Raw genomic sequence first — 288,358 nt, 5'->3', positions numbered from 1 at the left:
TCTGTGTAGCTGATGGGGGATGGGTTCAGTTTCCAGAAAGATCCTGTTTACTCTATTTTTACACAATAACCTAATATAGGCATTCAATAAAACAGGGTGAAAACAGGAAATGGACATAGCGCATTGGCCAGGCTTTTCCAGGATTATCCTGACTCTCCCCCCCCCCCCCAGCTCTGCTTTGCCTGTCGGCTTCCCTCCCTTCCAGGCCACAGAGGCGATTACATGAGCTGTTTGCTCAGCTAACAATATTAACACACAGCCGTGCTGCAGCGCTTACGTCTAGCACGTTGTGCATTTGTGCAGATGGCTGCCCACTTAAGGCTGCTGGGTGCATGTCCGCCGCTCGCTCTCCCACACAGACTGCGGACCTTTCACTCCAACACTCCCTGCATCACTGTTTCAGGCCAGGAGAATGGCTGCTCGCCTACTTCCTGCCGTCTGCTCATTCCCATTCGGCCGACCGGCAGAGCGCGGTCCGTGGCAGGATGGGGAAGGTAGGCGGTTTACCCAGAGGGCAGCTGTTAACGAGGACAGGGAGCCTGCTGGTTTCATTACAGCTCAGCTTTTGGATGCTTTCGGCATCGCACTGCCGCCCCAGCGCCCTCTATAATGCAACCGAAGCCGTTTCTGTCATTCCTCCAAGAAAAATGACCTATATTATCTAGCGTGTTTATTCAATATGACGCCAAAGGTGGCTAATGTGTTTACATGGAACCCCTGATCAGTAATCCAGCAAGAGCTGACGGTAGCCCCATGTAGAGCAAGGAAATCCGACATCTTGGCTAGTTTGCTGCTGGTTGTTCTTGTGGAAACACCATAATGTGTGGGTGAACATCACAGGAAGGCGTGATGGATGCCGGTTCGTGTTCAGAAGGAGAAGGTTGCCTTCCTCCCCTCCACTGTGCCCTCTAATGGAATGAGAAGACAGAGGACATGCTGGGAACGTGGCAGACGGTATCATTACAAACCAGCCGAGGCCTTTGCTGCTGGAAGCAGGCAGTGGCAGGTGCAGAGCTAGTTGGGCTGTCACCAAGCGCATACTAATCCATCTGTCAGCGGTGCGGATAGAAGCACCACGTCGCACCATATCATCCTGCCACATCCGTGGGCAATCCATCACCACCGCGCCTTGTACCCAACCTAGTTAGCAAATAGCAACCCATGCTAAAGCCCCATGAAGCTCCCCCTTGCCAGGCCGATGGTGCTCAATGTTTGCACGACCTGTACTGAGCTCGTCACTCCGCCCAGGAAGTTGTGCTTCTGTCGCTCATCCGTCACATCCCATGTCTCACTTCTCCACCGTCTCTCTTAAGAATGGGACGTCCCCCAGCTCTCTGTCAGTGCTCCTCATGTTACTCATGTCGCACCCCCAGGACACCCCCATGGCAGGAAGAGCAGCCTGGTGCTGACCTACTGCCCTTGCCCCTGCCTAACACCAACAGCGGAGATGAAGAACCCAACACTTTGTCTTGCTGGCAGTCTTAGTCACTGAAAAACAATTCTGTTGTTCTGCCACTGCCAGCTCATTAAGTCTGGAAGCCCAGTTTTCTTTGGAGCTGAGTTGTTATTTTCAGGCTGTCAGAAAGACTTTGCACCAATGCTCTGCTGCAACAGAGAATTGGACAAGAAAAACAAACAAGCTACAGAAGCAGAACTTAAGGAAAGGAGGCAAGTAAAAAACCAAGCCTGAATTCATCCATAGCCGACAAATTAAAGGGATTATGACTCATCATCATCATTATGATCAGTCCTATAACTGAATCATTACCATTTCAGCTATTAGCCTTTTGATTATGAATACTTATTAAGATAGCAAACTGACCAAAGAAATGCAAATCCAGTGGACACTGCTGCCAAGAATTTTGCCAACGGCTTTATTGAAAGACGAACGCGCTTCCTGTTTGTGTCACTGACGTCCTGCCTGTGCTCACCCTGGCCTGCTCACAATTAGCCGCTCCTATCTTCAATCTAAACATTAAATTCTCTGCAGGTCGTCACTTAGCATTGCGTTCAAAGGCTTCTGCTGTGAGTGGATGGGAATAGCTTTCATTTAGCAGGGTGCAGTCAGGGGGGGTCCAGCACTGGACGGTCTGCCGTCCAGCTTCAGCTCACCCAGTTATTAGCCCTCCTGGAATCTTGGGTAATACCGATTTTACAGTTTTCCCATGTACATAAAAATGGTAGGGTGGGGGAGTGTGAAGCAGGTTGGGTTGGCTTCGGGGGGGGGGGGGGGGGGTTGTTGCAGGGGGACAGATGAATCAAAAACCTATCAGAACAGACTGAATGACCTTTTCACAGCTCAAGGTCCAGTGATTAGAGAGGCAATCTAAGGAAGTGCAAGGGTGGCTGCTGCAGCAGGACCCCCCCCCCCGCCCTACGCCCCACGCCGGCTACTCCTGACAATGAGAAAAGCGCTGATGAGGATGAAAAGGCTGCAGAGCTGTTTGTTTTACTGCTGGGGACAAGGTCTTTAATAAGACTCTCTACTGTAGGCATGGCTTGGTGACCTGCAACTCTCAACAGACCTGCTGAGATAGAACAAGACGTTTATCTTGCTTGCTAGGCTGGGGTAGGGTGGGGGGCAGGAGGGGACATTTGTTATGTACTTCATAAAACAGCCGGAGTGCTGAGAAAAGGCTATAGACACACACATATCACAGCGACTTGCACCCAGCACCAGCGCATGAGAGGAGGAATGAAAGATTTAATGAAAGCTTTCACCTGGCTCTGATGTTGCCGGGCAAAATCAATTCAAGATGCACTCCCCAGACCCTGTTTCCTGGACTATTACAAGCAGGAGTCTGATAGCTTGTCTAGTGTGTGTGCACGCTCTTTTCATTTGTGCTCAGCCCATCTAGTTTATAGAGACTATCTATAGTGGCTATATCAAATTCTCATTTTCTCCCTAAGATGATGAACAAAAATGGCCTTACTGAAGGGAAGGAGTACTACTCAGTCCGGTATTTTGTTTCCTAATGGTACCTGAGCAGTTTAGGCACAATAGAGCTTTGCTTTCAAGATTGTCCCCCAGAACTGCTGTGCCCTGGACTGGATACCATGAAAAGCAGGCCTTGAGTTCACCCCCCCCCCCCCCTCCCAGGAGCCGAAAGCTCTGGACCCCTGAAGGTGTCAGGTGCACAATGTAAATGTTTCATGTCGGCCCGGAATTCCCCCTTTTCCTCACAAAAGCTCCAGTCATATATTTAAGCAGCGTTTGAAGGCAGCGTGAGCTGGAATGGGTTCACAGCTTCAGAGGAGATTCAGACGAGCTGCATCCTCCTGTGTTTCAAAACCCTGCTCGGTGACTTTTAACCACACAAAAGCCTGCATATGCAAGTCGTTCTCTTTGTTGCATGTGAATAATTTATCCCTAGGCCCATTCAGATCAATAGCCAAAAGTAAAAACAAGGTTTTCATTCTTGATGGCAGTAAAAATTTGTCCTTTCAGAGTGTTAAAAGTGGATTAAGGTGGAACTGTATTTGTTGGTTTAAGCAGTCTAGCGTTTCTGAAGCTGAAAGGAGCACCAAAAGTGCCCCAGGTGTTAAGGACTAAGGATTGAAAAGAGAGGGAGAGATCCACCCTACAGGAAGAGATCCACTCAGCAGGGAGAGATCCACTGGGACCTGGCACACTTAAATCATGCTCACAAAAACAACAGAAAACAGGAAACATAAAAAACAGCAACATACATCCAGCGAGTGAGAGCCCTGTGCTGGACCCACATGGCAGCTGAGGGACACATAAGGAACATAGAGATGAAAAAAGCTGCATTTCCCACAGCGTTAGGAGTCAGGAAATGATTAGGGTCATTAGGATTTGTGCAAATTTTACAGGACATTCCTTCTGCGGTGTTTGAAATTTAAGCTGGTTAGTGTGCAGCTTTCAGTCGGATGCAGAGGACAGCTAGTCAAGGCGAGAAGATGGGGTTCATACAGGTAGGAGGTACCCACTATGCCCCACACCCCAACCTCGACCTGCCCCCAGCCCCACCCCCACCTTGCCCCCCACCAGCCTTGCCCCACCATGCCCCACGCCCCATCCTCACCCTGCCCCTAGCTCCAACCCCAGTCCCTCCTTGCCCCCCAACCCTGCCCCACCATACCCCGCCCCTGGCCTGGCCCCACCCGCTGCCCATAGACTTTGCAGCAGCAGTGGCACCCCGCACCTCTCCTAGATTAACCTTCACACGTTTCACAGCCCACAGCCCAATTAAGCATGAAAGGTGCTGACTTGTTCTAGCTGTCAGCCACAAAGACCTGCCAGGCTTCCCAGCCTCAGCAGCACAAAGGCTGGCTAATCTGTGCCGGAGCCTGGGTCAAACATCCTTGGGGGGGGGACTCGCTGACTGAACTCCCCCCCTCCAACCCCTTGGCAATCCACTGCTTTTTATAGCACTGTGCAATGCAAGCCCATGTCGCTCTGCACTTACCTCTGAGATGGGAGCAGGCTGAGCGGCTAACGAGGGACATCAGCCAGCTGTAGCCTAATTAGCATTTAGCACAAATGCTAGTGTGGCCCACTTGCGAGCACGTGGAGGAGAAGGATTCTGTCTGGTGTACAGCAGTGCCAGACCCTAACCTGGGGCTAACATAAGTAACCATGGCTGGCAAGGGTGCATTAGGGCGAGATGCTAATAAAGCCAGATGGCTGATTCTAGCCCTATCTGTGCCCGTTAACATTAGCTACTTACAGTAGACTAAATGGTGAAAATCAAAGCACAATTTACAGAAACTCTGAGTTTACACTGAGTTAGAAAATCCCATTGGTAGGAAGAAGATATAATTCATTCAAAGCAGAAAATGCTTTCACCTGTTTGACCCATCTTTGTCATGGTACCTATACAGTAAGTCTTTTTTCTGATAACTTTTCAGTGGCTGTCAGCAGGTGAAGCATTTTTTAGATCGGGTCTAAATGTTCCCCCCACAGAGTTACTGATCTATGCATTCCCTCGTCTGACAGATGGGATGCTAGGCTGCCCTTTCCTTCTTAATGTTTAGAAGTCAGGACCATAATGAAGGAAGCCGAAACGAGGATGGCAGCCTTAAGATGACCTTGGGCCGTTTAAACAAACAGGGGAGCAGCGAGGCTTTCCAGCGGGAGCAGACAGGGGACAGGCATGGCTTTCCAGCGGGAACATATAGGGGAGCGGCGCGGCTTTCCAGCGGGAGCATATAGGGGAGCGGCGCGGCTTTCCAGCGGGAGCATATAGGGGAGCGGCGCGGCTTTCCAGCGGGAGCATACAGGGGAGCGGCGAGGCTTTCCAGCGGGAGCATATAGGGCAGCGGCGAGGCTTTCCAGCGGGAGCATGTAGGGGAGCGGCGCGGCTTTCCAGCGGGAGCATATAGGGGAACGGCGTGGCTTTCCAGCGGGAGCATACAGGGGAGCGGCGAGGCTTTCCAGCGGGAGCATACAGGTGAGCGGCGAGACTTTCCAGCGGGAGCTTACAGGGGAGCGGCGCGGCTTTCCAGCGGGAGCATACAGGGGAGCGGCGCGGCTTTCCAGTGGGAGCATACAGGGGAGCGGCGCGGCTTTCCAGCGGGAGCATATAGGGGAGCGGCGAGGCTTTCCAGTGGGAGCATATAGGGGAGCGGCGAGGCTTTCCAGTGGGAGCAGACAGGGGAGCGGCGCGGCTTTCCAGCGGGAGCATATAGGGGAGCGGCGAGGTTTTCCAGCGGGAGCATATAGGGGAGCGGCGAGGTTTTCCAGCGGGAGCATATAGGGGAGCGGCGAGGCTTTCTAGCGGGAGCATATAGGGGAGCGGCGAGGCTTTCTAGCGGGAGCAGACAGGGGAGGGGCGAGGCTTTCCAGCGGGAGCAGACAGGGGAGGGGCGAGGCTTTCCAGCGGGAGCAGGTGTCTCAGAGTTTCACATTCCTTTCCGCTAATGGCTCGCATGAGCTGCTGAGCTGGACACTCCCTGATTGGCTGGCGAGGTAGTTTCTGAGAGCCAGGACATCGATCTGGAAAGATCATTAGCCACTGATAGCTGTTCTGTTTTGGACAGTTTATTATGCACCCGGCAGCGGGGAGGCAGCCAAATGGCACGCGTAAGATGTTCTGAAAAGGCACACCAGGTCCTGGGTCTCACGGGGAGCACAAACACCACGGGACTGCAGTGTGCAACCTGGGAGCCCCCAACACCAGCCGGGCAGGGACCTGGCTGATGTCCATGTACCAGTTATTTAATATAGCTGACAGCTCTTTGTCCAAATTCTCCTGTTAAAATAAAACCAGTCCCCGGAACTGCAAACATCCCAACAACTTCTGATTATGCAGCAGGCAAGCATATAAATGTGTACAGGAACATTCATAATGCATTATGAGCACTAACCGATATGATCTTGATGCATCAAGAGCACTGACAATAATGGAGGCTATTTTCCATGAAAGTGAATCGGTTAATAATGTCATGCAGGGCCGTCTCTCAGAGCCATTGATCGGTACCAAAGAGGGTATTTACGCACCTCTTAGCATCGGTGGGTGGGTTTTTGTGCCCGTGATGGCCTGGCATTGGCCAACGGCTGGGCCTCGCCTAGCAACCCCGTCACTCTGATGCGCGTCACGTTTCCCAAGGTCGGCGGTGTAATGCGGGAGGTTGAGCAGCACTTGGTGACTGGCCCCCCAAGAATTGGCTGCCACCGGTGGGCTGGGACCCCCGCGGACGAGCCGGTCATCAGACATGAGGTCGGTGGGGCGGCGATAGGGATTAGCACAGATGCAGAGAGGGGGGAGCAGCTTGCAGCTAATAGAGGAAGACATGTAAATCCACGAAATTGCTACGTTATTCCAGAGATGTCCGTGGGCGGGGGTGGAGAATGCAGATGATGTTTGCATTTATAGATGTTTTTTTATGTGAGGGACTCTGGGGCTTTGGCGGTACTTGTGTTACCCGAGTGTCACGGTTGTGATTTTAATAGATGAATTAACAGGGCCTTCCAGACCAATTATGCGCAAGTTTTAGATTTAATTGAATAGAGGGAAAAGCGGGGAGTCAAGGAGGGCAGGGTGGGGGGGAATCTGAAGTACAAGTGTTACCAAACACTTACAAACGGGGAACTGCTAATGAACACAGCTGTGAGCTGCGGGCTGGTGCAGAGCGATTTCAGTACCGAAGCCCACGGTGAGGACGGCTTCTCAACATGGCAAGGCTTTCGGCTGCTTTCCAGTCTTAGGCCATGTCGAAATTTGCCCCGCATAAATCCATGGGTGTGAAAAATCTGTCTCTATTCTTGCCCCCAGAAGCTCTTAATTTACATTCCCTTTGTCAGCTCAGGGAGTGATGCAAAGGCACTAGCTGAGCGGCCGCAGAACCTCGCTGAAGACATCGCCCTGGTTCCTCTGGCTTTGCCCAGAAGCCACCATGACTCAGCATCTCCCTGCGTGTCCATCTGTTTGTGCCGGGCTCAGCGGCCATCGTGCGGGGGGGGGCATGCTGCGGACTGCGGCGGGGGTCACGCCTAGCCTCTGCATCACCATCCCCTGATAGGCTGTGACATTAATCCCACCTGCCACATGGCGTTTGGGTTCCTCTGATCCGGAGGGGGCCGATTCTTCAAGGACAGGGGGCCCTGCTTTCATCCGGCCGCCACCCGCCACCGAGCCGTGCTGGATGGACTGTTTCCCAGCCGCCGGGGTCGTAATCTGCTCACTTGAAGCACCCCTTGAATCCTTCCCATTTTTTGCTAATAAATTTCCTCCTGGGTTCCTTTTGTGAGCCAATTAATCACCCAGCTCTTCTCTGTAATAAAAGTGCTCAGAGCTACATTATGCAGGGGAAATGAGTCCTCGCCAGTAGTGGCAGGGAAGCCCAGGTGCTGGGGCCCGGGGCCCCCGGCGCAGCACCAAGGCTGTGCTGTGTTACCAGTCATTAGCTGACCTCAGCCGTCAGTCACGCCTCCTTCTGATGTGGTCAGCTGCTATTGTTTGAATATAAGAAACAAGTCCTATTTAAAGATGGAGAAATACACTGCGCACAGCATGATGAAGACATTTACACATATGCAATCAAGTGTGGCTAAACGCTTAGTCGGAGACCTTGTGGGCTGCGTCCATTTGACACGAAGCCCGTTTGAAGCTACACGTTTGACGTTTGGGCATGAAGACAAACCTATCGCCCTTCCAGCTGGATTACAGGGAGATGAAGATGATCAGGTGATCAGGTGATATAGGTGCCCCTGCGGCCATCCTCAGAATGCTCTGGAAATCTGGTCTGGGGATTTTATATCCTCTCCTCACGTCTGACAGGGAGTTATGAAGAAAAAAATCTTTATGAGAGGCAGAACTCCGAGCAGTGGAGGTCCGGGGGGAATAGAGTAGAGCTGATCTACTGCAGTGCATTTGGCAGGGCAGCGTTTGCATATGTGTGCAGTGGCGTGGGGGGGGTTGTCAGGACTGTCAGCTGGCCACATTTTGGGGGCTAAGCTGACACTGCTGCAGGGGCGGGGAGCCCATAGGGGGCTGGCAGGGGGGGGCTTTTATGCTGTCCCACACCAACCCCTCCAAGGTGACGGAGGCGCTTGTTTAAGTACAGCACTGCACTCTGGGGAAGAGTGGGGAGGGGGTCTGGAGGGTGGGGGGACATCTGCTCCCAGGCCGAATGCCACCAGCCTCTGCACTCGCATGCATGCGGTTACATGATCATTTCCTTGTGCATCGGGGGAGGGTTACGCTCACATGCACGTGTGCACGGCTGCTGTCTGGGCAGAGGTTCACCAGCAGATGCTCTATGCTTTGATACTATTTCAGGCAAGATACGAGGCAGCAGAACACTGCCTGCATGGAAGCCCAAGCTATCCCCCAGCCAGGGCATTATGGAGCCCCCCCCCAAGCTACTTCCCACACTGTGAGCGGAAGCAGACAGAAATAACTGGCTAATGTTTGCCCGCCACCTCTCAGGTCCTGCTATATCCATCAGCTGGCCTTTCCGCGGGCCAGTGACAGCCGCGGTAGGATGAGCGATTCTTTCTCGTCACACAGAGCCGTCCTGCAGTACCCACAACCCCCTGTCGCCTGCAAAAGATCCTGAGCGATAATCTGCTCCAGGCAAATGCCCCCCCCCCCCCCACCCCAGTCAAAACCCAGCATAATTCTTTTGTATTTATTTTTTAAAGCATCTCAGCTGAGAATTCCGTCAATCACATAAGTACACATTTGAAAAATTTATCAGGCACAGGCTTAGCCCTGATAAGCTTAATGCTCCTCTATTAAAAGGACAATATTTCTTTTCGGGAAGGAGCTGCTATTGTGGGACTCTTCGGGTTTCACACGATTTAATTAGACAGTGTAACATTATCGTTTCACATGCATTTGTGTCACAATATGCATTCCATCAATCCATCCATCTATCCATCCACTCTCGCTTATCCGATGGACAAAACTATTGGACAAAATTTTCACCTGCAACCTGCAATTCTTTCAGTTTCACCATTAAAGACTGTAAAGGAACTTTAGTGGTACTTCTGGGGGAAGCAGGTGCAGGAAAACTGCCAGAGTCTTAAATAGCTTCATTGGTGGGACATTCTCTATTGTGCAAGAAGGAAATTTCTGAGCAGGTTGTAGCGAATCTGGTCAGGTGCCGAGGCAGGATTGCAGTAGGTGGTTCCTTGGCCTGACAGAAAAAGCCATTACGATGAAGGAATCAGCTGGAGGAATGAGGCCCTGGTGAACGGGAAGCGATCTCACGTCACACTCAGCGCCAGGGTGACACCCACCTGGCTCCCTGGCGTGCTGCCCGCAGAGGAGCAGCGGCCCGGTACCACCGCCTCCACCCGTCTCCCCGACACAGGCCACCGGACTGTGAATAAAAATGGAGATAGAACCACACTCCTTCCCCCACCCTCCATGCAACCAGGGTCAGGGCTGGTGGTGCCGGATGATCACCACGGCGACAAGACGGTGTGGCTGCAGCCACAGACACACACATGGGTTTGCATTCATATTTTTGTGGGGACTGTCCATTCATTTCTATGGGCAATGACGATCCTAACCCCCACCCAGCCATAACCTAACCATAAGTAACCAAACAAAATAGGAGACTTTTCGCATTTTTTCCATTTTGCTAGCAATCACATTTGGTCCCCTCAGCATAATATATGCATAACTCACACACACACACACACACACACACGTGTGGTTCACACTGTGATGGGGGTGGGGCTCCTGATAAATGTCATTGATTCAATCCCCCCCCCGAAGAATGTTACCATGAGAGCGGCTGGAGGACGCCCCCCCGATAGGGAGATTTCCTTGTCTGATATATTACCTGGGAGGGCTTACACCGACCCCCAGGGAATTACACTCTGTCACTGTGCCTCCGTACAAATGGCCGTGTGGAACCCAGGTATCGAGGCGAACAGCGTGAAACACACAAACGGGCATGTTTGAGGTGTGAAGAAGACGCCTTTGTATGCTAAGCAGCGGCGTGATGCTAATTCTCTCCGTCTCCGTTAGCTGCCGTGTCTCTCTGCCTTGCTCATGAACTGCCATGTAGTCCAATTACCACCTCAGGAGCAGGGATGCTGGAGGTAAGCAGTTTGACTTCCTGAATCCATCATTTCTGAAAGCTGGTTCAATACTTAATCAATTACCCTTTCTTGGCATCCATCTCATATCCTTAGCAACAAAGGAGACTACCAATGAGGAATCAGGTCAGATTGATTCCACCCCTCCCCAATGCTCAAAATGTTCTGTGCAGCTACACGCTTTTATAGAGAGCTGTGACATTATGACAAAGTTCAGCCTTGGATGCAGCCCTCAGCATAGCTAATGAAGCACTCAGCCGCTGCTCACGCCAACCATTCAGCCACTGCTCCTGCCCACCACTCAGCCACTGCTCCTGCCCACCACTCAGCTGCTGCTCACGCCAACCACTCAGCCACTGTGCCCGCCACACCCGCCCACCACTCCCACTCACTGCTCCCGCCCATCACTCAGCTGCTGCTCCCACCCGCCACTCCCGTCCACCGCTCAGCCGCTGCTCCCATCCGCCACTCCCACCCACTGCTCAGCTGCTGCTCCCGCCCATCACTCAGCCGCTGCTCCCATCCGCCACTCCCATCCACTGCTCAGCCGCTGCTCCCATCCGCCACTCCCACCCACTGCTCAGCTGCTGCTCCCATCCACCACACAACCACTGCTCCTACAAGAATATCCTTTTTTCAAAAAACAAAATGATGTTTCCATAAATAAGTCAAATATAATCAAACCTTGATGATGAGTAGTAAAATCAAGGGTACTGGCTGTACATAAAAACCAGGGATTACTAATGCAAACTAGTTGTGCTAACTAATACCCATTTGTGTCCAGAAATATATGTGCAGCTGTCAATCTAATGGCTTACATTGGAACCAAAATGGCAACGTATATTTTGAAATGTGAGGTGTGTTTGTATGTGTTTCTTTTTATGTAATTGTCTTTTTTCTAAATGCACTGTGCCTTTGGTCCTTGGGTCCCTGTGTGTGGAGTGCTTTAATGTACAGATTTACCCAGGCGGCCTCTGCTAACCTTGCTTAGTAAAATCTTACATCTGGAGTTGCCACAGGATTCTCCAGTCCAGCATGCTGTCCTGTTTTGCAGCAGGATGCAATTTGTCCCGTATTTTCGTGTCCAGTCCGAAATACAATTTAATCTGCACGACCGACCTAGCCCCCCCCCCCCCCCCCGGGGTGACACCATTGCGGGGAACAGCCCGTCGACTCCTGGCCTTGCCAATGTGCCACTGCCTGTTTGGCTCATTCATTTCAGCAGTGCCTGTCCTGATTACAGTCGAAAAAATAGACACGGCACTTCAGAGCTGTAATGAGTCTTGAAACAGAGTGAACAGCTCAGCACTGTTACATAGTGTCTGCCACCGCAGCTAAAGACAGCTGGCAGTGTAATTTATATACTTACTGTAGTTCAATGCAAAGCACATTCTCCCAAGAACCTCTCCTCTGAAAATTTTCACCTTAGGGTAACGCACATCCAATTACTACAGATCATTAGGCAAATGAGAAAACTCACAAAGATTCTGAGATCATTCAGATTCCAGGGAGATGACACACATATCCTGTGAAAACATACCAATCACAAGTGTATCAAACCGGCTTTTAAGGGATTTAGGGCATGACTACATTCGCAGTACAATACTGAGAAATACTGCATGTAAGTATTTTACACCTGGAGCAAAGCACTGGCACGCCGAGCGGCCGTCAGGAAGAGCAGGCCCCCCACGTCTCTTTAGGCGCTTTCACACCACCAGAACTTTTTCTGGAACCAAATCCTTTTTCCAGAGCTAGGCACTTTTGTTGTGTTCACACCACAGATTGCAGTTCCTTGGAGGCTTTTTCAGAACCCTTTTTAGTACCTACTCCAGATATTCGGTACTTTTAGTTTGGACATGAACTACTGGGGAGGCGCTTACAGCCATTGCTCGCTGACTGGTTGGCGCTTACAGCCATAGCTCGCTGACTGGTTGGCGCTTACAGCCATAACTCGCTGATTGGTTGGCGCTTACAGCCATTGCTCGCTGACTGGTTGGCACTTACAGCCATAGCTCGCTGACTGGTTGGCGCTTACAGCCATAGCTCGCTGATTGGTTGGCGCTTACAGCCATTGCTCGCTGACTGGTTGGCGCTTACAGCCATAACTCGCTGATTGGTTGGCCCTTACAGCCATAGCTTGCTGACTGGTTGGCGCTTACAGCCATAACTCGCTGATTGGTTGGCGCTTACAGCCATTGCTCGCTGACTGGTTGGCGCTTACAGCCATAGCTCGCTGACTGGTTGGCGCTTACAGCCATAACTCGCTGATTGGTTGGCGCTTACAGCCATTGCTCGCTGACTGGTTGGCGCTTACAGCCATAGCTCGCTGACTGGTTGGCGCTTACAGCCATAGCTCGCTGATTGGTTGGCGCTTACAGCCATTGCTCGCTGACTGGTTGGCGCTAACAGCCATAGCTCGCTGACTGGTTGGCGCTTACAGCCATAGCTCGCTGACTGGTTGGCGCTTACAGCCATAACTCGCTGATTGGTTGGCCACAAGCCCTGGCGCTAACTTGGGTGTAGTGGTCGACTTCGTTTGGGAACGTTATTCTTTTTGGCACAATCTAAAAATTTGGGAGTTATGCAGAAGTGCAGAAAAAGAGATGTAGCAGAGCGAAAATTGAGCAGATGGAATTATATTTTGTACCTCAATTACATTTAATGCATCAATTAATATATTTTTTGCTTACGTCGCCATATTTCTGCATTGGAAAATTCGATCGCTATCCAATACACTTTTGCCTAATATCACCGGTGCCAGTGGTGAAACTTACCAGTGCACTAGTGGGATAACCTTACATCTTTTCTTATTCTGTGGAAAATGAAAGATGACTCTCTGGCCAGATTTAATAAGACTCATGAACATGTTGCGGGTCATATAAGTAGAATAAAAGGCTGCGTCCCAAATAACTAGAAAATCAACTTAATTATCCTCCAGTGTTTTGGTGCGGCAGTGTAGTTTCATATGAAATTACATGTGAAGTTTATCCCACATTTTGTGTCTCCCATGCTTATTTACCGTAAAGGTCCCAGTTCCAGTTCTGCAGTGCGAAAGTGACACGAAAGCGGCCAGGAGCTACAAACTTTCCCAGTTGAGAGCCCAGGGACTCGTAAACCGGGACCACGTTCTGGAACTCTGGTGAGCAATCGTCCATTGAGTGAGGACGGTGCCCCCCAGGGTGGATGACCTTCATGGCTCCTGTAGGAGCCCCATGGGACAGCAGAGTGGGGGGTGGGGCCCTGTTGGACAGCCAGTCCCAGGACAGGAGCCCCTCCCACACTCTGGTGGTCATAGATGAAGGAACCAATCAGGAGCAGCACTCTGGCTACAGCACAAACCAGGTCAGCCCAGCCCATCAGGAGCTCATTGAGCAGAGAATTACAGGGGGCTCAATAATTATAGAGGTGTGAGGGCTGGTGGGGCAGGAAGGGAAAACCTTGCAAAAACCTGGAAATAATGGACATTTTTGAGTTCATTGTTTTTAAATGACTGATATAAAATGCATTGGAAAGGACAAGGTGGATGTAGAGAGTCGAGAGTGCTGTGAGGCACGCTTGTGGTGATGGTTCCATTTAGTGCTGTGACAGTGTGACCCCCCGGGATCTGCAATAGTGCCCGGCTCTCGTAAATAACAGCATGGCAGCACGTGACCGCACCGCGTCTCGCTGTTAACCTCAGCGGCCGATCGATACGCCTCCACGGCTGCTACGAAGACCAGTGTCCTGAGCGGGATACCAGAGGGCCAGCAGTGGTATTCATCCCCAGCCTCAAGGTCGCGCAGGCAAAATGCAGAAATGGGTTTGTGTCCTGACTCACTGCGAGGAGGATGAACAGTGAATTAGGTGCCATAGGCTGATTCTGTGCATTAAAGCCTGAGGAGAATAATGCAGGCATTGCAAAGCTTGGAAAGTCCTAAGTTTTATAAGCAATAAACAATGCCTCAGTAATTTTGCATATTCACATTAGTATGAGTGGGAGGCTTTCAGCCATGGAAGTCATTTCCTGACTTGTAGATTAAGACGGCCTCTGAAAAAGCAGCAATATAGGCCCTAGATTAAAAACTCCTTTGGCTTCTTCATTGTCCACGTCAAAGTGCATCTGTCCAGCTGAAGACCTTAATTACAACTGGCTGACTGAAAGGGATGTGGCAAATTGCGCAGTTTGGCTGTTTTTTTTGGCGCTTGGAGGAGCCATGCGAGGGGTAGTGAGCAAATAAAAGGTGAAAGTCTAGAAGAAAAGGAGGATTTTTATGCAGCTAGAGAGAGGGGGGTGCTGAGGGAAAGAGAAGAGAAAAGAAGGGACATAATGAAATACATTTTTAAATTGTCCTTTTTATAACCCATTTCATGTGTTCTTTGTCTTTTTGGTGTAATTAATTCAGGGGGAGGAGACAGCAGAAGGAGCTGACTTGGGCGTTACACATCCCGGGGGGATAAATTAAGAATAATAAAACACAGGGATTAATCTAATCCCCAAGCTGTTTTTCAAAGTGACATTCCTCATACCACTGAGAAATGTTGCTAAATAACCATGTTTCTTTGGCCAGGGCCAAACGTCGATTCTTGTGGTAGTTTTGCATGGAAAAAACAGAATGTCCTGTTTCACTTTACACTGAACCATTGAGTTGACACAAAGAGATCTAAAGGGGGACACCACTGGAGCTGGCCTTTGTGTGTCACGATGGGCCTCACTGATTAAAAACCGGTCATTTCCCAGCAACAAAGTAAAATAGCGGTGAACTTGAGAAGTGACCATAAATGTAATTAAGAAAAAAGACTTTGGGAAAACGGGGCGAAAGCTGCCCGTTTTAACAAAAAACAGTGGCACCGTATTTTGCATTTAAGCAGCCTACCTAAGCACTATGAAAATCAGCATTACAGACGGTCACGTCTCCATTCATGCGTGAGTGTCCCGCAGCGTCCCATACAGGCCTGTGTGACTGTGTGCCTGCAGTGTACCCCACCCTACATGGGACGCCAGTCAATCACATCTGATTCAACAATTTCAAAATCCCCAGAACGGTCTGAAGAATTTATCATGATTCCATCCATCTTCCATTGCTCTTTCTGGGCCAGTGACCTCTGACCCTTGGATTGCCAATCAACCCAGTCTGGCATACAGGTTTCCACTCGCCTTGAGGTGTCTGTTTCATGGCAACTGGGGTAATGTGATACTCATTCATGGCTCATTTCTTAAAATGTCTCCCAGCCACTGGGTGAGTCACACCTCGATCATAGTCACAGTGCCAATGCCTGCTGGACATTGTTTTTTTTTCTTTTTTTTAATTTGACTGAGATACACACAACATTCTCCCAAGGCATCCATTGTGGAGGAATCTGACCCTACGTGTCTGCTCTCATGACATGCCGACATCCTGGTCGGGGCCAGATAAAACAGATCTAACATTGCTTCCGTAAGGGGCTCCTTTAAGTAGTGTTGCTTTGACTTCTCAGTGGAGCATAGCTGAGCATATGTATGACCTGCTATTTTTATGAATGAAATTCACTGGAATGTTTGAGAAACTACTTATAACACATTTAGTCACTGAGCATAACAACCCCGTTTGTAGGAACACTGAGCTCCCATGAAGCCGGTGCCCTGATCTGCGCTATTCCCTGCCTCGCGCCCCTTGTTTCCGGAATAGACTCCAGACTCCGTGACCATGTATAGGACAAGCAGGAATTGAAAATGCATGGATGGATGGATGGATGAATTCTCCTGAATTTGTAATCATCTTCTTATCTGGATCCTGTAGGCTGGAAAGCCTCTTCCTATATGAAAGAAGTCACATTTTTACCCTAATCTGATAAAACCCAAGACAGCAAAATTCCCAAGTATATACTCCATATACAGAGGAGTATGTGCATTATTTTTTCAATCTTTGGTGGTTTTCCATAGAACAAGATCTACCAAAGAGTGTCACAATTCACAAAGTCAAATGCTTTCTTAAAATCAATGTTGTTATGACAAGGATATGTTTCACTCCAGACAATGTAAAATTATCTTTCTCAAAATAACAATATAATCGATTCTTCTGCTTCCTTTTAGACTGGATTACTTGTAGGTCTGAGTTAATCATAGTTTCAATTCTGTTTTTTAGGTACTGTATCAAATATTTTCATTGAGAATGGTAGAGCAACCCCTCACCAGTTCCTGTTTTGGATGCCTCCTTGTTTGGAGATTTTCGTATTTGTATATGTCCAAACTAGCAATTTGAAATGTAACCAAGTTGTGGTACCTGCTGAAACAAATGATAACGTTATATACAATATTACACGTCCAAAGCCACTGCTCAAAAAGCTGCCTGCGATTGCTTTATCTTAATTAGAAAATGTGAATGCCTTGCATACCAGTGTGTTTGCAGCTTGCTGAAAGGGAAATTCCAGGCATATTTGACAGCAAAGACACACAGCACATCCTCAGGTTTTTCCTGAAGAGGTCTTGGCCGCCGTCCAGGCTTGCTGAACGAGCAGCGGAGCACAGCGGAGGAGGACCTTGAGTGAGTCCGGTTTATCATCTTATTAACTCCACTCACTGCTGCCTCTCAGCAGTTAATCCTCACAATTCAGCTAAATTAGGTCACACCAAGATTTCCTCGAGCTCCTGCATGAGCCACGGAATGCTTAGCTTCTTGCTTTTCATTCCTCATGTTTTTGTTTTAATTCATTCTGCATCACCGCTATCGATCCATTTTTTCCCCTTTGCTTTGTTTCATCGATATATATATATATAAAAAAAAATTCACTACGCAAGGGGCTATTTCATGTTTTTCTTTTTTTTCTCATCTGTTACTGTTGGAAATTTTCATGGTCAAAATGAATGACAACACATGCAACAAGACAATAATCAAACACTACATTTAAAACACATCAAGACAGACAGCATGATGAGACAGATAATCTATAGTCCTGTTTTCATCTGGTTTCCACATTTATATTACTGTAACCTTTTCTTTTCTTTCTGTTTTTGCATCCTACGAATGTAAGGCTAAGACTCTTGACATGCTTACCTGCCCCGTCTATGTCCAAGTCATAATGTCCAATGTTATAATGTCCAATGTCATAATGTCCATGTCATAATGTCCATGTCATAATGTCCAAGTCATAATGTCCAATGTCATAATGTCCAAGTCATAATGTCCATGTCATAATGTCCAATGTCATAATGTCCAAGTCATAATGTCCAATGTCATAATGTCCAAGTCATAATGTCCAAGTCATAATGTCCAAGTCATAATGTCCAATGTCATAATGTCCATGTCATAATGTCCAAGTCATAATGTCCATTTCATAATGTCCAATGTCATAATGTCCAAGTCATAATGTCCAATGTCATAATGTCCATGTCATAATGTCCAAGTCATAATGTCCATGTCATAATGTCCAAGTCATAATGTCCAAGTCATAATGTCCAATGTCATAATGTCCAAGTCATAATGTCCAAGTCATAATGTCCATGTCATAATGTCCAAGTCATAATGTCCAAGTCATAATGTCCAATGTCATAATGTCCATGTCATAATGTCCAAGTCATAATGTCCATGTCATAATGTCCAATGTCATGTCAAGCCAAGACAGACTTCACCCCCATTAAAAAATTGATTCATTATAAAGAGGAGTTTGACACAGAACTCCTGCCACCTGTGTCCTTATTCTATTTTCAATTCCCTCCACCCCCCAAGAAGAGCCAGTCAAGGAAGTGAGCGTGTGCGTGTGTCTGTGTGTGGCTTACACGTATATATTGCATTGTGGGGAGCAAATGTCCCCGCAACATCAAAATAACACAAATATCCACACAATGTGATAAAAACCTGTTGATGTTTTGAGGACATTTTTTCAGACAAGGGCAAACTTAGCTTTATATAAATCTGGGACCGCAATCAAAAAACTAAAAATGCCAAAAGTCTTGTATTTTGTTTGGTTACTTATGGTTAAGGTTGGGGCTGGGTGGGGTTAGGGTTGTTATTGTTGGGATTAGGGTTTTTCCCATAGAAACGCATGGAGAGTCCCTACAGAGATATGAACACAAACACGTGTTTCCTGCACGTGGCCAGTAGGCAGACCGCCGTTCTGCGGCCTCAGCAAGCAGCTGCCTCCAGCGACTCGTTAGCCACCTGAGCGGCGGCAGCAGCCAGCCAATGGCATACTGGCGACAGGTTATGTAATGAGTAGGTGAAATTAAATAACCAGCAAGTTAAGAGGGCAGAGGCTGATTCTTTGGGAACCCCCAGGGGGGGTGCCCCGTTAAAGAGACAGGCGGGGCAAATGCTCAGCGTTCAGAAAATAAGGGGGCTGCCACTAAGAGGATAATTCTGGCCATAATGGGCTCCTTGAAAAATTGAGTAATAGATGTCAGGGTGGGTGGGGGGGGGGGGGGGCTCATGTGTTTTACATGGATGTGGTGAACTCCGCCCACAAAGGCCAAGGGGGCACCCTCCCAGTGCCATTACACTATTCCACAGGTTGCTGACATTTAATCTAAACATCGGCGTGTGTTACAAGGTTGGCGAAAAGGAAGAGCCGTAAACACGCCATTATCTCAACGGCGGCATGTGGTTGTGTTTGGCGTGATACGATATGCGGCGCCCTTCTTTCAGGTGCTGAATTTATGTCTCGCACAGACCATAATGTGTGTAGTTTCCTTAACGAGAGGAAGAAAGAAACCGCCAATGGCAAAGCCGTCACGTAAACACAGCGCTGGCAATGAGCTGCTGAGTTTTGCTTAGCTGTGCTATTGGTGACATTAAGCGCTCGCCCTACAGCGGAACCTGAGCGACACATTGCTGATAAAACGACATAAGAACTCTGCACCAGAAAGATGAACTCTGCTTTTACCATCACAAACGTTCAGTAATTGCGTCGCCTCAAGGGTTTTCAAGACACAAGGTAGTGACTGCCGAACCCCTCCCCCTCCACTGTGCTTTGTAAACCCTCCATGACTACAGATGTGCCAAGAGGCATCCATTTGCACGTGTGAAACCTGCAGGAAACACACCCAGAAATCAGTCTCACACAGCTTCTATTTGCAGCTCATAAGAGGACTGATACACATGCCCTTTAAAGCCTTTGTTAAGGTTAAGCCATTTTCACACTGAGCATCAGTAAGAACTGTACAGTTCACACTTGCCTAATGAACCCAAACATACATGCATCTATGTGACTCCCAAACACCTTAAATGCTTCTCTAGTTCACTCACTGACCACTATGTAGTAATAGGGAGGGTCCCTGTTTATATCCGGAGTTACTTCAGGGGTTGAAGACTTGTATGTTTAGAGATGCCTCTCTGCACAGCACTGTTGTTCACTTTAATGAGACTGGCCATTCTCCTATGACGTTTCTCATTAGCAATGATTTGCGACTCGATATGTCTTGTTTTTCAGACCATTCTCAGTAAATTCTAGAAATTGCAGTGCTTGAAAATCCCAGGAAGGTGGCTGCTCCCGGCGCACTGGACCATCACATCAGGTTTACGATGGCTTAGATGAGTGCGTCAGCAGTGTTAATGCTTAGCTACACAGTGACTGAGCGCCGACCCTGTCTGTGCAGCGTGCATGCAGATACAATAGCCGTGTGATTCGCAGTGTGGAGGAGCAGCAGTGCGTAGTAAAGTGGCCACAAAGTGTGAGTGTTTTTCATTTAAAACCGCAACAACAAAAAAGCCATCACATAAAAAAACTCTTGGCAAGTGGAAGGTGGATCTGGATGGCTGGTGGACTTTGCGGTGTGTGTGCGGCCAGGTCCAAGCCTGCCTTCCCCCTGCCCCCCCCGACCGAGCTCTCCCCCCAAGCTGCAGAGCGCCTGTCGCGTGCTAATGTAATATTCATGACGAACGCAGGGAAGACTCTCACACTATGATGCAGAAGCAGCTGGCCCATGCTTCCTCTCCAAAGGCCCCTCAGCGCCCTGCCCCCCCGTCCCAAAAAGGCATTGTCTCCACACAGACAGATCTATCCCGCTACCTCGCTGCTCCAGCATTAAAATTTAATCCCGGCCTAAATGCCGGTCTTGGCAGAGGCCAGAGGGTTTGCTCACCTCCAGCTTTTCAACACACCTGCTCCGGGGAAGCAGCCAGAGTCTCCATGTGACAGTCAAGTACACATCTATTCTTTTTATGCCAAAGGAAACATCTAAATACACTAGGGGGGAGTAACTGAAGTTACCCTCTTTTTCATGGCTCTGTTAGCTTTTCATTTCACTGCTGGCTCTTTCATGACGAAACCTCCGTTTGAAATGTCTCCGAAAATTAGCATCAAATTAAGACGGGATGAAAACACGCTGCCTGTCACTCCGCAGGCAGCTTGGATTTAAGCAGATTTGCTGGGCTGTGATTCGCTTGCCAAACAAACGTTTCCCAGCTATCAGTGCAGCAGATCCTCATGTAGGCAGCTTAGCCAAACCGTCAGCATCAAAGCCGTCGCAGAAACAGATTTTTCTGCCGCACCATGTCCAGCTGGTGTTGTGCTGTTCTGACCCACAGCCCAAAGCGGGATCTGAGTCACAGTCGCTTTCTGCGGGAAAAATGTCAGCCAGGATGCCACATTCCATTCGCTACACTCTTGGGATCGGCTGTAAAACCGGCCCTCATTCACCAAGAGTTCTATCAGACCGCCGCTGCAGTTATGGCAGGAAGGGTTAACATCAATCCCAAATACATGTGCATGTCATCTTTTCATCAGAGGGTGATACCAAAGTGCATTAAGGACATTACACTGTATCCAGCTTACTGGGTCCCAAAATCCTCTGCGAGCTTCCAGCTCACGCTGAGCACCTAGAGGTGAAATTAACTTCACTCTGCTCTACACTTGTTCCATGCTTAAGTATTAGTTTATATACTGATAACACAGATAACCTAATATAATGGCCTGAGCCGGCACAAGGCTTTCAAAAGATACCACTGGTTATGTATGAATGTACAGTTTTCAATGGCTGCTGAGAAACTGAAGATAATTGGTGCAAAACAGCTGACAACTACTGAAAATATAGATACAAATACATAAAAGTGACTTTATTGAAAATAATATCTAAAAGCTCCCCTACAGGATTATTACATAATGTAAAATAATCTATGTTAGAATGGAAGGAGAGGTTAATATTCCTGGGGCCGCAGCCAAGCGACCACTGAACCCCCTGAAAATAGAAAAATAATAATAAACGAAATAAAAATGTGCTCCCTGTACAACTGTATTACGGCTCCTTAGAGCTGATCCCCGTCCCCTGTGTGCACAGGCTGACTCACAGGCCAGAAACACAGGCGGGTGGGAAGCAGATCTGCCCCCCCCCCCCAGCCCCAGCCCCCTCTCCTCTGCCCATTAGCTGAGTGACAGATCTGTAATAAACAAGGCCTGTCACTTCTGAGGCCTGTTTCTCATTCACAGAGGGGGGGAGGCGCAGCAGAGGTTAGAAAAAAAAATAAAAATAAAAACCCTCTTCAGCAGCTGGGCTCAATGGACCTGAAACCGGATTTCTTTACGGGAGCCTTCGGAGCAGAAAATTCCCCTCTGCAGCCAGACAGTACAGGGAAATGGATGAATATTAAATGGAATCCATGAATAAATAACCCCCCTTCTTCCCTCCCAACAGATGAGGTAGAAAAAAAACATAAAGGCAGGAATAGCGAGGCCGCAGCAGAGAGAAGCCGTGGGCTTGTTAATTAGGTTTCTCTGTTCTGGGCTCAGCTCTCCGCTTCCTCCAAACACAGGGGTTACTGCAAGGTGACAGTGTGAGGGGCTGTTACTAGGGGTCCTTTCTGCTCAGCTGCAGCTGGAACACCGAGCTGCCAGCTGAGTGCCAGCAGGCGGCCTGAGAGTCGGCTCCCAGCTCGCATTCGGAAGGTGTCTCTGGGGCAGGAAGGGCCGTGCGCTCAGCCCTTGGAGCCAGGAAAACACGCACGCACGCAGACACACACACACACACACACACACGCACGCACACACACACGCACACACACATGCAGAGACACACACACACACGCACACACACACACACACACACACACGCAGACACACACACACACACACGCACGCACATGTAGGGTAAATATATCCTTATGGGGACCACTCATTCACTTCTATGGGAAAAATGCTAACGCTAACTATGACAACCTTAACCCCTACCCTGCCCTAACCATAACCATAAGTAACCAAACTAAATACAAGAGTTTTTACATTTTTAGTTTTTTCATAGCAGTCACCGATTTTTATAAAATAGAGTTTTCCCTTATGGGGACCAGGAAACCGATCCCCATAAGGGGAAAAAAACGGATATTTATCACGTTATGGGGACATTATGTCCCCATAAGGATAGGTAAACCCGCTCGCACACACACACGCAGACACACACACACACGCAGACACACACACAGGCACACGCACGCACACATACACGCAGACACACACACACGCATGCACATGCACACACACACACAGGCACACACACACGCAGACACACACGCAGACACACACGCACGCACACGCAGACACACACACAGACACACACGCACGCACACACACACACACACGCATGCAGACACACACGCAGACACACACACACACACAGACACACACACGCACATGTAGGGTAAACATATCCTTATGGGGACCGCTCATTAATTTCAATGGGAAAAATGCTAATGCTAACTAGTAACCAAACAAAATACAAGAGTTTTTGCATTTTTAGTTTTTTGATTGCAGTCACGGATTTTTATTAAATTGAATTTTCCCTTTTGGGGACCAGGAAACCGATCTGAATCTGGAATCTGGATCAAGCGTAACCATAATTGTACTTTTGGGTCGGATGTCAAATGTTTCACTTGCCATGTGCCGGCAGCACAAACGGCAGGAATTCTGTGGATGTGACACAGCAGAATGCGATCTGACAGTGGAGCAAACAGCACGGCCTGTCTATGCAAACGGCCACCCCGCCGGGAAGGGGGAGTGGGGGGGGGGGGGTCATAATTAAATTAAATAAATGGCATAAAAAGGTGCTTGAGACAGGTCCAAGTCACACAAAGCGCAGCTCGTTATGTGCAGCGCAGCAAAGCAGGTGGGTGGTAGGTGTGAACACCCCAGCAATATCCCGCACACCCCCCCACGGAGTGATGTAGCGCCTCCTTCTGCTGCGGAGGAAACATTACTCCAGACGAGCGTCAAAAAAAGCAAAAAACTGAAAACACACAAAGGTCAGTCAGGCTGACGTGTAGCACAGTTTACAGCCTTGACGTGTAAAATGATGTGTAATATGACATGTAATATGATGTGTAATATGCAAATATGGATGCGGCCACTTGCTAGCGAGCTTTCAGCGTACCGGGCTGGATCTGAGTGGTCCTGCCGGCAGCCCTTTGCCCGCTCTCGTTATTTGCCCTGATCGGGTTACTCTTCGGCACAGTACGTCATTGCTGCCACACTACTGGGGTCTTCGCTGGTTCATCAAAAGGAGAGAGAATGAATTGGACCGGGAGCACGTCAGTTCCACGCTCTGTCAGCTCCTATAATGCTGCTATTCGCAGTATTTCCTGCGCCGAGCGGCGCTGACAGCTGCCAGCTGCAGTCCCATTGTACCAGGCTGCCTTTCTTCCCCACTCAGGTTCAGAAAGGTGCTCTCCGTGTAGCCCAGCACGCAAGGGCAAGGCCCCCACAGCAATGTGTAGAGCCTCACTCCGGTCAGGACCACACAAACCCACGAGGAGTGATCTGAGAAAAAAAGTGGGGTACTGCAAGGGGGGGGGGGGGGGGATCTCGCTTCCAGCTCTTCCAAAGCCTATAGTCTCCTGCGGGCCAGATGTGGAGAGGCAGGGTGGCTGCAGATGCTGGGAATGTGTACAGCCTGGAGAATGAAGGTGGTGAAACAAGCACTAGGCGGCTGGTGAAAGTGTGGCCCATTTCCAAAATGATTTCAAATGCCAACAAGGCGAGGATGGAAGCCAGAGGCTCAATGCCGAGTGTCTGTCTGGAGATGGTTCCAAGTCAGTCGCCAAGCTGTCATTCACCCAGACTCAGTACTTTCCTAAAAACATTTAGTAATAGCGAGAGTTGCACATTTGGGTCAAGCATGTGTGAGGTAGCTGTAATCAGGCTTTAAAATCAAACCGGCTTATTTACGCTTTCTTACACACCTACTGTAGAAAGGATCGTGCACCAGGTCTAAAGTGATGCCTTAGGGGCCATGAGGATCAAAACAAACTGAGGCCACAGAGAGTGATTTTCAGTCCTTGCAGTTACAAGTCGTTTGTTTGCTTCCAGGCTTTTTAGTTATTTAAAATAATCTGTGAATAACCCTGCATGTGTTACTTCTGGGGTCGTGTAAAAATAAGAGCCAGTCAGCAAGTCTTCTGCTCACCAAAACCAGTAAAAAAGCACATCAATCTGCAGTTGGAACTGCAAGGATCTGAAAACAGGCAACACGTGATTCATCAATCTGACCTGACAGCCTCTGCTAACGGCTCCCTGAAATTGCTTCGTGCTGCAGGTGAGTGTGTGCGGGGCTCCCCCGTGACAGCCGGGCCGGATCGTTCCGCGAGCGCTCTTACGAATCCTCGCTTCCCATTCCACATTTCCAGCAGACGAAGACCAAACCGGGGAGCCGACTGCTGGTGGGGGTGCAGATTCTGGGGGGACAGGAGCAGCAGAGCCCAGCCGCGTCAACTTCCTCCCCCACTGTGTGAATGGAAATCCAAATCTGGGCCAGCACTTAATTAATTTTCCCTTCAAATGGAGCCTTTCTCCCACTCGCCTCGTCCTTCTTCTCTGACTGGGAGGTGACTGATTGATGATTTCCTGACAATAGAGTAATCTTTCTAATCTGTCTGGAGGATGACTTCACTCATCCCATTTTCTCCCCCGGTCAGATAATGACAGGATTACCTCTCTCCTGGGTTATTCTTTTCAATCACGTGCAGGGAGAAAAAAAAAAAACAGAATGTGACACAAGGAGGCACGGAGGGCTGATCCATCGGGGCGTTTACAGAAGCCGCAGCATGGTGCCAGAGCGTGATCGTCCCGGTAATGGAACACCTCTGCTCTGATTTTCATTGGCTGGTTCGGGTCCGGAGTGACAGGAGCCGGGAGGAATCTCCACATTGGCGGGTAGCTCTGAACTGAAACCTGTCAGCATGTGACGCCGCTGAACCTGCAGCGGCCGACACACACGGAGGTATCACGAAATAAAAAGAGACAAAAAAAAGTGAGTGTGCACCTTCTTTGAAATGCAGTCTATGCCGTGAAATAAAACCGCAGTGAAAGCAGGGAGAGAAAGAACAGCTTCATTTAATTTCAGAAGCATGACCCGCATTTTATGCGTACTGACCTTGCTGCTCTGAAGAACATGGAGACAAACTCTAATGAACACAGCAGGGGGAGATTTACAATGGGCATCGTACACTTCCTTAAGGTCTAGAGTTTTTAAAGGTTGTTCTCCGAATACAAACTGTAAATCAGTGTGACACTTTTACAGCTTTGCTGTATATGAATATATAAAAAATAATAAAACCCAACTTGAGTTTTTTTCCCCTGGTTTTGGTTCGAAAACATCTACTTCAGCTCAGAAGAATGCCGTCCATTGCTGGCTCTGGTTATGAAGACGGCACTGTTTTCAGCTGCTCCCCGCCTCGTCATACACGCCAGGGCTGCGCCATTTTTCTTCTGATTTCACTCAGATGTTAAGAAAAAAAAAACAAACTGAAAAAACATGCAGGTGCAACAGATATGAAAAAGGCGAAAGACTTTTGAGGAAGGTAGTACAGGGGGAAGACAGGGGGAAGACGGGGGGAAGACGGGGGGAAGACAGGGGGAAGACGGGGGGAAGACAGGCCATGCACTGGTAAGTCAGCAGTGCGACTGTGTGACGACTATGCAGTGACGTCCTCCGGCATCAAACACCTCGTGTCAAAGCAGTCATGGGGACGGACTGTCTGACCGAACCTAAATGCTGAAGGGCTGCCATGTTAATGCTGTTTTTTTAACAGTGTAAAGGTAGAAAACCAGAGATGAGCCTTAGAAAATGAGCAAATCAGCCATCGAATGAAAGGAGTGTGAGCAAATCAGCCATCGAATGAAAGGAGCGTGAGCTCATCCTGAGCGCTTTCATCCTCTGTCAGCTCATTCACTTTTCAAGCTGCTGAGTTTGGCAGCACCCCTGCCCCCCCCCCCCCCCGCGGCCCCCCCCGCCCCGGCCCGGTTTTAAAATCGTTTCCATACCGTGTTAATCAGCAGCACCCGGGACCTCATCCACATTGCCCTTGAAGTTTCAAATATAATAGCAATAAACTCTTGGACCTTGCAGACTGTCAAGCTGCCTTGGACAAAGGAAAAAAGCGCCCCCCCCCCACCCGAGAACATGCCGTTCATAGGTAAACTGGGAAGTGCTAAATAATCCTTGTTAAGGTCATACCTTACCAGACTCCAATTGCTGAAAACCTAGGAAGGGCAAATAGATAATTAATAGAAGCCAAGAATTTTTGTGTTTTATAGCAGCACAGCTAAGAAACAACAGGCCAGCAAATAGAACTCAGAGAGACTTCCATCTAAAAACGGAGTATTAATGACAGTTTACCTCCACATGGATTAACAAAACCACCAGCCACACAAATTCAGAGCTCTAAACAGAGAGACAGCTTTACCCTCCCCTTAAAGTACCTGAGACCCTAACCCGGGCAAAGATGAGGGGACAGCAAAAAAAAAACAAGCGCGGAATGCAGGTCCGTGGACACAGGTGCTGGCATGCATGCACTGCGAGAAGCTGAAAGCTGCTCCGAGTCACAATCAGCTTCGGACTTCGGCAGAGAGAATAAATGGATCATTCTTTTCAATTTGCTGGTATATTGCTGGCGTGACAAGGCAATCACTCCTGCAGGAGGAAACTCCAACCTCCCTCTGCGGGAGAGCTGACAGAGAGGGGAGCGGGTGCCAGGAAATATTACAAGATAAGAGGGCAGGGAGTGCAGAGAAACCAACGTCCTGGCAAACACGTCCCCTGTCCCATGAACAAAGGCAACCCAGAGCTTTTAACAGCCATCGGAGCCATGAATCTCAGGCCGGGACGCCCATTCAGCACTCGCCACGGCCCGGCCTTTCAGCCACGGCGGGCAATTAGGAGGCAGAGACAGGCAATCTCCCGCACAGCGACGCGGCGGTAATGGGGCTACGCGGCCGGCCGGCCTGCTTGGCTGCACTCAATCTCAGCCAAATAAAAGGGATTCATTGGCTAAGGCCTCCTGATTCACAGGAGTGACTGGAGGAGGCTCTTGTCGAGGGAGAGAGCGGGGGAGAGAGAGGAATGGGAGGAGGGAGGGGCACAAAATAAAAAGAGCCTGTGTCAGCTTAGAGACCAGGAATGAATGGAAAACACGCACAAGTGAAAATGCCCTCTTGCTGTGGGGGGGGGGGGGGGGGGCAGAAGGCAGAGGGATTTCTTCCCTGCTTCCTCTGCCGCTGAGAGCTGGTCCTCTGGGGGTGACAGGGAGCCAGGGGGGTTAATGACATCAATTTCACTGCCGTTCTCTGGGAGATGGATGAGGATGTTGGAAAATAGAATTACCATAGGAAGAATAGGGCTCTCGCTCCCCCTCACTTTCCCTCGCTCTCCCCCGCTCTCCCCCTCACTCTCCCTCGCTCTCCCCCACTCTCCCTCGCTCTCCCTCTCCCTGCACCCTGTCACACACAAACATATTTCACAATCCACAAATGCCCACCACTCCCACCACCTTGATTTTCCTTTTTTGGATTTTGCAAAGGAACCGTATCTTTGTAGGAGAAAATTCCCGAGGGAGAAATAAAGATGACACCTTTCAGTGGGCTGTATGGCACATTTTATGTGTATATGAAAGAGAAGGTATTTGTTATCATTTGAGAAATACATACCTAGGGTTTCATTAAGCAAATGCTTTTGCCCACTGATAATGGCGTCTAATCTGGGACCCAAGCTGCTTTCTCCTGTAGGCAGCTAGGCGTGTACTGCTACGTGTGTACTGCTAGGTCTGTGTAGATAGGCGTGTACTGCTAGGCGTGTGTAGCTAGGCGTGTGTAGCTAGGCGTGTATTGCTAGGTGTGTACTGCTAGGCGTGTACTGCTACATGTGTACTGCTAGGCGTGTGTAGCTAGGCGTGTACTGCTACATATGTTTAGCTAGGCGTGTACTGCTACACGTGTATTGCTAGGTGTGTACTGCTAGGTGTGTGCAGCTAGGCATGTACTGCTACACATGTGCAGCTAGGCATGTACTGCTATGCGTGTACTGCTAGGTGTGTACTGCTAGATGTGTGCAGCTAGGTGTGTACTGCTACGCGTGTACCACTAGTCGTGTGCAGCTAGACGTGTACTGCTAGGTGTGTACTGCTACACATGTGCAGCTAGGCGTGTACTGCTACGCGTGTACTGCTAGGTGTGTACTGCTAGATGTGTGCAGCTAGGCATGTACTGCTACACATGTGCAGCTAGGCATGTACTGCTATGCGTGTACTGCTAGGTGTGTACTGCTAGATGTGTGCAGCTAGGTGTGTACTGCTACGCGTGTACCACTAGTCGTGTGCAGCTAGACGTGTACAGCTAGGTGTGTACTGCTACACATGTGCAGCTAGGCTTGTACTGCTACGCGTGTACTGCTAGGTGTGTACTGCTAGGTGTGTACTGCTACACATGTGCAGTTAGGCTTGTACTGCTACGCGTGTACTGCTAGGCATGTGCAGCTAGGCGTGTACTGCTAGGCATGTGTAGCTAGGCGTGTACTGCTACACATGTTTAGCTAGGTGTGTACTGCTACATGTGTATTGCTAGGTGTGTACTGCTAGGCGTGTACTGCTACATGTGTCCCGATAGGCATGTGTAGCTAGGCGTGTACTGCTACGTGTGTATTGCTAGGTGTGTACTGCTAGGCGTGTACTGCTACGTGTGTACTGCTAGGCGTGTGCAGCTAGGCGTGTACTGCTACACATGTGCAGCTAGGCATGTACTGCTACGCGTGTACTGCTAGGTGTGTACTGCTAGATGTGTGCAGCTAGGCATGTACTGCTACGCGTGTACTGCTAGGTGTGTACTGCTAGATGTGTGCAGCTAGGCATGTACTGCTACGCGTGTACCACTAGGCGTGTGCAGCTAGGCGTGTACTGCTAGGTGTGTACTGCTAGATGTATGCAGCTAGGCATGTACTGCTACGGGTGTACTGCTAGGCGTGTGCAGCTACACATGTGCAGCTAGGCGTGTGCAGCTAGGCGTGTACCACTAGGCGTGTGCAGCTAGGCGTGTACTGCTAGATGTATGCAGCTAGGCATGTACTGCTACGGGTGTACTGCTAGGCGTGTGCAGCTACACATGTGCAGCTAGGCGTGTGCAGCTAGGCTCTGTACTGATAGGTGTGTACTGCTAGGTATGTACTGCTAGATGTGTGCAGCTAGGCGTGTACTGCTACGCGTGTACTGCTAGGCGTCTGCAGCTAGGCGTGCATGGCTAGGCGTGTACTGCTAGGCTTGTACTGCTAGGCTTGTGCTCTTACATGGGAATTAATACTCAGACAGACGGGTAAACATAAAAAGAGAGAGAGATTTGAAGAGTTAATATTAATTATATGTAGAACAGTATGCAATTTGCACAAATATGGGTTTATACAATTAAAAAAAATAAAAAAAAATTCATGACTAACGATTAATATTCCGAAACAGACCAGTGGGTCTCTAGCTTGAAATGCTTCCAACAGATCACCCCCCATCCGCCGACTCCAACATACTGTACATAAGCAAACACAGCTGATTAAGCCAAAACGCAGATCAATTCACAGTTTTGGACAATTTGTATGTAAGGGGGGAGATGTTCTCTCCTCACGTGGTCAAAATGCTTAATGATCAGCCGCTTAAGTTCATTTTTTGAATTTCCTGATGTTCTTATCCTGGTGGCGCGGGAGGTAGTGCTATCGTTTGGCAACCAAAGGGTTGCAGGTTCAAGCCCTGGTTCCTCCTGATCCCATCAAAGTGTCCTTGAGCAAGACACTGAACCCCAAATTGCTCCCGGTGTGCAGGTTGGCGCCTTGAATGGCAGCCTTCGCCACTGGTGTGTGAATGTGAGTATGGATGGGGAATGTGAGGCATGTATTGTAAAGCGCTTTGAGTACTCGTAGGAGTAGAAAAGCGCTATATAAATGCAGTCCATTTACCATTTTACCATTTATCAAGGCAAATTATAAAAAAGTGACCGTGTTTTCATAAAAAAACAATCACTCATCTTATGAACACTCAGTTCAATTCATATTCAGATCTGAGACCAGAAGGCAGAGTTGATATAAGCAATAATGATCATTTATCCTATGGTACCAGCTAAACGTCAGACACACCGAAGCTGTTAGTCACCTTACAGTAAAAGGCCAATAACGTAAAATACATATCAAATATTCCAACGACCAACAGAAGTGTTCGACACCTCAAAATTTTCTCCAATATTAAACTCTTCAAAATGCCCCCCTTTAGCTTCTATGACAGGATTGCAGACTCTTGCCATTATATCTTACCAGCTTCCAGGTATAGCCACCTGGGATGCTTCTCCAACAGTCCTGAGGGCATTTCTACAAGTTCTGGGCACATGCTGCCCACATTGCTCTTACTCTTTGATCCAACTCATCCCAAATTCCAAAACGGTTGGGGGGATTGTGGGGGCCGGGTCATCTGTCATAGCACTCCATTTCTTTGCTTTTTCACACGATAATACAGTACTTACATAAGCTTAAGGTGTGCTTAGGGTCATTGTCTTGTTGAAAAACAAATGATTTTTCAGTGGGTGTGTCCAGACCTTTGACTGGTACTGTATATTTACATTAAGGATGGAGAGCCCCCGACCATTTCCAAACCTCAATTCCCACAAATCCTTGATATAACCAGTGATAAAATGCCCAGTGTGTCAGGTTACTTGGCCTCCGGAATGATCCACATATGGGGAAATGAAAAAGAAAGAGCTCAATTTACAATGTATGACTGCAAAATAAGGCTGGCGTGATTAGTAATCACATTTTGGTGGAAATACCCTTTAAGAACTAAAGGTAAATTATTTTTCTGATCCTGGATTTGAAGAACCAAGTAAGGATCAAAGAGGAACTGTTTCTGTTTTTCATCTATGAAGTGGAACAGTATGTCTCTGTCTTCATAAATTACAACATAGCTTGAAAAAGTGATTCTTGGATGTTAAGGTCTTTACTTAGCAATTACAAATTTATATTATTTATTTTTGCAGTATCATTTCCACAGTTGCTTTGCTGGTGAGAAATTCCTATTCCAAAGTCATATGTATGACCTCACCTGTTGCAAACAAGAGAGTTTCAGAGCAGCCAAACACGCGATCCACTCTGGTCACTTTCCAACCTCGCATCCAGCTGGAACCTAAACACAGAGGGACATTAAGTCAACAAACGCAGTTAGTTTTACCGCGAACATCAATTATTACTTTAGAAACACAAATAAGATGGACTTAAGGAAATGTTTATACTTTTGCATTTCAAACCTGAATTTGAATTTTAACTTAAATTTGTTTCTCGAACGCTGGAGACCTGCTGAACATCTGCTCTGTACTTAACTAGGTAAATAAATGAAAATAATAATTTTCTTTCATAGAATAATCACTTGGGTTCCCTGTAGCATATGGTTCCACCATGTCTTCCTATAAACAACCATTTTCGCCCCACCCGATCTGAGTGAGTTTGTTAACAATTAATGAGTCCAGCCAAATGTGTGTTTCCCTGTTACGGGAGTCGTCTTCCCTTTTCACCGGGCGTTTTGGGGAGAATTAGTGAGCAATGGCATGTCACTGGGCCACGGCGTGACAAGCTCGCCCCCCCCAAATGAGCTCCAAAAGCCGCTGCTGCCTCATTAGTCATACCGACAGAGGCGGAGTGACAGTGAGGAGAGGGACTCCGCCCCTGCCCAGTGTCTCCACCTCACTACGGGGGACCGACCGGCACTAACTGCCTCCCACCATCGACCCTGAGGACGGAGGTGCTGCTTCACTTTGGGAGCTCTTAGCCAGAGGCGATTCTTTCGAGCGGGACGGCTCGTCAAAGGCGGGGAGGCAGCTATAAATAACGGCGGCCCTAACGGCGGACCGCCGGGAGAAGATTAATGAGGACAGTGATGCTAGGAACGTCCTCCAAGCAGCAGCCGGCAGAAGGAGGGCACCACACGGGCACCAAGTGACCCCCAACCCACCATAGCCAGAGCACCTCCTGCCTTGCCACCCCCCCCCCCCCAGCTGAGGTGAGGCCCAAATCCCCAGGGCCGAACCTGGACTCCATGTCGACCCGAATCAAAGAAGTCGTCAGCAGAGCATTAATCCATGGGAAGCTCTCGCCCGGGACATTAATAATGCAGCCTCCGAGCGGCAGGGCGGAGGCTCTCGCCTGACCCCTTCCTCAGCCCCCCCGATGGACCCCTGTCAAGCCGCTCGCTGTGGGTTTCCAGGAACAGGAAGGAAGGTATCGCAGCATGGGTAAGCCTGCGGCTGACGACCACTTAGACGCAGACAAATGGACAGCCAAAAGAAAAAAGTCATTACAAACAAATGTAAACAATAACATTTAACGATAATTATTAAACTCTCATTTTAATCATTTTCATGAAGCTTTACACACATTTATTTTACCTTTCACATTGAGTTCAGTGCATATAAAACCATCACAAACCTTGACATATTGATTTAAATTTAGGAATCGCGCACTGCCTAATTGACTGGAGGCTGTAATGTGTTCCGCGCCTGGGATGCGAGCGGGAATTCGAGCTCACGGCAGAAATGTGCCAGTGTGAAATGGCACGTTTAGCTAATTTCACACAGCTGGCCCTTACGTAGCAAAGGTACATGCGCAGGGAGCAAGAATGGCATACAGAAAGCTGCAATTAATCGGTAAATGACATGGAAAGTTATGGAGCAAAATGTGACCATTTCAAAAAAGTAATACAATGCTGTGGCCTGAGGGGCGGCGATGGAGAGCCCTCTTTATGTTTCATACAACGGAGACGGAGGAAGCCTGAGCCCTGTCTTGTTGTCACTTAGTACCTAGAGACCCTGCTGACAATTTCCTACCCTGTGTTGTAGAATCAGTGCTGCCTGACCTCTCCTTGACGGAAAAATGACCGGCGCAGGGAGGGCGGGTGTGGGGGGGGGGGGTGGGGGGGGCAGTCATCGGCTGATGAAAGGATAGGTGGGCTCAGTGCACATCACTGCTCCACGCGTGACAGATAATGAAGCTCACTGCAGGGGGGGGGGGGGAGAAATGGATTTTTCACAATGCTATCCACACCCACACCTTGACAGAGGGGAAAAAAACAACGTACAGTGTATTTAGGAGATGAACTGACAGCTGGAGGAGGAAGAAGAGGGGAGAATCAGAGCTGGGGGGGGGGTTCCTTCCCTTGGCTGGAATCCAATTTAGCCTCACTGTGTGGCTCCCCCCCCCAGATGGAAGGCTTCCCTGCATAAAAATATCACATTACCACACAAGGAAACAAAGATATCAGCTGGCCAAGCAGCCTAGCTTACAAAGGGTGGCCCGAACCTGGTAATCTAGCCTTGAAGAGCTTTCGCCGCTGGTGGGGGCTCCCGGCCGTGATAGTGCTTCGCGGGAATACGGCCCCGAGAGAAGAGAAGAGGGGAGAGAGAGCCAAGAAAATACAGAAAACAGCAGCCAGTGCACATAGATGAATGACAAGTTAAATGCCCGGCCTAAACCAATCAACTGCAATACAAATATGAGACAAAGGGTCTAGGGTGGGTGAAGCCAATGACGAGCATCAGACTTTCTGTCTCCAATTAAACAGACAATGCTGGGGCTCCACATGCAGTAACCCAGGGTAACTCAGCTAATTACAGGCAAGCATTACAGTACTGAGCAGTGAAAACAGAGCCGGAGCCTCAGAAAGATTCCATTCTTTTCTGCTCATTAACCTACCATTAATGTTAATTAAGAAAAAAAAATCAATTAAGAAAAGAGCTTGCAGATTCACACACAAACGATAAATCCAGACAGTGACAGATGATAAACAGGCACTGCTGGGAACGATCGGCGCTGGACGGGCGCCTTTCACAGACTGATGGCCGCAGGGCTCACACGCACAGGCGGACTCCTGGGGGTTTAAAGGTGATCGGTTTTCAATATTCTGGGGATGGGTGACCTAACATGACCGCACGCATTGAACAGGTCAAAGGGGCAGGGTGAGGAGATAGATTAAAGATTATTGCCAGGCTGTGATTAGACCGCGCTGGTCGATATGGAGGCGAGCTGAGCGGGAGCTGAAGTGGACATGAAAGGTATCCAGCCGCGTCTCGCTGTAAGTCTCCATCTCAGCCGGAAAACAGAGGCCGTCAGACAGCACTGTAACGGAAATCTCCGGCAGTTCCCCGGGATTCGCGTGCAGGCCGGATAGATGGGTCGCGTTCAGTTCGATTCCAGGAATCGCGGGCGTCTCAGTCGCCACCAGAGCAATGGCAGTACCAGGTAGGCATTCAGGCTTGTGCACTAGAGGCCCTTTTAACCACCAGTGCTGTGATCACTCTGTCAGACAGGAGACCACATGCTTTCTTCCCCAACATGAAAGAGCGATAAAAGAGGAAAAATCTAATGAGGAGAAAGCAAGACACCCACTCCGACGAAAGTGGAACAAAAACAGGGGCAAAATAAAGGCCAGCAAACCCGTATAGGTGGTGAAAGTAAAAATAAGGCAGCTGGGAGGAATAGTGCTGGGCTTGTTTTTTTTTTTGTTTATGAGGGAAATGCTGCACGGACTGCGAGTCCCATGGAGCGGAAACAGCACAGATACATAAAAAAACCTCCTTCGTTTATGTGGGAAAAGGATGAGTGAATCAATAAACCGGGAGCCCTTGTAAGAGAGGATTGTTAAGCCAGTGAAGACAGATGGGAAATAGGCTGCATGCAGGCCCCCGCAAACCCAACGTCCCTCCCACCCCCACCACATCCTCCTCATTCCTGGGCGTTCATTAGATCAGGGCATGTTACCTTTGAGCGGGTGAAAGCTACCAGGTTCACACTTTAGCTCGGGGGTGGTGTGGGGGAGCCAGGACACAACCGGGTATCCCCCCCGCCCCCCCGCCCCCCCGCGTGACTGCCAAAGCCACAAACCGCTGGTCTGCACAGGCTGTGTGAGGGCTGACTAACGAGCCCCTCCTCTTTCCCCACACCGAGGCCAGGCAGGCGTCACTAATTCTCATTCAGAGGCGGTAATAGGAAGGAGGGCTTGGCACTCCTCAGAAAACTGTGTCTCAGGCTCCATTTAAGCCAGACCCCTCCTCAGCTCTCCATGCTACACAGGGAGCTCACACTAGCTGCCCGCCCCCCCCCCCTCCCTCAAACACCAGCAACAATGGATTTTATGGCCCAGAACGGGATCTGAGAAGAATAGCGATCCGGGCTTTCTGAGCAGCGCTCAACAGATCAGCTCAAATCATAAATTCTGCTAACAGCGATGACGAGTCGATTTTCTGAAGCTCTGTAATCTCATCTCACAGTCGTGGACCACTGCTAAGCGAAACCCTTTCATATGCATAGCTAAAGGCACGTTTGCAGATCTAGAATAGAGAGAGATGTCGGGGCTGTCAAGAAAAGCAATTACATTTAATTAATACTATTTATACCCTGGCAGAAAATCAGCGCACAGCATTTAAATCGCTGTGTCTGTGTCAATATGTCATTAAGCCTAATGTGACATTTAGGCTGCAGATCAGGCTGCGGCATTAACAGATGTTTGAAATGTCAGCGTTGCAGTTCAGGATGAGGCCAGGCAGTAAGCGAAATGACCGCGATTCCTCCGGCGCTGCGATGGATTGACCTTCATCCAGCCCCGCAAAATCCTTCACGGATCCAGCAGAGAGTGTAAGTGATTCACTGAAGCAAAACGCACTGATCTGCTGGGGAAGAAACGGAGGCGGGCGGCAGCAAACTGCCTCAAAGAGCAAGAGGGCGGAGACGCAAGGCGTCTGAAGACGGAGCAGCCTTAGTCCCCCATGTGGTTCCGAAGGCAGGTGCCTCGGTCCACTTGAAACCAGCCTCCTCATGGAGGATGCAAAAGTGCAAATTAAAACGGCAGCCTTTTATCCTCACTGTACTGTCACTTTTCAAAGGGCGTCCATGAGAGGCTCATAGAGGCTGCAGTGAGGTGGGGGGGGGGGAGGGGAGCCACAGCACCAAGACATTTAAATGGGATGAAAGGGAGAAGATTAAAGGGGCCCCCGTGCAGGGCTGGTCTTCAGTGATTTATAATTAATCAAGGACTCAACTGGGGAACACTTCACTGCCACTATCCCGGTTTACCAAATTAATGTTAAATATTTTAAATATGCTGACACAGGGCACAATACTGAGACTTAAACGCAATGGGGAACACCATATTTTCTTCCGAATCAATATATACTAAATACTAATTGGCTAGGTGGATTTTACGGTAGACAAATGCAGGCATTCGTCTTGGTGGACGTGACGACAAAAATGGCTGCTCGCCGCGATTAATGCGGCGGTGCGCTGCACCCTCTGCTGGCCAAACGCAGAAACGCGGGACAGGCACATTCACCAGGCCTTTGTTCGGCAGCTTTACAAATCCCCCAAATTCTACAACCAGTTTATTTTAACGGCACCCTTTTGCATAATGCTCACCGGGAAAGGTTGAATAAATGCAACCATATGAATGAAACATAAGTAATACTGCGGAAAAAGAAGAAAAGAAAACCTTTAGAGCAAAACTAATGGTTTCACCCCAGAGCTGATGAAAACATTAATATTTCACACAAATGTAATAACCAATGCAATATATCCAGACTGAAATGAAAAACTGGAACGAGTTCAGTCACGCCAATGCTAAATGTTAATTACGGTGCGCTTCGGCGGTACACTGGCCGGCTCGCTTTTAAGCAGGGAGGGGGCAGGGAACAGAAATGGCTCCTGGGGCACCTCCCTGCCAAGAGGCCGTCAGTCCCACCGCAGGAGCCCCCGGGGCGCAGAGGCGGCCGATGCGGGCGAGCAGCACGGCCACATCCACCGTGGACAGGGTGGAGGTCGGCGGGGCTGGAGGGGCACGGGGGTGGAGGGGCACCGGGCTGGAGGGGCACCGGGGTGGAGGGGCACCGGGCTGGAGGGGCACCGGGGTGGAGGGGCACGGGGATGGAGGGGCACGGGGGTGGAGGGGCACCGGGGTGGAGGGGCACCGGAGTGGAGGGGCACCGGGGTGGAGGCTGACAGGGGTGGAGGGGCACAGGGTTGGAGGGGCACCGGGGTGGAGGGGCACGGGGATGGAGGGGCACCGGGGTGGAGGGGCACGGGGGTGGAGGGGCACCGGGGTGGAGGGGCACGGGGGTGGAGGGGCACGGGGATGAAGGGGCACCGGAGTGGAGGGGCACTGGGGTGGAGGCTGACAGGGGTGGAGGGGCACAGGGTTGGAGGGGCACCGGGTTGGAGGGGCACCGGGGTGGAGGGGCACGGGGGTGGAGGGGCACGGGGATGGAGGGGCACCGGAGTGGAGGGGCACCGGGGTGGAGGCTGACAGGGGTGGAGGGGCACAGGGTTGGAGGGGCACCGGGGTGGAGGGGCACGGGGGTGGAGGGGCACGGGGATGGAGGGGCACCGGAGTGGAGGGGCACCGGAGTGGAGGGGCACCGGGGTGGAGGCTGACAGGGGTGGAGGGGCACAGGGTTGGAGGGGCACGGCGGTGGGCGCCTTTTACTGGCCGCAGCAAAAGCCGCCATGCGCGTGGGCAGCTGCAGCGTTGCGGTTACATCCGGCTAATTTTAGAGCGTATCCCAATTTCTGTAAATATTTCGCGTTTCTATTGTTGTGCCTTGATTAATAACATCTCCCAAAAGGGAAACAGATGATGTAATAAATGTTAAAATAAGGTTTTTGTTTTATTCTTTGAAACATATAGCAAATCCGAATCTGTTAGGTCTTTTTTTGACAATGTCTGATTTTAACTTTCCCATGAGTACCTTACTCATCGAAGACTAAACATTGCAACTTGCAGCTAAATATATCGCATTATGCATTAGTTTCTAAAACGTGTGTACAAAGGCGCGAATCAAACCGTCTTCCAGAGCAGCTGATGAACCCGGGCAGCCGCTTAAATGAGGGCGTTAGACTCAGCACACTTGCTTAATATATGTGCACTGACCTAGAACCGTGTTCATGTGTTTATATGCGACGGCGCATTGCGAATATACAGCTGCTTAGTGACAGTAATGCATGTATCTAGTTAGCTACCTAGCGGGCATAAAAGTTATTGGAAAGCTAGCAAATATATTTCTTAGAAGACCAATAGCATCATTGACCTTCAAACCATTTTGTGCTTCATAAACCTCATCGCGTCTTGGATATGATGTAGTGATTTTTAAGCATGCAATTCAGGAACATTCTTCCCAGAGACAAAGGAACTTATGTGTTTGCCTGCGACCTTGAAAGGGTATTTTGGTTTTGTTTATAAGGTAGGCCTATTTATTTGTTCCTGTAGAATAGCTCTAAACGCAGTATGCTTACGGCAACAGAACAGCTAAGATTAAATATGGTAACTAAAAGTTGGCATATGGTAATAAAAAAAATACTATAAAGTACTGGTGAGTTCAGTTACTGAAGATGTTCTAGCAAATGGTCTCAAAGGCAATATTCTGTATTAGACACCAACAGAACGTGCTCTGGTGGCAAATCCAACCAAACCCATTCAACATAGTCTCTGTTTAGCAGATTACCCAAAAGCCTATAAATCCCACTGATGAGAGGTCATACCAAGACTCTCAGAAGCCCTGGCAGCTGAGATCGTGCATAATTGCTGGTTTGTTACTGGTCTTACACCTTTTAGGAACAATAGTGGTGAGCCTGTTAAGTAGGATGACCTGTCCCATAGCACAACATGACTCACACGCACCACCAGCAGAGTCCTTACTGCCTCTATTCACACGCACCACCAGCAGAGTCCTTACTGCCTCTATTCAAACGCACCACCAGCAGAGTCCTTACTGCCTCTATTCACACGCACCACCAGCAGAGTCCTTACTGCCTCTATTCACACGCACCACCAGCAGAGTCCTTACTGCCTCTATTCACACGCACCACCAGCAGAGTCCTTACTGCCTCTATTCACACGCACCTGTCAGCAGGTGGGCTGACTTCTGATGCCTCTTAAATCTGGTTCCAGTAGCGTAGCTGCACCAGGAGTTACTAGGTTGGGCTATTCCTGGTTTGGTACTAAGCTACTGAAGGTCGCCAGTGTGGAGGCAGGGGTTACATCTCATCATACACACCAGCCCCATGATGCTCTGGAGAACCATGCAGGTTCCCTTCCAGTCACTGTCCATTTTACGAATGTCCCTCCTGTCTGTAATGGTTATACGCCCAGAAATACCCAGCTGTAAGTCACAGCTGTTTCAGTGGATGCTAAAGGGTGTGCCCACACTAGCTGATCTATACTGTGCCCAAGCACTATTGACCTCCAAAGTCCAGTTCGTTTGGCTGGTGTGATTGCTGTGTACTGTGCCAGGGTATGCTTAACCGTGCCCAGGCACGCTTGAAGAGGTGGGCCAGAGCACAGTTACTCGGACTCCTGCACAGAATATGTAGAGTGTTTGACCGTGCTTGTGTTCTCAGGTACCTGTTTTATGTCATCTTCCATTGCCGAGGACCAGGTCCAATACTAAGGACAGACATACAAAGGATGGTAAAAATCCCTGGATGTCATTCTTGTCCCAAGTATCAAGGATCATTGGTTGTGTTCTTGCCAAATGAGACCAATCCCATGACTCATCGTGCCCCGATTTAATTCTTCGAAGATAAGTTAGCAAGACCAGGCCCAGTGTGAGCGCAGCCATAGTTCACCCGCTGCTGGATTCCAGCGCCCTGGTGATGGAAAGTTGGAACTCCTTCTGGGGGCCAGCCACTCGACTCCCACACTGCTCTTCCATGGGCTAACAGGACCAGAGACCATCATGCCTCACTGGTGAAGGCTGGCGAGGTCAGTCTCAACACATCTCCCCAAATAACTGGAAATTACACCTGCGTCACTGCGTAGCTTTTCTGGAGACCCACCAAACATTCATTCGGTTAATTCCAGAATAGGAGGGGTGGGAGTTAAAAACCAAATAAGCCTCAGGTCACTTTGCAAAATAGCTTGTGACCACCAGAGTGTAGTGGTGCCCTTGTCAGTGATTAGGAATGAACCTGAGATGTCGTTAGTAGCTGCTCTGTCACTGGTGCCGCTCTTACGATGGGGCTGTACACTGGCCCTGAGGAGTCTTATCCTCTGTGCGGGGGCTACAATGCTAGCAGTATGCTTCTGCATCCTAGTGACAAGGACCCCCTACCTTATGTAATGTCTGCCTGACACCAAAGTGACCTGCTCCTGTTGTCCTGTGATAACGCTGTAGTACTGCATTGTGCAGGGTGTTGGGGTCACAAATTGGAAGCACTTCCTGCTGCCCTGCATTACCAATAGAGGGAGCTGTTCCTTCCCATTTCTGGCACCACTGTAAGTACTGAGGACAGAGGTAGAGCAGAAGCAAACTGCTCTCAGTAGCAATTTATCAACCAGCACAAGCTTGTAGCAGGAGCCAGCAGAGCTCTAGAATAGCCTCCCCCCTCCTCATCACCATCCGCTCCCCTTAACAGGTCACCCAAAAGCTTATGTATCCCACTAATGGGAGGTCATATGCAGACTCCCAGAAGCCTTAGGGGCTAACATTATGCATAATTGGTGGCTCACCAGTGGTTCTGGACCTAAGGGAAATATAGAGGGTCCCACTACACAACATGACACCTAAAATAGCATGACAGCAAAATAACAAATTGCAATATTAGTCTACTGTTTATACAGTCTGCTGCAGTATTACTAACTTCGATGCTGTCCAGCCCCACCTCCATTGTAGTCTAAGTAAAATGCATGTTAAATATGTTTTATATGCCATAACAATTACTCAGAACTGGCTGTTAGCTGTGTTTGCTTATACAGCCATGCAGCCCTGACATACTGAAACGATTTATCTTTAGGCCGCATTGGTTTATATACCCAGCAATGCTCAAAATAGCCTTAATATTGCTCATCATTCATCCTGGAGAATGTAGATGCTGTTTCCCCCAAGTGCCTCATGACCGGGGTCAAACCCTGTGAAAGTGGCATGATTTTCCCCCACTAGGTGGCAACACCGAGACGATTTACAACAATTATCCCTGTTACGCGCCTAGCAAAGAGCTGTGTAAGTCATAGAGAGATAAATCACACCGATGTTTAAAAGAAAAGGTTGCAAAATCTTAGAGCAGTGCAGCATTTCATGGAGTTTTGTCATATATTTGTGACACAAACATGCTTGGTTTAGTTAGTATATGTGTTTTGTCTATGTATTCACTGTGTGGAAAATATATGGAGTATTTTTGCCAATTTTTTACACTTGTGCAAATTGTGTGTGTGTGTGTGTGTGTGTGTGTGGGGTGGGGGGGGGGGTTACTGCTTATGAAACAAAGGAAATGTATATGTGGGTATATTATATTATATATACCATAAAATATAACCCTGTTATTCACTGAAAACAAAACACCTGTTTGAAAATGGTTCTGCTTGCTGGGCAGAAAAAGTACGGGAGACTCCGAATGGATACAGATTATGAGAAGCCATTCAAGGCCTTTTCATCTTTTGGCCCCCGGATGCATATCGATCCAGAAGCTGCAACACGACTCTGGAGGTACATCACAGATTCAGTCAGTGCAGCAGAACTGACAACAGCTTGATCAAAGGTAATCTGTTCTCCCTGCTGCAAATGCAGCACCTCTTACCAGCAAACGTGAAACTGCTTGCAGCTGGTCTGCTGTTGCGTTGTCTAGCTTACAGATCAGTATTTAATTAAACTCTTATGCGCCAATCCAGTCTAGCAGGGTGTCAGCAGCTTATGTGGGCATTTATACACATATGTATGAGTAAAATAATTAATATGGAAAGAGTTCCGTTTTCTTTCCACTTGAAATTAATCACCTAATTAAACAACTTCACTGTCACTGTTACATTTAACCAAATTGAAATGTATATGGCCACATCCATCATATTTTATTACCATCTACTTGCAGTCTTTCATTCTTTAAATGGCTTTTAAAGCACAGTTACTTTAATGTAAATGGTAAAATGTACAAGAAGATGAATTTCACATTTTGTTAATTAATGTTAATTTTTTCTCATTGTTGTCAATGGGGAAACCTCATCCAGCCACAGTACTAAGATGGGTCCTTCACAGGTAACTGAAAGCTTATTTTGATCATACATAGCGGCTCATTATACAAGAGAAGTAGGTTTCGCTCACGGATCTGTTAAAGGTCTTATTTGATCTCGGATCCTGAACAATCAGTGTCATTCTCACTGTTACCAGTAATGTGATGCGGATGTAATCACGTGACTGGCCCTGTCTCTCACTTCAACTCTGCTTAATTACCAATCATATTCACTTCTGCTTTTCTCTCAGACCCTGCAGAGCACAAGATGTCATTCACAGCTGTTTGTGCTGAAGCCAAGAGGCTGTTTGTACTTCATGCTCCTCCAAACTGTTTTGTTAAACCCATCTTCACTCCCTCACCCAAATAAATTCCTTAATTCTTCCTCCCCAGCCCCGTGGCACATTTTACACTTGCAAAACCCCCTGTACTTATTCCTGTTCCTAGGCACAATACCAGCCTGGTGGTATCACCACAATGGACCTACAGGAGGTTGGACCCTGGGGTCAGTTTCGCACACACTGCTGTTTGGATTAATATACACAAACAAAACTATAGCCAGCACTATTACGTTACCTCACATCAAGGTAAAGAAGGTATTTCTTAACATCTAGAAAAATACTTGTATTTTATTCACAAAAGCATTTGCATTTATGCATGCATACAAAAAGAAAAATACAAGGACTTCAGTGCTGCTCTTTGTTTAGACTAAAAGCGAAGAGGCAGTGGGACATACGGGCAACCACTGAGACACAGCTCGTTCACTCAGGTCCTATCCGGCTACATGACGGCTCACCGAGGTCAGACCAAACCGTAACGGATTTCCTGTTCCAGGCATTGCACTTGCTGTTGCTCTGTGGTGTCACAGACGGGGGCAAGTCCCAGAATTGCGGTGAAAATTTTTACCTCAAAGACACAGAATATGACACTATTACTGCAGGTGTTTGCATCATCGGAGTATGGGACAGAAAGGTCAGGTTTATATCATCAAAAGGGTTATTCAGGAGTGTTTTCCAGATAGGAAGTAGGAACAGTTCCGACACACGCTATTGTAAGAGTTAATAGGATTTGGCAATATAAATTAAACACATTTATTTTTAATAGAACACACAGATCAATATGTTTTGCTGAAACATTCGTATTGCTTACTCGAATGAATCTCTTCACTGCCACTACACTCCAGTTACTCGCATAGCTGTACTCCAAAGGTCAATAATGAAAAACAAGGGAAAATGCTCAATGCTTAAAGATTTTCCTTATTTAGGTTTAGAAAGGGAAGTTTTTTTAAGGTCTGTGGTCTTAAATCTAACGTTTATTACTCCTCACAGTCAAAAGCCAAAACTCAAACAATATTAAGGCCATTTTTAAAGGTTTTAGTAGGAAAGATTGACCCCACATCCCCGACCTGGATAAGCCATGGAATGACAGATAGAAGAACACTTTCCAATTACTTGTTTCTAAAATCAATATTCCCAGACCCACAATAATTAAATCATTGTAAACTAACTGCAAAATAACCTCCATTAAGCATAAAAATGCATTTATAAAGACATTTTTACCGTTTCTTGTTGATAGTGAGCACTTTTTTTGTAATAAATATAGATTCTCTTTTAATGAACTGAAAGACGCCCATGCTCAGGTAAAGAAGTCTTTGGAGATGGCTTCTACGAAATTGGGCGCAGACATCAGGATGCCAATAGTGCAGAGGATGGTGAAGACAGAGAAGGCCATCAGGCAGAGCCGGTCGATGACGGAGGCGGCAAATTTCCATTCGTTGCAGACGGACTCCTCCTCATCGTGCTCCCGAAAGCGCCTGGCGATGTAGCGCACCTCCTCCAGGATCTTGGCCAGGTCAGGGTCCCCGCTGGCGGTGGCAGAGGATTGGCTTCCAGGCAGCGGCAGATCCTCCTCGCCGGCAGCCAACAGCCGGCCGCAGATCACCCCGGAGTCGGGGGTGTTGGTGTGGGACACACTTTCCATGCGCCGGAAGCCGATGTAGAGCATGTTGCCGTTGGCGTACTGGGGCGGCCCGGTGCTGGCGTTCAGCTCCACGCTGGAGATGCTCCCACGGGGCCGCTTGTTGTGGCAGGCTGGCCGCACCCTGTCCTCTCCCGGCCGCTTCATTCTCATGAACCAGGCGCACCAGTTCAGCAGGACCACGCGCGTCTGTCCACACGAGGGAGACACAGCGAGAGTCAGGGGCCGCATAAACATGGGCGTCCCGCAAACAGGATTCCCAGGATGCTTGGCGGGATGGACGACAACTCCGATTCCGCATATTATTTGCAAACACCAAGTATCTTAAAATATAAAATGCTTTAACCTTCAGCACACACTCAAAACAGTCACCGATGTAGAACCACTGACATTCAGGGACCTAATGGATGGGGGGGGAGTGGGATTGGCTCACCCATTTTGGCATTTTTCCCCCGTCGGGATCATGGTGGTGATACTGTAACACCAAAACGGTAGCAATCACGGAGAGGCCGACGATGACCATGGTGGTGGCAAAGTACTGGGCTGTAATACAAAGACAAGCCCTTCACACTGTGTGCACGGAAAAGAGGGCAGATACAGCACGGCGTTTCAGTTCAAAGGAAGAGCGAAAATTTAACACCCTCATGATTTTCCTAATTTATCAGCTGTTCCTTTCTTTTATAAAAACACTGCAGAGTCTGGCAGAGCAAAGTGAAGAGAAATGCTCACCAATTAATGGCACAGAATCTGAGGTGGCCGGCATAATCTCAGCCACCAGCAGCATGAAGACGGTGAGCGAGAGCAGCACAGTGATTCCTGCAGGGAGACAAACAAGCCAGCTGCCAAACACAAACGACACCAGAACCTAAAAACATCTTCGCCTCACTTTTCTCATCAATCCATTTTTTCAGGTACCATGATTAATGATAATCTTATGTGGTGCTGCAGAAGAATTCAACAGGTCTATTTATTTTGTCGAAAAATGGCTGAATAGGGTAAAAACGATTTAGAATTCCTACATTTGGCAGCACTTTCTATAAGGAATAGATTTTCAAACTCCCACTGTGGATGTGGGTTCTCTGTAATCTCATGTGAGATTTTTTAATTAAGTGTCAAGCACTGCAGGGTACTGCAATATTAAGGGGTTCTGATCTGTTGAACACAGCTATGCTTACTGGGGACACTCCTTATCGTTACCATGCGCTGTTAGGCCGCCGTTGACTAGCGATGTAGGTAGGGTGCCGCTTCCACTCCTTATCGTTACCATGCGCTGTTAGGCCGCCGTTGACTAGCGATGTCGGTAGGGCGCCGCTTACACTCCTTATCGTTACCATGCGCTGTTAGGCCGCCGTTGACTAACGATGTCGGTAGGGCGCCGCTTACACTCCTTATCGTTGCCATGCGCTGTTAGGCCGCCGTTGACTAGCGATGTCGGTAGGGCGCCGTTTACACTCCTTATCGTTACCATGCGCTGTTAGGCCGCCGTTGACTAGCGATGTCGGTAGGGCGCCGCTTACACTCCTTATCGTTGACATGCGCTGTTAGGCCGCCGTTGACTAGCGATGTCGGTAGGGCGCCGCTTACACTCCTTATCGTTGACATGCGCTGTTAGGCCGCCGTTGACTAGCGATGTCGGTAGGGCGCCGTTTACACTCCTTATCGTTGCCATGCGCTGTTAGGCCGCCGTTGACTAGCGATGTCGGTAGGGCGCCGCTTACACTCCTTATCGTTACCATGCGCTGTTAGGCCGCCGTTGACTAGCGATGTCGGTAGGGCGCCGCTTACACTCCTTATCGTTGCCATGCGCTGTTAGGCCGCCGTTGACTAGCGATGTCAGTAGGGCGCCGTTTACACTCCTTATCGTTCACATGCGCTGTTAGGCCGCCGTTGACTAGCGATGTCGGTAGGGCGCCGCTTATACTCCTTATCGTTACCAGGCGCTGTTAGGCCGCTGTTGACTAGCGATGTCGGTAGGGCGCCGCTTACACTCCTTATCGTTACCAGGCGATGTTAGGCCGCCGTTGACTAGCGATGTCGGTAGCGGGCTGCTTAATGACTTTGGCTTATGACCCGAAGATGGATCCCAGCCCCAGTGGGAGCTCTGCTGTTGTTCCCATGAGCAAAGTTCTTCCCGCAAAATCCTTATATTCAGGTGCCCCCTAATTGGCCTTGGTTCCCGGTGTCCATGCAGACGGCATCTCCTCACAATATCCTGCCCTGCCGTGGCTCCTCAGCCTTCCCAGTGGCATTGAGTCCATCCATCTTGATGCTTCATCATCTCTTCCACGTTTGCCTTCAGGTTTTCGAGGCATTATGCTCTTTTCCAATACCATATTCTGACCAATTCTGACCTTTGTTTGGAATTACACATTAGTTACTCATGTTTCTGACACACATTCTTTACTGATCATTGGCTGATACTTTTGCTGGATGTTAGGAATTCCTCTTTGAAGAGTTTTAGTTGATCGTAGCCTTTTAAATTAGAAAAAACCTTTTGAGATTTATGGCAATCATGGTCCACAAGTCTAGGTCAGCTGTACTTTTCATACATTGCTTTCTACTCTGAAACCAGAGACTTTTTCAGGCTGACTCACACTGCCGACTTTAATCAAGGTAATATCAAAGGAAAACAAATTTCCCTATGAAGAAACCACAAAACAGCTCAGCCTGATACCTACTATGGTTTTTCTCTTTAAACCTCCTAAGTCCCTGAAATCGGCCCATAAGGCTGTTACTGTGTATCAGTGGTTCTGCAGGCTACTAGCCTTCAAAGGCAGCTAAAGCAGGGAGACTTCACAACACTTCGGTACTGCAAAAGAGCAAATTTGTACTTAGGTCCTTCTTAAATCACAAAAAAAAAATGATGTGGAATATGGTGCGTAATGCTTTGATTCTATTACTGCCATCAGACACTGGCTTTGAGAAGAGAAACCAGTGTTCCCAACTCACCAAGGGAGATCTTCTCTCCAGAGTCTGCAGGCAGCAGGAATACCAGCAGTGCCAAGGTGGAGATGAGCACGCAGGGGATGAGTAAGTTCAGGCCGTAGTAGAGGGTGCGTCTGCGCATCACCACGGTGAAGGTCACGTCGGGGTAGGGCTCCTTGCAGCAATCGTAGAACTTCTCGTTTCTACGCCCCGGGACCTCTGCATCACGGAACATTTTTTTAAAAGAAGCTATTTATTTAAAAAATGTAATGCATCATCATCTTCTATAAATGCTTACCCAGTACAGAGCATCACCGTGCCTGGAGCCTATCGCAGAGGACATGAGGATGTGGAACATTCTAGATGGGATGCCAGTCCTTCGTAGGGTGCACACTCACACTCAGACACAATGGGCAGTTTAGAGATGAATTCATGTAGCCCCATGATTATGGACAATTATGCACAGTGCCACCCCCCAAAAAACGCGTAACTATTTCAAGTGGCTATTCTCAATATGAATTACATTTAGAAGATGTAGCGTCAGAAAACAGGTTTGTCTTGCATGCTTGAAAAAGATATTTACATTGCAATACTCCTCAACTCTAATCTCTGTTCCTCAATTCAGCAGTTTCATCATAGTAAACCAGATACAAAAAAAAACAACAAAAAGTTAATGCATATGTGTCTCAGAGTGAGTTATTACTTTACAGATGTTTATAGTGTTTCATTATCAGACACTTAAACCCTCACAACTTCATTACCAGCAATTGAAATATAAGAAACATCAATTTTAGGTATCTCTTGATAATAATATCAGCCAGAAAAATGAATATCCGAACAATTTGGGAAGGCAAGATCTCACCTACTAGGTCCCACTCCCCATTGGGAATGTATCCTGTGAGGTCAGCCTCCAGCATCTGCAGGTCCAGCGACCACCCTCCGTAAGTCCAGGAGCCAAATTTGAGATCACATCTCTGAACATCAAATGGAAACCAACGCACATCGATGTAGCAGGTGCTTTTGAAGATCCCTGAGAAGATGCAACCAGAAGTGTGGTAGATGCAGTCAGCTTGATATCAGTATGATATGTTATGTACATACTGAGCATTTGATAAAAATCGATATGCTACAAATGTTTTAATATTTTAGTTTTATTCCAGATTCCTTCTGTTTGCTCATCATTACTGGATATTCCCTGTTCTTGTGCTGCACTTAGATTCAGCTCCTTCCCAGTTTGGCCTGTGTGATGCAGGGTTCCAGGTTTGGACACAGCTCTCCCCCCACAACAATCTTGCACTTATTTCTGGTCATTCACTGGAAGCTCAGCCCAGCTGCTAAGCTGCTTGCCTCACACCTGTAGGCCCATTGTGTCATCTGCTGAGGATGGCGGCTCCAGCCAAATGAACAAATGAAGATGGAAATCTAAATTAACACAAAACGCTTGCTTTTCTAAAAATTCAGTCTCACGGAAAACATTTTAACGCCGTTGCCGTTAATCATTTCTATCCTGTGTATTCTTACTGGGCAGGACACGGCTTCCAGAAAGGGCCAATGCACAAACAACTAGGAACTTTTCAGCATGACATACCACTTCATACTTCTGTTTTTGCACAGTAAGGAAAATGCTAACAGAAATGCTCCACACCCTACTGGTAATAACTAATTCTGGCAGATATTTGGATTCTTCTTTTGATTAATGCGACCAAGGAAGAGCAGAGATTCAGTGCCCATCAGTCTGACAAGCATCTTTATGCAAGGCAAGTCACACTAGGGACACTTGTGGGCCAGCAGGGACTAAATCATGTGCTGCTGGCAGAAATGAGCAGAACTCATAATACATCCTGCTAGTCTAAGTGCAAGACCAGCTCAGGTGTCACACCTCGGTACATAAACGGGTCACACCGGTCGTGCTCCTTGGGGATGGAATAAAAAAACATGCATTCTGCCATCTGTAAGGGGAATTTTCTGCACTTTGTCCCAAAATATTCTTAAAATTAAGTAAAGATGACACGTAGAATTTATAAGGCATGCACAAGAACTTTCCTCTGGGATCACCCACCTTATCTCATCTGGTCTTCTCTTATCTTAAATCAATGCCTCATAGGTGGGGGTTAGGAGCACGCGCTGATTCAGCGCATTCACACCCACCATACAACGAACCACCTCAGGGAGGAGAACCCGAGTGAAGCCGTGCAGCAGGTGACACCTCAGCACCACACTAGTCCAAATGGAACAGTGTGAGTGTTTTCTGGTGGCTGGAGTGCCGATCCTGCCACTAACCCCCAAACTTTTCCTGAAAGTTGGTGGACCTGCTTGCAGGGCTGGATGTAGGTTAACGTCATACCCAAGATGATGCAATTGCAGGTTAAGGGCCTTGCTAAGGGCCCAGCAGAGTAGAATCACTCTGGGCATTTACGGGATTGGAACCGGCAACCTTCCAATTGCCAGGACAGGTCCTTAGCCTCAGAGCTGCCACTCCGCCAACACAATGCCTCATACACAGGGAAGAAAAAATTCTAATAATGGATTTGACCTAAAGGGGTAAAATACTTGTACAAGTATTTATACCTACTGAAGATGGATCCCTGATAACTGAAATATTATGCTAGCAGCAGCAGAGCAGGGTCCTACCTGGGGGAAGGTACTGACAATGCCCAGAGGAGTTGATGAGGACATTGGTGTGAAAGGTGGCATCAAACCTCTCATCAGCACTGTGGGGGACATATCAGATGGTGGCGTTTAAGTCAATGGACAAGCTGAACCATGTTATTGTGCAGATTTAACAGGGGTCAGTGACTGTGTGGATTTAATGAGGGACAGTAACTGTGTGGATTTAATGAGGGACAGTTACTGTGCGGATTTAACGAGGGACAGTGACTGTGTGGATTTAATGAGGGACAGTAACTGTGTGGATTTAATGAGGGACAGTTACTGTGCGGATTTAACGAGGGATAGTGACTGTGTGGATTTAATGAGGGACAGTAACTGTGTGGATGTAATGTGGACAGTTACTGTGTGGATTTAATGAGGGACAGTTACTGTGCGGATTTAATGAGGGACAGTTACTGTGCGGATTTAATGAGGGACAGTAACTGTGTGGATGTAATTAGGGACAGTTACTGTGCGGATTTAACGAGGGACAGTAACTGTGTGGATGTAATGAGGGACAGTGACTGTGTGGATTTAATGAGGGACAGTTACTGTGCGGATTTAATGAGGGACAGTTACTGTGCGGATTTAATGAGGGACAGTTACTGTGTGGATTTAATGAGGGACAGTAACTGTGTGAATGTAATGAGGGACAGTTACTGTGCGGATTTAACGAGGGACAGTGACTGTGTGGATGTAATGAGGGACAGTGACTGTGTGGATTTAATGAGGGACAGTTACTGTGCGGATTTAATGAGGGACAGTTACTGTGCGGATTTAATGAGGGACAGTTACTGTGCGGATTTAATGGGGGACAGTCAATGTGCGGATTTGATGGGGGACAGTTATGCAACTGATTGCTTAGCACTCCACATAAAACAAAGCATTTCCCTGAAGTGACTACAGTTTACAAACAGAAATGACTGACAACAGCACAAAATCTTACTCCTCCAGGTAATAATGTATCTGTTAACATTCACAGAACAACACAAACACCAAATGACAGATAATAGCTTCCTAACATGGGTGAAAAGGATCATTTCCCAGATAACTAATTTTGATAGCAAGGTAATTTATTGTCAATAGAAAGGAACAATCAGCTATATCCCATTGCACAAGTGGACAATATTATCAGAATGCAGGTCAATTTTCCTTGAGCTATTTGCTTGAATCATATTACAAATGTAAAATTCAAAACCTGGAACAGGAGCATGAATAATTTGCTGGGGGACATTATAAATGTACTGACTTAACATTTTAGTTCTAATTACATTGAGAGCAAATCCTGAGAAGCAGGACACGATGCGCGTCCTGTGTGGCTATAAATTTCATAATTGTCATTAGACAGTTTTGCGTGAATGTTGGAACACATCAGGAATGGATGATTTATGCAAAAGTAATCAAGTAACAAGACACATATCCTGGCGGAGAAAGTCATTTTAAGGGAATGATTACCAGAAACCTATGGATTTCAATATACTGTTTTACTTTTCAATGGTTAAAATGTGAGTTAAAAGTTACCGAGAATAATTCCAGCTGAAAAAACTCACTCCAACAGCCAATAATCAGCGCAATCTACTCAGCAGCACAGAACCAGCTAATAAGACAATTACAAGCGAGGCTCACCACAGTCTTGCTCATTACACAGCAGAGACATCATTTGCATTTATATATTCTTCATGCACTCATAAGCATATGCACCAATTAATCAACCAACACAGTAGGTCATTTGTATGCCACCGTTATGGAAACAAATGACTCTGAGCTTTGTCAGACGGCGCTTGTCACTTGGTATTTCTTAAGCACGGGTCACGCTGCATGCGAGGACGAGGATCTTGTGGCTGTGCCTGGTCCCCACCTACCTGTTATACATCAGGATGTCTGGCTTCCAGATCAGGCTGTCAGGAAACCTCACGCTACTCACACCAGGGTATGCTGAGGCATTCCACTGCAGATAGTAATCCTGCCAGTACTGCGAAATGAAAGGACCAATAGTAAACAAATGAATAAAATTGTAAATTAGAAATTGTATTATGGCCTAAGGCTTTCCAATTAATTAAGTCTGCGCCCCAGTCCACTAAGCACATTTTTATTGGAGTCATATTTCAGTACGACACGGAGCCATTGTAAAAGTCGGCTTCGAACAGTAACGGCGTCGTCCACAGTGTATTATCACTTAGTAGGTTATTGGGCTGGGAGTGAAACACTGAGGTCAAATGGCTGCAACAATGTCGCTGAGACAAACACCGGAAAGAGCTCTGGCATTAAGGTCTATTACATGACCAGATCTGGCACTGATAAGACAAACAAGCATCACATCTGTGTTATCTATTCATCCCTTTCATCTCTATCCTTGAAAAAAAAAGTATTTTATTATTCTCCATAAACCATTACCCACTGATAATATTTTATAGCAGAATCAGATAAATCCATGAACTCTGATATCACAATAGGCTGTCTAATTTAAGTATATTTAACTATCTTTGTAGACTATCTGCATAATTTTAAATGAGGGAACTTCAGTTGAACATGAAATATTTTTTAAAGCAATCAGTTATTTAGTAATTGACTATTAATATAAACATTTGCCTCACTATGTTTTGGATTTATACTTAAAATACAGTATAGCAAAACATGGGCAGACTTGGGAAAACATCACACATCCCGTAATTATATTAATTTATGAATGAAACAATTTTGGGGGTGTGAACAGGGGCGTGGGGGGGGACATGCACTCATGTAATGTATTTTTTTTTTCTATAGATAAGAAAGAAATGCGACCAGTAACTGTCTGTAAACACAAAGACATTGCAGAAGCAGCATGTTTGCCTTGGAATGAGTGCAGAAAGTCAGTTTATTAACAACGGTGAATATGCAGTCTGTCGACAGTCGTCTCTGTCACTGCATATTATAATTTATGCTTATGTCCCCAGAGATGTGATACTCTCTATCTACTTTGCATTATTTGGAGTGGCCGTCAGCTGAGCCGTGGGATATTTCTGCTTCGGGTTTACAAATGCAAATAAGTCTCATGCTGAACAGCCTGCGACAGCACAGTGCCCTGCCCCTCCAACCCATCAGGCAACGTTAGGCACTGTATTACAAACACTCTCCCTCCTGCTTTTCACAAGCTCGCCATTCTCGCTTTTTAACAGCCAGCCATATGTTTTTTTGCTTGGAAAATGCACTGCCCCTCTTCCTTACGAACAGACAAACTGGACAACTCACACCATCATAAATTCACATTCCTTAACATCCTCTAAAGAAGGGCAGATAACTAAGGGTTTCCGTCCGCTAAGCAAAACAAACAACAACAACAATAATAAGAGGTAGCTGGCAATAAAATGGACGAGTTCTCAATGGCCACCAGGAAGCATGTGCAGTACGAGCTCTGTGGCCCTGATGCACTGCAGGAAAACCTGTCTCTGCAGTCGCACTGGACGGCTGGTTCATGTGGACAGAAATAAAAGCCAACAGGAGGTGGATTGCAGCTTTTGTGAATGAGAAACGGTGCAACTCAGGACATATCTGAGTAAGACCACAGTACGTGGAACTGCGCACTGCAGGACTGTGGCTGTATTACATGCCGCGGGGATCTCGAACGCTCTCGTTTTGGCTGTGCATGCACTCCCACTGACAGTAATTACCGCCAATTCACCACCAACCATCGAAGTGCTTTTATTGATGTTTCTGGAAACTTCAGTCATGTTTGACTCTGCTCCGCCCTCACCAGTTTTTATCCGTTTGTGGACTGGACCACTAGGGGAACCGGGATCCTGGACCCTGTTACACACCAAAGCTAAGGAGGCTAAACGTCATCGCTCTAGCAAGCCTGGGCAGTTATATTTACAATATGGGACCTTACCCCAGTGATCGACAGGTCGACCTTTCAGACATTACTAGTCAATCAGGAAAGTCAGACCATCCCAATCCCTGTGGAGTGTCCCTGCTGGGAGGTGCAATATTCTCACATGCTTACTGTGTTCCCTACAGCGATGGCAGCATTATCACAAGACAGGCGTCCTCGGATATGACCCTCGATTCCAAATCCAGGCCTTGTTTTCTGTTCCCCCAGGCAGTTAGTGGCCATAAGTGGAAATTAGCGGGAGAACACTTTAAAACAAATTTGAGGAAGGCTTTACCTGTGAACCAGGTGTGAAGCCTCTGTGGCCAATCAGAATCAGTAATTATTAAACTAACTGCCTGGGAGAACAGAAAACAAGGCCTGGATTTGGAATTGAGGGCCAGATTCAAGGAGGCCTGTCTTGTGATAACTCTGCCAGTAAGCATGTGAGAATGTTGCACCTCCCACCAGGAACACTGTAAAGGGGGGAGAAGTTATGACAATTCCAAGGGCCCAAAGGAGCTACAGGGGCCCTAAAATATTGGGAACCTTATTGGTTTGGTCTGGGTTGGGGGTCTAATATGATATGCTGTCATGGGGCCCAAAATGTCTAGCAGTGCCCCTGACTCCCACAAGAGCCGAACCATAAAAAAGCAGATTTAACCTTCTGATCATTCCAAGCCTTGAAAACAAAAATAAAACCATCAACAATGTTATTGATTAGGACATTATTTCACATAACATCACATCCATTTTGCTGAAATACACCATTAGCTTAAAGCCCACTGCTGCACAACCTTGGCCTTCAGCAGAAAGATGCGAAGCCAAGATGCAGCTTAGAAGCTCATCCCACTAGCACTACTACAGCTCAGAAGCTCATCCCGCTAACACTACTACAGCCCAGAAGCTCATCCCGCTAACACTACTACAGCTCAGAAGCTCATCCCGCTAACACTACTACAGCCCAGAAGCTCATCCCGCTAACACTACTACAGCCCAGAAGCTCATCCCGCTAACACTACTACAGCCCAGAAGCTCATCCCGCTAACACTAATACAGCCCAGAAGCTCATCCCGCTAACACTAATACAGCCCAGTGCTGCCCCAGAGAAACAGCACCTACACTAACAACCAACCAAATTATAACTGACCAAAAAAATACTATATTAGTCATAAAACATTTTATGCAAAATGTGCTGTGAGGCCTGTCAAAGGTGGGGCACCACAGCAAAATGCAGACTGCAGAAAGCCACCGGAGATTCATTGAAGCATCGCGTGAGCCACATTAGAAGTCAACAGGACATTTTTAAAATGTCATTTGTTTTCTTTACATTGCTTAGAGGTAACTCGTTAATGTGTAATCCACCATTGTGGCCAATGTCCTGTAAAACAAGGCACCCGAAAGCACACCATCATTTCGGTGCTGGTGAAGGAGGCCCAGTGCGTTACTCAGGATAGATCTCCCAGAATCGGACGCCATCTTGTGAAGAAGGCAAACAGCGTAGTCAGGGATGGCACCCATCCCGCTGTGCCCTGTTTGAGGCGCTGCCATCTGGCAAATGGTTCAGGACAATTAAAACCAGAACAAACAAACTGAAAAACAGTTTTTATTCCTGGGCTGTGGCCTGTCTCAAAGCCCTCTTACAGAGCAAACAAGAACTTCAATAAATCTGCACTAAAAGCCCCTTTTACACTGCAGCTAGATTCTTGTGCTGTTTTTGCTTATTTATCTTAATGATGCTATTCATTATGCTCTTGCCTTTAGTTTGTGTTGTTTTATGATATTTATCTGGGGGTCTTATTTTTATTTTTTATCTTTGTTAGAACTGTTTTAATGATCAGAGAGCAGCAAAACAGTGTTTCATTGTACTGAATGTATAATGACAATAAAGTTTCATTCATTCATAGATTCATTCATTCATTCATTCCTTTTGCATTAGTCTGAATACTTTTCACCACAAACAGGGCCTGTTGAGTGTTTCCTTTGAATGCTGGAACATTTTTCCAGTTCATCATTAACATTTTAATTTTCTTAATGCAGATGACTGTCAGTGCCTTAGCTGGCGATGAAGCCAGGGGCGGGGCTGTCTAGACTAGCTCAACTTCATTGCTGCAGTTTTTTATTTTGGATAAAGGTCAAAACCATCACAGCTCATTGCATTAGCTGTCATTCCCACCGGCACTCATTTTAAAAGCTGCATTTTCAGTATTTTCGGGGTACAAATGATGCTTTGTCAGTGACTCCTCAGAAAATAGTATCATCGAAAAATGCGGTGAAAACAGGAAGCAAGATGTCTTACCAGCTGTAGCCAGATGTTAGCTGTAAAAACCTGGTTCTTCTCATCCTGCAACATACAGCAAACAATGGGAAGCTGCTGGGGGACAGTGCAGGCTTGAGCCACATTTAGACTAATGGTACTTTTTAGCGAGGGTACGGCTTGGGTTACGGTTCGGGTATGGCCCGGGCACAGCGAGGGTACGGCTTGGGGTACGGTTCGGGTATGGCCCGGGCACAGCGAGGGTACGGCTCGGGGTACAGTTCGGGTATGGCCCGGGCACAGGGAGGATACGGCTTGGGGTACGGTTCGGGTATGGCCCGGGCACAGCGAGGGTACGGCTCGGGGTACGGTTCGGGTATGGCCCGGGCACAGGGAGGATACGGCTTGGGGTACGGTTCGGGTATGGCCCGGGCACAGCGAGGGTACGGCTTGGGGTACGGTTCGGGTATGGCCCGGGCACAGGGAGGGTACGGCTTGGGGTACGGTTTAGGTAAGGCCCGGGCACAGCGAGGGTACAGCTCAGATACGGTTTGGGTATGGCCCGGGCACAGCGAGGGTATGGCTCGGGTATGGCCCGGGCACAGCAAGGGTATGGCTCGGGTATGGCCCGGGCACAGCTCGGGCACAGCTCGGGTATGGCTCGGGTATGGCCCGGGCACAGCGAGGGTATGGCTGAGGCTGAGGCTGAATTCCTGTACTTTCTTGTTGCCAGTGGCTTTTCCTACATGTCTCCCATGCTGGATTTATAAGGTCAGCTCCACGCATTGACACTGATCTATGGGCACAATAACTCACCACGTCCATGATCTGCATGAGGCTGAAGCTGAAGTAGACCGTTAGGGAGTGGGAGTCATTAAACACTGGCCTCTCCAGCGAGTTGTAATTTTTCATCAACTCTTGATACAGCCTCCGTTGATGCTCCCCTTGCAGAGACACTGGGAGGAGGGAATGAAGCGAGGTAGACAGGAGCACAGTAACAGCTGCATAGTGTCAAAACTGCCTCTGGAGCAGAGCCTCACTCACGGTGTGTGTGCATGACTGTGTGTATGTGTGTGCATGTGTCTGGACTGTGTGTATGTGTGTGCATGTGTCTGGACTGTGTGTATGTGTGTGCATGTGTCTGTGAGTGTGTGTCTGTAAGTGTGTGTGTGCATGAGTGTGTGAGAGTGTGAACGTGCCTATGCAGATATGTGTATACCTTTGAAATGCTAGAAAATCAATCTTTCTATCATAATTACCTTAAGTGATATTATAGTGAATTATAATTATAGTGAACAGACTTTTCCAAGTACATCGCGCCCCCCCCCCCAAAAAAAAAAATCCATAGGCAAACGCTAGAGAATATTTAAGGGGGGTGTACTTGCATTATCCTGTCTCAAGCCTTTTAATTGTCGGCAGAGCTTATACTGAGGGACGCTAAAAAGAGTGCCTGTTTAGAGAAAGACATGAAGAGAGGGACTGAAGGAGCTTACAAACGAGAACATACAGAACTGTCCAGCCAGCCAGCAGCTAATTCAGGAATTGAACAGTAACTGGTAATTGTTCTGTCATCAGAAATATACTTCCATTCTGAATCCATACTGGGAGGTCTTCGGACCTATAATTTCATTTACTCCATATTGTGGGGGAGAATTAATATAGGTGTTTTTCATATTGCCACAATACAAATTGCTATCAGCACAAAATGGCAAGAGGAGCTTTCAGAGTTTGAGAGTTTATTACTCTATATTGTATTTGAGAATAAAATATTGATCCCTGCTTGGTGTGGACTTTGACAGAAGTGGCACAGAGGCTAATTAGAAGCACACACATCTGAGTGAGAATATAACTCATGCAGAAAGACAGAAAGTTAAGCATTCATCAGGTCTTGCTTGCAAATGCAGGGCAGATAAAAATTCTAAATACCGCAGCAAATCGAGGAGAGATGACAGGTCCTAATCACTGTGTAACAGGAAGTGACTCTGCTCTGGCATGTGTACAATGTGAGGTGACAGATCTTAATCACCGTGTAACAGGAAGTGACTCTACTCTGGCATGCGTACAATGCGAGGTGATAGATCTTAATCACCGTGTAACAGGAAGTGACTCTACTCTGGCATGCGTACAATGCGAGGTGACAGATCCTAATCACTGTGTAACAGGAAGTGACTCTGCTCTGGCATGTGTACAATGCGAGGTGACAGATCTTAATCACCGTGTAACAGGAAGTGACTCTACTCTGGCATGCGTACAATGCGAGGTGACAGATCCTAATCACTGTGTAACAGGAAGTGACTCTGCTCTGGCATACGTACAATTCGAGGTGACAGATCCTAATCACTGTGTAACAGTAAGTGACTCTGCTCTGGCATGTGTACAATGCGAGGTAACAGATCCTAATCACTGTGTAATAGTAAGTGACTCTGCTCTGGCATGCGTACAATTCGAGGTGACAGATCTTAATCACCGTGTAACAGGAAGTGACTCTGCTCTGGCATACATACAATGCGAGGTGACAGATCCTAATCACTGTGTAATAGTAAGTGACTCTGCTCTGGCATACATACAATGCGAGGTGACAGATCCTAATCACTGTGTAACAGTAAGTGACTCTGCTCTGGCATACGTACAATTCGAGGTGACAGATCCTAATCACTGTGTAACAGGAAGTGACTCTGCTCTGGCATGTGTACAATGCGAGGTGACAGATCCTAATCACTGTGTAACAGGAAGTGACCCTGCTCTGGCATGTGTACAATGCGAGGTGACAGATCCTAATCACTGTGTAACAGGAAGTGACTCTGCTCTGGCATGTGTACAATGCGAGGTGATAGATCTTAATCACCGTGTAACAGGAAGTGACTCTACTCTGGCATGCGTACAATGCGAGGTGACAGATCCTAATCACTGTGTAACAGGAAGTGACTCTGCTCTGGCATGTGTACAATGCGAGGTGACAGATCTTAATCACCGTGTAACAGGAAGTGACTCTACTCTGGCATGCGTACAATGCGAGGTGACAGATCCTAATCACTGTGTAACAGGAAGTGACTCTGCTCTGGCATACGTACAATTCGAGGTGACAGATCCTAATCACTGTGTAACAGTAAGTGACTCTGCTCTGGCATGTGTACAATGCGAGGTAACAGATCCTAATCACTGTGTAATAGTAAGTGACTCTGCTCTGGCATGTGTACAATGCGAGGTGACAGATCCTAATCACTGTGTAATAGTAAGTGACTCTGCTCTGGCATGCGTACAATTCGAGGTGACAGATCTTAATCACCGTGTAACAGGAAGTGACTCTGCTCTGGCATACATACAATGCGAGGTGACAGATCCTAATCACTGTGTAATAGTAAGTGACTCTGCTCTGGCATACATACAATGCGAGGTGACAGATCCTAATCACTGTGTAACAGTAAGTGACTCTGCTCTGGCATACGTACAATTCGAGGTGACAGATCCTAATCACTGTGTAACAGGAAGAGACTCTGCTCTGGCATGTGTACAATGCGAGGTGACAGATCCTAATCACTGTGTAACAGGAAGTGACCCTGCTCTGGCATGTGTACAATGCGAGGTGACAGATCCTAATCACTGTGTAACAGTAAGTGACTCTGCTCTGGCATGTGTACAATCCGAGGTCACAGATCCTAATCTAAGCCTGACAATTTTTTCTGACAACTTTGTGTTTAACCCTCTGCGGTGACTCAACCATCCGGCGCACCCACATTAAGAATCTGTCAAGATTCCCATCACACAAAATTTTAGGCCACACATATAAATGCAAATAAATAATAATAATATTGGTATGTATGTTGTCACAGGGGGCCACTGTCCCCATTCCAGAACAGGCCACTGGCACAAGCAGAACACAAATCCAGCTTTTGATGCTGTTTCTCTGACACTCCGTCATACGATTACTAATACTGACACATTGCTCTGATGTTGTCCAAAAATTGCCACTATGCACATCTCACACAAGTGTTCCTGTCACTGAAATGTAGCATTTAACTACTGAAATTGCAACAAATAAGATTTTATGGTTTAAAACCATTAATGATGCCCCAAGTAAACGTAGGCTATCTGACTGTGCAGTAATATGAGTTAACATTAAAAATGAATCATTTAACATAGTACACTGCCACAATTTATCATTTAATATAATGCTATTGTATTCTGTTTTGAAGCTGGAAAAGTATACTACTTAGCAAAAACAACTATCATGAAGAAATTGATAATACTACAGTACACTTTAGTACTCTGCCGTCTCCTAAGTGCAGCGGGCTGCGCCGGACGCCCGGTAAACAAGGCGAGAACCATTACAGGGGAAAAAAACTCTTCATTTAAATTGCATGAACTTGATTTGACAGTAATGCGTGTCCTGTGTGGCTAACTTGATTTTAATTAATTGATTCAAAACAAAGAATACATGTCTTTTATGTTGTTGTGTATCTGATGTGCAATGTCTAAGACGTAAACATCACGCAATAAAATAAAGAATGAATGAGATGAATAACAGCTGATTGTATCCTTTAAGGCTAAACATTAAAATTCAAGAAGGCGTAGCGCAGCCCGCACGGAAGGACCGAGTGAGGCAGCTTCAGTCATCTTCTTTTTCCATAGAAAAACTGAATAGAATATGTGCGTTAGACAGGTGCATGCATGCCGAATATAAAGAGAAAACGTGCGGTGACCGCATCGAATAACCTGGTGAAGGCGTTTAATTTAAAAGGCATGCAAATCCTACCGTTAAGCAAACAGGCAGTGAATATAAGATAGAAAGCAAAATTCCCAGTCCGAGCCTCCATGACATACAGAGAAAATATTTAGTTTTATCAGTGACAATGGTCAAAATGTAAGCTGTTAAAGATTACTTTTCAAAGAATGAACAATCATCCGACAACTCATTCCGGTTTAATCAAGGTTGCGACATCCATTCACGGCTCGGAGCGATCAAATAACGAGGCAGGACACGGGGGAGGGGGCAGTCTGCACTTGTGAGCAAATGGGGGTTATGGTCCCTCCTCCCTTTGGGCTTACGCTTAAATAGGGGAATTAGTTCTAAAAAAATATAGCTTGTCATATATAGTTCACCTCTGCCTTTTAACAAAGCCGTAGTCTATCAAGAGACCAGAAATATTCTGAACACTTGCCGGAATGCATAGCCTTTTAATGAGTATGTCTGACTTCTGCAGTGTTCCATTTAACATTCATTTAAATGAGGTGGATAGCTATTAAATAAAAATGCACAAATCACCTGGAAAGCTATCTTATGGTCAGTGCCTGCACATTAAACCAACACTGACAAAGGCACCCTGTCATGGTAGGGCGACATGAGACTGGGTTTAAGCTTCCGTAGGTAGGGGATCATTGGACTGACTTTAAGGTTCATTAGGCTGGAAAGCAAAGCTGATACAAGCAATCTGATTCCTGTGTATTTTGTGCAATAAAACCGTAGCTGCTTAAACGTGTATTTAGACACATAAATTAATAAGAAAGGGGACAAAACCTAAGTTTTTCACCTACTAAAATCTTTATATTATACATCTATCACGCCTCAGACGCAGTGCTTACGATTTATTAGCCTTCACAAAACAAAATATGTTATAGAACACCTCGACCTCGGCCGTCCTTCTATCACATCAGGTCTTCTGCCCCGAGACCAACAGCCCCAACACTGCTGGAAACAGGGAATCAGGGGAACTCACACCACTGACTGGGTGGGTGGCTCCAGGATGAGATGAAGCAGAAGGCAGACACATTCGCAGAGGAGCAGGAGAACCTGGGAACCTAAAAGGGGCAAGGCCACTAAACCCCCCGAAGACAGGACACCAATGCAATCGCCCCCAGCCCAGAGCAGACACGATTACCTGATCAGTAACCTGGGGGCAGTAACATGGGGGCAGTAACCTGGGGGCAGGACTGGGCTTGTTTTTGCTTCTCCCAAACAGACATGACCACACTGATATCAGTACTCTGCAGGGCCTGTAACACGAAGCGAGATTTGTTAGTTAGCTAGATAACCTGTTGGACTTAAGGTACCCCAGTTTAAATGAACTTTGTCTTTGTTCACTAACACTTAGCTCAGACTACCATAAATCAGACAAGTTATCTAGCTAACCAGCAAATCTCAATTTGCAATCCAGGCCCCTGGACCTCCGCAAGAGAGTTTAGCTGCATCAGGTCATCTTTGTGTAGGGAGCATAGATAACCAGCATTGTGTGAATGGCAGCCCTGCAGAATTCCAGCTTTGTAGATCTCCCAGCATTCAGCTTTGGATGAGGTCATTCTGGTGGTGACTTTTGAAGGCATACTGTCACCCTGTTAAGTGATTATTTATCCCAGTTGGTGAGCTTCAAAGCGTGCCCAAGAAATACTGCTTCACTGCTTAAATAATTTAGCACTTTTGTGACCAATGAAACTGCAATTCAGACACTGACTCTTTGGCCTTCTAGAAACTGCCAGCTGCCTCATGGTGCGTTGAAAACGTCCATATCAAAGTACAGATTGTGAGATCTCTTACAGTTGACACCTATGGCTAATTGGAAATCAGTTTAATAGAACTAGCTGAAGACTGAATTTGTAGTTAAGATTTAACTACTTCAAAGTGAGACTTTTTCATATGGTGTTTCCATTGTTTATCCACCATTATATATTTCATTGATTAAAAAATTACATTGCAAAGCAATTATTATAATCCTGTAAACACAAATATCCATGAATATACTGAATAAGGAATATAACATAAAAGAGGCAACTTTAAAAATAATGTATTAAAATTTCTGTTTTAATGCTCACTGATTCTACAAAACAGCAAACAAGAATAATAATCTAATTAAGACCTTAAAATTAGTGAGCAGTCAAATCTTTTTTTTCCACAATTCTATATTTTACAGTTCTAAATTATATTACAATAGGCATACTAACGTTACAAAGATGTTGCTAAGCAACAGCAGTGAAGGCTTATTTTTTAAAAAGCATGCTTTGAATTGGAGGTAAAAATGTCTATTACAAACATCTAATGTTTCAAAATAGAATCTATGTAGAATTTTTTGAATATATGGTAATAACAGTTGAAAATAGGGACTCTGTAAATTAATAACATATACAATTATATTAGCAAAAAAGAATACAGGAAGAAATACCTGTGCATGTTTTGAGTTTTTCATTCGGAATGTAATCAGGGGCTGAAAAGCAGGCTGGGCCACACCAAAGCTAATGTGAAATGACTACCGCATTCACAGGAACATCTGAAAGGAGAGCAACAAAATCCCCTTTGTTATTTATTCAAAAATCTGGATTATTAAGAGGATGGTAGCATGTCCTGAACGATATGAATGTTCTGATTGTGAGGTGGTTCTGGAAGGTCTGTATGCATGCTGTGAACTGCAAAGCTGGTCTTCCTGTGATGTAGACCAGCGCCAGGGAAAATGATATCTGCGGACATGCATTTTCTCAAATGAGCCTGTAGGAATGACACACTTTTTCTAATCACTTTGCTAGACGCAATAGTTAAAATGAAAGCTTCTTTAATTAGTGGTCTAGTTATTGCTGCGAAGGGCCATAAATGTATCCCTCATTTTGTGAGAGCTTAGTACATGGACCTGGGGTGTCGTGTGTGCAGATCGTCAGCAAGACATCACGCTTCCACAAGCAGCAGCAGTCAGAGGAGACAGAATGAAAAGCAAACAGGCCTCTTTGGAAGACACCTTTCCCTATGAATTATAACATTCTTTTACAGAATCCTGAATATCTGACATAAGTTCAGACATACCTGGATTAGGAAACCATCAAAAATCTGCCCTAACACCCCTCAATCCTCAAAATGCACGGATTAATGAATTTTCTCAGAGAGATGGAGCATGATGCTCTTTCCACATTGCTACCTACATGGCTTAAATTATTGAGATCACTCAAGGTAAAGTCTCAAAATCTGACACGGCAATCCTAACACTATTGCAATAGTACGAGTGTGAGGATATTGCCTTTTGTTCAAAGCCTCTCACCCTGTAGTTACACTGGATGAAATTCTCCCCCCTTGCTCATCTTAGATTTGTGCAGTTTTAGCAGAATCTTCTGTCCAAAGATCACTGAGGATCAGAGCTCAGCATCAGCCAGTCCCTAGAGCAGCTGGGGTTAAGGCCCTTGCTCAGGGCATAGTTATGGTATGCTTACTCTGCTGGCTGGGATTCAAGCCCAGCTGCCAGTTATGGTACTGTATGCTTACTCTGCTGGCTGGGATTCGAACCCAGCTGCCAGTTATGGTATGCTTACTCTGCTGGCTGGGATTCGAACCCAGCTGCCAGTTATGACACGCTTACTCAGCTGGCAGGGATTCAAACTCAACTGCCAGTTATGGTATGCTTATTCTGCTGTCTGGGATTCAAACCCAGCAGCCAGTTGTGCAGGGTATACAGTAATTATGATTTAAACATGACATCCTGAGACACGGACATTGACATAGACTAAACAATATAATTAAAAATGCATTTTAAGAACAGTAAGAAAAAGTACAGTTTTGACATAGTCCAGTACCTCATGCCATTTTTCATACAAAGGTAATCATACTATCTATAAGGCAATGTTTTAATATCTTAAGTGGAGCAGATTGAGGTCCTTTCCACTTCGTGTGATGGAACAAATCAGTAGCTGTTTGGCACTGGAAGATGGAGCTGAATTGGCTGTGGTTTGCTGGCTGCCCGCTGCTGTGTGTGAAACAATGTGTTCAGTTCGATTGTTTATGAAGTAACTGTAGCTGATATGTTATTTACCGTAATCACAATTATTTTGGCAGAATTGTGCTTTTCTCAGGGAATTTGCTAAATGCAATTACCTTTTAAAATAATTTGTAAGACGCAAAAATAAGTACACCTAGTCATACGTAATATAATCTACAATGAAATTAAAGGCCTGACATTGTAAAAGGGGTTAGTTCAAGTTAACATTATTTGCCGAATGTAGCAGAATGTTGACCACAGTGAACGCTGCTTGTAGTACACAAATACAGCCATTAGGAGGCACTGTTAGCCCTTTTTACACATGAAAAGCTTCCAAAATGTGTACCAGGATTTCACCATTTAAGGATAGCTGTATTTTTCTAATTAATGTGTAGGTAAGAAGCTCCACAAAGAGAGATAAAGCAAAGCTTTCCCTATAGTACACGTTTTAATTCATCAGCAACAAAAATTGGTTTTATTGTAAATTAGCTTCAGCCCAAATAAGTTTGTTTACAAAAGTCTGTTTCAATTTGACTAGATAATGATAATTAGCATGGCAGCTGAGGGTACCAATGGCCCTTTAATCTCCTGTGGCATTAAAGGCTAATTCAGCTGAAGGAGTCTCTCGGGAGTCTGGATATCCTGAGGTTAAGCAGAGGAATGCTGATCAAGTAAGTGAAAACGCTCTCGGCGTCCTGATTTATAATTACAGAGGATTGAGGGTCAGAAGAGAAACACACCATCTTAAAAGAGAAAAACAGAAAATCAGTGCTTTTCTAAGGCATCATGAAAGGCAGCAAGAGAATGATTTGTTTTGTTTGGATGCTCTGGACCCTGTTTTGGATGCTGTGGACCCTGTTGAGATGCTGTTGACACTGTCTGGATGCTGTGGAACCTGTTTGGATGCTGTGGACACTGTCTGGATGCTGTGGACACTGTTTGGATGCTGTGGACACTGTCTGGATGCTATGGACACTGTCTGGATGCTGTGGACACTGTTTGGATGCTGTGGACACTGTCTGGATGCTGTGGACACTGTCTTGATGCTGTGGACACTGTCTGGATGCTGTGGAACCTGTTTGGATGCTGTGGACACTGTCTGGATGCTGTGGAACCTGTTTGGATGCTGTGGACACTGTCTGGATGCTGTGGACACTGTCTGGATGCTGCTGGTCTCATCCCGTTTTCTTTAGCCTTCCAAGCCATACAAACCAGAACCTCTAGATAGAAAAGCAGCTTCTTCCCAAAGGCCATATAAGGCCCCAATCAGTGATCTCCACAGCTTACTTCATAACTGCACTCACTTCTCCTTTTGCATATTTTGGTTTTTCTCACTGGCACCTTGACACTGCATCACATCATTCTTACTCACTGCTGTCTTACAGTTTTTACCCTCTAGTCAGCTGAAAATCTATTGCACTTACTGTATTTTAGTCTCCATAGCCATGGAAAATTCTTGTGCTTGGGGAATAAACCTTCATTCTGATTCTGTGCCTGAGTGGCCTTGGTAAATGTGCCACACCAAGCGGTCCAACACTGAAACCTCCTTTATTAGCTACAGTAGATGGCAGGCCTAGAGCGTGAGATCATCCAGAGCTGGAAGTGGGCCTGGACTGGACTGGTATTTTCCCAATGGCCAATTCGTTCATGATCCGGCCAAATTCATCACAGGGGACCCAAAGTCCAGGTTTGATGTTTAGCCCAAGCCCAGCCCTGACTGGAAGTGGAGCAAATTGTGCATTTGGGGATGTAGAAAAATCAGCGCTGCACCAGCACTACCAACCGACCACTGCAAGCAGGCAGCACGCTTTTCATTATGTGTGAAGAGCAGCTTGAATGAAGCTGGACTGGACCTGATGCCAGCTGATGAAGCAGAATCCAGAGTGCTCCTGGTTTTTCCACAAAGGTCACAAATTAAATATGAATCTGATGAGCAGCTCCGTCATTCCACATGCCTACGGACGAGCCTTCACACTGTCACTAAGCACTGTCAAGCACAGAGAAATAGCACTGAAAGCAGCATTTATTTCATGCAAAATTGGCAGGCAGCTGCTGCTTGGTCTGAGTTTGGGAAAGAAAAATAACAAACAGTTCATTCATCTAGGCATTTTTCTGGTGAATTAACATTGCCAACGCTAGGACTGTTATGGCCAGTGGCTGGTCCCCTAAGAATGTATGAAACTGGCATCACAGAAACAGGCTGTTTGCTTCTCATGTTTTTAAATACAAATTACACACCAAAGCACATATCTGATTGCAAAACTGTCTGTATCGTCACACTGTTTATGTTTTGCCATTTCTGACCATTATTCCATAAAATCTGAATGTGATATTTGTTATGAATACAACACATGGGAAAAGTAACTAGATTCTTAAAATTATATAAGCATAATTTCATGTTGATTGCATAAGTATTCGACTCCTGTTCCTTGGTAGCTCAAAATTTACAACTGAGAAAAGATGGAGGGCAAAATTTCCTTATTTTTGGTGTCTAACTGCACTTCAGATGTGAATTTTATATCCAGAGAATGTGATGACTGAGACTGGCAAGGAATCAGGAGGACTGTTAAAATGAAGACTGAAGAGCATTCCACAGGAGTGTCACAGGAGTGTCTATGTGTCACAGGGAGCGTCATACACACAATCAGAAAGCAGAAGCCAGCTCTTGGAGAGCCTTTTTCTGAGGACTAATCGCCAAAATTAAGAGGAGAGGACTCCTGAGGAAAGCCAAGGAGACCATCTACACAGGGCAACGATACTGAAAGCTCTACATGCGACTCACTTGCACTGGAGGGTGGCGAGAAAGAACTTATTCATCGAAAAGAAGTTTCTGAATCACACCTGGAGCTTCTTAGAAAGTAGTGAGAGTGACTCGCTTAAGATAGAGGTAAAGATGTTCAGAGGAGAGAGAGTGTTGGCCACAATTCTAAGCCCTATGTGGACTATAAACCTCATACTACCTACAGCTCAGGAAACAGCATCCCTACAGGGATGGAGCAGAAAAGGCTCATTTCTCAGACAAACATGAGCTTTGTTCAGCTCTGTAGTCCCCTGTATTTGATGAATCATTTCAAATGGGTCGCAGATATTTTACTTCAAAGCTGCAGTGAGATTCAGTGAAATACATACAGTGAAATTTGATTAGAATACAACCACAAATTATGTACTTTTTAAGCATTTTTATTTATAATGATATAAATATAGGAGACAAATTAAGTTACAAAATCAAATGGAAAAAGATGACAATATTCCTACAGAAATACTGAGTCATATTATTAGGCAGTTTATGGTTAAATTTATACATATACTGTGAGCTACGCGATCAGAACTTGGAAATAATAAAAATGACACCACGAAATGAAACTGAGTATGCAAATCGAAGATGAAGGGCAATGCCCAAAGAGACAAACTAATATGACAATTATTTCACAGACTGTGTAGGGACCATTCATGCAGATCCACGGTGCAGAAGAGCATTTCCCTTAGACTGAAAAGTACCTAAGTAGTTTTTGTGAACACAGCACCATCAGGACAGAACAGAGAGCAACTGGAGCAGTTACCCAGGCTGCTCAGCTTTGGTCAAGCTGATCTTCTGTCTTCTGGCTGACAGATGAGTCTGCCCACAGTTAACCGGTATTTAGTGCTGAGGAAACGCAACCGTCTTTACTCAGCAGAATCCACCTTTTGGTCGTATTAAGGCCGCTGATGTCTGCTGCTCATATTCGTTAACACTCTGTCTTCCCTGTCGACTCGTTAAAAGTACTTTTATAAAAACAGAGCTGATCACTAACTGCATATGCAAATTAATACCAGTGACTTTAAAAATCACCGACTGAATAAACTATTCATAAGAAATGTTAAATGGTTTAACACTGAAAATCAGGGCCTAGATTGAGCATAATTACTCTTTGGTAATTGTTAATCGAGCAAATGTATTTCCAAAGTGTGATCTTCAAAATATATGGATACTTTCATAAAAAGGAGATGCATTTAATAATAATAATAATAATAATAATAATAATAATAATAATATTATTATTATCATTGAGGTTTTACTAGAGAAATTCAGGTTAAGTACTTTGGCCCAGAATACTTCAGGTGGGTTTATACTGGTATTTGAACCAGATACTTTCAAAGCTACTTGAAAAATAGTAATTTCTTCAACTAATATGTGACCTGCTCTGAAAAGTCACACCCTGATAGTAACAATCTAAAATCCTTCTAAGCAACAATTACTGCATAGATATGTCTGACCTATATACATTAAAGTAGAGGTACTGATGAATTTTATACTGGTAGTGGAAATCAGACGATACTAAAATGAGATACAATATGACAAGGCCATTTTACATATCAGCCTTTGAGTGCAGTTAGCAACAGCAGAACCCGCAGTTTTGTAAAACCTTTCACTGCTGCCATAGCAGACATGGGGAGAAGTCACAGAATACCTATGTGTTGCTGAAGACAGCGCCACCTGCTGGGACACCTGGGCGAGCGGTATGGGAAAACAAAAACAGAAAGAAAAACAAAACAATAAACACACCAAACAAAAATAAAAAATAAAAACAGCAGTTCAAGTATGAAAGGCACCGGCCCTCAACACCTGAGCGGCGAGGAGTTTCGGGCTCCTTAGCACCAATCTGCAGCACCATCGGACGTTATTTTAATTTTATTTTTGGATTTTTTTCCTCACAGTGAGGGTAAAGATGGCTTTGAGACCTGTGGGCACAGTTATCATGTGCTGGCAGTGATGACCCGTAAAGGTCGCCCCAGGCTGCTTGCTTAATTGGTTCCCACCGGATTAAATGCTGGCAATAACTGACACGGCATGGAAATCCCACCCACTGTAGGTTCCAAAGTCCAGTTACATCCAAAAATTCATATAATTGGCTGCAAACAGAAACAAACTGCACAAACAAGCGAATACTCTCTGTTTGTGCACTGCTACATATTTATGGATATTTTCATTAGTTGGTAATTTACATGAATCGTTCCAGAGATTATAATCGACAGCTATTTAAAACATTTTTTTTAAGAATAGCAGTTGGAATTACCCTATCTGCTTGCATTTTAATTGCATACAACTCATTTAGCATACTGCTGCGGTTTTGTGGTGATGCTGAATTAGCAGTGTACTAGCAATCGATATGGTGAAAGTTCTGCGCTGCATGCTTCTGAATAAGAATAAAAATACACAATGACACTGAGCAGGAGATCTGCACACCGTACTCCACCACTGAAAGAGACACCGGCTGCTGAAGTCACAACGGGTCGGGCCAGGACTCTCCGCAGCAGCACGTGACCAAGGGAATTGTGGGTAAACTACAGCTGCTGTGTAGTGAGAGAGAGCGAGAGAGAGAGAGCAAGAGAGAAAGAGGGCACGTGTATGTGTGCATGAGTGCACGTGTGCGGTTTGGGTCCGCAAAGGCCGGCGTGGTCCCTCCAGCAGGCGCGAGTCACCGGCGGGTTGTGCGCTTGTTGCCGCGCGACAGCTGGCCGCAGGTCTTGCAGCACTGTGTGCGGACAGTTGGCAGGTGGCAGCGACCCAGCCAGCTTAGCGTCTGACAGAAGCGGAACGTCAAGTGGTCACGAAAACATGTCTGCTCTAAGAGAGAGGGAGGGAGAGGCAAGGAGGACGTTTAAGAATGGGCACAAATGCACACTTCTCTTAGAAATGACTGCATGCTGAACCATGTAAAGGGCAGAAACACAGTCATAATCTAAAAGTCATTCTGGCAAATAAACCATAATCAACTTAGTAAAGGCAAAAATCAACATATAAAATAACAGTAAAGACAAGGAGTGGAAGAGATCTGCTTTCCGCTGACTCATTTCACCTCACTGGCAGTCTTCTGCTTCCGTTACGTTACCTGACCACTCAGGAAGACTTATGGGAAATAGGTGGAAACATTCCTTCAAATTTCCCATCAAGCCCACTTCCCAGAGACAAATGCATCCGCACGACTCACAGGATTTTCCCGGAGATACAGCAGTATCAGAAAGGAATATTCTGACAAATTATATATATATATATATATATATATATATATATATATATATATATATATATATATATATATATATATATATATATATATATATATATATATATATATAATATAACTATATTTCTGATGTAAAGTAAAGGGTTTCTCACAAAGAGATGGCAGAAAATGGGCCGTGGGGCAGGTCTAAAGTGGCACATCTGTCTGGCAAAGGTGAGAGAGACCATCTCACAGAGCATATGGTCCAGCACAGAAATGGACCAGTGCACCCAGGGCACATTCTTCACAACCAGTGAAACCATGAGAACGGGACCAAACAGAATCCATTCTGATCATGTTTAAAGAGTGACCGTGGAGATACAAGAGGGGCCGTGAGACCCGGAGAAACCAGCACAAAGAAACCAGCACAGAGAAACCAGCATGGAAAAACCAGCACACTCATGCAGGCCCCCATTCCGAACCCGAACACTCCAAGGGCTACAAGACAAAGAGCTTCAACAATTTCTACACAATGATAAGCCAATTTTGCACAAACTCATCTTCTATTTGAAAATGCAAATGGAAAATTGGCATGAGGGCTGGCTTTCTGCGTCTCTATAAGTCATCATGTTTTAATGGCCAGAGGGTGGCAATCAAAATTTCTGTAATTTAAAAATGTTCATCTACGTGCAGTCAAGGAAAAATAAATAAATAAAATACACAGTTAGAGAGAATAAAAATGAGCAGAAAAAACTAATTATATAAAATCTTCCAGGGCTCAACTGAAAAGTAAACGCGTAACAACTGTCAATTTTCACTTCAAGTCACCAAAAGAAAAGTTAAACATCAGCCCCAACCCTTCACTCATTAATAAATCCCTTTGATCTCTCTTCCACCTGAAATGGACAAAGTGGCTTTGCATATGATAGCCTGAAGAAGAGGACAAACACGCTGAGGAGGAACTCCAGGTGTGGGAAGGGAGCACTTTAATCCTGCACTGCACCCTCTGCTGTGCGGGTATCACCAGGTGCCGTGCGTCAATCACGGACAGAGCGGGGCGACGAGACACATGGGCCTGCTGGGGAGAGGGATTTGGGGGGGGGGGGGAGACTTGTCAACCCACTACTTCCTGTAGGAGGGCGAGTTTTTCCCATCTGGAGAATTCACAGGAAGTGAAGTGGCTGAAGTCTTCAGTGCATGGCTGACAGCTGCCCAGGTCACGCCACGCGGAATCCCGCACGGCCGCTCTAACTCACTCTCACACTGCTTCTCCATCATCCAACGCTATTATCTTACCAGTGGCCTGATGGGTTTTCCACAATGCCGGCATGGAAGACAAATCCCCATGCTTCCGTAACGGACACCAGGAAGGGGAAGGTAATGTGATAATCCTGGTCTGACGCGCAGGACTGCGACTCAGCCCTCTAAGAAAAACCTGGATCTTCTGCTGGAGAACGGATGCACAGGACAGAGATTAGAGGGTGGAATGAGGGAGTCTCACTGGGACCCTTGGGATGAGTGAGCCAGCTGAACCGAGGCGTTTATAAAACCGTCTGCTCTGAAACTTAGATGATGAGCTCCTGCAGCTTTGAGAGCTGGCTCTTTATTCACAGTTTGTTTTGGACGTACAGACGCTACTTATACACACCTTACAGCTGATTTTCATAATTAAATGTGTTATGCCTCTTTCTGTATACTCAGTACTACATTTGAACATCCAAATGTACTTCATAATTTTCACAAGAATTATTTTGAAATGTGCTGCATCGATAAATAACATACTTGCTTTGTGACTTCATGCAATATTATTAAATTCAAACTGCAGCACAAGAATACTCATAAGATGCTTTTGAAATACAAGCATTCCCTGTAATTTCCTTTAAACCTTCTATTTGTTAATGCTGCCATATTCACCTAGCAAGTCTATGGTTGTAACACATTTTTGAGATGAAAGAAAAATGTCCTGTGATACAATAAAAATACATTCTGCAGGAGATATGACGTCTGTCACTGCAGACTTGTCCCTAACTTTTCCCCTCTGGTAGACAAGTTTAGTCGCATAATAAACAAAGCCTGAAGCTCCAGTTCCGTGATAAAAAAAAACCTGAATTTCCATTCTGCTAGTAACTTTTTTCAGTTCACTTGAACTGGAGCCTCACAGCCTGACTTGCTGTGAATGGCTGACAGTCAACTGGAAACAAACATGAAATTCGTTCACTTTGCCAGTCTGGCGGGTTCCCAGAACTGTCAAAGCAACCAGTCTTTTCCCATACAGGCAGATCACAGAATCGGATGACACGAGACAGGTCAAAGTTCACAGCTGTGGGGTGAATCCCACTGTGGTTTTGCCCCTATTTTCAGCAGACCCCCCCCCTCCCACAAGGTACAACAATTAAAAGATATAAAGATGAGATTCTGCTCTCAAAATCGTTTCAAACCACCTATTTTTTCCAAAGACAACCGGATCACAAACGCAGATGCAAGCTGTATGTGCTTGACATACGTGTATCAACTATTCCACCACAATGCTTGTATACAAAGCATATATTCCAAGGCCAAAGGTCTTGAGAACACAGCAGTGTTCTCACATGTCATCACAGCAGACGAGATCAAAGCCTGCTGTAGCGGAAGAGAGTGGATCATCGGGGGTCAGAAAAGCCCCAGATCATTAGGTCATTACCTGAGCATCAAAAACCAGTTCACACATGATCATTAGGTACTATTTAGAGAATTCCTCTTCTTTCTTCCTCTACAGAAAGTTGTGCAATAGAACACTGGAGAACCACAAAAAAAGCTCAACATTAACACAAGACTTTGAAGCAAAATATAATCTAGCCTACAAGCAACCCAGCTTCACAAGTGAAAAACCGGTTACAGAGAAGTCGATCTGACCTGACAGGTGGTGCTCGTAACTGCGAGCTTCCCCCCACTGACTGCAGCCACTAGAGGCCCCCAGAGTCCTGTCATCTCCTAACAGTTCAAGCAGCCTCGCCATTCACCCGCGGGCTAATTTTTCACAGCTCCATTGCTGCTGTAAAGGCGGGGGAGTCCGGGACTGTGCAGAACATCAGAAATCATTATGTGCCTCATACCTGCAGAGAGAAGACGAATCGAAAGAGGGGATAAGGAATGAGAAAAACAACATGGAAATAAATAATCCCGCTATCAACTACAACAGACCCAGAAAGGATTAAAGACACTTTGTGGAACCAATTAGCTGTTGAAGGTGCCATATCGCTACAGGCAAAACGAGAGAGATGCTCGGCTACTTCTTAATGCCTGCCTTTGTGGCCCTTTGGAGCAGCAGCACGACGGCCGCCGGATAAGACACGTATTGTCTTCACTTTCTCATAAAATAGCAGCCTGTCCCTCTCCATGATAACCACTTCCTACTGTATATTCATATGGAAAATGTGTGACAGGATAGTGGAGGGAAAGTCATGACCAACGCCACATGGCATTCGCCTGCCGTGCCTGCGAAAGGGCTGTCTTGCACGGCTTGTGAATGCCTCCTGCCCCCGTGATACTTCCTGATGGAAAAGCCTGGCATCACAAGAGTCCGCATGGGTACAATGGCGCCTCTGTGTGTATTCTTAGCATTTAGTTCACTATGCCAGCAATGCCGTCTATTTCAATGCAAATGTTATGGGCCCAGGACAGTGACACAATATGCAGACACTGATCCAGGCCTGCAGCTTACCGCAGTGCATGCTGAGCGTCGGCTCCCACCACATACTACTTGGCGCTTCCACGCGGCTTCCTGGCTTCTCCCCATCGCATTTGCAGTGATGCAGAGATTCATGCGCTCCCTCCACGAGAATCTGTCAAATGAGCCACGGACGCCTGGCCTTTGCATGCGTGCTGCATTATGTCTGTGCAGCATGATGCAATGCTGCATCCATCCCTGTAACCTCCCTGTAAACCCCCTGCTGACCTGACCTGTACCCTTTGCTGGCTATTAATGTGAATATAATATCTACCACTGTATGACCGTGTGGAGCATTTCTCTATTACTGCTAATCTACAAAAATCTAACAGCAGTCAAAGGTGGGAGCACTCCTATGTCTTAATTCCCCGTACAAAATGTGTTCTGTCATATTATATTTGATAGAAACAGGACTAGCTATGCGTAGGTGACTTTCCATCATAACCGCAGAGGAATGCTCATGTTTCAGGAGCTAAAGGTCAGTGCCGGATTGGGCACGTTAACCCTTCACGTCACCGTAGGGTTCTTGATGTTTTCCCAAGCGTCCTGCTGCCTCGTTCTTTCCCATGAGGCCCTCCCACCTCCATCACAAAATAACAACTGAGTTACTACTTTAGTACAAATCATGAACAGATGTAGTCGCTACCTGAGATGAAAGATGCGTCACGATTCATTAATGATGAATAAGCATGAGATCAGTATTTCACTTGTGTTATTCATAATTCACAAGGATTTACAAAATTAACAAATGTGGTAACAAATACAGTAACTAATTGGGAGAAAAGATGCATTATGATTCATTTATGATGAACAAACATGAGATCAGTATTTCACTGGTGTTATTCATTAGTTGTTCCTTCAGTAGTTCACAAATGTTTACAGAATTAACAGATATAGTAACAAATACAGTAACTGCCTGGATTAAACCGGTAATGCAGACCAGCAGTTTGGGGGTCTCCAACTACCAAACAGCGTATAAAAAACACCATCTCCAGGTGCAACTACAGAAGATCAGACATTTAACAGGCGAGAACTGAATAGAAATGAATGTGCCGTTGGTTTGAAATGAAAGGCCATCCCCTGCAAACCAACAAAGCAAAAGCCTGTTTAAAATCCTACCGGAGAGTTCACCGCAATCAGCTAAACTTTCCATGAAGACCTTTGAAGAAGTATTGAACTACATAGGGCAGCAAACTGATAGATAAAACTTTAGATATCCCTGAGGAATATATCTGTGCCATGTACAAAAATGCCACCCACATGGCAAAGGGATGAATGGCCAAGCTCTGGGTAAGAAGTGTTGTAACTGCCGGACCGGACACCTCTTCCTCGGTTGAGTCTGTGTGAACAAACAGGATTAGGCAGATAAGCTGCTGTTCTGCATCACCTCTGAAGCTCATTAATTCCACAGCAGGATTCAGCATGAGACGTCAGTCAGCATTACATGCCAGACATCTCACACAGTCTCATACACACAGAGGCGGAACATCATCTCACACATACTCATACACACAGAGGCGGAACATCATCTCACACAGTCTCATACACACAGAGGCGGAACATCATCTCACACAGTCTCATACACACAGAGGCGGAACATCATCTCACACAGTCTCATACACACAGAGGCGGAACATCATCTCACACATACTCATACACACAGAGGCGGAACATCATCTCACACAGTCTCATACACACAGAGGCGGAACATCATCTCACACATACTCATACACACAGAGGCGGAACATCATCTCACACATACTCATACACACAGAGGCGGAACATCATCTCACACATACTCATACACACAGAGGCGGAACATCATCTCACACATACTCATACACACAGAGGCAGAATATCACCTCACACATACTCATACACACAGAGGCGGAGCAACATCTCACACATACTCATACACACAGAGGTGGAACATCATCTCACACATACTCATACACACAGAGGCGGAACATCACCTCACACATACTCATACACACAGAGGCGGAGCAACATCTCACACATACTCATACACACAGAGGCGGAACATCATCTCACACATACTCATACACACAGAGGCGGAACATCACCTCACACATACTCATACACACAGAGGCGGAACATCATCTCACACAGTCTCATACACACAGAGGCGGAACATCATCTCACACATACTCATACACACAGAGGCGGAACATCATCTCACACATACTCATACACACAGAGGCGGAACATTATCTCACACATACTCATACAAACAGCGTCCATGAAGCGAAAAACGTAAATGTAAATGCCATTTTAGTTAATTGATTTCAAAATCTGCCTTTTCTAAACTGTATTTAAAAGAAATTCAGCAAATACTATTCTGCACACATACAGTACAGCAGAGGATAACACAGGTCTACAAACCAGGTGCCAAGGTTTTATGAATGGATTTAGGGTATTTTGAGGGTACTGAATTAAAAAATTACATTAATTTTGCTGGATTGGTTCTAGTTTTTGAGATAATGGACATCCATGAAAATAATGCATTCACCCAATGCGACTTGTGTGTTATAACAACTCAATAGCTTTTGACTCTTTAATCAATGATGAAGAGTCTAAAAATAAAATTAAAAGTAAAGTTCACGTGTGCGTGTTTGCATGTTCATTTATTGCTGCTGTTACTGTGGTGGTGAATATTTACCCAGATCAAATCTGCCAAGTCCTTCCAAAGGAAGGGCATCATGGGAACACCTGTCTGGTATTTAGCCAGAAATGGTTGAAATGCTTGTGATAGGGCCATGAAAAAAATGTAGTTGGGCCAGAAGAAGGGGATCCATTCAGGCTTCACAAATGCAGTCAAAAGAAATTGTCCCTGGGTTTTTCACTTTCGACAAAACGTTTGTGCTTCTCTTCCCTGATATGTGAGTCGATGGCTTTAGAGCCCATTGTTGCCAGTTTGATGACTTTTTTACAAAGGTCGCATCGCACTTCATAGACATTAGTCATCTTTTTCAACCAGCCACAGTACTTTTTTTTGAAGCACTGACATGAATAACAATCAATAGTTAATCAATATTGTATTATTTAGTCAAATCATATGTAACTTTTTCCTGTCACTGTTAGATATTTTGAATTTCCTTTTTGCATGAAGTTAGACTGTTTACTTACTAGTTGTAACTAAAATAAAAATATTCTTGCAATTCTGAATGCTTTTCAAACGTGTTGCGTTAATTAATTGAATAAGTATTAAATATCTCATAAACTAGAGCCAATCTTGCAAAACTGAAGTCATATTCTTAATCAGCACCATAAACTTAATATAAAACCGTTCAGACATCATTGGCACCAAAATCACTGTATACCAGTGTAGTCAATGTCAGATGCAGAGGAATTCCTGATCCGGTGCCTTACAACATAAAAATTAAAGCCAAGCCAGGCTTATATGCACAAAGCATCGCAGTGAAACACCAGCAACACAAAGTGGCCTCGCAGTGCCTTTCCACAAACAGTCAAACCACGAGCTTTCAAAGTAGGTCAGCTATATCAAGGAGCCATTTCCAAGAGCCCGAGATGCAGAAGAAGATATTAACCCAAACGCAGAATGTTGGGCCTCAGTCAAATTACACTGGAACAAAGAAGCTGTTCTAGGCTTTTTACATGGACTTTGACATGAAATTCCCCCTCCCACCCCTCAGAAGAAAATGATTCTTGGACCACTCTCCAGACTGGGGCACTGCACTGAAAGGGTCAGTGTGAAACGCATTCAGATCTTCTGGGTCAGGAGGAGGGCAGCGAAGTCTCCACAACTTAATGTCTCTATAACGCACAATTTACAAACCACTTTGAAAACGAGTTTTCCTGGGAAAAGAGTATTTCACAATAGCTCTTAATCTTTTGAAATAATTGTTTTAACTATCATGCAAACCAAGATGCATGCAACCTCTAATGTCCATTAACATAGCATTGCTTTGCACTTTGTGGGAAATAGTGTTAGAATGGTATACATTTTCTTCGTCCCCTTCAACCATTCCAATCAAACACATCTAATCTGGAATGGATAAATGAGTGCATTGTTTTGTGACTCCCTTATAAATAAGCATCTGCCTACTGAAGTAATTCCAGGACACATGTCATTCAACAGAAACCAGCTCCAAATGCTAATCTGATGCACTCCAGCATGCGAGTGTCAGCGGGCACTTCCACGGCACGCTAACCATCGCAAGGACGGTCTGACGGACGGCTTTCCAATGAGCACAGGAGGGAGCACCAGCTTCCTAAAAGGCTCCCGTCTCAGCAGATCCACAAGGCCGCTCGTCCTTTGCTCTGACTCCCAGGAAGTTAGTTGGGTGGAGTTATCTAACAATCACACAGCTTCAATGAACTCATCCATGTTCAGTGTGAAAACAATGAGGACCTTGCTCAGACACATTCCGTCGTTCAGGATCTTACAACAGTAAACTGTATTGTTTCATGCACGGGTATATCAAATATGAATCGACAACAAATACACATTAACAGCAAACAATCTATTTGACAAGAGGGCGTCTAAACTGGGACTCCGCTCTCTGGGACTGACAGAGAAAGGCCTAGAATGCTGGAATACAAAAGGGAAGGTGAGGGCTCCTGGGAGGCCAGAGATCACAGGTCATATAAAAACCAGGTTACAGCAGCAAATCCCAGCCAGATAATAGCTGAGAAAGTGATAAAAATGGCAAATGGGCCAAAAATGACACCCTCCAATAAAGAGACCAAGCTATTCCCATTGAATCTATTTCAAGAAACTTATTTCCACAAATGCTCTTAATTATCTTTGCAAAAAGCCAATATTCAAATCCCAAGAAATGTGTGTATTTAAAAAAAAATGCATTAGAAAAAAGCTATTTACAAAATCCTGTGCCACAGACTGGTTTCTGTGAAATACATAGCACATCCTAAACCAGAATTTAAGTATTTCGCACTTTTCTCTGAATTATCTACTGATAGTCAACTTGGGAAATTTCAAAGCAGTAGGTAATTATTTGCTCCTGAGAAAGAGGGGTCCTTGATCATATATGAGTATGCATCAAAGAGAATGTGAATGAACTATTGGAGAGGGCTTGGGGGAGGGGGTGAATGGCGTGGGAAGCAGGAAGGCTATAGGGTCATAAAGGTCAGGTGAGAGCATGTCACCAGGTCATATTGTGTTAGCTGCACAAACGTGAACTCTGACCTTCAAGCCTTATCATCAGCAAGGAGTTTGAAAATACATCATGTACACATCATGAAAGGAAGCTTCGGCAACAAGAAAACATCATTAAAAATTAAATTAGCTTTTTGTTGTTCTTCTGAATTATGTCAAGGGAAGCTTTAACCACTGGGGTAACTCAGATGGTTTATTTGTACACTGCAAGAATTAGGAGAATATATGTTAGTTTATTAACTTAGACTCCAAGATGTAAATTCTAATGATGAATAAAGCAGCATCTGCTTCCAACACTAAACATGTAACCGCAACCTTCTAGCAGAAAAAGCTGGGATTGCTTTTAGAGCAGGAGGTTTTGGCACACAAAGAGTTCAGGGAGCCGTCCAGGTACCTCCTCACTGCAGCGGAGGATGAGGCTCAATTCACCTCAACCTCCATTCGGTCCTTGGGGACCTGGCCCTGCGTTACACTATGAACACAGGTAGGAAGTCTGCTACTTTCTTACTTTAACAGTGTTTATTATATGGACACTTCAATGGGGAATAAAGATTTTATACATATATATGTCGTGAAAAAACCCTATTTCCTAAATAAACTGCATTGAAAATACAGTTTAATGAAAATATACAGCATGAAAGCAGGAAGAAAGTCTGGTTTAATAAACATCATTCACAGAATGCAAAATCATAATTACCTGATGCATATAGTGTTTTTATTTGGTTTGCAAGCTGAATTTTAGTTTAACAGCTCTGTATGCATTAAATACATTTCAGGCAAACAGAGTTTAATTTTCACAAACATATGTTCTGTTTCATATCCTGTAATTGTGCCCCATTTAGATCTGGGAAAATACGCACATTTCAGACAGAGAGGGAGGAAACTCTTTCACAGGGAGAAAGCAGTTGCTCTGCTGACACAAACAAGATGTTTCTATTTTTGCTTTAGTTTTAGACAGAAGAAACCCCCCCCCCAAGTCTAACTTATGGGGGAGTTTCCCAATGGAGAGCACGATTTGGGTATAAACAAAGAGTAGGTATTCCAGAACCTTCTGAGACAGGTTCATCCGCTGCTGCACTTACACGGATCGTGAATTCAGCACAAGTAAGTGTGTTAAAGATCCAGGGGGCTGTACTCACGCTGCATGGCACTGCACTCCTCAACGTTGCATTTCTGGGTGTCCTCTGGCCAGGCCGAGTGCTCGCATTGTGGGGGCTCTTCCTCTTCCTCCTCCTCCACACTGCCCTGCCGCTGTTCCTTCCGGATGTCGACACACTTGACAAGACGCCGCTGCACCCCACCCCCGCAAGGTGCTGAACACTGCCGGGGCAAAGCTGGAGTTAAGGTATGCAGGTCCCCCTCTCCCCCCACCACACACACAGACACACACACACACACACACACACAGACACACAGACACACAGACACACAAATCTGGAAAAGCTGCTTACACAGACCAGCCCTGCTCTTTATTCTGGAGGCCATGCTGAGATGAGACCCACTTAGAGTATGCTGGTATTATAAGTCCGAGTGGCATGTTGAGACAGTGCCACCCTAATACCCCTCCCTCACCTACCACCCACGCTGCAGTCATTCGGGGCAGTAAACCCACTAAGTCTGAAGACACAAGACACTGCATGGCCTTATAAGAGGACTGAGCTCTGGCCCCACCATGCATGGGGGGGGGGGGGGCACGCCTCACCTGACCCCAGGAGCCCGTGACCCACTGAGCGCATGGCTGGCTGTTGCACGCTTGGATGATGTTGGGCTGAACGGCCTCGTCACATTTTCCAGGCTCCGGGCAGGTGACCAGGCGCTGCTGCTCGCCCCCCCCGCCGCACAGCTCTGAGCACTGTGGAGGGGGGGCAGAGATCAATAATCACACACCCACAGGACGCCCAGAACCATGCCAGAGCATGCTTAGGGTGGCTGCAGCTCACCTGACCCCAAGAGGTGGTGAACCACTCCATGCAGTCGTGGGGGTTACAGGCCTCGCGGGAATGTGGCCTGGGTCCGATGGCCTGGCAGTGGAAGGGCCGCAGAGGCCTGCGATCGCGCGTGTCGGTGCACTGCACCTCCCGCTGCCTCACTCCCTGGCTGCAGTTCCTGGAGCACTGTCAATACGGAGAGAGCATTTTCAATAGCTCCAAGAAACAGCCACAACGGCCGCTTCCACAGAACCCGTCTTTTTATTATGACCTATTCTGTAATGGGCTAAAATTGTTATAAAATAAAAAAAAAATTGTGAGTCAGAGGGTGGAGTGATTCTGCTAGCAACATAACGGGGCAGACAGTCAGAAAGCATAAATAACGCTGAGAAGAGACGGTTGTGAAAGCTCGGGTTGCATGGATACGGAGCCTCACCCGGCTCCATTCGCCGACTCTCCAGGAGGAACAGGGCCGAATGTAGCAGCGGCGGGCTGGGACGGGACGCAGGGAGGGGAGGCAGTCGGAGTTCCGTCCTGTGCTACACCACACGGACCTCCAGATGGCGCCGAGACCACAAGTGGTGGAGCACTGGAGCAGAAGGGTGGCAGCGCAGAGCAGGGCTCAGGGTGCTGTGTTACCGTGGAGACCCTCCATGGAAACATCCAAAACACTGACTCTCTGTGCAGGGCCTCGATTCCAATTCATCATTCCACTGACAGGTATTAATGTATCTCTGCCTACCTGAGTTCATTCTTTGATTTTAATATTTGAAACATTTGGAAGGCTTTTCACATTAGAAGGAGTGCTTATACAATGCATTTATAACTCATATTTATAAAACCCCCTCGTTAGAAAATGATCGCCGGAAGTTCTTGCAAAATGTAAAAAAAAAAAAAAGGTATGTGAATGTAAAATGATGTCATACACGCCTAGCAGCTGGAGTTCTGTGACCCATTTTCACAGCCAAACAGTGACAACTACAATAAAATCATCCCGACTTTAATTGCACGGTAATCTTTTCGTATTTTGCCCATAAACTAATTTTACACCATGAAAAGGACATGTCTGGCGTGTAACTCACAGTGCTCCAGTTTCCTGCCGCCCAGTAAGCTGTGGTGTCTGCCTGCGGTGGGGGCGAAAGTGATGGGGTCAGCCAATTGGGCCCGGTGACGTCATGGGATTGATGGGGAAGTGGGCTTGTGGCTCCCCCCGGGGGCCCAATCGCTGTAGTATAGTCCCACCCAGACCCAGTGGCTGGGGCCTGAGTATCAGATTCCGTAGGGGTGGCATCGCTCGGTTCAGTCATGATAGTCGTGTCTGGCGTTGTGGTACTGAAAATGTCACCAGCCTTGGGGACAGTGGATGCCGCCTCAGTTACAGGGGATTCTGAAGCATCCTCCAGATCCTTGCTTTCACTTTCTGCGGCTAGGTCAGAAAAATCAGTCGGCACATAGAGCAGATCTCGTGGGATGGGCTGCGAAGTCCCAGGGTGCTGTGAATCAGTGACGTCATACTCAATAGACTCTGTTGGGTAGTATTGACCCGATTCGTCCTCGCCTGTGAAAATCCCCAGAGAATGTGTTTCTGTGGAGTCTGTGCTTCGAACATCGTAATTCAGTGTAGTCGCAGGTGGAGTCTGGCTCGGTGGAGCCTGGCTCAGTGGAGCGGGCCTACTGGAAAGTACATTATCCTGGTTGGTCTCAAAGTGAATCACAGTGGGAGGAGAAGAGGGTGGAGCTTCCTGTGATGGTGAGATACTTTCCCAGCCCTCCTGGTCTCCAGGATCTGTTCCTTTCCAGTTGTCCGCATCACTCCACCCCCGATCGGACTCCGGAGGCCCACTGTCAAAATGATCAGCAACATTCCTTTCTCCCTCAGTGACAAACTTGGAAACATCACTAGCAAAATCCCAATGATTTCTAGTGTCTGCATCAGCATCACTGCCTTCCACTTCTGCGTTCACTTTGCTGGCTGCACCTGTTTTAGCTGTAGACCCCAATGTATCAGCAGGGGTGAGACCTCCCTCTGTCGGGGCCTCTCTGCCACTTCCAGGGCTGCTATGATCTTCCTTCCATTTCTCCGTAAGCCTAATATTTGAAATGTGTGCCGGAGGCGTGACAGACACAGGCAGAAAATGGTCTTCCGCGTACAAGATTTCCTCTTCGTTTTCTGAATCCTCTCCACGTTTCTCACCGCCGTGGTCCTCAGTATTTTCCAGATCTCGAACAGCAGTAGTCTTGGGTCGCTTGTTGTCGATGCTGTGAGGTGTGGTGACGATGTAGTTGGCGTCCTCAGGGGTGGCCGTGGGCTTGTGTGAGGTTGAAGTGGGCGGCTTGGTGCTTGATCCCAGGTGGACACTCATGACAGTCCCAGGACCGGCAGGTCCTTCGTTACGGTCGATTTCGAGACCTTCTCCTTCACCAAAGACATCTGACAAGTCTTCGTGAAAGCCAATGAAGTTGTAATCATAATAAAAGTCATCGATCTGTACGTTGTTTCTAATGTAGTTAGCGGCAGCATGATCTATATGGTTTTGTTGGGAGAAGCCTTCGTCAATTATGTTATTCATGTCACCAGCGGGCCTAGCGGGGTGAGCTCTGGTGGTTCCTTGTTCAGAACCGGGCATGTGGTTGTCATCGGGAATGGAGTTGGTGTCACTGAACACCTCCTTGCTGGAAGATCCACTGCCAGACCACTCATTTCCAAAGCCGTCCAGCACTGGCGGGCAGTCCTGCATTTGGCAGGGCATCTCCTCCTTCGGCTTCTTCCCCGGATCGCAGGCCACGCCCGTGTTGTTGGAGCAGGCGACGGTGCGGCCTTGCACCCCCCTACCGCATGTCGCGGAGCACTGCAGATCAACAACCGGCAGCGATTAAAACAAATAAAAAACATGTGACACCATCAACTGCAGCTTTTTCAGCTTCTCATGCTAACAGAACCAACTGCCCCAATATAGTCTGAAAGAAAACAAGGGAGAGTGTGAGAGAGTTTTTATAAAAGCTGTAAGACGGACAGTCCTCAACCTGAGCGCTTTCAGCACAGGCCAATAAGAGCGGCCCAATGTGAAAAAGCTCCTTATATGGAATTTGGTGGGACGCTTAGTACATATATTACACATCTAATCTGAAACAGCATTCCAATAAAAAGGGAGTAACTATTTTTGTTCAGTAATGACATTGCCATAACCATAAAACTATTTGTTGTTTGTTTGACTTCACTGAGGCGTGCAAGAACCTGGTCCCAGCATTGCCAGGTTACTGGGACTCAGCCGTACAGCCAGTCAGGCTCAGATCTGCCTTTGCCTCCTGCACACTTTCATGTCCACGGCCTCCTCACCTCCGTCCAGCTGCCTGCGGTCCAGTCTGCAGGGCAAGGGATGTGAGTGTTGCAGGAGGTGACGGACTCAGGCCTGGGCAAGTGCTGACACTCGGAGGGCTGCAGGGCCTTCTGCTCCTCCAGACCCACACTCTGAATACAGAGCACCGCTCTCCTGGCCAGGCCTGAGTGGCCGCAGCTGGCGGAGCACTTGTGCCACTCTCCTAGCCACCATCTAAGCAAAAACGAGAGGATTTCTCAGCGACGTGACGCCCAGATAAGTGGCAGCTCTCACAATAACTGCCTTCATGAAGAGGAGAGGAAGACAGAAACAGCAGCACACTCTCAACTGGGCTTTGAACAATTTCAGGGAATCTATAGGGGGTACATTCACAAAACTACAAGCCTCAATCAGAACCATCCGGCCTTCTTGAAGAATCAAGGGTTCCCTGATGCATCTCAGATACTTCAAACCTATTTTATCATCCTACAGCAGCATCCTCCTTGGCACGGCTCAGAGTTTACTCAGAAGGTCTTCTCGGCGGAGCTCACATCGCCGGGCAGATCCCCTCGTTACAGGTAGCCTGCTTGTCGTCAGGGCGGGTCGTCAGATCGCAGAAATGCTCCTCCACTGTCCCAGAGGTCTGCTCCACACAGAGAACCGGCTGCCTCCGCACACCTGAGGAGGCAGGTCAAAGGTCAACGGCGGCACACAGGCGGCAAGGCTGTGCGGAAACAGGCCACCTGGCCAGGGAGCTCCCCCCCCCCAGCAGGCAGTCCTCAGCCAGTCACTCACAGGCGTTGGAATCCTATCATTACTTGACCTCTTTGCTCTCAAAGCAAAAGCCTGAGGCCTCCTGGCAAATAGCATGCAACAGCAACAGCTCTGATAAGAGAAACGGCCGCTTAATCAGCTGAGAAGCCAGAGACCGACCAACTCCAGGGAACTGCCCATATTTTCTATGTAGATTAAAGACAAACAGTATCTATGAAGTAAGTATAATAGAATTTCTAAGCTAAACACATGAGCTGAAATAATACAACTTGCACATGAAATGTCTGATCTAAGCTGATGCTACAGTAATTTGTTTTTCCTGGGAACCGATTTCCAAGCTCCAGCTCGGGCAGACGTTCACCGCAGCACTCCAGACACCACAAACTCGATGGGCGGGGACTTCTGCGGATTTACGTCTTCCTCTGACGCCTGCCACCTATGTTTCTCCTGTGCCCTTTGGGCATCCATTCTGCCCAGCCAGACTGCTGGTTTTCTCCCTCTGTGGGGGGGGCGGGGCTCCTGTGTACGCTGCAGACGGCACTGTGTGCCACAGCAGTCGAGGAGCCGTCACTGGGAGGGCAGCTGGCAGGAACCGGCCTTCGCAAGGGTGGAAAAACGGCTCTTTGCTGCCGAGGACGGTGTTAGAACTCTGGCCAATAAGAAAAATAAATGACTTAAAATAAAAGAGAATCTTACAAATAAGGAGTTGCAGTGAAGCAGTGGATCTCCCAGTGGCCTCACACCTCCAGTATCTGGTCCCCCCCCATGCTCTGTGGCCCTGTGTGTGCAGTGCGCACTGGCCCAGTGTTTGCACGCCTTTCCTCAGGGCACTACGATTTCCTCCCACAGTTCACAGATGTGCAATTTATTTGCCCCTTATTTTATGGGTGTGTGGGGCATTGGGCTCGACTGGCTTCCCATCTGGGCAGCCCCCCCCCACCACGAGGCTTCCTGGGTCGGGTGCCAGGCACTGCAATCCCAGGCTTGGATGGAAGAAAACTGCAATCTAAAACTGTAATCTATATGATAATGGTATGTTACATTTCCTGCTGTGCCAAATACATAGGTTTTTATCAAACTGAACTAATAACCTCACAGGTTCTACCCAGAGTAAGGAAAATCAGTTCATAGCAAAGATCCTATCTGCTAGCACATAAAAAGCCACAATTGCTTCCAGATGTTATTGTGTTATAAAATGATCCTTCAAATATTTCTCAGGGACCCATGTTGTGGAGGACTGATTTCTGGTCAAATCTAAAAGATCCCCTTCCTCTCTATTCAAGGCACCATAATGTATCCCCAGTGAAATTACATTAGAAAGTGTACATCTGCATACAAAAACTCAGGTACTCTCTTACAATGGAGATAAAATGGATAGTGTTCATCAAAAGCACTGGAACGCTATTGAATTTCTCGATAATTCATTAGTATTTTTCTAGTTTGGATGAACCCAGGACAATAACACAAAAAGCTTTTTGAACTGACAACTCTAACTTCACTTAAGTATGTTTTAGAACTAGATGCCTAATGAATGGCATCATTCAGAACAACGTCAGGAAAGCCCTGATTACTTGAGAGTACTGGTGATTGCAGCAGTCAGACAGAGCGTGTCCCTATGCTGAACCGCTGGACCTCAGACCCTGCGCCGTGGGAGGAATCTCATCTGCTTCCTACAGAGAAATCCTTGGAATTCACTACTATCACTAATACATTTAGGGACATTTTCAGGAAAAACAGTAGACTTGCAGTCTCTGATGCAATGTCATGAAATCAGAGCGATAACTCAGATTTTCTAAGATACTGATACTGTGGTATTCATTTGCAGCTTGATTTTTTGTTTTTATTGTTAATTTTTTTTGTTTAATGAGTGGGATAACAGGAATGGGTTGTGTTCGTGACAGCACTCCATGAAGCACAGTGATAATGCATCTTTGCAGCAGCCCAGTGCAAACTCAGGTCACCCATCACACGCAGGGGGGTGGGGGGTGGGGGAGCTGGAAGGGAACATGCCTGGACCAGATTGCCGAAAACCCCTCCGTTCTCCTCAGGCTGAGAGGTTTAACAAGCACCTAATTTCACCTGCTATTTTCCAGCCCGCCTTTCCAGACGACCCCCAAGCCGCGCTTATCCGGAGGGCACAATTCAAATGCAGACAATTGCAAACGCACTCCCAGCAGACTGTAAGGCGGCATCCATAAATTTAAATAAGATTCTCCTAGAAATTGTGAAAGCACTGTTCTGAGAGCGTCTGAGTCACTGTTCTGATTTCAAGCAGAATCAACTCCGACAGTCAATTTCAAGGTTCTTATATCAGAACTCGTCTTTCTGACTGGCAGCAAAAAGCAGCAGATGTGTATCATGAAGTGAGACAGCAGGGAGGGCGGATCGTTCCTTATTTTCCAAGGGATGGCAAAACTGTTGCTAGACAGCATCCAGAAAAGACACACCATGATACTTGAAACAGTACTCATCTGCAGTACTCATCTGCAGTGTTATCATCTTCCAGTATTTGGGCTTATAATCAGCGTTTAAAGCAATGAAGCACTTTACACTGATAGTACAAGATGTAAACATGTCACAGAGCCAGCTGAACAGGCAGGCTTCCAGCAGCCCAAGTAAAATTACATTTTAAATTCAGCATATTTTTTTTTTTAAGAAAATGGCAAATGATTCTTGTTCACAAAAATGCCAGCCTTAATTATAATAGTTAAATAAGTAAAACAAATACAGATCAAACTGCATCCATAATTGGTCATCAACATTATGCATGACACTTTTAACACATTTATTTATTCAATTAATGCAGCAACTGGAATAACACAAAACCAGCCTTTGCTTTCCTCCTTTCATTAGCCCTCACGAGATCTGAAAGCGATTCGGTCACTCCCACAAACCTGAGATTTTTTTTTAAATAAACAATGAAATACTTATGTTTATTAAGAATAAGTCTTTTTGTTGCTCTGATTTATTGATTCTTTAACATTTTCCCTAAGTAGGTAGCCAAAAAATCTCATTACTGTAACAGTTAAATAACATAAAACTAGATTAAATATTTTAAAATCTTTCAACTTTATTGCATGCAACCCACAATAAAATCAATTTGCATCATAGTATGTATATTGTTTTTCGCTCAATTTTTTTGGTAATTTTATCATTTTCTCTACAGGACAGTGAGACCCTCTCCCAGGCAGCAGGCCCACACCTGCTACAGGACAGTGAGACCCTCTCCCAGGCAGCCGGCCCACACCTGATGCAGGACAGTGAGACCCTCTCCCAGGCAGCCAGCCCACACCTGATGCAGGACAGTGAGACCCTCTCCCAGGCAGCCGGCCCACACCTGCTGCAGGACAGTGAGACCCTCTCCCAGGCAGCCGGCCCACACCTGATGCAGGACAGTGAGACCCTCTCCCAGGCAGCCGGCCCACACCTGCTGCAGGACAGTGAGACCCTCTCCCAGGCAGCCGGCCCACACCTGATGCAGGACAGTGAGACCCTCTCCCAGGCAGCCGGCCCACACCTGCTGCAGGACAGTGAGACCCTCTCCCAGGCAGCCGGCCCACACCTGCTGCAGGACAGTGAGACCCTCTCCCAGGCAGCAGGCCCACACCTGCTGCAGGACAGTGATCTTACTTTGCTATTAATTCCATATGCACTTCAGCAATCAGTCTTGCAAAGAGAAGGCTGATAATTAACTTACAGTGCACTAAATACAATGCCGTAAAACATCTGCATAACATATCAGAAAACATCTCTCTGCTGTCAACACTGAACCCACTGATCACATGTTATGGGACTTTCTTCTGGATACTTAACAGTTTGCATTTTCTCAATAAAACCAGTTGCATTACAATCCAGGAAAGTCAGCAATCCTGCATGATAATTATGCCACAGTATGAGGAGCAGGAAGTGCAGCAGCCCAACAGACATGGATGCAAAGCAGCCCTGTGTGCTACTGCCTGTGTGCTACTGCCTGTGTGCTACTGTCTGTGTGCTACTGCCTGTGTGCTACTGCCTGTGTGCTACTGTCTGTGTGCTACTGCCTGTGTGCTACTGCCTGTGTGCTACTGCCTGTGTGCTACCTTTGCTCCTGTTCGGTGGTGTGTAACTACCCCGTGTTTAAAATCAGGGTTACTAGATTTTGATATATGTTATCCATAATCAATATGTTTAATTTGTATATTAAGCCTGGATTGAGTTTCTCTCTGCCAGAGAAAACCAGCTGGAAGCCAGCACTCCAGGATCAGACTTGCCTACCGCTGCTCTAGAGACTCATTATCTGCATTAAAAAGGAGCCTTTTAAATGACGTTAACCATGTTCAGCTAGATTTCCAAAATAGTTTTCAAGTGATGGTACCGGTGTGCGTGCCTCTGAGTGGACCCTTAGGCGACACAAATTTAATTAGTCTTTTCTGAGCACTGAGCATGTAAGATATTATTCGACTCCATTAAATCTAAAATCTCATATATAATCGTTGACAACATACTTTAATTTCTTCTATATCTAAATGAGAAATGCCCCTCAGGTCTTTTGCATGAAGTCCCCAATTATACAAACATTTATCAAGCAATATAATAAACATAGTGGGCTGTGAAACGCCAATCTTGTCCAATTACTGTATGGCATAGCAGACGCCCAAAGAATGTTACCACCTTTGCTCTTCAACTTTGTGGGACAAAGGACAGTTGGATAATTAGTGGCCCAAAAGGTCAAAGGAGTGAATTATAAGGAGGAAATTCTCTGAATGTCTACAACAGCTGGGGCACCAACAGTGTAAAGTAGCCCTACCTTCCTCACCTCATCCTGATCAAAAGCCATTCTCATCCTGATAGTCAATTAATGACCCTGGGCAAGATCCAGGTGTTAAATAAGGAGTGGGGGGCGTGGGAGGGCTGTCAGTTATCCAGCTGAACCAACAAAGATACCTGCAAAACTGGCTGGGAGAGCAGCCTCGAGGGGCTGTGCTCTCTAAGCTGGTCAACAAAAACACATGCGGACAGCAATCACCAGGCCTTAGAGAAGACAGGGCTTCATGCTGGGCTTCTCCAACCCCCCACTCTCGTTCTTCTCCTATGAGGAATCCATGTTTTGCCATTTTGTTGCCTTATGCTGCCCCATGACCGCAGCTGTTGTGGTTGTCATTCATTTTAACCAGATAACACCATATTAAATACCATGAGGGGTCCCAGCCTATTATCCTACCGGCCATTTCACATACGGTGCAGAAAAATCAGTCACTTTGGATACAACTGCATTTGAAAATCGTTGCCTAATATCGAAAAAACACAAACCAAAGCCCCCTGCAAACAAGGGCAGTAGATTTATGCACCATATATGAACTGTAGTATAAAACACTCAACACTCAAAACAAAAGTACTAATTGAGAATCTACATGTGCGATCGGGGAGCCTCTGGCTCTTGCCCCTCTAGTCCCGCCATTCTCCCCTCATCCAGTGTTCTGACTGATGACAATACTCTCTAGAACAGCAAAGCATGTGACTCTGATGAAGCACCGCTTCACGGCCGGCTGCTTCACCAACATCCAGCTGGAGAGAAGCTCAGGTTGCCACCACAGGAACTGCCCAGGACATTTTTGGGAATACAAATGTCAGTAAGGCTTAAGCTTAAAAATAACAGAAAATAAATACTTCAACTACAACAAACTATTCATACATGAAGAACATAAGTTCATGCAGAACCTGTCAAGCTCTGTGCTGTGGGTCCTACAAAATTAAATAAATGTGCGATTCAAGCTATTTTAATCTAATTCTGGGCTGCACCGTCAGCTATATCTGTATTTTAAGTCAAATGAAGGAAGATAAGCAAAGATGATGGCTGACATTTTTGTGCGAGAACTCTCACAGCCGGCAAATGGCATGCCCCCCCCCCCGCCCACCCCCTCTCAAAACACTACACATGATCTTCAAAGACTTTTAACCACTGACATAAGACACACCATGGGAAATGAAGCAAGTATCCTCTTTCTTAGGGCAATTTAATATGCTGAAATGTCTCCACACGTCTCTGGAACACATTTAAGTTTGAAGATACAGTTACAACCTCTGATTGTACTTTTAACAATCATTTGGTTTTCACGTATCCTGTCCCGCCTTCCGTGAGACGCACACATTCAGGTGAGAGATTGATGCTTGGAGACAGAGGGCGAGGTCAGCCATTTACCCCACACCCCTGCAGCAGTTAGGGGTCTTGAGCAAGGGCCAAAATGCCACCCATGGTGCTTGAACCAGCGACCATCCAGACACAGACCTGCTAACCCACCAAGCAAAGCACCGCTTAAATATGCAAGGACCCTGAAAGCAAACAGAAATATCCAGTATGTCCTCAGAAGCAGGTTTAGTAACGGAAAGAAAGCCAGGCTAAGCAGAGGCGGCCGTGCTCCCAAAGGGAGGCCTTCAGACAGCGGCCAGCTTCCAGTCCTGCTTCCCAAAGGGAGGCCACCAGACAGCGGCCAGCTTGAAGTCCTGCTTCCTGACTGAATTCCTGACAGTTTCGGGCTCGCCACACGCCTGCTTCCAAAAAGCAATCCTGGGCACACTGGCAGATCTCAGCCTCCCAGTCTGCTCAGCCCTGCAAATGCTGTGCAAAATGACATCTGTGCAGATTCATCCACCAGGAGGGTGGGCTCTGTCCTGCAGGCACTGCACTCTGCACTGCACTCTGCCACACTGCAATCTGGGCCATGAACTTTCATGCACAGGTCATTCTGTCCTTGGCACTTTGTTTTCTGCTCCATAGTATTTTGGTAGACAATTCCACCCCCCCTACCCCTATGCCCTTGCCCCACCTCCCATAAGTGTGCATGCATTACCTCATATCCAGGTGCACTTAAAGCCCAAACAGCCAGTCTTTGAACTCAGCAGACAATTGTTCTGTTGTTTGTCTGCATTTAACTATACTGAAACCTCATTTGACTCGTTTTAGAAAAAAAATTCTGCTAATCACTTGAACATTAACAAGCCATGTAAAGGTTACTTGTATCAGCATTCAGTACAAGAACTCCTATCCTGGTCTGTGCTTGGGTCCATGCTTGGCCTGTGACGGGTTGGTGCCCTAACCAGGGTTGTTCCTTCCTTGCCCCCACAGCCTCTGGGATAGGCTCCAAACCCCCCATGACCGTGAATAGGACAAGCTGTTACAGAAAATGGATGGATGGACACTGAATGTTTAAACTGGAAATTTTAATTAATAATAATAATTTTTTTTCTAACAACAGCTGTATCATTTTTACCTAGAAAACAAACTAAATAACAGTATTTTTACAGAAACTGAATACTTAAATCCCTTTGCTTCAGTGACCTGAATTTCATCACAGCACATCTTCCTGCGCCGCCATAAATACGAAACATTTCTTACCAGCCTCGAACTGTAGAGAATCAATACAAAAACACTTCATAAGACTCTTACGAATAGCCATGGCGAAAAGAAACAATGTAAAATGATACCGGACAGGGGATGTTGTTACAGACAGATGTTTCCTCAGTTCAGATGCTACGTCAAAGAGCTGAGGCCGATCAAAGGTTCCATTGCTCTGAATCCCTTCCTGTCTGTCAGTTAGTCAGGTGACCCTCGGATGTCTCAATGTAGTATCTCCATAATTATAAAGCATCAAACAACACGATGAATGAGTTTAATAAGTATCAATCTGGCTGGTTTAAGATATGAGTGTCACATCCTGCATGCTATGTCCACCTGACTATCTGGTCTCTTCCCTAGCATGATCCTAACAAGCCGTGCCTGTTACTCATTTGTCTTACCTCTCATTCCTAACCCTTGTGTTAATCACTTCCAGCTGCTTCTCCTCAGCTCCCTTGTTAGTCTTGTGTATATGTGCTTCCCAGTCCTTTGTTCCCCTGTCCAGTCATTGATGTCATACCTTCTTGTCACCTGTGCACTACCTCATTCCAGTTCCCCAGTTTTGATTCCTGGTCATCCTGTTTATTTCCTGCCGTTGTTCGTTTACTTTGAATAATCTCTTTTGTTTCTCCTCCACACCTGCCCCCGAGTCCTTCGTACCGTCGGTTGTGACAATGAGCTACATAAATGCTTCACACAAACTGATACATTCTCCATTTTTCCCCCAGTGTGAGAGACTGGAGTATCACCTCTTGTCTACAATAAAAAAGTAATTTAAAAAGCACGATTGCTTTCAAATATTATTTAAGGATTTTTGAAGGTTACAGCCATTTAAAGCCACCCCCTCATACAGTGAAAGGTGTGCTTTGAAACGAATACTTAGTTTTCATATCAGTAAGTGAAGTAAATGGAAAAAAAGCTTTTACAACTAGACACTGAAATCAATAACTTTTTAGTAAAATATTTGAAATCCCTTATCATCACTTAAAAAATAAAAATACATTGCTCAGGCCTGTTGGTCACCAAAATAAATTCTCCCTAAATTGAATAATTCTATCCATCCACCCATCCATCCATTCATCCATCCATCCATCAACTGTTTATCCTATTCAGGGTCATGTAGGGTCCGGAGCCTATGGGCACAAGGAAGGGAACAGCTGAAGAAGGGGCCACCAACCCATTGCAGGGCGCACTCACACACCATTCACTCACACACCAGTCACTCACACACCAGTCACTCACACAGGCATACTTATGGGCAATTTGGCAACCCCAATTAACCTCAGCATATTTTTGGACTATGGGGGGACCGAAGCACCCAGAAGAAACCCCACAACGACACGTGGAGAACATGCAAACTCCACACATATGGAGCCATGGCAGAGACTCACTGTACCACTGTACTGCCCCATCTAAAAGTGCATACATTTTAAAATATTGATGAAAAATGCCTTTAATAAGTCAAGAATGATCCCATGATAGGTATTTGTTGTGTGTAGATGCAACATATATACTTAAGACTGTTGATGAATGAATTGGTAGATGATTAACTGTTGTCCCATTTCTAACCAATGCTTAAAATGCTACGCATTACATTACCTGTTCCACAGGTGGCGCTGCACTCGGTCCAGGGGCCATACTTCCACTGAAATTCCGGAACAATGTTGTTGTCGGAGCCTGCGAGGGCCTCTCGGCTGATGGTGTACTCATAGCGCACCCCGGGGTTTGTTTCTTGGAAGAGCAGCTACACGTTGCAACAGAAAAACAGTGATACAAGATACGTTAGATAGAGCAAACAAGAGCGTGCCAAGCAACCGCTACAAGCAAGAGTTCAGCGCCGAACAACATGCAGCACCGGCACAGCCCATCGATACGATGCACCGACGGCGTGTTCCGGCTGTCCTCAGACTGCACGGGGGAGGATAGAGATGCTGCAGAGCAGGGCTGCGCAAACACTGAGAGACACTGAGACTCTTATTAAAAGGGACTGTGATGCTGATACTGAGGAATAAGGGAGCATTTAAAATGCTACAAAAATGAGACAAGTATCATTTCTGGCGTCTTTTTAATGAGTGAAACATTTATCTTGTAGTAACCTGCAAGTTGCATTTAAACAGTTTCTTGTAACATATAATATAATATAAGTAAATTTTCTTTCAACAGGTTTTTAATACAGTTAAAGGAATACAGAAAGAGTGAAAAGTTGGAAAAAAGTACTATACTGTGGTAAAACTAACATTCTAATTTGAAATTCCATTCCAGTGTTAGTGCCAGTAGCATTGTGCGAAATGTCTCTCTGTGAGTTATGTCTATTCAAAGCAGCACCTGTGAGACGTACTGAATGAGTCACCGTCTGCAGGAGGCACGTGGTGTTTGTGTGAAGGTTTACATTCAGCCACTTTAAAGGTCCCCGACCGCGTTTCCAGCATGGACTGCAAGGCTGGCAAAGAGCCGCGAGCAGCACTTTCATCCACCGACAGCATGGCAAGGACCAACCATCCAAGCTGATGTTATATCTGCAGATATTGTAACAATATTCTCTAACTTGGACTAAACCTCACGAAAAAATTGTGCTTTCTAAAGGAATCAAGTGCGCTTTTCCACCACGCCAGGTACTGTACTTTTGGTACTTCAAGAAAGCACCAAAAGTATGGTTCTTCAAGGTGCTGGTTTTCCACTGGTGTAAAAACTGGCACCACCACCAAATGACATCACAACGCAAGCCGGGGTATTTTGTACTAAATTCGGAAATAGTATATCACAGGGCTTGGTGATGTGCAATATTAATACCAGTACTGTATAATAATGTACAACGTACCAATGCTTTATTATTACTGTATTTAATGTTGGTAATATCTTACTATGCGAGTTTACCATTTACCGTATGTAAGTATGTGATAATCAAGTATCATATTGGGTCTGGGCAGGGTTCACTATTACCCATCCTTTCATATAGCCACGGAAGGTCTTGGCATTTATCACCCATAGATACGGAGGTTCTTCTGAAACTTCATATTCTTTGGACATTATAGTGCGGGGGGTTTAAGTTTCACTAAAACATTTTTACTCTGTAATAGCAAACAAGACGTCGCAAGCACTGCAATTTTACTTATTGTTCATTATCATGATAATCGAGTATATGTTTTAAAAATATCAGTTTAAAGTTTACTGCTGCCAAGAAAGTACCAGCTGCTTTGGTACTTAAGGTATTGGACCTTTCAGCGGAGGGAAAAGGGAAAATGTTGAAAGTTGAGCAGCAGAGAAGCACCATAATATTGCTTTTGCCATGGTTATCTGTACAATTCTGAAAAAAATGTGAATTACAATTTTTTTGGCTTAGAACAGAGATCACGATTTTTTGTAAAAAAAAAAAAAAAAAAATTATTGCACTCATTAAACTGCAAAAGGAAACACAAAAAAACATGAATGAGCCAAACATATGATTGATCCAGGACCAGCATATCAACTTAAGAGAAGAGGAAGGAAATACTCAATTAGAGTAACCAAAACAGCCATACCAAAAGTTTCAGTACCAGAAGTGCCAGGGGGGGGGGAACTCTTTCGGTACTTTGGTACTTTGGGGTGGGATTTGAAACGCTTTATTTGTCAATCAGTTACACAAATAGCCTGCTTCTGAAATGCAATACAAACGCCACCTTGAAAACAACGATAAATGAGATAAAAAAAAAATAGTAAAATAAAAATAATGGATGCATGGACAAATTAAGTGATTCAAGCTTTAACTGCGATCTGGTCAGAAGAACCGGAGATCAGTATAGCATATAAAGAAATGAAGTATTTGCATAATACAGAAGGGCAGAATGGTATTGGGAAATTTTTAAGTATTGCAATGTAATTTTGTAATAAATATTGGGGTATTTATAAAACAAAAAAGGAGTTCAAAAGAAATTTCTCACAAACCCGTCTAGGAGTGATTTAAACCGCAAGGATGAAAATGATTATGATTATCTTGGAGAAAGCATGCAACGGCCATGCAAAAGCAATGGAGGTAAACTTTAAACTGATTTACACCTTGAAATACCGTATTTTTGATACCTTCTTGAAGTACCAAAAGTGTGGTACCTGGTCCAGTGGGAAAGTGCCCTTTAATGCAGAATTATGGGATGCTTGAGACTCTCTGGGGAGAAAGTAGGAGTGCTTGTTTTCATCTAGCCGATGTAATACAATGCAGAAGCACCATTGTAGTTTAGAAATAAAATCGCATAGAGCTGTAAATCGAGATTTTTTTTTTTAACAATTAATTGTGCAGCCCTACCTGACAGCAACGCAAATTATTGCTTAATCTGCAATCTGCAGCTTTTTATCAAGTCTCACACTAAAAACTGGCAACAGCCATGGTGATACTACTGGCTCTGGACTATCTAGCAGAAGCCTCTTAATGGGTCAGACACATGGGACAAATGGCCAGATTGCCCTCAGATCCCAAGCTTAAGTGCTACAGCTGTCACATTAAACAAATTGACTCAATTAGCTAGATATAATCAAATTATGTGGATCAGAAATCCTTCAAAGACACTGAAATTAAATATATCCATCATAGCCCATATTCTTTGGCTACAAATGTGCCCAAAGCTCAAAGTGGTGCCCTTTAGCTATTTCTACAGAAACATCATCAGAATTCATTGCTGCAATACAGCTATTCTGCAATATTTCTGGGAATAACGGACAAGAAAGTGACCCCATAAGCGGCAATGAGAGGCCTTCCTATCTTTGACACTCACTGGCCAGTTTACTCAGTAAACCTGCTTGTAAAGATACTGTAAACCGCCTCCTCTTGCATACAGCTGAGGCAGGAGGTTCCAGCTAAATACATGCAGCATACAGACAGGGTCAACAGGTCCAGTTAGTGCTCGGCTATGCATCAGAAGGGATAAAATGCACAATAAAAGGAATTCCGGCACGATTGTCGAGGTGCTCGGTGGTTCCTTCATCTCAGAAAACAATCCCAGTGACCTTCCTGGGATTTTCTCACACTACAGTCTATAAAAGTTACAGGGAAAGATCTGATGAGCAAGACACGTGACAGTTCTATAGGTAGAAACACGCGGTTAACGAGAGAGCTCAGGTGTGAACATCCATTAAAGCTAACAGGAAGGCCACAGGTGCGAGGATGGCAGCTCAGGTTAACAGCGGTATGTCATCTCTGAATGATCCTTAAAGCGTTACCCAGTACTAGTTAGCAGTAACTTATAAAAAGGCTACTGAGTATTTATTGTACATATTGGAATATTGCTGATTGTACTATTTGGTATTTTTACTTGACGAGCAATGCATGGAAAGGCGAGAGGCATTAAACATCACACTTAAGATGTTTTATTTTATATTATGGGATGTTGATAACTACATAAAGCATGGTTTCCAAGGAGAACACCACCCTCTGTGCATATTACATGCTAAAATTCTATGAAACCAGAGCATGGAGAACTGATGCAGCTTTACTGCTATTTGAGGTACAGTACACAAGCCTCACAAAAAGACAAATACTGATTTGAATCAATTAAGAACCATGCAGATGTCCATACAGTTCTGTTTTTTGTTTTGTTGTTGTTTGGTTTTTTTTTTGTTTACATTATTTCCCTCACTGGATTTATAACATTAACAATGACTATGTGCAGAAACACTGACCCTCATTACAAATAAGACTATTGGAAGAAAACAGCCAGTTTCACGCCTAACACGGTTAACAAATAGAGGGCCACACAAGATGGTCATGTTCTTATTATTGCACTAAGAACAAATGCTGCCTTAGTTTGCAGCAATCAGCTTGTAAAGGCCGGCAGTGCAAATTCCGATAGCTTGTTGGCTCTTGTGCAATGGTTTCCACAAAGGCGTCCAGACTCCTCCTGGGGACAGAGAAATCAGGAGGACAGGAAACACGAGGACATGGATGTAGTAAGGTCAGCTAAGCTCAGTCACTAACACTGCGAGACCACTAAACTTCGCCAGCTGAATCTGAAGGTCAACAGCAATTTAGAAGCAGCTGTTGAAATTTAACTAACAAATAAAAAAATAAAAACATTTTAGCCATAAAATATGCTGACCATAACAAAGTTACCCCAATGGTGTCCTAGGGTGCCTTTCCACTACAACTTCAGATTTAGGAGTCGCTGTGACTGATCAGGCAATTAATGTTAAATGACGTTTCCGCCTCTGTGTTTAAAAATGGCAGCAGCAAAAGCACTTTTTAAACCAGTAAAAAATGTATCAGCACTCTGGAGCTACTGTTCAGTGTTTTTGTTTTGCTTTTGATCACATAGCATTTTAATAATCTAATCCAACTAGTCTAATGTTTTTAATTTTCAGAGAAAAGGCCAGAGATTCTCACTGGTACACAATTATTTAAATTTTTTCATGACTCCTAAATAAATAACCCACACAAGACCCGACATGATTAGCAAATACTTAAAACTTTAGCTCCAATTTAAAAACACTCCACTTTCTGTGCCCTTGCGAGTCCTTAATTATAAAAACACATCAGATATTTCTTAAAATTGGGGTCATCACTGCTCAACAGTCTTCATTTCTGCAATGATCGTTCACATTACCATTGTTAGTGTAATATACACAGCTACAGGACTCTGCTTATCCGGGAATGCTCCCCCCCCAACTTTAGCTAAATACGGCACCATTACCACAGCAATGGGAGCCGTCTCTTTGTATACTGTCACAGTCAGTATCTCCAGAACCCCCCCCCCCCCCCCCATTGTGGGACACTTGCCAGGAAGCAGGGAATCTGCTCTGTGGGAAAAAAAAGTCCTTCACCTCCCTGCCGTGCTTCCCCCAGATAAATCTCAGTGGTTAAAGAGTCCAGCTTTCATACTCTTCTAATCACCAGAGAGCGATTAACTAAGACGTGACTTAAAAGTAATTAATAATTAATGCTGAGAGGCGACGTCAGAATCCCTCCTGTCCACGGTGTCACATATTAATCAATCTGGTATATTACCATCCAAAAACACTTCAGCCTTTGGTTTATTCTATTGCATTATCAAAATCCTCCAAGTTTTCATTTTCAAAGCTCCCACAATTCACCTGAAACCGGTGAAAAGCTCAGAAATACTTGCATGAACAATGTAACTTTGAATGGGAAAAGTTCAGCTCCAGCACAAGCGACCCCCAGTGGTGCCTGTGCTTGGGAATCACTCTTCCAAGCTTCCATACCTGGATCCACACTGGTTCCAGTGTAGGCCCAGGAGACGTGACGTTCTCCAGGTGGCCCGTCCGCTCATAGGTGAACACAGTTCCTGCAGCCTTGTATTCTCCGTTCCACTGGATGGTCCAGCCACCATTCAGGAAGTACTTGTCAGGGTCGTTGCTTCGTAAGGCCAGAAAGTTTCCTGCCTCGGCCATCTCCTCGATGCGGATGTCCCTGGCTCCCTCTGGAATCACCCCAACATCCACATAGCCTGGCCAGAAGAACCAACACACATCATTATTACTGCAAATTAGGATGAAAGTCGATACGAGCTCCCCTATCTTTATTCTGTACTGAGTCAGACTTTGTGCTGATTAATGCTTTACTTGATAAATTTACAACTACATATTTCTCAAGATCAGAAAATTACACTGTGGTTAAAACAAACCCATTTTCAAAAGCATGGTTTCTCAGGACCTGGCTTTGACCTCATACCCTCCCGGATGCACATTTGCCCGGCTGGCATCGTGGGGTTATACCTCGTCCCTCGCTCTCCTCAAAGGTCTTTTTCACAGTTTCGCAGGTCGAGCCGTTGCCACGACAGACACCGCAGCGATCTTCCACCGCCTCTGAATCTATTTTGAAATCACACCCTATGCTCTGAAAAAAATAAGATCTATTTATAATTGCGTACACACAAGAAAATGTGCATTTGAGAACTGCAGATTTATCTTTTTTTGCTAAAAAATGTATACAGGATCTTCCAACAATTTTCTGCTATAGTTCACTCACTCATCTTCTAACCCTCATCCAATCCCTACCTCTGCCACTCCCTAACCTCCCCAAAAAGATCTTCATTAAAAGCCAAAATTTGTGTGACTGCTCTCAATGAGACCTGGATCTGTGGCACAAGTTGTCCACCATAGAAGGTGAGAGCAGAGCTTACCAGTGTCTGGTGCTGTTAAGTATGTTCTTATTAAGCAAATAAACCTGCTAAAGCATGTCAACAAGAAACAGGTGGCTGAGATCAGAAGTAAGCAAATTCCCAGTGAATTACAGCTGGGAAGGTCTGTGTGTTTGTTAGAGGACACTAAGCTCAGCCTGCGGGGAGCCTGACCTTACAGATGCCGTTGATGCAAATGTCACGGTTGGAGCTGCCCTCGTAGCACTGGGTGCCGTCGATCACCGCATCCAGCATCTTCTCTGAGAAGTATTCATTCAGAGGTCGGCAGTGCAGCTCGCATGGATTCACTGGCAAAGACATGGCGTTGGGGGGGGTCACCATGCAGAGCATTCATTCCGAAAAAATATGATGCAAAATAAATATGGAAAAAAATACACCTGTTTCCAAATGGGATGCTCACCTCTGTTGTTGACATGCACCCAGGTGTAGAATTTACCCTTGTAAGGCATGTTGTTGAAGTGGCTGCACTGGACGAGCCTGAATGGTGGCCCGTCAGCAGGGCAGGGGTTGCCTTGGCAGGTCCGGTACCTGCGACGCTCTCCCAGGCAATACTTTCCTCCATGTTTGGGGCTGAGCAACAGTAGAAAGGAAAAAGACAGTAGTGCAGGTGTTAGTGTACATTGTGAAGGAGGTTTCATCTTGGGTAAATGTATCGCTGCCCCGTCACACCCCTGGGGGTTGGGCTCGGTTCCCACACATGGCTGTGTGCAAGTAGAATTTGAATGTTCGTTTGGGTTTGTTTGTATGTTCGTTTGGGTTCGTTTGTGTGTTCGTTTGGGTTTGTTTGTGTGTTTGTTTGGGTTCGTTTGTATGTTCGTTTGGGTACCAGCACTCCAGGATCAGGGCTGCCTGCCCCTGGCTGGTGTTGCCCTGGCAGTGAAGGTGGGATAATCGGCTCACTAGGATTAGAATAACAGCTCTGAGCACTCGGATCGTTATGCAGCAAGTTCACACAAAGGTCAGGTGTGTGACTTTTTTCAGAAACAGACTCAGCAGAACAGTAGAACCTGAAAGCTGTTGGTTCTAGGTCCAGTGCTTTATCCTGCCATTTATAATGTGCATGAATTCATAAGGCAGACAGGCCCGGCTGAACTGAAGCCCAGACAGCTGGTTCCGGCACACAGAATGCAACGTGTGTAAGAGCCGAGAGAAAAGCCAACACCATCAGTACTGAAATTCACAAGATGTACATCTAATTGTCCTTTCATTTTTTAAGCTCATGAGTGAAAAAATGGAGATTTCTCAATAAACTGTGTATATTTGTGTCTAACATGTAATATACAAAGGGATGTGTATTATTATTATTGTTGTTGTTGTTGCTGCTGTACATTCTTCAGTATTTCTACATAAGTTATTCAGAATTATATTATAAACCTACAGCTGTGCGTTCATCTGTCAAGCATCAGCAGATGAGATTCAGACTCCATTAAGATGCTAATGCACAGCTCATGTCCCTTAAAAGGTTTTTTGCCTTCCACTCCTGCCAAGAAAATTATTACCCAGTGAAGTAATAATTACTTTATCCAAAAAAATAATTACTTTACTGAGGCTGTACATTTCAGTTATTTTAAAGATTACACTTTCAGATCCTGGAATTAATGAATGTATATGGTTTCCTCCAAATAAAAAAAATGTCTTCCACATGCAGTCACTGTCTTCCCTAAACTCCCTTCGTCTTTTCCTTTCCTTGCCTTTCCTTCATCTTCCCTTCCCTTCCTATTCCTTCATCTTCCCTTTCCTTCCCTTCCATTTCCTTCCCTTCATCTTCCCTTTCCTTCGTCTTCCCTGTCCTTCCCTTTCCTCCCCTTCGTCTTCCGTTCCCCTTCCCTTCATCTTCCTTTCCCTTTCCTTCCCTTTATCTTCCCTCCCCTTCGTCTTCCCTTTCCTTTGTTTTCCTTTCCCTGCCCTTTCCTTTCCGTTTCCTTTGTCTTCCCTTCCCTACCCTTTCTTTCCCTTTCCTTCCCTTCACTTCACTTCGTCTTCCCTTTCCTTCATCTTCCCTTCCCTTCCCATCCCTTCATCTTCCCTTTCCTTCATCTTCCCATTTTCCAGCAGCACTTTTTGTACCATATTTGTTTACTATGTTGCTTTTCTCTTTTTATCCTCTTCTTGATATGACCTTTCTTTTGATGGCAGAGCTGGCCGTCTTTCATTTCACTACAGCTTACAGTCTTACTGTAAACCTTGCATGTGACAAATAAAAAAATCCTTGAATCTTTGAATCATTAAATGCACTAAAAGCCAGAAATGTGCACAAAATATGAAACGATCCCCCAGGTCAAGCACCATTAACTGAAATGAATCCAAATAAAACCCTGGAAAGTCTTTCATCTTTTTGAAAGGATGCACCTGAGATTATATAAGATGAATAGAAATGAAAACTTCCATTATAAGGATGTACACATGGTTAAAATACAATACTGTCTCTAGGCAAATCCTGCACATCCCAAAAATAGCCAGGAGTATTTCAGCAGCTCTGCTACTCAGGAATCTCAATCTTCCGACGTGGCGAGGTGTTAAAGTGGAGCCCACTAAGTGACCTCTGGGCAGCGTCTCAACACGAAACTAACCTGTCAGAACCTGGCTGAGAGCAACAGGAACAGCTTCAGTTATTGCCAGCTCCGAGTGTCAGCTGCTACTTAACAGGGTGAACTGGAACGTGGAAGATAGCAGCGAAGCACAAACCTGCTTTTTTAACAGCAGTATGTAACAGCAGGCGCAGAAGCTCGGGTTTTACGCATCTCCTACCCGCTTAGCATTCAGGGCCCTGCTTTTCTCTAAGATCGTTTTTACCACCCAAGGTGCGATGGTTTAAATAGGGTGATTTGATCCGCCGGGTTCCAGACACTCCTCGTGCAGTAAGAGGCCATTGGAGGCTCCGAGCATGTGACAGGGTACATGCTGCAGCAAAGGTCAGCAGTTCAGACTTTACAGGAGCAGAAAAACAGCAGACTCCAAAGGAGAGGGTCTCTCTCTCATTCCATTCAACAGAGTAATGCAGCAGAGGCAAAACCAAATGTTAATATTTCAGAGAGAGAAGGAAGGGGAAACAGCGTTTGGTTTTGGCTGTTTTGCTGTAGTTCCCAGTTTTAGTAATAAAACTCTGAATACCATAACAATGCCTGTATTTAAGTCTGCCTTTCTCACCCCTTCTGATCTTGATTTTCAGTTAAATCGGCTTATTTTAGTCCCCATTTTACTCCAAAGCTGAACAACCTACAGAGTGTGTTTTTAACGAACGTGATTTAAATGTCAAGATATTTAACGCTTCATTAATAGATAACACTGGGAATCATTTTAAGATTTTAACCCATATTACGCTGTACATTTAATGTAATAAATTTTTTTTTGTTTAATTCCATCTTGATTTTAATGTAACATAGAGAAGAAAAACCACAAAAAAATCAGTAGAGTGTAAAAATGTAAAGGAGTAAGAATTTCTACATACAGTATGCGTGTAATCAGACAAGGAACAGAAGGGAGGTTAGGATGAACATATCTGGAACACAACTGGATTGGTTTGGGTTGGGGGCCCAAGATCTCTAGCAGCACCCCTTTGGATACTTTTATAATACACTGATTGTGATTGAGGCTGGAAATTCTCACGACCCCAGTTGACTTTCCTGCAATAAGTCCCGGATACAGATGAGCGGCACGGAGCCGCTGTGCTCTCCGCATCCGCAGCCCGTGAGCAGGGCAGAGCGGGCGGCTCACTCACATGGGGCTGTTGCAGTCCCTCTGCGCGTCCTGCACGCCGGTGCTGCAGGTCCGCGAGCAGGCCGACCACTCGCTCCACGGGCCCCATCCGCCGTCCACCCTCTCGGGCCAGTGTCCCGCTGACACGCATTCCCCGCCGTAGCACCACTTGGCGAGGAGACAGCCAACAGATACCCGGGATATTATACCTTCCAGAAATTCAGGGGTGAAGATACAAAAAAAAAAACCCAAAAAAAACTTGCATACCTCATATATTTAATTGCACACATCGAAATCAAACCCTTGTGGAGGGTGGCAAAACTGCGGCACCCCCAGGACCTTGCCGGGACAGCTCACCTTATCCTCCCCGCATTTAGTGCCATCCACTGCCCCGTCCAGCCTGGAATGGCAGGTTTCCCCAACAGTGCACCACAGCGTGCTGCAGACATTCTGCAGAGTGTGGGGAACAAGACACACACACACACACACACACACACACACTGTCATGCAAAGCAAGCTGAAATACTCACACATTACTGAGCAGTTCGGTATATTACATTCTTCAATTCAGCATATTGCACTTCAGTTCAACGTGCTGCACGTTCATGATCAGTAGCAGACTTGTTTAGTAAGAATACATGTTCATTCATAAAAAGTTTTTGGTATATTGATCCTTGAAAGATGCATAAATATTCTGTTTCAAGTCTGGCCAAAGATGATACGGAGGTAGGTCTCCAAGAACGAGTCTTAAGGGTCTCATTTCGTACAGATACCCCTGCTGCTTGCTGTACAAGAGATCTGAGTCTGTCATTCCTGCCTCATGCTGTATCTCTGAAGTTTTGCAAGGGAGTATTTCTGTTGGAGCCCATCCTTAGCAATCCTGCATCCACCTTGGCCCCGGGGTCAAGCCGCATCTATGGCCACATCACAGTTGCACCTTCACATCCAACAAGACTTGGAAATCAGTGCTGTTGTCTTTCCCATCCAGAGCTGGATGCTTAATGAAGGATGATGTCATCCTACACATCCTATTAGGTGAGTGTGTCTTTTGCTTATATCTTCTCTTCCAGCCAATAATTTCAGTCCAGATCAAACTCCAGGTAAAACTGGGCTGTTTTCAGATACAGCATGCTGACAGGAAGCCACAGATACTTCCCTGAACAGAATCATTAAAGCTGCCACAGAATGCATGAATTCAGCATTTTAAATTGTTCTCTACTTTCTACATAGACAGTATATGACCTTGGTTTGGTTGAAAAATGACTAGAAGCAGTTTTACCGGCCCATTTAGACCCTATTATTTGGCACTGAATAGCATTTACCTTCATAGCCTACTTGCAATAAACAACTTTACTTCAATGGCTGTCAGTACATATATTTTCCTTGCCAGGTGCCCTTGTGGAAACCGTGCACGCATGTCTGTCTCTCTCTCTCTACCTCTCTGCTGCAGGTTGTGAAGGTCCATTGGGCTTAAACATGATCTAGTGTATGTTAAGTTTGGCAGCATAGTTGATGCTGTTACGTGACAGTCAAGGATTTTTTAATTAGAATGTTTTTCCATCGTCTTTTGCACATGCAGGATTTATATTTGAAAGAGGGAACGACAATGTTTCAGATTCGATGAAAATGCAACAAACTCTTCATATTCAACTATGTTGTGGTAAAGTCAGATTTTTATTCTATGGTACCTTAAAGCTAATTGTTATTATTAGTAAAAATGGCCAAAAAGGACCTTACAGAAAACAGGAAAAAAGGTAAACTGCCAGTCAGAGAGATGCAAAACAACTGTCGCAAAACTTAAAAAAATTGTAGAATCCAGTGTTTTGTGCTCAACACCCAAAAGATGGAAGAAGCATGTAGAGAGAAAATACAAAGTAACAGCCAATTATCTGTGTCAAATTAAAGGGGAGACTTCCATAAACTCTATGGTATCAAAGGCCACCATTATTCATTACTACAATCTGAATGCAAAGTCCGGTCAACCTTAACAGGCTGAAACATGACCCTCACTCAATAAGACACGCCAGGTAAAACATTAAGAATGGGCACAGACACGTCTCAAGGCTGTCGTCACATAGGTTTTGTGGACAGAGGAGATAAGAGAGATGGATCTAAAAGGTTGCGATATCCATGCAGGACGATGGCCCATCGCATGACGTTCATGCGGGACGATGGCCCATCGCATGACGTTCATGCGGGACGATGGCCCTTCGCATGACGTTCATGCGGGACGATGGCCCTTCGCCTGACGTTCATGCGGGACGATGGCCCTTCGCATGACGTTCATGCGGGAAGATGGCCCTTCGCATGACGTTCATGCGGGAAGATGGCCCTTCGCATGACGTTCATGCGGGACGATGGCCCTTCGCATGACGTTCATGCGGGACGATGGCCCTTCGCATGACGTTCATGCGGGACGATGGCCCTTCGAATGACGTTCATGCGGGACGATGGCCCTTCGCATGACGTTCATGCGGGACGATGGCCCATCGCATGACGTTCATGCGGGACGATGGCCCTTCGCATGACGTTCATGCGGGACGATGGCCCTTCGCCTGACGTTCATGCGGGACGATGGCCCTTCGCATGACGTTCATGCGGGACGATGGCCCTTCGCATGACGTTCATGCGGGACGATGGCCCTTCGCCTGACGTTCATGCGGGACGATGGCCCTTCGCCTGACGTTCATGCGGGACGATGGCCCTTCGCCTGACGTTCATGCGGGACGATGGCCCTTCGCATGACGTTCATGCGGGACGATGGCCCTTCGCATGCAACAAAGCACTCCATGGATTGGCCAAGAAAGGCTTGAAAGGTGGCTGAATTATGACCTGCCCCCTATATCGCCTGACTTAACCCCCATTGAGAAGTACTGGGCCTTACTGAAGGGTGAGATTTACCAAGGTGCCAAGCAGCACACTGCTGAGAGCAGCATCTGGGGGGTGGTCCTAGCTGCCTCAGGCAACACAGGATGAGATCAATACAAATGCTTGCCTGGTCAAATGGACAACAGGCTCATGATGGAAATTTAGTAGAAAGGTGGCCATACAGGACATTCAGCTCGTGAGGTGGACTGTATAGAAGAGCCAGTAGTTTGTTATTCATTATATAGACTGAATAACTAAAACTGTTTATCATTATTATTATTTCTTTTGATGGTGGAGAGAGAAAAATCCACTTGGTTTCTGATTTGCTAATAACTGAGCACAAGGATAATCTTTGTCTTTTATCTTTGTGACAGTCTAACGTCTCTAAATAAACTTGCTTCGAGCAAAAGAAAAATTCACTTTTAATAAGTCTGCCCAAGAATACTAATATTGCCAGGAATACTACTTCCCTTATAATTCTGCACGCAGTGTAAATGTGGAATATGAATCACATATTAGTGGTTATGTAGTAACTAGCAGAGGTAAATAATTCAGGTCCAGAAAGTAAAAATCCAAGACCAAGATTTTGTTTCATCCAACCAATTGACTAGTCTATGATTGTGACTCTTCATACTCAACTGGCGGACCTGAACTTTTCACCTCTGGTAGCTGAATCTCCGAGGTGTATCTGTTTCTCAGATATTCCCCCATCCCACATGGATACCAGCTGCCGGTTTACAGGATTCTCTCAAATACATGCAAATGGGTAAGATGGATACACACTGTATAAAAGTCCATCTGCGAGATGGCGACACATCAAGTAAAACTCAAAGTTAGCATCCACATGTAAACAGCTTCTCATTAGAAGCCTGGCAGGTAAATTCTCCATTAGAATTGGTACTGGTGTCATCTTGTCCAGCTTTCTCTCCCGTTACTTGATACTCTCCTCATGACTGAATCTAATTTTAGCTATTATTACTCAAACAGGTGGATACACATTCAATAAAATTCACAGTTAGCATCCAGAGATAAGCACCATCTCATTAGCCAAATTCTCCATCAGACCTTGCACTGGTAAAAATCGCCATGCCCAGCTTCCTCTTCCATACTTGGCACTGGTAAGAGTCACCGTGCCCAGCTTCCTCTTCCATTATGTGCTACTCTCCTCGTGACTCTGTCATACAGCTGCTGACATTATGCAGCCCAGAGAGGTTAACAGCAAACCAAGAAGGGCATTTGGTTATTCAGGGATTTGATCATCTTCAAGTTCCATGTACATAAATGGCTTCTGGCCCTGGCTGCACAGATAAGCAGAAAAGGTCGCAATTCAGAGCTTATCAGGTGTGCGGAGACTGATCAGCAAAGCAATCATTCCTCCGTGACATTTGGTCCTAAATATTAATGCTTGCTGAAAGGACAATCAGCGAGGTCCATCTGAACATTGTTAAAAGCGACACTGTTTCTCACAAACCTACTGATTAAGAGGTGACATGATTGTTTAGTCTTAATAACATACTGATGCCCTTCTTTTTCAATTACAAGCCCAGACCTACCTTGTCAGACCCATTAACCAGGTCAAGTCGGATTTCTCACCTGAGATTCATTTAATCGTGAGGCTGACAGGAGTGAAAGTCAACAGTGCAGCGAGAAGCCAGACAAAGAGAGCGGCAGCATGCAGGCAGTGAGGTGCTGAAGGGATTGGGGGCGGGAGCCAGAAGAAGCCACACCGAGTGCCATGTCACTAAGCCAGAATATGTCTGTGTGACTGGGCACAATGAGAGAGTAGCTTTAGGGGAAAGGCTTACAGTACGTACTATATCTCTACTTAGCTTTAGTAAAACACAGGGGCTGCTTCACACCCCCAGGATGAGGACTTTGAATCCCTCCCCCATTCCCCCCCCCCCCCCCCCCCCACCTTGACTCTCTGATATCATGCGTAAAAGGGAATTTCAGGATGAGCCCACATGTGTGTGTCCCCTGGCACCACCTTCTGCTCGCCGCTGAACGCCTTGGACCTCACAGTCATGCAGGCTTGGGGCGGCCGATATAAGCCCTGTCTGCACGCCATCCACAGCAAGCCAGCAGTGCATCACGCAGCATGCAGGCCCTGCCTACTGTACAGGACAGCTTCACAGTGAGGGTAAGCGGTGTGGAGGTGGATTACACGCGGCTCACCCATGCCGCAGGATGAGGGCGCTTAATCAGCAAAAGATACCAAATTTCAGGTGACAGTTTTAGGAATGGAATAGACTGATGCGTTAATTTTGGATGGATTGCTGGATTAATGTTGATACGTGAACAAACCCTGGTGCAGACGTCCATCACTCTGCTGCCCAGTGTGGGTGGAGCTTAACCAAACTGTGCTCATTCATACCCACGACCGAATGCAGAGCTGGCTGCAATCCCGACACAGTTCCCCATTAACAGTGACCAGAGAAATCTAAACAGGCAGCTAGGTGGGCGTATGTCTTCAGGAACAGTTTAGGTGTAGCGTTTTCTGAAACAGCTGGCCGTGAAAATGGATGCTGAGCTGCTAAACCTGTACAAACAGCAGGATAGTGTGTGGGTGTGTGTGTGTGTGTGTGTGTGGGGCTTACGTCCACGTCGTCGCACAGCAGGGACCCAGACCCGTACTGCAGTTGGCACTGGTGTGAGGCACTGTACAGCACACCAGGGAGGAGGGACGTCAGGGTGTAGTTGTTGGGCCCAGGGGCATCGTCCAGGCACCAGCCCCAACCCCGGCTGCAAAGCACAGCAGATGCATCAGAAACACACACACACACACACACACACACACACACACACACACACACACGCACGCGCACACATTTGGTCCCCACACTGCAGTGAATAGAAATCCAGATGCTTTGTTCCAGCTGTCACTTTTCAGCCCCCCACCCCAGCTTGGGATTCCCGGAGCGGCAGCCATGACAAGCCGGAATAAGAGGCCTGATGTGTGCTACTGGGCGGCCTAACCCTAACCCTAACCCTAACCTTCACCGCCAGGCCGACCGGGAGACACAGCCAGAAATGTGATGATACAAGACAAATATCAATTGAGAGAAAAAAAGGTCAAATTTCTGAATATATATCCAACATGTCTCCTAACATCTAACTACCCAGATAGTTGTATGCTCAGGGACAAAAAAAGAGAGAGAGAGTGGTGAGAATGAAATGAATCAGGTCATCTCCAAGCCACCAGGCATCCATCTCCACCTGCTCTTTCTCTACTGCATCTCTGCAAGGAAGAGCAGGCAGCTGTCCCCGGGATCAGGGCTAAAGAGGACATCTGCTGAAGCACAATTACAGCTAAAACCCATGTGACAGGGGGTCAAGCAAGGGGACGTCCATGAGGAAATGTCGTAAGGCAGTAAGCAGGTACTGCCCCCCCTGCTTACTCTACACGCTCATTGTGCCCAGTCACACAGACATATTCAGGCTTAGTGACATGGCACTCGGTGTGGCATTTCTCAGATAAAGAAAACACAGGTCACCCCCCTGCGGACTCCCCTGCGGCGTTTCATGAGCAGCAAAGCTCGTAAAGTTAACAGAGGATGACGCACACTTCCAATCTGCATTGTGTCTGTTAGCCAGCTCTACTGTCTGGACCAAGACCCACAACCCAAGGCCAAGATCTGGGCGGGCAAATAAATCCCACGTTTGGCAAGTGAGCAGCTCGACTGCTGTGTGACAGATTAACTCAATTATTGAAGTATGTAAAATATTCATTTCACTTCAATTTTAATTGCATAGGGTATTTTCATAACATTACATTCTCTCAAAGCGTTTTACATTATCCCTGCCCAAAGCCCCCAGTGAGCAAGTCAGAGGCGACAGTGGCAAGGAAAACCTCTCTAGAAGGAAGAAACCTTGGGAGGAACCAGACCCAAAGGGGGAGCCCATCCTCCAGGGGGCAGCAGAGGAAGCCCTAACCCTAACCAGACCCAAAGGGGGAGCCCATCCTCCAGGGGGCAGCAGAGGAAGCCCTAACCCTAACCAGACCCAAAGGGGGAGCCCATCCTCCAGGGGGCAGCAGAGGAAGCCCTAACCCTAACCAGACTCAAAGGGGGAGCCCGTCCTCCAGGGGGCAGCAGAGGAAGCCCTACCCCTAACCAGACCCAAAGGGGGAACCCGTCCTCCAGGGGGCAGCAGAGGAAGCCCTAACCCTAACCAGACCCAAAGGGGGAGCCCATCCTCCAGGGGGCAGCAGGAGACGTCACAAGTCCCAGTTTTTGCTCTCAAATGAATATTTATCATTTTCATCAATAACTGTATTTCTGAACTGAGTTTACAACAAATACAAAAATAAAGGATTGGTTGTGTTGCCACCTGTTGCACAAATGGTACATTTGCAAATTATAGTAGATTGGTCCACATTGGACTTCACAAATCCAAACCATTTCCACACAATCAAAGCAGAAGCTTTTTTTGGAACTAATTCTCCCTCATCAGACATGCGATCCGCTCTCTTTGTTTGACAGCATAGATGACCCATCTGGCGCGCGTTGTTTACCATGTGACACAAGTGCAATATTTTTAGCAGCCTGATAATATATAAAGTTTTTACTTTTTTAAACCAAGTTAGTTAACAGATAATTGACAGACGTGAGACATACAGGCAGCACAGATGTTACACCGGCTGAAACAGCTTTGCCTCATTTGCCTCATTATATTATATATATAAATGATTACTTGATGAATCGTCAGATTAATCGATAGATTACTCAATAATTGATAAAATCAACAGTGACAGCCCTAGGTAGAAGTAAGACATTTGTGTAGGAAACAGAGCTGCAGATTTGACCCACGACCGGGACTCACTCCACCGGCACAATATACAGGACTGCTGAAGGATAGCCGGTGATCCTGCCATCTGGCAGACCTCCCGGGACAGGCATGGGGTGTCCCAGCGTCCCAAGAGGAAAGGTTCACAAGCATGGCGATGACGGCCACATACCGACACGCGCAGGCGTCAGTGTGAGACTTGATAATGACTGACTTCTGCTCCCCCGTTGGTCATTTCTACCGTCATCGATAAACCCATCTGTCTGCTGAGCTGTAAACCCTACAACACGTGTCTGCGCAGCTTCAAGTATCTCATGCGGCGAAAAGGACGGAAATTACATCACTTCACATTATTCTTATATAAACAATTACCCCATCCCATGCCAAAAAAAACACATCCATCCACCCAACATCTAATGGCTGATTTTAGACAGGGTATGGGGGTGCAATTTCATAAATAAAGAACTTAATAACTAATATTTCAGCTCAAATTTCCTACCTGGTACACTGTCAATCACTGACCTGCTCAGACTGAATTGCAGCCAAAAATATCCCGGCCACGTCTAACACGTCTATTAAAGAAAGAACAGAAATACAAACGCTCTGCGGATCCCAGACTTTCATTTCACTCATGAAAAGGGAAAAATACACCAAGTGGCCGTTACAGAGGCCAAGTGAGCACAGCCGCTCGGGCTGATACGCATGTGAAGCGCCTCGCTCTGTCCACAGGGGCAAACGTCCGATTAACCAAAAGTGATGTGTGAACTGCTCCCATGAATCAACCCTCAGGGGGCAGATTCAGCGTAGCTGAGGAGACGGGATGCCAGGCAGAGTTGGCGAGGCAGGGTGCCCTTGTGGGTGGCAGGGGGCATCAGAGAACTCATCCAGTCAGCTGAAGAGGAATCCTCACATATGCAGGGGTAGGGAGAAAGCTAGACGTCTCCCCCCACCCCCCACATCCAGCCAACAGATCAGGCCTAAACCCAGAGGACCAAGAGGACCAATGCCAATTAACAGTAATTTTGTGAACCAAGAGACACTAACATTTGAACAGAATGCACTTCCTGCCTGACAAAACAGAAGATCTGGCTGCATTTACAGAAACCCAAAAACAAACAAAAAAATGCATGAGCTTTATTGCAGGGATGGAATGCAGAGCACAACTGTCCTGTTTGTGAAGCAGCCAGGAGGAGCGCTTTGGCAGGACCACGCTAAAATCAGGAATTACCAGCTCGTCTGTTGCATCGTTTTCTGCCAACTTGCTCCGCTGTGCCAGTGTGGCCATCCAAACAATATCACAAAACAGTCTTAACACGTGCCTTGACATGACTGGTAGAGGTGGCAAGGGGCATGGGGGGGGGGAACACCCTAACCCTGCCAGAGGTGCGGGGGCTGGTGCAGCAATTCAACAGGTGGGAAAATAAATTTGATTTCCAGGCTCATAAAGCATCAACCTGGCCCAGATTAAGTTACACAGTCCCACTGAATCCCACGCATGGCATCCCTAGACGAAGTCCCCACGGGGTGATAGAACGCCCCTCACTGGGGGGCGGGATGCCTGGTGGGGGTCATGCTTAATGTCCACCATATGGCAAAGTCAAACTAGGACAACTGTGACATAACGATGGGGGGGGGGGGGTTCACTCAGGGCACAGGAACACAGGAACAGGGCCCAGGAACTGTGCTGTCTGACGCATTACCCAGAAAGCAAAGCACCACAATGCTTATACCAGACAATCTTATAACATGACAACACACAAGCACAATTCATTGCATTGACTATTATATTAATGTAAAGAAACTGCAATGACAATGAAAAGATTAACATAGAAAGTGATGCAATGGAATTATGAGAATCTGCATGGTGACTCTAACCCTTATGTCAGGAATGAGGCTCTGCTCTTAATGCCCAAGTAAAAATACCCCAGAGGAGGGAGGAGAGGAAGGAGGGAGGAGAAGAAGGAGGGAGCAGAGACTCACTCAAGGAAGCGGGTGATGTACTGGCGGCTGCAGCGAGACCAGTTTGGCGGTGAGGAGCCGTACAGGAGCTGTGGAGACATGATGAAAGGTCTTTTCCCGATTGGCTCACAGTCATTGCCGTTGCCATCATGCTGAATCCCAAAGCTGTGACGTAAGAGCACATCCCAGAGAGAAGGCTGAGTGAGAGGGGGCCTGCAGGGAGGCGGCACAACTGACAGCACAGGATGCACAGCAGCACGCAAATGTGCACACAGAGGCACAGAGACACACAGAGTCACAGACAGATGCACGCATGTGCACACAGACAGACAGGCACAGAGACACACAGAGTCACAGACAGATGCACGCATGCGCACACAGAGGCACAGAGACACACAGAGTCACAGACAGATGCACGCATGTGCACACAGACAGACAGGCACAGAGACACACAGAGTCACAGACAGATACACGCATGCGCACACAGACAGACAGGCACAGAGACACACAGAGTCACAGACAGATACACGCATGCGCACACAGACAGACAGGCACAGAGACACACAGAGTCACAGACAGATACACGCATGTGCACACAGACAGACAGGCACAGAGACACAGAGTCACAGACAGATACACGCATGCGCACACAGACAGACAGGCACAGAGACACACAGAGTCACAGACAGATACACGCATGCGCACACAGACAGACAGGCACAGAGACACACAGAGTCACAGACAGATACACGCATGTGCACACAGACAGACAGGCACAGAGACACACAGAGTCACAGACAGATACACGCATGCGCACACAGACAGACAGGCACAGAGACACACAGAGTCACAGACAGATACACGAATGCGCATACAGACAGACAGGCACAGAGACACACAGAGATAGTCAGACACAGAGACACACTGACACACACAGAGACACAGACAAACACACACAGAGATACAGTCAGACACACACAGAGACACACTAACACACACAGAGACAGACACACAGACACAGAGACACAGACAGACACACGCACGCGTAACACAGTCATTGCCGATCTCATCATGCTGAATCCCAAAGCTGTGGCGTTAGAGCACATCCCAGAGAGAAGGCTGAGTGAGAAGGGGGCCTGCAGGGGGGCTGCACATCTGACAGCACAGGATGCACAGCAGCACGCAAATGTGCACACAGAGGCACAGAGTCACAGACAGATACACACATGCGCATACAGACAGACAGGCACAGAGACACACAGAGTCACAGACAGATACACACATGCGCATACAGACAGACAGGCACAGAGACACACAGAGTCACAGACAGATACACACATGTGCATACAGACAGACAGGCACAGAGACACACAGAGATATAGTCAGACACAAAAACACACCGAGACACACACAGACACAGAAACAAAGACAGACACAGACACACACATACAGAGAGAGACATACAGACACACACATGCGCACACAGACACAGAGACACACAGAGACACGCATGTGCTCCCCATCTTTTCTGGCTGTCTGCTCACTTCTCCGTAACATCCCCTCCAGTTCACCAGCAAGCTTGGCTGTCTGTCCTTTGGTGCAATTCTGGAAACTGCTTAACAAAGCCCCAGCCGTAAACCAGTGATTCACATCTCAAAGGACTCATCCCTCAGAATTTCTCATCTACAGCAACAGATGAGTGATAGCTTGTAATTTGAGTTTAATTAAACTCAGTAGCCACACACAAAGCGCAAACACTTGCAGTTGCTGCTGAAATAAGGTCCTTCTGCACCGCAGAAAAGCTCTCTCGCTGTAAGTCAGCTGTCGGCCTGGAGATTTCCTCGAGCCTGAAAGTACCCAGTTGCTTGGTAACTTAACCCAACCGGGATCAGTGCTGACAGGACACTAGCAGAGGGGACATTCCTCAGGCGTAGCTACTCATTACACGGAGGGGCTTCACTGACTCTCCAGTCTCACACGCAGAACATGCCCTCCTTGTGACAGGCTCACATAATGAACGATAAATGAGCTCCATTCTGCGGCAGTCGCTGACCCCACAGCCGGGATGATGCTTTGCGGATTGTAAGCGTTAGTAACCCCAGCATTCCTGCCCTAAATATGCTTTGTGAATAAGCCTCTGTTAAGGATTAGCATTTTCATGCTTTTCCGCATGTCTGGTGTTTCACAACTTGTTTAACAAAAAAAAAATAAAAAATAGTAGCCTGCAAATTTGTCACTGCATGCACTGTTGGGTTTGAGAGGATACACCTGCCAGGTGCCCCCCCCCACCCCACTGTCTGACTGGGCTACAGCCCCATAAGTCAGCACTGTACTCCTACCTTTTGCTGGCCTCTCTCCAGAATTTTGATTTATTTATTTTTAAATGGGCCACCCCCTCCGAGAGCGTATTCTCCAAATAACGAGTAACGAGTGCAGGTGGCTGGGGAACAAAACAGGACAAATTCAGTTCCCTGTTGGTTCTAACTTCCTGGACAGGCATTGTGGGGATGGAGAGCAGAGCAAATACGCAGCATGACCATAAGCAAATAAGCCGGGATATACGCCACGGCGCTGTAAGAATAAAGACGGACATCGGAGCTCCTGAGCGGATAGCGGGGGGGGCTACGTGTCAGCTGCATTGTGGGAACCACCCAAGGCCTGTGTTTTGAGTTTCAACAGAAGAGCTGCTTAAATGCCCTTTCAGCACTGCCAGCTCCCCCTTACTGAAACAAAAGGTAATTAAGACTTTATTTGTGGTCCCACAGTAAATTTAGGTACTTTGCTCAGCCAGGAAACGCAGTTAGGAGGCCGGAGTGCATCAGACCCAGAAACGTGACACAGAACTGACCACTGATCCTCAAATGAAATCAATCCCCGAATAAAGGAAATTCTGCTATATTCCCACCACTTAGGGGTTCTGCAAGATTTATAAAGAAAAAAATAAAATGAGCTGATTTTAAGAATGGGGATCAACCACTCGCACACACACACACTCGCATATGAACATTCATACGTGTATATGCGGAGGACACACATACACTGCACACAAATAAACATACACAGGACATATAGGCGGGACACATATGCACATTTTACCAAAGAGAATGCAAACCTTATGGACAAACACTACTAATAATCATGCTTCATGTTAAACTGATTTGCTACAAATACAAACTGTACGAGTCTCATCATTTTAATATTCTAGGAAATCTTTTAACTCAGTAGAGGGCCTTGTACATATATTAAACTGGTTGGCAATTTATAGTAATAACTGAATGCCTCAATTATTCAAAATATAGAGAGGCCCTGTCAATAGAAAAGACAGGTAAAACTTAAATGTAAGTAAAGTTCTTTTTTTTTATATCACATGTTTTTCACTGAATCTTTAATCCAAAGCAACATTTATCTCGCCTGGGACTTGAACCGGCAGCCTCTGGGCTGTAGGTCTGTATCGCCAACTGCTACGCCACCTGCTGGCGGGTTGGGGTCGTGTGCCCTGCAGCAGGGCAGTGGTGCGGCAGGACAGCAGGCAGACTCACTTGTGGCCGAGTTCATGGGCTACAGTGAAGGCGAGCGGCAGCCCTGTGTCCTCGCTGATGCTGCAGCTCCGGTGAGACTGACACATGCCGGATACGTGGGACAGGCCCAGCGTCTCGCACGGCTTGTTGATGGCCGCGCAGATGTCCTTCCTGGGGGGCGCACAGACGGGAAGGCGTCACGCTCCGAGCAGCCTGCCGCTCCTCCTCCCCCTACCCAACCGTCTGAGAAGACCCCCCCACAGATAAGCATGTCGGGCCACTCCTTTCCCACGCCTGAAGGAAGAATGCCAAGTGCTCCCTCTGCCAGTCACCCCTTACGCCCGGCATGTGCACGTCTGCTCCTCCAAGACGCCTTCACCAGACAGCTCTCCCCTTCCTGTGGTACAGTGTCTTTCAGATCACATTTCAATTTCACTCGTGCTTCAGTGCTGGGGTTGGGGGGGGGGGAGGGAGAGGAGGGTCAGAACACAGCTGAGAATCTGCCAGTTCCATCCCTCACGTTGGGGAGATGCCCAGAGGTCAGAAACGCAGATGAAAGCTGCATTATTCATTTTGGCTGCGAGCAGTAATTCCCTTCACTCACGCCGCCTTTCTGGGCTCCCTGCTGATTTGCATAAAAAACTGACAGTTCATGGATATATTTTATAAGTATACACTGCATAATAAACTGGACGCTCTTCATGTGTGACTGACAATCCCATCCTCGAGTAATATGCTGGACGCTCATATGTTATTCTCTCACATTTATCTGCCGGTTCTTTCACCCGACAGCCAGATATTTTATCTGAGAAGGTCCAGGTAGATGGCTGAGGGTACCAGAGTAAGGCCTCTGCTCCCCCTACATCACCACAGTGCCGTTCAGAAGGTCACATACTGATCAAAGTATGTATAACAAACGAACAACCACCTGACGAACAGCCAGACCAGGCGCTGCTCAAAATTATGGCAACGGTGAAGGTGATTTAACAACAACACTAGAAACTAAATCACCCCAGCTATGTTCCACTCTTCTTGTATCCTCTTTACAGGCCAATTATCCCAGTACACAACCCACTCACAAACTCACTCTTCAGTTCACTTCAACCAAGATAAAATGAGCCACATGGACACTTGGAGGTCTTACGGCACGACTGCAGCATGCTGTTTGGCTGGGTAAACAGGCAGAGCGGGCGTCGGGGGCACAGCAAAGGGGACGGGGTACCTAGTGAGGAGGACGGCCACGTCGTGATGAACCGGGTGCTGGTCCCCCCTCGTGTTGAGACGTTTCTGCCACTTGCAGAAGCTACTTAGACTGTTGTCTGCGTGGTGAGAGATCTTCAGGTCCTCCTAGCAACCAGAGACGGGGGGGGGGGGGGGGCGGGTTAGAGTCACAGGGAGCCTCTTGCATCTGCCTCGTAAAAACGGAAATGCTTTAGATGTATTCTGACCCCTGACTTTGCCTTATAAAAACACAGTTCAGCAGATTAAGACATAAACTGTTCATGTTAAGCATCTCCTCTATCTCAGCAACAGATACTTTCAACACAGAGATTGAAAAATAAAGGCTCTGTTGGCAGTGGGCTGAAAAATATACCCATGTAAAGAGTCAACGTTACAGAGGCATCGGTATTGACAGGGCTAGGTATAATAATACTGAGGAGTTCTATATTTAAATGACTGCATTACTAATTTCAGCATCAGCGTTACCTCAGAAAGCAGGTAAATGCAGAATAAGCCTCAAATTTAAAGGACGTAAACCGTTTGCTGTGCTGCTGTAACTTGCTAATAAATCCCATCTTGAGTGGCCAGCAGTGAGATGATGCAAGTTCGGACCCTCCTGCCACGGCTGATGTGTCCCCACATCCTGGGCCACTCTAAATGGCAGCAGAGTGGTTCCAGGGAAAGGCAGCAGTATCCGAAGTAAACATCCCAGGCGTGTTCTGAAGCCCTGCGTTGTCGATCATCTTGGATTTTTCATCTTACAGCCAATACAAGCGAATGATTAGATTCAGAATCTAAGTTAGGCTTAGATTTAATAAAATTGTTCTTTTGTAATTATTAGTTGAGGTTTTGGGATTTGAAGTGGCAACCTTCTGAAGACACAGAGGCCTAACTGCTGTGCCCACAAACCAGCTCTAGATTCAAACTCATGACTCTGTCAGGTCACAAGCTACTACTTTTCTAATTGTTTATAACCTCTGGAGTTAGGGTTTACATTCTGAATGCTGACACTTTTCTGGCTTGTTCTAGACACCTTTCCTTGAATGTCTAAAAGCTTTCAGACAAAAAGGTCACAAACTACTGAACCAGTTGAATGATTTCAGAGACCTTGGATAAACAGAAACATATTCCTGAACTTTGAAATAATTTATTGAATTGATGAGCTTACAAATTAGTATAAAATACTTTGGCATGAAAATAATAAGAGGAAACATGTCACTTCAACATAAGAGAAATGTCTGCTGCCTCATATATTAAACCGACTCCCTGGCCAGGTGTGACGCCCTTTCATAGGGGCGGCACGAGACCTGTGTCAGGCAGCACCTCTTTTTTACCTCGTCCTTCTCCAGCAGGATGAGCCGAACCACCACAATGTTGATCGAGTTCCCGATGCTGGCATCTCTGAACAGTCCTGCCACCTGAGAGACAGACAGCGGGCAGCCATCACCTCTGTCACTGTGCTGGACATTAAATAAACGTGACAAAGCAGGGCCAGGTGCTCTCCTGTGCTGCTGCTTCAGGGGAGACACACAGTGGGGAGGACATGGGGGGGAGACACATGGGGGGGGGGTGAAACACAGGAGGGGACACTTGGGGGGACACACACACGGGGGGGGGGGGGGGGTGTGACACATAGGAGGGATATGTGTTGGAGGAGATACATGATTGATTAATGATGAACATGGGAACAGTAGGTAACTAACAGTTTAGGTAACTAACAGATCCTGGTTAATTCATGCATTAAGCAAGAGTGTCTTACTACGTTATTTGTGCCCCTTCAAGCAAAGTGTTCAAGCAAACACATTTAAGAGCAAAAACCATGGAAAGCATGTTCTCTCCAGAGCAGAAAGAAGCTGCTTGATGGGAGCCACATGTGCATTGAGAGGTTTTCCACAGAACAGCAGAAGCAGAGAGCAGGCTGCTAATGTCCAGCCAGGAAATCATTATTAGTCATTTGCATGGAATAGCTGGCTTCTATTGGAAATGAATCTTAAGCTCAGCATCCTTTCTCCTGGGGAGGGGGCGGGGCACCATCCAGGCCGGACACACGTCTGAAGCTAGTTGCTGAATGTGCGGTTATTGACCACATGCCAGTCTACGATCAGACCCTAAAATGCTCGGGAGGTCTTTCTGCCGACTTTCATATTTGTCTCCCCTCTGAAGTCACTGGGCACTTTTAGCCACAGTAACAGGGCCAACCTTCCCATAACCTGGGAAATTAAACTGGGGCTTTTGGGAGCTCAGCTCCATCACACAGGCAGATGGCACCATCAAACCCTGATGTGTGTCATACTGAGAATCCACCCTCAATAATAAATAAAATCATCAAAGAAAAAACTTAGGCCCGCTGTTGTGTCCGCATTACCCCTCTGTGTCCTGACTGACTTTGTATTTAGAAATGTGGTACTGATTTGATTTGAGACACAGAGATCAAATACAGCTTTAAATGCCTTATTACAATAACAGAAGGCATCTGGATTTACTACTGTGATTGTAAGCTGTACCAGATGTTCTCTCCTTTCTGATTTTCAAACCACACCCACCTCAGCAAACCTTAGGACGGCACATCTGTCACACCCCCGGTCTCGGTGCTTGAAGACTCCGATCCTTTATGCTAATGCTCGAGCCCAATAATTATGATGGCTATAGTCTTTCACAGCACAGGAGCTCAGAACTGACCGAGGGGAAGAGTGAACTGATGAAGTCACAGCAATTTTGCATGTGCAAGATGATCGCTCTTCAGAGGAAAACAAGTTGATCTCTGATGGTCTCTGAATTATCTGCTATCATCTGGGGCAGAACTTAACAACAACACCACAACACAGTGGCCAGAAACAGACCTCATGGTTTTATCCACATTCCCAGCTTCCAGAGACAATAGATTTACTTCCAGGAAGACCAGCTCTACAAGGTTTTTCCAGTCAGCCGTAGTACTGGTGGAGGGAGACTCTACTTTTCATGAGCTATAAACCATGACAGAGCCAAAACAAGCAGATCAAGGGCCAGAGGTTAATGAGAACCAACCCCTCTGCTATAAGGTTACATCTCACAATCCCCAGACAGACCAAAACTCTCTGTGACCAAACCGATTTTAAAGAAGCCACTTCCTTTGATTGCAAACTGGAGCAGAAATTGAAATAATGCTGAGGAGGGACAGTTTGGCTGACTGGGATTTCATCCAGAAAGACGAGATCTTACATTTCGCAGGAAGTTGCCGTTGTTAGGAGGAAGAGAGTAAGAAAAGTTTGCAGACAAATATGTGTCCTAAAGAAGAAGAAGTGATTGCGGAAACAAAGGATTGCTTGGCAAAGGCCGGATGGGAAGACACTAGGGAGACCCTTAGTCTTTTCTTTTACATGCACATCTCTGAGCTTTCATTCCACCTTTCCAGATGTTTCCTGATAACATCAACAACATGGTGCCGAAAAAAATCACTCCAATGCTAGGTGCCACCAGGGATGGAGGTCTGTATCGCAGAGCTCTCAGCATTTCCTAAATGTTAGAACCATGACGGAAAGGAACCTGAGCACTCACAATGTTCATGACGGCCAGCACGTAGCTCTCTACGTTCTGGATGCCGTGGTACTCCACCATCTTGGGGTCGGCCACCACTAGCGTCTCCACCCATTTTTCCCTGCTGACGGAGCGTGTCCGGATCTTGCGCCGCCGCTGACGCTTCTCCCACCGCTCGCGCCGCTGCTCCGCCCTCTCTGCGGCCCTGCCAACATCTGTGGACGGCCAGGATCGGCCAATCACGAGGCACCGGAGACATTTACACACTAAACAAAACATGATACAGGCCCCAATGTTTATGTGTGTCTGTGAAGGGTATAAACACTGCAGAGGACACCCTGGGGAAAGGAGAGAGAAAAACTGAAGTGCAGGAAGAAAAACCAAAGAGTTCAAATAATAATTTCAGTCAAGTGAGATGTCAAAAAAATTTTCATGAATTTTAGGAGTATTTTAACAAAATATGCATTTTCTTCCTTGCTACAGGAATATTTGTGTTAATATTTGTGTGTGTGTTGAAATGAGGTTTTGCAACCTGTTACAGTGGAACCTTGGAACTCGAACGCCTCTCAGCTCGACCAATTCGGACATCGAAGGGGTCTGTCGAATTTTTTTCGACTTGGACCTCTACCGAAATCTCGGGGACTTGACCGTTCCTGCTAATCGGTTCAACTCTACCAATTCAGACTTCGAACGGGTTGGTCGAGAAAAACACAACAAAACAAAACAGACCTGCTAAAACTTGTACAGATCAAGAGGCATCACTGATGGGCTGAAACAAAGACAAAGGGACCTACTGGGATGCTGGTCCCCATAATGCTTTTTATCGTTAGTTAGGTAGGTAGATGAGTTTAAATAGGCAAATAGAAACGGCTTCACTTACATTATTTCTAACGGGGAAATTGCAACTCAGCCAGCCTTCTGGAACAAATTAAATTTGTGTTCCAAGGTACCACTGTATTAATCTAAAATAGCTTTTTCTCTTCAATATGAAAATAACTAGGATTACAGAGCTGAATAACAAGTATCCGTTGTAGTTCTAATCTGTTATCATCTTAGCAGCAAAGCTGTCACTCAGCTTGTTTTAGCTAATATTGGAGATGGTCCTAAACATCCATCAACCCATTTTCTGAAATAGCTTGTGCTATTCAGGGTCGTGAGGGGTCCGGAGCCTGTGGGCACCAGGCAGGGAACAACCCAGAATGGGGTGCCAACCCATCGCAGGGCACACCACTTACACACCACTTACACACAGGCTATTTTGGTTGCCTCAGCATGTTTTTGGACTGTGGGGGGAAACTGGAGTACCCAGAGGAAACCCAAAGATGACACGGGGGATCATGCAAACTCCACAGACATGGAATCTTGGCACAGACTTGAACCCTTGTCCCAGAAATGTGAGACAACAGTGTTAACCACTGCTTCATCATGCCACACTCCTAACCACTGCACCACCGTGCCGCACTGGTCCTAAATATATTCATTATAAATCGCTGACATTGCATTGTTTTGTTGAAAAGGGGGAGAGGCGGTATGTTTTTCAGAATTTAAAACTGCATGTTTTTAAAATTCTGAAGTTTAGTAGCGTTTCAGTTAAACTCTAAACCAGCTGAGAAACTCATATTTTGCTACATATTCACCAACCAGCCAGCTCGGTTTCCACTGGTTATAGAACCAATCAGAAGGCTTTACAGCTTTGTCCTCCACCAACCTGTCAGACTGCCATCACAGGCTTACACACATACCTTTTAGGCCACATGTTCCATTGACCTGGCCTCCCGAGGGCAGAGGGTGGGCCAACACCTTCCACGGCTGGGCAGCGTGCCGTTTGTAGACCACATGAGGCTGGGGAAGCCCCCCCCAGCGTGCCTGCTCCAGAGGCCTGATGAAAAACTCCTCCCCAGACAACTTGAACAGACCCGTCTGTAGAGAGGGCAAAAGGCCAGTAACTCCACAGCAAAGGGAAGCCAGTCCATCTTCTCCAACACAGCTTGCAAAGGTTTTGTTCCACTAAAATATAAGGTGTGTTCTATCCAAAATTCCAAATATTTCACCACAAAAAAACTGAATAAATCTTATGAGTTGACTATTGGATTATAAAAAGAGCCCCTTCCCTCCAGATCCAGATCCTCACATGGGTGCTTATTGTTGTCAGAACTCCAAGATCATCCAAGTTCTACTTCACAGCGGCCCAGACACTTCACACCCTGCCGTTAGCAGGAGGGGTCATGCTGGGCCTCCCTGTCTGCTGTCAAACTGGGGTCTGCATCACAATGATCACACCGCCCCGCTAGTGCAGAGTGTGACTCCAGGTCTCGGGAATTTCTGATGCACATTCCCAGGTCTTGGAAACACATCACCCTGTCAGAGGCTGTGCTTATTCTGGCCGATATGAACACACCCAATACAGAGGCAATTTTGCGAAACAGCCTGCAACAATAACTAATTAACTTTCGTTCATTATTGGAACTGTGACAATTAGGTTGTCTGTGGCAACTCTGGAGCAATATCTTAATTCCATTGCCAGGAGTTTCATAAATTCTAAAGTGGAAAAACATATAAGTTTCAAGTTAAATTGTTCAGGAATTACTTGCCGGTTTCCACACGCTCAAGGAGCTCCGAGTGCAGCTGCTCAGCACTGTCATCTAGTGAGCTGGCTTAGAGGATAACCATTAATGAATTACTCCTGTTTTATCCCTCTTTAAATTCATTAATGATCGGCATTCTTTAGCCTGATTGCTTCCGGCACTGCAGTTAAAACACAACGGTGGAAGCGGCATGCTGACAAGTCCAAAGGATTATGGGATATGCACACGAGAGCCACGACGGGGGCCATAGCAGCGGTAGCAGCACTGCTTCACGAGCCGACATCTATTCTCCAGGAATCCAAGAGAGAAGCCGTGAGCAGGTGAAGGAGACCTTCGCTAGCAAGCTGTCGGGGAGCGTCTCTGTACTGTAAGAATGGCTGAAGGGTTCAATTCAGAACACTGTCGCACGTCTGCCAAAAGGAAACTACAACTTTTTATGGGAACTGTTTAAAAAAAAATAAGACACAATAATATTCTTGCAGAGAGAAGCTGATCTATATAGTGCACACATGCACAATAAGATGCATCATAAAGTGCATTTTAAGGTTATAAATGAATGGTACTTATGTTTAAGAGGACAGATTTGTACATACACAAAGGTGCAAAGTTCAGGTTCAGACAGTACAAATCCTGACCGACATATTAAGAGTTACATTCACAGAGTACTCAACTGGTATGTTTAAACAAAACAAAAAAAAAATGAAAACAAACAGAAATTAAGATTCCTCCAAATATATGTAACACACTTAAAGGAATCTTTATTTCGGGTTCATTTATAAAAGCCGTATGAAGTTTTTCTTTGACATCCCTACCACACACATGAGAAAATCATACAAACACACAGACGCACGCTTTGTGAGGTTTGCATGTGACCCTGTGCCACGCGCCGTCCAGCCGGCCGTAGAGGCGGAGCACTCACCAGCCCATCACACGTGCTGATGGCCGCATGGCCCTTCCCCGAGGAGGCACCCCACGCCTCCCCAATGAAGTAGCAGAGGGAGTGGCTGCGAGTGTGGATTTTGGTCCCTTCCAGGCCACCGTACCTCCTCTCTGTGAGGAAGCCAGGAGCCAGCAGGTAGGGGTTGAGGGTTAAGTTGAGATTCAGGTCTTGGTCCCCATACTGCAGATGGTAGAAGACCTGCTCTGGAGCCCCAACGGTCCAGGAGGTGTCCCGCCGCCGAAGCCGGCTCACGCGGTGAGACACAAAATTCGACACAAAGCGGCCTGCCAGGTCCACTCTTGTGGGGTGAACAACCTCATATTCAAGCAACCCTTGGAGAATGTCCTCTGAAAGAGAGACAAAAAGCCGGTCGTCATTACACTGTTTACTGAGAGTTACTGCAGACAAAACACCAGCAAGATGCCAGGAAGGGACAAAAAGGGCTACGCAGTAAAAACACAGAGAAATATTATGAGGTGATGGGTGTATTTGAAGTTTCCACGTCAGAAATCACAAGCATGCAGGCTAATAGGAGCTGGAAACATTATCTGTGATCAATGCAAGTAGCCCGGTGTTGATATCTAACAGTGACTGACCAGCCACTATCGCCGCTGCTACCGCTATGTTTAGCCTGTTTCACGTTCAAAAGATGTAAGCTACTTTGTGGGCAACTTGCTGGGGATCCCCACCTTGGGGGGCCAGGGGTCACTACATCCCCACAGCAGTGAATCATGACCCCCAAAGAAAGAACGGGGGTGCTGGCAAACGGTTAATGCTGATGATCAAGCCCAAGCTGCGGCTGCACCATAAGGCTCCCACCTGCCATCCATCATCTGCAAGACAGACTATACCAGGTACAGTAGCTACACTTAGCAGCCACTGTGCTTTTACCTTCCTTTCTTAATATGCTGCTATCCACCCTCTTCAAAGCTGAAGATTCAACCCTTCATTAAGTCAAAATGGAGCTGGACAAGATACTGCACACATACAAAAGAAGGCTTATGGACCTCTTTGATACCCAAAACCACGACAGCGCTCATACACCCCTCAGTGCTACAGACATTGAGTGATGTGCAAATCAGCATACTTGCAGGTGGACTAGCATTTCCACGCTCCCAGCGCTAATGCTAATTGATAATGCTAAGGAGGATGTACCTCCAACTTACTTTGCAAACTTACCACCTAATATGCAAATGGCTGTCTTGTCTTAACTCATTTTAGCTTCTAATCTAGGGCCTCTGTCAGGGTCGGTCCCATGTGTCTTTTCGCCATTTGGACAGCAGTTCCCCCTGGTCCCCCCCCCCCACACACACACACACACACAGACACAAATTCACACTCTACTGGCAATTCAAAGATGCCAATTAGCCTAAGTGCACGTCTTTGAACTGTAGGAAGCCAAAGATTGGAAGGATTTGAATTTCCAGCTCTGTAGGTGGAAAGCAAAAGGACTACTGACTATGCCACCCATAGAAAATTAATCTTCTAATTGCTAATTAATAATAATTACTTACTACTAGCAATTACTAATTATTATAAATGTAATTAGTCTCAATTTTTAGTTACTCTAATTATTGTGTGAAGGAGATCGTTATGTTTTTAAGGAAACTCAGTGACAATTTCTATGGTACTAAGTGAATGTGACAAGCTACAGTGTTGGCAATCTGGGGAAGAAGTCAGCTATGCAACATGCAATCATTTGCCTTTAGAAAAACTGTTTACATGCACAGATATTACAACTTGTGCTCCAAATGCGGTGCATTATATCCCTTTACAAAATCTGCATTTCAACAGGAGGGAATAAAAAATACAATGTTTACCATCAGGGCATCTGTGACAAATGACGGCATAAATATCATAATGCTGTTGTTGTTGTTGCTAAGCCTAGTGAACTGGAAGCCATCAGTGGCCGGTGACAGGAAAAACTCAGGGAACCCCATTTGGCAGTATTTCGTTGCCAGATTTCCATTTATGTGAACAATGTACAATTTCCTAAAACCTGGCTGCAAAGAAAAAGACGCTGCATCGCTAACCTGCTTCATGCAACAGCCACATTTCCACAACCGATACAAAATGTTAAAGGAAATCTAAACAAATTCAGTGATTAGAGAGATTATATATACTAAGCAGCGTAATCTTTATCTCAGAGAATCGGTAACAAGATCTGAGAAGTGTTTTTCATCATTAAATTGTGAATTATTATGAATTAGACCCGATTTTCGGTTCGCTCCACTTGTTAAAAGAAATCCGGTGCTGCTAAGCAAAGTAGTTTTGAAAGAAACAGGTCGTACTGCTGTCAGTAGGGGCGCCTACATCGATCGGACCTCGCGGGCAGCCTAACGCCAGCTTAGCAACCTGATGCTAAGTATTTCATTCACTGCTTAGTCAAAGAATCATTTTCATCATGCACATCGTCATTAAACTCACCTTGTGTATGTGCAAGTCCAAAGGTTTTGTCGTTTTCCAGCATAGCGAAAATCCCTGCCGCTACTAATAAACGAATAAGAGAAAAAGTTTTACTAAAAATGTGCCATCTCCACTCCGAGTGAATCAACATGTTGCAGCGCAAATCCTGACACACTAAAGCCTTCTCTTGGAAGAATTGAATGACATGTCATGCATACGTAAGGTTCTTCAAACAAATCTTTATCTAACTTAAAATGTTTTACAAACGTATTGTCGTGACAAAACGCTACAAAATTATATAATAAAAACTCTTCTTGACAAAGCCTAACTAATGGTAGAAACCCCCAGTTCTGCAGCAGGGAAAAGGGGCTCCCTTGCCGGGATTCTCCACTTGTTTGTATTGATGTTTGCCGAAGGACTACCCCTTCCCAGCCCGTCCTACACCCCTACGCAATCCGGCTAGTACTCAAGTTTTTCTTTCGATGCAAAACTTCTCAGAGACACACCCTCCTCTGTTACTTTGTTAGCTGTTGTGGGAGGACTTCAACGCAAAGATTTCTTTAACTCTACAGCTAATAAGACGAAAGACCAAATATTAACTGCGAAGTAACTACACAACGAAATTAACGCACGGCAACAAAGCCTAATATAAGGGCAACATATATATATATATTTTTAACTTAAATTCAAGAACGGTCTAAACTGAGTTTTGTGCATAGCCTATGTGATGTGCTTTGATATCTAGATGGACCGATTTTCTATGCCCTGGAGATTCTGTATATCCTGGATGCCGCCGAACTGGATGGATTGCACAGCAAACAATGCTCTATGCCGGATATGACAATATAAACACTGCAAGTTCATGAAGCTGTATGTGGAAAAAAAACTTAGACTTTACTAGGCGCTGATACGAGGGGTCTAGTGTCCTTTCGGAATACCTTTGATGTTACCTGGACATCTCCGCTCCTCTGCAGCAAACACCCGCATGTTAGGTTACCAACGACTAGCCGCAGAAATATTTATGAATTCAAGCCTTACGAAACCGAGCCTTCTGCTGTCTAAACTACATGTACTGAAATGAAATGAAATAAATTAGGTTGTTTGAAGCCGGTGTATCATCCTTACTATACTATCATTGTTTGCAGCTAAAAGTAATACCCAGAAAACATTGTTCTCTATCGCTAAAAAACAATTCTGGCAGCGTTTTTCCACCAATGAACATTTAATTTCTAGTTTTCTGATCATGAGTTAAGTATTACTGTGTTAAACTTTATCAAATGTTAGTAAGTTTTAAATTATTTTATATGCTATTAATTGCAATTTAGCCCCTAGGAGGAAAAGCATGCAGAATACACAATTGATTTTTAGCAATCAAAAGCTATTTGTTTGGCGTCAGCACCCTCTAGCGAAATATCAGTGAAATGCAGGACTGGCGCAATCTCGTATTGCAATCGCTACACTCCACGCTTACTTCAATTTAAATATGGCGGCACGGAGTAGGGTACTGAGTTGCAGGATCTTAAAGACTGAATAAAAAAACTCTAATGCTCTAAAATCAAAAACATGTGACTGTTTCATCAACCAATTTAGTGAATGTTGCTACTGCCTTTGAGATTATAGAGTAGCACGCTGTAGGGAGGGTGATTATATCACTGCTGGGCCCCAGAGCAGATCCCGGACCCCACCCAGAACGGTCCAGGAGCGCTCGATGAAGGGCCTGGCTCTCACCTGTACGTGAAGGGATATGCGACAACCGAGGAGTCGCTGTGCACCTCTACAGACACTGCTGGCGGAAACGGGTAATCATTATCGGCTACATTGGCAGGAGAATAAATATGTTTAGAAAAGGAAGCACTCAATGAAGATCAGTCGAATGTTTCGCCATATTTTTAATAAACAAAGGGTTCACCGCTTATGAGAGCTCTCATTTCAGCACCAGCAAGTGGATCATAAAGCTTCACCAAATCCAGCAACAGCAATACATATCTACAAACTCACTGGATAACCAGCTGTATATACAATATATTAACTGTAACAATTCATGGTATCTTCTTAAAGGTTTTTAAATATATTCGCGTTTCTCTGACAGCGGTACGCCTGGATCGTGCGGTTGCTGCGCCTATAACAGTACATGCGTGTATCTGGAGGCAAATTAGACGCATAAAAAGAAAAAAAGCAAGTTAATATTTTGGTATTGGAATGTAGGCTATACCTGTAATAAATTAACAAAATTAACAAGTACCGTGCTTTTTTGTAATGATAGCAATGCCCTGAAAAAAGATAACCCCAAGAAAACACTTTCCCATTAGTTATTTTTTCTGCCTTAATTCCCCTCAACACCAGTACAAACTTTATGTCAATCAAAAAGCTTTGAACCAATCCTTGTTTTCCAGGGGCCGGCGCCCGCAACACGCGCTGTACAAAGAAGCCGGCGCGCGGCGGCGGTCTGACAGACAGACCGTACCTATAAACTGCAGGAGCTGTCCATGCTGTAATTGGCCTTTAGAGATAACGGTGCGACGATGCTCCGTTTCTGAAATACATCAGCAATTGTGTGTGATGTCTCAACTTTGTTTATTAGGAAGTCCAGGTCTTTAACCCTGATATGCAATCGGCGAACAACTTGGTTTTAGTGAAGGCACCAGGGGTATCGTCCCTGACAAAAAGGATGGTGGAGATCAATTACACTGACGTCTTCAACAGGTCTTTCGCGGACCAGGAGAGATTCAGCAACCTGGAGGACATTGATGTTATTGCTGACGGGACTCCGGTCCTCAGGATCATCATTTCAGTAGTTTACTCTGCTGTGTGCGTTGTCGGCTTAGTGGGAAACTTGCTTGTATTTTTCCTTATGAAAGAAAGGCAGGGTAGGAAGAAATCCACAATAAACTTCTTCGTCCTTAACCTGGCTGTTACGGACTTCCAGTTCGTTTTGACTCTACCTTTCTGGGCTGTAGACACCGCCCTTGACTTCAGCTGGCCGTTTGGCGATGCGATGTGCAAGATCATTCTTTCCGTGACCGTGATGAACATGTACGCCAGCGTGTTCTTCCTCACCGCCATGAGCATTACCCGCTACTGGTCTGTAGCTTCAGCCCTGAAGAGCCGGAGCCGGCGGGCACGCTGCTCAGTGCGCTGGGTGAGCGCGCTGCTCTGGCTCTGCGCTACCGCGGCTACGGCACCAACTTCCATGTTCTCCACAGTGACAAGTATAGCCGGGGAAAAGCTCTGCCTCCTTAAATTCCCCGACGGCCAGCACTGGCTAGCTCTCTACCATCTCCAAAAGATACTGGTAGCATTTGTTATGCCTATGCTAATAGTCTCGGCGTGCTATTTGCTGCTCCTGCGGTTCATCCGACAGCGGAGCATGAACAACAATTATCCTAAAAGGAGATCCAAAGTCACCAAAACCGTAACCATCGTGGTTCTCTCCTTCTTCCTCTGCTGGATGCCGAACCACGCTATCACCTTCTGGGGGGTCTTAGTTAAATTCAACATGGTACGCTGGGATAAGGCGTACTACACCATCCACACTTACGTGTTCCCTCTTTCAGTCTGCTTAGCTCATGTCAACAGCTGCTTAAACCCGGTCCTGTATTGTCTCATGAGAAGGGAGTTCAGAAAGATGCTGAAGGATTTGTTTTGGCGAATTTCTTTACCTGTTATACATAATAATAATCCAATGCGCCCTTTTTCTGACGAATTACAACCACAACACGAAAACACGCAAAACGTTATTCATCTCAATGTCATTGCCACTGAACAGTATAGACTATCCACTATTGATGGACAATGCGAAACAGAAATAAACAAATGAAATGCGTGTAAATTGATTCAGTATTTAGACGGATAAGCACAACTGACGGTAACCTTTTTAGAAGCAGGCTGCATTATGTGCCAAACTAGATAAATACAGGAGATTGCATTAGAGTCGTTTATTTGTGCTTTTTGGAGGTTTTGCATAAAGTATTCATCTTGTTTTCTGGAAAAAAATATTGAAAAGAGCTAGAAGAAATGCTGGAAATATAGAAGAGTCGAAAACTATGATTGAACTGAATAAATCCATGTACTGAATCCAGCCATATTTTCTGTCATATACAGGAATTAAAGTCGCTCGCCTTTTGTCTAGACTACTGCTGTATTGTTTCTGCTAAGGTTACTGCCACCTCCACCGTTCGTTATCAATATGTTTTATCTTTCAAATAGGCTACACACTTCAGCTTTGTATTAAACAATGTTCTCGTATGCTATTCAAGATTTATATGTTTACGACAGTGACAGATATGCGTTCATGTTTTGTCTAAATTTTCAAAATATCTGACATCATATTCTGCATTAAGTATGATTCAGCTGTAATTGTAAAAGGTGTAACTCTTTAGTGAAACGAATGTAAAGAGAGTCAAGGAAACAAAGCTGCATAATAAAGTTTTTCTTTATTATTCATGTACACGTGACGGTTTGCTGCTATTTATTTACGGCGTCTTTTATATTTCAAACGTTAGATAGACGTAGTTGCTCCAAACGCTCTTACTTCCCTCCACTCACCGGTTTACTCACATTAAAAAGTATATTGCCAGTTGCGCGGATGATGTAACTAACAACAAAATGACTAACATCAAAATGATACTATTTTAGAAACGCTTTTAACCTGAATAGTTTTAATTATGCTTCAATAGCTAAATGTATAACGAATCATATATTATATTGCGCGAATTAGATAGGCTACATATAGACTGACATGGACAGCAGGCTTTAATTAGGTATGCCTTTCATATAGCAATTAGCAGGCTTAGCGGTGCTGAAAAACATAACTATAAAACAAAACAGAGAATGGAACAGTATGCAATAATAATTTTACTTAAATTCGGTTTTAATTGTGACATAAAATGTTTAACTGTCAATAAAAAGCTTTTTAGTACCTATTTTGCCGCACAAAAGCATAGCTGGCTGGGCGGTGCCGAAATTTCGCGGGGCAGGTAAAATGGCGATACCTCGGGGGGGGGGGGGGGGGGGGGCGCTCGGTTCCTGTACCGCAACAGTCTTTATCATTAACTAATAACCTATATTTTGCATTTAGCTAAACTGTATGTTACTTTTATTTTTATATAAACTGAATTTGGGATGGTATGGTGGTACAGCAGTTAGCACTGTTGCCTCACACCTCTGGGATCTGGGTTGGAGTCTCTGCCAGGGTTCTCTGTGTGTGGAGTTTGCATGTTCTCCCCGTGTCATTGTGGGGTTTCCTCCCGGTCCTCTGGTTCCCCCCCACAGTCCAAAAACTTGCTGAGACTAATGGCATTTGCCGAATTGCCCAAAGGTGTGTGTGAGAGAGAGTGTGCCCTGTTGGCACCCTGTGATGGGTTGGTGCCCTGTGATGGGTTGGCACCCATCCTGGGTTGTTCCCAGCCTTGTGCCCATAGGCCCCTGACCTCCTGCAACCCTGAATATTACAAACAGTTTCAGAAAATGCATAAAATGAAGATACTGTTGACAGTTTAAATACTGTCAGCAGTATAATCAGTGCTGGCAGAAGCCCACATGATACCTGAACATCTGCTCCTTTTGCTTGGACAATTGAAAGCATCCCCCCCCCCCCCCCAGTACCCCCTTTGCCAATTTAGTTTGACCGCGGGTAAGACCTGTCAAGACGGTGAACAGGCTTCTGTGATGTGGAGACAGAGGCGAACAAAAAGGGAGTCTGGGTGAGGTGGCACAGATCAGTCTGACAAAACAGTGACGAGGGTCCAAAACAAGAAACAGCTAATTCAGTGTAATTACATAAATATACTGAACATGAGTAAAACCTGCTGAACAAACTACACAGCTCTCGAGATCTATACCTGAACCACTGCTTCCTGCATAGGCTACAGTGTTGTGATTTTTCCTTGACCCGCCAAATCAGGAGTCAGGAGCCACTGGTGTAGATCTTCCCATTCAGTCTTTCTGGTTACAGCGAAGGCTGGAGCCCTGCAGCAATGTCTCACACGCTGCTTTACACTGATTGTAATACATTCATCCTTTAACAATGAATAATCTCATCACTTAAGCATCATCATTCCCTCAACCATTCACCATCATTGTTTTCTCCCTTAATCCACACCTCTAGGTGATGATTGTCAATGATTTCTTTTCGCTGTCTGGCGAACTCAGACAATTCCCTTCTCTTCAGTAGCAAATCTTAGCAGCTCTAGCTGGTTACACGTTTCTTAGCTTGGGTTGACAATATGTTTGATCTTCTACATAGTGATAAGCTGAAGAGCTAATTAAGGTGGATGTTCTGGGCTAAAATAAAAGATCCAACAGAAACTAACCAAAGGCTAAGATAAGGTGCAGATACATAGATAATTGATTACATTATGATGATTACATTCTAATGATTACATTATGAGTATTTGGCATGCTTTTTGATAATATCCAAATGATTGCATTTTCTCACTGTTTCTCAGTACTAAATAATATTCCATACTTAGAATAATGACCTTTCTGAGGTTAAGCAGTTTATTGTTCATTTAAAGATCTACCTTCCTAGAGAGCTGCAGTTTTACCACTAAATGACCAATTACTAGTCATAATTAAAGGTATCTAGACGATGAGACAAAAATAGTTCATATCCAAATATGAGAATCAACCAGAGTTGCCAGTTTTGGTCAGCTGGCCGGCATGAGATTTTCTGTTTCAGACAAGTCTGCACACGTCTTTACATGTATGTAACAGTTTTATTACCTTGAAAATAGTCTGTAGAGCTTGTAATCTGGGGGTGGTGCAGTGGTTAGCACTCTTGCTTTATACTTCTGGGACCTGGATTTGCGTCTCTGCCAGAGCTCCATGTGTGTGGAGTTTGCATGTTCTGCCTGTGTCATTGTGGGGTTTCCTCTGAATATTTTGGTTTCCCCCCCACAGTCTAAAAACATATTGAAGCTAACTGGTGTTACCAAACTGCCCATAGGTGTGAATGGTGTGTGAGTGTGCCCTGCCCTGTGTTTGTGCCCTGCCCTGGGTTTGTGCCCTGCCCTGGGTTGTTCCCCGCCTAATGCCCACAGGCTCCAGACCCCCTATGACCCTGAATTGGATAAGCAGTTTCAGAAAACGAATGGATGGGTTTGCAAACTACCACAGTGCTTTTGATTTAGCTAATTTTAGGGTTTTAATGGAATAAACTAGATTTGTTGTAAGATTTCATGTGTGAGCATGAGAGTCTGAAAGGGTGAGCGTCACGCCAGATGTGTGACAGCTGGCATGCCTGTATAAACTGAGTCATTTTACCAAATGCTCCATGGAGCATGAAGGCCAGCTTACTTACACGGAGTCATTCTTGCCAAACCTTTCAGTTTTTAAACTAAAAATATCCCAAGATATTAGTGTGTCATTTACATATGACACAAGGCTGCACAATGCTAAAAATTAAAATATTTCACAGCGCAGTTATTGCCCCTTAAAGATCATGTAACATTTTCCAAATTGATAGGCTCACTTGCTTTACAAGCCAATACCTGCCTTGTATTCTATTCTTCACATTTGGCTGTTCTTAGTCTGTCTCAATAAGCCAAGGGGTGTGTATGCATGGATACACTTCAGATTTCCTGGTTTCTTGCACTTTTTGCCTGTCATTTGTTAATCAATTTTTAGTTAATTTATTGTCAGTAATAGCATCGAGAAGCTGCAAACTAAATCTTGTCTAGACCTGTGCAGTGACAGTCATACATGTGCAATTACAATAAAGGTATTCTATTCTAGTGTTACATTGACTTATTGCTGAATTCTGAATGTCAGTTATTATTACCAGATCTTTTCATTAAAAATCCCTGGTTGACAATGTTCACAGAATCATACTCTGAATATGAGAAATTGTAAATAAACCACTAACAATAAATACAATGTAACAATTGAGAATAGTCACCGGTTCAGAGTCGGAGCCAATTGGAAGGCAAGGGGAGGCACCAGACGGGATAGCGCCCCCTCCCTTCCCCATTTTCATTGGCTCTGAAAGGCGTCAATCTTTGAATGCGGAACATAGTTTTCCCAAACGAACGGAGCTATAATTTTAGTAATTCCCAGTACTTACAAACAGGATTGCATGAATAAAGTATTATGTTATCTTAAATATTCAGCGCCCACCCTGTTTATCGCCCTCTAGGTTTCCAGAAAAAAATGTTAGTAGCAGTTGCAGGACGGGGGCATTTCGAAGTTACACAGCTGCTTCCTGTACTTTATCCTGGGCAAAGGTGAAAGGTGTCATGAGGCGTACTGATAGACCTGGGGGGGAAGGAATAACAGCTACAACACTGACATATGTCCATTTGTCGGTGAACGACTGACAAGAAACTGATGCATCGGTGTAGCGGAATGAAGCGGAAGCGCGTCCCGATCCGTGGGGTCTGCGGGCTTTGATCGCGCGCTATCCACTCGCGCCGCCCGTCTTCTTTCACTTCTCGCCCCTTGCGCTAGCTCGTGCGCCAACTCGTGAGCATTCTGCATCATTAAGGGCTTTTCTGGAATATTTCCAAAGGTTAATTTTATCCTTGTTTTATATAATTTTATTTCTGTTTTTTTTTTTTTTAAACTACGGGGCAGTTCTGGGAAGGCGGCGTAACTTTCGTTTCTGGCGGAGCGAACACGGAAGAGCCGGAGAGCGGCCGGCTGCCTGGCCGCTGCCGGAGCACCGGGGGACGGGGGCATTCGGCGGCTCACCAGCACTGCAATGCTTTCGCCTCAGCGCAAGGGCTCGCCTTAAGTTTTTAATGGGAGGCGGCCTGAGTAGTGCTGAAGCCAGCGGACTATTCTTACGACGAAGGCGGAGGTGCCGGCGACCGGGCGGGCCGGAATGGATTCGCTGGCCGGCTATGTGTACAAGGCGGCCAGCGAGGGCCGGGTCCTGACGCTGGCCGCCCTGCTGCTGAACCACTCGGAGGCTGAGACCCGGTACCTGCTCAGCTACGTGACCCAGCACGCAGGCCAGCGCTCCACGCCGCTCATCATCGCCGCTCGCAACGGCCACGCAAAGGTGGTCAGGCTGCTCCTGGACCACTATGGGGTGGATACGGAGCAAACTGGCACCGTCAGATTCGACGGGTTAGTATTGTTTTTAGTTTAAAATGAACTTTCAACGCCTGTCATGCCAATTGAAATTTGCGAAGTTAATTCACTGTTTACAGTTTGACTTACAGGTGCTTCCGTGGGTGCATTTTTGAAATAGTATATTGGAAACTTGTACACATTCCTTGTAAGTTATGTTTATGAAGGATTACATGTTTGCCATTTAGGTACAGCAGAAGCATAGTCTGATTTGCTTGGTTGATTGTTGGCTGTTAAACAGGAACTGTCTATCGTCTTTTCCTTTTGATTCTCAGGTATGTGATAGATGGTGCCACAGCCCTGTGGTGTGCAGCAGGGGCCGGTCACTTTGAGGTGGTCCACCTCCTGGTTTTACACAACGCCAACGTGAACCATACGACGGTCACCAAGTCCACACCCCTGCGGGCCGCCTGCTTCGATGGGCGGCTGGCCATCGTGCGTTACCTAGTGGACCACCATGCCGACATCAGCATCGCCAACAAGTACGACAACACCTGCCTGATGATCGCTGCCTACAAGGGCCATGCGGACGTAGTCCGCTTCTTGCTGGAGCGGGGGGCCGACCCAAACGCCAGGGCCCACTGCGGGGCCACGGCTCTGCACTTCGCTGCGGAGGCCGGCCACCTGGACATCGTAAAGGAGCTCGTGAGCTACCAGGCTGCCATGGTGGTCAACGGCCACGGCATGACTCCGCTGAAGGTCGCCGCCGAAAGTTGCAAGGCCGATGTGGTGGAGCTGCTGCTCTCCCACGCCGACTGCGACCCCGAGAGCCGCATTGAGGCCCTGGAGCTGCTGGGCGCCTCCTTCGCCAATGACCGCGAGAACTATGATATCCTCAAGACGTACCACTACCTGTACCTTGCCATGCTGGAGCGTCACCGGGATTCGTCCCGTGTCATCCCCAAGGAGGTACTGCCACCCATCGAGGCGTACGGGAGGCGCAGGGAATGCCAGACCCCGCAAGAGCTGGAGACCATCAGGCAGGACCGTGATGCCCTGCACATGGAGGGGCTGATTGTGCGCGAGAGGATCTTGGGCTCGGACAACATCGACGTCGCACACCCCATCATCTACCGCGGCGCCGTTTACGCCGACAACATGGAGTTCGACCAGTGCATCCGCCTGTGGCTACATGCGTTGCACCTGCGGCAGAAGGGCAACCGCAACACCCACAAGGACCTGCTGCGCTTTGCCCAGGTCTTCTCTCAGATGATCCACCTGAATGAGCCGGTGAAGGCGCGCGACGTGGAACTAGTGCTGCGCTGCAGTGTGCTGGAGATCGAGCGTAGCATGGCCCGGCTGGAGACCTCGCAGGACCCCGACGTGCCCTCGGCCGTCGACAACTATGAGTCCAACATCTTCACCTTCCTATACCTGGTGTGCATCTCCACCAAGACGCAGTGCAGCGATGAGGAGCGGGCACGCATCAACAAGCAGATCTACAACCTTATCCAACTGGACCCGCGCTCACGGGACGGCTCGTCGCTGCTGCACCTGGCCATCAGCTCCAGCACGCCTGTGGATGACTTCCACACCAACGATGTGTGCAGCTTTCCCAGCGCGCAGGTCACCAAGCTGCTGCTGGACTGCGGGGCGCAGGTAAACGCTGTGGACCAGGAGGGCAACAGCCCCCTGCACATCATCGTGCAATACAACCGGCCCATCAGTGACTTCCTCACGCTGCACGCCATCATCATCAGCCTGGTGGAGGCCGGGGCGCACACTGACATGACCAACAAGCAGAAGAAGACCCCGCTGGACAAGAGCACCACGGGTGTCTCAGAGATCCTCCTCAAAACTCAGATGAAGATCAGCCTGAAGTGCCTGGCAGCGCGTGCTGTGCAGCAACACCGCATCAGCTACCGCAACCAAATCCCAAAAACCCTGGAGGAGTTTGTGGAGTTTCACTGATGGAGAACTAACTCTTTTTAAACTTAATTCAAATGGTGCTGGGGCTGATAATATTTTATCAAAATCTGCATTGTTGAATAACATGCTTTATTTTATGATGGATTGGGGGGGGGGTTTGTTCTTATTGAACCAAGTACCAGGTCTCTCTAATACCATGATCTCAGCGATGCCACATTTTTACATACCAAGAAGGTGAGTAACGTCACTCTGTGGATGGTTGTTTACCGGTGAAACCTAACAGCTCACCTCTGAGTGGGTGTAAACGTCACATTGGGTGTTAACAAAATCCAAACAAGTGCTCAGACAGTCACCCTGCTTCCAGTCCGTGCAAAGCAAAGGCCTTGTGTGATGAATTTTAATATGAATGTTTTTTTCTACATTGCTTTGCAGAAATACTGTTGCTTATTAAAACTGTGCGGCTTGGCTTGAAAATAGAATTGTGCTATTCAGGGCTGATTTGTTTTGGTTAGTTTGGGTTAATTTAGGTGAGGACAAGCCTGTGTAATGGCCAGCCCCACACAAGGGGTGGGTGTGTGTGTGTGTGTGTGTGTGTGTGTGTGTGTGTGTGTGTGAGTGTGAATATAGGCAGTTCAGCCTACATGGGAGAGGATGCTTGTATTTTGAAAGAAAATCTCTGTAATCTCTCAAAAAAAGAAAAAAACGAATGTACTGATCCACACCCCATGTCACGTTTCTGTCGACACATTCTCCTTTTGGTAAATAATTTTCAGTGGTTGCAAAGGTTGAATCTATGGTATTTCTGTTAATTCTGGTACTTTTTTTATATTTTAATTATGAAATGTTTGGTTGCCATGTTTCTCAAGACTGGTCTTCTTGAATACAGAGCACAGCTGTCTTTATGCTCATTCGATGGAAACACAGATCTTTGTATACATCTAGATTGCACTTTATTCTTGTTTTTTTTGGTAACCTGAATATATATATATATATTTAAGATTGAAAGGTATTTTGATTCAAATTTGTAAAACCCTAGCAGGAAGACCTCCCAAAGCTAAGATTCATCCGCTTTCATACTGCTTGTTCACCTCACTTCTTAAGGTTGTCTGATTATGATTTGAAAACACACCTGAATATTCTCTGAAAAATGGATTCATGTTATGCTTTAACATGGAAAAACTGAAATGGCAGACGTTTAGGTTACAGCCGTGCCGCAGAAGTCTGGTTCTGTGTCATCAGAGACGCTGTGTGCATTGGGGCCCCCTGCACAGGAGCCACAAGGGATGGGGGGGGCTGGGGGCATAGCTTGGCAATTCTTGTCACAATAAGCACCGAATTCACAGGCCCCTCCTGGTGACCAGGACCCAAACCCGTGGGCTTTCAACTCCGGCTCGACTCGTATTTATTCTCATTTTGTAACTTGGGCTGTGGTGTTTTTTTTCACAGGTCGTTACCAGAAATTAAAAGATGGAAAGATAAAGCCTGTGTTTGTCTTACTAACTGAAATGTCTTTAAGGATCCAAAAGCAGTTGATATGGTTTTCTTGTTCCCGTTGTTGAGATGTCAAATGCTATTCATTGTTAGGGCGATAATTAACAGACATTAATCCTTGCTGTCCTGGGTTCTCCAGTTCGGTGTTTGACATTATGCAATTGTCGTTTATGGAGTATGAAAAATACAGAATTCAAAGGAAAGGAGTCCTCTGTTATCACGGTGTGCTCTTTGTGACTAAGATAAAAATGACAGTTTAACGTCCATGTGGTGTGAAGGGGAACAGATCTACAGCAGAAATTCAGTGTCCGGCTACATTCAATCTGTAGGGTTAGTATACACATTAAAACATGGTTAGGGGCACAAATACTTTTACATTTTTATATTCCAAGTTATTAACATACATATTGAGAACGTGGGCAAGATAAAGAATAAATATTTAACACTGTTTTGCTTGATGACTGCAGAAATTCATGATGTGGTTAAGTGGATATCACATGGATGATCTTACAGAAATCCGAAGGCTGTATCCATCAAAAAACAACTGGTTTAACTGTGTACAATGTGCATATGATTTCTAATTGAAGGCTATTTGCTGTGTGAAGCATTTTGGTACAAACTAACTTGCCAGAAACAGGAAAGCTACACCGCAGTGCTTGTGGAAGTAAAAAAAAAATCATCAGGCCATATAAAAGGTACTTGGCTATTTACAAAATTCAAGTTTATACATCGTAAAAGTGCATCTACATGTAAGCATGATCTGCAAAGTCTTCGCAGCTTATTAATACATTGTTACAAATCAGGTAGGTGAGAATCTAAAAACCAATTTAAGAAACTAGGAAACTACTCCTCATCCATTGAGAGGTATCTGTTACTAAAAACGGGAGATCTGGATACCAGTATTCTCAGGGCTATCGACGGGAACATTTCAATTTCGTGCACTTTCCTTGTGCTGAAGACACTTGCCTTCTGATTGCACAGCTGAAGGGCCTGCTGTTCAGTCCAGTGCCCGTCTTCAGTCCACTGCAGTGTGGCCATGTGCTCCTTCAGGTGGGGCCCTCATTTGTTCACTCCTTTCAGCAATGAACTGCTTTTCTCCCACCAGTTGCAGAAGGATCACGAGGGGTTCTGGTCCACACACGGACACAAGTGTGAAAGGAGGGGGATCGCCATCCTCAGAAAGGTTGTTTCATAAATTACCTCCTGATTTGTCAGGACAAATTACAGCCTCTTCACAATCGTAGAAGCACCTCCTCTGTAGGTGAGGTAATGAGGATCCAACCCCATTTTCATCCATGAGATGCTGGTGAAGGGAATACAGTATGGGTGGGAGCTGATTGGTGCAGAGGTGAAAAGAGGGCGGGCTGAGCTGCGCATGTCTGGTTGGTTCTGGGTCAGCAGTGAGTCTCGGTGGAGGACCAGTTCTCCCAGTGCACAAAAAGCAGGTGCGTCTCATATGGACTCAGAGCTGTCGGCGGACTCAGTCTTGGATGGTCCCTGAGTGTTGGGCCAGCTTGTTCCTGGGATGCGGGCTCTGTTACCGCTCCTCCACCACTTTCCCGTTGGCCTCCTGTTCCTCCTCCTCCCGCCGTTTCTGCCTCTGGAAGAACCCGAGCTGGGAGGATGGAGGGGAGGTGCGAGGAAATGAAGTGAAGGAACAGTGATGTTTGTATGGTAACCTTTCCATCCCAGTGCAGCCTGCCTTACCTTCCACAAGGCCAAGATGAGCAGGGCCAGCAGTAGGAGCCCCCCAAGGGTACTCCCAACTATGATCCATATGGGAACACGATGATCCTCCTCTTTTCTTATCTCCAGAATTATCTGAGGCAGCAAGGCAAGGAAGGGACCCCCAGAGGTAATCAAGGTTTAATTGGGTTCAAGTATTTTGTCTGTGCAAGTGTTACAAGGATAAAACATCATTTTAAAACGATATTTTATATGCCGTTCAAAGAATTTATCCCACAGAGTTTGTAATTTGTTTTACCACAGACTCTGGGGAATAAAATGAATATGTTGAAGCCTAGAGACAGAAAACGGTTCCTCATAATATAATAATTCTGCAGGAAGTGCTGTTAAAGTTATAGACCTAAAGCGCAGATGTGATACTGCATGCCCTTTTCTGTCCTTGGGGCAAGCAGAAGCCCTCAGTGCTGAGTCCTGAGGTAAGTGAATGCTGTTAGCTACTACTCTCCAAAAGGTGGCAGCACAGAGCAGCTTATCTGAAAATAGCAGAGCTTTCTTCTGGCGCCCTTGGTCCTTAAGCTTAGCGATATGTGCTGTGCAGTCAGACAGACGCCTGACTAAAACAAACTGCAGCCTGCCAGATTAACCGTGTGCGCAGTGCAGGTCGACGGCACCGAAACCCGAGCCATTTCGTCATAAAGCTTCAGGCACTTACGTGCCGCACGGGCTTGTCTTCTAGCAGGAACATGGGGCTGGGTGCATTTAGCTCTATGGATGCTGTGGTCACCACTTCCATGCTCCTGAACTTCAGCTGTTGGGACAAGTTTGAGAGCAGGTCAGCTCAGCCAGCAGGGGGCGGTAGCGGGCCCTCCGATTAAAGGAGTGAGCCGGGGACTCACAGAACTCAGGCTGTCCAGGAGCAACAGGCCGCCGATTGTTACAGTGACCCCCTTGTAGGCCGGCAGGTTGACGCTGCACTGTACGGGCACTGGCACACTGTCGGACACGTTCTGCGGGCAGGATGCAGAACGCTAACAGCTTGCAGAAAACAGGAACGGGTGGATCATTACAGCTATAAATAAGAGCAACTGAGGCGGGCGCTTTACCAGCTGTGGAGAGAGGGAGAGGTCCTCGGGGGGGTCCTGGCCCGGCGTCACATTATGACGGGGGATGCAGCGAGTGCCGTCTGTCTGATGGAAGCCAAGATCTCGTTAGGAGACTCTCCTCGCAAGGGAGCAAATGCGAGCCCCAGCTATGGCAAACAGCTTCTTTTCCATGTCAAGATGTTTGGAACACATGAGGCGCCCATTAACTCTGGAGTTAAATGGGGGGCTGGCAGGGGTAGTAGGGACCGGCTTCCCAATCCCACGTGCCAAGGCCTGCGATAATGACGTTTCCATTGTTTCTGAGCCATTCCTTGGAAAGCAGTTAAAGGGGAATCGCAGCTCCAAAGCTCAGGAGAAGGCAGCTATGGGGCTAACAGAGCGCGGCGTCCGATACAGCGGCGGCCAATACAGCAGCGGCTGAGTGACGATACAGCAACCAATACGGCGATATAGCGGCGGCCGAGTGACTCAGGACGTACAGCTCCGTCAGGAGGTGCGTAAGCAGCATGTGGGTCTCTCACCTGATCAATGTGGAAGTCAGTTATCTGTAAAACTGGCGTCTTGCTCTTCGCCACCTGGGGCAGTTCGATGCTGAGATGCAGGTCTCTCACAGGGAAATAACCCAGATTCTGTATCTATGGTGAGCAAGGAACACAGATAAGAAAAGCATTAGTGGGCTAGTATCAGACAAATGGACGACATCATTCCACTCTCTAAGCACTCAGCCGGCTCCGGGTCATGGGGTCCTGCTGACTCTCCCAGGCAGATCACTCTAGACACCAGTCCATCACACATACACACACTTACACTCAATGGGCGATTTAGCCTAATTGCATGTCTTTGGACTGCAGGGGGAAACTTGATAACCCAGAGGAAACCTATGAGGCATTGGGAGAAAAAATGCAAACTCCGCAAACACAGAACTGGGGGGGGGTTTCAACCCACAACCCTTGAGGTGCAAGGCATCAATGATGCCCACTGAACCACCATGCCCACCTGGACAAGCTTATTGCAGAACTGCAATTCATATACAGTTCAGAAGTGCTAGTGCCAAAGCTGCGGAATATCTGAAGCATCTGCTGCAGAACCAGTGAAACCAGTCTTAGCCACCTTCATGTCGTTCAGCGGGTAGGAAGCACTGACCTGGAAGGTGAAGTTAAAGGGGGCCCTCTTGCTGGTGGGCTTCTCCAAGGCACGCTCGCTTTTAATCTCGCAGCGAGAGGGGGAGGAGTCCCTGCAAATGGGGGAGCGGGAGAGCAGTGTTACCCGCCACAACCTCAACGTGGAGGGACTTTGCAGTGAGTCTTGGAGACTTACTGGTATTTCACTGCAATGAGGCAAGGTGACAAGACAGAGCGGCAAGGTGACAAGACAGAGCAAACCTTGTAAAAAGAAGGTCGGCCTCATATCTCAACTGGTGATATATGTCATTGTGATTGTCAGCCATGTTGACTTCCTCCCCGTCACTGCAGAGGACAAACGGGCATGTTTTTGGAAGTGCTACTGCTTAATTTCACAGTGAGGCATAGTTCAATGGCACGTATCTGAAGGGTGATGTATACCCATCCAGCATTAGAGGTGTTTTTCCCTGCATAGCCTATCTATTGTAGATCAACAGATACAAGAGACTGCCTATATATTGTAGTGTTAGGCTGCCATATGATGATGTCAGCATTATTCGCTTCCTGGAGTGAGGTGGTCTCACCTGGCAGCATCCAGCATCACCCGCACGTGATCGAGGAAGACTGAGCGGCTAAACTCAAACTCCAGCCTGAAAGATACCTGCATCAGAAGGTCAGAGGGTTGTAAATCCGCACCGGTGCGTCACACGCTGGACATGGGCCACACACAACACACATCTGTGCCATGAGATCCATGTTCAGTCACAAAAGGAAAAAGTAAGTTCTGGAAATGGAGACCCTGAATGGAGACCCTTACTGAGCGCCGGCGAGGTGATCTTTATGAACAACTGTCTCCAAAAACAATACCAACTGATTTACAACAGATGCAGACCGAAAGGCCAGTACTAACCTGCAGCAAGTTCTTGGCTTGCAAAACCACAAGATTACCGCCCCCCTCCCACCACCGCCACACACTAAACTAGTCTGCAGCTCAATGGGGACGAGGTCACATGCACCAATAATCCTGTCACATTGGACATGGTCCAAAATGCATCTCCTCTCATGACCTCCAGCTTGGCCGTGACTGAAACCAACTGAGCTTAAACACGGATGTGTAAATCTGTACACACCTGCCCATCTGACCCCCCCCCCACCCGTGCGCATGCACACACACACACACACACGCACATGTAGGGTAAACATATCCTTATGGGGACCGCTCATTCATTTCAATGGGAAAAATGCTAACGCTAACTATGACAACCTTAACCCCTACCCTGCCCTAACCATAACCATAAGTAACCTAACAAAATACAAGAATACAGGAAACCGGTCCCCATAAGGGAAAAGAAACGGATATTTATCACGTTATGGGGACATTATGTCCCCATAAGGATAGGTAAACCCGCTCGCGTACACAGACACACATATACCCACACACGTACACACACACGCACACTTACACGCACATAAACATTGACATAGATGCACACACACACACACACACACACACTCGCACACACACAGATGCACACACACATACACGGACACGCACACACATACTGTACACAGACACACAAACATAGATACAAACACACATACACACGTGCATGCACACACGCCCACACACATACACACACACGCACACGCACACTTACACGCACATAGACATAGATGCGTGCGCAAGCACACACACACACACATACAGCACAGAGATAATTTTGCAGTGCATTCCTGTCACTGTCGTATCACAGCCCATTTTTCACAGGGATCAAAGACGGCTGGCATGGTTCATTTAAGCCAATGTAAGTACATGTTTATTGCGCTGTTTTGCTCCGGATATAAATTCCTGACACATGTCCGATGCATAAACAAAAATCGCAAAAAACAAACCCTCCTTAGGGTAAACAAGTGACTTTACACTGACCAAGGGGAAGAAAGACGAGTGCAGAATCATGGACACGCACTGTTTGAACCTAAGCCCCAAAACACAAGCGGCATCAGACACTGCAGAGGAACGCTCCTTCTGAGGGCCCCTGACAGACACGACGTGCACTGCAGCCCTGGCTGGGTTTATTCGAGGCCCTTGGGGCAGGGTTAGCACTAACAGTCATTCCCAGTGTGAGCGAACAGACTTGGAAAATATCAGTGTGCAGAATGTTGGTAATGGCTTCATCTCCTCCGTATTCTGGCACGGTTTAGCATGGAAAGAATCAAACTCCCCCTGCACTGGGCCAAGATCTCCCGGCTCTGGCTGCTCCTGAATTCCGCTTAGCTCAGCCATGAGCAGCCAGAACATCCTTCTCAGAAATCCTCCTCGATATGTGAAGATCTTCCACTCCATGTGCTACACTGACTATATGATCACTCAGCATTCAGATCTGCAGCAGTAGCCGAGCCCTTTGAAAGAAGCAGAGCTGCATCATTCCAGCACGTAATGTTTATTTTTTTTGCTGAAATTATTTTGCAGCCTGGTCAGTTTACTATAGAGAAAGTGGGTATAACTGTCATTAAGGACAGAGACTCGATGTTGTTGGTTCAAGTGCCAGGAGAGGCCCAGTTGTACTACCCTGGAGCTGGGTACTTAACCTCAATTTCTGTAGTAAAATATCAAGGTGTAAAAACTGCAAATTGCTTTGGATAAAAAAGCCAGTTAAGCAACTAAATACCAGGTCAAAGGGAGAGAGCTGCAAGGAAGGAGGGGTGGGTGTAATTAACTCGTGCTTCTATTTAAAAGCCCCACTCATTTAATAATGTGTCACCGAGTCAGTCTCCACCACAGAACCCAAACAGAGCTCCAAAAAGACGAGGGGCTGGTGCATGACTGCATGGCAGATAATCAGTTCATTAAACACAATTATTCTCAATATTAAATTTGTGCTTTTTTGGATATATTTAATTTATCCACGTCTCTGTTGTCGAACATGAGGATCTATATAAATTTATACATTCCTTAGGTCAGCTAAGACTCATTCTAAAATGAAATAATTATATTTACTTAGTAATTTTGGTTTAAGAATTTTAAGTCACTCAAGCCAACAATTCTTTGAAGTACCTCCTAAGTCAAGTTGAACTTTGTTTGCTAAGAGCACGCAATAAATTTGCCATTTTTGGGGTTTTAGAGCTGCTTTTATGAAGCGGCCTAAATATTTCATGAACATGACGGATGTTTTCCTTTCAGTCTTAACCTGAAGCCATTAGAGTTCGTTTTCAGTGCCCTGCAGTGTGACAGCCTGCATGCCAGCGCATTATACAAAGGACTGCCCGTTGCATGCCAGCGCTTTGCATGCTTGTGCCGTAAGGTGATGCTGGGTCACACACACACACACACACACACACACACACACACACGCACACACACAGACACACACACACACAGACACACACAGACATATACACATACACACACTCACACATACTCACACACACACACACACGGACACATAGCGTACACACACTCACACAAAGTGCACACACACACTCACACATAGCGTACACACACACACATATTGAAAGCACACACACACACACACACACACACATACCGTACACACATACACACACACATTCACACATAACGCACACACACTCACACGTACTGCACACACACACTCACACATAGCGCACGCACACAATCACACATAGTGTACACACACACAAACACACACACACACAGGTTTGTAATTATATCTTTGTGACTCTCCATTCAATTCTATGGGGAAAACCCTAATCCCAACATGATGACCTTTAACCCCTATCCGGCCCTAACCTTAACCCTAAGTAACCAAACAAAATATATTTAGTTTTTTGATTACATTCACAGATCTTTGTGGTCCCCACAATGTAATATAAACATAATCCACACACACACACACACCTGAGCCTGAGACCGCATGAAGGGCGAGCTGATGTTACACATTCTCTCGTTCCTCTTCCTGTCCTCACCACGACACTCAATCTTGATGTCAGAGTTGTCCTGGAAGAGAAACAGTAAGATAAATCTATCACATCTCCACGTTCTCTATTTCCCACATCCATTAGAAATACAGTAAAATATGCATAAAGGTCTGTGGAAGAAGACAGCTGAATCTGCAAGAGGGTAGAAGAAATCTGCAATTTTTCTTTGGTTTCGTAAAAGCAGTATAAATGAAAATATAAGAGACCACAACTAAAAGCAGTGAAAATAGTCCCTCCAATGGTGCATCAAAGTTATTGTCTAAAAGCAGGATAGTCAGTTTGTCCTGGCCTGCATCTGATCGTAAGTAACAAGCCATGAAGTGCATCACTGGCTGACGTAACCAGTCAGCTGAGTTCCTGCCCGGTTGCTGAGTTCCTGCCCGGTCGCTGAGTTCCTGCCCGGTCGCTGACTTCCTGCCCGGTCTCTTCCCCCAACTCCCTACCTTTACTATCAGGCTGGAGAAGCGCAGATTGGGGCTGTAGGAGATGTTGAGGTGGGCGTTGTAGGCGTTTTCTCCTCGGTTCTCCAGACGCACCTCCACCAGCATCTTCCTGCGTGTCCCTTCCACCATCCGCTCAGACCCCCTCATTGCCGACAGCTGCCGGCAGATAGCCGCCCTGGAGCGAACCGCTTGCCCGCAAAACTGCCTGCAGGACAGTGGAAATGTCACACGGCCTTCAGGAGACAGGAAATCCTCCGTGTGTCACATGTTCATTTTATTCAAATGTGCTCCAGCACGGTGAATTCCCTTAACAACGTGCATCAGGGGCCCATGGATTCCCCGGTAGAATTTGGGGGCCAGTATTTTATAGGGGCCCCAAAATGTACCGTTGGAGGCTGTTTATGGGAGCGTGGGGGGGTGTGGCTGCTTATGGGAGTGTGGGAGGCGTGTGGCTGTTTATTGGAGCGTGGGGGGGGGGGGGCGTGTGGCTGTTTATTGGAGTGTGGGGGGGCGTGTGGCTGTTTATGGGAGCGTGGGGGGCGTGTGGCTGTTCATCGAAGCGTGGGGGGCGTGTGGCTGTTTATGGGAGAGTGGGGGGGCGTGTGGCTGTTTATGGGAGTGTCGGGGGGGTGTGGCTGTTTATGAGAGAGTGGAGGGGTGTGTGGCTGTTTGTGGGAGTATGGAGGGGGTGTGGCTGTTTATGGGAGTGTCGGGGGGGTGTGGCTGTTTATGGGAGCGTGGGGGAGGGGTGTGTGGCTGTTTATGGGAGCGTGGGGGGGCGTGTGGCTGTTTATGGGAGTATGGAGGGGGTGTGGCTGTTTATGGGAGTATGGAGGAGGTGTGGCTGTTTATGGGAGTATGGAGGGGGTGTGGCTGTTTATGGGAGAGTGGGGGGCGTGTGGCTGTTTATGGGAGAGTGGGGGGGGCGTGTGGCTGTTTATGGGAGTATGGAGGGGGTGTGGCTGTTTATGGGAGCGTGGGGGGGCGTGTGTCTGTTTATGGGAGTATGGAGGGGTGTGGCTGTTTATGGGAGCGTGGAGGGGGTGTGGCTGTTTATGGGAGTAAGGAGGGGGTGTGGCTGTTTATGGGAGTATGGAGGGGGTGTGACTGTTTATGGGAGAGTGGGGGAGGGGGTGTGGCTGTTTATGGGAGTATGGAGGGGGTGTGGCTGTTTATGGGAGCGTGGGGGGGCGTGTGGCTGTTTATGGGAGCGTGGGGGGGGGGCGTGTGTCTGTTTATGGGAGCGTGGGGGGGCGTGTGTCTGTTTATGGGAGCGTGGGGGGGTGTGGCTGTTTATGGGAGCGTGGGGGGGTGTGGCTGTTTATGGTAGCGTGGGGGGGTGTGGCTGTTTATGGTAGCGTGGTGGGGCGTGTGTCTGTTTATGGGAGCGTGAAGGGGGTGTGACTGTTTATGGGAGCGTGGGGGGGTGTGGCTGTTTAGGGGAGTGTGGGGGGGTGTGGCTGTTTATGGTAGTGTGGGGGGTGTGGCTGTTTATGGTAGCGTGGTGGGGCGTGTGTCTGTTTATGGGAGCGTGGGGGGTGTGGCTGTTTATGGTAGTGTGGGGGGGTGTGGCTGTTTATGGGAGCGTGGGGGGGTGTGGCTGTTTAGGGGAGCGTGGGGGGTGTGGCTGTTTATGGTAGTGTGGGGGGGTGTGGCTGTTTATGGTAGCGTGGGGGTGTGTGGCTGTTTATGGGAGCGTGGGGGGCGTGTGTCTTTTTATGGGAGCGTGAAGGGGGTGTGGCTGTTTATGGGAGCGTGGGGGGGTGTGGCTGTTTAGGGGAGTGAGGAGCATGTGCATGTGGTTGGCTGTGGTTTCATGGTGGACAAGACCAACCTGCTGTCCAGGAGGTCAGACTGACTCTGCAGCAGGAGGTCGGGAATGCAGTGGTCATCGTCATCGCAGCCATTCCAGTAGGGCAGCTAAATGAATTATAGGCACATACACAAAAAAAATATATTATTGCTTTTGCAAGGCATTGATGGAATCTGGACTTAACCAAATTACGGTCTCTTTAGTTACTGTAGCCTCATAAACAAACAGGGAGAAACCGACTGGAAAACCATGCAGCGTGATCACGCTATGGGTCCGACTGAATGGCAGAGGCTGGGAAGCACGCCCGTCACCTCGGTTCTGACTGTGGTTGGCCAGCCGTCATCCAGCATGGGGCCCACATGCGGCTCCTGAAGGCCGACTTCCACCATAAAAACTATGGGGCGGATATAGTCTGTCGATTCCTGCAGCAAGCAGATCAAACATGAAGTGAGTCCCTCAAAAAACATGAAACAACCTCGAACCTCCCAATGGAAACCATGCTCCGCCTCACCGGCCTACGCAGACAGCAGCTCAGACACGTGATCAGGCTGCAGAAACACACGACAGCCACTGGAGTCTCTAGGGGAGACTGAGAAGCTCGGTGAGCTGGTCCATGACTACTCACCAAGACGTGGAAGTAGACGTGCTCACAGGAATCCATCCCGGGGAGCAAGCTGATGTTTCGGGATTGCTGCTTCTCGCTGTCGTCCAGCACAGCCCTCGGAGTATAGCGCCGCTCCTCGATGAAGGTGCTGTAAGTCAGCGCTGGAGGAAGCAGCAGAAAAAGGCAAACAGCTCTGATCTGTGAAATACAAACTGTCCCTGCATCTGCACACGAAGACCTACAAGCAAAGCATGGAACGTCCCAACAGAAATAAAACAGATGATGGCTATAATGAGAATCCCCAATAGCTAGAGCCGAACAGTCAGTCCTACTATAGCTGCATCTGTGACAATGACGCTATAGGTCTGCAGGTCAAACATGACCCTTTGACCCTTTTCTTTACTTTTAATAGTACATCTGCAACAAATGACCAGTCGGCTCCCTAATAAAGGAGACTTTTGCTCAGACTCACCAGATCAAGTTGAGACTGATACAGTAATGGCAGCTTGTATATCTCTTCCATCCTCCATTCTTATATACATCGCTTACAGTTCGGTGTTTATAGACAGGATTGCTTTTATCATAAAGGGAGTCTAGGAGCCTTTATCTAAGAGATCTGCACTGGCCAGCAGATGCATACGACTTATCGTCAAAGGGAAAGCTGGGATACGGTGTCTGTCTACATCTCATTCTATTGATGATCTCAGTGAACGTCTGTTGCTCCTGTGACCTGACAGGCCCCAGGCTAGAAAAAGATGAAGTTAAGGGCAGACAGAGTTAAGATGGAGTTTTATCCTTTGGCTCAAGATAAATCTTTGCTAAGCATTCCAAAGGCGGATGTGTTATGGGGGCATTAAGCAGACTACTCAGCTCGCCACTTTACAAAAGAAGGATCCCAGTATATGAAGGTTAGCTGCAGACTTTCTGCTCCAACACGTCTGATTAGGATCAGCAGGGTTATTCAATAGACAGCAGGGTTATTCAATAAATATGTTCCTGTTCTTTTCCCACCACACTTCATCAGTCCAAATAACGTGAATAACATCGTGATAATTATCGATTTCGACTGATATAATACAATTTTTGACTGACTGGCTAAAGCAAGGCCCCATCTCTCCCTGTCTGTCTCTGCACTCCACTGTCACTCCTTGTCTCTCTCCCTGTCTCTCTCCACATCTCACTTCCCATCTCTCCCTGTCTGTCTCTGCGCTCCACTGTCACTCCTTGTCTCTCTCCCTGTCTTTCTCCACATCTATTACCAAGTTTCTCTCCCTATCTGACTCCACATTTCTCCCCGTCTCTCTCTCCCTGTCTCACTCTTCGTCTCTCTCCCTGTCTCACTCCTCATCTCACCCCACACCTCTCCCCACCACTCTCCACGTTTCACTCCCTGTCTCACTCCCCATCTCTCTCCCTCTTTCACCACCCATCTGACATGCTTGACACGTCTGGTGCACCTACTGAAGGTGGCTTGGGGTCACCAGGTTCATTGGAAAAATACATAGCACCGTGCGCCACCCCCCAGGCCTGAAACTGGAGCTCTGTCTCCCATTCAGCAAAATAGATGGTGGTCCGGCAAGGTCAGGTAGTGGGTGGGCTGCTGTTGGTGTCCCCCCCCCCCCATGTGCTGGGGGCTGCATGCCTGTCTAGGGTGGGTCCAGGCTTCTTTTACTGAGCATAAAGAATATGTGGCCTTCCATGGATGCTCTACACCACAGACAGCATCCTAAGCTCTCTGCTCAACCAGCATCTGGTCATCAGCATCAACAATACAAACATCTGTCCTCCTGGATAGTTTTCAGTATTGCCTTTAATGTCCAAATTACAGAAATATTGGATAAACTGTGCTTAACTACTGTCCTCTAGGGGGATTCTTTGAAAGAGTTACAGTACATTAGCAGGAGACGTATATAAGTGAGTTGTTTCTCCAAAACAGAAGGTGAGGTGAATCTGAAGAGATGAATGGTGTTTGGGGAGGCCTGTCTTTCCTTGAGCCATAATTTGTTTTCAGGGTTTTTAGGCGACTTTGAATGTGTTAAAGCAGCACTTGGTAAAGCTCTAAAACCCAATTTAGATCTGCAGTCAATTCAAGGCTCTGCAAACGACTAGCGAGAGCTACTTACCGACTTCCTTGGTTGGCAGGATTGCTGTTCTGGCAGTCACATTGAGGCACACGATGGCTGACATACAGCTGACGTCCTTGCCCCCTCTGCGGCAATCCTTGTTGAATATGTTAATCTTGGAGGGTTCGAAACGGACGTTGGCATGAATGCGCACAACACTGCGAGACCTGCGGGCAGATTGCGCGTCATTGCGACGGGACCACGACGACTCAGGTTACGTCTGGATTTCTTCCGGCTGCATAAATCTAGGTTTGCAGCTATGGAGCCTAACATTAGACTTTTGTGTTGATTTGATTTGACTCCATGTGCAGATTGTCTCATGAATGAAAAACATCCCTTCTTTTGGAAAAAATTACTTCAAAGGGAACTTAATGCTTGATTTTGTATGAGTCAACAGATTACTCTCATACAACTTAAATTTCAATGAAATTTAATGTACCGATATTTGATCTTTTTACTTTCTCTTGTTTCTTGTACGATAACGTTTTTATGCCAATCAAATCCTCCTGTGCTTTGTTCTCGCAATAAAAAAAAAAAAAAGTAACATCTGTTCTGGCGCACGCAATTATGTCCAGATTCCTTTTTTCCAGGAAATTTCTTGAGCTCTGCAGAGGCTACAGCCAGACATACAGTAAGAAGGTGTACATATGAATGTGGTGACCACCAATCAAGGGGGCTTTATGATGGTCTACATACCAGAGGAGCACAACCGCCCCTATGGAGCCCACCGTCAAGTCCACCAGCCCGTCCTCATTCAAGTCCATCTTCCCATGGATGCTACAGCCAAAGTACTGGAGGCCAGGAGAAAGATCAGCTCCAGCAATCCTCTGAAAGAATGGAGAACGAATAAAGAAAGAAAAAAAAGCGACAGAAGAGAATAAGCATCCTATCTCAATGTCTTCAAACCTGTTTATGAAAACATGAACACGCACATTCACACATTTCAGTGAAATGAAGTCATGTTCACCAGTGTTACCTGCTTGTACTTCTGCAGTATCCTGTTATTCTGACCAAAAAAGATGTAGATCGCCCCCCGATGGTCATCCTCAAGAGGTGCACCCACCACCACCTCGCTGTACTGGTCCCCATTGAGGTCTGGGATGGGGGTCAGCGCCGAGCCAAAGCGAGAATTCTGCCCCCTGTCCAGAACCTCGAGGGCGCCGTCCAAGATAAACTGAACCTAAGAGGGGAGAGAGACAGTGAGCACACATAGGAAAATGCTGAAGCTGTAAATTTCATTTCATTTTTAACTGTATAATTGAATAAAATTACATAAAATATGGGCATCTTTTTCATGTTCGTACTCAACCTGCTGTAGGCCTTATGTATATTAGGTATACAGGATTTCTGCAACTGCTTAGAAAAATTAAAACCAGCAAAAATGAAGGATGTCATCTGGAGCTGGTGGACGCCCCTAGGACCCTACTTTGTCTGGGATCCGACATTTTTCCTTCCATCTGTAAATTACTGCCTCTAAAGTCTTATTATACATATTAATATGGTTACAATTACCATTTCAATTACTTTAATAGACTATGAATTCAAGTGTACTGAGTGTTTGATAGACTATGAATATACTCACACGCAAGTTTTTTATTTTTTAAAAACCGACTAATGACAAGTCATAATTAACAGGAATGTCTCATAATTAACAATAAAGTCTTTTTAAAAGCATGAGGAACACAATGTAATGTGTTCATGTAGCTTTGATGGAACTCTAACGACCAAAGCTAAGTTCTGAGCTCATTCAGCGTTTAAATCCAGTGACGCCGTTCAGAGATACACTCTGAGGCACGAGTGCAAGCACGAGGGGGTTGGTGCTGTGCCCGTAACACAAGGCCGGCCGGGCGGGGAAGGGCAAACCCCGATGGTAGGGGGCTAATTGATCCACCCCACTGCAGGCACCCAGAGGGATGGAACAGCTACAAGGGCGTTATACTGAGAACTCAGCCTGTGTGCCTGTACTCAGAAGGTCACCGGTTCAAACCCAGCCTCAGCACTTCTGTGGGTCCTTGAGCAAGGCCCTTAACCCCCAGCTCCCTGGGTGCCGCTACAGGTGGCTGCCCTTCGCAGGCAGCTTGTTCTACAAAGAGCAAGTTGAGGGAGGCATAAAGACAATTTCCCCACGGGAATCAATAAAGTATCTATTATTATTATTTGTTGCCTGCGTCCATTTCTTGGTAATTGCATCTCACACGTGAGCCCCCCCCCCCCGCCCCCCCCACACACACCCCCCGGAGACACTCCCTCACAAACACACATTTATTCCTGACATTATCCTAGATACAGTAGATTCACCCATCCTACTGGGGACAGAAAGCTCACTCTGCGTCCCCAAAATGCCCGCATACATACTGCAGTTAGGCTGCCTCTGTAATAATAATCAATGGAAGCAAATGGTCATTTAATTATCACATAAAAAGGTCCAGTAAGATCATGACCTTGACTTCTGAGTCTTTACAGTACTGTGTGGTATTTCAGTTACACAAAGTACTTTTGCAAACTAATTTAACAAAAAAAAAAACAGTAAAAACTGAAAAGAAAAGAATATCCATGATAAAAGGGACCGATAAAAAGCTATAAAACACAGAATCCCAGAAGCAAAGACCGATCTGCAGTCTGCTTTCCAACTGCGCTCTCATACCCCATCCCCATCTTCTTCCTCCCCCAGCTGTACCCAAAGGAAATATGATTTCTGACCTCTGTCAACACGAAGGCTGCCCATGCAATGGCAAGATCTAATGATCAAAGCAAAAATGTGACTGCTGAATATTTTTGGGAAAAGTTTTGCTGCTGAAGCCCCTCAGCCTTGTGAAGTCAGCAGAAAAATATCTGAGGCTTCGAAGACCATTATTCTTCCTATGAGTCAATGCGCAAATGACAGTCCGGCGTTTGACGATACAACGGCCAACACTTGTCTCTTCCACTCGCCCGTCGCCTCGATGAGCAGAAATTTGATGTTTTTGAAAGAGGGGTGTGCTGGTGTGGCATCAGGGCAGAGGATTTTGGGCAGACTGGATGGACAGCTTGTGGAGCAATCTGAGCCACACCAGCAGGTGGCGACACATAGAGCCGAGTGTCCTCCATTTACCAGGCTTGGCCTCCCCCCGAATACAAGCCAGACTGCATCAGGACCCCTAGACGGGGTGGTAATGGCGGTGGTGGGGGTGGGGCCCAGGGTCTTCTCAGCCTGGCGACCGTCGATCACGTGTCTCACACAGCCTTCCCGTCAGCTGGGGGGGGGCGCTCATAAAAGCTGTGGGAGGGGGCCCGGCCGGCCACACAGACCCGTAACGACGGGGACTTCTCACCCGCACTCCCACAGTTTCCACGTATTTGGAGCTTTCAAGCGGGACCTGTGCATAATTACGCCTGGGGGGTGGGGGGTGAATGTTTTCCTACTGAGTTCATCGAGCCCTTTGCATCTAATGAACAAAGTCTGGCCCAAATTTTTGCTCCCCCATTTGATGAGTGTGACAGCAGGTGCCCGATGTCTGCCTGCATTCCACCTATCAGGGGGAGCGGAGCAGACCAGCGGGGCAGGAAGTGTGGGGGGGGGCAGCGACAGCCCCGGGGGATGGAGTCACATTTTCCAATGGTTAGGGTAAATAAATGTCATCTGAGCAGAAGGTGGCCATCCCTGTTCTTAGCGTCCCTGTGTGCGTTTGGGGCTGACCGAGGACTGGGCCGTATGGCAAAATATTTTACCATGATAATTGTATTATATCAGTCGAAATCGATAATTATCACGATGTTATTCACGTCATTGGCTCCATTTTCCTTAAATTCCCTCAGGATTCCCCTTAAGCAGATGTAGAGCATGAAAAAAGATGACAAGTTGAAAGCACTGCAAACTGAAATGTAACTTTAGTGAATAGATAATGCAAATATAAACCTTTTTGTCACAAGGTGTAACCCCAGAGGGGAGTGACAGTGCAGCTTGTCGCTGTGCTTTTTCTTTGGTGGCCTCGCTGCTCATTCTGGGGGGGGGGGGGGGGGGGGGGTTGACAGACACCCCACCCATCATGTCTGTAACGGGATCGTCCCATATCGAAAAATAACATGCGGTGTCCCGTTTTGAACCAATACGGAATGCAGTTTGTTCCGTGTGTCGCGATTCTGATCAAGATGTCCGGTGTTGAGCCCTGGTCCGTGACTGTAAGCGCTTGCATGCTGTAGGAGCCACTGGACGCTCATGCGTCTGGTGCTGAAATAAGTTTGCAGTGTTTCCAGTTTTAGTTGACATAAGTTTTCAGCAGAGTCCATAATGAACAGCAGCAGACTGTTGAGTCAGACTTTAAATCGCAGAGGTCCTGCCACATCATCGACATCTTTTACATTACTGATCCACAAGATGCTGTGGCTGCTGTGCCGTCGCCTTCTACACCTTCTACAGTTTCCTCTGTGGAAGCTCTCATCATCATCCGCTACTCACATGTGTTATCAAAACAGCAGCGTGTAGCGTGCTCCGCTAACGCAACCAACCCTGCTATGCGCTTGTTGGCCGTGGATTGTCTGTTTCCAAAACACCATAGGATTGGTAGAAATCACGTTCCTTTCGGCGATGTCATAGGCTGATGTGTGCCATCGAGCAATGTTCCTTATCGACAGTTCATCAGTGTTGCTCATTATCTTATTTAAATTTCAGATAAGTCTCTATATCGTTTCTATAGCCCCAGCCCAAGGCGGACCCCCCCTTTCACACCAGCACCCACCTGCTCTGTCATCCTGTAGATGTAGACCTTGCCTCGCTCCCAGCCCCCACCAAAGTACATGGGAGCTGCTACCAGGAGATGGTCTGTCACCCCGTCTGCATCGATGTCCACCGGTGTTATCTCACTACCAAAGTAGGACCCGATCTGCAGGAACCGCATGTAAAACACATGTAAAAGCACAGGTGTCAGAAAAAACTCCATTTACATTCTGTTCACAGCTCCAGGTCTTGTTTGTTTTTTTTCCCACATCTGATCCCATAAAACATTCCAGCTTTCCTGGTTCCCGGCACAGGTGGCTCCGATGGAATTCTGGCTCCACTAACACGGTAAATCCTTCTTTTTTGTCTTTAGTGTAAACAATTAATTTCCCCAAAGAATGCACTCATTCTTGTTTGCCCCAAGCTGTTTCTCTTTTATGCGACGCAGTTGTTTACCCGTTTTTAAATACCTAGTTATCCTGTTTTGATTTAGAGAGACAGATGTGAAGCACATGGGCCCGGTAATGGGGGCACTTGGGGGGGGGGGGCATGGAGTCTAGACTGTCATGATGTCACTCAAATGTTGTGCATGTGTGTGGGGGAATGGCCAATGAATAGCATGAAGCAGTTAGCAGTGGGGGGGGGGTCTCTAGTTAGTACAGGTTAAAGTGGCAGCTGGACACAGAGTATCTGCTCTTAGAAGAGGTCGGACCCCCGGAAGTCCTCCCAAGCCAGAGCGTGTGACTAAGCGTACCGAGCATGGGCGTGTAGCGGGGAATCAGCGCACTTTACACTGAATCACTGGCTTAAGGTGTACAGAAAGGTGACTTGTTGGGCCTGTCTGTGCTTACCTGTGTGTGTAAATGTGCACGTGTAGGTCTGCATAAAATGGGAGGGTAGAGATTCAGCAACAGCGAATTAGCGTTAATTAGCCTGAATCACGGGCTTCAAATATAAAAGGTCTGTCTGTGTGTACCTGTGTGCCCATGGCTGCACTTCAGTGTGTGAGGGACGGCGCCCCCCCCCCCCCCCAGGCCGTACCTGCTGCCCCTTCAGTGAGTGCAGGATGGTTAGGTTGCCGTTGTTGGTCAGGGAGAAGATGATGACTTTGCCTGTGTGGTTGAAGCGGGGGGCTCCCGCCACGTAGAGCCGCCCGCTGTTCACGGACATCACCGACGTCACCGTGTACCCTGTTGGCACAGGGAGGGCATGATGTGTAACCCTGACCGCCTGTCACATGACCATCTGGCATTTCACTCTTTCCGTAACTCCATTTCTCAGCCTCCCAGCCACACAGGGGCCAAGGAGACGCTAATTCCTCCTCTGTTTACGGGCTTAGTTTCCGCTTCCACGGTGTCCAGTAAATATTCTTTAACGCATCATGTAAATTAATTTCGTAAGGAAAGCGTTTGAAGCTCCTTCTGACTGACTGCATTGCCAGTTCTTCAAAGCGCATGCACGCATTTAAAGCTCTCTCCGGGGGTCCCGCTCTGTCGCATCAAAAGCCACGTGCTGCATGTGGCTCACAGTGCGTCTGAGCCTCGGCTTTGGGGTTCCCCCGGGAGCAAACTCACGCTTCCCTAATAAGGCAGAGGGAACTGAAAACCGAGAAGAAGGAAGAGGCAGGGGCTGGGGGGTGGCTTATGGAGGGGGAGACAGCACCAAACCACAGTGCGGTGACCAGTTCGTCAAGTGCCCATGCAGAGAGACTGGGCTGCAGGGATGGATCGCCCACCAGCGCTACGCGTTTGTTGCAAAATCGACCACTAACTGTATTCTTATACTTAATCCAATGCATTTTCCATAACGTCCCGCACAGAGTGACGATGAGTCTGGGTTCTATCCCAGGAAGCACTGGGCCTGGGGAAGGGGGAAGCCCTGTCTGGGGTGGCAATCATGCAAGTTTACTAAGGCATCCTGACCAAGTAACTAAATATTAAAAAGAGCACTGGCTGAGGTTATGATTATACTTTGGCGCTTCAAAACTCCGGCAAGCGTTCTAAGGTCAGGTTGTCACCTGAACAGACATTGGCGCCCTCTTTAAGATGAGTGCCGTCTGGATGTCGGTCTGGATCTTACCCAAGTAAGCACCGTGGTTCTTCAGCTCCTCAGGAAACTCCTTCTGGTAGGAGGATTTCGGGGGCACCACCTTCCCCATGCGGGTCTCCTTCAGCACAGCGCCATTCCAGTCGTAGGCCCCCACTGCACCCACTAGAATCCCGTCCTGTGGGGGCAACACACAGACATGACAAGAGCTCAAAGCGCAGAGCCGGAGCGGCAACAGGGACCCGAGAGGAACCAACAGGCAACACACAGACATGCCAAGAGCTCAAAGCTCAGAGCCACGGCGGCAACAGGGACCCGAGAGGAACCGACAGGCAACACACAGACATGCCAAGAGCTCAAAGCGCGGAGCCGCGGCGGCAACAGGGACCCGGGAGGAACCAACAGGCAACACATCAAGACTTCGGCTTTGGCAGGAAGTCCAGAGACAGCTGAAAGCTGCTCACTCCAAAACTCTCCAATCCCATGTGAGCAGGGAGCAAGTAATTAACATTTTCCCAAATGCAGTCTACAAAAAAGTGTTACACGGTTTCACTCCTTAAGAGTACAAACAGCCATGATGAAAATCACAGCCTCCTTTGAGTGTGCAGCACAAATGCTGCTAACAAGAATCTCTCTGGAGATGCAGACATATCTGAAAGCCTGGCAAATACAGGCAGACTTTGAGTTCATGGACCTCCAAAGCAACCAGCGCAATACGCTTTACGAGGCTCTGCATGTGCAGAGGTATCACGCGGAGCCGGCCGCAGCGGTCGCTCATGCGCGGTCAGGTCTGGGGAGACCGCAGCGCGAGAGCGAGGCCGCCCACACATGCCGGACGTGTTCTGGCACCCCCCCCGGCGCCAATCGATTGGCCATTGCCAGATATGATGGAGCTGCTGTGGAAACATTTCACAAAACGAAAAACCAGAGAAAAGCCAGCCGAGGACGACATCATTAGTGCTTACAATCTGGTAACTTTACAGGGTGCAGTATCAGGTTTGGCAAACACAGGGGTCTGTACACCAAACGGCCCCACGTTAGGGCGAATCATCTAATCACTAATGTTCATGTTTCCAAAAAAAACTATTTTTAGAAAATGGGCACATAAAGGCAGTGTTAATTGAAGTGTCTTGCATAGACCTGGATCAAGGACACTGGATTATGGAATCAGGAATATGCCTTAAGCTCTTCGGGGTTTTTAAAGGAACCAAAAAAGGCCACATAGGCTTTGCAATAGCCACAGTATTCAGTCTGCGTGGAATTTCAGCAAAGCCTTCAAATGAAAGCAAATTGCGGTGAAGCAGAAGTGAAGAGACCCGTCGACAGACATCACGGCCAATTACGATTCAGAAGCGCGTGACATCACATTATGATAAGCAGGCCCGCCAGTGTGTCCCCTGGACAGAGCGTGACGGTAACAGAAATAAATCAGGCCTGCAGGAGTAACAGTGAGAACCTCGGAACCTCGATGGGTGTTAAAAAAAAGACAAACTGGAAAATCGTTCCTTCAGCAAAACCATATGTGCTCACAAGACAGTTATTCCTGCTCTGGAATCCTTCCCAGGATTCTCCATGCAACGCTCAGACAGCCTTTACTGAAATAGCTGTATCCGTGCGTTTCCACAAGCCAGAAGAGTCCAGTTACCGTTTAAAGAATATTAATTTCCTTAAATTATATAATACAATCACGTTATATCATATTTACACGTTCTACAGATGAATCAGGCTGAAATATAAATATCAAAGGATTTATGTCAATAAAAAGCACAAATGTGAAATATATCGGAGAATGGGGGAATTGTGGCCACTTTTAGAAAATTGTATTTATATGTGATCAGGGTGTGCCTTGCATACAAGAACTTACTTTAATCTGGTATGCAATACAGAACTCAGTCTACGTCCCTGCAACAAGTCAGCCTCCAAATTAGTTTATTTACAAATACTGACGAGAAAACACACCCTTGGTTTGGCAAGTGAGGAATCTTGGGAAACAGAGATCTTTTCTTTCAGAAGAAAACCAAAACTTGGTGTCAGGGGGTGCGGGGGGGGGGGGTGTCATGTGACCTCAGTTTGCAGTAACAGTACCCAAAGCCCAGAGGGGAACACCACCGACAGAGAGCGGAAACATGTAAACGGAGCTGGGGCTGCGGAGAGGCTGCTCGGGGGGGGGGGGGGGCACCGGAGGAACTCACCTCCACAACGTGAGAGGAGAACCCCGCCTGGGACATCTGGAGGCCAAACGTCTCATTTTGGTTAGTTCCTGTAGGCGGGGGAGCACCAAGAGAATACAAACAGAGTCCTCAGGCACGGCTGGCGTTTAATGAGCAGCATATAAAGGACACGTGGACGTGCACAGAGCACCTCCCGGCCCTGCACCACAAACCGGTACCTTCCAGACTGAAGATCCTGTTTCCCAGGGCATCAACGATGTCTTTCAGTGCAGATTCATCCGTCACGTTGAAGAAATGCTTGTCATCAGGGTCACTAGCGATGTACTTAATTTCATTCAGGAAGGTCTCTGGGTTGATGCCACGTCGGTTGTAGTACCCCAGCACCTGGTGGGGAGGCAGGGGGGGGCGTGGGGGCATTTTTAAGCTTCTGCATTGGCTGACATGCCCAACAAGTCACCCATCTGTACACAATAACAGAGACTCTGAAGGATAAAACAAAATCTGAAACAAAATCGTCTCAGACGGTCAAGTTCCTGGCACAGCCGCAGAGAGACGCCGCGCCTCGGTACTCATCCCATTTCCAAGCTGAATGTCACCGTCATTCGAGGCAGCAGCCTAAAGCATCTAACATCACACAGAGAAACGAGGCTTTGAGAGGCGCTGAGCACCGGGTTGGCATGTGCTGTCAAGTCACTGCCTCCTTTAACGCAACTTATCGCAACAAATCTATTAATGGGAGGCTGTTTATTCCAGTCTGTGACTGACAACACACAATAATCCTAGTCTTTAGTGATTTTGGGTTGCAAAACCTAATTTTTCTCCGTAACCATTAACTCTCATAATGACAGCACTGATGTGGGGTCGTGTGGAAGTTGGGTTAGCTAGCAGGTAGTGAGCGGTGCCCTCTGTCCGTCCTCCGCGAACTCTCTGCCGCACAGGGAATAAAGTGGGGGGAGGAATGGGACCATCGGCGGCAGGAGGAGGCCGAGGCAAGGGAGGCTCACAGCGATGGCGTAGCGGATGATGTCGTCATCTTCGCTGTCCTCAATCACCCTCTGGAGGTCGGGGCTGTCATGCGACTCTCCGTCTGTGACCACAATCATCACTTTCTTGGCACCACGTCGCCCTCCTTGTTTAAAAGCCTTAGATCTGTGGGCGAGAAGGCAAATTGGCCTCTGGAACCCATGAAAATATAAAGCCAATCTGAGCGGCATGATGCTCTGAATATACAGAGTGTGATACATTCTGAACATGCTATTGGCATAAAGTAACACATTTCAGGTTCTCATGGGACACTGAAGTTTGATAGATTCTGAACATGCTATTGCCATAAAGTAACACATTTCAGGTTCTCATGGGACACTGAAGTTTGATAGATTCTGAACATGCTATTGCCATAAAGTAACACATTTCAGGTTCTCATGGGACACTGAAGTTTGATAGATTCTGAACATGCTATTGGCATTAAGTAACACATTTCAGGTTCTCATGGGACACTGAAGTTTGATAGATTCTGAACATGCTATTGCCATAAAGTAACACATTTCAGGTTCTCATGGGACACTGAAGTTTCGTAAGAAAGATTAATGGAATATAGCTGGTGGACGACGTTCTCCACACATCTGGCAGTTTCCTGTTGGCACCGAGCTGACATACAGTGCCACTTTGATGCCCAAGGCTGTCCGTGTCTCCTCCCCTCCTCGCTGGTCGATTTTGCGAGCGGCTTTCACGACCTCTTCCACGGAGCGGAAGTCATTCAGGTGGAACTCATGGACGACCGTCTCACCGTACTGTATTACTCCAACCTACACTGGGACAAAGGTTCTTTCAACACGAGTGTCATAACCCCTGTAACCACGGAAACGTGCACACAGCCTCATAGCCTGAGGTGATGCAGGACTGCGTATAAGTGATAAAGATGATTAATCTTTTGATTTTGTTGCTACTTAGCTACAAGCATAAATCTTATGTATTTATATAAATGACTAGCTGATTAAAGGCTGTCACTGATCACTACAAACTTTCCCTTGATAATCATATCTGTCGCATAAAGACGAAATTATGGAAAACGAAGTAGAAAAAAGAAATATCATCATGTATATAACTCAACATTGAAAGTGAGGGATAAAAAAACAGACAGGAAGGCAGTCGGCGAGGTCACACACCTGTATCTGGCCTGGTCCAATGTGGAACTTCTGCAGGATGTTGATTAGGAATTCCTGCACGTCGGTCCACGGGTAGATGGAATTGGATCCATCCAAAACAATGACAATGTCCATGTAATTGTCACACCCTTTCCAAACAACAGAGGCAGCCATGTCATTAATAAGCTCTTTAAGAACTTACCAGTCTTCTGAACTCAACTAACAGAAAGGAAATTCATTTACTCAGCAGACATTTATCCAAGTAACATATAATTTAGAGAGCAGGCTCAGACAGTCTCTGGAGCAACTGGGGTTAAGGGCCTTACCCAAGGGCCCACTGATGACATCATCCCTCCGACTGTGGGATTTGAACCTATGACCTTCCAATCAAGGCCCAACCCACAGAGCCACGCAGAGCCAGAATGGTTTACTTACTACGCTTATGTGAAACTTTAATTGACATCATTTCTAAGATTAAAAAAAACATTGTGAGTGTGAGAAGGAAACAAAATCACATAGTGCTTACTCTGGAACGCGGGAGCGATGGTGCGGGAGAACTTGAAGCTGGCATTGACGCGGGAGCAGATGCCGGTGCTGAAATAGGAGCTGCCGCACTCGTGGGACCACAGGGGACCGCAGGCCTGAAGCACAGCAAAGGACTCGCTCAGCGCACGCGACCCCCCAATAGGGCACCCTTTCAAGGGCCAGGCTGAATGGCAGCACCGTGTGCTCCAGATCGCCTTCCATCATCAGACTGTTCCAGTGTAAACACCGGGAGTCTAAAAATACAGGAGTTCTCTTAAATTATTCCAAAGCCCTGTACCTACTAAAACTCATCTTAGTGTGTATAAATCACTGTCTGCAGAGCGGGACTTGATTTGGAACTTCTGGAGTATTATTAGTGAAACGGCACTGAAGATGAACGTGACAGTGTCACCCTAGCTCACTCTCCCGGTGTTGACCCACGATGCACATGCGGCGTTCACTGTGGTCGCCACGGCAGTGTGCTCTGCAGTGCGCTCACCACGAAGCTGCTGTCCTTGGGGTTGGAGGCCAGAGACATCCCCAGCCTCATCCTGTCTTTGCGCTCAGATACATTGGTCAGGGATATCCTGCCTTTGGGGGAAAGGAAAGCAAGCAGTGAAAACTGCAACAGAAAACAAGCTTAACTGCTGTTTCTGAGGAACAGAATTTATTACAGTGTGAACTGATGCCAGCTGGATTTGTTTCAAGCAGCAGCATGAACAGTGGGCTTCAGTGGGGCGGCCGCCCTGGGGCCTGCAGGTGACATGCAGAAGCGTACAGATCTCTGGGAGCAAGGTGGGGGCAGCATGCCAGTCCATCACATACCACACACACACACACAGACACACACACTAAGGGCCATTTAGAGACACAAACTCACCGAAATGCATTTTGGGACAAGGCAGGGGAGATTTGAAAAATTCAACAGCAATGTCTCTTACCATAAATCAGGACCTAGTTACTGAATACATTTCATAGACTTTGTAGTAGAGAGGTTTAATGTAGGAACTATTTTGTTCGACCAAAATAGTTCCTACATTAAACTGCAAAGTCTGCAGATTATCTTCAGTAACTGGGTCTTCATTTCTGGTAAGAGATGTTGCTGTAGAATTTTTCAAATGTATTTTTCTGGCGCTATAATCACCACAGAAAGAATACCATTTACTGCCATTATATTCAAAAGAACTAGCCAACTCCCAGTAGAACAACATTAGATAGATAGATAGATAGATAGATAGATAGATAGATAGATAGATAGATAGATAGATAGATAGATGCCACTAAACATAACTTGTTTTGGGGTGAATTGCCCTTTTAAGAAAACAGAATCATACATTATGTACACACACGCACACACCATACACACACACACACACACACACACACACACAAAAACATCATATACACATACACTCACACACACTCGCACACCATATACACACACACTCACACACACTCACACACCATATACACATACACTCACACACACTCACACACCATACACACACACATACACACACCCACACCATATACACACAACCCCATACACACATACTCACACACCATATACACACACACCTACACCATATACACACACCCACACACACTCACACAATATATATACACACACACACAGCATATACACACAAACCATATACACACACACCATTCACACCAATGGGTGATTTGGAAATGCCAAATATCTCAGCATGTTTTTGGACTGCGAGGAGAAGCTGGAGGAAACCCCATGATGAGATGGAGAGAACATGAACCATGGTAGAGGCCCAGAGGGGTGAGGGAACCACGCTAAGCAGTGCACCACCACGCCAGTCCATGACAGAGAAATGCAGAAGGGGAGGGATACCAGTATAATGCAGTACCTAAATTGAGCTTCAAGCAGCTGCTCCTGGACCTCCGGCTCACTGGGCATTTGTAGACATCCCCAGTTTGGTACTGGCCATTGGTTTCGAGTGGAGCTCCAACCAGTAACCTAGAAAGACAAAACATGAGCCAGGAAGTGCTTTATTTTGTTAAAGCAAAAAATACAAATCAGACATTAGGGAGAGAAAAATCATTTGTTGAGGGAGCCCAGCTAAGAGAGAGACTAAGCAGAGGAGGCCCAGAGCTTGCAGTTCAGACTCCAGCCCAAGAGCCGGTCTGTCCCACACACGCGCGTTCAAAGGGAGGCCAATGCACCAGGCTGACCCTGAACAGCATGGGAAAGCAGGCAACAGCTGTGTGCTTCTGTCGGGGAGGGGGGCCGGCCACCGGCAGCTGGGCTCCAGAGACCAGAGGGCTTATACTCCTAAGGCTGACAGGAAGAGCTGTCATGGTACGAGGGGGACGCAGGGGAGTCGTCACAAGGCCCAGACAGCTACGGGCAGCCAAGGCCTGTGACTGCTTCATGTGTTTGTTTGTTCGTTGTTATTTACAGATCCTTTTATGTTTGGGCACAGAAGAGAAGCCATTGTGCATGAAAAATGGGGGAGATTATGAAAAATGTGGAGAAATATGGTGAGAACAGGGAAGCCTCTAAGCTCATCTCGCTTTGACAATAGAGAGACATGACGTCACGTCAGTAACGTTCTTCATGAAGCACTGCTTCACAGCCACCATACCAAAATAACCATAAAACGGACAGCCACAAAAAAAAAAACAGTTAAAAAGTCTGGAATATGTAACCGAAACCAATTAAATTTTTAAAGACCTCAAACAAGGATTTCGCATCTCGCTTGTGCTGGTTAGTACTGAACTTGGAAGCTCCACGTTATAAAAACACAACTTGACTTTCTTTAAATCATATTATGATGCAATTCTGAGGTTTGGATTGCAGCATAAAGTCACTTTTGTGAAGCCTTCTCTGGCTGAATTCCTATTGACAATTCCATTTATTCTGCTAAGTAATTATGATTAACTCATTAAAAAAAAACAACACGTTGCATTGATTGAGTGTACACACGTTTAGAATCAATATTGCGAATATCACAATGCACCAGTTCCTACCTTTTTGTACAATGTCAAGCACTGAAAGTTTAACAGCAATAAATCACGCGGCAATGCGTTGGATACATGCGAATACAGGATACATGCTGTCTGTGACAAACACAAGGCCATTTCCCCAGATTGATTGTCTCCATAGGCTCACATTTTAATTACAGCTAATATTTATGTTTCTGGCTCCACATCACGCACCCGGAGAATCATTTGACGATCCGACTGTAAGAATGGGAGCCACTCTGCATATTCAGCTGGAAGTCGAAGTCCATTTCAGGCCACATAAAATAACAGGCTGCTAAACTAATCAGCGCTGGAGCTCATTAAAACCGAGTCCTTAACCTCATTCGGAAAGGGGGACGATTCCCACAGGGACTCCTTCCGCTCAGCTGATTGTCTCTGGAATTGGCATCATGGAAAGGTGTCGGCAGCTTCTGCACATTGGCGTCAGAGTGCCAGCCTCGGGATGGGGGGGGGGACTGCATGACCCCAATGGCAAGAATATCAGCCTCAGTTTATAGCCATGAGCACTGAGAAACCCTGCAGACACATCCATGAGTCAGCAGGCTGACCTGGACACCGGGACACATACCTAGGAACATTTTCCACTGTACACTCTCAGAAAGATGAATTACAATTTGTACCTTTGCTTGTCACTGGGGCTGCACCCACAAGGGTCTGCCAGTTGTACCCTAGCTGCTGGTAATTGTACCAATTAAGGTACAGAAATGCACTGTGAAGGAAATAGGGGTACATTAATGTTGTTCGTACCTTTCTGTATGGACCAGCCCCAGTGGCAAGCAAAGGTACAAACTGGTCCCCTTTTTTCTGGGTGTGTAGCCTTCTTTCTGAGCTGAGCATAATCCCTTATGACCCCCCAGCCTGTCACGTCACCTCCCAAGATGAGAATCCCCAAACGACGTCCCAGACAGAGTCTAAAGAGCCTGGGGATATTGTCCAACAGCCCGGCAGAAAAGCAAAACTAGGACATTCACAAAGTGTTAAGTGGGACCACTGTCACTGGGAACCATGCTAAGCAATGATATTTTATAATCCAAAAAAGTAAAACTCATTAATGAAATTACTTGGCAATGAAAGATAGTTTAGAATAAGGTTGCTGTTTATTATATCAAAAAAGTAATAGCATTTCAAAATAAAACAACATAAACGTCATCATATCAGCTAGGGGACAAAATGAGAAAGCATGGGGACAAAGCGAGAACTGTGGGAGGCAGAGGGCACTGGCGGTCACATTCCTTCAGAGCTGTAGGTCTGTGTTACTTCTGGCTGTGATGAGATACGTGGAGCAGGCCGGTCGGGTCTGAGCTGAAAAACACATTCTCCGAAGACAATAGCAGCAATCCCCAGGCCCGTAAAACAGCAGCTACAAGTGGCTTATTAGGAGGCTTCTAAACCACACAGGAATACTTTCCGCTTGTTTGTCTCCGACATCAAACAGCTAGAACCTTCTCGCCGTCTCGCTGAGTCACATATGCCGGCCGATATCAAGCAGCAGAAGCTGCTTCCCAAATCTCCAGTCACACCCATAAAAATTGCAATAGTTCCCCATCCATGTGTTTGCTGCTCTTCCCCGCAGAACGGCCCAGTTCCATGGAACCTAAATCCTCCCCCAGATCCAGATACAGATGTCAGACAAAAGGAGGGAAACAGGCGTCCACCGAATCACAGTTTGCTTAGATAAGCATCTAAACATTCAAGTATTAATAGTAGGGAAAAATCACTTTGGAATGTGTGCACTTAGCAGTCTGGTCTGAAACATCTTTTATCAATGTGCTGTTTTAATCCAATACCTAGCCATAGTTTTTATATATGGGTTTAAAGAAATGTAAAACAGGCAAAGTGGGAAATTGACTGTCAGTAAATGTGTGTCTTTGCCACCATTTATTGGTCACACACTCCTCTTGGGGCCCAGGGCTGCCGGACCTCCCACGGCCCTCATGTTGTTGCGCAGCCTTCTCACATCCCACCATCACTCGGCCCTCTCACATCCCACCATCGCTCGGCCCTCTCACATCCCACCATCGCTCTGCCCTCTCACATCCCACCATCGCTCGGCCCTCTCACATCCCACCATCGCTCGGCCCTCTCACATCCCACCATCGCTCGGCCCTCTCACATCCCACCATCGTTCGGCCCTCTCACATCCCACCATCGCTCGGCCCTCTCACATCCCACCATGGCTCGGCCCTCTCACATCCCACCATCGCTCGGCCCTCTCACATCCCACCATCGCTCGGCCCTCTCACATCCCACCATGGCTCGGCCCTCTCACATCCCACCATCGCTCGGCCCTCTCACATCCCACCATCGTTCGGCCCTCTCACATCCCACCATCGTTCGGCCCTCTCACATCCCACCACCGCGCGGCCTTCTTGCGTCCCGCAGTCACACCCCGCTTCCTCGCGTCCCCCTCACATCCCGCCACCTCAGGGTCCCATCGCATTCCGCTGCCTCGTGGCCCCCTCGCATCCCACCGCCTTGCAACCCCCTCGCATCCCGCTGCCTCGCGGCCCCCTCGCATCCCCCACCTCAAGGTCCCATCGCATTCCGCTGCCTCGTGGCCCCCTCGCATCCCACTGCCTCGTGGCCCCCTCGCATCCCGCCGCCTTGCGACCCCCTCGCATTCCGCTGCCTCGTGGCCCCCTCGCATCCCGCTGCCTCACGGCCCCCTCGCATCCCCCGCCTCAAGGTCCTGTCATGTGGCATCGCAGGCTCAGGTCCTGCTCAGCTAAATAACAAGACAGAGAGGCCTTGAGGGCATAAGCACAGCTGGAGAGGGACTGTGCCATGTCAACTAGCTCAGTAGACACAGTATATACAGTCTTTTTCAAAAATGTTCTCCCCTTTTGGCTTTTTTTAAGTAGAATACCAGCCATGAGTGTTTGAAATGAGAGCCCACCCTTAACAGCTTGACATGTTTCATTGCCATTGTCTCGTAATTATGTTTCCAATGGCAGCATATTTCAGAAGCACATATTGGAGAGCTTCACATACACTCCATAAACACATTGTGGCTGGGATTGTGGGAACTGTGCCACTGCATGAGGCTGGGATTCTCACCATTCCTGAGGGCCACGGCAGCCATCATATGGACCTGCTCTCTCTCTCTCTCTCTCTCTCTCTCTCTCTCTCTCACACACACACACACACACACACACACACAGACTACACTCATACTTTCCTTCAACTAGAGAATTGCTTCCAGAAAACACTTCCACGGAAATTCTGCTTAGACGCTCCTTGTTGACAGAGCTGGAGGAAGACAGCAGTGCCCAGGCATCCAAGGGACTGACTTAATAAACACATAAACATTTTAATTAAGGTTTACGCCCCTAATTCATTGAGGGGGTTGCTGTTTCATGCATATAAATATGCTGTTTGTTACATATAACATTTCTTAGAAAACATCCATCCAACAATGTCCTTGAGGAAAATATGGTCTGTGGAATAAATGATGGGTCTTATAAAAAAAAGTTATAAATAACAGCCTCAAGCATAAATTAGTCACACTGCCCACCTCTGGTACCAGGACGTCGCTACCAGTGCTCAAGAAGTTTCTCTCCTCATAGGTAATGAACATGTTCAGTAGAACATTAGTCCAGCCCCAGACTGGAACTGCACAAGCCTACACAGCGAACAATGAATCATGGAGCATGTTGTAATGATGTAATGTGAGGATTGGCAACAGTTGCTCAGGAAGGAAGATGTATTAGATTAAGAAGCACTATCAGATATTACTATAATTATTACAGTGGTTCTTGGTTCATAGTTCAAGTTTTGCACCCATGAAGATGTAACTTAATACTATGGCACAGTGAAACGATTTGCGCAGAAATGCATTTAAGCCTGCTTTCATATAACAATGTGTTATTCTTCTATCTGTCAGGGCAAGTGGAGAGCCTGGTTTATGCATCTAGGTTATAGAGAAATTTCATGCTGAGGGAGAGAAAGGGAAAGAGGAGGCTGTGGGAACCAGAGAGCAGCAACTACAGGCTTGGCCCACAGCCCAGCGGCAACTACAGGCCTTGCTCACAGCCCAGCGGCAACTACAGGCCTGGCCCACAGCCCAGCGGCAACTACAGGACTGGCCCACAGTCAAGCGGCAACTACAGGCCTGGCCCACAGCCCAGCGGCAACTACAGGCCTTGCTCACAGCCCAGCGGCAACTACAGGCCTGGCCCACAGTCCAGCGGCAACTACAGGCCTGGCCCACAGTCCAGCGGCAACTACAGGCCTGGCCCACAGCCCAGCGGCAACTACAGGCCTTGCTCACAGCCCAGCGGCAACTACAGGCCTGGCCCACAGTCCAGCGGCAACTACAGGCCTGGCCCACAGTCCAGCGGCAACTACAGGCCTGGCCCACAGTCCAGCGGCAACTACAGGCCTGGCCCACAGCCCAGCGGCAACTACAGGCCTGGCCCACAGCCCAGCGGCAACTACAGGCCTTGCTCACAGCCCAGCGGCAACTACAGGCCTGGCCCACAGTCCAGCGGCAACTACAGGCCTGGCCCACAGCCCAGCGGCAACTACAGGCCTGGCCCACAGCCCAGCGGCAACTACAGGCCTGTCCCACAGCACAGCGGCAACTACAGGCCTGGCCCACAGCCCAGCGGCAACTACAGTCCTGGCCCACAGCCCAGCGGCAACTACAGGCCTGGCCCACAGCACAGCGGCAACTACAGGCCTGGCCCACAGCCCAGCGGCAACTACAGTCCTGGCCCACAGCCCAGCGGCAACTACAGGCCTGGCCCACAGCCCAGCGGCAACTACAGGCCTGGCCCACAGCCCAGCGGCAACTACAGGACTGGCCCACAGTCAAGCGGCAACTACAGGCCTGGCCCACAGCCCAGCGGCAACTACAGGCCTTGCCCACAGCCCAGCGGCAACTACAGGCCTGGCCCACAGCCCAGCGGCAACTACAGGACTGGCCCACAGTCCAGCGGCAACTACAGGCCTGGCCCACAGCCCAGCGGCAACTACAGGCCTTGCTCACAGCCCAGCGGCAACTACAGGCCTGGCCCACAGCCCAGCGGCAACTACAGGACTGGCCCACAGTCCAGCGACAACTACAGGCCTGGCCCACAGCCCAGCGGCAACTACAGGCCTTGCTCACAGCCCAGCGGCAACTACAGCCCTGGCCCACAGCCCAGCGGCAACTACAGGACTGGCCCACAGCCCAGCGGCAACTACAGGCCTGGCCCATAGCACAGCGGTAACTACAGGCCTGGCCCACAGTCCAGCGGCAACTACAGGCCTGGCCCACAGCCCAGCGGCAACTACAGGCCTTGCTCACAGCCCAGCGGCAACTACAGCCCTGGCCCACAGCCCAGCGGCAACTACAGGACTGGCCCACAGCCCAGCGGCAACTACAGGCCTGGCCCATAGCACAGCGGTAACTACAGGCCTGGCCCACAGTCCAGCGGCAACTACAGGCCTGGCCCACAGTCCAGCGGCAACTACAGGCCTGGCCCACAGCCCAGCGGCAACTACAGGACTGGCCCACAGTCCAGCGGCAACTACAGGCCTGGCCCACAGCCCAGCGGCAACTACAGGCCTTGCTCACAGCCCAGCGGCAACTACAGGCCTGGCCCACAGCCCAGCGGCAACTACAGGCCTGGCCCACAGCCCAGCGGCAACTACAGGCCTGTCCCACAGCACAGCGGCAACTACAGGCCTGGCCCACAGCCCAGCGGCAACTACAGTCCTGGCTCACAGCCCAGCGGCAACTACAGTCCTGGCTCACAGCCCAGCGGCAACTACAGGCCTGGCCCACAGTCCAGCGGCAACTACAGGCCTGGCCCACAGCACAGCGGCAACTACAGGCCTGTCCCACAGCCCAGCGGCAACTACAGTCCTGGCTCACAGCCCAGCGGCAACTACAGGCCTGGCTCACAGCCCAGCGGCAACTACAGGCCTGGCTCACAGCCCAGCGGCAACTACAGTCCTGGCTCACAGCCCAGCGGCAACTACAGGCCTGGCTCACAGCCCAGCGGCAACTACAGGCCTGGCTCACAGCCCAGCGGCAACTACAGGCCTGGCCCTATTTTTCAGGGCAGCATTTACATATAGAGGCATTGGGTGACTAAAGGAACAGGGAAGTATGGGAGAGCAGGGGTTAACACAAAGCTAAGGAAAACCCGCTACTTCTGCATGACTGAAGAGCACAAGCCCTTGAAGATGAAGTGGAAGGAAATCAGGAGCTCAGTAAAACTGACATTACTTTATGGAAGTGAGCATGCCGCGTTGGCACAAGAGCCCAAAGCCCTCCCTTGGACTACAGGGGCGGCACTGTGCCCCGCAGGGGGCAAACGGGGCGACTCTCACCACTTCTGCCCGCCGGCCTGGTGCTGCTGCACGGTGTACCCAAACTGTGCCGCCTTCGAGCCCTTGATGATGCGGGGGTAGCGGGTGTCGATGTTGAAACAATCGTGGAGTCCTGGAGAAGCAGAAAAACACAAAGAGTCAACCAGACAGCAGTAACCGCTGAGCTCCAAAGCTTCCTAAGTTGTAGCTATTAAACAAAAGGAAAAAAAAAAAACGTTATAAAACCTTTGGCGCATCTCCTCAGATTGAGTGACACCTTCCACATGCCAGCTCCTGTAATCAACTAAATATCAGCGGCTGATCTGATCTGCTTTCCTGAGTCTGCAGCAATAACCGCTTTGGCAGGGGTCTCCTGAAGCACCATCAGAAAATGTTCGGTATTTCCTGCTAGGGGCTCCGCTTGACCCCAGCACATGACATGACAGTGTATACCATATTCCCAGAGTGAGCTCGTTCACTCCAAAAGGCCACGTTTTAAAGCTTGTTTTACAATTCGTCCTGAGGCCAGATATATCATGCTTGGTACATAAACACAGGCAAAGGACTAACAGCGGGTCCAGCCTTTGCTCCTTAGGAATATAAACGATGAATGAGCGCTGTGAGCGGACACCCGCCACGCGGCTCACACAGACCGGAAGGGCGGCAGAAACAGGGTCATTGTAAAGGGACAGAGCTTCAGTCTACTCATGCTCCCCATCAAACATATAAGGGGATCTCAGTGACGCCTGGCATCATTTTGGCTGTACAGCCTGTGAGAAAATGTTATTCTTCTGGAGATATTCTAGGACATTAAATGTCAGGTTAGGCTGGGTGCAGCGGGCAGCCGCGAGAGGGTACAGGAAGTGGAAGCGAATAACACCAGAAAACCCAAAAGACTCCGCCGTGACATCCCAGTGCAGAGAGACACTTAACTGGAAATCGCTTCAGATAAATGGGACATTTACATGCCGGCCAGAGAAAACCAAACAAAACACAAATCTGTGATGCCTATCAGATCAGAAAGCAGGGACGGGGGGGGGGCTGATAAGGTAGAAAATTGAGGTGGTTGGAATGGGGTGGGGGGCATGCAAAGGACAGAAGTGTAGCAGGTCATACAGAATAGCTAATAAAACATGAGACCGAGGCAAAACACTGGCAACGGAAGCTAACAGCTGTGACGCTTTCTGAAGTCTAGCAGAAAAAGGGAGCAGGGTAAGATGTGGCAGGTCTGACAAAATAAGAATCAATAAACCCGCCTTTGTGCGTGTGACATCCCTCCACTAAATCAGGCTCACATTTTTCTGCTGTTTATGGACATGCATTCAACCAGATCGGCGCCCTCCCTGGAAAGCGACGGCAGGACACCCCGGGCTCCTAGGTTTGCTTATGAACGCGGCCAGAAAGGGGGGATTAAGCAGGAGAGGTGTCACCCCGGTGTGTGTGCACTGCTGCTTGGGGAGAGAGCCGTTATGGAAGGAGGGAGCCGCAGCTGAACAAACGGCCAGTGTCAGCCGTACTTCACTGAAAGGCTATACTTCCCTACAAACAGTGCAGTGGTGACTTACAGAGGTGAGGGGAAAAAAAGGGTCCTCTCCTTTAGACGGGCGATTTCTGACGGCTCCGGGCCGGAGAGAGGAAACATAAACACAGTTAAGCAGCATAAATCGTTTAGTTAAAAACGTGACAATTGCCAGAGCTTTTCCAGACATGTCAATTACATCAAAAGAGAAAGTCGAAAAAAACAAGATGGAAATGGATCACAGACTCTCCTCGAAACATGCACACACCAGTCTGTTTAGCTGGCTCAGCTTCACGTGCCGTTCTCGAGTTGTACACAGCAGAGGATGCGTGACAGTTCACATGCTTTTACCAGGTGTGAAAATAGAAAAATGCCGGTTTGCTTGGGCCACAAAGACGGGGGCCATCGTCTCAGTCATCCTCTCTCCTTCCATCTTCTGGTCCATCCTGATTCTCAGTCAGCCTCCCCTTCTGTTCTTCTGAGACTCTGTATTACTGTGCTGCCACTGCTAATCGTCACATTCTATCACCGCCGAACAAACCACAGCTGACGATAAGCCTGAGATCATGGCAGCACAGCGACACTTAAGTGGAGATTGCCACAAGTGTCCGATCAATTTACATGAAGAAGTGTATTATTTGAAAAAGCAGAACCAATGAAAAGTACATTTCTTCCCTTTTTACACTGGGCAGTAGGAGAGAATGAGCAAGCAGGAGAGAGAGCGAGAGTGAGAGAGAGCGAGAAAGGCAGCTTTAAAAGTAATCAAACTTAATCAGATACAGATCCCTGTCAGTCTGTCAGTAGCGGTGTATTATTACTCTAAAAGTATATGTTTCGCATTCAGAGGCCTTCGAGTGAGCTGGCGTGAAAAATTCCACTGAGGAGACACAGCACTCTGTGCAAACATGGTACTCTGGCGTTACTCCGCACCCCAGGTGTGTGCCGGCCAGCCGAAGAGGTGAAGCCCGGCCGACGGGGGGGGCTCCACGGGCCGGCTTTGGGATCCCGGGCCTCGTCAAAAATAAACGTAAGACTCAACAAAAATGCACATACCAGGAAGGTGGGGGGGGGGGGGTACTTTTTGCTTGACATGGATTGGCGAGAGGATACAAATTCCACACCAGTGATTCCAGTACAGTCATGTGGGGGGGGGGGCGTCCAAGAAGATGGCTGCAGTGGGATGGGGCTTTCAGAAAGGGCCTGGCCCAGCAAGGCCCATCATTTGATGTATATGACATCTCAGACACCCCCCCCCTCTTCTTGGACAGCATTGACTCCCATTTCAACAGATGCACATGGTCTCCCTACAGCCAATAACACGCATAACGTTCAAGCTGCACGTTCATGTGTCGTCTACCTGACAGGTAGCAAGATGAGTACAGAACACAGAGACCATAACTGCTGGACAATGTACCTTCTAAGCAGTTCACTGACAGCATTAATGAAGTTCAGTTGGGATTCAGCTTAAATAAGAGGGACTTTAAATGAAATGTACGTCCTGTCAGTCTCTGAACTGTCAGAGAAAGAGAGTACCAGTTTATACCTTTGCTTGTCACTGGAGCTGTCCTCTTAAGGGTCTGCAATTTGTACCCTATAGCTGTAGGTAAGTGTACCTTTTAAGGTACAGAAATGGACTCTGAGGAACATCCCCAAAGTACAAACAGCATTAACTATTTTTTCTGACAGTATGTGCCAAATTGGCTTCTAACAGATGTTTTCATGCTTAAAACTAAACAATGATAATGAATAATTTCACATTTTCAAAAAATGCCGTCATGTTTAGTAATTCTACATGCACCATTTTAAAAGCCAAATATTCTGATAAGTGTTTCTGATTACAGTCTCATGTGAACACAAACAGCTGGGACTGGTGAAAGCAATTCAGGAAACACTCTGAAAACTTGGTATACCTTATATATTATAGATGGACCGGTAATTGCAAAATGAAACATATTTCATTGCAACAGTGTTTTAATCAAAATGAATAAAAAACAAGGCACCAATGTCATTTTAATATTGACTAGAGGGCCAGTTAACCGAACCACTGAAACAGACAGGATTTATGAATGCAACTATCATTTGCCAGGTGTTTGTTCTTTAATACAGGAAAATTCATACTTGCTGCCTTCGTGACCATGTACTGGATACAGAATTGGAAGGTGGATGGACAGATGGATGCTATTTGGAGCTCTGGCTGCCCGGACTGTGACCCAAAAGGACCATGTTGTGGCGATTAACAGCCGCGTCTCTGTAACCTTCCGAATCTGCTTAACCTTTCCAGTAAGTTGTTTTGACCTGTCCCCATGTCTGAGCCCCTCCCTGCATCTGAGGGCAGCCTGTGATTCGGTCTTTGCCCATATTTCTTTGATGTATGGGTTCCGATGTGTTCTGGGTATTGTCTAGACTGAGAGACGTTCGTATTAGAATCACACACATGCAAGCCCTGCGCTTCTGGCATCCAAATGACACACACTTTTTGCACATGATTCGGCAGAATGAAATCCCAGGCTTTAAAGGTTTTCCTTCATTTAAATGACTGCAAGTCTACTGTGAAGGTCCTGGGAGCCTGTGTCTACCATGGCGGGAGAGGGGGAGCGTCCTGACAAACCCCTTCCTGTGAGGTCAGAGACCCAGTGTGTCCGGTGTTACAGATAATCCAAGGTGGGCAGCACAGAGACAAAGTGCGGCACACAGTGCTGTTCATCCACAAAGATTTCACATTGTTGAATGAACCTCTACTTCCCTTTAAGCCTGTAAACCTTTAAAACTTTATTTGTAACCCAAGTGGCTTTTATGTTCCATTAACTGAACTATAGTTTAAAAATGTGTAAAAATAAAACCAAACCATGATACAAAACATTTCAATGTACAACCATGCCAGAGTTTCCTCTTTTTCCTTTTCAAATGGGTGGGTAATATTGCTACCATAATTGCAGATATAAAATGCTGCCACCCATTGCAACAGACCTATGTGGCAGGATAAGGCCCTGCGCAGGAAGCCAGGAGAAGAGGTACGGGAGCGGCCCGGGTGAGGCCCGCCACGGTGGCAGCTCTGGCCGGAGAGGGAGGTGCAGGCATGTGTTTTGCACCAGCCCCCCCCCCCCCCCCCCAAGCCATCGCTCATGCTGACCTCAAGTTTCGGGTCGAGAATGGCAGTACGAGGCAAGCTGCCACAGCGCCACCTCTCACGCTGTCAGCAAACGTCGAGGTTTTTCCGAGTCATCGCCCGCGTCGGTTTAATGTGTCCCCCTTTACCCCCCCATCATTCAGCATTCACCCCCCAAGCTCAAACGCACATGAATCATCTCAGAACCCACGGACATGATTCCCGGCAGTAAATCATGCGTGTTGGGGGACGTGTGAGTACGGTCTCGGTCTCGGTCTCAGTCTCGGTCTCAGTCTCGCGCTTCGCTGCCCTTTCATGTCGCCAGAGCATTTTCTGAAAAGATTAAAATCCCACGGTATCTGTCAGTCTGTAGCTAAGCTGTGAAAAATTAAGTGAAACGTTAAAAGGGGGGCAGAAATAGCTTATTGCTGATACAAACCCGCTTTAAAAATAAAGAATCTCGCCAATCGGACCAAAGAGGGACAGAAAAAAGCAAGGCGGAGCGGAATGCGGCCATAAAGCTTTGGTTTAGTCGAAGTTTGAAATATTTCCACGTGCGATTTGTATCGTTTACGCGAGCGCAGGCTGGAGTGCACAAATACATCGGTCATTTCCTTCGCGATTCCCAGCCCGTCTGACAAAGCAGGGCTGCTACACAGATTCGATTAAAAAGCAGCTTTGCCTGTAAAAGAAAAAGAGCAGAGCAGAACGAGGGGAGAAGCAAAGGAGTCCGGGGGGATCGAGCACCCACAGGAAATCCTAGCGTGGCTGTAAGATTCCGTACACTGCGTAATATCAGCAGCTCCTGAAGCTGGCCGAGTCTCGCTGGGTGTCCAGTGTACGGATTCCTCGGCCCAGACTAATAATGGCAGGATTGGCAGCTGCAGAACGCCGCCCGTGCTACTCTTGGCCGCGCGTCAGGCTGCGGGAGCCGCGCCAAAGCAACGTGCTGCTGTTCCGCTTAGCCGGGGGGGCTGTGGTCCCGGATCGGCAGAGGTGAGAGGACCGAAGCGGCAGACTGGGCTGCCGGTTATTCAGCGCTATCGCGAAGAGCCGACGAGGAGTGGAATGCGAATCGCACGAATCGCACGAATCCTCACACTGCATTGCCAGTGCCGGCTTAGATGGTGATAGGCCTGAAGGCATCATGAATCAACTCTGCCATCATCCACGGGCAGGAACTGCAGACAGATTCGATCTGGACCACCGATAAACACCTACAGAGAAACGCCTTTGAAGGGGGCGGCCAGGCTAAACAAACTTTACAGGGCTGTTCATGAAGGAGGAGTGAAATACTGCCGGACCTTCTAAAGAAATCACTGCAAAAGTCTGGTGAAAGATGCACAGTGCAGCAGATACCATGTGCAGCACGCAACCGAGCCAGAAAAAGCGGCGTAGCGAAGGCACATGGCATCCCGCCCATGTGCGCTCCACAGACATGTCATTACTGCATCCAAATGGTTCCGTAAACACCAAAGCATTTCCTGCGGCTTTATGCATTTAAACAGCTGGATATTCCGGAGGAGGAGGCATACGTACAGGGAGAGGATTCTGCTGGGCTGTGAACCCACAGCCTCATGGTGACAGGTTCTAACCCGCAGTGCTGCTTTCCATAACCTAACCATGATATGCTGTACTGTGTATCCAGTACTTCAGAGACACCTGACAAGGTGAATCTCAAAGAATCAGATTTTTATACAGGTATTTTAACACAACACTGCAAAATGCATTTCAGACACAAAACCAACTGTTTAGAATAAAACAGAACAAGACCTAACTGTTCTGCGTCATTATCAGCTGGAAAAGGTAGTATTATTTCCATGATGTAATTAAAAGTAATTGAAAATATGAACCGAAGCCCCCCTTGGTAGAGTACCTATGACAGAGAGGCCATTTGGTCCTGTGACTGCTGGTCAGAGGAGCCTTCATGTCTGGCTTTCAGGATGCCCCCTTCACGTGGGTGGGAGGAATGGGGGGGGGGGGGGGGGAGTTATTCGCTCCCGCTGACCTGGCCACTCTGGGGGGCGTCCTCTTACACACACGGTCCCTTGTGCTCCTTCCAGCCTGACTGACCAAGCCGGTCCCTGACTGAGCAGAAAGCCTCTCTCTCACCTTATCACACACCTGTATGCTGATGGTCACCCCTTCCTCTGCAAACATAAAGCACGTAGCAACAGCAAGCAGAGGTGTTTCTGCAGCGGGACGCTCGCTCTGTACACTTTGCCACTCGTCCCGTATGCAATGCGTTTAAAAAGGGACGCTTCCACATGCACCCGGCTGCAGGTACGAGCTCGTCCGCAGATTCTGATCATAAGCTCCTCAGTGACAGAGAACAGCCGGCATGTGCCCCCCGGGTCTGTGGAGGATGCTGCTGTACTCAATTGCCAATAATAAATGATACCCCCTCCCCCCACCCCCAGGTGCATATATACTTTATCTCTGGTATTGTTTAAAGAAAGTAACCAGGCTGCACTATCCCACTGTGAGTAAGTCAGCCCATAACATCCACGCAAACATACAGCTTCATGTCACACAGTTTTTTGATTAAAGTCACTGTCCTCACACAACACCGAGACTCATATCAACGGGGGAGACCGACTGTGTGCATCACCAGGCGGGAAAGCTTATGGCAATACGGCACATGAAGGAATCTGACAGATCCAAATTCTGAGGGAATCACCTAAAGCACAAGGACTCATACAGCCTTAAAGAAAACACTGCAGACAGCGACTCTCTATTTGTAATGACTAAACACACCTTGGTGCACAAACATCTGCTCCACCTTGTTCTGTTCAGTCCTGCAGACCTACATCGGGGCATCTGCCTACCAAGCTTATATTAGTGATGCTGAAAGACTTTCCACAGCAAAGTTTTGTTATGAAGTTTCAAACATTCTAGCCCTTTGCTTTCTTCCAAAGACACTTTCCAATCCAAAGAAAGTAAAAAAAAAAACAATTTAAAAAAGCAGATGCCTTGTCTGTGCACATGTTCTGTTCTGGCTCTGACACACTCAAACACACACAAAGACACCGCACTGCCTCACCTGAGAGCAGGGAGAAGGTCCACAGCAGCAGCACGCAGCAGCCCTCCATGGCTCTGTGTGGGAGAGGAGGCATAATGAGGCTGCAGATCCCTGCGGCTTACACTGCTTTAAAGATCCTGCTCGTATTGCGTCCACCACGACTCAAAAGTCTAACTATATGGCAGGGCAGTGGGAGGGGACTGATGTGAGAGGAGCTGCACACACACAAGCAAGCAAGCCTCCTCCGGCTCCCTCAGAAAGCACACTCACAAGCGGACAGACAGACAGACAGACACACACACGTTTGTAATTATATCTTTGTGGGGACTCTCCATTCATTTCTATGGGGAAAACTCTAATCCCAACATGACGACCTTAACCCCTATCCAGCCTTAACCTTAACTATAAGTAACCAGACAAAATACGAGACTTTTTACTTTTTTGACTGCATTCACAGATCTTTGTGGGGAACCAAAAAATGGTCCCCACAAGGTAAAAAAAAATCAGGTTTTTATAAACACACACACACACACGCAACCAAGCAAGCCTCCTCTGGCTCCCTCAGAAAGCATACTCACATGAGGACAGACACATACAGTATACACACACACACACACATACGCACGCACACGCACACACGTCACTGCACGGCCAGCCCTATAACGAACTACTGAACTTCAGGGGTTACACTTGTGGGATATCGCTCTCTGTAACTCCTTTACGGCATACTTTTATCTAAGTGTCTTTCTCCTCTCAAGAGCTTGTTTTTCATTTTCTTTTCCTCACTTCAGGCTGGAATATGTCGGCTTTCAGCAAACCAGACCATTCTATGGAGTCATTCGATTTTCCTCAGATATACAAACGACACCCACCACCAAAAATCACACTAGAATAATTACATTTTTCGCTCCGCAAACTGAGACCAGAGGGCTGCAAGAAAACTAAGACAAAGGTGTTTTAACGGTTTGTAGCAAACTAAAGGGTCTCTGAGACTGACCACTGTGAATACTGAATACTGCGACCACCATGAATACTGTGACCACTGTCAATACTGCGACCACTGTCAATACTGTGACCACTGTCAATACTGTGACCACTGTCAATACTGTGACCACTGTCAATACTGTGACCACTGTCAATACTGTGACCACTGTCAATACTGCGACCACTGTCAATACTGTGACCACTGTCAATACTGTGACCACTGTCAATACTGCGAGCACCGTTACTCACTGGAAATGCCCATACAAAATTTGAGTCAAGATGCTGAGGTGGAAACTGCAGTAGACTGCAGGAACCACTTATTTGGAAGTAAAAGCCTGTTGAGGGGGGGGTGGGGGGGGGTGGTTAAGGGCAGATTACGTTAGCCCATATTTCATTTAGGATCGCCATGTTCTCGCCATGTTTCCTTAGTTACATCCCGTTACTCATATTCAGAGGTGGAAAATTCAGATCCAGAAAATACAAATCCAGACCAAGGTTTTGTTTCAACCAAATAGTTGAATATAAAGAGTCTCAGTCACTGAGTACCCAACTGATTGGTTGAAATAAAACCTTGGTCTGGATTTGTACTCTCTGCACCATCTGCTCATATTAACATTACGCTTCAGCAAAGAATCCTCTTCAATACTGGGTTCATTATATTCACTGGTTTTGCTTTCAGGGGTCTTTCAAAGCTGCCTGTTTCTAAAAACGAACTGCAGTGCACTGACAATACAACTGGAAAAAAAAAAACATGTGCAAGGGAGATACAGCAATTTGCACGACCCAGTAATTAAGCAACTCGGAGCTGTCTGTGAGAATAGGAAACCCGGCAGTAAAGTCACAGAATTCCATGCTGGCTTGCCGGCTGCTGCTATATCCAGAACCGGGATAAACATATATAATTCGGAGCTGGCAGGTTCCTCGGTGCTAAATCAAGCCATGGGGCAAATGCGTATAATTCTACGTTGGCTGACGACTTGGTGGTACATCAAGTAAGAGCTGGCAGGAGCGTGTGAGCACTGGCAGGCGTTCTGAGAACATTTCCATTTCATCTTCAAGGGGTCACAGCAGCGGTGAAGCGGGCTTACCCTGTCCCTGCGCCGTGTCACCCACAGCCGGCGGCTGCCTTAGGGGTCGAAGCCGTGAAGGACATTGTGTGTGTTAACCAGAGCCAGACTCTAATCCACTTCAGGCAAACTCCATACCAGTCAGATCACCACCTCAACTGGACTAATAGCTCCAAAATCCCTACAATTATAACTGCTGTGAGTGACAATAATAACTGTACTAGAGGTGCACCCATCTGATATTCAGATCGATATTAGTGCCGATGCAGACCTATTTGACGGATCAGGTATCGGTCACAGGTGACTGATCCACGTCCAATACTTGCTTATTTAGATTTTTGCAGTCCCTAAAAAGATAGCACCTATTTCATGTTAAATCTATTTGTACAGTTAATCGCACGTCAGCTCTTTCCCATTTCAGACGCGTGTTTTGTGTGTGTGGGTGGCATTCAAAACTGAATGCTATCGCTGCCGCTCATTGGGTGTGAGCGCAGTGACTTCTGCCTGCTGTGACGTCACGCGCAAACCCTTAGTAGTTCGAGTAGCGTAAGAACACCAGATAAGAGGGTGACGGTCTGGGAGTATTTTACATTTTTAACAGCAACTAGTAGCACAGCGATTTGCAATCTTTGATTTGCACGTTTTGAGAGGTGGAAGTAGCATTTACTGGAAAACCCAATTAAATAAAGCACACGCAATTTTGCGAGACAGCATAAATGATATGAATAAGCAAAGGATGATTTGGGAGTTGCAAGTTGGGCGGCTTTGCACATTCGCTGTAGCTTGTGATACAGGAGGGGCTGCGATCACAGCGAAGTGTAAGTGATGCTTTTGCCAGTGGGAGAAAAACTGTGGGGCATTTTAAGCATTCGCCACTGGCATGCACTGCAAGTTGAATGAAACGCCTCAAAAACGCTTAGAACAAGATGTACAAATGAGGTGGAACAGTACGTTATGTATGTTTCTAGTAGCCTAATTCAGGATTTTTTCGCATACATTATTTCATATGTATTTACTAGTTTAAAAATATTAATGTATAAAGTATATAAGTAAAAGACCTCCTGCATCAGAATCTGTGTCGGCATCGGCAGTTGTGTTTCGAAATCAGATCAGAACTGAAAAAATGTGGATCCCCCCCCCCCCAACCTGTACTGTAAAAACATTCATAGGGAATGACTTTTAATCATGTCTCACGATGCTTTGAATATTCAGTAGTACTATGACATGTCAGGAGGGTGAAAATGAACAGGAACCAAAGTGACCGAGACAAAGAAGCTTTGTTAGCATTACCGGGGACATGTGTGCCCTCAAGAGAGTTAGAACATGGCACGACATGGAATCAGTCAGGATCTAGAGCTGTTCCAAAGGAATGCTACATTATTCTACTACGAGGAAGTCCTTCCATTTTCACCAGTTATATGGATGCAAAAACCACTGTCCCTGGAGGCTCTCCAGACAATCCCACAAGCTGTCTATATATGATTGAACTCCAGTGATTTAGAGAGCCATGGTGATTAGGTAATAGGAATGTACTTTGGGACTCTGTTGATGCTAGGGTCTTAAACCACTCAGTGACGGCATGTGCGGAATACAGCAGTAACCATTCTAACCATTAAGGGTGACGAAATATATATTTTTTATGTACTAATGTTTGCTCTTGGCCTGGTAGTCCTTTAAACATTGGAAACTACAAAATGCCAAAAGCTTTTGTCAGTGTTCCCTTTTCTCTCTGTGGTGTGCTCGGTAATCGTTCCTAGGGTCTTACTCCATCTTACTCCCTTTGCCCTCCGTGATGTGCACGGTAATCCTTCCTAGGGTCTTACTCCATCTTACTCCCTTTGCCCTCCGTGTTGTGCACGGTAATCCTTCCTAGGGTCTTACTCCACCTTACTCCCTTTGCCCTCCGTGATGTGCACGGTAATCCTTCCTAGGGTCTTACTCCATCTTACTCCCTTGTCTCTCCGTGGTGTGCTCGGTAATCCTTCCTAGGGTCTTACTCCATCTTACTCCCTTGTCTCTTCGTGGTGTGCTCGGTAATCCATCCTAGGGTCTTACTCCATCGTACTCCCTTTGCCCTCCGTGGTGTGCTCGGTAATCCATCCTAGGGTCTTACTCCATCGTACTCCCTTTGCCCTCCGTGGTGTGCTCGGTAATCCGTCCTAGGGTCTTACTCCATCTTACTCCCTTTGTCTCTCCGTGGTGTGCTCGGTAATCCTTCCAAGGGGCTTACTCCATCTTACTCCCTTGTCTCTTCATGGTGTGCTCGGTAATCCTTCCTAGGGTCTTACTCCACCTTACTCCCTTTGCCCTCCGTGATGTGCACGGTAATCCTTCCTAGGGTCTTACTCTATCTTACTCCCTTGTCTCTCCGTGGTGTGCTCGGTAATCCTTCCAAGGGTCTTACTCCATCTTACTCCCTTTGCCTTCCGTGGTATGCTCGTTAATCCTTCCAAGGGTCCTACTCCATCTTACTCCCTTGTCTCTTCATGGTGTACTTGGTAATCCTTCCTAGGGTCTTACTCCATCTTACTCCCTTGTCTCTCCGTGGTATGCTCGGTAATTCTTCCTTGGGTCTTACTCCATCTTCCTCCCTTTGCCCTCCGTGGTGTGCTCGGTAATCCTTCCTAGGGTCTTACTCCATCTTCCTCCCTTTGCCCTCCGTGGTGTGCTCGGTAATCCTTCCTAGGGTCTTACTCCATCTTACTCCTTTGTCTCTTCGTGGTGTGCTTGGTAATCCTTCCTAGGGTCTTACTCCATCTTACTCCCTTGTCTCTTCGTGGTGTGCTTGGTAATCCTTCCTAGGGTCTTACTCCATCTTACTCCTTTGTCTCTTCGTGGTGTGCTCGGTAATCCTTCCTAGGGTCTTACTCCATCTTACTCCCTTGTCTCTTCGTGGTGTGCTCGGTAATCCTTCCTAGGGTCTTACTCCATCTTACTCCTTTGTCTCTTCGTGGTGTGCTCGGTAATCCTTCCTAGGGTCTTACTCCATCTTACTCCCTTGTCTCTCCGTGGTGTGCTTGGTAATCCTTCCTAGGGTCTTACTCCATCTTACTCCCTTGTCTCTCCGTGGTGTGCTCGGTAATCCTTCCTAGGGTCTTACTCCATCTTACTCCCTTGTCTCTTCGTGGTGTACTTGGTAATCCTTCCTAGGGTCTTACCAGGGCTGTGGAGTCGGTAGATAAATGCTCCGACTCCGACTCCTCAGTTTCTAAATCTTCCGACTCCGAGCATGCTTCATGGTTATTTGACATGTTCGTTTTGTGGTAACATTATGCACTGCATGCATTGGGCTTTATTCTTACAGCAGAGAAGTAGTTCATTATGACTGTTTGTGAATTGGGACATTTCAACTTACTTTCTTAATTCCCATTTAAATTTAGTAGGAGTCGGAGTCGGAGTCGGTTAACTTTTTGCCGACTCCGACTCCGACTCCAGGTACCCAAAATTGTCTCCGACTCCGACTCCTCGACTCCGACTCCACAGCTCCACAGGGTCTTACTCCATCGTACTCCCTTTGCCCTCCGTGGTGTGCTCGGTAATCCGTCCTAGGGTCTTACTCCATCGTACTCCCTTTGCCCTCCGTGGTGTGCTCGGTAATCCGTCCTAGGGTCTTACTCCATCTTACTCCCTTTGTCTCTCCGTGGTGTGCTCGGTAATCCTTCCTATGGTCTTACTCCACCTTACTCCCTTTGCCCTCCATGATGTGCACGGTAATCCTTCCTAGGGTCTTACTCCATCGTACTCCCTTTGCCCTCCGTGGTGTGCTCGGTAATCCTTCCTAGGGTCTTACTCCATCTTACTCCCTTGTCTCTCCGTGGTGTGCTCGGTAATCCTTCCTATGGTCTTACTCCACCTTACTCCCTTTGCCCTCCATGATGTGCACGGTAATCCTTCCTAGGGTCTTACTCCATCTTACTCCCTTGTCTCTCCGTGGTGTGCTCGGTAATCCTTCCAAGGGTCTTACTCCATCTTACTCCCTTGTCTCTTCGTGGTGTACTTGGTAATCCTTCTAGGGTCTTACTCCATAGACTGCATGACACCAGTCAAGGTCCTTAATAACCTCCCACATGACAGGTACAAACTGGTGCAAGAAATCATTTGCAGCAGATCTCAAAATGTATGGAATGGTGGGGTTGTGAGGTGTCCCCTGCAGTACAATTTACTGAGCTAGGAGGTTTCCCCACTAATAACTTTTTTTTAGCATTAACAGAAAATCATCTGGTGCCCCTTCCAAATAATTGGCAACCCCATGGGGGGGGTTTGACTCATACTTTGATACCTGCTGTTGCAGTGTTCCCTCCTCCGAGGCACCATGTCTTACTCTTCCTTTCTGCTGCAGGACAGAAGTCTTCCCCCCTGCAGCATTTGCATCCCCCCCCCCCAAGGCCTGGCGCGTTCACCCCTCCTCTCATGCAGCTGTATATCTGTCTTCCACGCAGCAGACCTTTCCATTCTTTTCCAAGTCTCATGGAAGCTTTGCAGAGTGACTGAGCCAAGCTCTAACCTATAAAAGTAGAAAAGGACGCTACCTCATCGTCTCAGCACTGTCATCAGGGTTTATCCAGGCCCCAAGGTCCTCCTCGTCATGAACATCAGATTCCTAGATGCCATATTTACTACAAGTGACTTTTTCTTCTCAGTGCTGCATAACTTCTCCCCTTTCAGATTTACAGGCCCAATCTCAGCTCTCAACACGCACCCAGGAAGTCTCCAAAATCAGCCCATGGACTCTAGCCTGGACTGCTGAATCTCCATTTTGGCAGCTGACCTACTTGTTCTACCAAACCTAGTCAACTAATTGCCAGAATAGGCACAAGGGCCTCAGAACTCACCCATAGCACACACTACCCAGCACAAAAAAAGGCTACGCTATTAAACGCTAATGGAATGCACGGTGAAATTTACTGTGGCTACCATTTATTGTACTTTCCAGTGTACACTGCTGTCAGCGTTATTTTTTATTAAACTTGGATATTATTGGTAACAGATAACAATATAAATGTACTGCAAGAACCACACCTCATTGTTTGGTTCGCATCACATTGCAAAAGAACATCCTGCATTATAAAATCAGCTAAACATTTGTTTTTTTAGAAGAATAAATAACTGCTAGAGAACTATGCAGCTGCCTAAACATTCTGCCTGTTTGAAGCACCATCCAAGTTCTGATTTTATTAGCAGCACTTAGACTTTTCCTCTTTCACTTTAATCAAGAATCAGGTCTGTGATCCTTCTGCACCCTGTGCAGCACATTCGCCCAAAATGGGGGCCCCTCCCATAATACTCCACAATATTCGAGCAACATCCAGCAAGGAGCAGACTGCTGCAGAGACCTCGATAAGATAGCGTTTTAGTGCATTTCTTTCCTGAGTTCACCAAGGGGTTTTGGCAAAAAAATAAATCCTGTGAGTGGAAATAAAAAGTAACAGCAAAACACAGTTCATATTGGCAAATGCTTTTCTTTTACTACAACAGATGTATTTCAGACTACAAACTTTAGTACATCTAGGCTGTTACTGTCTATCTTTGATAAAGCTCTAGGTCACCAGTCAGCAATATGCTGAAACACAGAGCAGCCTCAGGTTTTCCGTCAAACATTTGATTCAGACAATAGTTTACGCAGTGCCAGTGAGGTACAAATAAAAATGCTTATGAAAATAACTATCTTATGTCATTACAGCAACGATCTGATTCGGAAATGAATAAATCACATGTTGCGATATTCAATTCAATTTGTCATCCCTCCCATCCAAAGCAAACAGAAATTACCAAGTAGGCTTCCAGAAAAAAAAATAATTAAAAATAATCCAGAAACAAGATTACTAAGCACAATTCTTCCAAAACTTTAGCTTCTTGGAAACAAAAAAGTAAAACCTGCCAAAATATGGAGTTTAGCAGCCTCTAAAGCCTTTGTCAGTTTTTAGGGATCTAACTCAGTCTTAAAAATCTTGAGATGGACTGGAGACACCTGGAGAAAAACCAATCCAGGGAACAAATGTACCATTAACAGATGAGATTGTTCCTCTCGATGGGGGAACGGGACCAAGCCAGCACAGGGGTCGAACTGCCCGAGTCAACGTTTCCAAACTGGTGGTAGTGGTGGTGGTAGGAGGGGGGGGTCATTCCGTCCAAACTCTGCATCGGCTGACTAAAAATGCTGCAAAAATGTTCCACGGGATACAGGGGCGGCTAGGATTTGACCCATTGTAGTGCTCAACCCCAGTAGAGGTGGCCACCCCCCCCATGAACGAAAACGGCATGACAAATCACTAAATGGATGTAACTTTTGAGGGGGGCTGAGACAAAAGATCGGCAGACTGAAGCCCCCCAAAATGGGGTTTAGAATGGCTCGTGGTGAGTGGGGGCTACGTCGAATTGCTGAAGACTGTCCCGCTCACAGAAGCTGTAATTACCCCACATACACAGACCCACCTGAAGGAACATGATAAACTGATAACTGTCACCAGAATCACAACCAGACAGACAGTATGTGCCAATCGCCCTCTACAATTTGCAAATGGTTCAGACACCGGGTATCAGTTTCCCTTGTTTCCTAGTATTCTGTATAAAATGTTAAGGAGCTCCATGAACTACTAGAGAAAATAGCTAATCAATGATCACGGACCGATTCCACGCTCCGTCATGCCACCAGTCTGCAATATGCTGAAACACACAGCAGCCTCAGGTTTTCCGTCAAACATTTGATTCAGACACTGATTCAGACAATAGTTTACGCAGTGCCAAATAAAAATGGTACAAATAAAAATGCTTATGAAAATAACTATCTTATGTCATTACAGCAACGATCTTGACATGTCAACCATGACTACTTGAGGTTATGGTCAAAGGTTATGGTCAAGCCTTTTTCATGCCACACGTGTCCTTCAGGAAGAACTAACTGAAGATCTGGTCACCTGACTCCGCTGAGAAAGATTACTGAGGGAAGCCATGTTACAGTAGACACAGTGATGTTGCCCGTGTGGAATGGTCAGAAACCAGAGGGTGTCATGGGAAGGATGAGTTCATGCCCACAATACAAACAAGTTTATCCCCACATAGTACAATATGAATCTGAGAGCCCAGAAATGCTGCTCAAAGTTTCCCAACCAGCTAGGCAGTGCTGGATGTTATGCAGAGTATCCGAGATTAAAAACCACGTACAAATAGCCAACCCTTGGTAACAACTCCCCCCAGTCACAATATTTATTTAGGCACAAAATTTAAAGAAACAGGACTGATCAAAGAACACCCGCAACAAGAAAGAGGGGCTGCCACAACAGGGAAAACATTCCGTTAGACTTTTTATACATAAACATGGAGGGCAGGTTTCCCTCAGATGCTTAAGGGACGCAGTAACGAAATGCTGAGCACACTGTCTATGATTCATGAATACAAATGACTGCTGATCTACAGTCAGCTGTACAGTCTCAGTCCAGTTAAAGAACCTGAAGCCCAAAGCACCATTGTACAGGAGCCTAACCCTAACCCTAACCCAGTCACAGATTCTCTAATTTTGTTTGACACGCCTTACACTGACACACCACTGGCAGAATTTGTTATGAATATACTTCATGAAATTCGCGAACCACTAAACGATAAAATTCAAACACATGTCTCAAGCAGGATTTTGGTCTCGTGCAGATGCAAGCCGTATTTCAAGTGCTATGCACTGTAATCATTCCAAAAATGGAGACCACAATAATATGTCAATGAATTTTATGGACAAGCAAAGCTGAATATTATTCATATGTTACACAACATCACCAGTCCCAGCATAACTGAGACGTAAACAGCGGAACAGAGTACCTAAACCAACAGAGGAAGTCAAGACTTCATGTGAAAGTAACAGAGTATGCAGCAGTATTCTATAGTAATAGACAGTATGGCATAGAGTACCGCATTAATACATAATATGCTACAGGGTTCTAGAGTAATAAAAAGCTTGATACAGATTACTGCAGCAACACGTTAAGTATGACACAGCATACCGCAGTCCATCTGAATACTCCCACATTGACATCTGAACTGTGTCCAGTCCTCAACAAACTGGAAGGCATATAAAACCCAGTATATGTGTCACAGGGAAACAGCTGCACTAACAACACATCCTGTCCAAAGGACTAATTATTCGCAGATCTGATCATGAGTATAAATAGGGAACCTTATTAAAATGCAGCCGCGCAGTTTTTGCCTGGGCTTGGGGAATGTCACGCATAACATTATGTAAACTTACCACAATGAGAGGAGCTTAAACAGGCTACGTCTGCCAAACAACAGCACAGCACGTACATCATCTGCATGGTTACACGGTCCTTGGGGTAGCTTTGCGTCCAAAGACAACCTCTGTTTCCAGTTAAGAGAATGACTGTCTTTAAAACAATAACTATTAAATCAATACCAATGGCAACTGAAAATTGACCACAGTAAAAAGAGCATAAAACAAAGCTTCAACATCAGTTGCAAAATCCAGCTTCAAATCCAGCTGCAAAGCACCCATTTCATTTAAAGCTGATATATATAGTTTCTCAGTCACACACTTGTATTCAAGAATTGGACGTTTAAGAATCATGCCTTAACATGACTTTACTGTTTAATGGGTTTATGAAATGACATACTCCTTACTTTTGAGTAACCCCCCTTCCACGTTATTCCCTGTGTTGCAGCCTTTGCATCTGGAAATGGCTGTAGACCCCCCCGACCTTGTACAGGACCAGCAGGTATGGAATAATAGGATGGATGGATGGGTGGATGAATGAACCCCAGAATATGGGTGTTTGCCCATAGAGGTCTAGCACCTGTCTGTCTAATGGAATTGATTCATGTTTACATGCTGAATCATCCTGTTAGATCACAGAACGTGGGCTTTCTTGTCATCCCACATACAAATAAAGTATCAGTTGCCAGTAAAGCCTCCTGCTACAAGGCCCCTATATTGTGGAAAGGTCTGTGAGCTCGTGATCAGGATGCTAAATCAGTCTCAGTCTTTAAATCTCAACTGAATATCTATTGTTTCAGTTTAGGCTACCCGCAACTTAACACATAACACACTGTAACTGTGGTTTCTGGTGTTGCTCTACATGCCTGGTCTACTCTACTTGCTACTCTACTCTGGTCTACTTCCATTAATGTGTTTATGCATGTTCTGACCACCCATGCTCTCTGCCTTCCTTCCCATATGTCCAGATGGTGCCCGGGGTGAGCACCACCTGAGCTGGAGTCCGGTTCCGCATTGAGCATAGCCCCTAACCCCCAGCTCCCAGCCAACACCCTGTCGGGGTACTCCCCTCCCCAGACCAATGCTGGAGGCTACTCATTCCTGCTGACCCAGATACTCAAAGCCAGTCATCTGGGCATAATGATTTGGCCCTTGTTAAAGTCACACAAGTCTTTTTCTTCTTCCCTGCCCACTTTGTCTGAATTGCACATGTCGACTACGCGTGCTGAGTATTAGCTTACCATCTCATATATCCCACACAAGCACCATTTACATGATCAACTTTATTCCTGTCACATGGGGTTCGGCATTCCTCAAAGACTTTGGTCCATGCTGACGTGATGCTTCACACAGTTGCTGCAGATTTGTCAGCTGCACCTTCATGATGTGAATCTCCCGTTCCACCGCATCCCATAGGAGCTCTACTGGATTGAGATCAGGTGACTGAGGAGGCTGTTTGAGTACATCAAACTCATTGTTATGTTTAAGAAACCAGTCTGAGGAGTGAGCTTCGTGATATGGCGCGTTATCCTGCTGGAAGTAGCCATTAGAAGCTGGGTACACTGTGGTCATTAAGGGATGGACTTGGTCAGCAATAATACTCAGGTAGGCTGTGGCATTTAAACAATGCTCAGTAGGTACTATGAGGCCCAAACTGTGCCAAGAAAATATCCCCCACACAATTACACCACCAGCACCTGAACATCACCTGAACCGCTGATACAAGGCAGGATGGATCCATGCTTTCATGTTCTTTACACCTAATTCTGACCCTATCATCTGAATGTTGCAGCAGAAATTAAGACTCATCTGACCACGAAATGTTTTCCCAGTCTTTCATTGTCCAGTTTTGGTTAGCCTGTGCCCAGTGTAACCTCAGTTTGCTGTTCTTAGCTGAGAGGAGTGGGCTCTTTTCTGCTGTAGCCCATCTTTTTGTGCATTCAGAGATGCTCTTCTGCATGCCTTGTTTGTACTGAGTGGTTATTTGAGTTACTGTTGCCTTTCTATCAGCTTGAACCAGTCTGGCCATTCTTCTCAGACCTCTGCTATCAGCAAGGCATTTTCAGCCAGAAAACCGCGCTCACGGAATGTTTTTTATTTTTTCAGCCCATTCTCTGAAAACTCTAGAGATAATTATGCATAAACATCCTAGCAAATCGGCAGTTTTTGAAATGCTCATATGGGCCTGACTGGCACCAACACTCATGCCGCGGTCAAAGTCACTTAAATCACCTTTCTGCCCAATTCTGGTGTTTGATGTGACTGAAGTTCCTGACCTGTATCTGTGTGATTTTATACATTGTGCTGCTGGCATATGACTGGCTGATTAGATATTTGCTTCAATGAGCAGCTGACTAAAATGGCCAGTGAGTGTAAATGCAATGTGTGATATATAAAAAGGCTCAAGGAGACTGGGCAGAACGTCTTCGTCTTCTAGTCTGGAGGAATGCGGCGGTTCTGGAAATGGGGCCTGCACCACTGCTGTGAACGCACTCCCCACATACAATACTCTTCCAGTGACCCCCCCCGACCCGGATGGCCTTCCAGGCCCTGGGGAGACGGCATGTGGGTTCAGGTGGAGCCAGAGGCTGCAGTCGTGATCGTCACGGGGAGCCCCAGCAAAGACGGCCTCCGGACGAGATGCTTTTTGTCCAGTTGTGCCTTTTTTCAGCTGGTGTTCTTGAGAAACATCTACAGTAAATTGTCAATATCATTCAGGAGGCTCTGCAGAAATCATGTTGGAATTTGAAACTCACTGGGCCAGGACTGGAATGAGCCATTGCACAGCGTGCGAGATATTATACTGAGTAAAAGCTTCTGTGGTTCGGTCAGCAGTCGGCTAGTAATTGTTGAATAAACAGTCATTTTGTTTGTATCCTTTTTAAGTCCCGCATGCTACGAGCAGATCGGTAGCATTTGGTTAATTTCCCAAAACTGCTGCTTAGATGTGCGTGAGGCGTCTGTGTCCATGTGATACCGGCACACCTGCAAAGATCTATGTTCTCGCACTAAAGCTGGAAAAAAGCCAGAACTGATCACACGTGCATTTCTAAGCTTACTCTACTTTTATTCTCTTTTCAAAGGGAGTATTAATTCCTAACTGTCCCTCTAACTATTACAAAGAAAAATATGGCTATATTTAGTCACGTTTATTTCATTCTGTATATGCTATTCTGCCAAAAATCATAATGTTGCAAAAATGGCATGTTTTGTGTGGGGGAAAAATCCAACAAACACTGTTTCTTTAAGTTACTGTTTCTGTGGAAAGTTTGTAAAATTGACTAAGAAAGTGAAACCTACATACATATACAGAAGTAGGTTGGTGACATGCTCATTCTGATTCACTTTCAGATGATGCTGATCAGACCACCGGATGTTCTTGGAAGTTTTTGCTCTCATGATCTTTGTATCACTTTGTAACATTCACTCCTAGAAACTACAATGAGAACAACTGTGACTTTCACTCCTCATCTTGGAAAATGTGGGAACTGGTACCGTTCTCACCTGGGTCCACCATGGAGGTCAGCAATGACAGGAGTGACAGGAACCCACAACCCAAGAAGCTGCAACTCCAGAAAAGTGAGAAAGAGGGATTCTGGAAGGATTTCACAGCTGGAGGTGTTCAACAATGAAAAAAAAATGAAAGAGGGAATTAAATGTAAATATAAGAAATGGAGAAATAAATCCAGTCTGAGCAGTGAGTCATGCCGCTTTTCCCAGATATTTGGCACTAGATTCTGCGAGAGGAGCAATGGAAGCGATTAAATTATGGAGAAAGGAACACGAACCCAGCGGTTTCACATGTCTGCCAGCGCGAGGGTGCGAACCAGAGCCGTGTGACGGCCACCTCAGGCCACACCATGCTGCGAACGCCCAGCAAATGCAGATAGTTCTGGCAGAGACGGGCATGCTGAAGACAGGAGGAGCTCTGTGTCCCGGCCGGAAGCATCTCTTCCGCCTGCAGCATCTGCGTTCAATCACTCATGCCTGGACCACAGGCCTCGCATCACCGGCCTCTCTCACCAACTACACGGTCGCAACTGGCAGTCACTGTTTGTCTTATTAGGTCATTATGCGGTCTCGAGTCGAACCCCAGCCTTCCTTCATCGTGTCTTCAAGAAGGGAACGTGTGCTCTTGTTTCATCGAGCTTGCAGTCATGCGCTTACGGAGACAGACGGAAAAAATGTTGGAGGGGGGGAAAAAAGTCCCTTTAAATGCTAGTTGTTCTCCCAGATCTTTACGGAAAACCTCGTGTCCCTGTGATTTTCTGCATGTAATTATTAGGTTTCAGGAGACTTATGTGCAATTATTTATTTCAAGTCGACCGCTTAAACACAAACCTAAGCCATAGTTGGGCTTTTAAATACATTCCATATGACGACATGTTAGGAAGATAAAGTATCAAATTTTGCGGTCAAATCCTTCGAAAGGGGGAGAAATTCAGCATTATTTTCTCGTGTTGCAACCGTTCAGAGCTCAGGTTCAAGTGTTTATTTTAGAATAACTTTGGTCTTTCTTGGGGTGAGGGGCTGTGTCTGGGGGCTCTGATTAAATCATGTCGAGCTGGCAGCAATCTGGCGCTGCCCGTTTGGGGTTTTCATTTTCTTGCGATGTGCTCAGGATGAACTACAGCCCGGCAGTGGGCTGCAGCACATGGTCAGTGTGCAGTAATCGTATGAAATCTGACATTTAATTCAATTCAAATCTTTCTTTTACTTTATAATGGAAAGCAAATTGTTTGGTACAACATGCATGTTTCCTGGTTCTTCTAAAAAAGTGTCATGAAAGAGCATATCTTTAAAAAAAAGTTATAGTCTTTAAAGTACTTTATGAGTACTTTATTAAATACTGTATTCATCTTGAGTCAAAAACTGCCCCATATGTTTACCCTGGTATGTTTATGCACCTTAAAACCAATCATTAGTGCTTTGACGATGCTTACCTAAAAGGTTTTGCCAAAACACATAAAAGAAAAACATGAGACATAAATATATATATAGACATAAATGAATGCCCCCCCCTCACATGTGTATGGGAGATATTGCCTAGATGTCTTTAATATGAATAGAAAATAAACCACGGATTTGTGTTGCCAGGCAGCACTGTCTGAAACCTGCATTTAACCAGATGCTTCAAACTGCTTCTAATATTAGAGGTAACAGTGATCATAAATATCACTATGATATACTGTGACAAAAAAACAATAAAACAGACATTTTTTTTTCCTCATAAGACAATAAAATTCAGCATTTTGATTTGTAGAACATTATCCTTATAACATCTAAAAAACAAAGCCAGAGATTATGCATTTTATGGGATTTCTAGATGGACAATGCAAGCATGTGTGTAGGTCAATTGCATTAACTATTAATGTTCTTTTACTATATGAACAAAAAATCACAAGAATTTGACCACAGATAAAACAGTTGGAGTTATATAAACAATACAGTATATATAAATAATGGCGAAAAATCCATATTTTATAGTCATAGCAAAGGTTAATGACTTGGTCAACAACCAGACACTATACCTACAGTAATTCATAGCTTAAATAAGTAAATTTTTCCACAGTTTAAAAAAAAAAAAACTAAAAATACCTTTGATGACTGTTACAGATACCAAAATAAGAAATCACTTATTTCCTTTGGAAAAAGAAAAAATCCAGGCACCTTCACAAAGGCACTGAAATATCCCCATAATGCTAACACTGGCTAACCCCTGGTGGGACTCGCCAGACAGCTGGTGTCCTGGAATGGAATTATTTTGTTAGAAATACCAGTTCATGGGCTATTGCTGGGCTTATATCCTAAACTGGGATTTAGCTGCCAGACTCAAAGGCATTTAGGGGGACCCCCCTCTGCTTTACCTGAACACAAATAGCCCCCCTTCACCCCCGAAATGCATCCCCATGTTGCTGTGGAAAGGCAAACCAAACCCTCTTACTCATTTTTACCGAACCTGTTCAAAGGTAGCTAAGTTTGCTAAGGTGAAACAGGAGAGTAACTAGCAAATTTCAAATCTTAGCCAGTATGCTAAGTGCATGTTACATATTAACATGGCAACGTGTACAGTTATATGGGGAACCGAGAATAGAAATGGTCTGCCTGGCTTCCAGTGCATGTGGCCAGTGCAAACACTCTGCTGCAGCTGCTTCAGATGAGAACTCCCTGGAAGAGCCAGGTGACCGCTGATGGCTCTGACTACCAACCTATGCGTGCTCAGCTTAATTCACAATCATGCGCACACTGAAACCGGTCGGACTGGCCTCAGGGCGATGCACGGAGGTGGATTTCCTGCTGTATGCAGTTTCTGTGCTGCCAGTGTGCCTGCAATCTGCTGCAGAAGCTCTTGGCCAAGAGCAGATGGAAAGGGGCCGTCGTGTTTGCTTAAGGACCCAGCAGAGCATCATGCCGTGTTTCATGATCCGCCTCAGAGCCAGGCGTCTCGCACTGGACCCCCCAATCACCCAGCACAGGGACAGTGAGACTGACTACTTCCAGTTACATCAAACACCTAAGAGTGCACGTCTGTTCCAGTGCACTGGCCAAACATGCCCGAAAAGACTGCAACTTCTGAGCAGATATTAACTGCCTCTTAGAGATCCTTAAATGCACTAGTGAGAGCTGAAGGCAGGTCCCCATAGAGACATAAATGGAAATGAGTGTGTGAGGGGGTATGATGGGGAATGAAATGTGTGTGAGAGAATAACAAACTGTGGTTTCGCATGAATTAGTCTTTGCACGTGCACACTGTAGATCACTGAGCTGCCTGCTGCTATTGACAAACACGGGACTCTCTTAGGTAAAAGTGCAAACTGGATTAGGATGCTTCGGGCTCGTGTGATGACATAAGGACACGCTATATTGTTATTGGCTGGGAGTGGGGGCGGGGCTAAATCACCCTGTCCATACACACAGCTAGGGGTGGAGCTTTGGTTTCAATGTTGGTATCAACCCCGAGCCCCGGCCCCCTAAACACACACGGCACTCCCACAGTACCGGTACAGACATGTCCACACCACCCATTCCCAAATCTACACCCTTAATAATGAGTAAATCAATATTAATGCTAATGCTCAATAAAAGTTCCATACAACTTAAGATCAATCACAGTTACATGACGCCACTTTCTGTGACTGATTGTCAGGACCGGAGCACAAGCACACAGCCGTAAAAACACAAACTGGGATTTACTGAAATACAAGAGAATTCAACAGCGCAGGCAGGCAGATAAAAGACAACACAGTCAAAATAGCAGGACAACTCACCGGGACAGCAGGTAAGTCCAAAGCAGCCCGTCCAGTAAGGGTAATCAGCGAAACTGCAAACGAGAGTCCACAGTTAAATTCAGTCCATGAGAAATCCACACAATAATAATTCACAGAGAATTCAGAAATGGTAGGAAGGCTGCAAGCGGCGTGTTTCGTCAGCGCTAAATCTCCGATTTGTGAACGGCCATTTGGCAAGTGTTTCCCAACTTCTGGCCATAGGATAGTTTAGAACTACAATTAACCATCTGGGTTTTTCAACTTTCATCCAGCAGCAAAGATCAGCCTTTAAGCTGGAAAGATATAATAATTTGACATTTATTACAAAAACTGTCAATATTGACAGAGAGGGGCGCCACGGGGCGGTTAGGATGATTCCAAGGGCCCCTCAGTGACAGGGGGCCTAATAAAATTGGAAAATAACTGGATTGGTCTAGACTGGGGGCCCAATGTGATATGCCTTCATGGGACCCAAAATCTCTAGCAACGCCCCTGTCGACAATTGTGAATAATTTTTACCCTGGTGTCATTTCTGCCCGTATCACCCAGCTTTACCAAGGAGTCATACTTGCCAGCTCTTCACCATGCACTGTGGTGGAGGTGTAAGTGGGACAATTGGGGCAGAGCTCAGTGGTTTACAGACTCAGCACTAGGTGCCCATGTCGCATCTCACAGTCAAAATGAGGACTTATGTTCTCCGCAAGACAAGGATCTTTGATATTTACGGGGTCTATCCTTTGAGATGTACCGGCCTGTGTCTGTTTTCAGCTAATAACGTCATGGTTCTGTTGTCAGGATGTATGGAGCGTGAGAATTTTGCAGTGGTACTGTGCTACAACTTCAGTTCTCTGATGACTGTTTTATGAGCTCCTTGACTTCAGTTCAAGAACTTCCATTGGCGGTTACCTGGAGTTTCCAGCTGCTGCAGCCGCTTCTCTCCAAAGAGGTGAGGGGCTGATGATGAAAATGACACATGTGGAATGAAACACCAGATCAGTGGCGCATGGGGTTCCTCGGCACGACCAGGCGCTGGAGTTGAAGGGACGGAGGGGTTTTTACCCTGACGTCGGCATAAATCAGCCCCTCTATCGCGGGCAGGTGAAAAAACAAGCCGGCAAACAGCAGGGCTCCCCGGGGCACTCTTACGAAAGGGAGCGACAAGGGGGAAATCCATTAAGCAAAGCGCTAGGAAAATATTTCAAAATAGCCTCGATGCTTTATGACAGGGAGTTAGAGCAAATCCCCCACTCGTGTGTGAGACTGGCGTCCAGTCCGCAAGCTATGGATCTACATTGGATTCTGCAGAAGGGGCAGAATTAGCGCATTTCACAACTGCAGGTCTACATTAACTGAACATAAAAGCACGGGTCCTGACATATGATAAGCATGTAGGTTTAACCACATATCTGCCTGTACACCACAGCAATTAGTTAACTACTTTTATTAGTATTACCCCAGATCAGCTCCCCACAACAAAGGGGAGAGTAGAAATATACCCCATTCAAGCAACAGTGCCACCTGGTGTTGTACTCCCATATTTATCCTTAATCCTGTTGCATACCCGTATACAACATCCAGACAGTCTGACAAAGCCCAACGCAAATAAGTCCAAATGCTGTTTTTAGATCAAAGTGTGTCCTTAGAGCACATCGGTTGTCACAATATGTGCTTCCTGGGTTCATTCTCGAATTCCTTACCATTTTTTAGCACAGTTAATTAAGCCATCATTATGGGCCATTCTTTGCTTCCCTCTCCACTATTACACACGTCTTTATTGTCCTATATTTTTCCCCTCCAGCACCACTACCCCACAGTAGCCCCCAGATTCTCAAAATGCAGCTAAGGAAGTGGTTTGGGTCCCGACTATGGCAGGAGCACAGTTCTATGCGGCGGGAGCTGAAACCCAAGAACGGCACATTAAAAGTTCCACTAGAGTAACGGTTTCCGTGAGTAAGGATTTTGCGGTGGGGTCAGCGTTAAAAAAACTACGGCGATTCTGTTCACAGCGCCAATGTGGACGTGTTCATGCAGAGAAAAACCAAAGGCCTCCAGAACGCCCAAATACTGCCCTCTAGCGTTCGGACATCAGAAAGAATTTTTGCCTCTTAAAGGGTTTTACACATCCACCCACCGATTTTCTGTAACCGCTTGTCATATTCAGGGTCGCGGGGGTCTGGAGCCTATGGGCACAAGGCAGGGAACAACCCAAGATGGGTCCGCAACCCATCTCAGGGCACACTCACCTAAGGGCAATTTGGCAACTACAATCGGTCTCAGCATGTTTTTGGTCTGTGGGTGGAAACCAGAATACCCTCCCGACCCCCCAAAGACATGGGGAGGACATGCAAACTCCACACATGTAGATCAACGGAGGAGACTTGAAGCCTGCTCCCCGAAGTGTGAGGCAGCCGCGCTAACCACTGCGCCACCCTGCAGATCTAGAGTGCTAATGTATAAAACAGAGTTTCTCAATTGAGCGTTAAGAAACTTTGCAGAGAAAAAAATCACATTTAGATTAAGGTGTGACATATGACAGGCAAAATGACAAATGTCTCACTTTTGTTAGTTTAAAAGTGCCACCCGTTTTATTAATGCCGTGTCTGAAAGGAAGGAGAATGTGTATCGTGGTGAGCACTGCTGACACATAATCACTGCTTTTAATTTTAAGCATCGGATGTCAGCCATCTGAAAAGCATAGGATTTTCGATCTTAAGAGGAAAAAATAACATTTAGTGTTTCAGCTGAAATTCAATAATTTAAGAGATATTAGGCCTAGTTCCCTATGTGAGATGGACAAAACCATGACTAAAAAGGTTCGATTTGTAAAACTTTGAAAGTTAACCTGGAATAGCTGTAGTTGCGGAGAAGTGACCTGCCACACGGTGGCAGTAACACGCCGCAGTAGCTGCGCAACCAAGTGATTGATAAATACCTGATTTATGCTGAGCCCTATTACTTCACCTCTATCCATTCTGCTGTTACTTTTGTTCGCTGTTTATCCTCACATAATACAATACAAATAGCCTATCCAAGATATTAAATTGGATACATGGCCTATACATATTCCTTTCAGCTTAATTTTGGGACAGGTGCTGCTTAACATATTGTAGAAAACGTGACGGTTCATATTCATCTGTGAACTGTGCCGACCATGCAAAACAAAGTCTGTGACGGCTGAGGGAAACCGCTCTTAAAATCTTTCTTACAAAGTCCCAGGGCAACCAAATTCGTGGGTAGGCAACGTTTCAAAACCACACACAAGACATAAAAATACACATACTCAGATATTAATGATCTGTAACTTGATGTAACTTTTATACATTCAACAGTTCCAGCTAACCTTCTTTACTGCCGCTGCGATGAATGTCACAACGTGTCACCTCGCTGATGATGTGTAAAGTTATCGGTAGACGTCGGCAATGGTGAGTGGTGGGGGAGAGGATTAGGGGATGCGGTTTGACGGAGGAAGACGCCAGATTAGTCTGGTTGCAAGTTTACTGCAAGTTTAACGACGTGTTATTCACAGTCAATGTGGGCACGTTATTGATTGACTGAATAATCAATTTATACATTACATTTTTGCAGAATATTGGGTAGGCAGGGGCCTACCTAAATCGACTGACACAACTTCACTCCCCTGTGCCTGAGGGCGCCCTTCAGTAATGAAACGGGGCACAGATCGGCCAAATCACACCGACTGGGGATGGTACAGTGACACCATCATTTCAGATCAAACTCCCCACACATTTCTACGGAACTCAATGTCTTCCTCCTCCTAAGAACTGCAAAATGTTGTACATCACTGCTTTTACTCCAGAAACCCTAGATCATTTGTTTTGAAAGGCTCATAAAGCCGACAACGAAAATATGATCAGTGAAATCTTAAACTAATGTGCGGCCAATAAGCATCTTGAATTATGTATAAACGTGTAGCCTACTGCTGCACCTTACAGTGGCTGACAAAAAGACACAGTATGAGAAATTGCAGAGTTACTATATGGCCACTGGAGGGAGTCACACCATACTCCGCCATAATATCACGGCCACGGAAATTACTGTGATCGGTAACTGTGATAACATTTTTTTATTGGTTAAATGCATTGCATCATATAGGCCTAAGGCGAAAATAAGGCAAATCAGCAAAATCATATAATATAGGCCTATATCATGTGGCAGTGCAAGGCATGTTAATTAGCCCCCATTTGCCCCAAGACTCAAAGACAGCCATTGTGTCAGGCGCACTCATTCGCCCCGAAATGGGAAGGGAGCGGGGTGGGTCCCGCATGACAGGCACGGGGCAGACGGGGGCTGCAGCGATGAACGCGCAGGACACGGAGCGCATCGGTGCCTCACAGCGCATTATATTATGAATAAAAAGCGAGCAGAGCATGTAAAAAAAAAGCTCATTCACTTCGTTAAATGAGCACCACACGCACACAAGGCTTGATCAGAGTGGATGCAAAGTTATTAACAGCTTTTTGGAAAAAGAGAGCAGCCGCCAATGGTTCGAAACCTCTTTCTCAAAAACTGGGGTATGGAGCTCCATATCCTGACGTCACCTTCTGCTTGGTTTGGCGCGGACTTTAAGGCATTTCTGGTCTTCTCCGCATAATCACGAAACCTTATGTATGAGCACTAATATATTCTGGCTGTTTGAAATGGCTGTGGCATCGTCTCAACTGCGACGACGTGAATGCGTTTCTTATTATTTGTTTGTTTGTCTTGTGAACTGCAGACTTTATTGTGTGTTGCTCTTCTATTCAGCCTATTAAAAACACGAACAGCTTGCATTTGTATTAAAAAGCACAATCCTCTAATGTAATGGTGCCCTGGAATAACCATAATGATGCGCGCGTTCAGGGAGAAAGCACGCAGCCGGTGCGACGCACGCGCAGTTGCTGACGCGCACCGGCTGAAGGAAGCATGCGGGCTGCGCTGCGACATCAGCCGGTGCGGGAGGGGGGAGCTGGGGACTGGCGCTGCGGCTGAGGACGGCAACGCTGTGCCATCGTGCTGAAAGGCTGCATTAGCATCCCCGGCAATCAGACCACAAGGAAAAGGGGGAGGAGCGAGAAGGGAGCATGGCGTGTGAGGGGGCGGGGGGCAGCCTGAGAGGAGGGGTATCCTAGCAAAGCGCTGGCTGTTGTAGTAACCAGGCGCCCTGATTACTTTACTGCGGCGCTCGGATTCGGAGGGAGCATTTGCGGTCGTCTCTGTCCACCTCATCTCATCTAGCCTTCCCTCCTCCTCTCTCTCTCTCTCTCTCTCTATCTCTATCTGCCTCGCTCTGCCTCCCTCTCTCTCTCTCTCGCCCGCTCCATCTCACTCACTCTCTGGCCAGAGGACGTGCGGCTACCGGTCAGCGTCTCCAGTGCTCTGCGTCAGGAGGACACGGCCGGCTCCTCACGCTCTGCCTCTGCATGACTGTCACAAAGGTAAGGGGAACGGCTGGGCGGTGCGGCGCGGCACTCGGGGGGAGCAGGGGGTGTCGCTAGTGGCTCGCGCTCTGTTCGAGTGTGGTGATTCTGTGGTAGAGAGGCGCTGAGGATAGGCCTGGGACCCTGAGCACGCCCCCCCAGGGTCGATGTCACTTCACAGGGCATTTAGTGTCTAGGCTTGGATTCGCTTTGTGGGGCAAAGTTGTGCGGTTGGGTGCAGGATGTCATGTGTACCTGCGCGTGTGCATGTGTGTTAGTGCACAAGGTGTGGCTTTCTGGAGGGTGTATCAGGGAACGGGGGCCATGACAGGGAATGAGGGGTGTGCTGATTATGGGGGCTGGGGGTGGGTGTGTGGCCCCTGCCCTGACAGGCAGGCAGCTCCAGGACAGATGCAGATCATTATGTCTGTCTGTGTTTACCTCCCCCCCCCAGCTGGGGGCTGTGCATGGAGCCTGACGTTAGCAAAGGGCCAAATCCTCTTAACCGGACAGCAGGTGTGTCAGTGTGAAGCTCCTGTGAGTGTTAGGGCAAGCCAGCATGGGACTGCTGCTCAGCCTAAGGGCTGCCTCCTGTCTCCATGGATGGATACACACACACACACACACACACACACACACACGCACGCATGCACACACACACACCCGCTCGCACAAACACTCGCACACATGCAAACACACACATGCAAACGCACACACACACATGCATGCACACACATACACACACACATGCGCACACACACACACATGCACAAACGCACACACACGCATGCACACACACACAGGTTTGTAATTATATCTTTGTGGGGACTCTCCATTCATTTCTATGGACATAACCTTAATCATAAGTAACCAAACAAATTCAAGACTTTTGACATTTTTAGTTTTTTGATTGCATTCTCAAATCTTTGTGGAGACCTGAAATGTCAGACAGGTTTTTATTACATTGTGGAGAACTTTTGATCGTCAAAATGTAAGATAAACAAAATCCACACACACACACACACACACACACACACACACAGCATAGACACAACATACACCAAGCATACATACATATATACACACAGCATGCACACTGCATACACACAGCATACACACAGCATGCACACTGCATACACACAGCATGCACACTGCATACACACAGCATGCACACAGCATGCACACTGCATACACACAGCATGCACACTGCATACACACAGCATGCACACTGCATACACACAGCATGCACACAGCATGCACACTGCATGCACACTGCATACACACACATGCATAAAGGACAAAGTGGAGATGTGGTGGTCAGGCTTGGAGGGTGTTGTTCTATAAGAGTGTAGCACAGTTCTTGTGTGGAAATCAATCTCTCTGCATAATGGTGTGTAGATATACAACAAGCCTTAGGGATTACTGCTGAGAGTAAAACCTTTTCTTCCGGAGGCAGGTGCTTAGTTTCTGGTAAACGTCCCACAGTCAGACACTAACTTCAGCCATTCCTACAGGCCCATCTTCTTCCCGCATCCCCTTCGGGTCGCAGCATCAGTAGTGTGCTATTCTGAGCAGAAGCCTAGGAGAGGAGAGCAGAGGAGAAGGCTCCCATGTTTATGCTGTGGGGCTGCGGTAAATCTAGGCCTGTTTGCATGTTAGACAGACAGCAGCCAGCAAACGCAGTCAAAAACAGCATTTGAGCTTTTCACATAAGAGGGGCCTGTAAGGTACGATGGAAACGGAAGAGCGCAGCTAGATCTGAGCAGAATCCACAATGGCAGGATGTTGAGTGACCTGGAACCCAATGGCAGAGGGTTCCAGGGGGGCAGAGGTCTGCAGGATCGATGGCTGTGATGGTCAGATGATTGCGCCCCCCCAAAAGGCTAGGTGGTAGCACCCAGTTCCACTACACATGCTTACAGCTGATTGGGAGGATGTAAGGCCACTCCAACTGGGGCAGGGGGGGGCGCTCTTCCCGCACAAAAACAACATAGTCACAGAAGTTGACCATGAAGGGCAATTTATGCATTTAATTTGGGTCTGTTTCAATCATGGCCTGACAAGGCCATCGTACATGGCAGCACGGGACTGACGACAGATGGGCGGAGTCCCTCAGGAACCACATGGCCACAAAAACCAGAGCGAATCATGGAGAACTTCTGTGAGGAAGCATGACTACCGAGGGGAGGTTCTTCTGGATATGGGGCTTCTGAAAGAATAGGCCATTGAGGAAGAGTGATCACACTCTTCACCACTTGACCTCTGAGACAGAGATTCATCCTTCTGGAGCCTTCCGGAATGTGTCATTTCCCAAGGGCAGCTGGTGGCAATTGTACCATCATAAGAACAGCAGAGAGAGGGGAGACATTCCAGAATATTACCAGGCCGACACGCTCGATGTCCCTGAGCTCTCAGATGGCGTTCTGAACATTTCACCAAATCCATGCTTCTTTTGTGTGGGATCCGATTAAACGCTAGTCTGACTGCTTCCGTTCCACTGCATCTGGGAGCCAGAGGTGGGTGGATGTGTGTGTATGCGCACATGTGCCTCTCTCCCAAGTGGAGTGTGAGTGTGTGAGGCAGAAGGAGCCCATAAACTCGTGGATGTCGCTGGAGGGGGGACTCGGGTCCACGCGGCTCCCCCGGACCCGAAACAGCCAGGCCAAAGCGCTGGAGATTGGCCTGTCCTCTCATCGTAACTAATCCAGACGGTGATATGACACAGTTTGAGCTTAGACTCCTGACTCAGTACAGAGAACAGGCCCAGCAGAGTGGCTGTATGAGCTGAGAAGACCAGAAACCGGCTGTCATGGGCACTGTAACGCAAAAAAAGCTGTTTACTGTAAATGTCCGGACAGTGGAACAGAGATGCATTGTTCAGTCAAGGCTAAAATGACAAAAAATGACACTGACATCTTATTTATGCACACTGGGGTGCCTTCGCTGGTGTGTAGTGTGGGAGTAAGGGTTAGGGTCTGCGTGTGTGTGTGTGTGTGTGTGTGGGCATGCTCACATGTTCAGATTCATGTAATGCATCTTTGTGAATGTGCATGTGACTGTGTGGGGGCAGGTGCTTATGTTTGGCTCTGAGTGTGTGTGTGTGTGTGTGTGTGTGTGCATGTGTGTGTCCACCCACGTTTAAATGTATGCAGTATGCGAACACATATATGCACACACACACAAACACACACACACACACACTTATCTGCATCAAGACACAGGCATCTAGGGGAGAAAATGCATACATTCTGAAATGTAAGGCGCTATTCAGCTGGGCTTCAGTAACCCAGTGAACTCCCAGTACGAGCCTGGGAGTGCAGTCAGCGTGAGTGACGAGCGCGGGGCTCCCACAGCGATCAGGGCCATGTGTGTGTGCATTTCCTGCTGGCTCAGGGACAGGACTGGGCAGCGATTCCCGGCGCTGACGGCCGGGCGGGAAGGAAGGGTCCCTGGGGAGGACAGGCGCGGCCGGTCGGGTCCAGAAAAAATAAAACAACCAAAGCTCACAGTCACACACTTCCTGAAAAGAAGTGAGGATTCTTCTGCAGCATAATGGGGGGGGGGGGGGCATTTCCTACTATCTTCCTGTCAGCTGTGGGCCCAAGTCACATAAGCATCGCTGAAACAATTCAGACACAAAGGGTCAAAATCGCACGTCGAAGTCTGCAGATTCTAAAGAACTATTATCAGTCAGTTATTCTGCATGAAAATGACAAGACAAAGACACCATTAAAAATTAATTATAAGTTCGCATCAACGTCGAACCCGTACTGTGGTTCTTCGTGACAGGCATTCCTTCCGTCACACTGCTTTATATCCATGGAAACTGGATGGGATGTGATACATATTCAGTAGAGTCCTGTATGCAGTGCAACCCCAGACCACAGCGGCGGTGTTTGGCACCCCCCCACCCCCCATGCGCGTGAATCACCGGGCCTGAGTGAGAGACAGTCACAGGATCACATAGAGACCCTGCTTACTCAACAGGCTCCGTGTCATAAAGATTACACTTCCCCCCCCCCAGGTCTCACAAACGCCTTTGTGTGAAAAATCACATAGATATGGAGCAAGGTCTGAGTGAAGATGTCATCAAGATTTTACTAAGATATTAAATAGATATTTCATTTAAAAGCAAACGATGAGGTCATCAACTCTCTCAGGCATATTTTTTTAAGTGAGGAACTGATGTTGGCTGTATAAGTGCAATTATAATCATACTTACACTTCCGATTTGCCTTCATAATCGCTGAACTGCTACAAAGCTGTTAAATGCACATTTTTCTGATGAATCAGCCGACGGATCCACGCACAGTTACGAAAGCTTATTGAGTCATCTGTCAGTGTGGCCTTTAACACTGAACGTACTGAGAAGCTGGCTTCAGAAGGAAGCCTAACCCTGCTTATGCACAGACACTGGGACAGCTCTGCTTTGGCTTCGTCCTGTTCCTGAGGAGGCCCCAATGGCTCCTTCAGCTTCAGCTTCAGCCTCCACCTCCGCCATGCAGATCTCTGAGCGCCAACCGCCTAAGGGTGGATGGGCCGAAGCATGGCTTACCCAGGCTGTTAGCGCAGTGCGTTAGCAACTGTACTTCTTTCAGTCTGCCTCAATGGAGAGGTGCGCTGTGGGGGTGTAGCCTTCCCCCCCAGCAGGCCAGCTCTGGGTCACAGCTGTGAGGACAGCCCCCTCTTCAGGTGTGGTTTGGAATCTGTGTGCATTTCTGGGTCAGACTTCACAGACAAATGCGACACGAGTGGTGTGTGCTGTGCCCAGAGGAGGAATGTGTACAGCGCTACTCAAGGAACAGGAAGGAGGAATCCCCATGTGGATATGATGGCAAGGAGACACAGCCGGAGCAGGGGCGGGTGCTGAGGTGCTGTGCTGGTACGCGATTGGTCAGCTTGAGAGGACAGGAGGACATTTGCTTTGTGGAGTCTCTCTGGTTTAGATTAGTGCCTGTCTATGGCTAATCTGGGCAAGAGAACAACTACATTTATAGTGGTTCTTTGGTCCCGAATTTGGTGCCTGCCAGAAAAAAATGACGTGATATCTATCCTTGACACATGTCAAGGGATGCAACCTCACAGTCACGCGCTCCGGAAACAAAGAAGCCATTTTGACACATGAACTCCGGAGATTTTCCTCTTTTGCCCTGTCAGACCCGGGGCTCATAACTGGAGTTCATCTGTGTCGGGCGTGTTCACACCTACTAGAAACACTCGGGTTGGTTTAGACGAGGGGTGTCACTTGGGTAGAGGACGTAAGCAGAGGGGTGATGGCTCAGGCTGTGCAGAACAAGCGCAGGCTTAAGCACCATCCACACCTCTCAGCCACTGTTTTACAGTGTCCTCTCTGCTGTGCGAGAAGCTCTGCTTCAATAAAGGCCCAAAATCCTCAGTGACATTCTAAGTAAACCGAATTATTGTTCCAAATTTGCATATTTGTAAGAAGAGGAATAACAGCTGTATCAATCATAGCGACGTCTGTTTCTTCTCCTGATGAGAGTATCTCATGCTGAAGGTGAACAAAGTAATCTGGAAGATCCAGCCTGGAGTCTGGGGAAGGACCCAGGAGGGCATCCTTGCCCACCTTGAGTCAGAGTCACATGAGCAGGTTTAAGAGGCAGATGTGGCAGGAGCCCAAAACTCAGGAGCAGTCAGGAGGTCTCATGTAAACCTGGGGGGATGCTGTAAACCTGAGCTGGGACCCAATAGATTTGTTACAGGAGACACACTGAATGTTTCCATTGCATCAACCTACCTGGCTTCTGCATAAGGAATAACACAACAAAGAGGATTTTTACTGCTAAGAAACGTGGATTGTAGCTTTGCCAGTTTAACATAAGTGTGATATATGTTTGTATTATATCTTTATTGTCCTTAAATCCATGTTCCATAACTGCTTATCCATGAGCCTATTCAGGGAAGCACCTGGGCGCAAAAGAGGGGCCACCGCAGGCGGGAAGTGGCCCGGAAATGGCACAGACATGTTCATAAACCTGCCTCTGTCCTGGAGTAAAAATAAGCTAATAATGTGTCTCTATAACCCCAAGTTTTATAATATTTCATAAAACAGTGATTTCTTTTTAAAATAGACCCTTAGCAGAACTGATGGAGTATATGCAGAATTCTCCAGCAGACTGAGAATCACAATGACTGGAAATAGTTTTGCTTTATGGTATTTTAATTTAGCATCTGATTATTTCATAGTGTTGCCATTTGGCACCGAAAAGAAAGCATTTTCTTTGCTCTTTACTCACCAAGAAGGGCTTATCCTATGAACTGATCTGTGAGAATATCATTATTCTCTCGTGGCTCTTTCTGGCATTTGGCAACATGTGCGTATCCAGCAGCTGATTTTTAGTTTGAAAGGGCTTCCTGGCTGTAGAGACACATTCACTGTGGATTACAGCTGCGTGCCTCAGAAAGACGTCAGAGTTTCCAACGGGATCCACCAGGGAGTCCGGGCATGCCCAGGAAAGCAGGCATCGGCAGGGCCGGGGGTGATCACGCGTGATCCGGTGAGCCGCGATCATTCTCGGCCCTACGGCTCAAAGCCACTCGTTTAAGCGGCCGAGGCATCTCCAGTCACAATGGCCCAGTCACTCCAGACTGTGTCTCCATGACTGAGAGCGTTACAGAGCATTGATGCTGAAAGCCTGCTGAGTGGAATCCCTTCAACAGGATCTTTTTTGATCATTTGTGATATTGTACAGGAGTGAGAGTATATCCTGTACTGCTGTGAAACCATACAGAAAATCAAAGATATCTGTAAAATATTTGTGAGATATGGGCAGAGGCTTGACTTTATATGTCATCTTCAGCTCAGCTTTCCATATAAAATTCACTGATCAGAAACAGGTTTTCAGATGTTCCTGTAGTCTATAGCCGATTCCATCCTGTGGGGAAAAAAAGTTGGAGCAGTAAAGAATTTCATTTAATAAGGTCCTGCTTGGCTGTGTGTGACTGCAGAGTGCAGCCCTCTGTGACCTCGCTGCTGTCGTCATTCGGGACAGATGAGAAGGGGGTCTTTACTAAATCCCATACAGAGGTGCCTTCCGAGCAGCCTATGGCTGCACATTCCTGATACGCTGTTCCCTGGCCTGTCTCTCGGCTTCTCTGGAGGTATGTGCTGTGCTGCTTGTGGCCAAGAGTTTCTCCTTCAAGAGAATCAATAAAAAGGGGGACAGAGACAGACAGACAGACACGCAGACAGACACAGACAGACAGACACGCAGACAGACACAGACAGACAGACACGCAGACAGACACAGACAAACTAACGGACAGACAGACAGACATGCAGACAGACGAACAGACAGACAGACAGACAGATGCACAGACACACAGACAGACGGACAGACAGACAGACTGGGGTTAGGAGGCAGGAAGGCGGAAATATTCTTCATTAGTTAAGTGACATACATTCATTCAGCGATGCGATGATGTATTTCCAGGATGGATGGGGACGTCCCATGAACAATAGGGGGGCTGTTTAGCCCCCAAACCATCTCCTTCGCTGTCAGCTAGAAGCGTGTTTCAGGCCTGATGCAGACAGAGATGTGGCTCCTCTCAGACACGTATGGGGCCGCTGCTGATCTCGTCAGCATTTTCATTTTTATTTACTGCTTCATTTCCTGCAGGGAATTCTGTCGGGCGGCTTTTGCAACATCCTGTTTTTGGGCGTCCTGCCCCCCACCAGACCACCGGGTCACATGGGAATAGTGCGCAGCTGGGGAGTGGGTCGGACGGGGATGGGCACGCACCCTCGGAACAGAAAGGAACTCGGGGTCTCCTTGGGTCTAATTGTGAGTGGGTTACATTCTGGGGCTTCAAGCTCAGCGTGTCGTTATGTGCTTATCGAGGAAGAAGTCTCCCAGCTCTTAGTGTGATTCAAGATTTTAATATCATTTACTTTATTGTCGTAATATGGGGGGAGCCAGACTCCCCAAGAGGCTGCTGTGATATCCTCTTGGCCGGGGGGCAGATGTGTCCTGTGGCTAAGAGTACAGCTGCGAGTCTGACGTAGTCCCCCTGTCAGCACACAGGAAGTTTGGCAAAACTGCACAATGCCAGTGGGAGTGAGTGAAGGAGTGAGTGAGAAAGAGAGAGAGAGAGAGAGAACACCAGGGAAAACCGAGAAAGACAATTGGGGGTTTTGCAATGATCACTATTTCTGGACTAAATGACAAGATTAAAAAATCTCACCCCAGAGAGCTTTGAAAAGAGGACTGTTCCTTACGGCCAGGAATGGAAGTAGGACAGATCAGGACAATCTATATAAGGACAGACAGTAAGTCAATGCGGAGAATCGATGTCACTGTGTGTGGCTGAGCCCAAGGCCTTAACTGCCGTGTGGCACGTAAATAAACGCTCCAACTAGCAGCAGTGCAGCTACATTGTTTGCATTTTAAACAATCATTAGCTAAAGAGAAAGGGGCTTCATGCCTGGACTCTACAAAACGGACAACCGGTACAAAGAGAGGACAAATTCAAAGAGCACTGATGGTGACCCGTCAATGGGAACCAGGCACAGTGCACGTTCCTCCCCGCCTTTTCCTGAAATGACTTTACAGCTGGTTTCCGGCAGTTGTGACAGAGTTGAAACATTGAAACGTCGGTAAACATAAAGACATAAAGGGCATATAAGCACATTGGGAAATTAGGTCTATTTTGTTTTTTTTCCTATGCTTCCATAACTGCAAACGCACAGATGCACTTCCAGCCGCAAAGGGTCAGATGCTGAGGAAAGCTCAGCTTAGTGAGGTGGTTTGGGAGTAACGAGCGGAGGCAAGGATGAAGCGTCCCACCAAAGGTCACTGGAGCTAAAATTATTCTGAAAGTGACACCGGCGTGGTGAGTGAGGTGTAGAAAGGGGGCTTCCTGGCAGGCTTTCGGCAGGGGGGGCAGGATATTATGGAGACGGGCGGGGCAGAGTAATGCAGACTGGCTGTCACGCAGCTTCGGGCGGCTGCTCTGGACCTGCGCAGACCCTCATCCGCAGGCTTCCTTCCAGGACAGCTTGACTGGGTGTCTGCTCTTCGCCACAGACAGTGGGGAGCGCCATGAAGTAAGAAAGGACCCCCATCTCTGATTAACATCGGAGGGACTGTGTCAAGCAGACGGCAAAATCAATGTTACCAATTACACCGTTAGTACTAATGGAACACTCACCTGCTTGGGTGACCCCGGCCTGACGAATTTAAAGTGGACGCCCATAGTGAACACAGTTTCTTCAGTGCCATTAATCACTGGCTTCTGCAGCGAAGCTTCTTCTGAACCTAAATATGACATTTCATCTGCTTCTGCGATAGACCTCTCCATCTTCGCTGTTGCACATTCAGTCATGCAGGTTATGATTTTTTGCTTCCATTCCCTGGTATCTAATCGAGATAATCTAGAAAGAAAATCACAAAATGGTGAAAAATATGTCACAATCAATGAGCTTTCAACAAGACACAGTGCGGCCATGCGTAGTAGACCGTCCACTGGCATACAGGCAGACAGCTCAGTAAGGCGTCCTCACAACAGAAGTCTCTGTTTGTCCAAACACTTACCATCGTTTCTGTCCCAGAAAGGAACCTCTGTCTTTATGGAGGGGCCCCGAGTCACAGAAATGCCCCATCTGCTCTTTAAAAGCTTCCCGCTTGTCCTCCTCCTGCCCTCTCTTGCCTCCCGCGAGCCTCCCCCCCACCCCCCCCATCCTTAATGCCCACTTACCCATCTGCTTCCTGTCCTAATTACACCGGCCACAAACAGCATTAACCAGTCAGCGGCCACCGCGTGTCACGGGAGATCAGCTCTCTGTCGGGTGCTTTGAATTCAATTGTCTGGGAGGTTACATGCGGCAGAACAAAGTGTCAGCTTTCGCGCTGCAGGGGTCACAACCCTGCAAGGAAACACACACCGTGTCTTGGTAATGTCACCTGATGTGGGCGGTAAACCGACAGCCGAGATGCTTCATCCGCTTGACACAATAGGAAAAATTGTGGCAAAACTGCCTCAGGTGGAGTGTGGACCGTCACAGGCGATTGATGCGCATTCATCAAGGGGTTAAATGCGTTCTTGGGTGGGGGGAGGGATGTCATCAGAATTCCGACCCTGTTCTTTGAGCCGTGGCTTTCAAACACCCCTGCACTGCCTGGCACACCTCAGGTTGTGGCTTTTGACTGCGGAGATTCAGCAGTCGCGCATTCGGGGTGTTGCCATCGCACACACAGTCAGAGGCAATCTTGGCCAATCTTTCTCCTTATCCCGCCCCCCACCCTAACCATAATCGGGGCAGCTAGTCAACTGGACAACAGACGGCCCCGCTCCCCACCCCCACGGAGATCTGCCTCGCATTGCTTCTGGTTCCTTCTGCCGCAGCTTCTGCTCCAGCTTCCCGGCCTCCCGATGCCCACGGGGGGCATACTGACGCTGACATGTGCCCGCCCTAGCGAGACGGAGCCAAGCACTCCCGGAAAGCGGAGAGACGCACGTTATGAACTCATCACACCTGCTTCTGCTCTTAATTCAGTGGTTGGCCTCATACTTATATCAATATTTGCTGTAAAATTATATTACCCTTTTATGAAAACATTACAACACGGGAATCACTGTGCAGTTTTAAAACGCCATGAAAATCGTTCAGGTCTGTAGAGGGCAGTTTAAATAGAAGCTTTAAAGAGCTTGTTCAGCACACTGGGTGAGGTAATGATATGTCCTTGGCTGGAGCGGATGTCCTGTACAGGCTTGTGTGTGTGTCTGTGTGTGTGCGGTCAACTTCATGCATGAGTGCATGTGCACGTTTACGTGTGCGACCTTGACTTAACCTATATGGAATATGACAAAAAAATATCCAATTGCTAGAGGGTGTCAAATATTCAGCTGCTTTCATTTTTCAATGTCTTACTGGTCCGTACCATTCTTATGCATTGTTTTCAGCATAATTAATTTAATTAGCTTATGATAAGAGCTGTTTATCTTGTATCAACACAGTAATTTCACTAACCATCCGGGAAATTATTGACAAAATTCTTATCATAAAAAATGGTATTTTTATTATTGCCTGTTTATCTTGGTAACGTTTAAGCCAATTTTTCACAGCTGATGAACCGATAAGTTTCATAATCTGCCGAAAAGCACAACAGGAAATAAACAGCCAATTATTTCAGCTCGCGCACCGCTGCACGAGGCTCTGCAGCCCTCGCCGCTAACGTGCCCGGCACTGGGGTCAGCGCCATGAGGTCCACTTCCCTGGGGGGTGTGCCTAAGCCCCCCTTTAATTACTGCAGTACCATGCCCCTGTGCAGCTGTCTGCCTCCTCCGTTCATCATTGCACTCTCTCCTCCTCCCCCATTCTCACCTCTCCCAGTAAGCACAGGGCAAACTTAATGGTTTTTTTTGGAAGTGGACTCTATTTTAATACTGTCAACAACAATCTAAATTTTGCCCTTCTGTTTTTATAGCAACTTTTTAAAACATGTATGGATTTCACAATTTTCTAGAAGGATCTAAAAAGGTACATGAACTGTAACCCTCACAAAATGAGATCTAACATATCTCGCTTGGTCTTCCGTCTCAGTCTTCCTAGGTTGTTATTCCAAATAACCTACATTTGTCTAGCAGTTGAGGGCAACATGTGACCTTTGGAAGTCGTATATAGCCCTTAGGAGGAGCTTTTGTCCAATCACAGCACTGGTGGGAGTGAGAGTGGGACTAGCAGACTGCAAACTGGGGCTCCCAAATGGCAGGGTTATCTTCCAGTCATCTCCTCACATCCGCATCACTCTGGCAGACGGACAGGGACATTCCAGGCAGACAGACGGTATTTCCCGCAACCTCTCACTGTGAGGGGGCGCTCTGCAGGCCACGCAGACCTCTCACTGTGAGGGGGTGCTCTGCAGGCCTCACATACCTCTCGCGGTGAAGGGGCGCTCTGCAGGCCACGCAGACCTCTCGCGGTGAAGGGGCGCTCTGCAGGCCACGCAGACCTCTCACTGTGAGGGGGCGCTCTGCAGGCCACGCAGACCTCTCACTGTGAGGGGGTGCTCTGCAGGCCACACATACCTCTCGTGGTGAAGGGGCGCTCTGCAGGCCACGCAGACCTCTCACTGGGAAGGGGCGCTCTGCAGGCCACGCAGACCTATCGCTGTGAGGGGGTGCTCTGCAGGCCACGCAGACCTCTCACTGTGAGGGGGCGCTCTGCAGGCCACACATACCTCTCGTGGTGAAGGGGCGCTCTGCAGGCCACGCAGACCTCTCACTGGGAAGGGGCGCTCTGCAGGCCACGCAGACCTCTCACTGTGAGGGGGTGCTCTGCAGGCCACGCAGACCTCTCAATGTGAGGGGGCGCTCTGCAGGCCACGCAGACCTCTCACTGTGAGGGGGCGCTCTGCAGACCACACATACCTCTCGTGGTGAAGGGGTGCTCTGCAGGCCACACAGACCTCTCACTGTGAAGGGGTGCTCTGCAGGCCACACAGACCTCTCACTGTGAAGGGGTGCTCTGCAGGCCACGCAGACCTCTCACTGTGAGGGGGCGCTCTGCAGGCCACACATACCTCTCGTGGTGAAGGGGCGCTCTGCAGGCCACGCAGACCTCTCACTGGGAAGGGGCGCTCTGCAGGCCACGCAGACCTCTCACTGTGAGGGGGTGCTCTGCAGGCCACGCAGACCTCTCAATGTGAGGGGGCGCTCTGCAGGCCACGCAGACCTCTCACTGTGAGGGGGCGCTCTGCAGACCACACATACCTCTCGTGGTGAAGGGGTGCTCTGCAGGCCACGCAGACCTCTCAATGTGAGGGGGCGCTCTGCAGGCCACGCAGACCTCTCACTGTGAGGGGGCGCTCTGCAGACCACACATACCTCTCGTGGTGAAGGGGTGCTCTGCATTCCACACAGACCTCTCAGGGTGAAAGGGCACTCTGCAGACCTCTCAGAGCCTCGTCACCCACAGATGATTTCATTGCAGACGCCATGCTGTTCCCCAGCTTCGCTCCATTGGCAGGTGTTAGCTGCCGCTGCTACAATCCCTTCCAGCGTGTTGAGGAGTCACTGTCTGCCGCGTTCTTGCTTTCCCGTCACCCTCTTCACAGCCACCCACCAAGACTGTCCTTCCTTGACACAGTTGAGGCACACAGCCATACACAGAAATCTACATGCTTCTTCTTATAAAAAGAGGCTCTCATCCACACATCCACACATGTACAGTGCACATATCAACAGCTCATGCATACCTATATTCAAACACTACCATCTTATGTGCAATGTAGCCCAATCTGGAAAGGTGACTTTGTGTGTGTGTAGCTCCAAGGTTCATCCCAGTTGACCTGATATCCTCTCTCGTCATGCTCTCTGCGCTCAGCTACAGACAGCTTCCATTCGGTGGTTAAGAGTCACACAGCAGAAGCACCGATACACCAGGTCCTTTGCTGCCACCGTGAGAACCTGCGAGTGACGTCAGGTTAAATGCGCTGGTGCCGGGATGCGTGTAGAATACCGGAGATGGCGACTTGGCTGATGCCTGCTGTTCGCTCTTATGTGTGCAGATGTAAAGCAGGGATTTTAGAGAGAATGACTCAGATTTAACATCGCTATCTTCTTCGGGGGTCAGCTTCCTTAGAGATACTGTGATGCAATAAGGAAAAGTACTGGTACTCTGAATTCATAATACAAACTTTTACCCTCTTTCTTCTGCAGCCATTGTTATGAGGTCGAATGCGGCAAGTCATTGTGTAGGTGGCTGTGAGCATCCCTGCGGTCTCAGCATAGTGACGTTCATCTGTGTGAAAGTGGCATTTCTTTCCTTGGTCTGCTCTGCACTGCTGTGTCTTTCCCTTTTATGTCTAGTAATAACTTGCAGGAATGTAATAAATTCTGTAACATTTCCCCAGATCCCCCAAACCCCACTTTTGGGGCGTGCATTCCTCTATACACACTCGCACACTTTCGGAAGTGGCTGCCCTTACGGGGAATATTTGTATGTAACAGATGTAACAGTCCACCGGCCAATGGGTTTCATGGCGGAAGTGCATTTGGGAGAGACGTCTAGATTTTCTCTCCACTAAATCATCTATATTCAGTGGCTGGAAAAGGGATCTCTGACATCCTCTGATTTTTTTTAACATCCCATCTGCCCGTCGATGAGTCTTCATTGTGCCACCCCTCACATGTACGGCACGGAGCGGGCAGGGGGGCGTGTCAGGGCTGCTCCATGCCCAAGCATCCCCTAAACTGCGGGGTGCTTTCTTTCATTCCTCAGTCCTCCATCCATCATCGAAATACAGCTCCCAAGAACCCCTGGAAAGGTGCCAGGAGGATCAGTGGGGGAACCGGGGCACAGTTCCCTTCCCGAGGGCCTAAGGAGAGCCATCGGAACCGACTTTACAAGCGTCCCTCCTGGGAAGGGGGAACAGCCCGCTGTCTATCGGCAGCTTACAATCCGAGCTCCACAGGCGAGGTGACGAGCCAGACAGAAGCCCTGTGCCTCCCATTAAGGCCTTTGTCTCCCGTCCTCGGCTTCTCTGGACAAAAAGAAAAAAACCCACTTCCTTTCGCAGCCATGAGCTGCAACGCCGGGAACCCCGGTCCCCATGAGAATCGTGCATCTCACATGGGCCTGAGGCAGCGAACAAGAGGGCGCATTCAAGGCTGCGGTCACATTATTGTGGGATCTCAAAAAGCGGCGGGAACATAACGCCTTTGCTCACTGCGCCTGGCCAGATCTGTCCGCCCCGCAGCCAGCGGACAGGAAATGGAGAGATAAAATGAAGCCGCGTGCTCATTCTGCCTAGGGTGACGTCCAAGGGTTTCCTGCGAGTTTTGTCTTCAGTCGCTTGGTTTTGCAGAGCAGGAAGGCAGTGTTCTCTCTGGCTGCACGATGTTGGCCACCGGCACAGTGGGATATATATGTCCACCAAGGCCGAGCTGTTTCATTCGGTGCCTTCTCTCATTCATATTAATAACTAACCCACAAAATGATCATAAAACAAACAAGCGAACGGCTCCTCCAGGGAATAAGAGCTGTGAGAGAGTACCATGCCAAGAGCAGCAATATTGGCCATCGGCGATAAAGGGAAGAAGTGCCAACCAAAGGGGCGCGGGTACCCCGACGGCACCTATGGGGATGCCAACGGCGCCTGAAGCCGGACGACACTGGCTTTGTCTGTATTCCCATGGCAAGGTGCACCGTCAACCTGGGAAGGAAGGACAGACCCAACATAGTGTCTCTGTGTGTCAAAGACCGTTTTGCCTGCGGATCCAGCGAATGTCCACATTACACACCTCTAAACACACCACCCCTGACCCCCCCGTTCATGACTCATTTGCATTTATTTGCTTAGCAGATACTTTTGCTAAAAGAGATTTACATAGAGCAGCGAGTGCATCAGCATGAAGTGAAACATGGCCCAAGCCGACCCCATTCATGCAAGGAGCACAATCTCTGAGATATCAGACAGGACATTGACCGTATCTCCTGCCTGCTGCTGGAGATCTCTCCAAAATCAGCGAGTGGTGACTTTGAGTTGCCAGCGACTTTTCTCCTAGGGTCACCTCTCAAGCTAGTAGAGCAGTGAGACTCAGATCTTGACTTGGCTCTGAGGGCAATACAAAGCAGGTAGAGAAGAGTGTGTCATCCAGGCGCCCAGTGGCGAGTTAGAAATAAACAAAGACATGTGCTACTGTTTACAAAGCATGGACACTTTTCCAAATTGTAGCGGAATGGTGACGATACCTGATCACAAGGCTGCGTCATCTTCACATCGGTATCTAGCCTCACCTGGTCTGATGCGAAAGTGGTTTTCCTTGACCTCCTTCGATGAAAGTGCTAAATATCCCTATTTTTCACGTTCCTGGGCCTTTACATGGACCAAGCAGCCGCAATAGGCAGCAAATTCCTGTAGTTCTACAGATTCTGTTAGCAAGGAGAGAAATTAGGAACAAACCTCAGGATGAACGAGCCTCCCGTGCAGGTCGCACTCTACCTCCTGGTGTCTCACTGGACCATCTTCTCAGTGCAGCTTTTTGCCTGAAAGATGACTTATCTTAGGCTGCAGATACTTTTATTTATTACCAGACAGAGACCTCATTCACAAAGGAAAACATACTAAATGCACTGTGAACACAGAACTTATGACCAGTTGAGAAGGAGAGATTTACTTTTCCAGATTTCATTGAAAACCAGTGGAGACTCATATTAGTTTTGATCATGTTTACTGAAAACATTTCCTACTTTTCTGTAGTGTTGCATTTATTGTAACCCGCTGGCTTACGCCCAGCATCTGGTTTCCATCCCTCCTGTGAATCTCCAGTGCAGAGACACCTTAATGATGGCATAATACTTTCAGGAGGAAATGCCAAGCGCAGACTGACGGGAAAGCAAACTGTATCAGATACAGAGAAGAAACAAACGCTCGTGGCGCTGGCTTGTTTGCTGGGGAGTGACACATGGCGTTTGTACTGTTATATTAAGCACACTGCAATATGTTGCTGCCAATCTGCTGGAGGGAAAAGAAGCAAAACTATATTAAAAACTGGAAGCAGATAAACAACAACAGCATGGCTAAGTGGGTCATCTGAGAAGGTGGAGAGTGGCCTGCAGGGGTCGGGCATCTGGCCTCGCTGCTGTACGCAAAGGGGCTGTCAGACCAGGCAAGCCTCCAGTGTTTCATTACGGGGGAAGTCCTGCAGGCCCTTCAGCCAGTGTGACACGATAAACCAGCAGCATATCGGCCTGATTTTTCTGCTTCAGAGGCTCGTGTCTTTTAGCAGTGCCGCGGTGCAATGTAAACATTTCTCAGCAGAATTCTGAAGGCTTTCATCTCAAAAATAAGGTTCTCATGTACCTGAGTGTTGATATCATCGCAAGCTGGATGTGAGAAATGTGCCGTGGCCCATGCTCCTCTGAACCGGCCATGGGAATGGATGACTTTAGCCTGAGAGGGGTGGGAATAATTGCGGGGGGTGGGGGATGTGGGGGACATTAACAGGAGCAGCAGGGGATGGTGGCTGCAGCCAAAGAGCCTTGTGATTTTGCTGAGGCAGTGGAAGAGCGGCTGCCAGGCCAGGCCAGGCTTTGAAGCTCGCTCAGGCGAGAGACGGGCCCGAGGCGGGTGCTCGTTCCGAGGAGAAAGGTGGGTTGGGCCAAAGGCTGACCTTTTTCTCGCACGGACTCCCTGGAGACGCTCATGCAGGCCAAGGAACGACAGCCGCGTAGAAGTAAAGCCATCGTGCGGGTGAAAGGAATTCCACACGCTCAGAAATGCTGGATTGATGGGTGGCTTCCGCCCCTAGTGTTACATGAAAGATATATTACTACTGTGATACTCAACACCCCCCCCCCCCATGGTAACAGAGCTGTGTGTAAAGTCATGCTGCCCCCATACAGTATGCAACAATCGTGGAATTATCCTTAAATGCGGCTCAGGTTCTGCTGCATTGCTCTGCCGTACCATTTCGCTCAGACGTCTTTTTGCTTATAAACCATGTTCTCAGAACAGGGATGACGAAGCATTACTGAGCCAAAAGATGCTGGAGTCGTCCGGCAGTCGGGAAAGCCGCCCCTCGGCCTGTGAGCCCTGTGCTGTGCTCATTTCAGCTAATTGGCAGCACATAGTTCACTCCTCTCTGCTGGCGCGTGTCCCTGCAGCTGAAGGAGCGCAGGTACAGAGCCACCGTGTCCTCACTTCCTGTGACACACAGGATGTGGGAGGGACTTAACGCTCAGTTACCAAATTTGTCTAAGGACACAGGAAAAGAAATTTTTATTGCTTTATTTTTAGATATATTTATTTTGGAAGACAACGCTTGTACACATCTCTCTACTGAAAGAAACTTATCAATGCAAATAAACCCAAGTAATATGAGGAACAGATCTGTTAGCATTACTGCATGTGTGTGATCATTTAGCTTTATAGTTACATTGAAATATACATTTTGATGTGTGCTCAACAGGTCTGAATTGAGCCGTCATGGATGTGGGCCCTCTGGACTAAGATTAAGATTAAGCCCAATATTAAGAACCACTTGCTAATTTTTTATTGAGTCCAGGTGTCCTTTTAAGAGCAAAATACTTAATCTTTCAAAGTCTTACTCGATGAAATTAAAGATTACACAAATACATTGAATATCCTGTGTTTTGAAGGTAATTTGATAACATTCTTATTTATAGACCATAAATATAAGCTGAAAATGAATCCTTATGGAACTTGATTTATATGCAAATGTGCTTTTGATATTTTAATTAATATATTTTAGTGAGGAGAGTCAGGGAGCTAGATGGAGACTCTATTTTGGAAAAAGAAGAAAGTGGTCTTGTGTCTTTAAATTTTCCAGGGAATGAAGTAAGAATTCCAAGAGGAGCAACGGCACATTTGCATCTGCATTTGTATTCCAAGAAAGTAATCTGTCAATAGTCGGTAGCCAATTCTGTCCCAGCCAATTGCATGGCTTTCAGGATTGGAGCGCATCAGGATGGGAGAGAAAAAGGGTGAGCGAGAGGGGGAGAGAGAGAGAGGGAGAGGGAGAGAGAGGCAGAGATGTGAGAGTCAGAGATCACGGGAGCTGAAAGAGCAAGACAGTGGAGCAAGTCTGTGGAGAGGCAGCAGACGGAGAGCAAGCAGAGAGGGAGAGAGAGAGGCCTGACTGGTGGGAGGAGACAGACTGATGACGGTTAGTGTGCTGGCGGAGCTGAGAGCAAGGACAGGTGGACGTCTGTAATATGAGAGCAGCCCGCTGACCACAAGGTGCTGAGACACATTCTGCAGCTGAAAGGTAAGGCGTTGGCTTGATTAACACATAGAAGGCTTGCTAATCAGCAGCTCCTGGGTCTGAATCTGCCATCCCTGCACCATAAGCCTGGGGCTGGGTTGACCCCTAAGCAGGAGGGTCCACAGGAAGAGGGCACTCAAGGGTAACTGTATCACTAGTGAACTGAACGTGCCACTCCATTCTGCTGTGTGAGCAAATCGATATCAAGTTCCAGGGAGGAGAACTTACATCCAGGGCTGCTGTTCTAGTAAGGACGTTGTCCTCTGTTCCGTTGTTAATTCCTAAGCAGGAATCGTGTGCATTACAAAAGGTAAGAGTATTGACAAATTGACAGAAGGCACAGTTTAAAAATGAAATAAAATTGCAAAAACACTACATAATAGAAAATCAATTTAAAAAAAAAACATAAGAAGAAAAAGCAGAGTCAGGTCTCATCCATCACCTGCCTGAGGCCTTGTAAGGGCTCTCCCCGTCAGCTGGAGCTCCATCGTTACCCATCATGCCCTCCGCATGGCCTCCCTCTTGTCCACAAGGTTACCGCTGTTTCGGCCAAGGAGACATAGCGGGCAGATGAGGGGCATTAGTGCCACCGGCACCCCATCTGTCTGCAGACAGCTCACAGTCCTCGCCCACGCCGCTCGCCGCTCCTCCATGCCCCGCGTGATGTCATCAAGCCCAGCTTCCTTCCGGTCAGACTGGGGCAATGGGGCACATTCTTCAACTTCCACTTCCTTGTTCTCCTCGTTTGTTGTTTGGTCCAATCCTCAAGGTTTCAGGCTTGTTTGTGCTGTAAGATTAACGCGGGTCATTTCGATTCGTCGTGGCTCGTCTTACCTAATAAAAACAGACAGCATACAGAGGGAGAGCACTGGCTTCTCTGAATGCAAGACTGCCGCCCTCCTTGCCCTCCAATGCATCCTGTCTCAAAGACTCTTTATTTTCGGGCCATTCCACTTAATAATCACATGGGGGGGGACTGTGGGGGGTTCACTTGCCTGCATGTCAGCATTTGAGTGCAGGATCAGCTTTCTGCACTGCACTGTCTGCTTGTTTGTCCCGTTGCACCTTTCTGAGTAATTCCCTTACTCTTACTGCTGCAGCTTGGTACTCACTTTATGTTCATTCTCCATGACTGGGCTCCCCAATTCCAGTCCTGGAGGTCATTTTGCAGTTTCCCTGCTCAAATTGCCAGGTCTGGCAGGTGTGTTTGAGCAACCCGCAAACTCAAGACTAGCCTTCAGGACCGGATCTGGGAAACTCTGCTCTACGATGTTATTTTTGTAATTTACTTTTTGTACTTTAATGTGACCAGTTTCACTGAAACAGATTCCTTGTACTCAGGCTGTGGTGAATAACGTGATGCTGATACTGAATAATGCGCCTGATCTGTGGAGGTGAAGCACTGAGCACAATGCTGATTACTGTAAAGTAAATTACTCTCACACCCAGCTGGAGGCCCAAAGACACTGCACGCTCAAAGAGGAACCTGTGATTAACATCTGTCTGTTTCCTTTATATAGCTGATTCCCTGTGGGCCACCTGGTCGGTCAGCTTAGGGGCTGCGATGCTAAGCAGTGCTGTTGCTTTGTGGCCATTTGCTACAGTCCCTCATCCCTCACTTCCTGCCTTCCTTGCATTCCTCTCCGCAGATGTCATGGCGTCCAACGTATCGAAGCTCCAAGTTTCGAAATGTGTACGGCAAGGTCGGCAACCGGGAGCACTGTTTTGACGGCATTCCCATCACCAAGAATGTCCATGACAACCACTTCTGTGCCGTCAACACCAAGTTCCTCGCCATCGTCACAGAGAGCGCGGGAGGGGGATCCTTCCTGGTCATCCCCGTCACCCAGGTAACCACCACAACCGTCCCCTGCATGGCCAGACAGCAATCCGCTTTTTGGAAGCTGAACAGCCTCACAGGGTCTTTGTCAGACAGTGAAGGTGCTTGTGTCCTCCCAGGATTAAAAAAGAACACAAGCAAATCAGTGTAACAACGGGACGTAGACATGCATCTAAGCCTTGATTACAGTCTTTTTATAGTTCAAAAATTACTTTATAGCTGTAAATGTGGTGATTCACTGTCTACTCAGGGTCCATAAATGCCCAGACGTAGCATTCCAGACAAAATCAGCTACTGCACTAGCTAAGGTAGTGGAAAATGTTACACCTCAGCTGCCTTTTACTACCTTGTGGTAGGAACATTATTTTAGGCATGATGCAGATGCACATGAAACAGTAATTAGCAGCTCGGGACAAGTTTCCATTCCTACTGCAGGCTGTCCACAAAGCCTCGCTAGCACATGCTAACGCTAACCTGTCAGACTGAGCGTCTGAGCTATTCGCCGGGTTGGTGTCCCATTTGAGTGCTTTGTCACCTGACTCGAGATTAAATATGCCCCACATTTGGTGGCTTTATCTGCACAAGCGTGTCTTAAACGTGTCCAGCTGCTTCGAGGCTTTGTCTTGGATTAATGTTACAAGCAAAAGCACTGGAGGCTAATTTAGCTACAAAGTTTGGAGGCTAATTTAGGCGCACAGTTTGAAGGCTAATTAAGCTGCACAGTTTGGAGGATAATTTAGCCACACAGTTATAACAGCAAACTGTTCATCTGACTGGTGAAACATGGCACTGGTGTGATAAGCAGGAGCCTGAGCACCTGTCCCTGTAATGTGACATCAGCCATAGCCATTGCATGGCGTGTGGCACCAAAGCCTTTCTGCCCCGAGTCCCTGCCAAGGGAAGCTATTAGGCCTTCGCTCTGTAAATTGGAGTTATGCTGTCATCAGCTGAAACCCACTGGGCACTGTGGCATAAATAAAAAGGCACAGAGGTACCTGCACAGCCACCTCTCACTGCTTGGCGGCTACATCGGACCTGGCCTTTTGTCATTCCCTGTTCCTACTTAACCCTGTGCTTATTCAGAGAATTGAAAATAAGCGGTCCACATTTTTGGTCCCTCCCGGCTCCCTGCCAGACAGTCCATATTTTTGCTCACTCCCAGTTCCCAGTAGCAAAAACATGGGCTGCCTGTGAGTCCACAAGGGCCCCGTTCAGAAATGCAGCTCTAAATTGCTCATAATGTGTGTCGGTGGGTACCCTGCAGTAGATGGGCGTCCCATCCCAGGTGTCCCCTGCACTAGATGGCTGTCCCATCCGGGGTGTCCCCTGCACTATACGAGGCGTCCAATCCTGGGTGTCCCCTGCTCTAGATGGGCGTCCCATGCCTGGTGTCCCCTGCTCTAGATAGGCATCCCATGCCTGGTGTCCCCTGCTCTAGATGGGCATCCAATCCCGGGAGTCCCCTGCTCTAGATGGCTGTCCCATCCTGGGAGTCCCCTGCTCTAGATGGCTGTCCCATCCCGGGAGTCCCCTGCTCTATATGGCTGTCCCATCCCGGGAGTCCCCTGCTCTAGATGGCTGTCACATCCCGGGAGTCCCCTGCTCTATATGGCTGTCCCATCCCGGGAGTCCCCTGCTCTATATGGCTGTCCCATCCCGGGAGTCCCCTGCACTAGATGGCTGTCCCATCCTGGGAGTCCCCTGCTCTAGATGGCTGTCCCATCCCGGGAGTCCCCTGCTCTAGATGGCTGTCCCATCCTGGGAGTCCCCTGCTCTAGATGGCTGTCCCATCCCGGGAGTCCCCTGCTCTAGATGGCTGTCCCATCATGGGAGTCCCCTGCTCTAGATAGGCATCCCATCCCGGGAGTCCCCTGCTCTAGATGGCTGTCCCATCCCGGGAGTCCCCTGCACTAGATGGCTGTCCCATCCCGGGAGTCCCCTGCTCTAGATGGCTGTCCCATCCCGGGAGTCCCCTGCTCTATATGGCTGTCCCATCCCGGGAGTCCCCTGCTCTAGATGGCTGTCCCATCCTGGGAGTCCCCTGCACTAGATGGCTGTCCCATCCCGGGAGTCCCCTGCTCTAGATGGCTGTCCCATCCCGGGAGTCCCCTGCACTAGATGGCTGTCCCATCCCGGGAGTCCCCTGCACTAGATGGCTGTCCCATCCTGGGAGTCCCCTGCACTAGATGGCTGTCCCATCCTGGGAGTCCCCTGCACTAGATGGCTGTCCCATCCCGGGAGTCCCCTGCTCTAGATGGCTGTCCCATCCTGGGAGTCCCCTGCTCTAGATGGCTGTCCCATCCCGGGAGTCCCCTGCTCTAGATGGCTGTCCCATCCTGGGAGTCCCCTGCACTAGATGGCTGTCCCATCCCGGGTGTCCCCAGCTCTAGATGGGTGTCCCATGCCTGGTGTCCCCTGCTCTAGATGGGCGTCCAATCCCGGGTGACCCCTGGCTTGTGTTGTGTGCTTCCAGGAATCAGCCCCAGGTTCAGGAACATCCTGTTTACACCACCAGTCTTAATTTTATCTTAAATACCAACAGATTTGTCATACATGCAGGTCTTAAAAAGAAGAGATCATAAAAAATATAATAGCCAATGAAGAGGTCTGTCATAAACACACAGATACATTATGTCCACATTAAGCATTTCCCACTCAGACTTTACAATGTACTATTTGTGTCTAAAAGAATTTCATATGCCAGACAGGGGCACAGTACTGCCCAGAGCAGAGTCCAAAGCCCCTCTGCAGGGCACAAAGTAAAAAAAAACAGGGATGAAACAGGAACGGGAGCAATGCCTCTGATTTGGCCCTCATGAGCAGCTTATACTCTGCCATGAATTCTCTGCCATGGCCTCCAGGGGAATGTTAGAGTAACTGTAGTGTTGTGGTTGATTTCTGGGCTCTCAGCAAGCAGAGTGCAGGCAGCAGCAAGCTGCGATGATGGACTGTTGATTTCTTTCTCCCCACTGCTCTTCCCGCCCCCCCATGTCTGCCCTCTGTTTCTGCACCCATCCCCCCGCAGCTGCCAGCTGCCCCCCCCCCCCCGCTGCCCCGCAGCCCCGTATGCTGCCCCACACTGCCGGCCACATGGTGAAACCCCTCTCAGGCATCGCCATGGGGAACTTGGATCAGCCCAAAACTGCACTTTTGTTAACTGTACTTAATGTCACCGAGCCTCTCCACATTGCCTAGGCAACGCTGAAAGCCCTTAATGTTTCTTATGAATTCATGTTTTTCATGGCGTCTGTCTGGCTGTCCGCCAAAGCATGAGCACCATGGCCTCAGTGTCGCTTCGCTCTGCTTATACTTCTTTGCTGATGAGCCCCACATGCAAATGGCCGCCCGCTGTCCTCTTCCTGAAGGACAGTGCTGCCCCCCCCCGTTATGATGCAGGACCTCCATTTACTTGCAGGAGGCATACAAATTGGAAAACTTTGGAATGACCTGATGCTCCAGCCAGGAAAAAGAGAACAGCAATAAATCTGTCTGTGGCCTGTGCTTGTCTGCAATTGGCCCAAATGTACAGAAGAAAGATTTGGTTCCTGATATGTTATGTAACATGTGCTAAAGTCCCTGTAAAGGAAGTGTGGGCGGCATGTAGCCCTGAAGATTAAGGATCCGTGCTCAAGAGATCATGGGAGATCATGGGTTCAAACCTTGTGACCGGCAGGGTGATCGCATCACCGATGGGCCGATGAGGGATGCTGGTGGACTCTGCTCTATCTTGCTTTGGACGAAGAGAATTAAGATGCGACTCAAGAGCAGAAGGTCGCTGGTTCAAATCCCATGCTTGGCAGAGTGGCTTCATTGCTGCGCCCATGACCTTCACTTCTTCCATGAACCATCTGACCCTCCTTTCTCATGAAATTTACATCACTTTGGCAAAAAGCATCTGTTAAATACATAAAATGTAAATATAGCAGCATAAAATGTAGCTCCCCTGTAGAATATTTGAGTAATAAATGGTGTACAGCTATTTAAAAACAGATACATATTTAGTTAAATAGCTAAATAAATACATGAATAAATGCAATATCAAATTTAAGACCTGCCGATCTGCCGATGGGTTTTGCAGGTTGCTAAGCAGTTGAATTAGTGACCATCTTAAATGTTTGCCTAAAAACGGAGTTGTATCCATCCTCCGGCACATGCTGAATAGCAGCTTGCTGGTGATGTTCATGCCCGAGGTTCCGGAAAGACCTCGCGGGTCGGCACAGTCCCCCAGAGACGCCCCCCCGGCCGGAAATAGCCAGATCGACCGGCATGTCTGAAAAACGAGCCTCACATCACCGGGGCTACCAGAGGGGAGCCAGTCCCGTGCGGGGGGGGGGGGGCGTGGGCTGGTGGCGACCCCCACACCCACATAGGGCAATAGGCACTGCTCCAGCTGGGAGGGGCTCTTATGGACATGCAGGGGTGTTAATGAGAAGTCCCCACCATGGCGCTTCCATTCTGATTAAAAGCCGTCCCCCGCCTTCCCCCCCCCCCCCTCCCAAAAAAAAAAACACTTTGTGAGTCACAGGCCTGCCCAGACGGCACACACTAACCATACTGGCAGCACTGAACCTTAAAATCGGTTATATGGCCCCTTTGCATGGATCAGGGAGGCAGTGCAGACCGGGACGCCTCACCAGAGTCTCACTGGACGTGCGAGAGGCCATGCTTCATCGTGCTTTTACCCAGTCCTCAGCCATAGCAACTACTGTAAACGGAAATGGAAATCCAAATCAATCCCACAGTCATGTAGTGTGCAAACTGAAACACCTTGAAAAAATAACTTTACATATAGGCCTAAATATAATTGTAAATATAATTGTAAATGTCATTTCACTCATATTCCTAAGCATATGAAAGGTGATGTTTTACAGATATTCAAAATGCTATTTAGATTTTTTTGAGGTAGGGTTGACAATCAGTTTGATGATCTGAATATTTTTACAAGGAGGAGTAAGAGTCACTCTTTTTGTAACCCACAGGGCCGGTGCAGGACGGCTTAGCCAGCAGAGTTCTGCTGATAGCTCCAGGCCCCTCACACAAAAGCGTGATTTTGCATGTTCTCGTCGCGTTTGGTGGGTGGCCTGTTTTCCCTTGTCGGTAGTATCACATCTAGAAGGTCAAATGGCATAAGATGTCACAGTGTGAGGCTCCTGTGCACGAGTGTCGCCCCAAACTGTGGAGACCATGACAGCTTGTTAGAAAACGCGCATTACTCTAAATTCCACTTTCCTTCCGTTGGATTCCTCTGCAGGAACAGATCTGTGTGCACTAATGACCCTGGCTTGGGCTCAGACTTTGCCGTTTACCCTATATGTTGGTGTCTTTCGTAATAATGCAGCGACACACGGCTTTGGTCCGTCTCCTGTGATTTGCAGGAGCAGTCGGTTGGGGGTGTCTGCTGAGTGATTGGCTCTTTTTATCAGCCTAAATCAATACGCCCCCATGCTGAAGCCCCCCAAGGGAAAGGCTTCCCTGAAGAACGTTCTAAATCGGGCACCCTCAGGAACGCTGGTGAAGGTTCTTCTGTATTGTAACATCTGTCACGCCCGTGTGTGTTTATGCGAGTTTGCACGTGCACGCGTCCGTGCTCAGGCGGGACGGCGTCAGCTTGTTTACACAGATGCAGAAGGAGTCCTTGGGGCTTTCGCATTGTGAGCGGAACTTTCTCTTTCCCGGGAGGAGGAGCACAGCTGTCCTTCATGGATCAGGGCCGTCCATAGAGCTGCTGGGGAGCTGGCAGGACGATCCTGCAAGAGATCCAGAGTTAGTGAAAAGCACAAGCATCCTAGTCCAACAACAATAACAAAAATGATTAAAATAATACGAATAATAATACTACTAATAATAATCACTGCTACCATTTATGTTGTAAATTAAAGATCGGGGGAGGGCTTGGCAAAATATGCATATTATGGGATGGCATTTCATGGCTCTGGGATGGACGAGGCTGCGACTGCTGAATAGGGGCCTCTGATGGGAATCTGCTGCATGTTGCTTACCACATGAGATCACAGTGCGCTAATTAGTCTCTTTCATCTTCTGCGCTGGAGTGCAGCAGGGAGCGCATGAGCAGAGCCGCGGGCAAACGCCGCATCCCAGCCGCCCCGGCTCAGCCCGCCGCTATCTCTCGAGCCCCACGGCCCAGACACACAAAGGCAGGCCTGGGCAGAGTCCTGGCCGCATCCCGGCTGACAGGCAGGCTCAGCAATGGCGCTAGTGTTTATGCGCCTCAATAGGTCTTTCTTCCTGTGAAACAAAAGGCCTGTCTCTCTGCATTACAGCATCCTGTGTGTCTGATAGAGGTCACACTCCGGGTATCTCTTGGCGACCTCTGCACGCAAATCAGCCCAAAAACAGGGCGCCTCTTGGAATCTTAGTGTCTTTAAATCAAGTGGGATTGTCTGTCCTGCAATGGACTGGCATCCTGCCCGTGGTGTCCCTCTGCCTTCATGGATAGGCTCTGGCCTCCCTGTCATCCTGTACTTGCTATGCAGTCATAGAAAATGGATGGATGGATGCTGCAGTCTGTATACCGTTTAGAAGTAGGTGAGGAAGGTACCAACCTCTGCTTCTGAGAGCTAAACCTCACCTGGACAAGATGATCCACACCATGAGGCTTCACTTCTCCACCGCGTTGGACTTATCTAACTTTCCGCTTGAGGGTGCAGTTGAAGGGGGTGCTTGTGGAGAACGCCATGGTTACTTGGGTTCTTACTCCTCCTTAATATTCGCACAGCAGACTGCAGCTACAGCTCTGCCGAGCTTCTCTGACTTATACGATCATGTGGTGTATCAGCAAAGAAGGAATGCAGCGATCTGGAGTCTCATCGGGGGGTTAAGACGACCCATCAGCAGCTCCATGTTGGAAAGACTATCTATCTATCTATCTATCTATCTATCTATCTATCTATCTATCTATCTATATTACATCTAATTTGTGATATCTGCTGTTCTAATTAAACCAGTGACAGAGAAATTGGGTCATAAATTTGAAAGTTAATTAGCTTAGCTTGGGGTGGCTCAGTGGGTGGCACTGGTGATTCTTGCCTCCAGGGTTGTGGGTTCAAATATTTCCCTAGTGGTGTGTGTGTGTCCCTCTTACGTGGGTTTCTGCCCACTTTCCCCTGATATTAAACTGTGTGACTAGTATCCCCTAGTAATCTGGCATCCCTTCCTGAGTGTCCCCCCACCTGGTTCCCTATGTTGCCGGGCATAGGCTCCAGTCCCCCACCCCCCCCATCTCCCCGTACTTGATAAGTAGTTTGACGATGAATGGATGGATTATTTTGTCTTATTTGACTGGATTATTATGCAGCTTGCATTTGAGCCTGTTACACTGGGGATCGCTCATCTGAGTTAATGCATTTAAATTTAATGCAAATGCAGACGGGATGCCTTGAGGTGTCCTTCCGCGTTCACTCGCAGTCTTCGTGCGCTGTGGTGAATTTCAGCGAGACACGGCTGCTGGTGGCACAGTGTGAAAGCCCTGTGCTGCCTCATCTCGCCCAGCAGGGGCTACTGTGTCCCAGGGCTCCTGAGAAGGAGGTCAGTACATTTAAATGGCCTCAAATATTTATGACACGAGCAGTATTCTGCATCCACAGGCAACGCAGCGGCGCCACATGGTGGACACACAGTCACACAGCAGAACCGGGCTGTTACTGCAGGAGTACCACACACAATCTAAACAGCTGCAGTGTCGTGAACATGAAATGTAATACAAGCTTTTGTTTGTCTTAAATTCCATGCATTTCTAAGGGAATGCTTTAAATGTGAGGCCACGCTGCATTTTCACACACAAATCCCTCTATAAGCCCCATGTATAATAAGTATATTCTGCGTAATAGACTTTGAGGGATTGGTTTACAAACATTTACATGATATTTAGCAAGCGCTTTTATCTACAGGCTCAGTCAGTGCCTGTGGCTTAAGGGTCTGTCTCAGTGGCTCAACAGAGAAATCACTCTGCCGTCCCGAGAATTTAAACCAGTGACCTTGCGGTCACAGTCACAACAGCCTAACCTGCTGAGGCCCACACTGCTACTGCTTTATAAACATCATAAACTGTTTCCGGATGGCGCTGGGCATGTCTGTAAAATGCTCCTTTCTCAGGAGGTCAGCAGGGGGCAGTGCACCCGGACATCCATCAGGCTGACTTTGTGTTTTTTTGTTCTTTTTCTGTGTTTCCCCTCTATGCCTCCTGCACATCATCCCCTCAGTCGGGGCGGCTGGACCCCCACTACCCCAAGGTGTGCGGTCACCAAGGCAACGTGCTGGACATCAAATGGAACCCCTTCATTGAAAACATCGTCGCCTCCTGCTCCGAGGACTCCTCTGTGAGTGGCTAGTGTGTTTATTGATAGCTGTGCCTGTAGGTGGGTGTTTTGCTTTGAGATTCACCAGGCCTCTTATTAAGGTGATTTGTTCCTTTCTACCACTGCCGGTTTAATCAGACATGTTTTAATTTTGATACAGATATGATTTTACAATCTGATTTCAATGGTACAGCGAGGGGTACAGCCGTCAGATCTGTAGTTCAATATTGCAATATTGCACTAGCCATTTACGTGACACTGGCTGTCCCGTATGACACTGACTATCCCATATGACACTGATTGTCACGCATGACACTGACTGTCCCGCATGACACTGACTATCCCGTATGACACTGGCTGTCCCACATGACACTGACTGTCCCGTATGACACTGGCTGTCCCGCATGACACTGACTGTCTCGTATGACACTGGTTGTCCCTCATGTCACTGACTGTCCCGTATGACACTGGCTGTCCCGTATGACACTGACTGTCCCGTATGACACTGGCTGTCCCACATGACACTGGCTGTCCCGCATGACACTGACTATCCCGTATGACACTGATTGTCACGCATGACACTGACTGTCCCACATGACACTGACTATCCCGTATGACACTGGCTGTCCCGCATGACACTGACTGTCCCGTATGACACTGGCTGTCCCGTATGACACTGACTATCCCGTATGATACTGACTATCCCGTATGACACTGACTGTCCCGCATGACACTGACTATCCCGTATGACACTGGCTGTCCCGCATGACACTGGCTGTCCCGCATGACACTGACTATCCCGTATGACACTGGCTGTCCCGTATGACACTGACTATCCCGTATGACACTGGCTGTCCCGTATGACACTGACTACCCCGTATGACACTGGCTGTCCCGTATGACACTGGCTGTCCCACATGACACTGGCTGTCCCGTATGACACTGACTGTCCCGTATGACACTGGCTGTCCCGCATGACACTGGCTGTCCTGTATGACACTGACTGTCCCGTATGACAATGACTATCCCGTATGACCTGTAGCTGATGCCTTATGACTAAAAACTGCTGGCGTTCCATGTGTAGGACCTCGACATCCTGCTTCCACTGGCTTTTAGGAGATTTAACTGTCTCCTCTGTCCTGCTCAGCCTAAGGCTGTTTCACAGCTAACCGTGCACTTTAAACTGAATGGAATAATGTTTTTACTTTTCATTCAACAGCATTTTGTCGGATTTTGACCTCAAAATAGATACAATAAATCCAAAAATTATAAATACACTGCAAACAGACCCCGGGGCTAAGAACATCCCACTTACGGACAAGTCCTACTTACGAATGGACTGCCATAAAGCCTATTACATTAAAAATTTGACTTACTTTGCGACACTTGTGAAAACACTGCGTGGCTTTAGTGGTTTGTCTGTCCGAGGTACAGTACAGTACTGCATGGAGTCTTATATCACTGTATTGTCATTACTACTATTGCGTTTTGTATTCTTATTGTTCCGACTTACTTACAAATTCAGCTTTATAGACTGACTCATGTAACCTGGGGGCTGCCTGTGTTTAGCTGTAATAGTAACACACAGCTCACAGGTCTTGTACCAGTTACTTTCCCTGAGGCCATGAGGTGCAGTTATTGCAACTAGGGGTGAGCGTGGGCACCTGTGCTCCCCAGGTGCGGATCTGGGAGATCCCGGAGGGGGGGCTGAAGCGGAACATGACGGAGGCCGTGCTGGAGCTGTACGGACACAGCCGCAGGGTGGGGCTCATCGAGTGGCACCCCACCACCAGCGGCATCCTCTTCAGCGCCGGCTATGACTATAAGGTACTGCGGGGGTGGGGGGGGGGGGGGGCTCCGCCACTGTCACCCATGGCTTTGGGTGCTCCACTAGCTTCTCAAAATGCCCATGGGAGCCCCCCCTGTTCCCCGCCCTCAGATTCTGATCTGGAACCTGGAGATCGGCGAGCCCGTGAAGATGATCGACTGCCACACAGACGTCATCCTCTGCATGTCCTTCAACACAGATGGCAGCCTAGTGGCCACCAGCTGCAAGGACAAGAAGCTGCGTGTGATTGAGCCACGGTCTGGGCGGGTGCTGCAGGTGGGCTGCAGGGTCACATGACCATCCAATGAGTCACAGCCACTCCCCCTCATGTTCACATGCATGCGTGCACACACACAGGTTGGTAATTATATCATCGTGGGGGGAAAGTCTAATCCCAGCCTGATGACCTTAACCCCTACCCAGGCCTAACCTTAACCATAAGGTATCCATCCATACATTTTCCAACCCGCTTATCCTTCTGGGTTGCGGGGGGTCTGGAGCCTATCCCAGAAGCTACGGGCACGAGGCGGGGAATAACCGAGGATGGGGGGCCAGCCCATCACAGGGCACAAGCACACACCATTCACTCACACACCATTCACTCCTATGGGCAATTTAGTAACTCCAATTAGCCTCAGCATGTCTTTGGGCTGTGGGGGGAAACCAGAGTACCGGGAGGAAACCCCACGACGACATGGGGATAACATGCAAACTCCACACACATGTAACCCAGGCAGAGACTCGAACCCGGGTCCGGGCAACAGTGCTAACCGCCGCACTACCATGTTGCCATAAGAAACCAAACAAAATACAAAACTTTTGGCATTTTTAGTTTTTTGATTATATTCACAGAAAAATGGTCCTCACAACATCAATAAAACAGGATTGTATTACATTGTGGGGAACGTGGGGAACATCTGGTAACACATGTAATATAAACATAATCCACACACACACACACACACTGACTCTAGATGCATACCAGTGCAGATGACATTAGCATAATTAAGAATGTATATTAGTTTTATTGAAAGCAAAATTAATAAAAAACAATTTAAAAAATGAATGTTTTTCTATCTGGGGTCTTGGTCACAATATGAGCACAGCAGCCTTGTGCAAATGAACTAAACACACTGGAAATGTGTATTAGATTAAAAATGTACTGCATGATATGTCAGATATGGATAAATCAGAATCAGAATTAGAATACTTTATTAATCCCTGAGGAAATAATGTGGTTACAGTTGCTCCAGGACAGTAAGAAAATAATTAACAAGTTAAAATACCAGTATTAAATAATACAAAATATTACAAATTACCAAAAATTACAAATGGCTCTAATAATACAAAAACTCAATATACAAACAATATACAAATATCCTAATACATTACAGAAAAATTAACTATAGATAGATTTGAATTGAGGTGTATACTTGTAGTGCAGTGTATACTTGTGCTTAGATGGAGGAGCTGAACAGAGAGATAGGCACAGGCACGTCATGGAGTGGGTGGGAGATATTGTCCAGCATTGTCATTAGCTTGGACAACAACCGCCTCTCCGACACCACCTTTAGAGAGTCCAGCTTCATCCCCACAACGTTACTGGCCTTGCGGATCAGTTTGATGAGTCTTTTGGCATCTGCTACCCTCAGCCTGCTGCCCCAGCATGCAACAGCGTAGAGTACGGCACTGGCCACAACAGACTCATAGAAAATCCTGAGCATTGTCTGGCAGATGTTAAAAGACCTCAGCTTCCTCAGAAAATAGAGGCAGTTCTGGCCCTTCTTGTACAGTGCAGTTGTGTTTTAAACCAGTCCAGTTTAATATCAGTGTGTACTCTGAGGTATTTAAATAAATAAATATAATAGTGAAATTAGAACTAATTTCATGGTGAAAAAAATGGGTCCAAAAGCTCAAATTCCAATAAAAAATGTTGTGAAAATGATATTGATTCTGAAACTGAAATTTAAACAATTCTAAACAGAATATAAATAAAAGCTGAATAAAAAATGAAAGCTAAAGTAAGGCAGCCAGCTCCCCACGTTCTATAACACCCTCCCATCCTCCATCACACTCAGATCAGACCCGAACGCCACAGCCGCAGACAGCAAACAGACTCAACTCCAGAGGAACTGCCGCAAAGACAGAAAGACACAATCACATCACCCTGAACAGCACTTAAATCTCACTTCAAAGGACCCCCATCCAAACACAAAAGCTTGAATTAATCTGCTTGTCTACAGCTGCATTAATGCCGGATCCTCGTACCTCTGTCTGCATGACCCCTCCCCCCATGTTCGTACAGCTAGGTGACCTGGTTAACAAGGAGGCCAATCGTCACCTGAGTGGTTGTGTAACCTGATGATGCCGAGTTTTCATATTCTTGTTGTTATTATAATATTTTTTTATCAAACGATGTAGCTTGAATAGCTACAGAAAAAAAAATCTGACGTCATGCAGATAGGGAAACCAAACGGAGTCGATGTGGATGAAGGTGCGTGTGAGGCTGCCACTGGCAAACATCTAGTCAGGAGCTTGGCATCCATTTGTAATTATTACTCCATGTCAGGCGGGATTAGCTGGTTTCCAGTGCCAGAAAGACAAAGAAATAATAAAGACAGTGTTAATGGTCTATTAAGCACTGATCTAGGATAGAGTTACAGTGATCCCAAGAATTTCAGGACGCAAGGGGCCCTGGACTGGGGCTGGGGTACACCCTGGACAGGGTGCCAGTCCATCACAGGGCACGAGGCTGGGGTACACCCTGGACAGGGTGCCAGTCTATCACAGGGCACGAGGCTGGGGTACACCCTGGACAGGGTGCCAGTCCATCACAGGGCACGAGGCTGGGGTACACCCTGCACAGGGTGCCAGTCCATCACAGGGTACATAATCCAGACACACACACACATACACACACGAGTGGTGCAACCTGCTGAGCCACCACACCTCCCATAATGTCCCATCCATCCATCCATCCATCTGCTCATCCTCCACATGCATGTTTTCTCTTTCTCAGGAGGCAAACTGCAAGAACCACAAGGTGAACAGAGTTGTGTTCCTGGGCAACGTGAAACGGCTCCTGACCACAGGCGTGTCCCGTTGGAACACGAGACAGGTGGCCCTGTGGGACCAGGTGAGTGCCCCCCCCCCCCGACGTCCCCAAGAGTGGGGCACAGCTCGGACACTGAGCCGTGTACTGATCGCTCATCTCTCGGGGCAGGAGGACCTGTCCATGCCCATCATCGAGGAGGAGATAGATGGCCTTTCCGGACTTCTCTTTCCCTTCTATGACCCTGACACACACATGCTCTACCTGGCCGGCAAGGTTAGCCCCACCCATCCCTCACTCAAAAAAAGCCTGACTTTCTAATTAAATGCTCATTAATTCTGATTAATCCCCTCTGGGCTCACAAAAAAAAAATCTAATTTCACATAAAAATTTAAAAGGATTAAATTGATTTCTGGTGAGGGTGTAAGTGCACTGGGGTGGGGGGGGGGGCATCATGGGTAGTGTGTGTGTGGGGGGGGGGGCACAGCGAGCGTGTGGAAATGGAGAAGGTGGACAGGGCTTCCGATGGGGGCTCTGCTGTAAGACACTGCAGGTGTGTGTGTGTGTGTGTGTGCGTGTGTGTGTTTGTGTAGGGCATTCATCAATGGGTGTACTGGCTTCTTCACAGGGAGACGGGAACATTAGATACTATGAGATAAGCACTGAGAAGCCCTACCTCCATTATCTCATGGAGTTCCGGTCACCGGCGCCACAGAAAGGCCTTGGTAAGAGAGCCAGCATTTTCTACACCAGCAATCGAGCTCCTTTCATTCCTTTTCCAAACTCTTTGCACCTGAACAAGCCAGCAAAGAATAAACACCAATGTAAAGAGGCAGAGGCACACCAGGTCACAGGGCAAGAGGCGGAGGCATGCCAGGTCACAGGGCAAGAGGCGGAGGCACGCCGGGTCACAGGGCAAGAGGCGGAGGCATGCCAGGTCACAGGGCAAGAGGCGGAGGCATGCCAGGTCACAGGGCAAGAGGCGGAGGCACGCCGGGTCACAGGGCAAGAGGCGGAGGCATGCCAGGTCACAGGGCAAGAGGCAGAGGCACGCCGGGTCACAGGGCAAGAGGCGGAGGCACGCCGGGTCACAGGGCAAGAGGCGGAGGCACGCCGGGTCACAGGGCAAGAGGCGGAGGCACGCCGGGTCACAGGGCAAGAGGCGGAGGCACGCCGGGTCACAGGGCAAGAGGCGGAGGCACGCCGGGTCACAGGGCGAGAGGCGGAGGCACGCCGGGTCACAGGGCGAGAGGCGGAGGCACGCCGGGTCACAGGGCGAGAGGCGGAGGCACGCCGGGTCACAGGGCGAGAGGCGGAGGCACGCCGGGTCACAGGGCGAGAGGCACAGCAGGTCACAGAATGAGAGGCAGGGGCATGGCAGATGTGGTACTGGTTAAAAAGAACCAATGATATTAAGAAAGACCAAGTTAACCAAAGTGCAGTGGCAGTGGGTAGCTCAGGGGTCATGGGCTCATTTATTTGAAAGCGCCAGGAGAAGAGGCTGCCAGCTGTAAAAAAAGTCACATTGGCCAAGAGTGCAAGTCTACCAATAGTTTAAGATGGATGGACAGACATTATATTAATCCTCTGAGAGACTGGAAGAGTGGTTAAGGCAGGTACAGTGGGATATCACTGGGTATTGGCGATACTGAGCATCTCCCATAGCGACACCGAGCATCATCTCCCGTGGCGACACCGAGCATCATCTCCCGTGGCGACACCGAGCATCATCTCCCGTGGCGACACCGAGCATCATCTCCCATAGCAGTACCGAGCATGACCTCCCATAAAGACATCGAGCATCATCTCCCATAGCGACACCGAGCATCATCTCCCATAGCGACACCGAGCATCATCTCCCATAGCAGTACCGAGCATGACCTCCCATAAAGACATCGAGCATCACCTCCCATAGCGACACCGAGCATCACCTCCCATAGCGACACCGAGCATCACCTCCCATAGCGACACCGAGCATCACCTCCAATAGCGACACCGAGCATCACCTCCCATAGCGACACCGAGCATCACCTCCCATAGCGACACCGAGCATCACCTCCCATAGCGACACCGAGCATCACCTCCCATAGCGACACCGAGCATCACCTCCAATAGCGACACCGAGCATCACCTCCCATAGCGACACCGAGCATCACCTCCCATAGCGACACCGAGCATCACCTCCCATAGCGACACCGAGCATCACCTCCCATAGCGACACCGAGCATCACCTCCAATAGCGACACCGAGCATCACCTCCCATAGCGACACCGAGCATCACCTCCAATAGCGACACCGAGCATCACCTCCCATAGCGACACCGAGCATCACCTCCCATAGCGACACCGAGCATCACCTCCCATAGCGACACCGAGCATCACCTCCCAATAGCGACACCGAGCATCACCTCCCATAGAGACACCGAGCATCACCTCCCATAGCGACACCGAGCATCACCTCCCATAGGGACACCGAGCATCACCTCCCATAGCGACAACGAGCATCACCTCCCATAGAGACACCGAGCATCACCTCCCATAGCGACACCGAGCATCACCTCCCATAGCGACACCGAGCATCACCTCCCATAGAGACACCGAGCATCACCTCCCATAGCGACACCGAGCATCACCTCCCATAGCGACACCGAGCATCACCTCCCATAGCGACACCGAGCATCATCTCCCATAACGACACCGAGCATCGATACCAAAAATCATCTCCTATAATGATTTCCTGTGGTGATACCGATCACCCCCCCCCTCCTTTTTTAAGGTGTGATGCCAAAACATGGGCTGGACGTGGGGGCCTGTGAAGTCTTCCGATTCTACAAGCTGGTGACACTGAAGGGTCTCATCGAGCCTATTTCAATGATCGTCCCGAGGAGGGTGAGTAGCACCTTGCATCATGCCCACAGCATTCCGGCTCATTCCTACAGTGCCCATGCTGCAGCCTTTCAGCTTATGTGATACACTGAAAGAGCCGCTCTTTCGGCGTAACTGCTGGGAGGTGATTTATCAAATTGCCCGCGGTCCCTGTGGGGGGGGGGGGGGGGGGGGGCTAGCTGGCAGGCAAGCGCCAACCTGAATAATCAGCGTCCTGGCAGCGCATCCTTGGAACTTGCCGCCAGGTTTATATAACTAAATGTACGACTGGAACAGGCAGCAAATATCAAAGCGGTTAAGCACACAGATAACCTGTAGGTGTCCCAGAAGGTGCCTTGCTCTAGTTACCACCAAGGTACAAATTAGAACTTCCTTGTGAGACAACATTTATTCAGCTCTGGAAAATCACAGCGTAGTTGTCCATTTGCATGAATTTCACAGCTTCCAATCTGAATGTAATGGGCTGTTTAAGGTGCAGCGACTGTAGCAGACTTTCCTGTCCGTGGACTGATGCCTGTTCAGGAATGCAGACTGCGGAGCTCTTCTCTTCAGACAAAACGCTGAATTGTATCCTGTTTTCATTCTCTTTAGAAATGAACACATACTTACAGGCCTCCCTCAACACACACCTACCTGCAGTGGCAATGCTGTTTCTGAGATCAGCCATTTTTCCACAAAATGAGAAGATTGTTTAAACATTGCACAAATAATACTACAAATTCATTAAAACAGGGCCTAGGGTTTAACAGTCAGGCTGTGCAGATCGGATTTGCTGTGCAGCTCACAGTGCCCGATTCATATCCCCCCAGTCGGAGACATACCAAGAAGATATCTACCCCATGACGGCAGGGACAGAACCCGCCCTCACAGCTGACGAGTGGCTCAGCGGGATCGACCGAGGTGCCGACGACCCCCTTCCCTCCCAAGACTTCAGCAGTCAGCATATTACTTGAGACTGAGTGGTTATTGGTTCATGCCCCAAACAGGGCCCAGAGTTTTGCCTGTTTAATGCTCAAATTTCAATGAGAATGTTCATGTGGCATGAAAGATTTATATGAAAAGTGAAACCAAGCTGCAGCTGTTAGGCTAGGCTCACCTAAGCTATGCTAAGCGAGGCTAGACTAGGCTAACCTAGGCTATGACACCAAATGGCTGAGCTGCAGCACCTGTTAGGCTAGGCTCATCTAGGCTAAGCTTAGCACGGCTAAGCTAGGCTAAGACACCAAACGGCTGAGCTGCAGCATCTGTTAGGCTAGGCTCATCTAGGCTAAGCTTAGCACGGCTAAGCTAGGCTAAGACACCAAACGGCTGAGCTGCAGCATCTGTTAGACTAGGCTCACCTAAGGCTACGCTCAGCACAGCTTGGCTAGGCTAACTTATGCTATGGCACTAAATGGCTGAACTGCATTTTTTTGTGTGGGTGCAGATCCAGTGCTCATGTCCCTGAAGGAGGGATACCGGAGACCCAGCCAGCTGGTTTTCAAGGCTCCCGTGAAGGAGAAGAAGAGCGTGGTGGTCAACGGCATCGACCTGCTGGAGAATGTGCCACCCAGGACAGAGAACGAGGTCTGTGTGCGTGTTTTTGCATGTGTGTGTGTGTCTGTGAGAGAGAGAGAGAGAGAGAGAGAGAGAGAGAGTGCCACATGTCAGATAGTGTGCCCGTGTGTTTGGGTGGGTCAGATATAAATTAAATTGTGGGGACTAAATGTCCCCATAATGTGATAAAAGCCTGTTATTTTTACGTTGTGGGGATTATTTTTTATGCTCCCCACAAGGGGAAATTCAAATTTATAAAAATCTGCAATCAAAAAACTAAAAATGCCAAAAGTATTTTGTTTGGATACTTATGATTAAGGTTATGGCTCAGTAGGGGTTAAGGTTGTCATTGTTTGGATTAATGCCCATAGAAATTAATAGAGAGTCCCCACAAAGATATAGATACCTAATAGATACCTCTGATTATGTGAGTGTGTGTGTGTGTGAAGACAAAGCCGGGTGAGGTAATGGTCACACGTCCTGGCAGATCGCGGCCCCCCGTGCACAGTCGCCCGTGTAGTGCTGCCGTCACGGCGGGGCGGCGTGTGATTCTGCTCTGTGCCGCTCTTGCTGTTGGCAGCTCCTGCGGATGTTCTTCAGGCAGCAGGACGAGCTGCGGCGCCTCAAGGACGAGCTCATGCAGAAGGACGTTAAAATCCGCCAGCTGGAGCTCGAGCTCAACAATCTGAGGAACAGCCCCTGCAACAAGTGACCCCTGACCCCCGTCCATCTCTCCAGCCCACCCTCGTCCTCCTCACCGCCCCCCCGGCATCGCCGAAGCTGAATGCGCGCACCTCCACTCCAGCACCCCCTCGCTCAGCGCAGGCACGGCCGAATGCTCGTCCTAAACAAGCAAGGCTTTGAAAGACTCCCTGTCCTCTGGCCCAGCTCCTGGCTCCCCGCCAGCCAGAAGAGCCTAAACTGAATGGGTGGGTCTCCCTTTGTGGAGGCTGCCTTTAGTTTGACTGGGTGAGCAAGAGAATGTCGGTTTTCAGTGTGGTAATTAAACACAGCAAACTCCTCTCCCCTTTTCTCGTGAATGTACAGGACAGACTGCAAAAGCTACCAATGGCTCCGACTTTCTAAGTGCTCAGGCTAAGGCCCGAAACAGCCCAATGGGCTTAGAGTCTGATAACATCCATTTGTCTTTTTTTTATTATTTATTCAATTGTATTTTTAATCACTCTTCCTACTATCTCCTGTTTACCACACAGTGTAGTGTTATTAACCACTTTGACAGGATCACAGAAGAGGCATTTGTCGTAACAAAATAATATTTCTGTATAAAAAGATGGACTAGAGCTTGATGGTAATGGGCTGTCAGCACTAGCGGGTTCCTGCAGGCGTGCGAATGCCGCGGCCGGTAAGCGAGGTGGCGGCATGCGGGACACGGATGTTCGGTGGAGTTGCAGGAAGAGCAGTGCTATTGCGCAATTCGAATAACCTGAAGTTTCAGTTTGAAATAATAATGATTAATGTGTATAAAGGGATATAACTGTAACCGGTGTAAGTTGCTTTGGATAAAACATCTGCTAAACAGCAATAATAGTAATAATGATACTTCCAACATCATAAAAACTGAATTCTATGATACTGCCAGTGTGACACTGAAAGTGTTTAATATGTAACCACAGAAAGTGATGTGGGTGCCGGGGATCTCTGCAGCTGGAAATCACCCTGCTGTACCGTGCGGTCTGTCCCCACTCAAGGCGACCCCTGGGTGCCATTTGTTGTGTATTTACATAACAAGGAACAGCAATACCCCGGCACCACCACCAGAGGGCATAATCAGCAGCATTATGATAAGACGGCAGCAGTGGAAATGGATTCATTATTCGCAGAATATTTTTGGTGATATTGGCAAACTTCAAATAAGAGTAAGTCACCTGAATCAGGGTGTGGCCGCAGCTGACAGAATGGAGAGTGAAGAGAGAACAGATGCACTGCCATATAACCATACAACGTTTTGGCCTCGTTTATGATGAGCAGCAATGTTACAGACAGAGTCTCTGTATGTAGGTGTACATACCCAGGTAGCTGAGCGACCTCTCCCACTGCTCAGGTGCCCCTAAGGTGCGGCATTATGCCAGAACATAGGGACCGGCGGGCCGCTCCAGGATCTGGCTGCTCGGGATTCTGTCAAACGATTTCAGCTTTGAGGCACAACCAAGGTCATCCTTTGGACAAAAGTGTAACATGTCGCGTTTCAGGTACAGCGGCACCCATAGAGCTGCGGGCCCGTGGACCAGGAGGAGCAGAGTCGCCTGGCCTGATCTGTCGGCGCGTCTCGTGTAGCCGCAGGAAGAGGATTTCTGAAGGAGGCATTGGTGTGGAGCAAAACCGCAATTTTAGCCTGCTGACTAAATAGGGGTCATTAAGAGGATTTGTTGAAGTGTGAAAAACCTTCTCCAAATGCTACTTGATAGGAGTGTTCTTTGACTTAAAATCTCATCTCGCTACTATGGACAGGTGAGCATATTATTTGATATCAAGTAGTAGGTAAAAGCTGCATTTAGGAGCATCGACACTGGTCCCATCTCCAGTTATGACGGGCTTCCCCAGTCTTACCATTTAGTGAGACGGGAAAAATCAGTGTCAAATGTTCTTCTAAGTGACTGACTGAGCCCAAATCAGAGATGATCATGTATAACTTAATACAAACAAGACCAGATATATAGCCACGTAGTAAAATTACTGGCTCCCCCCCCCCCCCACCCCACCCCACCCCACCCCAGTCGAGTTGATGGACAACATATCCCAAGGTGGACCCCCTCCGGCCCCCTATGGCCACAATCCCCACAAAACTTAGCTCTGACCGTGGATCTTAACAAAACCAGACAGATTTTGCCAGCCCAAAACCCTAAATATCTCACCCCAAGTAAAAAAAATCAAGATACCAATTTTGGATTTTTGAAAGGTACTACATTCATAACTACACTAAATAGAATATTAGTACTACCACCTAAAATAACTGCAATAAATGCAAGTGATAATCCAAGCATGTATCTGTACAGCTCCAGGTGCCTTAATGTTTTATTATATTTAACGTTAATGCATTGTTTGCCCTTTAGTCTGTGTTAAATTACAATAAATGTGAAAATAGGGTAGATTCAGGTGACATATATTTTGTCTGGTCTGGACTGGATCAGAAGCACCCCAGGGTGGTGACCAGTTGAATTCTAGTGAATCAAGCACAATTCCATATACAACTACAAGACCCGCAAAACACTGGCACATTCATCAACATTATGCGTTTAAAGTAATATGGCAGAAGCAAACTAAAATGTTTTTAGGTCAAATACGGTAGAGAGCCTCAGCATCCACCATCTAGTTTCACTAAGACTGCAAATTCAGGCAAATAATTTTAGGAAAAATAATTTATTCATTAACTTAAGACTTAATGTGTAACAAGACCAATAAAAATGAATAGACAAAACAAGGAAAGGTGAAAAATACCGACTGAAAGGTCTGCTTTGACGATAACGTCATTAAACTGCAGTAACACTGCTCTTCCACCTGGTGGCGGACTTTCATGCGTTTTCCCTCTCACGCCATTGAACTGTCATGTGCTACACACGTAAACATTGGGGAGCTACTGACTTCGATCCAACCCTTTACATTTTGATGTAATGCTCCGGTTAATTAAATTCATTAGTTACCGGTTTGAGAAGAAACTATTTTATGTACAAAAAAACTGCCGTCCGCCTCGTATTAACTTACCATTGTTCTCGATTACAACTACATTTCGGGCAGTCAAACTTATTGCTATAAAAACTACGGAATGCTCAGCAAAAACTAGACCGGGCTACCAACACCCAACAAATGCGCTTTTCCAATAAAATTGTGCCGGATGGAGTTTTGGAATAAAGACTTGGGGAAGGAGAGCTAATGGTTTTCAAAATAAAAATCAATGAATTAGAAATCCCGGTGGTGCTATAATGCGGACACGATGCAGTTAGAAGCGGATTTAAAGGGCTTCGGAAGCGCGTGGGAGCGGAGAGACACGCGCCGTCGCTTACTGCGAATGGCGTCCTACTACTAAAAAGAATCCAGCTCAAGATCCAAGTTACCTGCGCCTAACATGGCTTACACACGAAATCCTAGCACGATGAATTAGCGCCGTGTGAATTCGCTCAGTCGCGTCCTGCGGAGTAACACCAGCACACTATGTTAGGCGTGTAGTGATTAGTGCTGCACACCACCGGGTCACAATATCAGCGTCGCGGCCAAGAAACCCAAACGAGCTACAAAATCATATTAAAATATTTATTAAAACTGGGTGACATGACAGAACTAAGGGGTTGACTTTATGTAATTTGTACAAAGGCAAAATTAAGTTGATTAATTACTTAAGGAATATGTGTAGTCCCTACACAACCCCGAAAACGGAATATTTCTCTAATATTCGTGAACAATCCTAGTTGTAATGGGAAAACCAATACAGCAGAACACGGTGCTCTCTCTGCATGTCATTCTGTATTGTATACTGTGGTATACACAACACCAGCATTTTCAACTTTTATTTTTCATTACAATTAATTTGGTACAACAAACTAATCATGAGAATGTCTGCCATTATCAAAAAAGGTATAAGAGATTTGGTCACTATTTACAAAGAACACGTAATGTCCGAACTATCCAAGAAGGAGGAAAAAATGATCTGCATTCTGATGATGGCAGACATTTGATACAGAACATACAGAAAGTAATCACATTGAGACATTATGTGCATGTTCAAACTGACAGAATGATGCATTCTTCTCCATGCCCTAACACCACACACGCACGCGTGCACGCACACACACAAACATACTGATCACATAAGCACATTGTACAATAAGGGGGCAAAAGGTAGGTCTGTATATAAGCAATTCCTCAAAACCAGTAGTCAACATTAAAAAAAAAAAAAAAAGTCACACATGCTCTCTAAAAGGTTTTTGGTATCTTCATTTCTTTAAACAATTCAGCAACCTGTGTACACAACTAGGCAGACAGTAAGGGCAGCTTGCAATCATTTCATTACTGTCTCTTTAGATAGTTACTAAATTTTTTCTGCAGTTTAAACAAAAGTTGAACAGCAAAAGAAGGAGGGGGGGGGGGAAGTGTGTCCATTCTCTCCCACACCAAACCTAGTCAACACCTCCTATTCCCGATACAATGTGACATCAGGACAAACATGAGGGAAATACAGGTTTAAAACAGTCAGATCAGAATAAGCCAAAAAGGGGCAAGATTAATCCTCATCTTCCCCTTCCTCATCCGCTTCTCTTTTCCTTTTCTGACCCCTCTCCTCCTCTGGAAAAAAAAATAATTCCAGTGATCACTTCTCTGGGCAAAATGTTATTTAACCTTCTTTCTCAAAAACATTCCCACTTGTGTTAAATCCATTTCAGACAAAAGATTCACCCAAAATGTCACTACAGCATCTTACCATAATCACCTTCTTCCTCACCATCATTTAACTCCTCTTCCTCCTGAGGAAGCACATGGGGAAAGTAACAGTTACAGAAATGGCTGTCCATGAAGTCATGACTGACGAGTGTTTCTAGTGCTGCCAAAACTGGAGGGTGCCAAAATTCATAACCATAAGTCTGGTTAGGAAAATTGTAAAATTGCTACTATTCAAGCGGAAGTATCACCCTGGCACCCGACCACAAATTTCGACCAACACACTGCCAAGTAGCCATCATTCAATTATCTTTAACCCAGGAAAAAAATTCCGGCTCAATTCTTTTGGAATCAGACATGCCTTCAGTCATTTTAAATGCATGGCTCAAACACACCACTAACAATGACCCTAAATAACTGCTTCACGCATATCTATACAAGCTATCACTCTCACTTCTCCACTAACGTCATCCTCTTCCTCCACTTCTTCATCATCATCTTCTTCTTCACACTCCTCTTCATCCTCCTCTCCAGGAGCAACGTCTTCATCATACTCATCATCCTCCACCTCTGCAGAGGAACAGAATATCTTAAGCATACTTCCGTCAATTGCAAGAGTTGTCCCAACCCATCTTGATGACAATAGCAATGCCACAGCACACCCATCTTTAACATACCATCCTCCTCCTCCTCATCATCATCGTCGTCATCCAGACCCTCAGCGTATGCCTCTGTGTCAGAGTCTGGTGCCTCTTTATCTTCTTTATCATAACCGTCCAGGTACGTCAGCTGAGGGAGAAGCTTGAACACATTTTCTCTGTAGTCATTCAGGTTTGTCACCTCACAGTTGAACAAGTCTAAACTTTTTAGACCTTCCAGCTTTTTCTGTCAGGAGAATAATGGAGGGGACACACATAAAGTGCTGTTTGACGCTTTCCATATCACACTTTTAAACCATTCCAGTATTAAAGACATTATTCCTCACCAGAGGTTCTATTGTGCTGAGGTCTTTGATTTTGTTGCCGCTGAGGTTGAGATGTGTGAGATTTGGACATTTCTCTGCCAACACTTCAAGCCCACCTGAGATTCTGTTATCACTGAGTTCAAGCTGCAAAGTAAAGGCCGAACCGAAAATTGCTGAGGCACATCTTAATGTTTTGACACTGAGAAACACCGAATGAGAAGATACCAACCTTCTTAAGCTTGTTTAACCTAGGCAGATTGGCAACTGACGTTAGGCCTACATTGATTGTACTTAAGAATTCCAGTTCTTCAAATTCATCCGTAAGGCCCTCGATTTTACCCTCATTTGAACGACAGTTGTCTAGAACAAGTTCTTTAACCTGAAAGAAAAGGCACAAAACAACAATTACAACACTGTCCCAGCAATGATACCACCATATCGCTGTTCACGATCTGGCAGAACCTTCCCCGTCACAGCAAAAGTCAAACCGTTAGGAACATTTCAAAACTAACAATATCCCGAAGTGTAAAAATGCACTGACACACTAGAAAGAGTCCATATGTGCAAGCATGGGCAGGTATGAGGATTCAAAATCAAACGTAATTTTACCATTTAACATGTCACTTCTGTTAACTACCCTAAAATAAGTCCCAGGTGTGTGTCATAAAGCCTTTGGGGATTATCCCAAGTCAAATGAAAGCAAAAGTTGTTGCATACAGCACTTTGTAGTGAATTTGCCCTTGCCCATACTACCCAGCCTCAACAAATCCAATTCTAAACAGTGGGCTCAATCCGTAGGTTTAATTTTGAAGTATCACTGGAATAAAGCACTGCTCGCATGCCCACTTGTTCCCATTTTAAAAGTAAGCTGCCCTCTGACGTGACACCGATATACAAATAATGGTCCCGAGTCAAAATAGAAAGTTCCATCTGTTCCAAACAAGGTTAAACACTGAACAGCATACACCTTATAAACAACTTACTCCTATTAGACAACATAAAACACACCAACGTGACGCATTAAGATCTGTACGGGGTCCCCAGCCAGGCCGGCTTCTGCATGTGTGGCTCATAGGAAGAAACACAGCGATCCCTTTGTACCCAGTGAGTGCCACGATGACTGATCAATATAAAGTTATGACTACGAAGTCAGCTATTATTAGATGGCTGGGTAACCCCCTCCCCAAACTATTCACGCACACTGCGTGTTAAAGTGACACCAAAGTGTAGAGGAAACCGGCCCGTCTTCTAAAAGTAACCTTTCGATGGTCGGCTGCTGCCCCCCCCCCACCACAAATAAGTCAACTCCAAGCCCCCCCTCCCGGGAAACTTCAGTCCAAAAGGGACGTGCTTTTTTGGCGACACTAAAAACAAGCTGAGCATTACAAGCGCATCCATTTAAGTGGCGGCCGATAGAAATCAGAGAGCTGGAGCCGCCAAAGCAACCGCCGCAAGTCACCGTTACCGCTGCAGCATCCCAATAGGTGCTGGCCGTCATGTTTGGCGTCTCAAATATAGCCCATCTCACGGTGTCTGGGCCGTGAGACTCATCATACAGCGCACAATAGCATACTAAAACGCCGCTGAAGTTTCATACTTGTGCGAATATTTTTTAGAAACACCTCCCCCCCCCCCCCATTTTCAAAAATTGACAACGCCACATACAAAATGGCTGACCCCTACCAGTGGAGCGCTGCCTTTGAACACCGATCACAACCGCGCCCGGCACCGGGGGGGTCATTCCAGGACCTTATGGGCAATTTTCAGCGTCGTTTTAACGCTATAAACACGCATACGCGCGTTCGCGCACTTAGGCGCGCCACAGGAGGGGGCGGCGTGACCGGCGGGCTCCCCGCTAACGTTACACGCCGGCCAGGGCTACACTGATCCCCCGCCACAAAAAAAGAAAAACGACCGAAGCGCCTCGCCGGTCTGTGTCGCTGGGAAACGCCGTAAGGTGGCAGAAAGACCCCGGTATCTTCTGGCAGACCGACCGCATGCCCTTGTTGCTCGGATAAAATGGCGGCTCGTCCTCGCTCGCCTCGTCTCCGCGTGAGAAACGGCGCAATTCGCGAGGCTACACGCCTAACGTGGCCGCGGACACTGAGCGCGGAAAAAAGGCGACAGGCGGGTCGTGGGGACCGGACCGGACTCTGCTGTGCCTCAAAGGACGAACCACCGCCAGACAATGAGCCAGTGCGGCGGCCAGCGCCGGTTAGACGCGATGCGGTCGGCGGCGCGGAAGCCGGATCGCGGGGCTCGCGCCGCCGGCCGATGGGCTGAACAAAAATAGGGACGAGCCGCCTCGCGCGTGGAAGAGCGACCATCCACGGGCGCATGTGACCGGGCATTTATCCGCGAGCCATTAGTCCTAATTACATTCCCATCGTTCCGAAAACGTCGAGCCGATAACAGCAGCCCATACCGACTACGGCGGAGCATCTTAAAGTATTACATTCAGGAATGCCGAGAGTAGCATGTAGTTGTTTTAACGCTGTAGACAGTTTTGCAGGTTAATGATTCATTACGTACTGGAGTCGATATCGATTATCAACTTTGGCGTAATCTCTCGCTCTTATTACCCGTTGTAATACTTCCCAAGAATCAGAAAAATTTGTACCACTTTCAGATTTATTTAAAATATTACTATGCAACTACCGAATATTTTTGTCCCATCCCAAGTTACTTAACAAAAGACACTTCGGTCGCACACACTGACGAAACAATCAAGTGAAATGCAGTGTGCAAACTCTCACAGGCAGCTGAAATTTTGGAGAAAACTACCAGGACAGTCGATAAAAAGTCCAAATCATCTGTCAAGAGTGTATTGTTGATGAAGGAAACGGGGCGCGTTCTGGACTACGAAGTTGCAAATATGGCTTCTCACAGATAGTCTTGTTTATAGCTTCTGCAAGTACAGAACACTACGCTGCTATTGGTACAAACGCGGCATACATAGTGTGCTCGGTAGTTCGCAACCCTTTCAAACTTATGAAACCTTGCTCCAGGACTCGAATTACTACTGTTCTTGGATATTCAGCCTTTGACTAGAAGACTATAAAACTTTCAATGTACATTCAAGAGATCGGAATCAACTTAATTGCACACGCGTGCACCTCGCTTTTACCAAAATCAAGGGCTGTGGTTAACCATAACGACACTTAAATACAACACAACATAATTTTAGGTTCTTACGTCTGACGGCGTTCGATTTCGCAGTTCTAGGTGAATTCTTTTCTTCATATCCATCTTGAGGGTGCAACACTATATTAATTTGGCGACCAAGTACGAACGGGTGGACTTGCAATGCTCTTTACACACAGATAGCTACCACCTCTCAGCACAGTGTGCCACTGCTCACTCTAACTTGATCCCTCTGGGGGGGCGGGAATGGCCAATGCGATTGTCGTCACTATCGCCCAATCAGAAATGTCGAATAATGTTTCAACTCCTTTCCACATGCACATCCCACGACATGGACCAATTATTTAATTAGGCGGGGCTGCCGTAGTCGTTTAGTTGATCTAAAGAGAACAAATATATAAAGTGTCATATTTGCGGTAAATCACCACTATGATAGTTACGCTATCCACTACTTGTTAGTATAATTAAGGTAATCTATAAAATCTAAGGGCTACAACGGCTAAATATTGAATATCACCACTAAAATCAACGAGCACAAATATTAATTTGTCATACCGTTACCGTAACTTACACGTTGTATGTGAGCTGGATACATTACCTATAGTTTGCAAATTAGAAATAATGACATCATAACATTTGCACATCTGAAAGACAATAGTTTTGAAACGCGATTTCATTACCTCTAATAAAAACAATCACTTCACAAATGTTTGTCGTGATCATTTAATCCAGAAGTATTGAGACTACCTAGTATGTTTAACTACACTTTATTTTTGGCCACACGGTAAAAGTAACGAAGCGAATGTATTTACTGGGCAGCGACATACTTAGTTTTAGGCGAACTATGCGCAAATACAAGTTGTTGAACCAGGTGGATCCAGACTAGGCTCAACTCGGTACAATGTAATCGATAAATCACTATTTCCAGGATCGAAATTATAAAACTACTATCAGACAATAACAAAACGAATTATTAACTAATCAAAAATAATTTAATATGCACCACCTAAAGATATTCCTGTCCAACATCTACTGCCCTACTTTTTGAAATTGCAGGTAAAACAGCGAAGCATACTGCCTTCCATAAAGCATGCGTATCATGTTTATTGCCAAAGTTAGCAGCACTTTCTCGCAATATAACTGGCAGCTGCCAAAATATGTACAAGATACTGACAAACGAGATTTGGGGGGGGTGGTGACTGAAGATGACAAAGGATATTTCATTTTAAAATCGACCCAGCACTTGCTTAAAAAATGACACTGCCCGTTAGCTGAGCTATCGGGGGGGGACAATACAGCGCTCATCGGCAATGACCCAATGCACTACGCCGACACGTCAAAGGGCCGCGCGTTAGAACATCACACCGGCTGCCTTGTTGTCTTTAATCTGAGCCCAATGCAAGTAAATACTGCTGCAGTACTGCTACTGCCTGCACAATTTCGTCACCGAGACGCCTAAAAATAACTCGCATGATTCCGAAGGGTTTTTTGATATTTGTCTTTATATCGTGGTCTGGCTTTCGGGAAAAAAAGACAACCAGGACAAATTTTAATACAAGTCTGATCAAACTGCGCCATGTGCGGTACGCAGGGTGAGAGGCGCATTTCGCAGCTAATGTCAGCGAAACAACTGGCCGTGTACATCAACACCCGAGGATTTGGGCGGAAAAGCGCGACATACTCGAAATACCACAAGAAACAGTTTCGAGAAAAGGTGCTGCTAATCGACTGGAATTTTAGTTAAATATCGATTATTTATGGGTCATACGTGATCTGGCAAGTGAGCCACCAATGTTACAGAGAAGCGTCGCTGAACTTGTAACACAGACACTTAAAAAAATATTTGGTGACTGACATACAAAAAAGCGTCCCGATAAACTTGAAATGTAGCAATGTTTTGCTAGGCTCGAATTCCAAAAAAAAATCACCCCTTTATAACACACACATGGGTGAAATCACCAATAAAAAATGAATAGAACTTATGGGGATTTCATTCTGGTACCTTTCCTCAACATAAAAACGAGTCGTACCAAGCCGCGGCCTCACACGCTAAGCTAAGCACACCGCCGTCTAAGTTAGTTTCCTTACACGTCACCCAGTTTTCGCCACATACCGCATTCATACGGGCGTCGACATCACTACAACCCTTAATCAACCCCGCGGAAACCCAGTAAACACGTTTGATTGACAGAGCACTCCGCCAATCGTAACCCCGTCTGCGCCGCCGCTAAGGCCTCACACAATTCAAATCAACCAATAAAAACACTAGAACAACAGCTTTCGCCTCCATTCGCAGCTGAGCCCGCATTCCAACAGCTGAATAAAAAGAGCAACGCGAAAAAAACACATGGTCACCTGACTTCTTATCCGCCATCTTGTCCGCAGTATATTTCAGTTTTAGAACAATAAAACAACATTTAATTTAAATGAACTATATAAAAGAAATGAATTAACATTACCTATCATTCGGGTCATTTCAGTGTGGAGCTCCGCTGCCGCTTTTAAAGGCACGGAAAGTGAGAAGACCAACTGCGTGGCACTAAACTGTTTTCACAAATGCACCGACTGGAAAGAACGCATTGCAATTGTGCCCCTCTCGGTTTTATAATTGTTACATAAATTCTGTATTAACCTCGTGACATTTTAGCAGCTGCTGCAAAATTGAGTCTTCGTCTGTCGCTGAGGACAGTATCCAGTCCCCGTCTGCAAGTTAATTTGGAGCCATTTTGGTCCCCTTGCGCAGCGAGCACCATTTTCCCGTTAGGTGTGTCTCGCTGGCTGCCCAGCACCGTTGTTGCTGCTGTGAACTGCTGGCTGCGTGCACTGAGTGCGCAACTCTAAATAATGTACACCGAGAAGCCGAAATGTGGCGCGCCACCATACGTCTCTCTCCTTTCCCTTGTAATCCCTCTCTCTCCTCCGCCCTCTCTCTCCATTTAAAAACGGATTGAAAAAGAAACGCATTTGCTCGAGTCCATCGCCGAGTCCGATAAAACGAGAGAAAGTGGACAGCATGCACAAATTTTGTATTAGGTACCTGGAAGGCTATTTTCTGTCGGATAATTATTTATATTTAATATGTACGTTTTACCGTTGTAGTATAATGCGATATAGCATAAAAATATATTAAAATACAAACAAAATATCTGAGAAATCAGTTTTCCATATTTGAATATTACGTCACGTTACAGCAACTTTAAAATGCTGTTGTAATGATGCATATGATGTTCTATAACCGCTAGTTACAGAAAATTGTGCTTTTTCCTCCTTCCACTACTGTTCCACACAGTATCACATGTTAGCATTTGTTTTCTTGAACAAGTCGAAATTTCCCTTTCCATTTAAAGATACTAGTAATAATCATAACAGCAATGATAATGTTTTAAAAATACTTATTTAGTTATAAATCGTTAAGTGCGCAATGTAAAAAGTAAGCATGGTGGAGTACCACACAATACACTGATTTTTTTTACAGCGTAACATCGCCATCTAGTGGCCGAGTTCTTCATTCATAAATTTATTTTAGGTTACTGTAAAATCAACAGCGCATATGCGCAGGAACTACTCTTCGGAAAAAAGCGTACTTAATAATTACGTAATTTCGGTTTTTAATTTTCATATATCTCCCAAGCAAACCATCTGGTTCACTCCCGGAGCTGTTCAAAGCGCATCCCACTGGGGCAGATTCAGGACAAGTCGACGGGATTATAATATCTCCTAGCTGGTTTGGAAATGCCTGGAGATTTCCAGAAAGAGCGAGTCTATGGCCTTGGGAATAGAATTCCGGTGCGAACTATTCATTGTGCTACACAGAAACCCTCAATAGGAAAGGCAGTCTGAAGATGGATACAACTATATATTAATTTCATATATCAAATTAAGCCCATAATGAGGTATTGTAGGGTGCTCGCTGTAAAGAATGGCAAAAAGACTATCAATAAATGTTCACAGTGGATGAATTTGACTTAAAGAAACCCTGTTGCAAAAAGAAACAGAATAATTTCAGTATTCATGATTCCAAATTCAGTAATCCAAGTGCATTTATTTGATGTCGTTAACTGAGAATTAAATCTACAAGGCATTAAAACACTTTATTTAATAATCTCTTAAATCTGTGACTATATGCACCCTCCTTGACATATTGATCTGGTTTTATTGTAACTATATCCTCCAGTTTTCAAATGTGTAACAACCCATTAAATATTCCACACATAATAGTGGTCTGCAGTGACATCCAAATGTTCTAGGTTACAGGATATGGTGTCTTGACAGCTACTTATGAATTTGACCTCTGTGTTAGTTCTGCTGTATGTCTTGAATGTCAAGACACCCCTGAATTGCATAATTGGTCAAACCAAGATGTAGTTCCAAATGTAAATGCAACAAGCAATTCTTCTGATAGTGACAAATTTATCTTTGATAAAAAAAACAATTCCGTGGTTATACAAATATTATTTACCATTACATTTTCCCTTGCTATCTGTCCACCTGTCTTCAAATTGCTTATCCAGAACAGGGTTACACAGCTACGTTACATTTGATTTCGATAAAATACTGAATCACATAGGTTTTTTTTCTAACTGATAAACGGATGTTGTATTATACAAAAGGACCCCCCCCTCCCCAAATTATTTCACACTACACTGGAGTTCTGTTTTTATTCTCCGTTTTAAGGATTCGTTCCTCCAATTTAGAACTCGGTATTAACATCCTTTAGCGGCAACGGCAGGATTGAGTCTAGCCGAATAAATCTCTACCAGTTTGTTTAAACAACATTTTTCTGTGACTTTATGGTGATCATTGAGAATGTATACGAATTAATTTAATTTTGACTCAAGTTACAGAACAATAGTACAAGAAAAAAACTTTTTAATGGGCACCGTATGATGGACCCGTCACGTCACCAGATATTTACCCTGTTCATGTGCGCTGTGTTTTTTTTCCTTTTCAGCAGGTCTCGCTATCGGTTAGAAATCGGACTTTCGGGTTACACTGATTTGGATTCCTGTTTTTAAATAAACGTCGATTCAGCCTTTCTGATTTGTCATTCAGCACAAAAATTCTCTATCAGCAGTTCCCATCAACCTGTATCGTATTTGTCAGATAATGTTACTTGTACTCCGTGCGCATGTGCATCACACGAGCCCTCTAATCTACTATCGATGAAATGTTGTTTCTTTACATTCTGATAATATCCGTTTTAAAAATAATGCAAAAAATAATGCAATTACTTCCTATTTTCTCCAGTAAGAACCCAAACTTCAGTTTTGATAAATTGTATTTTTTCAGATATAACGTTTTAAAAGTACTTTTTAAGAACCCCAATAATGTCAAATAGAGAAATTCCACTGCATTTTCCACTACATTCCTCGAAAAGGGGGTAACATATAAAGTTTACAAAGCGAAAATCTAATTGGTAATTAACTATAACCAGGTTTAAACTACTGTATTTTTACAAACCCCGTAACTTTTTAAAATAAGTATCACATAGGCCTAGTTATACGGGCTTATTTGCATATTGTAAACATAAATATGTTAAATAAATTCATTTTAAAAATTACATCATAACCATAAAAATGATCATACTGCAGAGTATGACAGCGTATCTGTAGCGATGAACACCCCCATAGTTATTTTTTAGCCCAATTTGAATTTCCTTGCGTGGAGCTCCCTGACTTGCAAAGGTAGTCTCTGCTTTGCTCCAGTGGCACGCACACATGGATGATCGTCTCAAATGAGTTTCCATTTTGGATGTGTTTCCAGCAACACAGCCGACAGACAGTCTTGGTCTTATCGGCTACACTCTCTCTCTCTCTCTCTCTCTCTCTCTCTCTCTCTCTCTCTCTCTCTCTCTCTCTCTCTCCCAAACCGCTTGACTGTTTCCAGCATAATCTGTAACCAACTCACAGTCACAACAAAATGTTTTCTGTGTTGAACATTTTTTTGTGAATGTCAATAAATATATTTATTCGTTTAGTTGTGCATACCTTGCCGAAAATCATAGGTAGTAGTTCACTGACCTTATTGGTGAACATACTATATAATCGAACGAATCAGTGCAATGACCGAGATCATTTGGTTAATTTAAAAGATTGTTTCAAAAAGAAACGTGAAGGACATAAATCTAGTGCTAAGTCCAATACTGTAGAAAATGAGGATGCATGATGACATACCATACAGAATGTTTTCTGGAGACAAACAACTGTCGGGGTTGGTACCCGTCCTTCCCTGCCCTACGTGCGTTCTCCCTTTTTGGCCAGCAGGTGTCGCTGGTCACCCAGCTTCCCCCCTCCGTCTTGTAGCCCTGTTCATAGTGTGTTCCCCTGCTCCCTAGGCCACGGCATAGCTCAATGGGTATTGAGTGAGTGGTTCTGAAGCTCAGGCTGGCCAGTCTCTCACCTTTCAATTTATTTATATTTCTTTTTATTTTTCTTTAGTGTTTGGTATGGTTTTCCATGTCCGTTATGGTTTATCTTTGTATCCCTGTTTTGGTTTATTCTGCATGTGTCCTGTTTTGGTTCTGCTTGTTCCCAGTCCCTAGTGTTAGCCCTCAGTGTTGCCAATGTTGCTTAGTTCCTGTATTTGTTAATTGTATTTATTCCACCTGTTGGTTGTTGTCATGCTTCTTTGTTGCTTGGTTGATTTTGCCGATGGTCTATACCTGCCCTTTGTTGATTGGCTGATTTTGGCGATGCCCTACACCTATCCGTTGTTGATTGGCTGATTTTGGCGATGCTCTACACCTATCCTTTGTTGATTGGCTGATTTTGGCGATGGTCTACACCTGCCCTTTGTTATGTGTCATCATCTATGTGTTTAGGTGCCTGTCCTCTTTCTGTTCCTGAGTCATTGGCCTGTTTGTGGCTTTACTCCCCCCTTCGTACTCCCAGTTTTGTTCTCTTCCCTGGTTGTGTTCAGTTGACTTTCTTTGTGGTCACTTTTAGTTTGTTCTTTCTTGCTCCCATTAGTTCTGATCCCTCCTGTTCCCTTTATTTTGTAGTCTTCTCCGATGGATTCAGTTTTATTAATAAACCCCTGTTGTCCTGGAGCTGCCTATGGATGATCTCCTTCTTCTCCTGCCTTCACCATGTCCTGCTGTAACAGACGCCATTCTTAGAGCTCAAGAAATATAAGACTGACATTAGCTTATGTTTTACTTATGATTTTTGAAGAGAGAGATATCAGTCATAAATTATATACATCATTTTATTTCACATGTAGGATAGTAAATTGTAAATATGCATATGGTCATTATGTAATATCAATGCAAGCAGAATCTTATTATGTTCCAAATAAAAAATGTCAATTTTATTAGTTAAAAAAGGAAAAATGTCTTGTGTCTTATGTGTAGTGGTTATTTAGTCTGAACTAATATATAGCAAGCAAAATAACTTTAAAAAAAAAAATCCCTGTTCAAATATACTTATATAAATTGGATACATTTGCAAGTATGACCTTAAAATATGAGGTATTCTGAACAACAGATGGCATTTCACAGCAAAACAGATCACAGCAGAGGCCTTAAATGCAATGTGTAACATTTAATCACTTATTTAAGGTAAAAACATAAAGAAATCAATAAAAATAGATCTGATTCAGTGTGAAATGTAATTTACATATATGCTGTAAGTGTTATTAATGTTGCCAAGGATGGGCCTTATTGCAAGTAGATACAAGGGGATGTCAGACACAGCTGCTATGACCTAAGGATCGACTGTCTTTCTGTCTCCCTGCCCCACTGAGTTCTCATCCACATGCTCACACACACACACACACACACACACACAACTGACTAAAAGCCAGCACAGACATGTTTATATTTTAATATCACAGGGAATGCATGAACCATGCACTAAGAACAGTACCACTGAATGCAGGTAAGGTTTTAAATCATTACTGGCATTATTTTTTCCAGTTATTTGTGTTTTACCAGAGTAGAAATTTACTTGAGTAAACTCAGAAGCATAAAGCTTCACTGTAAACTAGTAATTGTCATTGTAGTAGGTTCAGCATGATCAGTCATGTAATACTGAATTTGGTCTTATGTGCCATAGGGCTTGAAAAGTCAGATGAGTAGTAGGGTTAGAGTTAGGGTTAGGGTTAGAGTTAGGGTTAGGGTTAGAGTTAGAGTTAGGGTTAGAGTTAGAGTTAGGGTTAGGGTTAGGCGGGGAGGAGGACATCGTTTCTGTGGCTTCACTGTGTCACAGCCCTGCTGCTTACAGGAAGGTGTCACTGGCCAAATGAAAAGTTACACTGGAGCTGGACAGGTGACCATCAAAGGATATAGAGATTGTGGAAAATCACTTGTGGTTTGAGAGCATTTGATTGTTCTGGAAGGGGAAAAAGATAAAGGAAAACATAAAGGCTGAGCTTTCAAGACAAGGTAAATATTTCTTTAAATATTTGAACATCTGTTTTACAAAGATAAAGAGTTTTTGTTACCACCTGTTATCTCACAAATATATGGTATTTACAGGTCTAAGGAAATGTATTTACGTATATATACTATACATATTTATAATACACAAATTTATGTATATATAAATCTCCTATGAGCACCTCAATCTGTTCGTTTTCTAACTTTCCTTCTGGTCAAAGTTGCAGTGTATAAATTGTATATAATATATTTTTCAGGACCTTTTAATAAAACAACCTTTTATTTGTTGTTTTGTTTTGAAAATTAATTTTTTGAACTTAATGAATGCATTAATATGGTTAATTTGTATCTGTCAGAAAGGGCCCTTTTTATCACCCACAGTATTATACGGATTTATAATTGTGTGTGTTAAATCTAATCAAAAGGCTTGAGTAAACCATTTAGGCGTTTAATGGACTAGATTAATTAGTGGAAGCAAATGATTTGTGAGACACAGTATGCTCTTGCTGCTTCTGACATCTCCATGGTAACATTAGAAATACTTCGCTGTTGTGACAGTCACGCATCTGAGGGCTATTGTTGTAGACCTGAGTATTTCAGGTGTTTGTGATAGCTTCAGAATTCAAAAGCTTAAAGCTATAAATGATCCAAATACACAGAAATATACAAAAATGCATCCCTAAATTTATTAATATATGTTTTAGGTTTTAAAAAGAAAAGAATTAAGACAATAAAGTACTATAAGTCAAGAAATGTTTCTGACTTATTTTGTACCAGTCATTAAAAATATATAACTTTCTCTGCAGCAAAATATGACTAAATAATGGTAGTCAAATGGCTTTTTTTAAACAAAAAAAGTCTTACTGTTATGTACAATCATGGTACCCCTGGAATGATCTCGGTCATTGCACTGATTCGTTCGATTATATAGTATGTTCACCAATAAGGTCAGTGAACTACTACCTATGATTTTCGGCAAGGTATGCACAACTAAACGAATAAATATATTTATTGACATTCACAAAAAAATGTTCAACACAGAAAACATTTTGTTGTGACTGTGAGTTGGTTACAGATTATGCTGGAAACAGTCAAGCGGTTTGGGAGAGAGAGAGAGAGAGAGAGAGAGAGAGAGAGAGAGAGAGAGAGAGAGAGAGAGAGAGAGAGAGAGAGAGAGAGAGAGAGAGAGAGAGAGAGAGAGAGAGAGAGAGAGAGAGAGAGAGTGTAGCCGATAAGACCAAGACTGTCTGTCGGCTGTGTTGCTGGAAACACATCCAAAATGGAAACTCATTTGAGACGATCAAATTTTCTCCCAGAAAATTGTTGCAATTAGAAATGTTTTTGTATACACATGTTTATTTCCTTTATGTTCATTGGATAAACACAAAAAACAGAGAGAAAAAAAACAAATTTGACATACTTTAACTACTCCAAAAATGGGCTGGACAAAATTATTGGCACCTTTTCAATATTGTGGGTAAGTCGTTTTATTTCAAGCATATGATGCTCGTTTGAACTCACCTGTGGCGAGAAACAGGTGCTGGCAATATAGCAAACACACCTGAAGCCAGTTAAAATGGAGCAAAGTTGACTTTCTGTTGTGTGTCTGTGTGCCACACTAAGCATGGAGAACAGAAAGAAGAGCAGAAAATTGTCTGAGGACTTGAGAACGAAAATTGTGGAAAAATATCAACAATCTCTAGGCTACAAGTCCATTTCCAGAGATCGGCATGTTCTTTTGTCCACTGTGCACAACATAATGAAGAAGTTCACAACACATGGCACTGTAACTAATATCCCTGGACGTGGATGGAAGAGAAAAATTGATAATAGACTGCGACGCAGGATAGTCTGAATGGTGAATTAACAGCCACAGTCAACTTCTAAACAAATTCAAGCTGTTCTGCAGACTCAGAGTGCAACAGTGTCAGCTTGAACTATCCATCAACATCTGAATGAAATGAAACGCTATGGCAGGAGACCCAGGAGGACCCCACTGCTGACACAGAAACATAAAAAAGCCTGACTGGAGTCTGTACTTGAGGAAGCCAAAATATTTCTGGGAGAACATCTTGTGGACAGATGAGACCAAGGTAGAGCTTTTTGGTAAAGCTCATCATTCTACTGTTTGCAGAAAGTGGAATGAGGCCTACAAAGAAAAGAACACAGTACCTACAGTCAAACATGGTGGAGGTTCTAAGATGTTTTGGGGATGTTTTGCCGCCTCTGGCACTGGATGCCTTGACTGTGTGCAAGGAATCATGAAATCTGAAGACTAGCAAAAGATTTTGGGGTGCAATGTAGGGCCCAGTGTCAGAAAGCTGAGTCTACGTCATGGAGGTCATGGGTGTTCCAGCAGGACAGTGACCCCAAACATACCTCTAAAAGCACCCAGAAATGGTTGAAGACAAAGCGCTGGAGAGTTCTGAAGTGGCCAACAATGAGTCCAGATCTAAATCTGATTGAGCACTTATGGAGAGATCTCAAAATTGTGTTGGGAGAAGGCACCCTTGAAATCTGAGAGACCGTGAGCAGTTTACAAAAGAAGAGTGGTCAAAAATTCCAGTTGAGAGGTATAACAAGCTTGTTGATGGTTATAGGAAGCGAATGATTTCAGTTATTTTTTCCAAAGGGTGTGCAACCAAATATTAAGTTGAGGGTGCCAATAATTTTTGGAGTTTTTGAGTTTTGTGTGAAATTGTCACGCTTCCGCATGCAGGTGAGCAGAGAAGCAAGCGAGAGCCAAAATGACGGGGAATTAGGGTCTTTAATCCTTGACAGACGGACAGGTAGAGACAATACACGGACAATACAATGCCGGATCTGGCAGACATGGGGAGACGCGGACTAATATACACAGGACTAAGTAAACGGAACAGGCAACAGGTGAGAACAATCAGGGCTGAACACGAGGTAATGAGGGGGGCGTGGCACACATCGGGATCGTACGGAGCGGGATGTGACAGAAATTATGTCAAATTTGGCTTTTTTCCTCAGTTTTTTTGTGTTGTTCCAATGCACATAAAGGAAATAGACATGTATATGCCAAAACATTTGTAATTGTAACAGTTTTCTGGGAGAGATGGTGCATTTTCTGGAAAAATTCCAGGGGTGCCGATAATTTTGGCAATGACTGTAGACATAAAAGGTGTGCAGTTTTTGAAGTAGATATTTTCTATTTAACTTGCAAAATATATATTAAAAAGATTATTAGTAGGGCAATGAGCATTTATTTGTAGTTATAAATGAAAATGTAAAAAAATCAATGTGTTCACATCACTCTGAACCTATTATGTTGGGATTATGTAGTTTCATGAAGGCAAAAATAGTTCTTGTATGGATATCAGCTAAGAAAAACAATTATGTTTCCAAAATTATGAGGAAAAAATATCAACAAGCTGCACAGTGGAATGGCTCTTCCAAGGATGGTACAAATTCATCACTTATCCTAGTCCCTAGCAGCGCAGGACACAAGGCTGGTGAACTTCCTGGATGAGACAGCAGTCCACCACAGAGGACACACACACACACACACACAGACACACCCCTAATTACCTGTCTATAGACTGTAGGAGAGATTCTCAACCAACATGGGGAGACCATGCAAGCGCCACACCCACAGTGCAAAGGTGGGATCCAGTGACTCAGCACTGGCCGTGTGATGCAGTGAGGATCCCCATGGAGCCACAGTGTGCTTTATGCTGCCGTTCTCTCTACTCCTCCTGACTACCCAACATTCAGTCTGAGCATGTCCCATGTGCTTCCAGTGGGCAGAGCAATCTGCAGACCTTTCCTTCTCTTTCTTTTATTGTTTTGCATGCCTGTTTTCCCCATCGCACAAGTTTTCACCTTTTACTGATGGTTATATTACGCTTGCTAACTTTTGCATAGATGACCCCCCCGTCTCCCAATACTTCCACCCTCTGCTGCCTTGAGCTGGAATCTGTAAATTTATTTTCCTCAACTGGAATACCAGCTTTTCATAGCATGTCGGGAACTTCAGCACCATTCCGTCCCCTCCTAAGGCCTTCTTGGTTCTCCGTACTTTGCCAAAAGCTGATACACACATGGGAGAAAATGGCAGAGCGCAGAGTTAGATTTGAACAGTCATACTGGCTTGGTTCACGTCACATCCCAGGAATTACCTTCTGCTGTGAGAAATATGAGTCTTGATGAGGACGCGCGCTGGCTGGAGTGGATCACAAAGCAGTTTGAGACCATTGCTGGAGAAGATAAGGAAATTGACCTGGATGAGTTTAAAACAGCACTCAAAGTCAAGGAGGTGAGAGCAGGCATCCATCACGACACCCATGTCCATCCAGTCCTTAGTGTTTAGTGTTTTATGAACCACTTGCATGCTGTATGTTATCTGGTATATTTTCGGTATTCTCTGTAGTAGCTTAGCTTATTAATAGGACTACTGTGTCTTAGAGGACGCTGAACATTCACTCCTTACACCTCATCCCATGCTGCATGATGTCATCCATGCTGCTCCTTTTTTTCTAAAAAGTTGGTCTTTCTGCTGCTTATTCTGCTTATTTGCAGTCCTTCTTTGCGGAGAGGTTCTTTGCCCTCTTTGATGCCGACGGAAGCTGCTCCATCAGCCTGGATGAGCTCTTGAAGGCCCTGCAGCTACTCATCCATGGAAGTGAGACGGACAAGCTGCGCTTCCTCTTCCAGGTGTATGACGTGGATGGTAAGGGCGTCCTGGGGAGGCCAAGGCTGTGGGTCTGCGGTTAAGGCTTCTCTGGCTTAGCCAGGGCCTCCTTTTTACCTACAAACCATGGAAATCAATGGACTACAAATTGCTACCTTCCTGTACATTGTTTTTTGGCCAGTAAAGAAAATCGACCTACATCGATACATTTTATTCGTTTTATTATATTAGTTATATACAGTATTTATGTTTATGGCAGTCTGATATGTTTTTACCTATACAAACTATTCTGAACAACTTGAAATTCTTCTGTTTACTTAGATCTATATTTATTAAGTTTTACATTTTCTCAAACATTATCTAACAAGCAAACATTTTGGTAAATCAGTAATCAGCATCTGTCCACTACATAATTGGTGTCTTGCATACAGCACTATCAGGTGGAGTTAACACATTTCCCTGTAATAATCGGTGTCTTGCATACAGCACTATCAGGTGGAGTTAACACATTTCCCTGTAATAATCGGTGTCTTGCATACAGCACTATCAGGTGGAGTCAACACATTTCCCTGTAATAATCGGTGTCTTGCATACAGCACTATCAGGTGGAGTCAACACATTTCCCTGTAATAATCGGTGTCTTGCATACAGCACTATCAGGTGGAGTCAACACATTTCCCTGTAATAATCGGTGTCTTGCATACAGCACTATCAGGTGGAGTTAACACATTTCCCTGTAATAATCGGTGTCTTGCATACAGCACTATCAGGTGGAGTTAATACATTTCCCTGTAATAATCGGTGTCTTGCATACAGCACTATCAGGTGGAGTTAACACATTTCCCTGTAGGCAGTGGCTCCATTGATCCTGACGAACTCCGCACTGTGCTCAAATCCTGCCTTCGTGAGAGCGCCATTTCCCTCCCCGAGGAGAAGCTGGATGATCTGACCCTTGCCCTGTTTGAGTCAGCCGACAAGGACAGCAGTGGCTCCATCACCTTCGAGGAGCTGAAGGCAGAGCTGGAGAGCTTTCCGGAAGTTATGGAGAACCTGACCATCAGGTTCGACAGTCTTCACGGGTGTGGGTGCTCATATGAACATGTGTGCATGTGCAGCCCCTCACAGATACATCCGAATAGTTAAACTCAAATGTAATTTAACTGGATTCTGGAATGTTCTTCCAGAGTAATTCTTAGACTGTTCGGCTTATTTGATTTTCTACCTGCCTGGTGGTTATGATGTTGCCCACCAGTGCTGCTAACTGGCTGAAGCCACCAGTGATGGAGCAGAAGAAGCGGCAAACACCTCGCTACCTCACCCCAGCGTACTGGCACAACAACAGCCGCAAGCTGCTCTTCCTGTTCAGCTACGTCTGCCTGAACGTGCTGCTGTTCACTCTGGCCGCACTGCGCCACGCTGCCGGCGGGCCCTGCTTCATGGTGGCCAAGGGCTGCGGGCAGTGCCTCAACTTCAACTGCACCTTTGTCATGGTGAGCGCCACCTGCAGGTTCAGCATGTGGAGTGCAGCAGCAGGTTTCAGTAAAAGTCACTAATATGAAAGGCGTTTACAGTCAGGTGATTCACCACCTCTCTATTAACCATAGTGAGTAACTGTAGGTGTCCGACTCGATGGACATTCTCGTGTCCTTCTGCTTCCTGTGTGGTCTCACCATGACCTTGTACTGGATTAGTGATATGGAAGAGATAGAAGAATACATGGATGGATGGATGGAAGAATAGATGAATGGATAGATATTCTTCCATGTTCTATTTTCATCAGAAAGAACTCTTCCATTAGCAACACCTAGTAGCAGGTGAAAGATAATTAACGTCTGATTTACAGAATATTACTGGAAATATCTTTGCCACATGCCCTCTGTGATTATATATAACTAAACTGTGCTTCATTGCCCCTATCTCAGCACACAGGGTATTGGAGTAGAGAGAGGTATTGATAAGCAGGGTGAATCAGACTGGCTTCAAGCACAATACACTGTTCTACATTTAACAATCTTTTCAGCAACTGTAGGAGTGGGATTCACTGCATTTACTGTAATTGTTTTGCATTTTTGTTCAATAACAATCTCTAAGCCTCCATTAGAATTTTATGTGTATCTGTCATTTCCTCTTTGCAAATCATTACCCATTGCAAAGAAAATTAACCCACTGACTGGGGTGTAATTTAAAATGATTTGTTAGTGAATGTAATCTCTTTTATAAAACTACTTAGAAAGCAATATGATATGACCGTTATGACAATCTTGTGAGCTCAATCACAGACTGCAAATTAAATGTGGAATGTCTTATACATTATGATTAACAGCTGACCTCTTTGGCAGGATAGCTGGCTATTTTAATAACGGATAATATGGGATTCAAAGGATGTTCTGACATATAGATCCAGCCTCTGATTACAGCTTTGAGCTAATGGTGCCAGTGTCCTATTAGTGCATTTGCTACAATCCAATCCAATTATTCATCATCGTACCAGAACCCAAACAGCTTGCTCTATTTTCCAATGTGAGTGAAAGACTTCTGTGCTCCACTGGAACCAGTGCTTCACATTTCCTGTCCTGCTAGGTTTTCTGCATACTTGTCTTTTTTCACTGAATCACTAAGGAATTAACGTGAGGTCACGTTACGGTATGCGTTATTTTTAAGAAAAGGCATCAGTGTCCTGGTTTTTATAAGACACCAATGGAAACTGGAAATAGGAGTCTTGACATAGACACTGTACGACTGTTGCTTTAGGGCATCATAAATAACTGAGGCTCAGATGTGTGACGTTCTCATTGTGTGATCTGGCCAGCGAGCTCCTTCCCACTTGTCAAACTCACTCGAACTGCGCAGAGTACAGTTTGACAATGATCACAGTGGGAGAATATGACAGTGTTTTTGAGCTGCCAGTCTCAGTTTTTCTGTGGATGGTACACGAAAATGGAGAAAAACAAACCATTGGGGAAAGAAATGTTTCATCAAGGAATGGAGGATGAGTGAGCAATTTTATGGTTCTAGATATGTGAACACCTGTACAGCTGTTGCTGTGCTTGAATTAATACTGAATATCGAAACTGGACTGTTATGTCACACTGGCGTTACGTAAAATCTGCCCGGTTTCTTGGTGACTGTGTTTATTGAGTGCTACATGTTCCAGCAAAGACTATTTGGGTTGGCTGTTCCATATGGAGCCTGTTTGCCACAGCGTTGCCATGGCGACTGTGCGTGCAGGTGCTGATGTTGCGTCGCTGCCTCACCTGGCTCAGGGCTACCTGGGTGGTCCGGGTCTTGCCCCTGGACCAGAACATCCTGCTGCATCAGACGGTGGGCTACGCCATCCTGATCTTCAGCCTGGTTCACACACTGGCACACCTCATGAACTTCGGTAATGAATTTTCATACGTTCTCCGTCAGGTGGAAGGTGATGTTTGCTCACCTCTCTATACGACGGTGCCAGCTTTGCTTAATTTTTTGCACCCTAGTGTCACTTATGTGTCACTGTCATCTGATTTTCAACATCTAATTGCAACACTCTACCGTCTCTACAGTAGCTATGTATCTATAAACCTCTGTATTCTGTTACCTTAATATTAATTTTACTCCTGATTTGTAAGGCCAGTAGGCGATGTAATGGCTAAAAGCAAAGGGGCTCATATCTTGAAGCTGTGGTACTTTTGAGAAATACCCTGAAGGTCAATATCCATCTATATAGCTGACTTAAAAAATAAGTAATTTTAGAGCATCAGGTAAGGAAAAACAATGTAAAACAGCTGTGTAGGGCTTTGCATCGAGTGAGCTATGCTATGCTCTTCTATGCCATGCTGTGTTAAGCTACACTATGCTATGCTAAGCTAAGCTATTCTCTGATGGTCTCTGCTAGTGCGGATGACCCAAGCCCAGGGCGCTTACCACCTGTGGGAGTACCTGCTGACCACACGACCCGGCATTGGCTGGGTGGGTGGCACAGCCTCCATCACTGGCGTCGTGCTGCAGCTCCTCATCTGCCTCATGGTGCTCTGCTCCTGCACCTTCGTCCGTCGCAGTGGCCACTTCGAGGTGAGTGTCAGTTAAATCTATTATAGCTCTCAAGCCCAGGAAGAAAAAGCACTGCAGCTTAAGCCTGCAGGTGGGCTCTCTGATGCCCTGTAGATGGGCTCTCTGATGCCCTGTAAGTGAGAACTCTAGTACCCTGTAGGTGAGCTCTCTGAAGGCCTATAGGTGAACTCTTTATTGCACTGTTGGCCGAGCTCACTGATGCCCTGTAGATGGGCTCTCTGATGCCCTGTAGATGGGCTCTCTGATGCCCTGTAGATGGGCTCTCTGATGCCCTGTAGGTGAGCTCTCTGGTGCCCTGTAGGTGAGAACTCTAGTACCCTGTAGGTGAGCTCTCTGAAGGCCTATAGGTGAACTCTTTATTGCACTGTTGGCCGAGCTCACTGATGCCCTGTAGATGACATTTCTAATGTCCTGCAGGTGAGCGATCTTTTGCCCTATAGGTGAGCTCTCTGATGCCTTGTAGGTGGGCTCTCTAACGCCCTGTAGATGATCTCCATAATGCCCTGTTGGTGAGCACTCTAATGCCCTTTAGGTGAGAACTCTATTGCCCTGTAGGTGAGATCTCTAATCCACTGTAAAGTTCTCTGTAGACAAAACTACAAGACTTTCCATTAGAATGTACTAGCAGTAGTGCATTGATATTCTTGACCTGGAGTCTTCCTGCTTTCTTTGCATCTGCTATATATTTGCTGATCGTGTTAAACACCAAGCTGCTCCAGCTTTGGGCTCAGTTCTGCATTTCTTTGGGAATTTCTAATGAGTGATTGACCCAGCAACTCTGTACCGGGTAAGCGCTTGCAAGATGGATGGATGCATTTAAATTGGTTACTGTATTTATATGAATTCTCCGTTGTTCAATGAAATTACAACTTTGTTTATTTCAACTGACATAAATAATAAACCAGGAAGTGTTGTTAATGTTATTGTTGAACAGTAGTTAGCAGAGCTTAATTTGTGCTGGAGCTCTGCCTGGGACCACAGAGCAGTCTGTGGTCTGCCGCCTTAAACGCTGTGCCAAAAACAATTACACTTATAATTCATAAAATTACTCATGTTGTACAATTTTTTTTACAAAAATCCACTTTTTGACATCTAAAATAGTTACCTTCTGAACCATTAAAGTCATCTAATAGGGTCGGTTTGTGTTACTGTTTGGTAACTGACAGATGTCAGTAGAAAGTATTACATTGTTACATGCTTAAGTAATTAAAAGTGCATTATTATTGTTAAAGACTGATTAGTATATGTTATCACTCAAAGTCAGTGTGTTCTGCCTCATCATATAACATTAGTCGCAGTTGGTCTCTGTGCGCTTTACTGTTAGTTAAGGTGTAACTATAAAGTTTCATGTGGCAGAATGTTTAAACCAGACTGAAGTTAAGATAATGAGAACCGAAGGAATAACATTGCTTGATTTTGCGGTATTTTTACAGTCTGTAGGCCTAAGTCATGAATACTTATGGATGAATCATAAAAATCATAATACTTGAAAGAATGAAGGAATATTGTTAATAACAAGCTGATGTTTGACATCTAGTTAAGGTGTTTTTTTTTTAAAGGGCCCAGGAAGAAAAGGCAGGTATTTTTTGTTGGAACGTGAAACTAATGGAGGCTTTCATGTTCTGTGAATGTTATGGAATTAAATTATGCATCCTGCAATTTAATTCAGTTTTGCATCCTTGAGATTTCCCACTTAAAATTCCAGTTCCTGAATGGAATGGGAGTCCATTCCATAACTGTAAACTAACCTCAACTCTTGGCAGCTTCTTTCCTGTTTTACAAACCGCATACAAAGGTGTGGGCGAGTTGCAGTTCAGGCGGGCGAAGGTGAGATTTCACATGTTGCAGGTCTTCTACTGGTCACATCTCTCCTACATCTGGGTCTGGGTCCTGCTGGTGGTGCACTGCGCCAACTTCTGGAAGTGGTTTGTGGTGCCGGGCTTCGTCTTCCTGCTGGAGAAGGTGATGGGTATGGCAGAGTCACGCATGGGTGGGCTCTACATTGTGGAGGTCAACCTGTTACCATCCAAGGTATGTCTCAGGCTGAATGGCGAAGGGTGTGACTGCAGGGGTCCCTAAACATTCATACTTCAGACCAGGAGGTTCTAAGCCTGTGAAAACCAGACTCTGAGACCCCTGCAAATGCTGTTGGAGGATCTAATGTAATAAACCTCATATACCACATTATCTTTTTCAGGCACTTCTCTTCATGCTTAGTAATGTTATTGTGACCAATTATTCCTGATAATATAAAGCGTTCTGCTATAAAGATCCATATAAACATCCATAGAAAGTGTGTCGTTTATATCAAAATATTCAAAGGGAATCCATTTGTCTGGCGTTGTGTATTTGAAGGTGACCCATCTGGTGATCAAGAGACCCCAGTTTTTCCATTTCAAGCCCGGTGACTATGTGTACATCAACATCCCGGCCATCGCTAAGTATGAGTGGCACCCGTTTACCATCAGCAGCGCCCCGGAGCAGCAGGGTACAGCCTCCGCACCGGGAGGCAAAGAGAATGCCGATTAAAAGCATATGTGCTCGGCGACAAGCTGGCGTCCTGCCTGAAGCTGGCTTTGATTTCTGCCATATGCTACTATATTACTATACTTACATGATCACCATGACCCTGCCTGAAAAAGAAATGATTAAAAGCAGATGGACATTTGGGTGGGAAACACATTTACTAATACTGTCATAGGAAATACCGCCCTTGTGTCTGTAATCCATTCGCAGACACAGTGACACAGCTGCGTATGACCGCCGGCCATCTTGTCACACTTGACCCAGTCCTACTTCCTCCATCACAGACGCGATATGGCTTCACATCCGCTCCATGGGACAGTGGACCAATCGGCTCTTTGAATACTTCAGGCAGCTGGAACCCCAAGCGGGCAGCACCAAGCGACTCAGCACAAGCCTGAGGAAGAGGCAGCGTGGGGGGAAAGCCCAGGTGCCCCCTCCCCTCTTCTCAGTCACCCTCCTTGTCCGATTATTCTGTGCAGCCTGAGTGAGGCTCTGGCTGGATGAGGGGGCACTGGGTGCGAGTGCCGCTTTGCGCCGTTTGTCACACAGGGTAACTTGACAGCGGCAGACAAACCCTGATTCAGGGGGACGGCAAACATGGATAATGAGAAGGAACCCGCTGTTTCGCAGTGACGCAGTGGCCTTCTCACCAGCAGCCATTTTTACTGCAAATTTTTACTTACAAATTTTTACTTAAATACTGCATTTTTACTTACAAGCTCATTACTATAAGCGTACTCAGGTGTGTCGCCCTGCAGGTGGCGGTGGGGGGGGGGGGCATTCTTGCTTTGGCTGAAGTCTTTTTCATCTTCCTGAGTATGGCAGGCTTTTGGGGACATGTGAAGGTTCGGTCATGTGACTGTCACATGTGACAAAGACAGTAGCTCTTTCTTGCGTATCACCCCCATTACATTCAGGATACCGTGAGCTTTGCTGACATGGCTGTTGTGGTTCACCCATCCAGGAGCCGCTCCACTCCGCGAGCTGCAGCGGGACGGTGGCGTCCAGCAGAGATGACACCATAGAACTGACCTCCTACCGGCGCAGTCACCAGCCCCACGAGGCACAGGGGTCATCCACAGAGCAGCTGGGCCAGGCTGAGTGTGGAGAGAGCCCCCACCTGAGACAGGTGTGCTCTGCCTGCTGTACTTCCAATTGGCTCAGAGGGCAACAAGAGGAGGGACATAAAATTATAATGAGCTAAACTACCTTTTGTCACCCTGCAGAGCTCAGCAAAATTAAATGACAACCATCGGTTTTGCGACATTAAGGTCAGTTACAAACTGATAGTCGTGAATTAACCACTGATGCTTTTTTAAATGCAAATGTTCCAACATTTAGATTGGTTATGGAGACAGGATTAGCTTTCTGGACTATAATCCTTTGTGCAGGGCTTGAATGCAGATGTGCCGCAGTTTAGCTTGTTAATAGAAGCCATGTAAGTGGATCTGCAAGAGCCGGCTGTTATCTGGGAGAATATTTGTAAAGTTTTTTTTTATGATTTTATGATCATTTATACATACTGCATAAAAAGCCGTCTGGAGGAGTAACTTTGCCTTGTGTGGGTGATTGGCTCTTAGTGCTTTGTGGAAGGGCCGTATGGGACCCCAACCCGGCAGATCTTTGCCTCCGAGCATGCGGTGCTCATAGGTGCCGGCATCGGAATCACGCCCTTTGCATCCATCCTGCAGAGCATCATGTATCGGTGAGCATATGATGGGGGATCATGGGGTAGGTACATGCACGATGACGCCAGTGACCTCGCACCGTGCTCAGGTCCCTAAAGCCAGGTTTAGACAGCGGTGAGGGGAGATCGTGGGCACCAGGACCCAAAACTCAAAGCAGAGCTGCCGGGAATCTCCTGGCGTCCGTCCGGGGAGCTGCTTGGACAGGATGCTACTCCAGTCACATTTGCTAAGTGCGCACGTCTCTGTCTGCCACAGCTATCGCATGCGGAAGCAGAACTGCCCCAACTGCAACTATTCCTGGTGCGAGACCATCAAAGACGGCGAGATGAAGCTGCGAAAGGTACGGCTGCCGTGCGAGGGCCTCTCAGCCGCTAGTGAGCGCCGGGTTCTCCTCTCACCCCCATGGCTGTGCTCTGTCCTCCCAAGGTGGACTTCATATGGATCAACCGAGACCAGAAGTCTTTCGAGTGGTTTGTTAGTTTGCTGACCAAACTGGAGATGGACCAAGCCGACGAAGAACCAGAGGGTGAGAGAGAAAGCGAGATGATTCTGCATTCAAACATGTCTGTCTTAAGCATGCAGAATTTCTTATTTGTGGGACATCAAAGGAAACACTTGCAGAACACAGAATGGCAGCTTTTTATGTTTCCATTTTGTTCTTTAACACCATGAATCTCTGTTGTCCTGCCCCATCGGGGCCTCATCTTGCTCCCATGTCGTGAGGCCTGTTCCTGGAGATGCACATGTACATGACTTCGGCTCTGAGCAAGAATGACATGAAGGCCATCGGACTGCAGATGGCGCTAGATCTGCTTGCCAAAAAGGAGAACCGGGACTCGATAACCGGCCTGCGTACCCGAACCCAGCCAGGGAAGCCAGAATGGAACAAGGTGGAAGCTCTGACTGACAGTATTCTATCTATCTATCTATCTATCTATCTATCTATCTATCTATCTATCTATCTATCTATCTATCTATCTATCTATCTATCTATCTATCTATCTATCTATCTATCTATCTATCTATCTATCTATCTATCTATCTATCTATCTATCTATCTATCTTTGTTTGTCTGTTCATTCATCCATATTTACTTATTTGCAGATGTCATATATGTAGTCCGACCCTCTGCTGTTTCCTTCTCTCAGTGTAACATTTAGCCATGTTGTCGATCACTCTCAATGGTTGTCATTGTCTTATATAGCAGAATTGCACCAAACAGTTTCCACCAACCTGATTTTTTTGGCAGTAGAAAATTCTTTTCTATTCTACTCTATTCTAAATTCTATGTTTCCTGAATCACAACCTAATGTTATACCACTAGGGGGAGCTAAATGTTTTATGTTTAATATGCCTACTTGCCCATAGAGCAGGGGTGGCCAATCTTTTCCAGAGGGCCACTGTGTGTGGCGGGTTTTCGCTGCATCTCCCTATATAGATTATTAATTAGAGGGCTTATTGGCTGAAGAGGCCTCACACCTGGATGTGAACAGCTGACCTAAATGTTATCCCAAGAACCCGCATACACACCGGCCCTTTGCGGGAAAGACTGCCCACCCCTGACCGGCCCTTTGCGGGAATGACTGCCCACCCCTGACCGGCCCTTTGCGGGTAAGACTGCCCACCCCTGACCGGCCCTTTGCGGGTAAGACTGCCCACCCCTGACCGGTCCTTTGCGGGTAAGACTGCCCACCCCTGACCGGCCCTTTGCGGGTAAGACTGCCCACCCCTGACCGGCCCTTTGCGGGTAAGACTGCCCACCCCTGACCGGCCCTTTGCGGGTAAGACTGCCCACCCCTGACCGGCCCTTTGCGGGTAAGACTGCCCACCCCTAACCGGCCCTTTGCGGGTAAGACTGCGCACCCTTGCCTTAGAGAAAGGGGCAGGGCAATGTAGCATTTACATATAACATTTTCCCCAGAACCACAGTGTTTTATTTTGTAGTTTTTAGACATACCTGTGGTATATATGTTGTTTCTTTGGTGACCTGCTCCTGACCCGCCTGCCACTCCAGGTCTTCCAGAAGGTTGCGGAGGAGAACAAAGGAAAGGTGCATGTTTTCTACTGTGGCTCACTGGCCCTGGCCAAGCTCATCAAGGCCCACTGTGAGCAGTTTGGCTTCAAGTTCTACAAAGAGAACTTCTAAGGGCTGGGATCTTCTGCTCTCCACACACGAGCATGCGGCCTGGAGACTGGGGCGCCACCTAGAGACTCCTCACTGTGCAACACCTTTTCAGTCACCCTTTAAGTGACCATTTAAGTTCAAGGGCCAGCGGGTCCGCAACAGTCTACTAGCCTCATTAAGTCATGCTACTCCTAACATCTCTTATCACGAGGGGCTCCACAATTGTACTGTATGTTATCATCATAATGACAAATGTTACAAATTAGCTAATGCAACAATCCAAAGTGAGGCCACTGTTGCAAAATTCAACTTCTTTGGAAAGAAAGGTCAGTTCTCTACAGCTCCAGTGTTCTTGTGATGCTGTTTACGGGCAGCTCAGTAGTCTGCCTCCTTGTAGTTGCTGTAAAGCAGTGTTTGCCAACCCAGTCCTCGGGGAACTTCGTGCAGTCCCTCCCAGCTCCCAGCCAATCAGGAACACCGAATACCTGGTACAGGTGCTGGGAGCTGAGAGGAAGCAAAAACATGGACTATCCGGGGTTCCCCGAGGACTGGGTTGGGAAACACTGCTGTAAAGTATAATAGTGGAATAAATATCTTTCTAATAAGTGTAAAACATGTAGCCTCGTGTCCCTATTAGGACGCGTCGCTGTGTAGGCACTGATTGATGTTGCCCTTTTACAGTCCAAACCTCTCATACTGCTGCTGGGTGTCTGCATCTATTTTGCAGAATAATTACTTGAGCAGTTTGTGCTGTAAAACAGTAGCATTTTAATTTTAGTTTTAAATCATTAACCAGTCTGTTTTGTAAATTGAAGGTTAAGCGAATATGTAAAAATACTGTGCAACTGATGGAATTTTGTAGTTCATCAAAATTTGTGTAACGTTTATTCGTCACTGCCTTTATTGTGTGATTAATGTAAGGGATATTTCGTTTGGATGTAGTGCTTGTAATGACAGCCATGTGTCACTAGAGGGCAATCTTTTAAAGCGAATCCAGCCATCCACCCATCTTGAATCAATATCCACGTATGCTCTTGGTAATTCAGAGCCCAAGGGGCTTAAATGAGGGAATAGCCTAGATGGGATGACAGTCCACCAGCAGGGATAAGAACCTGCACTGCTGGCAGTGTGAGGTGAGAAAGCCACCCACACATATGAGGAGCCCTGTCTGTAATTAGCACCTCCTCAGCCTCACGCCAGCCCAGCAGTCAGGCTCTAAACACTAGATGCAAACATATTGCCTCAAAAATTGTCTGTAAAGAAATGAAACTCACTGGAAATTTTACCGTGACTAGCACTGAAGACTAATATATTATGTGAAAAATAATGCTTGATGGGTTGTTGCAAGGGAGCGTGCCTGTATGCTACAGTAGGTCATTGAAAAGGGATGATGATTCTGAAGGTCTTGTTATGAATGAAGGTGAGCTTTTGGCTATTAAACTGACACACAAACACAGGTGTTTGCCTTAAATTAGTAGACGGACGTATTTATGTCTTGCCAATGACCAGCATTACTTAGAAAACAAATAATCTTGTAGGGCCTGTGTCTCCTAGCTACATTTATTTTGTGGAAAATGACCTTATTTGTTATGTTGCACAACCCACTTCTCTACGCGACAGGTTGACCTCTGTGTGGAGTTGCAGAGCGGAACAGATTCTGCTCCGGAAAAGTTAACACCAGACACAGCAGGGTCACGGTAATCATACAGGATTTCTTGTTAATGGGTAGAATAAACCCAAAAGTAACAATCAGTGCCCTGGGACCACATTTAGAGTTCAGTGATATTTATAGCGTCATACCAGAAAAAGAGAGCAGGAAGACACACAGACGCTGCGTTGGGACCTGGCCGCGGTCGTGTGTGTGCGTGCTTTTTGCTCGTTCTCCACACACTTGCGCTGGTTCCTTCCGGAAGCTCCGGTTTCCGCCCACAGTTCAAAGAGGCTCCCTGAATTCATCATGTGTCTCTGAAGTGCCCTTGGCGTGTTCCTGTGGGAGACTGTGCCCCCCCCCCCCCCCCCCGTCCTGTTCTGGTGTCGCCAGCCTCCCAGAAACAAGGCTACACTTCACCTGTATGCTAAACGGGTATCTAGCAATTAAAAACAGATGAATGAATAAGAGGAATAACGCCCCCGCCGTTCGTATTATCAGTGTAGTTATGCTGAGGTGTGATTGGACGTAAACACCCCCGATGAATGCGACGGCATTTGCAGAGGCTGCAGGCCACAGTGGGAGGCGTCTGTAGAATGAAGTGCTTTTCGCAGAGCAGAAAATGAAGTCGATATGTTCATTCTTGACATTCTTATTACTTTTTGCATAAGACCCAAACAGATTCAACCAGAAATGCAAGTCAACAGCTGTTTTATGGTTTCAAGCAGTAAACTACAAGCATCAAATCCCTCATATGACCACGAGGCCACAGACGGAGTCCGACTCCTCCGCCACCGGGCAGGACGCTCACACTGCACTGCTTCACTTGGTACCCTATGGTAAAAAAAAGAAGAAAGAAAGAAACAAAATTTCAAGTGCCAAATTTTATTTTTACCATGAAATATGCACCTTATCTCCAGAAAAAGAGCACATTCAGTGAGGTGTCTACCCATCTGAAGAGTGTGTGAGAGGGAAGACAATGGGACTGCAACCTCTTAGGGTACAGGGTAAGTCGAGCTGCCATGCATTATTCATGTTAATTGATTCTGGCAGTTTTAAGCAAATAGCCTTGAAACACGACGCCAATGGACAGGGAGAGAGTACAGAGGTATTCAACTACCAGCCCTCAGCTATTCTCCCACGTCACGCTAAATCTAGTGGACAAATCCAACCATCCATGACCGCTTATTCAGTACAGGGTCACGATGAGCCTGAAGCCAGGCTGGCTGGCAGAGGGTGTGGGGCAGGGGCACCGCGGCCGGCCCGCTGCATGTTTACATTTTACATTATATGGCAGTAAGGAACCAAAAGGGAATGTAGAGCACGTCTTCATTACAGGGACACAACAGGCAAAAGGCACGAAGAAAAAGCTGCGTAGTTCTGATGACAGCTGTGACCAAAACACAGTGTTTGTTTGTCATGCCACCCTGACGGACACTCGCTAATGTCCTTGTTTCCCCAACGACTTAGTAAAAAGAAGGACGAAGTCTTCATTTCCATTCAACTCCAAGAACACCAAAGCAAAAATACTATATTTAGGGCATCGGTAGGAGGTCTTGTTCAATTAATGATACAGAAGACATTTGCTTCCAGAATCTAAGAAACACCAGAGAGAAAAATCTCCAGAATTACCTCAGACAGAATTCAAGACTGTTTTCATTTGCAATGTGAGACTCTCTGACAAAAGGGACCTGTACCATCTTCTGTCATCTGTCATCACAGAGAACAAAAAATTCACTGGTCTGAATTCTTACTACAGGCAATAACACAAAAGCAGGACTGTGGACCCTGCCGAAGATTATCAGAAGGAACAAAGGTTTCACCCTCCGATTTCCCACTGGAGAAGGACCACTGTGGTCCCTTTCTTTCTGCCTCTGCCTCCCTGTCATGGTTACATAAAGACTGCTGGAGATTATTGATGCCCGTCTTTGATCTTTTCAAGACCCTGAAAGGCCGTGTATTTTAGCTGGAGCTCCATGTATCATCCGGCAGGGACCCCCGTTATCTTAGCTATTCCCAGCTGGGGGAGCCGTGAAGAGCCCGATGAAGGTCTCTCATTGGCTTTCGGTGCCAATGCCCCCCCCCCCCCACCCCCCGGTGTCCTGTCATTCATTTCTCTGGGAGAACAGATTACATACTGATGTGGGATGGTGACCTTTGACATGAGACCCAGATAAAACAGTCAGTCACACCGCCGCAGAAGCGAAGGAGGTGTTCCGTGATTTGGCATGCAGGAAGCAAGCACTGAGTGGGCCCGTGTCAGAGAGAGGGGGGAAGCTGAGCGGGACCGTGTCGGAGAGAGAGGGGGGAAGCTGAGCGGGACCATGTCAGAGTGAGAGGGGGGAAGCTGAGCGGGACCGTGTCGGAGAGTGAGGGGAAGCTGAGCAGGACCGTGTCGGAGAGAGGGGGGAAGCTGAGCGGGACCATGTCAGAGTGAGAGGGGGGAAGCTGAGCGGGACCGTGTCGGAGAGTGAGGGGAAGCTGAGCGGGACCGTGTCGGAGAGAGAGGGGAAGCTGAGCGGGATCGTTTCGGAGTGAGAGGGAGGAAGCTGAGCGGGATTGTGTCAGAGAGAGGGGGGAAGCTGACCGGGAGCATGTCAGAGAGAGAGGGGGGAAGCTGAGCGGGATCGTGTCGGAGAGAGAGGGGAAGCTGAGCGGGATCGTGTCGGAGTGAGAGGGGGGAAGCTGAGCGGGACCATGTCAGAGAGAGAGGGGGGAAGCTGAGCGGGACCGTGTCGGAGAGTGAGGGGAAGCTGAGCGGGACCGTGTCAGAGAGAGAGGGAGGAAGCTGAGCGGGACCGTGTCGGAGAGAGAGGGGGGAAGCTGAGCGGGATCGTGTCGGAGAGAGAGGGGAAGCTGAGCGGGATCGTGTCGGAGTGAGAGGGGGGAAGCTGAGCGGGACCGTGTCGGAGAGTGAGGGGAAGCTGAGCGGGATCGTGTCGGAGAGAGGGGGGAAGCTGAGCGGGCCCATGTCGGAGAGTGAGGGGAAGCTGAGATGGATCGTGTCGGAGTGAGAGGGGGGAAGCTGAGCGGGACCGTGTCGGAGAGAGAGGGGAAGCTGAGCGGGTTCGTGCCGGAGTGAGAGGGGAAGCTGAGCGGGATCGTGTCGGAGTGAGAGGGGGGAAGCTGAGCGGGACCGTGTCAGAGACAGAGGGGAAGCTGAGCGGGACCATGTCAGAGTGAGAGGGGGGAAGCTGAGCGGGACCGTGTCGGAGAGTGAGGGGAAGCTGAGCGGGACCGTGTCGGAGAGAGAGGGGGGAAACTGAGCGGGACCATGTCAGAGTGAGAGGGGGGAAGCTGAGCGGGACCGTGTCGGAGAGTGAGGGGAAGCTGAGCGGGACCGTGTCGGAGAGAGGGGGGAAGCTGAGCGGGAACGTGTCGGAGAGAGAGGGGGGAAGCTGAGCGGGACCATGTCAGAGTGAGAGGGGGGAAGCTGAGCGGGACCGTGTCGGAGAGTGAGGGGAAGCTGAGCGGGATCGTGTCGGAGTGAGAGGGGGGAAGCTGAGCGGGACCGTGTCGGAGAGAGAGGGGAAGCTGAGTGGGTTCGTGCCGGAGAGAGAGGGGGGAAGCTGAGCGGGACCATGTCAGAGTGAGAGGGGGGAAGCTGAGCGGGACCGTGTCGGAGAGTGAGGGGAAGCTGAGCGGGACCGTGTCGGAGAGAGGGGGGAAGCTGAGCGGGACCATGTCAGAGTGAGAGGGGGGAAGCTGAGCGGGACCGTGTCGGAGAGTGAGGGGAAGCTGAGCGGGACCATGTCAGAGTGAGAGGGGGGAAGCTGAGCGGGACCGTGTCGGAGAGTGAGGGGAAGCTGAGCGGGACCGTGTCGGAGAGAGAGGGGAAGCTGAGCTGGATTGTGTCGGAGTGAGAGGGGGGAAGCTGAGCGGGCCCGTGTCGGAGAGTGAGGGGGGAAGCTGAGCGGGATCGTGTCAGAGAGAGGGAGGAAGCTGAGCGGGACCGTGTCAGAGAGAGAGGGGGGAAGCTGAGCGGGACCGTGTCGGAGAGTGAGGGGAAGCTGAGCGGGACCATGTCAGAGAGAGAGGGGGGAAGCTGAGCAGGACCGTGTCGGAGAGTGAGGGGAAGCTGAGCGGGACCGTGTCAAAGAGAGAGAGGGGAGAAGCTGAGCGGGACCGTGTCGGAGAGAGAGGGGGGAAGCTGAGCGGGATCGTGTCGGAGTGAGAGAGGGGAAGCTGAGCGGGATCGTTTCGGAGTGAGAGGGAGGAAGCTGAGCGGGACCGTGTCAGAGACAGAGGGGAAGCTGAGCGGGACCATGTCAGAGTGAGAGGGGGGAAGCTGAGCGGGACCGTGTCGGAGAGTGAGGGGAAGCTGAGCGGGACCATGTCAGAGTGAGAGGGGGGAAGCTGAGCGGGACCGTGTCGGAGAGTGAGGGGAAGCTGAGCGGGACCGTGTCGGAGAGAGAGGGGGGAAGCTGAGCGGGATCGTGTCGGAGAGAGAGGGGGGAAGCTGAGCGGGACCGTGTCAGAGAGAGAGGGGGGAAGCTGAGCGGGACCGTGTCGGAGAGAGAGGGGAAGCTGAGCGGGATCGTGTCGGAGTGAGAGGGGGGAAGCTGAGCGGGACCGTGTCGGAGAGTGAGGGGAAGCTGAGCGGGATCGTGTCGGAGAGAGGGGGGAAGCTGAGCGGGACCGTGTCGGAGAGAGAGGGGAAGCTGAGCGGGTTCGTGCCGGAGTGAGAGGGGAAGCTGAGCGGGATCGTGTCGGAGTGAGAGGGGGGAAGCTGAGCGGGACCGTGTCGGAGAGAGAGGGGAAGCTGAGCGGGTTCGTGCCGGAGTGAGAGGGGAAGCTGAGCGGGCCCGTGTCGGAGAGAGAGGGGGGAAGCTGAGCGGGACCGTGTCAGAGACAGAGGGGAAGCTGAGCGGGACCATGTCAGAGTGAGAGGGGGGAAGCTGAGCGGGACCGTGTCGGAGAGTGAGGGGAAGCTGAGCGGGACCGTGTCGGAGAGAGAGGGGGGAAGCTGAGCGGGACCATGTCAGAGTGAGAGGGGGGAAGCTGAGCGGGACCGTGTCGGAGAGTGAGGGGAAGCTGAGCGGGACCGTGTCGGAGAGAGAGGGGGGAAGCTGAGCGGGATCGTGTCGGAGAGAGAGGGGGGAAGCTGAGCGGGACCGTGTCAGAGAGAGAGGGGCGAAGCTGAGCGGGACCGTGTCAGAGAGAGAGGGGCGAAGCTGAGCGGGATCGTGTCGGAGAGAGAGGGGGGAAGCTGAGCGGGACCATGTCAGAGTGAGAGGGGGGAAGCTGAGCGGGACCGTGTCGGAGAGTGAGGGGAAGCTGAGCGGGACCGTGTCGGAGAGAGAGGGGGGAAGCTGAGCGGGACCATGTCAGAGTGAGAGGGGGGAAGCTGAGCGGGACCGTGTCGGAGAGTGAGGGGAAGCTGAGCGGGACCGTGTCGGAGAGAGGGGGGAAGCTGAGCGGGACCATGTCAGAGTGAGAGGGGGGAAGCTGAGCGGGACCGTGTCGGAGAGTGAGGGGAAGCTGAGCGGGACCGTGTCGGAGAGAGAGGGGAAGCTGAGCTGGATCGTGTCGGAGTGAGAGGGGGGAAGCTGAGCGGGCCCGTGTCGGAGAGTGAGGGGGGAAGCTGAGCGGGATCGTGTCAGAGAGAGGGAGGAAGCTGAGCGGGACCGTGTCAGAGAGAGAGGGGGGAAGCTGAGCGGGACCGTGTCGGAGAGTGAGGGGAAGCTGAGCGGGACCATGTCAGAGAGAGAGGGGGGAAGCTGAGCGGGACCGTGTCGGAGAGTGAGGGGAAGCTGAGCGGGACCATGTCAGAGAGAGAGGGGGGAAGCTGAGCGGGACCGTGTCGGAGAGTGAGGGGAAGCTGAGCGGGACCGTGTCAGAGAGAGAGGGGGGAAGCTGAGCGGGACCGTGTCGGAGAGAGAGGGGGGAAGCTGAGCGGGATCGTGTCGGAGTGAGAGGGGGGAAGCTGAGCGGGACCGTGTCGGAGAGTGAGGGGAAGCTGAGCGGGACCGTGTCAGAGAGAGAGGGGGGAAGCTGAGCGGGATCGTGTCGGAGAGAGGGGGGAAGCTGAGCGGGCCCGTGTCGGAGAGTGAGGGGAAGCTGAGATGGATCGTGTCAGAGTGAGAGGGGGGAAGCTGAGCGGGACCGTGTCGGAGAGTGAGGGGAAGCTGAGCGGGACCGTGTCGGAGAGAGAGGGGAAGCTGAGCGGGATCGTGTCGGAGAGAGAGGGGAAGCTGAGCGGGATTGTGTCGGAGAGAGAGGGGAAGCTGAGCGGGACCGTGTCGGAGTGAGAGGGGAAGCTGAGCGGTATTGTGTCGGAGAGAGAGGGGAAGCTGAGCGGGATCGTGCCGGAGTGAGAGGGGGGAAGCTGAGCGGGACCATGTCAGAGAGAGGGGGGAAGCTGTGAGAGAGGAGAAACTGGGCGGGCCCGTGTCGCTCTGAGGCCACGACTTGCTGGGGGGGGGGGGCTGCAGAGCAGATGAGAAGCAGATGGTGACAGGAGACCTTCTGAGAACGAGGAGAAGAAGCGATACAAGGTCGCCAGCAACATGACGGGTGCGGGTCTGCTCACATGGACAGGCTCCCTGCCCGGCTCCTCCATGAAGCATTAATGACCGCCTCACTCTCCCTCCCGTCACCCAGGGCAGTCACATGTTGTTTCCATGCACAGCCCACACTTCCCTCCCCCAGTATAATTCCATGGTAGATGTTCAGCGTGCATTCAGAGATCCTGCAGCTCTCGAACTGAAATGCCGTCTCTAATCAGGTATATTAGCCTGCCAAGGATGAGTGGGCATCCTGGGTAGTGGAGGTAAATTTAGAGAAGGTAATTACTGACTGCACACCTCTGATTCTGCTGCGGAATAACAGGGGAGGTTAGGGGGTGTTTTTAAAAGGTAAAAATGCTGTGGCCATTTAAAGCCTGACCATCCGCCTCTGTCCAAACAACAAACAAACCGATAAGATTGCAGAAGAACAACTGCAAACAGGGAACCTGAGAAAAAAAGGGTAAATCTGCAGCCGCGTGACAAACTCGAGAGAGAGAGCAGCTCCAGAGAGGCACTGTCTGCGAAGGCTGCCCATCAGATTCGAGCAATCTGTTAGCCCCCCTCACGTGTCATTACACAAGGCACGTAAAATTACTGGGTTTATTTTTTTTTCTACGCCTCTGCGCTTGTGGCGCGACCACAAGAAGCTTTTTCGTCAGCCTCGCTGGATCAAATGCCAGGGAACTGATATAAAAAAGGGCTTAACGTGAAATGGCATTAAATGAAAACAGTGAGTTTTCCTGATGTCAACAGCAAAACACGTGCCAAGAAAAACAAGGAGCTGATGCGATGGTTAGAGCGGCTGTAATACCGATAAATTCTCCGCCGAAAAGAGGCGCGCAGATACAGGCAAAAAAATATGCATGATAGTGTGAGACCCACGCATGGTCCCACAGTGGCCTCTGTGTCTTTCTTCTGTGGCTCAGAGGCTTCGGAGCGTGGGCTCGTGCAGCAAAGCTGCCCAGAGTCTGTAATGAATCCTGGTCAAAAGGCCTGCTGAATCCCCCGGAGGAATTCTGGGAGTGTGAAGCCACAGTCTGATCCAGTCTTGCTCTCACATTTGGCTTCAGCTCCAGATGCACGATGAGAAACGTGAGAGACGCCCAGGGAAGGAGAGGAAAGGTTGCATGATCCCAGCTGAAAGCCGCCCTTCCAGCACTGTGGCCAAATCCAGTTTAGCCAATAACCACTGACATGCAACAGTGTGGAAAAACAGGAATGATATATGATTACTGCTAGGGCCACAGATACTTAGTAATAAGTACTGCTAGGAGAGTCAATGAACGTGAGCCTAAAACAGCTCACAGTGGTATGAGAAGTTTCCCAAAAACAGTTTGAAATAAAGAATAACAAAAAGAGTGATCACTGGAATTATCACTGTACAAATGCTACACATGGGAAGCACAGTAACAAATGCAGTTATGAGTAGTTAGTTACAAATTCACATGGTCCTGGTGGTGCCCACTGCACAGGCTCAGGATACAGAATGAAACCCACAACAGACAAATGTTTTTTACAAGACGCTAAAGTGTAGGCTATTTTCTGCTGATTTCAAATCTCTTGATACAAAGATGTTGGAAAGGACAATGTCACGTGACATGAGCAGGACCACAGCCAGAATTCTCATACTGAAGACAAGCGGAGTAAGGCTGGCCGCCTCAGCGAGTGTCTGGCTTCGACTTCTGACAAAGTTCCCCTCTTTGGCCCGTGTAAAGCAGGACTGCTGGCACAGCCCAGTGCGCCCCTGACATGCCGCACAGCGCGCGACCCGACACCAGCGCCTGATCATGGGTGGAGGGGAACGCCGATGTATCTCTCATGATGGGACCCATCCCTGGCATAATGATCACATCCATTAACCTCATGGCGATCCCTTCAACTCTCCCCTCAAGGCACGTCACCCTGCCCCCGGAGACGGCAGTGCAACAAAAAAGCACACATTTACTGATTGCTGGTCCGCAGCATAACCTCCAGAGAGAAAGGGGTGGAGAACCGAAGTCTCCACAAGGCCAAAACGCTCACACAAAAGCCCAACTGATTTTACTGCAGAGCCAGATACGGTGAGAACGCCCCTTAATACCCATTTTTAATCCGCAAACTTTGCAATAAAGCCGCCCGTTTCCTTCACGCATGGCCGTGCATAGCGCCGCTTGCGAGAGGGACCATTTGCTCGCTTTCTGCCGATTTTATTAGTTGGCTCCAGTCCCGTCCTGCAATGCTTTACCGCGCGGCTCAATAACGACGGCATGATTCACTTTTACAAGGGGCTTGTTCCAAAAGCGGGTGAGATATCGCCGCGGTGCAGCAAACAGCCCCGGTACCTTTGACTTTTGAATTAATCTCTTATAAAAAAAAAAAAAGAAGAAGAAAAAAAAGAAAGCTGCCATAAACCTGACCGCCCAACTGCCAGGCGGTCCTCCGAAAAGTAGGAACCCGAGAAATTCTCGGCCAATCACGCCCCGTTTATCTAAATCCAAACTGCGCTGTCACTCACTGTCTGTTTTAACCCAGTAGGACTAAAAAAGTAACCAATGGCAAGTGAGTTAAAATAAGAAACTAGCGGGGGACTGACAGCGTCAGAAGCCCCCCACCGAATGCCCCCTATCTCTCCACATGGGATGCAGTACTCTCCCGTTAATGTTTACGCCTTTCTGATATGTACTGTATATCCATTTTTTTTTCCCAAAGATACAACATGGACTTTTTGAACACCATTTGCTTCATGCATTTTACTTTGTAGTCATATTAAAACAACGTAAACTTGTCATATACAGTAGGAGAACGAGACCGAGTAAAATGCCTAATGGAGGTAATTCACGACTTTTGTCAAATCCGTTTAGTAGTGGCAGACTGTATTTATACCCTTGCTCTAATAAATTTCTAGAGGATTCCCTGTACTGTATCACATGTAGATCACTCACATGCTCCATGCTCAGAATTATGTCATAGGACATTGACTGATAATAATAAAATCAAATTCACAATGCGGATTTTTATTTTCCACAGAGTCCTGTTTTACCATATTTCAGAGTCTTTATTCATTAATTTGCATTTTTGAAAAGAGACCAGACATGGAACTTTAGGTGCTGAAAGAAGAAAAAGAAACTATGCATGTTTTCCTCCATGGAGGTGTCTGAGAATCTCAGGTGATTATTTATCTGCAGGAGGCGGTAAGGATTACACGCACAGGGCAGGAACTGAAAACTGCGATCCTGTCATTATGTGACTTTTTCATTTCTCTTTAGGGAAGCTGAAGAATTTGCAGCTGCACTCATTGAAACTAAGATATGTCGAAATGTTCAAAATTTCTTAATACTGAAATATTATCTATCTAAACTGCAGTTCTCAGAGAGTC

At 47.0% G+C, this 288,358-nt stretch overlaps 8 protein-coding genes across 20 annotated transcripts; 4 read left to right on the top strand and 4 right to left on the bottom strand.

The window, feature by feature from the left end:
- Positions 1 to 43,793: 43,793 nt before the first annotated feature.
- Positions 43,794 to 61,329, bottom strand: LOC111845602 (neuronal acetylcholine receptor subunit alpha-7-like). The gene is made up of 10 exons (XM_023815138.2): positions 61,122 to 61,329; positions 57,185 to 57,324; positions 56,411 to 56,455; positions 52,130 to 52,239; positions 50,250 to 50,329; positions 48,481 to 48,648; positions 47,643 to 47,837; positions 45,423 to 45,509; positions 45,127 to 45,236; positions 43,794 to 44,882 (listed from the first exon to the last, which is right to left on the bottom strand). The coding sequence occupies exons 1-10, from the start codon at positions 61,180 to 61,182 to the stop codon at positions 44,352 to 44,354; spliced, it is 1,527 nt and encodes a 508-aa protein (XP_023670906.1). The 5' UTR covers positions 61,183 to 61,329; the 3' UTR covers positions 43,794 to 44,351.
- Positions 61,330 to 68,250: 6,921 nt separating this feature from the next.
- On the bottom strand, positions 68,251 to 129,990 carry adamts7 (a disintegrin-like and metallopeptidase (reprolysin type) with thrombospondin type 1 motif, 7). 5 transcript variants are annotated; one of them, XR_002838673.2, is made up of 25 exons: positions 128,963 to 129,425; positions 126,515 to 126,882; positions 124,753 to 124,930; positions 123,032 to 123,225; positions 120,832 to 120,915; positions 119,499 to 119,623; positions 118,298 to 118,447; positions 114,780 to 114,923; positions 110,612 to 110,756; positions 105,504 to 105,596; positions 105,169 to 105,314; positions 101,851 to 102,020; positions 101,604 to 101,737; positions 101,026 to 101,146; positions 100,513 to 100,757; positions 94,930 to 95,074; positions 85,736 to 85,862; positions 85,205 to 85,418; positions 82,950 to 84,716; positions 82,304 to 82,456; positions 81,880 to 82,053; positions 81,642 to 81,791; positions 81,079 to 81,259; positions 73,968 to 76,120; positions 71,229 to 73,849 (listed from the first exon to the last, which is right to left on the bottom strand). XR_002838673.2 is itself a non-coding variant. In XM_023815133.2 (25 exons), the coding sequence occupies exons 1-25, from the start codon at positions 129,926 to 129,928 to the stop codon at positions 75,918 to 75,920; spliced, it is 5,523 nt and encodes a 1,840-aa protein (XP_023670901.2). In that variant the 5' UTR covers positions 129,929 to 129,990; the 3' UTR covers positions 71,229 to 75,917. The 5 variants fall into 5 exon arrangements, 4 of the variants coding, with proteins under 4 accessions (XP_023670904.2, XP_023670903.2, XP_023670901.2 ...); XM_023815133.2 differs by adding an exon at positions 129,880 to 129,990 and having other exon boundaries at positions 71,229 to 76,120; positions 128,963 to 129,025; XM_023815136.2 differs by lacking the exons at positions 71,229 to 73,849; positions 73,968 to 76,120 and adding an exon at positions 68,251 to 70,691.
- Positions 129,991 to 131,411: 1,421 nt separating this feature from the next.
- LOC111845603 (relaxin-3 receptor 1-like) lies at positions 131,412 to 133,388 on the top strand. The gene has a single exon (XM_023815139.2). It carries the CDS (start codon positions 131,547 to 131,549, stop codon positions 132,756 to 132,758), a length of 1,212 nt encoding a protein of 403 aa, XP_023670907.1. The 5' UTR covers positions 131,412 to 131,546; the 3' UTR covers positions 132,759 to 133,388.
- Positions 133,389 to 136,969: 3,581 nt separating this feature from the next.
- Positions 136,970 to 141,362, top strand: fem1b (fem-1 homolog b). Its single transcript, XM_023815153.2, has 3 exons — positions 136,970 to 137,401; positions 137,513 to 138,010; positions 138,289 to 141,362. Exons 2-3 carry the CDS (start codon positions 137,763 to 137,765, stop codon positions 139,922 to 139,924), a joined length of 1,884 nt encoding a protein of 627 aa, XP_023670921.2. The 5' UTR covers positions 136,970 to 137,401; positions 137,513 to 137,762; the 3' UTR covers positions 139,925 to 141,362.
- Positions 141,363 to 141,740: 378 nt separating this feature from the next.
- itga11a (integrin, alpha 11a) lies at positions 141,741 to 200,354 on the bottom strand. 3 transcript variants are annotated; one of them, XM_072718004.1, is made up of 31 exons: positions 200,302 to 200,354; positions 182,789 to 182,841; positions 175,142 to 175,253; positions 167,683 to 167,792; positions 166,302 to 166,393; positions 165,804 to 165,918; positions 165,299 to 165,426; positions 164,790 to 164,938; positions 164,138 to 164,282; positions 163,352 to 163,517; positions 163,155 to 163,222; positions 160,996 to 161,140; positions 159,958 to 160,106; positions 158,939 to 159,082; positions 155,200 to 155,403; positions 154,920 to 155,050; positions 154,224 to 154,390; positions 152,122 to 152,261; positions 151,808 to 151,918; positions 151,518 to 151,603; positions 149,684 to 149,888; positions 149,161 to 149,259; positions 145,868 to 145,944; positions 145,545 to 145,628; positions 145,306 to 145,396; positions 144,684 to 144,797; positions 144,163 to 144,246; positions 143,956 to 144,066; positions 143,772 to 143,867; positions 143,081 to 143,194; positions 141,741 to 142,988 (listed from the first exon to the last, which is right to left on the bottom strand). In XM_072718004.1, the coding sequence occupies exons 2-31, from the start codon at positions 182,835 to 182,837 to the stop codon at positions 142,911 to 142,913; spliced, it is 3,564 nt and encodes a 1,187-aa protein (XP_072574105.1). In that variant the 5' UTR covers positions 182,838 to 182,841; positions 200,302 to 200,354; the 3' UTR covers positions 141,741 to 142,910. The 3 variants fall into 3 exon arrangements, with proteins under 3 accessions (XP_072574105.1, XP_072574104.1, XP_072574106.1); XM_072718003.1 differs by lacking the exon at positions 200,302 to 200,354 and having other exon boundaries at positions 182,789 to 182,929; XM_072718005.1 differs by lacking the exons at positions 141,741 to 142,988; positions 143,081 to 143,194; positions 143,772 to 143,867; positions 200,302 to 200,354 and having other exon boundaries at positions 144,163 to 144,242; positions 182,789 to 182,929.
- A 4,256-nt stretch (positions 200,355 to 204,610) lies between these two features.
- On the top strand, positions 204,611 to 245,517 carry LOC111845615 (coronin-2B). Of its 4 annotated transcripts, XM_072717999.1 has the most exons (13): positions 204,815 to 204,833; positions 205,643 to 205,736; positions 226,118 to 226,318; positions 234,528 to 234,644; positions 236,301 to 236,450; positions 236,563 to 236,727; positions 239,471 to 239,587; positions 239,675 to 239,779; positions 240,132 to 240,228; positions 242,279 to 242,391; positions 243,198 to 243,288; positions 243,815 to 243,954; positions 244,505 to 245,517. In XM_072717999.1, the coding sequence occupies exons 2-13, from the start codon at positions 205,722 to 205,724 to the stop codon at positions 244,634 to 244,636; spliced, it is 1,443 nt and encodes a 480-aa protein (XP_072574100.1). In that variant the 5' UTR covers positions 204,815 to 204,833; positions 205,643 to 205,721; the 3' UTR covers positions 244,637 to 245,517. The 4 variants fall into 4 exon arrangements, with proteins under 4 accessions (XP_072574103.1, XP_072574100.1, XP_072574101.1 ...); XM_072718000.1 differs by lacking the exons at positions 204,815 to 204,833; positions 205,643 to 205,736 and adding an exon at positions 224,226 to 224,369; XM_072718001.1 differs by lacking the exons at positions 204,815 to 204,833; positions 205,643 to 205,736 and adding an exon at positions 224,226 to 224,471.
- Positions 245,518 to 248,176: 2,659 nt separating this feature from the next.
- On the bottom strand, positions 248,177 to 255,557 carry LOC111845627 (acidic leucine-rich nuclear phosphoprotein 32 family member D-like). 4 transcript variants are annotated; one of them, XM_023815187.2, is made up of 7 exons: positions 255,534 to 255,557; positions 250,506 to 250,655; positions 250,298 to 250,420; positions 249,990 to 250,197; positions 249,767 to 249,882; positions 249,356 to 249,398; positions 248,177 to 249,219 (listed from the first exon to the last, which is right to left on the bottom strand). In XM_023815187.2, the coding sequence occupies exons 1-7, from the start codon at positions 255,540 to 255,542 to the stop codon at positions 249,158 to 249,160; spliced, it is 711 nt and encodes a 236-aa protein (XP_023670955.1). In that variant the 5' UTR covers positions 255,543 to 255,557; the 3' UTR covers positions 248,177 to 249,157. The 4 variants fall into 4 exon arrangements, with proteins under 4 accessions (XP_023670955.1, XP_023670954.1, XP_023670950.1 ...); XM_023815186.2 differs by lacking the exon at positions 255,534 to 255,557 and adding an exon at positions 253,472 to 253,662; XM_023815182.2 differs by lacking the exon at positions 255,534 to 255,557 and adding an exon at positions 252,424 to 252,642.
- Positions 255,558 to 265,959: 10,402 nt separating this feature from the next.
- Positions 265,960 to 278,278, top strand: nox5 (NADPH oxidase, EF-hand calcium binding domain 5). The gene is made up of 16 exons (XM_072718418.1): positions 265,960 to 266,079; positions 266,343 to 266,525; positions 267,271 to 267,515; positions 267,707 to 267,944; positions 269,683 to 269,836; positions 270,332 to 270,507; positions 272,356 to 272,538; positions 272,863 to 272,995; positions 273,318 to 273,460; positions 273,998 to 274,162; positions 274,260 to 274,304; positions 274,614 to 274,738; positions 274,977 to 275,061; positions 275,148 to 275,247; positions 275,445 to 275,611; positions 276,736 to 278,278. The coding sequence occupies exons 1-16, from the start codon at positions 265,960 to 265,962 to the stop codon at positions 276,865 to 276,867; spliced, it is 2,394 nt and encodes a 797-aa protein (XP_072574519.1). The 3' UTR covers positions 276,868 to 278,278.
- The last annotated feature ends 10,080 nt before the right edge of the window (positions 278,279 to 288,358 follow it).

Source organism: Paramormyrops kingsleyae, chromosome 11, assembly GCF_048594095.1.
Source record: "Paramormyrops kingsleyae isolate MSU_618 chromosome 11, PKINGS_0.4, whole genome shotgun sequence".
NCBI lineage: Eukaryota > Metazoa > Chordata > Actinopteri > Osteoglossiformes > Mormyridae > Paramormyrops > Paramormyrops kingsleyae.
The sequence above is the reverse complement of the archived record's forward strand: the minus strand, read 5'-3'. Positions and strand labels throughout refer to the sequence as shown.

Excerpts from the sequence above, each read along its gene's own strand:
- LOC111845602 (XM_023815138.2), bottom strand. The coding sequence starts at position 61,182 with ATGGAGGCTCGGACTGGGAATTTTGCTTTCTATCTTATATTCACTGCC. Across the intron at positions 56,456-57,184 it reads TCATGCAGATCATGGACGTG|GATGAGAAGAACCAGGTTTT; the intron begins GTGAGTTATTGT and ends TGTATGTTGCAG. Across the intron at positions 47,838-48,480 it reads TGGGGAGTGGGACCTAGTAG|AGGTCCCGGGGCGTAGAAAC; the intron begins GTGAGATCTTGC and ends TCCGTGATGCAG.
- itga11a (XM_072718003.1), bottom strand. The coding sequence starts at position 182,861 with ATGCCTCCTCTCCCACACAGAGCCATGGAGGGCTGCTGCGTGCTGCTG. Across the intron at positions 165,427-165,803 it reads CATCGCTCCCGCGTTCCAGA|GGTGTGACAATTACATGGAC; the intron begins GTAAGCACTATG and ends TTGTTTGGAAAG. Across the intron at positions 145,629-145,867 it reads GTGATGCTGGATGCTGCCAG|TGACGGGGAGGAAGTCAACA; the intron begins GTGAGACCACCT and ends TGTCCTCTGCAG.
- LOC111845603 (XM_023815139.2), top strand. The coding sequence starts at position 131,547 with ATGCAATCGGCGAACAACTTGGTTTTAGTGAAGGCACCAGGGGTATCG.
- LOC111845627 (XM_023815182.2), bottom strand. The coding sequence starts at position 252,627 with ATGCCCGGTCACATGCGCCCGTGGATGGTCGCTCTTCCACGCGCGAGG. Across the intron at positions 250,656-252,423 it reads TTGAGGCACAGCAGAGTCCG|GTTAAAGAACTTGTTCTAGA; the intron begins GTCCGGTCCCCA and ends CTTTTCTTTCAG. Across the intron at positions 249,883-249,989 it reads TGATGAGGAGGAGGAGGATG|AGGTGGAGGATGATGAGTAT; the intron begins GTATGTTAAAGA and ends GTTCCTCTGCAG.
- fem1b (XM_023815153.2), top strand. The coding sequence starts at position 137,763 with ATGGATTCGCTGGCCGGCTATGTGTACAAGGCGGCCAGCGAGGGCCGG. Across the intron at positions 138,011-138,288 it reads GGCACCGTCAGATTCGACGG|GTATGTGATAGATGGTGCCA; the intron begins GTTAGTATTGTT and ends TTTGATTCTCAG.
- LOC111845615 (XM_072717999.1), top strand. Across the intron at positions 239,780-240,131 it reads TGCTCTACCTGGCCGGCAAG|GGAGACGGGAACATTAGATA; the intron begins GTTAGCCCCACC and ends GCTTCTTCACAG. Across the intron at positions 240,229-242,278 it reads GGCGCCACAGAAAGGCCTTG|GTGTGATGCCAAAACATGGG; the intron begins GTAAGAGAGCCA and ends TCCTTTTTTAAG.
- nox5 (XM_072718418.1), top strand. The coding sequence starts at position 265,960 with ATGAGTCTTGATGAGGACGCGCGCTGGCTGGAGTGGATCACAAAGCAG. Across the intron at positions 267,945-269,682 it reads TCAACTGCACCTTTGTCATG|GTGCTGATGTTGCGTCGCTG; the intron begins GTGAGCGCCACC and ends CTGTGCGTGCAG. Across the intron at positions 269,837-270,331 it reads GGCACACCTCATGAACTTCG|TGCGGATGACCCAAGCCCAG; the intron begins GTAATGAATTTT and ends GGTCTCTGCTAG.
- adamts7 (XM_023815132.2), bottom strand. The coding sequence starts at position 129,092 with ATGTTGATTCACTCGGAGTGGAGATGGCACATTTTTAGTAAAACTTTT. Across the intron at positions 123,226-124,752 it reads TGGAACATGTGGCCTAAAAG|ATGTTGGCAGGGCCGCAGAG; the intron begins GTATGTGTGTAA and ends GGCCGTCCACAG. Across the intron at positions 95,075-100,512 it reads TGGAACCAGTGTGGATCCAG|CTGCTCTTCCAAGAAACAAA; the intron begins GTATGGAAGCTT and ends TGCAACGTGTAG.